At 64.7% G+C, this 224,495-nt stretch overlaps 13 protein-coding genes and 1 long non-coding RNA gene across 36 annotated transcripts; 7 read left to right on the forward strand and 7 right to left on the reverse strand.

Annotated features, from left to right (window-relative positions):
- The first annotated feature begins 16,241 nt into the window (after positions 1 to 16,241).
- LOC114021291 lies at positions 16,242 to 21,303 on the forward strand. The gene is made up of 4 exons (XM_037884635.2): positions 16,242 to 16,430; positions 17,021 to 17,324; positions 19,207 to 19,385; positions 20,234 to 21,303. The coding sequence occupies exons 2-4, from the start codon at positions 17,036 to 17,038 to the stop codon at positions 20,351 to 20,353; spliced, it is 588 nt and encodes a 195-aa protein (XP_037740563.1). The 5' UTR covers positions 16,242 to 16,430; positions 17,021 to 17,035; the 3' UTR covers positions 20,354 to 21,303.
- A 960-nt stretch (positions 21,304 to 22,263) lies between these two features.
- Positions 22,264 to 45,237, reverse strand: SAE1 (SUMO1 activating enzyme subunit 1). Of its 3 annotated transcripts, none has more exons than XR_006287201.1 (9): positions 45,081 to 45,236; positions 41,803 to 41,914; positions 35,208 to 35,381; positions 33,714 to 33,856; positions 32,965 to 33,064; positions 29,416 to 29,521; positions 26,058 to 26,314; positions 23,973 to 24,042; positions 22,264 to 22,622 (listed from the first exon to the last, which is right to left on the reverse strand). XR_006287201.1 is itself a non-coding variant. In XM_037884712.2 (9 exons), exons 1-9 carry the CDS (start codon positions 45,182 to 45,184, stop codon positions 22,530 to 22,532), a joined length of 1,047 nt encoding a protein of 348 aa, XP_037740640.1. In that variant the 5' UTR covers positions 45,185 to 45,236; the 3' UTR covers positions 22,264 to 22,529. The 3 variants fall into 3 exon arrangements, 2 of the variants coding, with proteins under 2 accessions (XP_037740640.1, XP_043390482.1); XM_037884712.2 differs by having other exon boundaries at positions 26,170 to 26,314; XM_043534547.1 differs by lacking the exon at positions 23,973 to 24,042 and having other exon boundaries at positions 26,170 to 26,314; positions 45,081 to 45,237.
- Positions 45,238 to 47,127: 1,890 nt separating this feature from the next.
- Positions 47,128 to 77,301, forward strand: ZC3H4 (zinc finger CCCH-type containing 4). Of its 3 annotated transcripts, none has more exons than XM_037884710.2 (14): positions 47,128 to 47,409; positions 61,067 to 61,292; positions 62,457 to 62,567; positions 63,378 to 63,600; positions 65,050 to 65,192; positions 65,347 to 65,443; positions 65,590 to 65,735; positions 66,878 to 66,991; positions 67,428 to 67,539; positions 68,535 to 68,644; positions 69,056 to 69,417; positions 70,336 to 70,739; positions 71,044 to 71,295; positions 72,318 to 77,301. In XM_037884710.2, exons 1-14 carry the CDS (start codon positions 47,252 to 47,254, stop codon positions 73,823 to 73,825), a joined length of 3,966 nt encoding a protein of 1,321 aa, XP_037740638.1. In that variant the 5' UTR covers positions 47,128 to 47,251; the 3' UTR covers positions 73,826 to 77,301. The 3 variants fall into 3 exon arrangements, with proteins under 3 accessions (XP_037740638.1, XP_037740639.1, XP_027685787.2); XM_037884711.1 differs by having other exon boundaries at positions 47,337 to 47,474; XM_027829986.3 differs by lacking the exon at positions 47,128 to 47,409 and adding an exon at positions 49,233 to 49,391.
- Positions 77,302 to 84,170: 6,869 nt separating this feature from the next.
- LOC114021293 (cdc42 effector protein 2) lies at positions 84,171 to 92,775 on the forward strand. Of its 3 annotated transcripts, none has more exons than XM_043534548.1 (2): positions 84,171 to 84,481; positions 90,172 to 92,775. In XM_043534548.1, the coding sequence occupies exon 2, from the start codon at positions 90,448 to 90,450 to the stop codon at positions 91,162 to 91,164; it is 717 nt and encodes a 238-aa protein (XP_043390483.1). In that variant the 5' UTR covers positions 84,171 to 84,481; positions 90,172 to 90,447; the 3' UTR covers positions 91,165 to 92,775. The 3 variants fall into 3 exon arrangements, with proteins under 3 accessions (XP_043390483.1, XP_037740630.1, XP_037740631.1); XM_037884702.2 differs by lacking the exon at positions 84,171 to 84,481 and adding an exon at positions 85,336 to 85,475; XM_037884703.2 differs by lacking the exon at positions 84,171 to 84,481 and adding an exon at positions 85,484 to 86,432.
- Positions 92,776 to 98,611: 5,836 nt separating this feature from the next.
- PPP1R14A (protein phosphatase 1 regulatory inhibitor subunit 14A) lies at positions 98,612 to 106,492 on the reverse strand. Of its 2 annotated transcripts, XM_037884373.2 has the most exons (4): positions 106,204 to 106,492; positions 101,101 to 101,181; positions 100,382 to 100,414; positions 98,612 to 99,014 (listed from the first exon to the last, which is right to left on the reverse strand). In XM_037884373.2, the coding sequence occupies exons 1-4, from the start codon at positions 106,408 to 106,410 to the stop codon at positions 98,922 to 98,924; spliced, it is 414 nt and encodes a 137-aa protein (XP_037740301.1). In that variant the 5' UTR covers positions 106,411 to 106,492; the 3' UTR covers positions 98,612 to 98,921. The 2 variants fall into 2 exon arrangements, with proteins under 2 accessions (XP_037740301.1, XP_027685797.2); XM_027829996.3 differs by lacking the exon at positions 100,382 to 100,414 and having other exon boundaries at positions 106,204 to 106,459.
- Positions 103,552 to 109,254, forward strand: LOC122463641. Its single transcript, XR_006287204.1, has 3 exons — positions 103,552 to 104,837; positions 107,829 to 108,468; positions 109,201 to 109,254. It is a non-coding gene; the product is annotated as an uncharacterized LOC122463641 (long non-coding RNA).
- A 3,691-nt stretch (positions 109,255 to 112,945) lies between these two features.
- On the forward strand, positions 112,946 to 125,568 carry SPINT2 (serine peptidase inhibitor, Kunitz type 2). Of its 5 annotated transcripts, none has more exons than XM_037884369.2 (8): positions 112,947 to 113,105; positions 120,289 to 120,459; positions 120,907 to 120,966; positions 122,048 to 122,098; positions 122,575 to 122,736; positions 123,034 to 123,204; positions 123,488 to 123,529; positions 123,750 to 125,568. In XM_037884369.2, exons 1-8 carry the CDS (start codon positions 112,994 to 112,996, stop codon positions 123,914 to 123,916), a joined length of 936 nt encoding a protein of 311 aa, XP_037740297.1. In that variant the 5' UTR covers positions 112,947 to 112,993; the 3' UTR covers positions 123,917 to 125,568. The 5 variants fall into 5 exon arrangements, with proteins under 5 accessions (XP_037740298.1, XP_037740297.1, XP_037740299.1 ...); XM_043534550.1 differs by lacking the exon at positions 112,947 to 113,105 and adding an exon at positions 116,693 to 116,748; XM_037884370.2 differs by lacking the exon at positions 122,575 to 122,736 and having other exon boundaries at positions 112,946 to 113,105.
- YIF1B (Yip1 interacting factor homolog B, membrane trafficking protein) lies at positions 123,601 to 140,493 on the reverse strand. Of its 2 annotated transcripts, XR_006287202.1 has the most exons (10): positions 140,356 to 140,493; positions 138,864 to 139,087; positions 138,531 to 138,635; positions 137,757 to 137,835; positions 137,169 to 137,226; positions 135,955 to 136,110; positions 135,441 to 135,534; positions 134,882 to 135,096; positions 128,064 to 128,069; positions 123,601 to 123,617 (listed from the first exon to the last, which is right to left on the reverse strand). XR_006287202.1 is itself a non-coding variant. In XM_037884372.2 (8 exons), exons 1-8 carry the CDS (start codon positions 140,393 to 140,395, stop codon positions 134,941 to 134,943), a joined length of 912 nt encoding a protein of 303 aa, XP_037740300.1. In that variant the 5' UTR covers positions 140,396 to 140,493; the 3' UTR covers positions 133,813 to 134,940. The 2 variants fall into 2 exon arrangements, 1 of the variants encoding a protein (XP_037740300.1); XM_037884372.2 differs by lacking the exons at positions 123,601 to 123,617; positions 128,064 to 128,069 and having other exon boundaries at positions 133,813 to 135,096.
- On the forward strand, positions 128,198 to 133,258 carry LOC119564351 (ADP-ribosylation factor-like protein 6-interacting protein 4). 4 transcript variants are annotated; one of them, XM_037884374.2, is made up of 4 exons: positions 128,198 to 128,781; positions 131,687 to 131,751; positions 131,997 to 132,065; positions 132,972 to 133,258. In XM_037884374.2, the coding sequence occupies exons 1-4, from the start codon at positions 128,694 to 128,696 to the stop codon at positions 133,074 to 133,076; spliced, it is 327 nt and encodes a 108-aa protein (XP_037740302.1). In that variant the 5' UTR covers positions 128,198 to 128,693; the 3' UTR covers positions 133,077 to 133,258. The 4 variants fall into 4 exon arrangements, 2 of the variants coding, with proteins under 2 accessions (XP_037740302.1, XP_037740303.1); XR_006287203.1 differs by lacking the exon at positions 128,198 to 128,781 and adding an exon at positions 128,801 to 129,525; XR_005223139.2 differs by lacking the exon at positions 128,198 to 128,781 and adding an exon at positions 130,558 to 130,929.
- A 6,798-nt stretch (positions 140,494 to 147,291) lies between the features above and the next one.
- Positions 147,292 to 158,648, forward strand: KCNK6 (potassium two pore domain channel subfamily K member 6). Of its 2 annotated transcripts, XR_006287205.1 has the most exons (4): positions 147,292 to 147,951; positions 152,318 to 152,713; positions 154,012 to 154,319; positions 158,635 to 158,648. XR_006287205.1 is itself a non-coding variant. In XM_043534551.1 (3 exons), the coding sequence occupies exons 1-3, from the start codon at positions 147,642 to 147,644 to the stop codon at positions 154,248 to 154,250; spliced, it is 945 nt and encodes a 314-aa protein (XP_043390486.1). In that variant the 5' UTR covers positions 147,293 to 147,641; the 3' UTR covers positions 154,251 to 155,270. The 2 variants fall into 2 exon arrangements, 1 of the variants encoding a protein (XP_043390486.1); XM_043534551.1 differs by lacking the exon at positions 158,635 to 158,648 and having other exon boundaries at positions 147,293 to 147,951; positions 154,012 to 155,270.
- On the reverse strand, positions 155,503 to 156,239 carry LOC122463642 (HHIP-like protein 1). The gene has a single exon (XM_043534552.1). The coding sequence runs from the start codon at positions 156,060 to 156,062 to the stop codon at positions 155,640 to 155,642; it is 423 nt and encodes a 140-aa protein (XP_043390487.1). The 5' UTR covers positions 156,063 to 156,239; the 3' UTR covers positions 155,503 to 155,639.
- On the reverse strand, positions 156,260 to 162,526 carry LOC114021292 (HHIP-like protein 2). Its single transcript, XM_043534864.1, has 10 exons — positions 161,946 to 162,526; positions 160,365 to 161,011; positions 159,968 to 160,111; positions 159,301 to 159,629; positions 158,419 to 158,545; positions 157,867 to 158,012; positions 157,328 to 157,409; positions 157,081 to 157,163; positions 156,362 to 156,757; positions 156,260 to 156,297 (listed from the first exon to the last, which is right to left on the reverse strand). Exons 1-10 carry the CDS (start codon positions 162,447 to 162,449, stop codon positions 156,260 to 156,262), a joined length of 2,496 nt encoding a protein of 831 aa, XP_043390799.1. The 5' UTR covers positions 162,450 to 162,526.
- Positions 162,527 to 162,888: 362 nt separating this feature from the next.
- LTBP4 (latent transforming growth factor beta binding protein 4) lies at positions 162,889 to 201,641 on the reverse strand. 7 transcript variants are annotated; one of them, XM_037884321.2, is made up of 34 exons: positions 201,412 to 201,641; positions 193,103 to 193,173; positions 192,140 to 192,362; positions 190,446 to 190,621; positions 182,483 to 182,698; positions 182,065 to 182,276; positions 180,783 to 180,885; positions 180,306 to 180,380; positions 179,561 to 179,683; positions 178,939 to 179,103; positions 178,155 to 178,304; positions 177,650 to 177,754; positions 177,347 to 177,475; positions 177,097 to 177,222; positions 176,457 to 176,582; positions 176,146 to 176,271; positions 175,315 to 175,440; positions 174,938 to 175,063; positions 174,320 to 174,439; positions 173,887 to 174,012; positions 173,689 to 173,814; positions 173,237 to 173,359; positions 172,698 to 172,829; positions 172,255 to 172,386; positions 171,930 to 172,055; positions 171,547 to 171,690; positions 170,065 to 170,268; positions 168,488 to 168,556; positions 167,903 to 168,031; positions 167,550 to 167,699; positions 166,210 to 166,362; positions 165,292 to 165,738; positions 164,667 to 164,807; positions 162,889 to 163,921 (listed from the first exon to the last, which is right to left on the reverse strand). In XM_037884321.2, exons 1-34 carry the CDS (start codon positions 201,630 to 201,632, stop codon positions 163,767 to 163,769), a joined length of 5,076 nt encoding a protein of 1,691 aa, XP_037740249.1. In that variant the 5' UTR covers positions 201,633 to 201,641; the 3' UTR covers positions 162,889 to 163,766. The 7 variants fall into 7 exon arrangements, with proteins under 7 accessions (XP_037740249.1, XP_043390489.1, XP_043390488.1 ...); XM_043534554.1 differs by lacking the exon at positions 177,097 to 177,222; XM_043534553.1 differs by lacking the exon at positions 173,237 to 173,359.
- A 10,320-nt stretch (positions 201,642 to 211,961) lies between these two features.
- On the reverse strand, positions 211,962 to 224,167 carry SHKBP1 (SH3KBP1 binding protein 1). Its single transcript, XM_037884599.2, has 18 exons — positions 224,068 to 224,167; positions 223,283 to 223,336; positions 221,818 to 221,863; positions 221,125 to 221,198; positions 220,719 to 220,777; positions 220,096 to 220,176; positions 219,243 to 219,413; positions 218,489 to 218,579; positions 218,146 to 218,336; positions 217,528 to 217,643; positions 215,975 to 216,062; positions 215,411 to 215,527; positions 214,856 to 215,026; positions 214,417 to 214,572; positions 214,055 to 214,151; positions 213,587 to 213,765; positions 213,336 to 213,468; positions 211,962 to 213,108 (listed from the first exon to the last, which is right to left on the reverse strand). The coding sequence occupies exons 1-18, from the start codon at positions 224,133 to 224,135 to the stop codon at positions 212,562 to 212,564; spliced, it is 2,439 nt and encodes an 812-aa protein (XP_037740527.1). The 5' UTR covers positions 224,136 to 224,167; the 3' UTR covers positions 211,962 to 212,561.
- Between the last annotated feature and the right edge of the window lie 328 nt (positions 224,168 to 224,495).

Genomic DNA, 224,495 nt, shown 5'->3' on the forward strand with positions numbered 1-224,495 from the left:
TTCCTCATGTCCAACCTAAACCGCCCCGGCTGCAATTTAAGCCCGTTGCTTCTTGGCCTGTCCTCAGAGCCTTACGGAGAACAATTTTTCTCCCTCCTCCTTGTAACAACCTTTTATGTCCTTGAAAACTGTTCTCATGTCCCCTCTCAGTCTTCTTCAGACTAAACAAACCCAGTTTTTTCAATCTTCCCTCACAGGTCAGGTTTTCTAGACCTTTCAACGTTTGTTGCTCTTCTCTGGACTTTCTCCAGTTTGTCCACATCTTTCCTGCCATGCAGGGCCCAGAACTGGACACCATCCTCCAGCTGAGGCCTAATCAGCGCGGAGTAGAGTGGAAGAATTACTTCTCGTGTCTGGCTTGCGACACTCCTGCTAATACAGCCCAGAATGATGGTCGCGGCCCTGCGACCCTGCCGGCTCCTACAGAGCCCGCTAGATGGAGCCCGTGGGCCGGTGCTGAGAGCCAGCAAAGGCAGCCAGGGAGCTGCCCTAGCAGGGAGCCAGGCGGGAGTGACGCAGGATGCTCCAGCTGGGAGCAGGTCTGAGCTGGGGCCCTGAGCAGTGTCCTGCAGAAGCGCCAGGGCCCTCAGGCCCAGCTCAGTGCTTGGGTGGGAGCCCGGGAGCCGCGCGCTCTGCCCTAAAGGGGGATCTGGGTTAAATAGTGAAAAGGGCCCCCCAAAAGGAACAAGTGCTGGGCTTTACCCCAACCCCACCAGCTCTGCCGGTGCCCCTTAATCCTGACCTGCAGCCCCTGCTGCCCCAGCCCTGAGCTCCTGACCCCACACTGCTCTGCCGGTGCCCCTCACTCCCAACCCGCTGCCCCCTGCTATCAGGGCTGGATTAACTCTCCTGTGGGCCTTGGGGCTATTAGATTTTGTGGGGCCTCTGGGGGCTTGGGTGCAGGAATGGGCTCCGGGCTGGAGTAGGGGGTTGGGGTGCAGGAGGGGGTGCAGCGTGCAGGCTCCGGCTGGGAAGCGCTTACCTTGGGCAGCTCCTGGTCAGCGGCGCGGCAGGGCTAAGGCAGGATCCCTGCCTGCCCTGGCCCCACACCGCTCAGCTCCCCGAGGTGGCCGGCAAGTCCGGGTCCTAGGCAGAGGGGCCAGGTCGCTCTGTGCGGTGCACACTGCCCGTGCACACAGGCGCCCCACGCAGCTCCCGTGGGCCGCAGTACCCGGCCAATGGGAGCTGCGGAGCTGGCGCTGGGGGCGGGGACAGCACCCAGAGACTCCCTGGATGCCCCTCGCCAGGGGCTGCAGGGGCACATCGGCGAGCTGACGCTTGCAGCTCCAGGCCCGGGGGGGGCACTGAGGCTCGGGGACCGGTGTCTGGCCCGCGGCGCGGAGACTTGCTGCGGGCCGCGTGGAAAGAAGCAGCGGGCCACATCCGGCCCATGGGGCCCCCTTAGCCCAAGGCCCTGGGCTGCAGCCCCTGAAGCCCCTGCGTTAATTGGGCCGGTGCCTCTCACCCCGACCTGCAGCCCCTGCTGTCCCAGCCCCCGGCTCCCCCCCCAGCTCTGCCGGTGCCCCTCACTCCCGACCCGCAGCCCCTGCTGTCCCGGCCCTGCACCCCCGCCCCAGCTCTGCCGGTGCCCCTCACCCCCCACCTGCAGCCCCTGCATGGAGCCCCCCTGTGTATCGCTCCCTATGTGAGGGGTTCGGGTCTCCCCAAGAGGGAGTTTGTTTCTTGGGGACCTTTCTGTCCCTGCTGGTGGCCCGGGATGCCGGAGCGATGTGGAGCCGAGCAGCCCCAGGGGCCCCGCTGCAGTGAGCTGCACGCCCCTGCCAGCCCCGTGAGGGTGTTGCCAGCTTCACCCTGCGCAGCATCCAGCCCTTGTTTCCATGGCAGCTGCTCTTCCTGCTGGGCTCGCGGGCACCGATTGGCTGCCGCTGCCTGGGCAACCCAGATGGAGAAGAGGGCTGGACCAGTTGTGGGGGGGGGATGCCACGGGGGAGGGATAGTCACTGATTTATAGGGGGAAGAACTCACCCAGGGTGGAAGGTCAGGAGTGCGGCCCCAGAGCAGGGCGGGGTGGGGTGGGGGGTGAAGCCAGGCCCCCCACCGCAGCAAGCCCCCAAAGGGAGGGCTGGGTGCACCCCACCCAAGCACGGGAACCCCCCAGGTGCCCTGGTGCCCGAGGCCAGCACCTCTCCCCCTGCGCCCTGCCCAGGGCACCCAGCAGCCCCTCCTGCCACCGCAGCGCGTAGGAGCTGCCGGGGCAGAGGGGCTCAGTGTCCAGCCTGAGACCCCCCTGCCCAGCCGCAGGAACGGGGGCTGCACAGCACAGCCAGGCCACGGGGTCTCTGAGACCTCGGCAGCGGCTCACCTGGGCACCAGGACCTGCCCCTCCTTTCCCCCCGCCAGCCGTTTTCTCCGTGCCCCGTGCAGATTGGAGCCCCTGGCGCCACGCACTGCACAGGCCCAGCGGGAGAGGGGGGCCCTGCCCCACAACCCAAACTGATGGGGGAGGCTCATCAGCCCTGTTACGGGGGGGCTCTGAGGCCCAGAGACGAGCTCACCCGGCGAGAGCCGGGAACGGAACCCAGGTGTCCGGCGAACACGAGCCCAGGCTCCCATCTGCCACCGTCGCCAGGTGGCGCGTTCAGAGCCCGCCCTGCGGGAACCCAGATTCACTCCCTTTGGCAGCCACTGGTTGGGCCCGGGCTGGCTTCCAAACGGGGGCACTGAGTGGGGCTGCCCGGGTCAGGGTCAGAGGCAGCCACATCTCAGCGCCGGGCGAGGGGTCCCTGTATAAACAGCCCCTGTGCCCCACCCCAGAGGTGGCTGCACCTCAGCACGAGCTGAGGGGGCCTAGTGCAGCTGTTAAGTAGCGGGGGCGCTTCACCCCAGAGGAGGCTGCATGTCGGCGGCGGGGGGGGGCTATGCGTGTGGTGCTTGGCTGCATCAGCGCTGGGAGCCTTGGACATGCCACGGTGGTGCCAGACTGACCCCGGTGGGGCCCCTACAGGCCTGGGGGGAAAGGCCCCGGGGAAGCGATAGAGCATCCCCCAGCACCGGGCTCGGCCTGCTGTAACTCCCCCCACCCCATAGACCCCGAGATGGGACAGCAGGGAGCAGGGGCTTTCCCTGATAAACTCACCCCCCTCCCTGGGTCCCCAGCCTGGGGGGACCCATCCCAGGCCCCCCGGGGAGCTCTGGCTGCTGGCTCAGTGGGCTGAGGCTTCCTCTGCCCTGCTCTGCAGAGCCAGGGGATTAGCCACAGCCGCCCGTGACCTGGCCTTGTCCTGCCGCCAGGTGGGCTCGGCTCCCGGACACCAGGGCTGCCAGATGTGCGGGACAAACAGCTGCTGCCCCCCGCTGGGCCGGGCGCTGGAGGGAGGCTGGGATAATCTGGGGTACCAGGCTCAGCCCTGCCTGCCCCTGCTCGAAGGCTGGGGGGCTCTGGGGGTGCAGTGGGGGAGGGGGAGGGATACAGCCCCCCCTCTAAGGCTGGGGGGCTCTGGGGGTGCAGTGGGGGAGGGATGCACCCCCCGCTCTAAGGCTGGGGGGCTCTGGGGGTGCAGTGGGGGAGGGATGCACCCCCCGCTCTAAGGCTGGGGGGCTCTGGGGGTGCAGTGGGGGAGGGGGAGGGATGCACCCCCCGCTCTAAGGCTGGGGGGCTCTGGGGGTGCAGTGGGGGAGGGGGAGGGATGCACCCCCCGCTCTAAGGCTGGAGGTTCTGGGGGTGCAGTGGGGGAGGGGGAGGGATGCACCCCCCACTCTAAGGCTGGGAGGCTCTGGGGGTGCAGTGGGGGAGGGATGCACCCCCTGCTCTAAGGTTGGGGGGCTCTGGGGGTGCAATGGGGGAGGGATGCAGCCCCCCCTCTAAGGCTGGGGGACTCTGGGGGTGCAATGGAGGAGGGGGTGGGATGCATCCCCCCGCTCTAAGGCTGGGGGGCTCTGGGGGTGTAGTGGGGGAGGGATGCACCCCCCGCGCTAAGGCTGGGGGGCTCTGGGGTTGCAATGGGGGAGGGGGAGGGATGCACCCCCCGCTCTAAGGCTGGGGGGCTCTGGGGGTGCAATGGGGGAGGGGGAGGGATGCACCCCCCGCTCTAAGGCTGGGGGGATCTGGGGGTGCAGTGGGGGAGGGGGAGGGATGCACCCCCCGCTCTAAGGCTGGGGGGCCTGGGGGTGCAATGATGGAGGAATGCACCCCCCGCTCTAAGGCTGGGGGGCTCTGGGGGTGCAGTGGGGGAGGGGGAGGGATGCACCCCCCGCTCTAAGGCTGGGGGGCCTGGGGGTGCAGTGGGGGAGGGGGAGGGATGCACCCCCCGCTCTAAGGCTGGGGGGCCTGGGGGTGCAGTGGGGGAGGGGGAGGGATGCACCCCCCGCTCTAAGGCTGGGGGGCCTGGGGGTGCAGTGGGGGAGGGGGAGGGATGCACCCCCCGCTCTAAGGCTGGGGGGCCTGGGGGTGCAGTGGGGGAGGGGGAGGGATGCACCCCCCGCTCTAAGGCTGGGGGGCTCTGGGGGTGCAGTGGGGGAGGGGGAGGGATGCACCCCCCGCTCTAAGGCTGGGCGCGGGGGAATTGGGAGCAGACGCCCCGGACCCGCAGCCGCACGTGGCCCTTGTTCCTTTGGTGACAGGCTCCCTGCTGCTCGCTTATTGGCTGCGCCGGGAGCAGCTCGCACCAATGAGAGCCCGGCTGGGGGGGGCCGTCTCAGCTGCTGGGGGGGAGCGCAGCCAAGTGGAACCGGCGGCGTTAATCAGAGAGCGGGGGGGGGGGGGGTCAGAGGTCAGAGTGGGGGCGGGAGACAGGGTCAGGAGAGCAGAAAGGGACGGGGGGGCAGAGTGGGGTTCTGGGCACAGAACAGGGGCACGGGGTGGGGCAGAGCGGGCTTCGGGGCACAGAACAGGGGCAGAGCGGGGTTCGGGGCACAGAACAGGGGCAGAGTGGGGTTCGGGGCACAGAACAGGGACAAGGGGCAGGGCAGAGTGGGGTTTGGGGCACAGAACAGGGGCAGAGCGGGGTTCGGGGCACAGAACAGGGACAAGGGGCAGGGCAGAGTGGGGTTTGGGGCACAGAACAGGGGCAGAGCGGGGTTCGGGGCACAGAACAGGGGCACGGGGTGGGGCAGAGCGGGGTTTGGGGCTCAGAACAGGGACAGAGCGGGGTTTGGGGCTCAGAACAGGGGCAGAGTGGGGTTCGGGGCACAGAACAGGGGCAGAGCGGGGTTCGGGGCACAGAACAGGGGCACGGGGTGGGGCAGAGCGGGGTTCGGGGCACAGAACAGGGGCACGGGGTGGGGCAGAGTGGGGTTCGGGGCACCGAACAGGGGCAGGGCAGACCAGGGTGAGGAGACCCGGGGACAGGGGGTCTGTGCGGGGTCAGCGAGGGAGATGGAGATGGGGCGCGCAGCGGGGTTGGGGGTCCACGTGGGGCTGGGGCCGGCGGGTTCGGGGAGACGACACAACACGACAGCCAAAGTTCCCAAAGTGGCTCCTTGCGCCGCAGCCCACAAGGGGTCTGCAGGAGGAATGGGCCGGGGGGGGCGGGGGAGTAAAGGCCTGTCCACCCGACCCCCCCTTCCTGCCCTGGGTCAGAGCGACGGGTCCGTCCACTGGCGGCTGCCAGCCTCTGGTGCGAGGGACGTCTCCTCGGCAGCCCTGGCCCCCCGGCACCCCACCAGGACGCACCGCATCCCCTGGCCTCTTCTGGGCGCCGGGTGCCGGGTCCCAGCTGCCTTGCCCCTCGGGCAGCTGTTTGCACCAGTGTAAAGTGGGTGTGAAAGGAGGGGAGTGGAGTCCGGTGGGTTAGAGCTGGGGGGTCGCGGGGTGGGGCCGGGAGCCAGGACTCCTGGGTTCTATCCCCGGCTCTGGGATGGGAATGGGCTTTAGTGGGTTAGAGCTGGGGGGGGTCACAGGGTGGGGTCAGGGGCCAGGACTCCTGGGTTCTATCCCCGGCTCTGGGATAGGAATGGGGTTAAGTGGGTTAGAGCTGGGGGGGTCACAGGGCGGGGCCGGGAGCCAGGACTCCTGGGTTCTACCCCTGGTTCTGGGAGGAGAGTGGAGGCTAGTGGGTAGATTAGGGGCCTGGTGTCAGTGGGGAAGCAGGGTGCAGAGCCCTTGGACTCCGGGCAGGGCTGGGGCTAAGGGGAGGGTCAGCGCGGGAGGGGCCCCCTGTACCTCTTGGGCAGTCTCAGTTATAAACTGCGTCTCCTGTTCCCTCCCCGCAAGGACCCCACCCCATGGGGCTGGTGCCCCCAAACTCCCGGTCCGACACTGGTCACGTTCGCTCCAGGCTGCTGCCACGTTCTGCTTTCAGCCACGCCTGCGAACGGGGCGTCCTGCCCTCGTGGGCCAGCAGCCCCCAGCCACAGCCGCCACCTGGATGGAAGTTGAATCAGCGGGTGGTTTCCGGCGTGTTGATCTCACGCTCCCGGTGAGCTCATTTTCAGGGGCTTTTTGGAGGGCTGCGGGCGGCTCGGGTGACAGCGGTTGGCGGGAGGCGGGTGTCATCGCCGTGGCAATGACATCAGGGCCCCGCTCTGCAGCGGAGGTGAATGCCGCCCGGCCGGCCCGAAGGACCTGGCCAAAGGGGCAGTTGCAGGCCCCAGGATGGGAGCCGAGAGGGCACCGTAGTGGCTCGGGCAGAGAGTTGGGAGTCTTGCCTCTGACCAGCTGGGAGACCTTCCGCAAGCCACGTCGCTGCTCCGTGCCTCGGTTTCCCCACCGACCCTTTGTCCATTTAGACTGAAAGTTCTTTGGGGCGGGGACTGTATCTTGGTCAGGATCTGGGCAGCGCCCGGCTCAACGAGGCCCTGATCTCGGTCGGGGTCTGGGCAGCGCCCGGCTCGACGGGGCCCTGATCTCGGTCGGGGTCTGGGCAGCGCCCGGCGCGACGGGGCCCTGATCTCGGTCGGGGTCTGGGCAGCGCCCGGCGCGACGGGGCCCTGATCTCGGTCGGGGTCTGGGCAGCGCCCGGCTCGACGGGGCCCTGTTCTCGGTCGGGGTCTGGGCAGCGCCCGGCGCGACGGGGCCCTGTTCTCGGTCGGGGTCTGGGCAGCGCCCGGCTCGACGGGGCCCCGATCTCGGTTGAAGACCCCCAGTTGGAGCAGGGAATTGTTCCTTCTCACAGGCGCCTGACTCTGGCTACTTTCTGCCTGGCACCTCGTGTGCACGATTCTCTGCTGGCCCAGAGAATTTCATACCCATTGTGCCCAGGTCTGGGGCCAGCACGAACCGGGTGTAAAACGCTCCCAGTCTGGGCAGGGCAGAATTGGGCCCAGGCTGCGGGGCTGGGGAGAATCGGGCCCCACTGAGGGTAGAAGTCAGACTCGGCCAGGGGTCCCGGCTACCCTGACTCGGGCCGGGGCCATTTGCAGTCACTGGTGCATTTTAAAACGAGCCCTTTGCGGGGGGAGAGGGGCTGCCCAGGATGATTTGGGGAAGGGGGGGTGGATCCTGGCAGAGCCTGCACCAGCTGGGAATGCAGCTCCCCCATCCCATCAGCCGAGCGGGATGCAAAGGAGCTGTCTGTCTGTCTGTCCGGGAGCACAAGCATCCGCCCCCCGGCTAAGCCGGTCCGGTCCTAGTTGAGGCAGCAGGTCCAGTCGCTGTCTGAGCGACCGTGGGCCCGTGGGGTGGGCGTGCTGGTAGCACACACACGCTCGCACACGCACGTGCATTGCGTCATGTGAGCCGGGAAGCTGCTGAATGGCCGGTGCTGTCGCTGGGTAAACTCACCTTGGCAGCAGCCTGACGCATTGGGGGGCGCCGGGCGCACGTGTGGCCACCGGGGAACCGGCTCGTGGGGAGGAATAAACAGGCCATGATGTCAGCATCCTCCTTCGGGCGAGTGACTAACGCGGGCTCCCCGGGGGCCCGGCTGGCACGGGAGGCGGCGATTGGCCAGGCCGGGCGCCCAGGGGGCCTGCTGCCTGCCCAGCCTGCCTGTTGGCTCGGGCGCCCGAGCCGGGGCCTCCCCTCTGCGGCACGGGATCCCGCAGGCCCCGGGCCGGCTGGTCCAGGCGCGTCCCCGGCGGGTGCTGCCGCGACGCAGGCCCCGGCTCGGCTCCGTGTCCCGCCTCTCCGGTCGCATCAGGAGAGCAATGAATCATCCCACCCGCCGGGGCTGAGCGAGCGCGGTGACCTCGCCCGCCCGCCCGAGCTCACACCCCCAGATCTAGGTCACCGTCACAACGATTTGGCTGGGGCTCAGCAGATTCGCGGCACCAGATCGTTTCCCTGAGCTGGGATGATTAGCCACGGGAATCACGGGGGGCGGGTGGGGGCTGCGGGGCACCATCAGAGCTGGGCATGGGGCTCCCCGCCAGCTCCTGGGGCAGGTACATCCGGGGCTTCAAGCGAGGCGACCGGAGGAGACCTGGGATGGGGAGCTGCATTCCCAGCTGCCGGGATGAGCTGCTCCGGGGGCGCCCCCTCCCCCATGTCCGGCCGCTATTCCTCCTGGGCCCCCGGGTGCAACCAGAGAACTCTGCGAAGGAGCTGCACGCAGGGTCTCTCCCCACGGGCCCCATAGCTGATGCAACCAGCAGGCTGCCCCAGGGGCATAAGGGGGAGGATGCACCTGCCCCCCACAGCTCTCCAGGGGGCAGCGGGCCACACCGTCTGACCAGAAGGAGCGTGCAATATGAGTGTGTGCAATGCAGTGAGTGAATGCAAGGAGCGTGCAAAGCGGTGAAAGTGCTATGAGTTTGCTGGGTCTCCGTTCCCAGGGGACCCCAATTCCGCAGCGCTAACCATCCCTGTTATTGCAGCTGCAGACCTGGGGCCAGGGAGACCAAGCTCCCCATTCAGAGGGGTCCCCGCGGGGTGGGGGGGGCACATTGGGGAGCGCTCCCCAACTCTGAGCCTGTTCTAGGCACATGGCGGGGGGGGGGGGGGATTCAGCCTCCAGCAGCTGCGAGGCAGCCCCTCCCCTCCCCACCAAAGCAGGAATTTCCTTCCCTTAGCCCCATGGTGGGAAATCCCCGCAGCCCCCGACAAAGTCAGAGGCCCCACGTCCAGACTGAGGGGCACCAGCAGAGCTGTGGGGGGAGGGGAAGCCCAGGTCTGGGCTAGCAGGGGGCTGCGTGTCGGGAGTTAGGGGCACCGGCAGAGCTTGGAGGAGCCCAGGACTGGCCGGGGGGCGGGGGTCTGGGCAGATGAAGGTGGCTCCTGGAGGCAGCTCGGTGCCAGGAGGGAGGGGGGCGGCTCAGGGAGCCCAGCTGGGTGGGGGATTCAAGCCCGGCACAATCCCCCTCTGTTCCAGGGTCTGAGAGTGTCTGTGCCGGACCCGGGTGCGTGTGTCATGTGTGCACCGCGTGGGCAGCAGGTCAGGCGCTGCAAGGGGGGGTGCTGGGAGCCCGGGGCCCGGCGGGGCCCCACCTGCCATGCCGGGGGAGAGCCGGAGCAAGGCTCGGTGTGTGCGTTCGGGTGTGGGCGTGAGCAGTCGTGTTTGTTTTCATGCGTGTGCCTATCTGTCCCAGTGCACTAGCGTGTGTTCACCTTGTGTGTGCGAGCACTGTGTGTTCCTGCATATGCCTGTGTGAACATCCGTGTTTGTGCGCATGCACACCTGTCTGGGTGTGTCTGCACACTAGGGTCTGTGCACGTGGTCACCTGTATGCCTGTCCGTGCCTTAGCGTGTGCGTGTGTGTGTGCGTTCACCTGTATGGCTGTGCGCTTACAGTCGTGTGTTGTACTCCTGTCTGCACGTTAGCGTGTGTGTTCACCTGTATGCCTGTCTGCGTGTGAGTTCACGTGCAAACCTGTGTCTGTGCACTGGTGGGTGGGTGTGAGAGACACACACACACGGGGGGGGGATGCTCTCTCTGCTCCCTGCCCTCCAGGCAGGAGTCCGAGGGGCGTGTGGACCCCCCTTCCCCACGGCGCCTGGCCACAGACATGAGACCGGCCCCAGCCTGGCATCCCTTCCACTCTTCACAACACAATTGTGGCCTCATGGGAGGCCATGTGTCCCTCCCAGACACACAGTCGGGGGGCGGGCGGGGGACACGGACATACAGATGGGGGGGCCGGCAGACAGACTGGGGGGGCGGGCGAAGGCTGCAGCGGGGGTGGAAGACAGAAAGACGGGGGTCCGGTGGGGGGGCGGAGGCTGCAGCGGGGGGGACGGACAGACAGATGGGGGCTGGCAGGGGGGGCAGGCGGAGGCTGCAGTGGGGGGGACGGACAGACAGGCAGAGGCTGCACGGGGGGGGGACGGACAGACAGACAGCGGGGCCAGCGGGGGGGCAGACGGAGGGGGGCAGGTGGGTGGAGGTTGCACGGGGGGGGACAGACAGACGGCAGGGGGGCGGACAGACAGACGGGGGGTGGGCGGAGGCTGCACCAGGGGTGGACAGACAGACACGGGAGGGGGGCGGGTGGAGGCTGCACGGGGGGGACGGGGCGGCAGGCAGAGGCTGCACGGGGGAGGGGACGGACAGGCAGACAGACAGACAGACACACGGGAGGGGGGCGGGTGGAGGCTGCACGGGGGGGGACGGGGCGGCAGGCGGAGGCTGCACGGGGGAGGGGACGGACGGACGGACAGACAGACGGGGGGCAGGCGGGCGGAGGCTGAACGGGGGGGGATGGACAGACAGACACTTGGGGGCGGGCGGACAGACAGACATGCGGGGGACACACAGACAGACAGGGGGCAGGCGGGCGGAGGCTGCACGGGGGGACAGACAGATGGGGGGGCAGGCGGGTGGACAGACAGACACGGGGGGGCGGGCGGACAGCCAGACAGATGGGGGGGCGGGCGGAGGCTGCACCGGGGGGGGGATGGACAGACAGACAGAGGGGGGGCGGGCGGAAGCTGCACGGGGGGGGCGGACAGACAGACGGGGGCGGGCAGAGGCTGCACTGGGGGGGTCGGACAGACACGGGGGCGCGGGCGGAGGCTGCACGGGGCGGGGCGGACAGACGGGGGGCGGGGGCTGCACGGGGGGGATGGGGCGGCAGGCGGAGGCTGCATGGGGGAGGGGACGGACGGACGGACAGACAGACGGGGGGCAGGCGGGCGGAGGCTGAACGGGGGGGTGGACGGACAGACAGACGGGGGGGGCGGGCGGAGGCTGCACGGGGGGGCGGACAGACAGACACGGGGGGTGGGTGGAAGCTGCACGGGGGGGCGGACAGACAGACGGGGGGTGGAGGCTGCACGGGGGGGGACAGACACGGGGGGGCGGGCGGAGGCTGCACGGGGGGGGGGACGGACGGACAGACAGACGGGGGGGGCGGGCAGAGGCTGCACGGGGGGACGGACAGACAGATGGGGGGGCAGGCGGAGGCTGCACGGGGGGGCGGACAGACAGACACGGGGGGGTGGGCAGAAGCTGCACGGGGGGGGGGCGGACAGACAGACGGGGGGGGCGGAGGCTGCACGGGGGGGACAGACACGGGGGGGCGGGCGGAGGCTGCACGGGGGGGATGGACGGACAGACAGACACGGGGGGGCGGGCGGAGGCTGCACGGGGGGGACGGACGGACAGACAGACACGGGGGGGTGGGCGGACAGACAGGGGGGCGCAGGCTGCACGGGGTGGGGACAGACACGGGGGGGCGGGCGGAGGCTGCACGGGGGGGACGGACGGACAGACAGACACGGGGGGGCGGGCGGAGGCTGCACGGGGGGGCGGACAGACAGACACGGGGGGGTGGGCGGAAGCTGCACGGGGGGGGCGGACAGACAGACGGGGGGGCGCAGGCTGCACGGGGGGGACAAACAGACACAGGGGGGGCGGGCGGAGGCTGCACGGGGCGGGGCGGACAGACAGACGGGGGGGTGGGCGGAGGCTGCACGGGGGGCGGACAGACAGACACGGGGGGGGCGGAAGCTGCACGGGGGGGGGCGGACAGACGGGGGGGCGGAGGCTGCACGGGGGGGACAGACACGGGGGGGCGGGCGGAGGCTGCACCGGGGGGGACGGACAGACAGACACGGGGGGGTGGGCAGAAGCTGCACGGGGGGGGCAGACAGACAGACGGTGGGGCGCAGGCTGCACGGGGTGGGGACAGACACGGGGGGGCGGGCGGAGGCTGCACGGGGGGGATGGACGGACAGACAGACACGGGGGGGCGGGCGGAGGCTGCACGGGGGGGACGGATGGACAGACAGACACGGGGGGGTGGGCGGACAGACGGGGGGGCGCAGGCTGCACGGGGTGGGGACAGACACGGGGGGGCGGGCGGAGGCTGCACGGGGGGGACGGACGGACAGACAGACACGGGGGGGCGGGCGGAGGCTGCACGGGGGGGCGGACAGACAGACGGGGGGGTGGGCGGAAGCTGCACGGGGGGGGCGGACAGACAGACGGGGGGGCGCAGGCTGCACGGGGGGGGACAAACAGACACAGGGGGGGCGGGCGGAGGCTGCACGGGGCGGGGCGGACAGACAGACGGGGGGGTGGGCGGAGGCTGCACGGGGGGCGGACAGACAGACACGGGGGGGGGGCGGAAGCTGCACGGGGGGGGCGGACAGACGGGGGGGCGCAGGCTGCACGGGGGGGGGACAGACACGGGGGGGCGGGCGGAGGCTGCACGGGGGGGGCGGACAGACAGACGGGGGGGCGCAGGCTGCCCGGGGGGGGACAGACAGACACGGGGGGGCGGCGGAGGCTGCACGGGGCGGGGCGGACAGACAGACGGGGGGCGCAGGCTGCACGGGGTGGGGACAGACACGGGGGGGCGGACAGACAGACACAGGGGGGGTGGGCGGAAGCTAGACGGGGGGGCGCAGGCTGCACGGGGGGGGACAAACAGACACAGGGGGGGCGGGCGGAGGCTGCACGGGGCGGGGCGGACAGACGGGGGGCGCAGGCTGCACGGGGGGGGGGACAGACACGGGGGGGCGGGCGGAGGCTGCACGGGGGGGACGGACGGACAGACAGACACGGGGGGGCGGCGGAGGCTGCGGGGGGGGACAGACAGACACGGGGGGGCGGGCGGAGGCTGCACAGGGCGGGGCGGACAGACGGGCGGGGGCTGCAGCGGGCGGTCCCAGCCATCGCCGCCCGCGGGCGGGCCGCACGGATTCGCCGCCCGGCGCCGCTCCCTGGTTGGCCCGGCCGCTGTTACCGGGGGACGCGGCTTCTGCCGCCGCAACTTCGCCTGGAAACCGGCCGCGCTGCTGCGCCTGCTCCGAGCCGCCGCGCTGAGTGGCTGGGCCCGGCCCCTCGCATGCCGGATCTGGGGAGAACCCAGGCGTCCTGGCTCCCAGCTCCCCCCACCGTGACCATCCGACCCCGCTCCCCTCCCAGAGCTGCGGAGAACCCAGGCGTCCTGGCTCCCAGCTCCCCCCAACGTGACCACCACACCCCGCTCCCCTCCCAGAGCTGGAGAGAGAACCCAGGCGTCCTGGCTCCCAGCCCCCCGCGCCGTGACCACCATACCCCTCTCCCCTCCCAGAGCTGGGGAGAGAACCCAGGCGTCCTGGCTCGCAGCCCCCCCCCCCCCAGACCACCATACCCCACTCCCCTCCCAGAGCTGGGGAGAGAACCCAGGCGTCCTGGCTCCCAGCCCCCGCCACCGTGACCACCATACCCCACTCCCCTCCCAGAGCTGAGGAGAGAACCCAGGCGTCCTGGCTCCCAGTCCCCTGTGCCGTGACCACCATACCCTCCTCCCCTCCCAGAGCTGGGGAGAGAACCCAGGCGTCCAGGCTCCCAGCCACCCCCCCCACTGGACCACCATACCCCACTCCCCTCCCAGAGCTGGGGAGAGAACCCAGGCGTCCTGGCTCCCAGCCCCCACCACCGTGACCACCCGACCCCGCTCCCCTCCCGGAGCTGGGGAGAACCCAGACGTCCAGGCTCCCAGCCCCCCCCACCAGACCAACATACCCCACTCCCCTCCCAGAGCTGGGGAGAGAACCCAGGCGTCCTGGCTCCCAGCCCCCCCTTCTGGCCACTAGACCCCCTCCCACACACCTCAGAAATGGTGCCCCTGACCCTGGCAGTTGGTGTTAGGCCAGCGCTGCTGCCCCCCAAGAGTCCTGCGGGCCCCCCACTGGTGTGAGTGTGTCGGTGTCGGCCCAGGGGATGTGGGTTTTAACAGCATCACAGCAGGGCAAATCCAGAGCCGCCCCATTGAACTCGGAGCCCGGGGGGAGTCGCTGCCCTGAGCGTGCTGGAGTCGTCCCGTGTGGCCCCTGGTGCGGCGCACGGCCCCCGGTGCGACGCACGGCCCCTAGTGCAGCGCACGGCCCCTGGTGCGGCGCACGGCCCCTGGTGCGGCGCACGTCGGGCATAACAGCAAAGCCTGGCGCATTCTCCCCGCGGCGGCGATGGGAGCTGAGGGCCTGGGAGAGGCAGGGACTTGCTCCTGGTCACTGGGGGAGCCCATGGGAGAGCCGGGGCCTGAACCCAGCTCTCCTCGGCAGCGAGCTCCTTCTCCAGGAGCCCATGCTGCCTCCGTCCTGGCCCCCCGGCCACTCCTGCGTACCGCAGGCCGGGGGGTGCATCCTGGGCCGTGTCGCTGCAGCACGGCTCTTCCCCCCGCAGCCTTCAGACGGAAACACAAAGCTGACACAAGTCACCGCGGAGTCACACGCCCTGAGCGGCTTTGGGAACCGGTGCTTCCTGCTGAATGCTGGGCCGGCCACCGCAGCCTGGAGCCTGCTGCTCCCCGGAGAGCGCGCGCGGGGTTGGGTAGAGACGTCTCAGGGTCTGTATCCGTCCAGCTTCCCACCTGCTGTCACCTGTAGTGCCCAGCGCAGGTGCCCGAGGTGCCCCAAATGCCTGAAATTGGTGCCTGAACTCATGCAAGATTCATGTGTATTTGTAAGGTCTTTGAGGCAGGGACTGTGCTGTTCTGGGTCCGACGGGGCCCTGATCTCGGTTGGGGTCTGGGCAGCGCCTGGCCCGACGGGGCCCTGATCTCATCTGGGGTCTGGGCAGCGCCTGGCCCGACGGGGCCCTGATCTCGGTTGGGGTCTGGGCAGCGCCTGGCGTGACGGGGCCCTGATCCCGGTCGGGGTCTAGGCAGTGCCCGGCGTGACGGGGCCCTAATCTTGGTTGGGGTCTGGGCAGCGCCCGGCGCGACGGGGCCCTGATCTCAGTGGGGGTCTGGGCAGCGCCCGGCACCTACAGGGCCCCGATCTCGGTGGGGTCTGGGCAGCGCCCGGCACAGCGGGGACTCTGTTCTTTAGGCACTGTTGCAGCACAGATGACGAATAGCAATTGTCCTAACGGTACAAGCCACAGGACTGTGGTCTCAGAGGACAGGGACACAGTTCAGGTTTGTGAGGCAGCGGGACGTGTCACTTGCCTCGGGGGGAAGCCGGGGGTCAGAGCTAAGGTTATTCTCACCGAAGTGACAAGGAGAGGGGGCGTCTGTAACCGCCATGGTCCCCTCGGTGTCATGTTTAACCTGCCCCGGGAAGCGCGCGGCGACACAGCGTGGGTGAGGCCCGGGCTCCGGAGCCACCGGCAGCTCAGCCGTCGGCCGGGCGGCATTTTGGGGATTCGCCCTGCCGTACTGACGCTGCTCCGTGCCATTCACCCGCCTTGCCCATGGCGCGGGGGCATCCAGTGCGGGGAGAGGGGGAGGGTCGCGTGGCGGAAGGGGGGGGCACATGGTATGGCTGCACTGGGGGGCGGCAGGTTCTAAACGTCCCCTCGGGGGGGCAGGGACTGACTTGAGCTGAGTGTTTTCTTCTGCCCAGCAGGGCTCCGACTAACTTCATCTCGCGTCCCAACCAACCGCCCTCCGCCCCAGTTCTGCGGGGTCCCGATCCCGTGCACCCCGCTGCCCCACATTCCCACGCAGCACCATGCCCCGGGCACCCCAGGCCCCGTTTCCCTCTCACGGATCCAGCCGGCCCCCCACTCTCTCCGTATCCTAAGCCCCCAGCCCTCACCCCATGGGGCCCCATGCCCCACTGTGCGCCCCCACGATCCATGCATGCCCCAACCCCTCCCTCTCTCAATACCCTAGCGCACCCCCGGTACCCCCGTTCCTATGCATGCACCCCCACAGCCCAGGGCATGCAGCCTGCACCTCCACCCTGCTCCCCAGGTACGCACCCCCCGCCACACCTGCTGCACCCCCCCGCCACACCTGCTGCACCCCCCATTCCCTGGCACCCCCGGGGCTTGCAGCCCCATGCGCACCCCCCCCGACAATCTCCCTCCCCCTCCTGGCACCCCCATTTCCCTGCACCCCCATGCACCCCTCCACCTCTCAGAGCCCGGACACCCCCGGACGCGCATCCTGCACCCCTCCCCCCGGGGGATCCCCGCTCGCCCCAGGCGCCTGCACAAGCCCGAACTTGTCCGCGCGGGGGCGGGCCGGCGCTGACGTCACGGCCCGGGGGGCGGCGCCAGCCTCGAGCCCCGGGAGCGGCCGGGGTCCGCGCGCGACTTGCTGTGGCTTCGCTGGTCCCGGTGCAGCTGAGCTCCCCGCGCCCGCCGCGCACAGTCGGAGCCTCCGCGGGACCCAGCGACCCCCGAGCCGCCCCGGGAGGGTTCATGCAGCTGCAGTAAGCGAGGCCCGGGCGGTGGAGCAGGGTCCGGAGGCGGCGGGGCGCGGGTGGCGGAGGCAGGCGCCCGCGGCACATGGAGATTGTTTTGGTGCCGGGCGGGGACGCAGCCGGGGCGGGGCCCGGGTGTCTTGGCTCGGTCCTGCGGAGGGGCAGCGCCCGGGGCGTGGGGCGGTGTTGGGGGGACGCAGGGCAGGGATTGCTAGGAGAGCTGGGGCTCGGGGGGCAGCGCCTGGGCGCTGGGGTGTCCGTGGCTTGGGGGCAGTGTGTGGGGAGCTGGGGGGTCCGGTGCCTGTGGATGGGGGGAGCAGATGCCCACCCCCAGATCTCCCCTGAAAACCCTCCGCCGGTTGCACCAAATCCCGTCCGGGCTGAGCCGGGCCGGGAGCGGCTGGCACCCGGCGGGAGGGGGGTCGGGCCCCGTTGGGGCTGCCTGGGTTTGTTTACAAACATTGGTGTCGCCCCCCCCCGCCCGCTCTGCGGCGACCCCTGGCGGGGAGCGCGGGCCCTGCGCCCCGGAGGCAGCCGGCCGCGGTCCCCCTGCCCGGGTCCTGCCCGGTCCCCTGACCGCCCCGTCCTTTGCCTCGCAGAGCTCACCGAGCGCCATGGCCAGACCACTGCAGGAGGGGAGCCGCTCTGAGCCGACAGCCGCCCTGCCCGGGGACCCAGCCTTCCTGCTGGGGGGGCCGGTGGCCGTGCCGCCCGCCGTCTGCCCGGGCAGCCTCGCCCTGCCACCCCGGCTGAACTGCGGCCTCTGCCCCGACGGCCCCACTCCCTGCTCGCTCTACCGCTGTGTCCGGGGGCCGGAGCCCCCCAGGAGCCGCAGCGCCGGCCGCGGTGCCCGGCGCTGGGACGCCCCCGAAGCTGGCAGGACCAGGGGCAGCAGGGCACATGGTGAGTCTCCCTGCGAGTGCCCCCCTACCCGGCACGGCAGCTCTCTCCCTGGGGACCAGCGCGGCCAGAGGGGGTGGAGAAAGGGGCAGGAAACCCAGCAATGAGGGGATGCCCTGCCCTGGGCATGTGACCTCCTGGCCCTAGAGGTCAGCTCCTGCCCTGAGCAGCCCCCCCCTTTTATAGCCTGGGCATCTCTGGTTCCCACTCCTCCTCCCTGAGGGGCAGCTGCCCCTGTGGCCACAGCTGCAGCCTAATCGTGCTCCCCGATTGCAGGTGCCAGTGGGTGCCGTAGGCAGCCTGTGGCCAGGGCAGGCTCGGTCCGGGCAGTGGTTCTGGGAGGGGTGGCATGTGCCGGGCACGGCGAGCTGGGCACATGGCTGCCCAGCCCCGTTGTGTCTGGCAGCAGCATGTTCTCAGGGGCACCAGCTCTGGTTGTCTTCTCCCTAGACAGGGACCCTTTGGAGCCCTGTGGGGTCACAGGCAGGGCAAGCGCCAGGCCCTGACCCTCCGACCCCAGGACTAAGGCAGCCTGGGAGAATGGGCCGGGCCACGTTCTGACTCGCCCATGCAGCGCAGCTGAGCTCAGGGGAGTGGGGGCAACCCAGATACCCCCAGCTAGTCTCCACCCCCACCCTAGTGCGGTCGCACGAGCACCAAAGGGACAGGTCCAGTGTCACCTGTCGTGCAGGCTGATGCACCATCAGAGCCCGCGGGGCTCGGGGGTGGCCATGCTCCCCTGTGCTGCACTGGTCCCTGGGTTTTCCTGCGGGGCGGCCCCCCCCCCGCGCCCCCAGCTGCCACACACCATTAGCCGTGGCCCTGCTAGCCCCTGCCGGAGGCTTCCCGTGGCGGCTCAGAGTCGCCGTGCTGCCCCAGCCCGGCAGGATCTATGTCACCATCCGGCTGGGGCTCCGGCAGCAAAGCCAGCGACGACAGGCTCCCTGCCCGCATGGAGCTGAGACACCTCGTGTCTGAGTAAACAGTGCACGGCCCCAGACCGCGCTGCTGACTCATGGCTCTCCTCCCCCAGGGCGCCGTCCGGCTCGCTTGGCTAACGAGGGGCTGCTTGTTAGCAGGCGGGAGGCAAGGAGCCGGGCAGGCAGATGGCAGAGTGTGATTGTGGGGATGGGGAGGTCGACCCAGGCAGCTCAGTTGGGCTGACAAGCTCGGGCATGTCCCAGCCGGGCAGAGTTTGCATCTCTGCAGGGCTCCCCCCGGGTGCCATGCCAGGGGGGCTGGGTGAGTCTCCACAGGCAGTGCAGCTCTAGGCTGGGCATGGGGCAGGTCTGTACCCCCTTCCCCCAAGCTTCGCACTGCCGTGGTCACGAGGCTGCAGGTGCCAGGGCCCCGGGGCGGTGACCGAGGGCAGAAGACATGGCCAGAGCAGCCGCACGCGCCCGTTGCTGAGCTCGGGCCAGGGGCGCTGCCAGAGGTCGGTTGAAACGGGCATCCCGCAGATCAGCTGGGAGATGGGGCTACTGATCCCCTGGCCTGGGGCTGCCCCCCACCCCCACCCCGTACGTGGGAATTGTTCTGGGCTTTCCTGTTGACGAGCGCTGGGGCCTGTGTCTATCGGGAGCCGTATCCTGGCCCGACCCCTCTGGGCCCGACGCCAGCGCTGGGAGCGAGGCCTCAGCAACCATGCACCGGCCCCTGCTCCGCTGCCAGCCCTGCTCTCCCCACGGGGTGAGGGTCAGAGCCCCCTGCCACCCCCAGCCTGCTGGGGAAGGTCCTGCCTGGATTTGGGGTGTCAACCACTGGGGGGAGGGCAGGCGCTGGGCTCACCTCTTTCCTGGGCGGGGCTGTTGGGGCACCAGCCCTGCAGCCTGCTGCCCCCCCGTGGGTCCTGCGGCCCTGACCGCTTGGCTCTGCCACCCCACAGGAGAGCTCCAGCCCATCCAGGATGAGGGGCCCAACAGAGAGCAGCCCCCCATAGAGCCAGCCCCAGAGGGCGCCGTGTCCAACGGCCGCCTCCCCAGGGAGCCCCTGGACCCGGAGCATGCGCTGGGGGCCCAGCTGCGGCGCATGGGAGACGCCTTCCACCAGGCCCACGAGAGGCAGGTGAGTCCCATCAGAGAGACCGGGGTGGTGGGGGAAGATCAGAGGGGGCAGGGGCGGTGCCCAGGGAAGGGAGCCTGGGCTGCAGGTGGTGACCCTTGAAGGGAACCTGTCCAGCCTAGGGGGCACTCTGGTCTTGCTGCTGGGGGAGTGAGCTCAGGGCAGAGTGGCCCAGCTTCTGCTGGAGTCATGCTCCACGGGGTGGGCGCTGGAAGGGGTTAGTGGCTCTCCCAGGGAAGGAGACGTGGTAATAGAACCCAGGAGTCCTGGCTGCCAACCCTCCTGCTCTCACCCCTGCACCCCACTTCCCTCCCAGAGCCAGGGGTAGGACCCCCCCCCGCCCGCACGCTTGTGCTGATCCAGCCCCCGGCTGGCCTGCAGGCACGGGAATCTCACACCACCCCTCCCCGTGCGGAAGGGGTGGTTGGGCAAGCGAGCCGCTGAGTCACGAGCTATAAATAGCCCTGGGTATATAAGGCCAGGGAGCGAGCGGCAGGCAGCTTAGTGTGAGCATGGGAGAGGCAGCCCGGCTCCCCCACCAGCCCCGCGTAGCTGGTCAGCCCCATGCCACCCCCGCAGCAGGGCGCCCTGACCGCCCTCTGGGGCAGCCGCAGGACTGGGAGGCTGCCTGGGGCTACGGCCAGCCCTGGGCGCCCCAGGGATTTAGCAAACAGGCAGCCAGCCCCACTGGAGCCTGGTGGTTAGTGCAGGGAGTCCAGTGCCAGCCGTGCCCGGAGGCCTTTGCCAGAGGGCCAGCCCCATGGGGAGCGGGGGGTTCTGCCTGGCTGGGCCGGGGGGGGTGGCAGAGGGTCCTGCTGCAGGGCTAACTTGGCCTCTCTCTGTCCTCCCAGTGGCGGGAGCGGCAGCGACAAGGTGCCCTCTGGGCCCGTTTCTACCACTTCATCTCTCAGCTGCTGGGCGCCCTCTACAACATGCCCGTGGACGTGATGGCCGAGCTGCAGCCCAACTAGCCCGCCCAGGGGCCGGAGCCGTGGGGGGAGACCAGCCCCCAGCGCAGACTGCGGAGCCTCTTGGCAAAATGTAGCAACTTCCAGAGCACATAACTGGTTCTCGTAACCAAAAATCCCCCCCCCCCCGGGCAAGCCATGGCTCCTGCGGGCTGGGCCCCAGGCTGCTGCCCCGACCGCGGGCACTGTCTATTTATTTATTTATTTCCAAGTACTGACTGGGAGCCCCGCACGGCAGGGATGTGCCCGCAGGGCCCCATGATGGGGAGTGGCCCCTGCAGACGCAGCCCTCGGCTGGTGCTCCAGGGACTCAGCCCCCCCCCACTGTTCCTCTCGGGGAGCGCCACGTAACTGTGGCGGGGGGGCACATGACAGCCCCAGGCATTGCCTCTGCCTGCACCCCGACTCCCCTCGGGGCAGCAGGAAGCGCTGGGGCTCCAGCAGCAGGGAAGGCAAACTATGAAGGGGGGCTCAGCCAGCCGTCCCTCTGCTCCCTCCCTGCCTGCACTGCAGGGCAAGCTGCTGCCTCCTGACCGCTGGGTGTCCTGAGAGATCTGGGGGAGGGGGACCTGTGACCCCCCATGCCCCTGCCACATTGGCTCTGGTGCCACCCCCTCCCCGCGCACAGGTTGCTGGGGGGGGCGCTGCTGCCAGGGCTTCAGGCATGGCCAGCCCAGAGCTCTGCCTTGCCCCGGGGGTCAGGGCAGGTGAGGCCCTGGCCAAGGTTCACCGCAGGGGGAGCGGTGGGTGCGCTCAGGTGGGCGGGGGAGTCCTGGGGTGGGGGGTGGGGGTGGCAGTCGCACACTGTAAATATTGCACCGAGTGGCACACTGTACAGGGGGAGAGGTGCTGTACATACGGGGACACTGTACATAGGGGGACGTGCTTGCTGTACATGACCAGTGGCTTTTTTTTTGTACGTTTCCTTTTCAATAAAACTGGATTTAAGCAAAGAGGCACCTGCGTCTGTCATTCCCAGCGGTGGGGGATCCCCAGCGCCCTTGGCCTGGTCACTTTCAGGGGCTATTTCAGAGCTAGGTCAAGGCCAGTTTTAGAACAGGAAGCCACATGCCGACTTGGCCCAGCCAGGGCCCCTGCCCACGGAGCCAGAGCTGGGTGTGGAAAGGGAATGGCTGCCAGGGGCCTCTGGCTTCACCCATCCCAGGGCACAGGCCCTGCAGTGCTGCACCCCTGCCCACCACCTGGGGTGCAGCATGGCCCAGACTTCTCACCCCAGCCCCCCTCTGCCTGACCCCACCTTCTTCCAGTGAGGGCCAGGGAGCAACCGACCCCCCACAGTGCCAGCTTTGGGGAAGGGACAGCTGGCTCTGTCTCAGCTCCTGTCCGGTAGTGCAATGGGGGTGGGGGCATGTGGAAAACAGCAGTGCCACCCCTGCCCTAGGCCCCCTGGCTGCTGGGCAGCCCAGGAGTTACAGGAGCCCCGCAGCACGGCCAGCCCTGGCACAGGGGGTGAGCCCAGCCCCTGGACTCAAGCCATGGCTTCCCGGCCCCCTCCCAGCTAAGTGCCACTTAGCCCAGCTATTTTAGTCTTAAGTGCTTCCTAAAGCTCAAGATAGGAGCTGCGGGCCGCTCCCCTGCACCAGCCACCCCGCAGCTCTGCGCAAGGAGGCTGGCCAGGGGTGAGGGGCCTGCCCTACACCGGCCTGGTTGTGCCCTTTCCCCTGAGCCATGGCTGACAGGAGATGCACAGAGGCAGCTTCCCCTGCAGCAGGGCAAAGCAGGGCCCAGGCCAGCAGCAGCTGGTGGGTCGGGAGCAAGGGCCCAGCAGCACCGGACAGCTTGGGGTGCGTTTACAGCAGCGTAGCGAGGGGGGCGGCGGGCCCCAGCACTGCCAGCCCCACCAGCCCGGGCTCCCGCCCTGGAGGGGGCTGCGCTGGAAGGAAAGAAGCCAGTTGGGAAGAAGAGAGTTTATTTGAGAGCCCAGGAGAATGCACAGGGCGAGCAAGTGGAGGATTGCTCCCCCTCCCGGGCACAGGCCTCAGCAGGGCTACGCCCCTCCGGCACCCGTGGGGGCCATGTCTGTGCTGGCCGCAGGGCTGCAGCTGGAGGGGACGGTGGTGCAAGTGGCACTCCAGGGCTATGCTGCGGGGGCTCCAGGGGCACCGGGTGCTGACCCGCAGCTGCAGGCAGACGCACTGGGAGGCCAGCGACTCCAGGCTCAGCGGGGACCCAGGCACTCAACGACCCCGTTCCCTTTGATGCCATCGAAGAAGAAGAAGTTGTTGTGGGGTGGATCCCGCTGGGACAGGGCCTGCGGGGGGGGGGGGGAAGGGTGTTGTTACAGCCTGGCTGGAGCCGAAATCCCAGCTCCAGGAACCCACCCAGGGCAGGGAGGGGAAAGCCCCCCCCTTGCTAGAAGCTTCTATGGGCAACTCCTTCACCCCACATGGGCGGCTCCTGGGGGGGTGGAGAAGCATCAGCCAGGGGGGCACTTGCCACCCACTGTCCCCCACCTCAGGTGAAATGGGGGCACACACCCGCTCACACTGCTTTACTCCCGGCCCCAGGAGCAGAGGCCGCTCCAGCAGAGAGAGCAGCCACAGGGAAGCAGCCGCCGAGGGGGATGTTGTGTCACCGCCCTGCAGAGAGCAATACCCATGCCAGGGCTGCCCAGCACCCGTGGGGGGCAGAGCACCCTGTGGGGGGCAGAGCGTGGGGGCAAGCACAGCCGGAAGCAGCTCCTGCACAGGGGGCAGGAGGTCGGGCAGGGGCCCAGCAGGGGAAGCAGCACTAATCCCGCTGCAGAGCGGCTCTCGGCCAGGGGCGCCAGGGCCCAAACCCAGCACAGGGAGTTCAGAGACGGGGCCCAGCTTAAGACCCCAGGAGAGGCAGGGAGTGGTCAGCCCTGGACACAGCAAGTCAGTGGCCGGTCTGGGACTCACCCAGCAGTCCTGACCCCCAGCCACACTGCACCCCTCCCAGGGTGCTCCACTGGTACCAGCCGACCGAGCGGAGAGCGGAGGGGGCAGGGAGAGGAATCCCTCCCACCAGCTGCCCGCCAGGCCTCTGGGCCCAGCAGAGCAGCGCCGCCAAGGCTGCTGGGAGAAGGGAGGGCCGCGCCTGGTGCAGGGCACCGAGCTTCCCAACCAAGCCGGGCTGGGCGGGGATTCCAGACACACCCAGCCCCAGGAATGCTCAGGGCTCCCAGGCCGGAGGAGCAGCGACAGGCTGCTGCCCAGCAGCTGTGCCAGGCAGCTGGGAGGGGGCACAGCGCCTCCGCAAGAACCCAGCACGGCCCACGGCGGGAGAGGTCCACCTCCCCGCAAAAGCCTCTCCTGGTCCCCACCCGTTCTGTCTGCACAAGCTGGGGAAATGAGGGAGCTGAGAGCCAGGACTCCTGGGTTCTATCCCCGGCTCTGGGAAGGGAGTGGGGTGTAGTGGTTAGAGAAGGGGGGTGCTGGGAGACAGGACACCTGGGTTCTATTCCAGGCACTGGGAGGGGAGGGGGGGCTAGTGGTTAGAGATGGGGGGGCTGGGAACTGTCACCTGGGTTCTATCCTGGCTCTGCCACTGACTCTGTGTGATGGAGGGTAAATTTCTCCCCCCGGCCATGGTGTACTACCCTATCTCTGACAGCTGGGCCTAGCCCCACACCCGTTACCTTGACGACCTCCTGTCCCAGGACACCTCCAAGCACTGCGCAGACGGGAGCCATTTCAGAGAAGCAATAGCTGGAAGGAACAAACACGCCAGGTCAGTGCCCGACTGGCTCAGCACCCCAAGCCCCAGCGCCAACGTGGTGCCAGCTGCCCCGTGCCGTGACCAGACCAGCCACCCAGCCTTCCCGCCCTGGTGAATGAGAGAGAAGCGACTAACAGCCCGGCCCGAGGGTCACTGGCCCAGGCATGGAGCCCAGTGGAAGGGATGAGACGGGTGACCCTTGCCAGGCAGGCCTGGCAGGAAAACTCCCGGGCAGGGGGAACGCTGGGGTCTGCAAAGAGCGTGACTGTTAGATCCATGGGCGGGGGCAGAGAACCAGAGCGAGGACTGAGCCAAGGGTGAAGCGTTTTGGGGGGTGGGGGGCACAGGGCTCCTCAGGGAAAGGGCTGCCTTGGCAGTAGTTCCCAGCTGGGTACATCAACTGGCCCGACCCCCGAGATGATCGGGAGGGGCCCTGAGAGACAGAAAAGGTGGGCAGGGGTGCAGCGAGACAGGACAATTGGACAGGGGCAGGAGCCATGGCCAGAGGGGACGGGGTAGCGGGCCCAAGACAGACCCCAGTGCGACGAGGCCCCGGGGGGTCCAGGGCCTTCGAGAGGTGAGCACTGACCAGCCGTCACTGCTGGGAGCTCGTTAGCCACACGGGTGTCTTGTCCCAGCCCCTCGCATGCTGCATGCGACCCTTCTAAAAATAGGGCCAGAAATATCTGCCGTGTGCCCGGGCGCATTCCCGCCATTCCTGCTGGTGCACAGCGGCCTGCAGCTCCCTGGGCAGCGTGTGGCAACATGCAGGCGGGGTGGGATTTTCAGGCTGAAATGAATCCGGGGGCGCAGGGAGGGTCCTTCCAGCCCACACACACGAAGGGACGGCAGGGTCAGGGGGTGGGGAGTCATGCACCCCCCCCACGGAGCAGCTCCCATCCCGCAGCACCCCTCCCCCTTCACGGGGGAAAGGGGAACGTGCAGCATCCGCCCTGGCTCCCACATCCCCGCTGGTCCAGCCCATCACTGCCTCCACCTGGCCCAGGTACCCGGGTCTCTCCCATGTGCTCAGGGCTGACTGGAGCCATCTCTGCCCCAGGTCCACAGCTTCAGCTGGGCCTTCTCAGCCCAGGGCATCACTGCCCCAGGGCCCCTCCGCCCAATGGGGCAGTTCCTGGGTCAGGGCAGCTGGGACTGCGTCCAGCCCTCATCTGCCCGTTGAGCACCGGGACTCGCTGGATAGAGTGAGCCAGGGTCTCCCTGGAGCTGCAGGGACAGGATCGCATGCAGCCTGGGAGAGCAGGGAGGAGCCGGGCCTTCCCAGCAGCCCATCCATCCGCGTCAGGGTAGGATGTGCCGGCCCACACAGCCAAGCAGGGCAGAGCAGCGCTCGAGACGACCCGGGCGAGGGAGCGGAGCCCAGCCAGGCGTGGCCGGGAGGCTCTGTGCTCACCCACGGGGCGGCGCAGCCAGACGGCTCAGGTCACTGGTGATGCAGAACCGCGGCTGCCCAGCAGGGATCAGAGCCAGATTAATGATCCTGTGATGCGCTCCTTGCTGTGGGGCTGGCTCAGCGCAGCAGGCAGCGGCATGGCCCACGCTGGGCCCCAGGCAGTGGGGCCCGGACCCTGGGAGGGGCTGGTCTGGAGCAGGCATCCCCCTCACAGCGCAAGGAGGAGCTGCGCCTCACGAGGGGCTCTGAACCCCAGCAGAGCTGGTACAGGAAAGGCAGTTCCACCCCCCCCGAAGTCCCTGCACCCACGGAAGAGAGACACCAAGACACCCTATGGAGCCAGGGGGGTATTCACAAGCCACGGACACAGGCCCCAGGTGCTTCACAAAGTCAAGTTTTCAGTCTAGTACCTGTGGGCACATGCAAGCTCCCGTGCCCCACGATGGGCAGCCCCCAAGGGACATAGCCGGGACACACGGGGGTGGGGGTGTGTCTGGCAGACGGGCCCATTGGACAGGCACTTCCTTTGGGACCCGCTTTGCTCGGGTTTACATGTGGGCAGTGAGGAGCACCCAGGGCGGACAATGGTACCTGGCCAAGGGAAGGTACTCTCCCGTGAGGATGTGACTGAACCGCATGCTTGGCACCAGGCCTAGAGTCCCGATCCCAGCCCCGACACTGGACTGCAGCCAAACCAGCGCACCTGATGAAGTCGTCAGGCAGCAGGTCTGCACTGACACCCAGGGAGTCCAGCACCTCATTTCGGATCTGCAACAGCAGCTCCGAGTCTTCGGCACAGCTCTCCGGCAACGGGTCCCTCCCTTTATCCGTCCGGAATTTCAGCAGCACTGGAGGGGGGGGGAAGAGGGGGAGGTCACAATCCCAATCCCTGGGGGCGTGCTAGTTACCCTCTCCGATAACCAACGAGATTCCTCACTGGGCTTCTGCCTGGGGAGACCTTTACTGCGCCGGGGGCCAAGAAAAGTGCTAATGGGAGAATCCAGAGAACACGGCTCCACCTGCAGGAAAATTCCCTGCTACGGACCCTGTGCGCGCCCGAGGGCATTGGCACAGCCGCCCCGTGCCTGGGTCAGAGATGCACATGCACACGGTTCATGCCAGGTGGAGATAGCCTGGACCAGTGGACAGAGCACTGGCCTGGGGTTCAGGAGGGCTAGGATCTATTCCCAGCACACCTTCCTCAACAGACCTGTTTGGGTGGCAAGAGAGAATTGTCTGCCTGTGTCATGCTGGGCACACAGTGCCCTGATCTCGGCTGGCACGGAGCACTGCCAATGTACCGACGGCAAAGAATAACTCAGGGGAGACATGGCGAGAGGCCAGGCCTAGTGACCCAAGCACATCGCTGGACGCCCCGTCTGTAGAACAGGGACACGCTCGCTCTCAGGCCGGTGCCGGGGTCCCCCAGGCTACGCAGAGTGCTTTGGGGAGGCAGCACTGCCGGCTGGACGGGCTCTGATTGAGCTGGGCAAAGCTGCGGCTCCAGCACCGCCCTGGAACAAAACCCTTCAGCAGCCGAGCTCCCGCCCAACCCCCTCCTAGCACAGCGGTGCCGGAGCGGCACGATCACTGCCCCCGCCAGGTCTGAAGGCTGGTTCTCTCCCCACCCAGACCCTGGCCTGGCTTGTTGCGGTTCCAGCCACCCCACAGGCCAAAGCCCTTAGGTCTGCTCGTTTCTTCTGAGCTGCTGGCTCATCGGGCGATAGAGACGAAGGGTCAGTCTAGGCCCCGCCATCCATCTTCCCGGAGCCAGGGGAGCGACTCCCAGCCCAGCACAGATCACGTCGGCAGATCCAGGAAGGGCAGAGAACACAGGCAGCAGCTGGGCCTGGTGTTTATCTGGGCTGCCTGCCTGCCATCCATGCCGTCTGCCCGGGTGCTAACGAGGGGGCAGGCTGGCACCGGGCGGCTACCTCCCCTGCCACATCTGACAGGGTCCTGGGGGCTGCTGGGAAAGCAGCCAAGAGGCCCAGCGTGTCTGCAATGACTTACGGTAAAGCAAACAGGAGCAGCGATTTTAACTCATCTTTTGGGAGCGTCAGCACTTTGCAGCCCGCTACAGGCCAGCAGAGAAGGAAACCCCGACAGTGAGCCAGCGCCCGGCCACCACCAACCCCTCACGAGGAGCCAGCGTCCCAGCACAACCGGGAACAGGGACCCCAGCCACCAACCCCTCACGAGGAGCCAGCACCCCGGCAGAGCCAGGAACAGGGACCTCGGCCACCACTAACCCTCACTGGGAGCCAGTGCCCTGGCAGAGGCGGGAACAGCTCCTGCGACTGCTGAATACCTAGGCCAATTCAGAGGCACCAACGTGTACCAGGCAGTGTGATGGGAGCTCAGGGATCCAGGAGTCTATTCTCAGTTCTGCCACTGACCTGCTAGCTAACCTTGGTCACTGCCCCTCTCAGTGACTCAATCCCTCCCGTGTCTCCCTTGTGGGTTCAGATCAAGTTCTCTGGGGCAGGGACTTTCGCTCACTCTGTCTGTGCAGGCCCTGGCCCCATGGAGCCCCGCTCTCCGTCCGGGCCCCGGGCGCTGCCAGAACAAAGGAATACGAAGACGGCGTTCATGTCAAAGGGGGGCTTTGAATCCATTCCCGTCCTACCCCTGCCTGCGAGCCCCGGGGACGATTTGCCAATTGACAGCCACGTTCTCCTGTTGTTTAAGGTGTTTTGCCTCCCATGGCCGGGGAAAGCCCCGCACGGCTGGGGACTGAGCACGGGCGAGCAGCGAGACGCCGAGTGCTGCCCGACAGCCAGCGGGAAAACAGTCTCCAGCGACGGGCAGGGTCAAGTCCCTCCCAGACGCAGGGGCAGCCAGAGCCGATCGCCCAGCATCGGGCCAGCAGGCAGCGCTGGCTCTCCGGCCACAGCAGCCGCCAATGCAGCTCTGGAGGGAACAGGCCAGCGTGGGGGACAGCACAAGGCTTGGAGCCCTGCAACTCCAACACCTCCTCCCCCAGAGCCTGACTCAGCAGGAGGAATCCTAGCCAGGCAGCTGGGAGGGGAGGGGAGGCCTGGATACCTCCGAGGCAGCCAGGAGCGCAGGCGTGTCCGATGCCTGCAGTGAGCCCCAGCGAGCGTTAGCCCTGTCTTTACCCTCTGGACCCCCTGCTGTGCGGGGAGGCGGGCGCTGCCAGGCGTGGGCAGGAGCTCACAGCGCCGGCTCCGGGGCAGAAGTGCTGTAGGCTATTAATCTGGGAGCCAGCGCTGGCTCACGTCACTGGAAAACCCCGCCTGGGGCTGTGGCTTCACCGAGATTGCAGCCCGTGTGGGCACCGGCGCCTGAGCGCGGCGCGCTGGAGGGAGAGGGCAGCGGGCAAACCACACGCTGGGGCCGGGCCGGTCCCTCCTAGCTGGCAGGGCGCTTCCGCTCTGGGGAGCGCGGCTGTTTCCACACTCGCCCGGGTATTTTTAGCTCACTGCTGTTATGGTAAACTTGCATTAACCTCAAAGCCAACAAATCAAAGCCAGCTCCTGCCACAGGAAGTGCCGCGTGCTTGCTCGGCTGAGCAGGGCCCGGCGCTCCCTCGGCAGAGTCTGGCGCTGACAGCGCGCTGGCCAGGCCTGCGCTGGGCAGAGACGAGCAGACCCCACTCCCAGCTGAGTGCAGAGGCCTGAGCAAGCCAAGAGCAGGACAGGAGCAGCTCTCTGGGGGAACAGCCGTCTCCCCAGGAGGAGAGCACAGCATTCAGAGAGCCAGGCACAGTGCGTGGCTCACGCCAGCCCAGGCAACACTGGGGTGCATGTGTGGGAGGATAAAGCCTCAGAGCCTACCCCCACTACGCACCCCGTGGGAACTGGGCCTGTGGCCTCCTCCCGGCAAGGATGGGGAAGCTGAGTCACAGAGTGGGGAAGCAGCCTGCTCCCCAACCCCACCCCTCCTTGGGAGGGTGCGAGCACAAGGCCTCCCAGGCATCCCTTACCCTGGAGCAGGAAGTAGTCCGGGGAGGTGCGCTTCAGGGCTGCCTTCGCCTTCTCACTGCTCCAGTCGACTGCCAGCGCCTCCTTCAGCTGGCAGAAAACCACCCGCTGCAATGGGAAAGCCAGCGTGAGAGGGGCTGGGGGGGGGGTCCTGCCTACAGAGAGCAGAACGAGCAGGGAACGAACACTGGGCTTAGTGACCAGACTGCAGGCCGGCCCAGCGACGCCAGCCCTGGGCTCAGTGACCGGGCCACAGGCCGGCCCGCAAGACTAGCCACGGGCCCAGTGACGCCAGCCCTCGACTCAGTGTGAGGTGGCCAGGGACCGACACAAGATCAGGCTGTGGAGGCAGAAGTGAGCTAGCCACTCAGCGGACGGAGCCGAGTGCCTTGTCCAAAGCCTGCTGTAGGGGCAAGAGATGGGGAAGAGTTATGAAGGGGTTAAGTGGGTAAAGTCTGCAGGGGCTTCTGCCGATCACCATCACTCCCTGATTCCCAAACTCTGCAAGCTCGTCCGGGATTCACCTGGGGCGGGGTATTCTAAGAGCCCCGCTCAGGGGCACTCTCTTGCCCTGGTTCCAGAGAGCAGGAACACAGCCGGACGGGAATCTGGCTAGAGACCTCTTGGGGTCTCAGAAATTCAAACATTTAACTCCTGCCAGCTGCAGAGCGCAATCTGCCCCAGCCAGAACAGCTCGCCGGTCTCATGCACGCGCACCTGCGATGCAGACAGCAGTCCCGCGAGGGAAGCGGTCCAGAGGAGTGCCGGGGGCTACACGCAGCGCTGAGCACAGCAGGAACCACCGCCGCTACCCACAGCTGGATTGAATACACGGCCTAGCCTGGAGGAGGGATGCTGTCAAGGAATTAGCTCTGACCCTGGGAACGCCATGAGTCACTTGCAGGGGAGCCTCCCGGGCAGTCTCTCCCTGCGGCTCTCAATCCTCAGCACAATGCTGCAGTGTACCACCCCCGCCCAGTAGCCCACAGAGCCCAGGGACTGGGAAGTATGTAGAGTTGGGACAAGGGGGAGGTTTCAATCTGAGACTTGGGAGTAAAGCGTTAACAACAGTCTGTGCTCAGAGCGCTTTGCAGAGGGCTCTCCCGCTAGAATCACTGGACAAACTCCCTGTCCTCAGGGTTTGGCCAGTGCTAAGAGCTCCGGAAAATCCCACCCACTGCGCTCAGCTCCCGGGATGCAGAGTATAAATGGGGAGCTGAGAACCAGGGCTCAGGCCACTAGTGTCCCAGAAAGCATCTGCCTCAGGCGGTCGGATTAATTGTCAGGAGAACAGCTCCTGCGTCTCACCCAGAACATCTGGCTGAGTTAGAGAGGATCTTCCAGGCAGAAGCCCAGTCTTGGTGTACGGGCTGAAAGGGCCACCACGCCCACAGGACACTGGTTCCAACACTTGATTCCTCCCCCCATCTCTGCTTTTGCCTAACTGCAGGAGAACACACGTACAAGCTGCCTTGAGCCTCCCTGTGCAGCACGTCTGGTTACACAAAGGAAACGTGATGCCAAGAAGCTCCCGTTTCTCTGGCACCCCAGCGGCAAAGCGCGGCACTGCAGACTGCCACCCTCCCAGGCCCTGGCTGCATTCAGACTTGCAGCAGGGGAGAGAAACGGGCGGTGGAGTGACTGCGAGGTGACCCCATCTCTGCTCCACCGGAGGGCACATGACCCTCAAAGCAACCCCAGCCAGGTCACAAGAAACGCTGAGGACAGACGAGCCGCCAAACAAGAGCGGAGGCCTTGCCTCGACAAGCAGCGCTAAACACCGCTCGCTGCGTTCTGTCACTTGGGGAAGCTGCCCCCGCAGTAACCCACCAGGCTGCTGCCAGCGCACCACGGCGCCGCGGGCTCGGGAATTTGCAGCGAAGCCACCAGAGAAGGCACAGGAAGCACTGTGTTTGCCCCCAGGCCTTTAGAGCCATATTCCCCGGAGGGGACTTGTCCCAGGCATCGGCATGCTGGAAACTCTCTATAGGAATCTGCTGCATACTAAACCTGAGCTGACACGGATCGGAATCCCAGCCCCGATCGGGGGAGGAGGACAGCTGGCTAGCAGCGGCATCCGGGGAATACTCCCATATCTTCCGATCTGGCCCAGCTTGGGGCGAAGTGCACTAAACGCCCCCTGATTGACAAGCCGAGAGAAAGGACACAAAAGGCCATTAAGCTGCTCGCATTCTCCTCATAGCCAGATAAAGCCGGGGGATTTCCACTTCCAGCTGCGAGACCCTAACAATGGCCAGGCCTGAGGCTTTTAAACGTGAAAGCCTCTGCCCTCTCCCGTCTCCCTTCACCCCCAAGCCACCCTCCTGCTTACACAGGGGCTTAGCAATCAGCTGACAGAGGCAACGTGGCAGCTTCTGGCCCTGGCGTTTCGGGGGGGAGCGGAGGGCTTGGCTACACAGCCAAGGTGTACCCGTCTAGTTACAGCAGGGCACAGCGATACCAGGATAATGCTGCCTTCCACCTGCACAGCTGTTCCCAGAGAGGAAGGGGAACGACCTATCACAGTACAGCAGTGTCCATGCTAGGGGCTGTTCCCGTAGCAAGTATATTGGTAAAAACCCCTCCCCACCCGAAGCCGGGGGGAGTAGATGGAGCCTAACTCATCCAACAAGCTAGTCACAGAAGGCTGGGTCCAGAAGCTGAATTTTAGACAGAACCAGCTCAGGGACCCCTGCCATTCAACATGCACAGCCACTGACCCGAGCCAAGGCCAAGGAGACTCATTTATTGCATACCGAGGCTGGCTTCTCAATAGCCCAGCCTGACAGAGTGAACACCAACACACAGCTGGGAAATTCCACAGCAAGTTTCTGGCTTGGAGCCATTCAAGGAGATTCTCATGGGGATGAAAACTCTGCAGCCACCAGGGTAACGTGGCACCTTACACTTCCTTCACTCACTCAACACCTCCCAAGATCATCTGTACTGACATTACCCATGGCTTCCACCCTTGGCTCTGGCCAACTGGGGCTACCTTACGTTACCACGGGATAATTCTTAGGGCTCCATTCAGAACCCCCCAGAGGATCTAGGCTCTGGTTATAAAGAAAGGACCAGAGTTCTGAATGACCACAGAGACCTCAGGACAAAGAGATGTTCCTGCAAACAACAGGTCCATCATCCAAACCCCATTACAGACAACGCATTGTCAAGCTGGGATAGGTAACCTGCCATCACAGCCCCTCATTTCAAAGGGAGAGGAAGACACTTATGTTCTCATGACATTGAGCTCACACAGTTAAATGAGGCAGGGGGTGCAGACCCAGGCCACATGGCTCACCAGCAACAGACAGAAGCAAAGCCAGGAACTCCATAATGCCTTCCCAACGCAGCAATCATCCCACCCATGGCTCACCATGCACACCCTGAAGCTGCTGTCTTAACAACTGCATCCTGTGTACCACAAGCCACCAGACAGACCCAGCGCCTCTGCTGGGGGGCGGGGGGGGGGGAATCTACCTAGACGTAGGCTTGACGTTTCCCCGTAACATGGGTGCTCTCTGGTGGCTGACAGGGGCGCTGTCACGCACCTTTTTCACCATGGTTGTCTCTGTTGAATCGAGCTTGACTTTTTTGGTGTCGGGCCCATCTTCCACTCCCTGGCTGGCTTTGGTGACCTTGGTCTTCTCTCTGCAGAGAGACAGGGAGAGATTTACTACCGCAGTCCCTGGCTGAGGGAGGCCAGAACCGGAACCCATCATATTTCACGTTCTCATGAGAAAGACGGCAGGCCCAGCACCTCCGAGTCCTGGACACAGTACACTAGGTCTCAGCTTTAACACAGGCCGAGCCTGTCGGCAGGGGGCTTCCGCACACAGCTGTGTGCTGAGGGGAAGAAAGGCTGCTATGCGGCAAAACCCATCCGCCCTGAAGCGGATGATCTGTGCAAGAGAATCCCACTGGCTCACAGAAGAGCCTCCATGCCTGAACTGTCTCACAAAACATCATGGCCACAATTACACCCATTTACAGCGCATCTCCCCTCACCTCCCAGCACACAGACCGCCCCCTTTGGTAACTTAGCTTCCCCCGCCTGTTAGGCCTTCACGGTGACTTCCCAAAAATGGAACCATGGCCAACAAGGGTAAGAGCCCAGCACGCGGAGCTGCCAGCTGCACGCCACGGCCTGTGGCTTCATGGGCTGCTCCGTTCTGCACATACCAGGTGCTGCCTGGGGCTTTGCCAACATGCTTGTGCTAGTACCACAGGCCTCAGTGCACCCCCCGAGCGTGGGGGTGTTCGGGGGATGGCCGCTCTCCTCCCGCAAAGCCAGACTTACTCCACGAACTCGTGCGCCCCCAGGTTGGCGAACATGTAGCCATAGTAGCCAAAGATGTCCCCGGTGAAGAACTTGATGCCACTTTTGTGGCAGATCTGATCGACCCTCACCAGGACGCAGCGGGAGCAGCAGGTCAGGCACACCTGGGAGGAGGCAGAAGCACCAGTCACTCCCCCCCCGACACGGACAGGAGCAGCAGAACCTGCACATTTACAAACCTCCGCCCCCCGCCCTCCCACCCCCCTTCTGAGGACCAGGGTTAGATAAACAGGCCCTGTTCCCTAGGAGGGAGTGAACCCCCGCCCCTCCTGGGCAATGGCAGGGGTCTTGGGCAGGGCAGCCCTCCACTCACAGCGGGACAAAGAACAGTGCTTTACATGCAGCTACTATCAATTATCCCTCCTGGCAGCAGGGCACTACGTTGTGACGGCTGCTAATTCCAACAGGCTCCTCTCCAGGGAGGATAAGGAGTTGAGAGGTGGCAGAGCCCAGCTTGCTCCAGGCAACAAAGCCAAACACAGACACTTTTCATTTAATTTAAACGCAGGGCGTGTCCACACAGGGCAATGGACCAGCATGGCTACTCCAGAGTCACTCCCTGCGTGGAGACATATCCCAGAGTAGCTAGCGTCCGGCGTGTGCCGTAATAGCCACTCCGGTCAAGTCTCCTGGATAAGTAAGGCCTTATTCCCTCCTGCCCATCTTCCAGCTTTGCAGACTAGAGACAGGCCAGAACAGAAGCAGATGCTATTTACAAACAGATATTCAGCTTGCCAAACCAGACGCATAGTGACAACCCTTCAGCAAAGCACCCACAGACCAACCCAGTCATTCTGTAGAAGCCAGGTGACACAGATTTAAAGGGACACTCTCCATTAGCTTATGCCCAAAAATTAGGTCGGGCAGGAATGGATTTTACTGTTTTGGGGTGGTTTTTTGGACAGAAATAATATAAAATCAGGAAAAGGGACTAAAGCAGCCCCAGTCATGATCCTTAACTGTGTGATGGTAACAGGTTTGCATTTTCAGGATTTTTTTTCCCTGAAAAATTTTCCTGCAGTGCTGGAAACTCAATGGCCCCACAAGATGCCAGCCCAGGGGAGCCAGAAAATGAAGTAAACCCATCCAAACAGAACATATGCAAACAGGAAACAAATGTTATAAAGATCCTCCCCCATCCATGCCAACTCACAGCCTTGGCTACACACAAAGGTGCACCAGGTTAACTAAAGATAATGGTTTAAACCAGTTTAGTTAAACGGGTGTGAATCCCTGCAGGGTTGTGCTTAAATCCGTTTAAACCTGGTCTGTTGGTTTAGCTCGTGTCTGGAAACATACAGGTGCAAGCTAAACTGACATAACCAGCTTTACAGCGAGTTAAAAGCATCTACACAGGGATTCATACTAGTTTAACTGCATCTGTTTTTATACCAACTTCAAGTAACCACCCAAGGACACCTCTGCCCAATGCCCCCCACCCCACCTTCCACTTACAGCATCAAACTGAGTAAAGAAATCTTCGGCTTTGTTTTCGATATTCTCCGGGTCAGCTTTCACGTCTACCATGGGGTTGAGGTTCTGAGCCCGTTCCAAAGAGGCTTCGGCTCTGTTGCGGCCCAGCGAGCCCACGGGAATCAGGAACTGAGCTCTCGTGTCCTCCTGCGATACCTGGGGCAGGGGGAAACAAAACCAACCCATCTCTGAACGGTTGGCGAGTGGCAGGACCCCGAGAGGCAGTAACACCACGGGCCATTTATGACAAGTGGGAACACAGGAGACATGGGCCTCCAAGGGGCCAGCTTCCCCGCTGGCAGGGCGCAGTTCTTGTCCGGCAGGAACTAAAACACTCATCCAAAGCCACTAGGGAGAAGAGTGACAGTTATGAGGCATGAAGGAAGGGGCTGGTTTGGGGGTTAAATGGTACAATTCCAGCCAGCCTGAGCAGGAGCTGCCGAACAGCAAGAGCTGGGGGTGTCGCATCCTACCAGTCAGAGCCCCCAGTCACACCAGGGAACCCCAGCTGTGCTCAGAGCGGCTCAGACCCACTGCCGTGCCCTCCAAGACAGCCCCCTCGGGCACATGCATCAGGTACAAGGGGAAGCTTCCCAGATTCAGCTGCTCTCCCTCCACTCACCTTCCTCCTGCGCTCTGTGCCTTAGCCAGCGAGCGGCTCTAAAGCCAAGAGCTCCACCTGGTGCCCGATGTGAAGTCACAGCCGCACTGCACGGCCCAGCACCGCGGCCTAGCGCCTGCACCAGGAATTGCAAGCAAAGCGAGGCACAGCAAGGGAGGACGCCGGCTGCTATTCAGACCAGGGAAATGATCCTGCTCCACATGCCGGGGCAGAGAGAACTCAGCCTTGGCCTCGCCGAACTCACAGACCGTGGTCTCCGCCTGCCCTGCAGACACGTCTCGGTGCCGACTTCACCGCTGCGGGCGAGTGCTCCCTTAGCCACCAAGCCATGCTGCTCGTTTGTGTTCTCGACACACCATGCAGAGGCGCCCTGGTCTCCGTTTGCCAGCCTGTCGTAGAAGGCAGGTGGCAGCATGGCAGCCACCTCTGAGAACCTGGGGTGCTTAAAGACTGGCGCATCTTCTAAAGTGGGCAGCTCTAGATGAGAACAACGGGGCCTGTCCCCTCAGCAAGCTCCAGCCTGTGACGAAGTGGGACTATTCTTAATGTTTCCTCTGAATAGTGTGGGGGTGCCTCAGTTTCCCCTAGGCAGTTCTTAAGTATCTAGGTGGTGGAGTAAGGGTGTATGATCATTGCAGAGCCCTAGAGGGCAGGTGTGTGCAGGGGTCTGGACACAAGACAATGGCCGACACCCTGTTTCCTGGCAACTGATGGCCTGGGCCCTTCCCCCCTGCAAGATGAGAGCTAAAGGGTTGGAGAACAAAGGAATCCGGTGACCTCCTGGCCCAGGAAAGGGACAAAGCCCAGAGGAGGAGGGGCTGGAGAGAGTTTCAGTTTGGGGCTGGCTGGGGACATAGAGTGAAGTACAGACGTGGTTGTCTGGCTCACTGCCCCCCAAAACGGACCCAGCTGAGGGGTCCTGTTCTCTGCACCTACAAGCTCTGTGTTAGACCATGTTCCTGTCATCGAATAAACCTTCTGTTTTACTGGCTCGCTGAGAGTCACGTCTGACTGCGGAGTTGCGGGGCAGGACCCTCTGGCTTCCCCAGGACCCCGCCTGGGTGGACTCGCTGTGGGAAGCTCACAGAGGGGCAGAGGATGCTGAATGCTCAGAGGTCAGACCCAGGAAGGCGGAAGCTGCGTGAGCTTTGTGTCCTGCAGACAGGCTGCTCACAGAAAGGAGACTTCCCCAGAGTCCTGCCTGGCTTCGTAGGGAGCAGTTCCAGAGCAACGCCCGGGGACTCCGTGACAACTGGTGGCTGAGGTGCGATCTACTGCACCCCGTGGATGGCACTTCCTGCAGTAAGTGACTGGGGAGCAGTAAAACGAAGGGGGATTGACGCGGACCAGGCGTGCTGAAGATTCAGAGAGAGACGGTTTCAGGGGGCGGTTAACTCCTGGGAGTGTGTGACCAGAGAGAAGGACTTTTGCAGTAACAGGGTCCCCTGGGGGATTGCAGCGAGCGGTCCCAGGGGCGGAGGCGTCTGCAGCTTGACCCTGGCAAAGAGGGGGTGACCTCGAGAAGGGTTGGCACACGAGAAGTTCTCCCTGGAAACCGTGGGGAGCTGAGAGCACACAGGCCTGTGAGTCCACAACAACTTGGGAAGAGCAGAGTGATGGCCTGTCACCATCTCCTTAAGAAGGACATTGTAACCCTGTGCAGAAAGAGAGGGTTGAGCATTGGAAAGTTCACCAAAGCACAGTTCATCATGCAGCTGGAGGAGGATGACCGCTCTAAGGAACAGATTCCTGACCCCAAATGGGGCTATGGCAGGATCTGGGAGCAGCTGGAGTGGGAGCCAGACATCCCCAAGACTCCTGTCCCCGACCACACGAGGGTCTTCACGATCGGGTTTCCCATCCGGGGATCGGAGACGGACGGGATTGGAGCTGAGTCCGAGAGAGCAAGAGGACTGTGAGAGACAGCGAGAGCCCGAGAAAGAGCTGCAGAAGCAGCAGCAGCAGCATGAACTGGCGGTGGGGGAGCGGAGAGGCCTAGGGGACCTCCCAGGTGTGAGTGGGGATAGACCCCGGGGGGCCAGTTCCGCAGGGAACCTCGAGACTAAATTGCTGCCCCTGGTTAAGGAGGGGGGGATGTGGATGCCCACCTCACTGCCTTTGAGCAGGCTGGCGATTTGAACCACGGGGACCCTGCGGAAAAGCCCCGGTGTCTAGCTCCCTTGCTGGGTCCCAAGGCCATAGACTCCGTCAGCCAGATGGGTGGGGAGGTGGACACGCTCCCCCTCCTGACCCCAACCTATATGTCTGTGTGGAGTTTCCTGGGGTCAGGCCCCTCGGACCTCCAGTGGGAGCGGAAGGTGATGGTCAATGGGGAGACATTCCTGGGGTGGCGAGATCCTGGGACAGAGAGAACTGTTGTCAGGCCCTGGGGGGTGCAGCCTCAGATGCTGAGGGGCTGGGTGAGGGTCCCAGGGACGAAGCCCCTCGCCCTGCCTATGGCCCAGATCCCTGTGCAGACCCAGGAGGGGTGGTGCTGGCTGGCCGTTGGGGTTCTCCAGGATACCAGCTGCGAGACCCTGTTGTGGGGCGACTGTGTCTCTTTGGGGCAGGATCCAGGCCTTGCTCCTGTAACTGCCAAGGGTTTGAATTTGAATCCAGGGAACCAATAGGCGGAGAGGGAAATGGTCAGTGAAAATGCAGATGACCTGGCTGGCAGCAGGGAGGAGCGGCTAGGCTCAGGCTACCTGCCTGCCTGTAACCAGACCCCTGGGGCTGGGTGGGACAGAGAGATGCTCCCTGCCCCCTTGCACACCGGAGAGGGGGGCTCAGGGGGCTCACGCTGGCTCTGATGCTGTGAGGAAAGCAGCGAGCTCGCTGCCTACCCCTCTGGGACAGCAAGGGCAGCGCTGAGCACAGTGGGAGCTGAGACCCCAGCTGAGTGGGGGGAGACACAGGCAGGGCAGGGGATCTGTGGGGAGTGGCAAGGTGCTTGGTAAGGAAAGTCTGGATGAGCCTAGGCAGCCTTGTGAGCTGATGGCTTTGTCTAGTCAGCAGGGTGGGAAGGCGAGGAGAGTGGACGATGAGTGTCCCTGGACCTTACCTGTTAGCTGGGTAGAGAAGTGTGACAGGGAAGGAAATGTGCCTGTGTCGGTCAGGGGTATTGACTTGCCTGTGGAGGGAGTTACCCTGACCTCCAAGCAGTTGTCTGTGACCAGCCTTGTGTGCTGGGACAAGGGGAATGAGATCCCAAGCTGTGTGTCTGGGAAAGGAGAAAGTGTGTCCAGCTCTTCTTTGTCTGTGGAGCAGACAGAAGGGGCCTTTCAGTGTGTGATGGTTGAGGGTCGTGCAGTTGTCTCAGAGTTGGTTCTGGATTCAGCTAAAGCCCAGGAAGGGAAGGGTCCTAAGTTTGTGTCTGCTCGGGAGAATGGCCCTGTAACTAGGTCGCATCCAGTTAGGGTCTATGTAAAATCCCAGAGACCAGACAATTCTGGTGTTTGTATTTTGCCTGTTGCTCGTGTGTGGTTGGGAAAGGGTGTCGCAACTCTGTCTGATCAGGGTGAGATCCTAGCCAGGGCACAAGGAGAGCATGAAGGTGATGTGATTGTGTTACCTACTGAGGGTGTGGAAACCTGTACCAAGAAGGAAAAGATTCCTGAACTTGCATTCGATGAAGTGAGCTGTAGCTCACGAAAGCTCATGCTCAAATAAATTGGTTAGTCTCTAAGGTGCCACAAGTACTCCTTTTCTTTTTGCGAATACAGAGTAACACGGCTGCTACTCTAAAACCTGAACTTGTGTGTGGCAAAGGGAAGGAGAATGCTTCTAGCCTTTTATCTAGGAAGTCTGTCAGTTTGCCTGAAAGGGGATTGTGTAGGAATCCGCCGGATGGGCCAGAGGTAATTCTGGATGTAAGGGAGACCCAGAAAGAGTCTGCTTTTGCTCAGGAAAGTGTTCCTCTAGAGCAAGCCCTAGGTGAAGAGGGTAAGAGCAGAATTTCTGTGAAGGGTGAATGGTTGCATAGAAAAGCCCTAGGGAAAGGAATCCTCATGGAGTCTTTGCAAGCAGTTTACTGCAACTGAAAGGTGTGAAAGTGATTTAATCAAGAAAGTTTCAGTTCCTAACAGCCAGAAATTTTCTGTTGTGAATGGATCCACTGACTTTCCTGTTGAAAGATCCAGTGTGGATAGCTTTGAGAAGGTCTCAGATGGAGTGAAAGCTGTTAGGAAAGTTAAACAGTACTATAACCAAGTGGCTGTGTTTGGCCAACTTGTTGGGGAGAAGACCCAATCCCAGTTTGACCCCCTGGGGTTTTGGGGTGGCCAAAGGGCACAGGCCGCATAAACCTTCCCACATGCGGCCTGTGAGTGCTATCGACCAACCCCCCCGACCTAAGGGAGGGCGTGAAACTGGAAGGGCCTGGTGTAACTCCTACCAAAGAATGGGAGAGATGCTGGGGCATCCCTGGGAACGTTGGCGGCTTCGAACTTCCCCAGGTCACCGGCTAAAGTGACCCCGCTCAGTTCGATCTCGAAGGGGGGAGAGATGTGACGAAGTGGGACTGTTCTTAATGTTTTCTCTGAATAGTGTGGGGGTGCCTCAGTTTCTCCTAGGCAATTCTTAAGTATCTAGGGGGTGGGGTAAGGGTGTATGATCATTGCAGAGCCCTAGAGGGCAGGTGTGTGCAGGGGTCTGGACACATAGAATGGCCGACACCCTGTTTCCTGGCAACTGATGGCCTGGGCCCTTCCCCCCTGCAAGGTGAGAGCTAAAGGGTTGGAGAACAAAGGAATCCGGTGACTTCCTGGCCTGGGAAAGCCCAGAGGAGGAGGGGCTGGAGGAAGTTTCAGTTTGGGGCTGGCCGGGACATGGAGTGAAGGGCAGATGTAGTTGTCTTGCTCACTGCCCCCCAAAATGGACCCGACTGAGGGGTCCTGTTCTCTGCACCTACAAGCTCTGTGTTAGACCATGTTCCTGTCATCTAATAAACCTTCTGTTTTACTGGCTGGCTGAGAGTCACGTCTGACTGCGGAGTTGGGGGGCAGGACCCTCTGGCTTCCCCAGGACCCCGCCTGGGCAGACTCGCTGTGGGAAGCACACGGAGGGGTAGAGGATGCTGAATGCTCCGAGGTCAGACCCAGGAAGGTGGAGCCGGGGGAGCTGTGTGTCCTGCAGACAGGCTGCTCACAGGAAGGAGACTCCCCCAGAGTCCTGCCTGGCTTCAAGGGGAGCCGTTCCAGAGCATCGCCCGGGGACTCCGTGACACAGCCCCAGAAGGAAAGTCAGCTCCTCAGGGTGCTGCACACCGGGGGGTGAGGGGCAAGGAATGGAAATACTCAACTGAGGCACTTACTTACCATGACCCACCTTCCATCCCAGCTAAAGCAGAAGTGGCAAGCCCCCAGGCTATCAGCACTTCCAGAACTGCCCTGTTCCATACCTTACACACCTCAGAGCACTGATAAGGACTACAGGGACCAGGTCAGAGAGAGCCATCTGGCAAAGGCTATGCCCCTGAGCGGTAACAAACCTGGGAGGATGCCAGCATGATGCAGCGACAAGGAAGCATGGCCCCAGCTGGGCGAGCAGCAGGGTTTCCAAGGGACAGTTTGAGAGGGAGGGCCAGGGAATCGGGTGCTGGACAGGGGAGACCTTGGTTCAATTCCCAGGCCCGCCACGCACTTCCTGTGTGACCTTGGGGATCCACTTATCTCTGCCCCGTGGCTCCCCAAACAGAGATCCAGGCGCATACAGGGATTGGTGGGGATAGAATCCCTGTGTGTTTGAGAGGCACTAAGAGACTCCATGACGGGGGTCAGAGAAGCACCCAGACGGGAACTTCTTGCCCCAACCTGCAACGAGCCTGCCGTAAGGACCCCCGGGAACCAAGCCCTCCCCCTCCGCTTGCTCCAGCATGGCTGTGCCTCGGAGGGCGGGGCAGTCTGCAGGGACCTGTGTGCTCAGAAATCCCAGAGGAGACGAACCAAGAGCTCCTACCTGCTGATGGTCGAGCATGGTCAGGCCTTTGACGCCTGCCAAGATGAGGTTCTTCGCCACTTCTGCTCCCAGACCCTTCATGCCAACCAGCAGCACCCGGGACGCTCGCAGCCTGCAACGATATGCATGGGCAGCGTTAACGATGGACGGCACCAGCTGAGACTCGGCGGGCGAGGAGAACAGCTCTGCATTCCCAGCCACAGGATGGCAAGGAGAGAAGCACACACGGATAACCAGCATCTCACAGGACCAACGACGCGAGGAAAAGCAGCGAGCGCTGCCCCAATCGACCAGGGGCGTCCTCCAGGCAAGGGAGGCCCAACCGAGGATCTGCGAGCCACCCCCAACCCTGCTATGTGAAGTGGGCTCTGGGGTCACAGGGCCAGGCCACGGAGTGGGGATGCAGCGAAGGGGGCAGAGGAGTTGCTGCCCAGGCCGTGGCACAGCCAGGGTTAGGAAGGCCCGGAACGGCAGGAGAGTCTCCGAGAGGCGAACGCCGTGGGAAGGGAGGTTGTTCCCAAGGCTGAACAAAACGTGACGGTTCGTTCCAACGTTGACAACGGACCATTGACGAACACAGCTTGGAAACGTTCCCACGCAGCACAAAAACCTGCCTTCCCTTTCTTCCTTCAGTGGTTTACGTATAACACAGCGCTGCCCCCCTCCCTCCTCACCCCAGCTTCCTGCAGCGCCCCCCACCCCACTGCTCCCCATTCCCCCCGCCCGCTCCCCATCCCCCCAACTCCATCATACTGACCCTTCCCTGTCCCCCTCCCTCCTCACCCCCGCTTCCTGCAGCGCCCACCACCTCACTGCTCCCCTTCCCCCCGCCCCCACCCCACCCAACTCCATCATACTGACCCTTCCCCATCCCCCTCCCTCCTCGCCCCCTCTTCCTGCAGCGCCCCCCACCCCACCGCTCCCCATTCCCCCAACCCGCTCCCCATCCCCCCCAACTCCATCATACTGACCCTTCCCCATCCCCCCTCGCCCCCGCTTCCTGCAGAGCCCCCACCCCACTGCTCCCCATCCCCCCAACTCACTCCCCATCCCCCCAACTCCATCATACTGATCCTTCCCCATCCCCCTCCCTCCTCGCCCCCGCTTCCTGCAGCGCCCCCCACCGCACTGCTCCCCATTCACCCCACCCGCTCCCCATCCCCCCCAACTCCATCATACTGACCCTTCCCCATCCACCTCCCTCCTCGCCCCCGCTTCCTGCAGCGCCCCCCACCCCACTGCTCCCCATTCCCCCCAACCCACTCCCCATCCCCCCCAACTCCATCATACTGACCCTTCCCCATCCCCCCTCGCCCCCACTTCCTGCAGAGCCCCCACCCCACCGCTCCCCATCCCCCCCAACCCGCTCCCCATCCCCCCAACTCCATCATACTGACCCTTCCCCATCCCCCCTCGCCCCCGCTTCCTGCAGCGCCCCCCACCCCACCGCTCCCCATTCCCCCCAACCCACTCCCCATCCCCCCCAACTCCATCATACTGACCCTTCCCCATCCCCCCTCGCCCCCGCTTCCTGCAGAGCCCCCACCCCACTGCTCCCCATTCCCCCAACCCGCTGCCCATCCCCCCCAACTCCATCATACTGACCCTTCCCCATCCCCCTCCCCCCTCGCCCCCGCTTCCTGCAGCGCCCCCACCCCACTGCTCCCCATTCCCCCAACCCGCTCCCCATCCCCCCAACTCCATCGTACTAACCCTTCCCCATCCCCCTCCCTCCTCGCCCCCGCTTCCTGCGCCGCCCCCCACCCCACCGCTCCCCATTCCCCCCAACTCCATCATACTGACCCTTCCCCATCCCCCTCCCACCTCGCCTCCGCTTCCTGCAGAGCCCCCCACCCCACCGCTCCCCATTCCCCCCGCCCGCTCCCCATCCCCCCAACTCCATCATACTGACCCTTCCCCATCCCTCCTCGCCCCCGCTTCCTGCAGAGCCCCCACCCCACCGCTCCCCATCCCCCCCAACCCGCTCCCCATCCCCCCCAACTCCATCATACTGACCCTTCCCCATCCCCCCTCGCCCCCGCTTCCTGCAGAGCCCCCACCCCACCGCTCCCCATTCCCCCAACCCGCTCCCCATCCCCCCCAACTCCATCATACTGACCCTTCCCCATCCCCCCAGCCCCCGCTGCCTGCAGAGCCCCCACCCCATTGCTCCCCATTCACCCCACCCGCTCCCCATTCCCCCCAACTCCATCATACTGACCCTTCCCCATCCCCCTCCCCCCTCGCCCCCGCTTCCTGCAGCGCCCCCACCCCACTGCTCCCCATTCCCCCCAACCCGCTCCCCATCCCCCCCAACTCCATCATACTGACCCTTCCCCATCCCCCTCCCTCCTCGCCCCCGCTTCCTGCGCCGCCCCCACCCCACTGCTCCCCATTCCCCCCAACCCGCTCCCCATCCCCCCCAACTCCATCATACTGACCCTTCCCCATCCCCCTCCCTCTTCACCCCCGCTTCCTGCGCCGCCCCCACCCCACTGCTCCCCATCCCCCCCAACCCGCTCCCCATCCCCCCCAACTCCATCATACTGACCCTTCCCCATCCCCCCTCGCCCCCGCTTCCTGCAGCGCCCCCACCCCACTGCTCCCCATCCCCCCGCCCGCTCCCCATCCCCCCAACTCCATCATACTGACCCTTCCCCATCCCCCTCCCTCCTCGCCCCCGCTTCCTGCAGCGCCCCCCACCGCACTGCTCCCCATTCACCCCACCCGCTCCCCATCCCCCCCAACTCCATCATACTGACCCTTCCCCATCCACCTCCCTCCTCGCCCCCGCTTCCTGCAGCGCCCCCACCCCATTGCTCCCCATTCCCCCCGCCCGCTCCCCATCCCCCCAACTCCATCATACTGACCCTTCCCCATCCCCCCTCGCCCCCACTTCCTGCAGAGCCCCCACCCCACTGCTCCCCATCCCCCCCAACCCACTCCCCATCCCCCCCAACTCCATCATACTGACCCTTCCCCATCCCCCCTCTCCCCCGCTTCCTGCAGAGCCCCCACCCCACTGCTCCCCATCCCCCCCAACCCACTCCCCATCCCCCCCAGCCCCATCATACTGACCCTTCCCCATCCCCCCTCTCCCCCGCTTCCTGCAGAGCCCCCACCCCACTGCTCCCCATCCCCCCCAGCCCGCTCCCCATCCCCCCCAACTCCATCATACTGACCCTTCCCCATCCCCCTCCCCCCTCGCCCCCGCTTCCTGCAGCGCCCCCACCCCACTGCTCCCCTCCCCCTCACTCTGACCCTCCCCCCGGCCCTACCGGCGCTGCGCCTCCAGCCCCCACAGCCGGATCTGCCGGTCGTACTGCGCCGCCTCCTCCTCGCTGATGCCGCCCGAGCCGCCGCCGCCCTCCTGCTCCACCATCGCGCCGCCGCCGCGCGCCCGGCCACGTGACTCCGGCGCCCGCCCCGCCACGTGACAGGGGCCGCGCGCCCGCCCGCGCCTGCGTCACGTGACTGCGCCCCGCCCCCCCGGACTGAGCGCACGGGGCGGCCCCCGGCCCTGGCCCCGCCCCCGCACTGAACGCACGGAGCAGCCCCTCCCCCGGCCCTGACCCCGCCCCCCGCACTGAGCGCACGGGGCAGCCCCTCCCCCGGCCCTGGCCCCGCCCCCGCACTGAGCGCACGGGGCAGCCCCTCCCCTGGCTCTGATCCCGCCCCCCGGATCCCGCGCACGGGGCAGCCCCGCCCCCTAGGCCCTGACCCCGCCCCCCGGACCCCGCCCACGGGCAGCCCCGCCCCCGGCCCTGACCCCGCCCCCGGACCCCGCCCACGGGGCAGCCCCTCCCCCTAGGCCCTTACCCCGCCCCCCGGACCCCGCGCACGGGGCAGCCCCGCCCCCGGCCCTGACCCCGCCCCCCGGACTGAGCGCACGGAGCAGCCCCGCCCCCTAGGCCCTGACCCCGCCCCCCGGATCCCGCGCACGGGGCAGCCCCGCCCCCGGCCCTGACCCCGCCCCCCGGACTGAGCGCACGGAGCAGCCCCGCCCCCTAGGCCCTGACCCCGCCCCCCGCACTGAGCGCACGGGGCAGCCCCCCCCCCCGCCCCCCGGCCCTGACCCCGCCCCCCGGACCCAGCGCACGGGGCAGCCCCCCTCGGCCCTGACCCCCCCTGGACGGAGCGCACGGGGCAGCCCCGCCCCCGGCCCTGACCCCGCCCCCGCGCAAGGGGCGGCCCCGCCCCCCAGCCCTGACCCCGCCTCCCGGACCCAGCCCACGGGGCAGCCCCCCCCCGACCCTGACCCCGCCCCCCGGACTGAGCGCACGGGGCAGCCCCCCCCGGCCCTGACCCCCCCTGGACGGAGCGCACGGGGCAGCCCCTCCCCCGGCCCTGACCCCGGCCCCCGCCCACGGGGCAGCCCCCCTGCTCTGACCCCCGGGACTATGCCCCCCGCTACCCCCATAGGAGATACCCCCGTGACTGAGCACATACAGCCGCTCCTTAAGTCACCCCTGCCCCCGCGCGAGCACGTCGCAGTGCCCGATGCCCGGGCAGCCCTTCCCCCGGGAGACGAGCCCCCGCGCAGGTGGAGCGGACCCCCCTTCCTGTCCGGAGCGGGGCCAGGGGAGCCTGGTGTCCCTAGCACACGTCTTTCGGGGCACCCGGTGCGTCAGGCTGGAGTCAGTCCCGAGGGTCACCCCGGGCAGGGTCCACGGACCTCCAGGGACCCGCCGTCTGACACAGCGCCCGTGGTGCCCATCGTCTGCTGAGCAATGCCCTGCCCCAGGCGCCTGCTTGGCCTCCGGGCCTGCCTGCTGGCCGCGCCGCCCGGCGGGAGGGGACCGGGGCGAGCTCAGGGGGCCTGAGGGGGGGCAGAGGAGGGAGCTCAGCAGGGGGCGCCAGGTAGTGGGGTGGGGGTCAGTGACCCAGAGATGGGGGAGTGCAGAGGAGAGAGCTCAGCAGGGGGGCGCCAGGTGCATGGGGGGCAGAGGAGGGAGCTCAGCAGGGGGGCGCCAGGTAATCGGGTGAGGGTCAGTGACCCAGAGATGGGGGGGTGCAGAGGAGGGAGCTCAGCAGGGGGGCGCCAGGTGCATGGTGGGGGGTCGGTGACCCGGAGATGGGGGGGTACAGGGGGGAGTACCAGGTACCGTGGGGGTGGGGCTGAACAAGTCGCACCCCACCCCCGCGGGAGCCAGTTCCCCCTCGCAGCCGCTCCCTTTACCCGGCTCCCCGTTCGGGCATCTCCGGCGCCGGCCGCTCGGGCTCGGCCGCTTCCGCCGGCCGCTCGGCTCCGCTTCGGCAACCTCCGGCCCCTTCCGCCGGCCGCTCGGCTCCCCTTCGGCAACCTCCGGCCGCTTCCGCCGGCCGCGCGGGGCGCTGGCTCGGCGCGGCTGCGTGCCCGGCGGGCGCCATTTTGTGGGCCTGGCCGCGGAGCGCGGGGCCGCGCCGAGTGAGCCCCCCCGTACAGTGACTGTGCCCCGTGTGCCCCCCTATGGCCGTGGAGAGCCCGAGTGCCCCCCCCGCCGCCGCCGCCTCCCCCCCCAGCCCGCACTCCGCCCCCCCATCTCCGTCCTGCCGCCACCACGACAGCGGCAGCTGCGGCCTCCCCCGGCCGCCGCCACAACTCCACCACCACGGCCCGGACGAAAGGTCCCGTAACCGCCTCTCCCGAGCGCCTCTGCCCGTCCGCGGGTCCGCCCGGCCCGCCGGACCAGGTTTGGGGGGGGCTGGGCCGCCGCGGGGGGCGCGGAGCCGGGGGCCCCCCGCGGGCCGCCGGCGGCGCCCGCCCGGGAGACGGGGGCAGGGCCTGAGCCGGGGGGCGCCCGGGGGGCGGCGGCCGGGGAGGGGAGAGAGCCCCGGGGCAGGGCGCCGGGGGGGCGGTGGGGGTGGGGCTCAGATCAGGCGGGGGGGGCGCCAGAAGCAGGGGGTGCCCGGGACCTGCCTAGGGGGGGGGGGCCCTCGGGGGGGGGAACCTGGGGGTCAGGGCCTGAGATCAGCCAGGGACGTTAACCTGGGGGGGGGGTTGTATATGGGGCAGCCCTGGGGGGAGCATCAGGGATCATAGGGAAAGGGGGAACCTGGGGGTCAGGGCCTGAGTTCAGCCAGGGGCATTAGCCGGGGCGGGGATTGTATATGGGGCAGCCTTGGGGGGAGTATCAGGGGTCATAGGGAAAGGGGGAACCTGGGGGTCAGGGCCTGAGTTCAGCCAGGGGCATTAACCGGGGCGGGGATTGTATATGGGGCAGCCCTGGGGGGAGCATCATTGGTCATAGGAAAATGGGGAACCTGGGGGTCAGGGCCTGAGATCAGCCAGGGACATAAACCTGGGGGGGGGGGGCGGGTTGTATATGGGGCAGCCTTGGGAGGAGCATCAGGGGTCATAGGAAAAGGGGGAACCTGGGGGTCAGGGCCTGAGATCAGCCAGGGACATAAACCGGGGGGGGGGGGGGGTTGTATATGGGGCAGCCCTGGGGGGGAGCATCAGGGGTCATAGGGAAAGCGGGAACCTGGGGGTCAGGACCTGAGATCAGCCAGGGGCATTAACCTGGGGGGGGGTTGTATATGGGGCAGCCCTGGGGGGACCTTCAGGGGTCATAGGAAAAGGGGGAACCTGGGGGTCAGGGCCTGAGATCAGCCAGGGGCATTAACCTGGGGGGGGGGGGGTTGTATATGGGGCAGCCCTAGTGGCAGCATCAGGCGTCATAGGAAAAGGGGGAACCTGGGGGACAGGGTCTGGTAGCAGGATCCTGTGGATGGAGGATCAGGGTTTGGGCGGGGGGGGTCACAGAGGAAGGGAGGAACTAACCAGAGGTGGGGGTCAGGCCAGAGATTAGCGGAGGGGTGCAGAGTTAGGGGCTGGGGGAGGCAGCAGTAGGGAAGGGGTTATTTTCAGGGGGGTAGCTGTGGAGGCTTGGCAGGGAGCTGAGCTGCTGGCACTAGAGGGGAGTGAGAGGCTCTGAAGGGGGGCTGAGGGGGCTCTTCTGGTCTTCCAGCTTTTGGGGGGGTTAAGGGAAGGCTTTATGGACTCCTTAATGAGGTCATGGACCCCATAGCCCAGCTGGGCAGTATTGGCCTCATTAATGTCCCCTTTGTTCTCAGTGGCTTCATGGACCCCTGCAGGCCACATGGGGGCTTTAGGGAGTGCAGTGTGGGCAGAAAGGCATAATGGGGTGTAACGAGGAGTGTGTAGTGGTATGGGATGTGTTGAGCCCCTTGTTTCCCCTACCCGTACCCCCTGTATATAGAGAGACTCTCTTCCACAGCTGGAATCTCAAGTGATCCCAGTCTATCAAGGTACTGAAAGGTTTATAGTCCCCCAGGAAAACCCTCTCTCCTTTTATCCTCAGAGATGTATGTGAAGCACCTTTCCCCTGCCAAAGAAACATAAGTGCAACTGTTCCCTTTGTTAGTATTAGCACTTGCTGTCATTTGAAAAGGTAGAGCCAGAGATTATTGAATGCAGTGCACAAAAATAAACAGCTTAATCATGTACGTTTGTGAGAGAGAGAGAGATGCTCCCCTTCCCACTCCCCTTTGAAGGCAGTTGTGTAGTACAGAGAGCTGCTTGTTTGTGTTAGTGTGCCTTCCTCTCTAAGGAGTTCTGTATTTCATGTGATGCAGGGGTTGGGGTGGTAAGTATTCTCTTTTATTGAATAATTCAATTATACGTTTTCCTTTCTTTTCCCCACCACCAAAAAAAAAGTCCGGAGACCATCATTTTATACATTTCATGTAAGGAATGAGTTAATACAGTATGTATACAAACCAAGCGGGATTCTGCCCCATTGTGTTGACTTGACTTTTAGATTCATGCACCCCGCAGATGTGAACTAAAAAATGTCACAAAAGCACACAGTTTTCTCCAAAAATAGGTCTGCTGTGACGTTTAAACGGCACGGGTACCAGAGTGAAAGGTCATCTAGCTCAAACCCCTTGATTCCATCTAGAAACAGGATGTGGATCCATTACTTTGTTTGCAAACTCCATCCTCATTCCATTATGTTGAAAGCAGGCAGACTGTCCTGTTAAAAATATTTGGTGACCAACTCACAAGTGTGCAAAAAAAATTGTGGCAAAAGAAATCACTGTTTCCCAAATGTCATCACACATTCTCTCCCCCTGCCCCAACTGCCTTTTACAGTGTTATAGTTGATACCTGGAGAAGTTTAAGCAGGACAAGTAGTGTTGTACAGTATAAGCACATCGTTTATAGGAATCTGTTTTACAATGTCCTAGTTTCTCTTCGGCCTGTGTTTCCATGATCCCTTTGTTTATCCAACGTATTATAATGAAAAGTTCATATAAGTTTGTTCCTCACAATACTTACATGAAATAAATTAGCTCATGTATCCCCCTCAGTGTACAGTGTACTGCCCCCGCACCTCCCCTGCTAAAAAAAAACCCTCAGTCATTCCTTCTGTCCTTCATATTGAACAAAAACACACATATTGTCCTGGAGTATTCGTATTCCATCCAGTTTACGTTTTTCTTATGTGGAAAAGACAAAATTAGTTTCTTAAAAGCACGCACAAGTATATTTATGTGGAATTGTGTTGTTTCATTTCCCTCTTGTTTACTCTTCTTCCACTGCAAAAAAAAATAATTAGAAACTTGTATACATTTGTTAGAAAACGTCCATTATAAAACAGCACAAACACTCCTAATCCATTGTCGAAGACTAGTGGAGGATTTTTGTTGCAAATGTTGGTGCATTGTGAATGGGACTTTCACAATTGAGTAAAACTGGTGGGGGAGGAGGTGTCAAAAATGCAATTTACTTGTATTATTCCTTTTACTATTATTTTAGATTTATTTTATAATGGGACCTTTCTCCCTAACATCCTACCTCTGGCAGCTTACTTTTGCTATGAAGTCATAGGGATTGAAATGTCTCTTTGATCAATGGGCCAGGGTCAGAGCTGGAAAACGTTTACGTACCTGGCTAAGGTGTTTCTAGCCCTGGCAGTTTATGAGGTGTGGGACCTGACAGTATGGATTTCTCCTAATTTGTTAAAGCCATATTTTTTTAAATAACATCTTCATGTTAAACCTGTCAGTTGTTCCACAAAATTTAAATAAAAGTTAATTTTTATACCTCCCTAGTAGATCATTTTCCAAGCAAAATCTGAAAGGCTTTTTGAGTCTTAATCTACTATTGACTGATGTCATCAGCAGTTTCTGAATCAGCTGTCATTGGGAACTTGGGAACTAGAATGGCCAAATGCAGCTGAGAAACTAGATATTTGGTGGAGGAGAATCTTATACTAATTTCCACTTTATTGAGCTAATGTAGTGCCACTTCTTCATGGAAATGGAAATAGGAATTGTTGTAAAATCAAAAGCAGTAGAATCTTAAACTGCCAAGTTTTGTGGAATTGTTGAGAGATTTCACAAAATGAACATTCAAGTTTTGGAGTTTTTTTAAATGTTAGTAAATGAAGTGACACTCAATCTTTTAATGTTTTCTTCTGATTACAATCCTGCATTTTCAGTTCTGTCATGACCATAATCCAGCACTCAAGACTCTGGCCCCAGTCATGAAAACGTATAGGCATGGGTTTAACTTTACTGCCATGAGTAGGCCCATGCAAATCAATGGAATTGCTTTTCATAGTAAATTCAACACATGCCTAAATGTTTGTTAATATTTTGTATTACTTGGTTACTTTCAGATAGTTTAAGGCAAAGATTTCTAGTTTTAGCAGTTCTTGAATTAGCCACTAATAATGTCAGGTGAGAATTGAAGTGCAGATAGATGAAGCAAGATGGTATTCGGAATGATTTAGTCTTTTCACCTGGAATCCTGCTAGGACTAGAAGTGAAGCGTGTACCTCTTTGGAAAGTTGAAAGCTTGGGTATATGGTATTTTATTTCTCAACTGCTGCTTCAGAAGATACCAGCTCTTGCAAACAAAGTGTTGGTCCTTCGGTCTAGCAGTACTTTATGGCACTGGTTGAGAAGTCATTAAAGCAAATCCCAAACCCCAGAATAGCCTTTTCAATAGCCTTGTTATACTCCTGGGTTTGTGACATCAGTCTAGTGCTGTAGCAATGTCTAGAATATCAAAACAACATTATTACTTCGCTGCGGGATCTAGTAACAGGGGTGGGAAGGAGCCAACTGTCTAAACTCAAATGACTTCAGTAGTTAGCAATTGGGGCAAAAACATGCCAAGTGAGAGCTGGATTATGGTTTTAAAGCCATATGTGAAAGTTTCCCCCGGTATAAAAGTCCCTTCAAAATAGAAAAGAAAAGCAGCAGTTTGTAACTTGGTTACAAACTGAGAGGCAGTGAGCGAGACCCCAGTGCAGGAATGACATCAGTGTTTTACCTTGGGTTGAGAGGAATGTCTCGTAGAACTCCCTGTGGAGAACCCACAGTTAATGTCCCAAATTGAAGAAAGGCATTGAATGGAATGTAGCTTGCAGAAAGGCTGAGAAACTTGGGATGGAATTTCTGCTCCAACCTGAATGATTCTGTAGGCAACAAAGTACACTGCATTCTTGAGGCCACACCAGTTTGCAAAGTGAATATTCTCCTGGTTTCTCAGTTGACCTTATTCACGCTGTTACCATCTTGAGGTGAAAATCCAAGATGGCAACACTCTGAAGGAGCAGAGAAGAGGCAAGTTCTGGCCAGTTCCGTTTTTACTTCAGGATTGTACCGAGTCTCTTGGGGTTTTAGTGAATTAAGCAATATTTGTATCGAGGGAGGTAGGACTCCAAATCCTATTGAGATAGGCACATAATTCTCTTTGAAAGGTTCCTTTGAAAATCCCATCTTTAACGTAGAGATCTCCCGTCCATCCAGGCCTTTGACGGCCTTTACAGAACTCAGGTAGTAACCTAAGACAGTGTACCACTGCCTACATTAAAAAGAGCCACAACGCACCGTAAAACAACACAAGATCTCCACCCTGCTGTACATACTGCAAAACTGGAAAAAAGCCGTTTAACTCTTGTTCAGAAAGATGCTAGGGGTGCACCATGGCATGACTGGAAACTTGCTCTCAACTAGTATAGTCTCTTCCCACTCCCACTTGAAGTTTTCTCCATTCCCTACATGTTCAGCTTGTTTAATGGCTTTCTTACTAGTTTTCAGCGTTCATTCTTCTTTTTGCTGATTTTGTTGTGTAGTTTTTTTCCTCCCCATATGGAATATGCTGTAAAAATATCAGATTATTAATAGAAAACAAAATTCATCTTAAACCCTCCTGATGATACCTTTCTTGAGGTTGAAGAAAGACATTTATCCCAAGGATAGGGAAATGTGCTATACAGTCTAGCTAGGGTTTCATATATTTGGCTTAAATTCACGCAAGATTAGAAGTTAATATTTCATGATTGTGAGATTAGATCTTGCAGACTTTTCAGTCCAGTAAACTTCCTGTTAACCTGTGTTTGTGGTTCATTTTCTAATAGAGCCCACCCCTTCTGTTGCTTTAAAAAGATGCATTTTTGCCACATTTTTTGCATTCTTCTATGCTGACCTCAGTTACCTTGCAGCCATTTTTCTTTGTATGTTAACGTTCAGGTTTTGTAGTCTGTGGATCCACTCCGCTAAAACAGATCGCACTGTACGTGGGATTTCATGCTCAACTGCACCTGTTGTGCAAATAACTGTTGTAAAAAGGAAGGTTTTCTGCAATAGTCTGGCAGCCCAGATATTAATCACCATCCTAACTCTCCTCCCCTGTGATCAACACTTTGTATAAAGCTGTTTTTTATAACTGTAAATAAGATACCCCCATGTTTTGTAACAGATGGGTTTATAGAGGAAATTTTTCTTTCCCTTGGGTCAGACAAACTTCCTTCTCTTCCATTTCCAGCTTCCATAGATAGTAAAACCACTTGTTTCCATATGAAGTTGGCAGATGAGGGAGAGCATGTTATCCTGGACCAACTTTTGTAGCTGTGATGAGGAAAATAATTATAAAATCTTTAGCATAACTAGTAAATTATCTCAGTTACATCTGTCAGTTATGTGCAAAATGTTTTCATAATTTGTCAGTTTCATATGAGTTTTTCCTAGTTCAACCAAGTATTGTTTAGTTATATGAAATGGAACTTTGTAAATATTTAGCCCTTAATTTTTCTAAGCCATTTTGAATTATTTTTAAAAAGTACATGAATTGTTTTAATAGACACATTTGCCTAGTAGAAATGCTGTTATTACATAAAACATGTTGTTGTTTCCTGTATTCACATGAAACAGAAGTTATTGTTAAAAGAAAACAGAGAGCAAAAAAATAATATTTAGTAGCTCACAAGTGCAAGATTATTCTGAGCAAAATTCTTCCTTAACTCTCTTTTGTGCATAATATTTCATTTTGCGCTTTAATCCCCATAATCCCAATGGATGATTTAACATTCCATATGTGCAGATATACAAACACACCTTGTGTGGCTGAACACCTGTTTACCTTCAGTTCATCACAAAAAATGTCACTCAAAGTTCTGAAATAGTTTGGATAACTGTGACATTCTAATTTCTGTAATTTCTAACAATACGTGGTAGTGAAAGACCTTGAGCATACACCAAATTTCCAATTTTTACATAAAAACCATGTATTATTTTTGCTACTTATTTCTGTGATTTAAAAAAATCTTTCTAAACAACTGGTGTCCCATTTTAGAATTGATTACAATGTATAATGGTTAAAAAAGAAGAAATCAGAACATTAGAAATTGTTTTCCAAAAGGCGACACTTTTCCCAATTTTTTTCGGATTTATGCTAGTGTGAATAATATTTTTGTTTTCTCTGCTGCTGTCATATGAGAGAGTTCACCTTTATGACACCATGTCTGCCTGAGGTGGCAGCTGGTTCATAGGGCTGTGTTTAGGTCATTACTAGGATTGTGATGTCATAGATGAAGTGCTATAGATAAAGCTCAGCATTCTGTTAAGGTAGCGGCGTGCTCTGTACTGGAGACGGCCCTTGGTAGAAAAAATGTGAGGGGGCTTTAGGAAGGCCCCAAGATGGGTACACACTTAGCTAAGGATTTTCCCACAGTCAGCATTCTTCTCTACAAATACGTTAACCACTTTACCAACTTGGCTTCTTTACTGTATAACCACAGTGAATGTAAATGGTGAGCTAGCTTATGAAATTGGCACAGCCTTGTCACTTTATAATCGTTTTTAGTCACACTTTTTAATTCATAGTTTTACTCACCCTAACTTTCAGATGCCTCTATAACTTGCCAGATTTCAGATTCTGGTGTTACTTTCTATTTTGTTTGTGTGAAAACCCAAAACCAAAGTTAATGGTGAAATAATGTTAAGCCTTCTAGAGTCCTTCTGTCCAAAGACCTCAAAGCACTTTCCCAAACACTAATGAATTAACCCTCACATGCTCTCTCTGAGGTAGGTATTATAATCTCCATTTTACAGACTGGGAAATTGAGGTTAAAAGATTAAATAATGGGACCAACGCTACTAAAATGAGTCAGTGGCAGAACCTGAGTTAAGGAATTCAGGAGTGTGTGGCTTCTTGCCCCATGGTGGGTGCTACGCTGTGCCATTTCACCCAAGATTTTGCTTGATATCTAAACATCTGTATAAAAGTGCTTTATTAGACTCTCTCTTATTCTGTTGAAGATTTGTACAATGACGAAGTAACTTGTATCACCAGAATTAGTTCTGTTTGGAGTCCTAGCAACTGGTTCACAGATTGGCTCGCAGTAGCCACAGGCTTTTACACTTAATTCCAGATTGTCCTCTTGTTCTTCATGACGTTTGTTGTTCACATATGCCATGATGGAGCAGGCTGATAAATTCTTTTCTCCAAAATGTACGTAGGCCAGAGTAATTCAAAGCAGAGCTGAAGAACTGTGTACTTTACTCAACAAAAATGCCAGTTGTTCTTACTGCTGGGAATTGCAATTAGGGTGATTGCAACATGATATTGATGAGAGCACTTGTTCCTGTTTAAAGCCAACAGGGAAGATAAGAAATTAAGAGCAACCTTGCAATGCCCAATTGGCAGGTGCTTCGGGGAAGGTAATGCTGATTTAAGCAGAGCGATGCTAATGGGAGTAGCCTTTTTTCCCCTTGGATGGTAGCATGCATGCCGAAACATACATGGCTGAATGAATTTACCATACCACAGCAGGCCTTTAAAATACTGGCTCATCAGCAGTGGCCATAGGAGAATATGAATACTGTAAATAGCCTGCCCAGCTTGTTTTCTCTCACAGCATAGTGTGAGCTTTTCTTTTCTCCTCGGTACTGTACCCAGCTACACGCTGGACACTGCTAGGTTGATGGAAGAATTCCGTCAGTCTAGCTACCGCCTGTTGACAAGATGGATTCACTGCGGCACTTTAGTAAGGGTCTACACGACAATGGTGCAGCTGTGCCACTGTAGCATTTCCAGTGTAGCTATACCCTGAGTCTCTTGAAGCCCAGTCCTTTGTGGCCAGACTGCACGATTGTTCCTGATAGTACTTTTGTTTCTACATCGTTCTTCCATCTGCTTGTAAATGTCTGAAATAATGCGGTTTCTGTTGTTTCTGGGAGGCTGGTATGAACGTTTAAACACTATTTCTTTCCTTTGTGAAGCTGCCATTTTAAACCGGCTCCAGTCCCATGAAAACCGTTGATTCATCTAATCCAGGGTTGATTTTCCTATTTTCTAGAAGGAGTCAGATGCACCAGTGTCCTAGGTGCCCTGTGATTGCAGGGATCAGTCATGGAGGATTCTCCTGCCTGATCCTAACCTATAGTGCCTTCTCAGTGCTACCCGGGAAGATGAAAGCCAACTAGCCACTCCCCAGGCACATATAATGTTAGAACTCAGGGATTCTTGCCTTCTCTCTGGCTGCTCTAAAGGGAGGAAAATCTTTCATGTTATGTGTACTCCTAGTTTCTCGTGTGTTTTCGATTTGTCATGTGTGCGTTAGACTTTGGAAGTGTTTCCTTGGAAATCATAACTTGCTGAGATTTGGTGATCTTAGAGGGGCTTTTGTTTTTAACTAGTAGCAAAGCGTAATTTGCTGGGGGATGGAGAAAGGGTTGTCAGGCACCAGGTATTGTACTGAGCCATTGTTTTGAGATTCTGGAGTATCTGAGGTAATTGTTGTGGGGACAAAGGGAGATGGCTGCTGGAAGGGAAAATTGGAGTTGTTTACCTGTTTTTTTTCTCATTGGCTTTATACATTTATTATTTGATTCTCTGTCAGAAATGTGTATAGGGTCTGAATTCACCAGATATTGCTCCAAGCACTCTCATGTTGGTTTCTACCTTTGTGCCATTTGGATGTGTGGAACATGAACATGAACCCCGGATGGGCACTGTACTTCAGTGACTAGTTGAAGTTTATTCAGCTGGTGCTTGCCTTTCAAAATTCCACATGCTTGCAGGAACAGGTAGTCCTGCAGCAAGCCTGATCTTGGATTGAACAAATCTGTTATTAATATGTTGCAAATACAAACCAAAACAGGTTTGGAATTTTGGATTAAAGTGGGAATGGATGGCTCAGGGAAATTGGCAATGGTGGGATCCAGAGTGTTTGATCTCTAAAAGGTGCCACAAGTACTCCTTTTCTTTTTGCGAATACAAACTAACACGGCTGCTACTCTGAAACCTTTGATCTCTAAGGGGCTAGAGCTGGTTTCCATCCAATCCAAGCGGATGATGACCAAATGTTGTCTTCTAATGTCTGTTCAGCTGTCTGTGTAATGAGTTGCAGGACTTTAGTCCGTTCAGAATAACTTCAGAAGTGTTAACTGCATTGCTCACTGTCTGGGAGATATTGGGGTGTGACTGAGGGCTAGCTGTCTGAGGCTCAACCCAGATAAGACTGTGGTGATGTTGGTTGGATTGGTGAGTTTACCAGAGGAGATGGCAGGGATTATTTCTGTTCACTCAAGGTGTGCGCCTGTCTGTGGTTGACCTGGTTCCTGACCTGGGACGGCAGTGTCTAATGAGATTCCTACCTGCTGCTAGAAGAGCAGGTAGTGGCTACAGCCGCTTTGGCCTTTTTCCATCTACTGGCAGCTAGGAAGTTGTGCCCGTTCCTTTCATATGCAGACTCTGCCACTGTCATCTCTGCCTTTGAAATTAGATTCCTCCATGCGCTCTACATGCGGATGCTTCTTAAATCTATTTGGAAACTGCCGATGGTGCAGAATTTGTCGGCTTGCTTGTTAATCAGTGTTTATTTCATAGAATCATAGAATCCTAGAACATCAGGGTTGGAAGGGACCTCAGGAGGTCATCTAGTCCAACCCCCTGCTCAAAGCAGGCTCAATCCCCAACTAAATCATCCCAGCCAGGGCTTTGTCACGCCTGATCTTAAAAACCTCAAAGGAAGGAGATTACACCACCTCCCTAGGTAACGCATTCCAGTGCTTCACCACCCTCCTAGTGAAAAAGTTTTTCCTAATATCCAACCTAAACCTCCCCCACTGCAACTTGAGACCATTACTCCTTGTTCTGTCATCAGCTACCACTGAGAACATTAGACCTGTGATGCATGACCTGCCCTAGCTGCATGTTGAATTCTGGATTGATTTTAAGATGTTGGTTTTGACTTATACGGCTGTAGATAGTCTGGGATCTCCCTGTCTAAGAGATGCCTCTGTCCCATGACACTATCATAGCTGCAGTCAACAGAGGCACCTGAGCTGGAGTCCCATCAGAATAGGCTAGAGGGATTTGTTGGTGGAATGTTTTTTATTAAGGCCCTTGGCCTTTGAAACTCACATCCTCCCCAGGTCCCTATTAACCTACTGGTGTATTACAGTGCCTGTCTGTTAGGGTGACCATACATCCCGTTTGGCCAGAACAGTCCCTTTTTTAAGCCTTGTCCCGGCCGTCCCGAGTTTTTTGGCAAAAGTGGGCATTTGTCCCGTTTGCTTTTGCCGACTTGATCAGTTGGCAAGAGCAAACTGGACAGATGCCCACTTCTGTCCAACAAGCGGCGTGCTGTGCGGAGGAACATGCGAGGGAAAGAGTGGAGATATCAGCCCCTTGCAGGGGGGCACGGTTTGTGCAGGGGGCAGGCAGGGTTCCAGCAACCCCAGCCTCGCATGGGGGGATGGAGGGAGGGTAGACAGGGGTACCAGCGACCCCAGCCTCATAGAGGGGCGGGGTAGGGAGGGGACTTGGGCTATCCCTGTGTGAGTGAGGGGCACTCAGGCCAGCTGGTGCTGGGGTGGGGAGAGGGCTCAGGCCAGTCCTGTGCAGTGTCCCATTTTCCCTTTGGGAAGTATGGTCACCCTACTGTCTGTCCTCCCTGGCCTTGCGGGGAGATTGGGGTTGGGCAGGGCTTGTGCTGACATGGGACTCTGGCATGGGGGTCGATTAATTTCTATTTACATGATCAGTGTGTTGTTTAATGTAATTTGGTGGTATTGATTACTCTGTTCATTTATGTAATGCAGAGATTGCCAAGGTCATCCAGAGTCCTGGAGGGGGTTGGGGGGATGCCCTTTTACCATTTGTAAAATCCAGATAAATCATTCCCCAAAACCACAAACAGACCGGGCCCCTTGGTTGCAGTCTCAGCAGGGAGGTTGAATGACTGAAGTCCCTTCTTTCCCCAGAGCTCAGTGTCTCCCCGTGGAAGGGGTGAGACACATTAGCAGGGGGCAGTGTAGAGAGTGGAACTTTGCACCATCGGTGCTGTATCTGTCCTGCAGCTAAAGCCATGGTTTCAGTTTCTAGGGCTGTCCCTTTTAGCATATTTCAACAGCAGTGAAATTAATAGATGTTTTTGTAGCAGGGCCAAAGATTAATGTCCTAAATGCTGTTTCTGTTTGAATTCTTCCCATTGAAAAGCAGTCACGCCACCATTATTGTTGTGCGTTGCTTTTAACAAAAAAGGAGGGGGAGATCTTGTAATGAGTTTTAGACTGTACGCTCGCTGGGGTAGGGACAGTGCCTTCCAAGATGTCTGCACAGCTCCGAGCTAATCTTGGGCACTTCTGCCAAGTAAATAATGAAGACAACGTAGAAAGATCCCTGTGAAAGCAGACATGATGATAGCTATTTGAGGTCTGAAGGTGTTTGCATCTTGAGGGAGAGAATTGCCCCTATGCCCTGTACCCCATATAGAATTGCCAACAAGGGGACACTCCCTCTGAAGTTTCCCTTCACTGCGGTACTGTTTGCTACTAAGGCATTTGAGGAAAGGGTTACCCTTAAATTGGTGCCATATACATCCTGTTCTCCAAACTCAGGGATAAAATTCCATCCATTCATCATACTCAAAATCATCATTTTAAATAAAGACTTGAACAGTGATAAGTATGTACTTCTTTGGTCAGAGCATAGAAGAGATGGAAAATTAGAACAAGATTAAGAACATGAGAATTTGTAGGATTCGGGAAGGAGTGAGCAGTATAAAAAGAGAATTCAAGTACTGCTTGCACCCTTACTTGATTTGTAAATTTGATTTATTTTGAGCTTGGAGAAAGCTTCCCTTAACCAAACCCCAGTAATTCTTAAACTGAATGTGACTGGAAAATTCTCTGAGGACATTTCCGATCTTGATTTGTTTTATCTCATCTCATGATAACCGTAGTTATGTGTGAACCCTAATGTGGTCTAAAGATCAGGAAGCAGCAGTGCATGTGTTTCCAGATTTGTCTCACCAATCCAAAATTAAGAGACAAATTAAATTTTCTTAAGGCAGCATTCTCACTTGGAAATGAGGGCTCAAACAGCTATTCTTTCCAAGGAAAAGTCCAGATAATTATAGATTAAACCAATGTTTTATTTATTTATTTAAATTTACACACAGAGATGCTTTTTGGATAAGAAGTTGCCTGTTTAAAACCCCTGGAAGAGGAGCTAGATGCTTCTTCAGTACATGATTTGCTGGATTGCGTATAATAATTAGGATAGACAACAGGAATAATGGGGTTTCTGTGATGATTTGTTTTATTTTTATCTTCGTAGGACCACATGGTTTGTTGTATGTTGACTTCAATTCAAAGGCTGGTGGAATTTGTGATAATGTTCTCTAAGATTTGAAGCTGTAATTTTGCAGTCTCTGCTGTCGTATGTTGTTCAGTAGAATTATTTTATAGGCTTTCATTTTTTAAAAATGTGCATAGATGGGAACTTCTGGTCTGAGGCGTGTGTGTGTGTGAGTGTGGGAGAGAGTTGAATAGGCTCTGTTTGTATGTTCCAGTGACACAGATGATAACAAAGTCAACTGTTACAGATGTCTCAAACCAAGGTATTTGGGACTAGTGTTACCTTTAGATTTAGGAAGCCCCACGATGTCCAGCTGGCTTAAGTGCCTTGAGTGATTTTGTGAGGAGTGAAATGCCAGTGTGGGTGTTTGCTCTGCAGGGAGGATGGGGAGCTGGAAGAAGGCGAGCTGGAGGACGATGGGGGAGAGGAGCCCCAAAATGCTTCTGAGTCACATGAGAGGGGCCGGAAAGAGAAGGGAGAGAAGCACAAAAGTGACTCGGATGAGGAAAAGGCTCATCGGCGGATGAAGCGCAAGAGGAGGAAAGAGCGAGAGAGAGAGAAAGAGAAAAGAAGAGCAAAAAAGAAAAGGAAATCCAAGCACAAAGTGAGTAAACAAACACACCTTAGTCCTGCCAGGTATGGTAATAGGGATCCCAACTCCACTCCTCCAAGACCACAGCATGGTTCACCTACAGAGTCAGTGATTCCAATGGCTGCCTTTACATACCTACCTTGTAGAGCAGGGGTTCTCACCCTTTTTCTTTTTGAGCCCCCCCCCACCCCCCCGAAAACTATAAAACCTCCACAGCCCATCTGCATATAAACGTCAGGGCCAGCGTTAGGGGGTTGCAAACAGGGCTGTTGCTTGGGGCCCCATGCCACAGGGAGCCCCATTAAGCTAAGCTGCTCAGGCTTCGGCTTCAGCCCGGGGGCTCAGGGCCTCAGGTTTCAGCCCCATGCAGTGGGGCTTCGGCTTTCTGCCCAGGTCCCAGTGAGTCTGATACTGGCCCTGCTTGACAGACCCCCTGAAACCTGCTCGTGGCCCCTCAGGGGGCCCCAGAACCCTGGTTGAGAACCACTGTTGTAGAGAACATATTAGTTATAGTATCCTAGGCAGAATCTCCCTGCCTTAGGCCTTGCCATATGGATGTAGCCCATCATTATGGCACCATGTGGTGCATTGTACCTCACCTACAAGGAAATATGAGCTTACTGTTTAAATTAGACGTAACCCAGCAGGAGGTAACAAGTAAGGAAACGGTGGGTAGGTAGAAGATACCCTAGTAAGGAATCTCTTTTCTTTTTCTGTGTTTGCATATATCTATGGGTGGAATGGAAAGGAAAAACAGTTTCATTTGGTAAACTAAATCTCTTTTTTGTGAACACCTGTGCTTGCAAGAAGACTAGTATATGGTAAATTAGAATGTCTGGCTTGTAAAGTCAAAGATGTTTATGAGACCCTCAAGCTAACAGACGGTGTAATATGAATTGCTTTCATTAGAAACCAATTAAACAAACTGGAAACGTTCCCAATTCGGACAGAATCTACTGTGACATTTGAAATACACTAGAAGTCTTTTGCATCATAAATGGTCAATTCAAGGAACACTGTCAAGATTTTTGCAAGCCAGAATCTGAGTTACCTTAAGAAAGACTCGTTTATATTGTGTGTGGCAGTCCAGATGCCTGGCCACAGAGTTGCAATTCAAGCTTAGAGCGCAAGAGCCGCTGTACTAAAATCATACAATATGTTTGCCATTCCTTGCAGCGCCATGCATCTTCCAGTGAAGACTTCTCTGACTACAGCGAGGACTCTGATTTCAGCCCCAGTGAGAAGGGGCACAGAAAGTACCGGGAATACAGCCCTCCTTACCCTCTTGTAAGTACCCGCGATCAACCAGTTGTGGAGAAAGCTGCTCTCTCCAGCACTGTGTTGGAAATGTTGCAGGCTTTGCACACAGAGACCTGTCTCGCTGCACGCAGGGGCTGAAGGCCACTCTTATGGGCTCCTGGCTTTGCTCCAGGTGCTGAGCCCCTTCCATCTTTCATTTTTTTCCGTTTCTTTTAAAAATTGAATCATTACATCAGATGTCCCCTTTGGCCTTCCCTTGTCGACCTGAAACAGCCACTTCCCAACAAAGAGACAGGGAAGAGCAGAGGGAAATGAGCAGATAACTGCAGGTGCCGCATGCAGTTACCCTGGGAACTCGGCCTGAAGCAGGTGTGGTTTTCTTTCAGAGGCGACCCTGAAGTATGCTGGTGATTCCCTCTTCAAGGAGCTACCTATTCCCAAGCTTTAATCCTGTAGAGTAGTGGTTGGGAGAAGGAAGGTGACTTGAGTGCACCTTTCAGTGTCTCCTTCTAGTTCTGTATGATGGGTCTGTTACACCCTTTCTAACCACACTTTGTATATACAATCTTGATGAAGAGCTTGTCTGTCTCTACAGAGTTCTGGAGTCCCTGGGAGAAAGCTGCCAGGGAAGGGATGAATGATAGGTATTAAATGAAACCATGAGGGGGCTGTGGCTTTGCAGGTTTGGGGATAAAGGCCGCTCTACTTCCACAGTTCCTTGGCAAGTCTGGAAAGAGGGCATGCCCCAGGGACCTGCTGTGCGTCAGCCATCACCCTGCTGTTTCAAATTGATCATTGCTTCATTGTTACCCCTTCCTGTCTGTCTACTTTTCTCAGTCTCACCAGCAGTATCAGTCCTCTCACAGTGCCCCTTTGCCAAAGAAGAGCTACTCCAAAATGGAGAGCAAGAATTACAGCATGTATGAGGATTACGAGAATGAGGCCTATGGCGAATACGAGGGGGATGAAGATGAAGACATGGGGAAAGAAGAGTATGACGACTTCACAAAAGAGCTGAACCAGTACCGGAGAGCTAAGGAGGGGACACATCGGGGGCGAGGTATGGCTGCCTTTGCCAACACGCTTCCAAGACCAACACGCTTTTCTAATCAACATGTTACAACTCTTGGCTTATTAAGGCTGATGATCAGTCACCACGTAAGGCTCTGATCTTGTAGTTGGCGGCATGCAGGTGGACTGCTGTGCCTGCTCTGAGCCCCTGGTACGACAGAGGTCTGCTGCAGTTGCAGTGGCAGGGCCGAATAACTCATTAGTGCTGCACAGCGAGACCCAGAGACGTCCATTTCTTTACATCTTTTAGTCTGCGAGGGCAAAGGTCAGATCCCAGTTTTGTAGCTTTATATTTAAAGGCATGTTCTTTCTCTTATATCTAGATAGATTTAAAAATACAGGTGAGGTTAAAAAACAGTGTGTGTCCTTTATGTGCAAAGAAAACAAAGCCAGGATAACGTGGCAAGTCAGATTTCATCCTGCTAAAGTGTATTCAGAGTAAACTCTGAAGCGTACCATGTCGGTAATCCTGCATGAAGGATGAAACTTTATGTGCGGTAATTGCCCTGCATTCACAACGGCTACTTTAAAATGTTTACATCTTAGCCACTTTAAAAGTAATTGCTTCAGAATTTTAAAAAGCATTAACCCACTTAAAACCAAATAGCACCAAGACTTATTCTATGAAAAGTCTAAAATACACAGAACCTGCTCTTACAAGGAGGAGGCCAGTGTTTTAATGTCATTACTAAGCGGGTGTGTAATATATATGTGTATATATACATTCTGTTAGAAGGATCGCTGAGTGGTAGAGGTGATAACCTGGGTCTCGGAGGATCTGAGTTCAGTTCCCTGCTCTTTTCCCTGCTCTTCCATAGACCTCTTGTGGGACCTTGGGCAGGTTACTGTGTCTCTCTGTAGCTCTGTTTTCCTGTCTGTAAAGTGGGGAGAGTGGCCCTGCCCTCCCTCATAGTGGTGTGGTGAGGATAAATACATTAAAGATTGTGATGCCCTCAGATATTGTGGTAATGGGGGCAGGTAAGTACCACAAATGGATGGATTCTGGTTACAGGTTCATAGAGCCTGAAACAGAACCATAGTACGGATATTGTACCTGGCATGTATTGTCTTTGCCATATTCTTCACTATTTAAATGTGACGGATAACCCTTACTGGAATGCCATTGACTTTCCTTTCAATTAGGTATGCATTTACGTTTGTGTTCCTTAGGAAAATGACCCTATGTTGTATTAGTAGGCTTAAAAAGCCCCAGCACGCCCTCGCAAACTCATTGATCTCACTAGCAGTAACTAAGAGATCGTTTGCTGTCATAATCTGATCCGATTGTCCTCTGTAAGTGAGAGACAACCATGTTACTCCTGTGAACTGACTTGATACCTGCTCCAAAGACAGCCGGTCGTCAGGCGTGGTGCCACACGGCTGTCGGAGTGTTCAAGTACTGCGGTAGCAGACTGACGCTTGTTTGCTCGCTCTACAGGCAGTCGAGGCCGAGGCCGAGGATACCGAGGACGTGGAGGCAGAGGTGGAATGAGAGGGCGAGGCATGGGCCGAGGAGGCCGTGGGAGAGGGAGAGGTGAACATCCGGAAGAGGAGGAGGAAATGTATGAAGAAGAAATGGAAGTAAGGCCCGTTTCTGAGCTGTATCTGAGTCCCCCAGAGATGGGGAGCGTTAAGTGGGAGAACATTCTTTTCTGGAATTAGAAGCGGTGGGGTGAGCATTAGTTTTGGGCCAAGAGTCCGGTGCACTGACCACTCTGTTCTTTCTGAATTGCAGTATGGTGACAATGAAGAGCCAATGGGTGACGAGGAGTACGATGACTATTCAAAAGAGTTGAACCAGTACCGGAGGAGCAAAGAGGGCAGAGGGCGAGGTACACGACTGAGCCCAGAGCAGAGTGAATTAGATGGTGCTTGGGGGCTCTGCGCAGTCCGAAGAGTAGAGCCAGCCTGTGGTATCATAATGGTCAGGTTTGATTGGGGGGAGTATAAATAATGATGTTGTTTTGCTCTGTTGCAGGTTTAAATCGGGGGCGTGGCCGTGGCCCCAGAGGGAGAGGAAGCAAGGGGATGGGCAGGGGAAGAGGAAGAGGCGGGAGCAGAAGTGGAATGGGGAAAGGTGGCGGAATGAACGAGGATGACGATTACTATGATGAGGACATGGGGGTAAGCAGCTCTGCCTTGTCTCCGTTGGGGTCTTGCTGCACTTGGGTCACCTGTGGAAAGGTGCCCATGGGGTTTCTCTTCAACATACCAGACAGGCTTCCCCAGAAATAATTTCACTTGCATCTATTGAACTCTGAAATTTGGGACTGAAGTTGGACTTTCTGAGCCTGCCCAGGGCTCTCTGCCCGCCAGTGCTGCATACTGCCTTAGGCTCAGAGCCACAAGTTGACCTCCTTCTATCTCATTCATCATCGCTGAGAGTAAAGATCCAGACCTCGGGCTTCTGCAACCCCATTGGAGTACAGAACTTGGGAAATAATTAACAGTCCTGATGATGCAGAGCAGAGCATACCCCAGCTCCTTTTCCCACCGGGTTTGGCTCGGCAGGGCCTCCAGGGGTAAAGCCAGTAACTATTGGTCTTGCTCAGTAAAGTGACACTGGACAGGCACAGAGAGCGGATCTGCCAAGAGGCTGGGCTCCTTTTATCTAGCCACTTTTCTCATCCTAGCTGCACTTCAGTGGCAGGAGACTGGCGATCGGTCACGTACTCCTGAGCTTGGCAGTCAAGCTTCCAAGCAGCCCAATTTTTGAACCTCGAGCATTGATTTTCTCCCTTCTTTCAAGGGGTCCTCTGCCTGTTTTTGTCTGGGATGAGTAGTGCTCTCAGGCACTGTTTGACTGGCACCAAGTAATGCTAAAAAGAGGGAGGCATCTCAGGGGAGCCCTTATTGGAGTTCATGTCACCAAATGTATGCACTGACCTTACAATCAGAAAATGACCCCCATTCCCCACCCACCAAAAAGATGATCTCTGAAATACCTTGAAATGAACCCAAAGTCTAGACTTCATCTTTGTGTATTTCCCAGCAGTGTAAAAGTGGGACTGGCCCAGGCTTCATGACAATAATCCCTTTTCTAGGCAGGATGGATTTTTCGGATTCTGATGGGTTGACTGACAAACCAAGTTGAAATCTGTCTCTCCATCTAGCTACAGTTGGTCAGGCTGCAAGTCTTATGCTGCCTTCCTGCAAGACCTTCATGTGCACTTTGAAATGCATATTGTAGGAAGATGGTTAATTTCTTTCCATGGCTAGGATTTGCCTCTTCGTGCTTGTTAACTACACCCTTACAATTCCTGCAGGACGGAGGAAGTGGTGGAAATTACAGGCGGAATGACCATGATAAACCCCATCAGCAGTCGGATAAAAAAGGAAAAGTTATCTGCAAATACTTTGTGGAAGGCAGGTGTACCTGGGTAAGGAGATAATTAATGGTGGCCTTGACTTTACTGTTAAGCATTTCAGTAGTACCTAAAATGCATCCAGGTCTGTACAAGATATGGACTGAGACATACTTGGTCCTTGCATTAAAGAACATAGAGTCTAGAATATATGTTGAAAGCGATAACGTGCTGAGTGCTAGGAGAGTTACACCAAGTGTAAGGAAAATCAAGTGTGCAAACACCAATCTGAGACAAACACTTGTTTTACTTTCTACTTCCTGATTCTCAGATTTTAAAAACACAGGATAACCGTGGGCCACAGAGCCCAGTTTTCAAGGATTTCAGGGCCAGAACCCCAGCAGAGAATCAGTTCCATAACAAGTGCCTTATAGGTGTTTGCTTCCCCCTGTTATTGTGTATGCTTTTATTGTTTCATTAACAGTGGGGGTGTTTTACTTTTTCTATACAGGGGGAGCATTGCAATTTCAGCCATGACATTGAACTACCAAAGAAACGGGAACTGTGCAAGTTTTACATCACTGGTTACTGTGCGAGGGCAGAGAATTGCCCTTACATGCATGATATCCTTTCCTCTTGTTCACTGTGTTCCCAGTCACCACGGAGATCAGTGGCTTTAAGTCAGTCATGTGCGGCTCTGTGCAACAGGGAAAATGGGCCAGAAGAGTAGGACCCTGCACCAAGTGGCTTACGATCTACAGGCAAGTGCCTGTATGATATTGGTTCCCAGAATGTGGGGTGCACCGGCTTATGGGAGGGGGCCGTGAGGGGCTAGCTGAAGGTAGAGACAGACCTCTCATTTGTTCTTCAGTCTCAGCTTTCGGTTTAAAAAAAGTCGGTCTCTAGCTGTTAGAATTGCAGACAAACCCTTCACATTGTGATCTGAGTTAACTGATGCAGAGACGTCTACCTAAGTTTGCAGAGAGCCTGAAACAGGGGAGGAACTGGGGGAGAGACTACCCTGAGTGTAACTTATGCCTGCCTGAGCCAGCAGAGAGCCTGGACGCTGAGGTGTGAACAGCCCCATTCATTTCAGTGGGTGCTGACTCAGAGGCCAGTGATGGCATCTTCATTATTTCACTGCTCACCAGAGCGTGTCAAAAGGAAGGGAAGGGTCTCATGATGAAGATCTGCACTAATGTTTCCCTGCGGGGAGGGAGGCTAGGACTAGCCATGGGAGTGTGGAAGACGTATACCTTAAGATGTGTAGGCTTTTAACAGTGTATGACAGCTGCAGGGACAAGAGTGGCTTCATGCTGGTGAAGGTGGGCTCAGCTTGCGAACAGTACAGTATGGAGTAAGCACAAGGGAAGGGGTCTTCAGGCCGCAGAGCTGCACAGAGCAGGTGGGTTTGCAGGAGTTTTAGAAAAGGAAAATGTGGGGTGTGGGGCAGTTGTGTTTTATTTTCTGTGTCGGGACTACAGAGATTTCACGTGCTTAGTAAGAATGTACCACATCAGAGCCATTGGTGGAGCACTGTTAAAAATAACCTGTCTGCCCACTGACAGATTTTTTATTAATTACTCAAAGGAGTTTTATTTTCCTTAACACTTTGTACGAGACTTTCCTTGTAAACTGTTCCACACCACTGGGAATTGTATCAATGGGGACGACTGTATGTTTTCCCATGAGCCGCTCACAGACGAAACGCGGGAGCTGCTGGACAAGGTAAAAGAGAATTGTAATGTGGGTTCCTTTCGGAGTGGCTTTCCTTGGCTGATTTTGCTGCCCATGCGAAACTTTCACAGCAAGGAGAGAGGAGTTTGTAAGATGGGGTAACAAGGGTGTCATTTGGAGTCCTGAGATTGAATTCTGAAAAGGGAAGTGCAGGGAGCCTGGTCTGACTCTGCAGAGCAGAAGCCCCATGCTTTGGGACACTTTCAGCTTGCTAGAACACTGTTTAATGTACCGTGAGAGACAAGCCCGTGCTGGCAGACTCTCATATGCAGCCTCAGCCCTGGAGAAACATGGGCCTAGGCCATGGTCTGAGCAGCCGTGCTGAGACGTGGCAAACTCAGACCAACATGGGCTGTTCAGGGCGTTGCTTTTAACTGCCTCTCATTTCTCTCTCTCCCTCAGATGCTGGCTGATGATGCAGAAGCAGGTGCAGAAGATGAGAAGGAAGTTGAAGAGCTAAAGAAACAGGGCATCAATCCATTACCAAAACCTCCACCCGGAGTGGGCCTGCTGCCCACACCCCCTCGTCCTCCTGGACCGCCAGCTCCAACTTCTCCCAATGGCAGGCCAATTCCTGGAGGACCACCACCTCCTCCACCGCCCCCCCTTCCACCGCCAGGGCCACCCCAGCTGCCACCTCCGCCGCACGAGCCTCTCTCACCACAGCAGCTTCAGCAGCAGCAGGACATGTATAAGAAAATCCCATCTCTGTTTGAGATTGTGGTGCGGCCCACTGGGCAGCTGGCAGAGAAACTAGGCGTGCGGTAAGCATGACCCTCCCTTCCAACTATTTATGGATGCGTTAAGAGGAATAACGCTCAGTGGGAGAGTCAGGAATAGGAAGGGGGGGTTATGTATGCCATTGATAGGTCATTATTCATACCCGTCTCTCTGAGGGTCTTAAAGTAGTTTTACAGGATGAAATTCATCCACAGCCTCTCTCAGTCACAAGCAGAATGTTCCCACTTGTAGCCTAGTTGTTATTTAATGTAGTTAATATATGGAATTTCTTTGTGTTATTGGCATAGTAGTAAAATTCTCCCTGTATGCATCTCGGAATTTCTGTGGCTCCGTTAGAGACAGTACAGGGTGAATAGGAACCTGTGTCTTGTTTCACTGCACGCAGAGTGCTACTGACCCCTTACTGCAGTCACGGAGACAGTGTAATCAGAACATTCTGTATTTCCTGTTCTCTCTCTATGGAGTAGGCTCGGAAATAGGCCAGCCAAGGTTCTGCTCCTGACATCTGGTTTGCTACAAGGTTAGCCTGTCTTCCTTGCCCAGAGAGACCTCTGTGCCATGGCATGATGGTCTAGGCAGGAGGGGGGTGCACTGTGTGAATTCAACATCCTGCTGCCATTTCATAGCAGTGTACAGAAGGGCTGAGGACACAGTCCTGCTGCTCCTGAAACTCGACAGTAAAGAGCTGGCTGCTGGAGTGGAGAGATGTGGAATAGGCACCTTTTGTGTGGAAATGAGGCTTTTCTGGCAGCTCTTGTGGTGGGTGCATTAAAACAACATGGTCCGTTCCTGCAGGGAGCCTCGACAGGCATCTCTGCAGCACTGTGCCTGTCCTTCCAGTTCTGATGGGGACCCTGCTGCAAGCCCTGCTCTTTGTAGGGAAATGTGACTGATCTCAAGTTTGCATTTTAAAAGTTAAATTTCCCTCTGTTCTCTTCCAGGCACCCAGTTCCACCACCTCCCCGCTTCCCTGGGCCTGGTGGACCACCTGGGCCTATGCCAGGACCCATGCACCCGGATATGCACCCAGATATGCATCCTGACATGCACCCGGATATGCATCCTGACATGCATCTGGACATGCATCCCGACATGCACCCTGACATGCACCCAGACATGCATCCAGATATGCACCCCGACATGCACCCAGATATGCCTATGGGCCCAGGGATGAATCCTGGGCCTCCAATGGGTCCCAGGCCCCCAATGATGCCATATGGCCCGGACGATTCTCCACACTCCGGAATGATGCCCCCTGGCCCACCTGCACAAAGCTTTTACGATAATTTCTACCAACAGCAAGAGGGGGGCCTGGACATGGACCCTGGCTTGATGGGTGACCCAGGTATGTTCCTCTGACTAGCTGTCCTTGGGTTGTCTCTGTTTACCATGACAGGAGCTGGTCTGATGCAGGGAGGGCTGGAGATGCCATGTTGGCCTGGTCTCTTTTAGCTGCCTGTGAGCACTTAACGTGCTGCTTTGGGTGGCTGGGCAGAACTTGCACCAGACAAGACTCAAACATTGGCTGGTTTCATGGGCATAAGTCTCTCTTTACTGCTTTCTTGAGAATCGGCCGCTATATTCAGCTGTATGAGAAATAACTTCAGTGTCCTGTGATTGTGAATGTTTGCCCTGTTCCTTCTATGTAGAGGACTATGGGAATTACGAGGATATGGACGAGCCTCTGGCAGAGCATCTTTTCCCTGACCAGTCCTTGGAACCCGATTCCTTGTGTGAAGGAGGGGCTCCAGGGTTACACAAACCATCAGCCAACATCCCTGACTTCCTGCCATCTGCCCAGAGAGCCCTGTACCTGAGGATCCAGCAGAAGCAGCAGGAAGAGGAGGAGAGGGCTCGAAGACTGGCCGAGAGCAGTAAGCAGGAGCGGGAGAATGAGGAAGGCAAGTGGCAGAGTACCAGACTTGTTCAAAGATATGTCTGTGAAGGATGCCCCTGCACCCTACCCACCAGGGGTCCCACACCAGACTAACGTGCTGTCCTGGCTTAGGAGGCCTTGGCCTGTTTCCTCCCAGAGTCCAGTGGCACCATTTCTGGTTGTCTGGAGTTGGTCGCTGCCTTCCCCCTCCATGTGGGCTGTGAGCACTGGCACATCTGCATTTCCATGCTGTGTTTGCAACATTCCTACGCTTGCAGGTCTGTCAGTGACAGGGATGAGAGTGCTATCCCAGATCTGTCTTTGCCCAGCCCCTCCCTGTCAGGGCTAAGATGTCTTGGGGGGCAGATATCCTCCCTGTTTTCCAAATTAGCAGCCCTGTGGGAATGTCATTCTGCATCCCAACCCTTCCATCCCCAGCTCCTCTTTGAACATACTTGACAGCTCAGGCTGGCGGTGGGGTTTGTGCTTTTATTTTACAAATGACAAATCTTAAAACAAAAAGAGGAGCTATAGAGATTGTGATCTCAACAGACAGTGCTGGTGCCAGCGTGGGCCTCCGCGTTGGAGCTGGGGAGATATTCTCTGCAGATGGCCATCTTGGTTTTGTAGTGAAGGGCACTGGAGGTTTCTGAAGAATGTGCACTCGGGTCTTTTGCCAAAAAATCTTCCAAGCACTGATTCAGAAACTCCCTTCGTAAGGAGGGCCTGGGGTGAGCACCGAGGATGAAGGTGCTCATGAAGGATGAAATAGGTGAGAGGAAGAATGGCAAGAGTACGATACAGAAATAAGAGCAGCTGGCTGAAAGATCCAGCAAAGCTAATGTAGTTTGGTGAGGTTGGGTGCCTGCTAAATGTTTGTGGATCCCCCTTTCTAGCATTGCAGCATCGTGAGCTGCCAAGGGGTTGAGGGAGCTGCTTGTTCGTGTGAGACCGGTTGCTGCAGACCCTAACAGAACCAGTTACCCTGCGGTTAGCTGTAGCTGTGTACACTGTGGCATTTGCTTACTCTCTTCTCCTCATTCCCAGGTGATCCTGGCAACTGGTATTCCAGTGACGAGGATGACGGTGGAAGTAGCGTCACTTCCATACTGAAAACCCTAAGGCAGCAAAGTTCAAGCAGGCCTCATGCCCAGGCATCCCATGGAGAAATCAGTGGCAGCATCGGCCCAGGTGTGAGTGACCCTCGCCTGCAGAAGGCCCAGCCAGCAGGGAGCAGTCGGCCTGCGGATCCACGTGTGCTGCGGGATCCCAGGTTGTCTCGAAATGCCGATACTTGTGGTCCATCTAGCACTGGGGACGCAGGGCCCACTGACCCAAGGCTAGCAAGACACATTCCCACGCCTGCCCTGAAACCGGATGCTCCTCATTCCAGCAGTGCTGCCAGTCAGAAGGCTGCCTTGGTTCCTGAGGAGGAAGAAGGGGAAAGAGCACTGAGGGACAAACCGGTCAATATCCCCTTAGACGCACTGCCAGCCCACGCTCTGCGAGACCCCAGGTCTCAGCTGCAGCAGTTCAGCCACATAAAGAAAGACGTGATCCTAAACAAGCCAAACTTTGCCCGAATGGTCCTGTGGAGCCCAGAGGATCTGATTCCACTGCCTGTCCCAAAGCAAGAATTTGTTCCTGTCCCAGCTGCTCTCCAGTCATTACCTGCCCTTGACCCGCGACTCAACAGGCCCCAAAATACAGGCCTTTCTGACCCCAGACAGCGAGGAGCAGCAGCCCAAGCAGAGCCTGCCACCAGTTCTGGCACCAACATCCCTGACTTCGAGCTGTTGTCAAGAATATTAAAGACTGTGAATGCGTCTGGCAGTCCAGGGCCCGGGCAGAGCGATAAACCGAGTGACCCTCGGATGCGCAAAGCACCAGCTGATCCCAGGTTACAGAAACCAGCAGAGCCAGCAGCTGCCAGAGCCACTAAACCTGCAGAGCCAGCTCAGCCAACAGCTGCTACCACACCCAGCAGCGAGACAGCTCCCGCCATTGCTCCCTACGACCCCAGGCTGCTGACAGCTGGAGGACTAAGCAAAGGGAGTAGCCAAAGCAGCGTGCTCAGTGGGATTAGCCTGTATGACCCCAGGACTCCGAGTTCAGGTGGCAAAGCCGCAGAGTCTCCCAGCGAAGGGAATGCATCGCTGAAAGGCCCAGAGGCCAGCAAGAGCACTAACAAGGCCAAGGAGCCTCTGTTTGTGCGCAGGTCTGCGTTGGATCAGCCCGAGGCCGAGAAGGCAGGCGCTGATCTTGCAACAGACAGATACAATAGCTATAACAGGCCGCGTCCCAAGGCAGCCTCCTCCTCCTCCACCGCCCCCGCCGCCTCCTCCACACCCACCCAGGAGACTGCACCTCAGCCAGGGGTTCATAACCTCCCTGTGCCCTCCGTCTATGGCATGGTTAAGCAGACCACAAAGCCTGGGTCAGGCAGCCCCTTTGCAGGCAACAGTCCTGCCCAGGACAGTGAGCAGCAGGATGCTGGGTCTCTGAAAGATGTTTTTAAGGGCTTTGATCCCACAGCTTCACCATTCTGCCAGTAGTATTAAAGGACTGACCTTGCGTCCGTGTATTGAATTGCAGCGCACAGTGTTGGTAACGTTTTTTATTCCATTAGTGCTCACTTTAGCCATATAACATGTATATAAATCGTTTTGGTTCTGGTCAGTGCTGTAACATATAGTCTCAAAGGTGCATTTTAAATTAATAATCAAAGTATCCTTGTGCAGTAATAACCAGCATTTTCTTTGACTACCCCAATCGTTTGTTTTAGAGCTTTCTTTCAAAATGCAGTTGAAATCATTCTTGGAAAATAATGAATTGTCTGAAATCTCCTTGGGAAGCTGTGGCCGATCTGTCATTCCACCCTTTTGTCCTCTCTCTTTGCAGTAGCTGAGCAAGTCCCCTATACTACATTCAGGACAAGGGTAGTGACAGACTGGATGGCAGAGAAACGTGGTTCATACGTGTTGCTTAGCAGATTAAAGCTGTGAGCCATGCAGATGAGTAGAATGTGTTCACTTCTGAACTGTAACTAACTAAAGTATTTGTATCATAGTCTTTTTTAAAATTCTAGTACAATGAACAGATTTACCATGGAAACATAACCATGTGGGATTATTTTTGTAATTGTGGGGGGTTTGTTTGCTTTTGTTTTAAGTAAATATTTTATGCCATTTTCTGGAGGTGGTTTGATTGTAAGACCCAGCTGGGTTGTAACAGGACTCGCGTTCTCAAGGTCGTCCGTGGATGGCCATGGAGTATTTGCATCCCAAAAAGTTGTGCAGTCTACCAAAAACAGGGTGTATTATTGAAATTAAATTATTAATCTCAATCAGATTTCACTTGTATGCATTTTGCGTATGGAGGGTTTTTCCATAAACACAAATCTGTGTTCTAAGATTTTCAGTAGACGATCCCCACCCCACCAGGGGTAAAACCCATCTCCATCCAGATGGGACGGGTGAACTCTGCATGCCGTGCGTTTCAGGAGGCCGAGTTTTGTCCTATAGTGCCACCCTAAGAAAGAGAGGCTGTTCTTCAGAAAAGATAGCAAAGTGATGTTAGGTGCTGAGTACTTTTTCTGATTCATTGTGTGTTTAGAAACAAATGTGTAGATGGAAGTGTTGAGTACAATGAACTGTGCTTTCAGTGTGTGCAGGGAAAAGCAGCTACAGGGGAAGGGACATGAGTGGCAGATAATCAAGTTTTTCAAAAGATGAACGGGATACTGTAGAATCTGTGGTTATGAAAATGGTTGTTGAGGGAAGGAAGATCTGGGGTGACTCCTTTCTGTGGCTCAGTGTTCTTGCTACAGGCTGTTTCAGTGAGTAAAGGGGTCACAGGTTTATAAACCTTTCCAACAGACGAGTCTGTAGCTTACGTTTTCCTGATCATCCCTCAGCCCCGCACTTGTCGTAGACGTGCTAGATCTTTGTGAGGCTGCCTCTTTGTATAGGTCAAAACCGCTGATCTCACAGGCCCAGATTGTTCTCAATCTAGAATACGCTGCACACAGAAAGGCAGAATTCCTTTTGCCTCTGACGATGAAAATGTGTTAAACCTTTTTTTTTCTCCTTCCCACGTTCCCCTTGGTAGCCTCTGTGGTTACTCGATGTCACGGTGTCCCCTACCCCCTACTTCTTGGTTTTTTGATAGCGGTATCACTGTGGAGCTAACTGGATTCCACCATTTGTCACGGGAATATTGATAGTACCCCACACTCACAAGTATTTGGCTGGCAAAGCCTGTAGCAAACATGCTCACAAGTATTGGAAGATAAAGACATTTTATGCAAAGTGTCTTTACAGCATAAACTGCAGCAAGGAAAAGCTAAAATGCTCGCACCTTTTTAGCCATATGTTAAGACATGGATCTGTACAATGTACATGACCAACATGCAGTATCAACTCCTGTGAAATAATGGAGACTAAGTTAAATTTTAAACACAGTTTTATGACCATGGCTGAGCCAGGTGTATTCTTCTTGACGCTTCCAGCCAGCTCAATGTCTGTGGTACGATTAGAAAAATGTCTGTGGCGTGTGAACTGAGTACAGCGCTTTCTTCTGGTGGAGGCACAAGCCAGAACTTTTATCAGAGAGACCAAATACTTGGTGCTGGTGAGTGTTTTAAAGGCACAGTGTGCGTGTCGTAACTCTCCCTCTGCAGAGCCTCGCAACAGGGAGTGCTACACCAGCTTAGATGGGGATCTGGTGCCAGGCTATCCCAGCTGACCCACCTTCACCAAGAGAGGTTCCTGTTTTTTTGTAGAATATTTCCCAAGTGGCTGTACCTGTCTGGTTTGAGAATTCATCCACTGCATCATGTCACAGTGGCTTGTCATCCGGCTGGTGTTTGCATAAGGAGTAGTGTGAGAGGGAAAACATTTCTCAGTACGCTGGCTACCGTCATTGAATCTGGTTTAGGATGAATTGTCCAACAGTGGAACAGCTGCTTAAAAACCCACTCAGTTTTGCTGTAAGCGTATAATTTGTTTTGAAACAGTTCTACAGATAATGGGTGTTCTTTGGTTTTGGTGCATGTGAGGTTAACATTAATAATGCCAAAATTAACTCTCTTCAATTAACAAAACCCAGTCTGGACTCTGAAGTTTTGTTATGTTTATGTTTGGTGTTAATTTACTTGTCTTCTTCCCTTTGGATGCTATGTGTTTTACTTCTTCCTGCACCCCACTTTAATTTGAGCAAAAGGTTATATCAAACTTACTCTAAACAATGTCTCTCAAACCAGCTGGATTCCAGAAAATTCAGATGCCGATGGATTGTGCCCATCTGTTTGATATGTGGATGTCCAATGGAGATCTAATCTATTAAAATTTCTGCTTGCATCTCTCCCTGAAATTGTTTACTGGTTTTCAATGAATCAGTGTGGCATCTATGTGTGTAGTAGTTAGCGCACTGTTGAAGTGGTTTACCTCATGCCTTCTCTTGGTATAGCCTCAGCTCTTAACCTGCAGTGAAGTGTGACATGGACTTATGACTTTGGAGTTTGGCTGGTATCACTATAACAAAAAAGAGAGAAGTGAAATCAATCATTTTGTGTCCTGTTCCTCCATGTGAGATTGCTTTTAGTGAGAGAGATGTGAATTCAGTGGCGTTTGTACCATAACCCTAAACATTTGTAACATACATAAAAAAAACCTATTAAACCCAATCCAGAATATGAAGAGGAGTGACGCTCTATTGTGGAATATAGTCACCCGTTGTTAATCCATTCATATTTTTCCATCTGCCAGAGCTTTACGAGAAAAAAAAATAATGCTCTAACTGAGATTGTAATAAGCTGTAAATACTATTTCAGAATTGAAGCTGTTGATGCAAATATGTATATACTGTCTTGGGGTTTTTACAATGACTGTTTCGTTGCATGGCTTTGTGTTTTTTTTTCCCTTTTTTTATTGCACATTTGTCTTCCAAAAATGTCATCTATATTTCTCCTGTGAGCTCTTTAATCCTCTGTAATTGTATTACTGCCATTAAAGGATGCAGTTATTTTAAAGGTTTCTGGTTCATTTGGCTCACGCGTGGGTTAACTACATACGTGTTTCCTGATAGCTCTTTACAAATTATAGCAACAAAGTAGTTGTAACCCTTCATTTTCATAGGGGAGTTAAAAAATCCCGTCTCTTCTCGTTGCAGCACTCTTTTGGGCAGAACTGTTCTACGGTCTGAAGAATGGGGGAGAGTTTAAACCCGCTCACTGTTTCTGTGTTTAACAGATGGGGTGGGAGGACACGCACTTTGCAGGCATGTTTCCAGTTCTTTTTTAATCCAATTCTATTCAGGCATGTAACATTGTTTGGAGAACAGCAATAATCCTGGCTGTGAATATTGGAGTGCTGACGGTAGAGAAATAATGGCAGGGTTAAAGGGGTTGATCGTGTTCTCAGGAAAGAGTTGCTAAGAGAAGGTGGCTTTGCTGTCTGTCCAAGCACTTGTGTGTCTCTCTGCCCTGAGCACCTCACAACCGGGCACTTTATCTTCACACTCCCCCTCTGAGGTATCATCTCCCCGTTATCGGGGAATTGCCACACCAGTTGGATTCAGTGACTTGACATCTGTGGCAGAGTCAAGAATTGAACCCAGGTGTCCTGAGCCCCAGTCCAGCACCCTAGCCTGTCCTTCCTCTTCCTTAAGCGTGGCTGTCTAGCACCAGTAGATGCTGAGACCACATGAGGGCAAGCCCCAGTAGTACTGAAGGGATGGTGGCAGTTGGGAGAAATTGGGCAATCCGGAAGCCTGGATGTGGCCAGGAGGGGATGTGAGAGGCAGGTTGGCACTGCACAGTGGAAGAGTGGGTGGAGACTGAGGGGGCTACAGAGGGGCTATCGCTGTGCGGGGTAGGATAATGACTCCATGGCTAATATCGGGAGCCCACTCCAGACAATGAAGCTGTGGGACAATTTTCTTAGGGACTGCATGGAAACTGCAATGCATGAGACATTTGAGAGAGAACTGGAAAAGGGATGGGGAATGGACTGTAGGGAGCAGCCCTTCACTGGCTTCTCCAGCAGGGTTCATTAGCATCTTTGACTACTGCAAAATACTTCATGCAGGGTTGTGGCTCTCTCCTCTGTGAAGGGTGCCCATAAAAGCTGCCGGTGCCACCAGATTCCTTTCACTTGAGAATCCTGCTCACTATAGATAAGCAGAGAACAGAGCCCAGGAGCCTTGCGCAGGGAATTGGGATTTCTCCTGAGCTGGCAGGCGATCTAATCACTGCCGATGTAGAGTTTGAAACGCCTCCCCATCCTCCTTAGGACTGGAAACAGCCTAGCTTGGAGGAATTTAGCTGTGACACTGAGTACATTCCCCAGATCTGAAGAAGAGCTCGGTGTAAGCCCCAAAACATGTCTCTCACCATCAGAAGTTGTCCCATCTTGTCTCAGCTAATAGGAAATCAGACCCCAAAAACTTTTTACAGCCACTGTCATGGGGTCCCTGGGCGATGCTCTGGACCTGCTCCCTACGAAGCCAGGCAGGACTCTGGGGAAGTCTCCTCTCTGGGAGCAGCCTGTCTGCAGGACACACAGCTCACCCGGCTCCACCTTCCTGGGTCTGACCTCGGAGCATTCAGCCTCCTCTGCCCCTCCGTGTGCTTCCCACAGCGAGTCCGCTCAGGTGGGGTCCTGGGGAAGCCAGAGGGTCCTGCCCCCCAACTCCGCAGTCAGACGGGACTCTCAGCCAGCCAGTAAAACAGAAGGTTTATTAGACGACAGGAACATGGTCTAACACAGAGCTTGTAGGTGCAGAGAACAGGACCCCTCAGCCGGGTCCATTTTGGGGGGCAGGGAGCCAGACAACCACGTCTGCCCTTCACTCCATGTCCCCAGCCAGCCCCAAACCAACTCCCCCTCCAGCCCCTCCTCCTCTGGGCTTTGTCCCTTTTCCGGGCCAGGAGGTCACCGGATTCCTTTGTTCTCCAGCCATTTAGCTCTCACCTTGCAGGGGGGAAGGGCCCAGGCCATCAGTGGCCAGGAAACAGGGTGTCGGCCATTCTCTGTGTCCAGACCCCTGCACACACCTGCCCTCTAGGGCTCTGCAGTGATCATACCCCCTTATCCCACCCCCTCGAGACTTAAGAACTGCCTAGGGGAAACTGAGGCACCCCCTCAATATTCAGAGGAAACATTAAGAACAGTCCCGCTTCGTCACAGCCACCTTTTGCTGCGAGGTGTGGGACACCCAGAGTCTTTTGCATGACGGGTTTCTTTGCTGTCTGCGTGTTGCTTCTAACCCCGACACCCTCTAGGTGGTGCCATGACACCTCCCTACCACTGGCTGGCGTTGGGGCCTTAACGTTCCCATAGCCGAGCGGGATCCGACCCACAGCAGCCAGAATGCGGGGCCCAGATTGTGCAGGCAGTAATAGGGCCTGGTGCATGCGGAGGGGCGAGAGAACAGCTCAGTGGGAGCGTAGGCCGTGTCACGCTGACACAAGACGGGGGCGCTCCAGCAGTTCAAGTGTAGATGTGCCCTAAGTTACTGGTAGACTTGGGTGGGACAGGGGACAGGAGCTCCCTGGCATGCACCCGCCCGGCTCGTAGCAATAGGGGCCTGGGGCCTGGGGAGAGGTGGAACTGCACAGGGCTTTGTGACCGTGACTTAGGACTCGTCTACACTTAAAACATCACAGCTGCGTTGCGTCAGTGGAGACGCTGCCTAGGCCACCCCCTGTCGGCATAGCTAATCCACCTCCCCAAGAGGGGTAGCCGGGTCGACAGGAGACTTCTCCCGTTGCCTAGTGCTGTCGGCACCGGGTAACCGCATCGCTTAGGGGGGTGGATTGTTCATACCCTGAGTTATGTAGTTAGACCGACCTCTTTCCTAGTAAAAAGAAAAGGAGGACTTGTGGCACCTTAGAGACGAACCAATTTATTTGAGCATAAGCTTTCGTGAGCTACAGCTCACTGCATCGGATGCATACTGTGGAAAGTGTAGAAGATGTTCTTATACATACAAACCATGAAAAAATGGGTGTTTATCACTACAAAAGGTTTTCTCTCCCCCCCCCACCCCACTCTCCTGCTGGTAATAGCTTATCTAGAGTGATCACTCTCCTTACAATGTGTATGATAATCAAGGTGGGCCATTTACAGCACAAATCCAGGGTTTAACAAGAACTCTGAGGAAGGGGGGGGGGATAGGAAAAAACAAGGGGAAATAGGTTACCTTGCATAATGACTTAGCCATTCCTAGTGTGGACCTGGCCCAACTCACTTGCCTTCATTTGATGGCATTTGTCCGAGTGCTTCAGAGCTTAATGCAGCCTGGGGCGAGGAGGTGAGATCAAGCAAAGGGCTGTTTTGCCCAAATCGTGGAAACCGTGCCCCATCAGGCCATGGGTCAGTGCCCCGCATAGGGGGTATTTGCAGGAGTAGGTGCAAAAGGGACTAACCGTGCATTAGGGTTCAGGGCATGGATGGGGTCTGACCCACAGCAAAGGCTCCCCCAAGGTCACGGAGCCCTTTGCTGCATTGATGGTCCTGCCTAGTTACGTTGGTCCAGGGCCACGGTCATTGCTGCAAACGGACGATTATGTAACAGACCAGCACATGGGGGCCCTGAAGCTCAGAGCATGGGCTGCCAAGTTCTCTGACACCCCTGCCTTGAATGTCCCAGGTCGTTCAGCCCCAGTGGATCCACAAGCTGCTCTGGAGATGGCTATTGTCTGCCCTCCCACTGCAGCTGCCTCTCCTCCTGGGAGATTAATCTCATTCTGGCCTGGCACCCTGGAAAGCGGTGCCAGGGCAGGTGGTGTGCTGGGATCAGGGTCTTTGTGGGCGATCTCATTAGACTAATCGACCCTTGGGGGAGCTAATGCAGCCCACGCCTGAGGGACCGCTATATATAGATGCTCATCCTCTTACAGGGAAAGTGGGTCAGGGACCTAATGAAGCTCCAAACCTGTGGTGGATTAGTGCCTCGGCAGCTAGCGCTGGGTAATCTCACAGGGCCCCATGGCCATGGGAATGGCAAGTGAGGGGCGGTGCTGAGCGGACGATGCCAGGACGAGCCCAGAACCATCCTTCTAACTGCAGGGGAGGCTGGGAACATGCCACTCCGCAGCCAGGATGTGCAAGCCCCCAGTGGCCAGGGAGCCCTGGGGGCCAAGGCTTCTGGGGGACGCAGCCCTGGCCCCAGAGCCCCAGTGCCCTCTGAGCCGCCCCAGCACACGGCTCAGTCCCTGTCCACTCAGCCGTCATGCTAGGGCAGCAGAGACCGCGCCCAGGCCAGCAAGGCCCAGGACTCCAGGGCAGATTGGGGTGGGAGCAGCGCTTGGGGCAGGTGTGCGCGGGGGGCGCCCTGGCTCAGGCTGGAGCCTGATGCTTCCTTCCCCTGGGCAGCAGGTTAAGCCCTGGGCTGGGGAGGGGACCAGTGAGGACGCCGGATGCAGAGGGTGTCTGTCACTTCCGCGGGTGTTGCTCTGGGAATAGAAGAGCGGCAGGCCGCCCCCCGTGCCCCGCACTCTCCCCTGGCTGGGCTCTAGTAGCTGCTCCCTCCATGGTGCTGCCAACTCTCACCATCTCTGGTGTTTTGTGAAAGCCCCAGCTCCTGGAGTCCTGGGATGAGGCAAGAATCTTGGTTTTAACTGGACAGGGCTCGTTTCCGTCCCTGCTGGTTGGGGAGAGAAGCTGGGAACGGGGACGCCCAGCTGTCACCAGGAGGCGAAGAGGCAGTGCTGGCTACGATTCAAGCCAGTCTTGTGATTTCAGGGACCTGGGTCGTGCTGTTTGGCATGGGGGGGTTGGACTCAAAGGCACAGGCCTGGCTGGGGGAAGCGGCTTGAGCCAGTGATCTGAGCCAACGGCATCGCTCCATTGTGAGTGGGGCCGCTGCATGCCGTGGGGAGGCATCCACCCCAGCCCGGCATCAAGCGCCACGCGGGGCGGCTGTGAGGCCCCGTGTTGCGTGGACCCCCATGACTCTACAGGGCTCATTGGCAGTGAGAGATGCTGGGAACCATAAAAGCTCTTTGCAGCCAGCTGAGATTGGAACATGGGCCAGTTGCAAAGACAGAAATCACAGCTATAGGGTGTGGGGGGGGTGGCAGGGCTGGGCTAGCAGGGGCTGCGGGTTGGGTGTGAGGGGCACCGGCAGAGCTGGGGGGGCAGGGCTGGGCTAGCAGTGGCTGCGGGTTGGGTGTGAGGGGCACCGGCAGAGCTGGGGGGGCAGGGCTGGGATTGCAGAGGTGTGGGTCAGGACTGAGGGGCACTGGCAAACCTATGGGGTTGGGTTTGAATGGAACAGGGGGGATGGGTCTGGCCAGTGCTGGGAGCTGGGATCAGGGTTTTTTGTTTAGTTGCAATTTAATTTTCCTGTGAAATTTCCTGTTTTATTTTGTCAGGAAACTGTCCCCTCCTTCTCCTCCTCCTCCTGTCCCCATGGGGTGATTGTGTGTGTATGGGACGGACGGACGGATGGACAACAACTTCCGGTTCCTGGGATTCCTCTGCAGGAGGCAAAGAAGGGAAATTCCTGCAGTTCCCAAAACAATCTCTCCCCGTCCCACACAGAATAACCCCCCGACCTCCCTGCCCCATAGCTCCACACAACACCAAACTCTTCCCATAGGACACCCCACCCACACCTTCCCACTCAGCATCCCCCAGGGGATTCCCAGTTAGAACACACTGGGGCCCAGGGTCAGCCGGGGCCTGTTCTGCCCTGGGGGGTCCAGACAGCCCTGCCCCCCCCGGCCCCAGTGTCAGGGCCTCACACTCTGTCCAAACTCTGCTGGAGCTGGGGGGCTTAGCACCTCTTCCCCTGGATTTGAAGGTGCCACAGGGGCTGCGAGGCCAAGAGCGGCATTCGACTCCGCGCCCTGCCCTGACCCAGCAACACGCCCCACACATCTCATCCCCAGCCCATGTGGGGCGGGTGTGGCGCTCCATTTGAGAGATGGGGAAAATGAGGTGCAGAGGGATGATTCATCATTGCCCACCGAGTGAGTGACAGTGGGGGAGAGAACCCAGGAGTCCTGGCTCCCAGCCCCCTCCCTCCCCCCCCACTAGATCCCACTTCCCTCCCAGAGCCAGGGAGAGAACCCAGGAGTCCTGGCTTGCAGCCCCCCCCCCCCCACCAGACCCCACTTCCCTCCCAGAGCCAGGGATAGAACCCAGGAGTCCTGGTTCCCAGCCCCACTCCCCAACAGACCCCACTTCCCTCCCAGAGCCAGGGAGAGAACCCAGGAGTCCTGGCTCACAGCCCCCCCTGCTCTAACCAGCAGACCCCACTCCCCTCCCAGAGCCAGGGAGAGAACCCAGGAGTCCTGGCTCCCCCCACAATGCGCCCTGTTTCATTCGCCCATTATTAGCTGAGTGCTGACAGGGTGTGTCTGTCTGTCTGTCTGTCTGTTGGGGCCGGGGGGGGAATCCGTGTGTCACACAGTCACAGTCCCTGACTCACCCTCGCTCTGTCGCCCCCCACTTCCAGGGGGGGTCAAAGATTCAGGAGGGAGCCATTTCCCTGTAGAGGGGAAGAGGAAGCCCTGACTCATGGAACAGTTCTGCAGATAAATGGGTCTGTGTGGCCCCCCCATAAACACAGCCCCGCACTCTGTGCCCCCCAGATCTCCCCCGAACCTGCCTGTGCCCCTCACAGCCCCCCACCTGCAGCCTGTCCCTCCCAAGCCCTGTGTAAACTTGCCCCACCAGCTAACCCTGCATTCACACGGCTGCACACTCGCAAGTTCGCACACATCGCACACTCATTGATTTGCACACCCACTGCACATTCACGTGGGCACACGCTCCCATCCGCACACGTGTGCACAAACGCCTGCACACACGCGTCTGACCGCCCGGACGTTTGCACACGTGCGTACCCTGCCGTTTTTGCACCGTCACGTGTTTGCACGCACACGTTTGCACTGACATTGTGCACTCGCGGTTGCACACAGAGCTGCACGCGCACATCCAGGCTGTGTCACACTCGGGGATTGAGCGGCCCCGCCCCGCCCGAGCCCCCAGCCCCAGGGCCCGGGATCTGGGGGGCAGCGGGGCCGGGCTCACGCCGGGCTCGGGGCTTTACGTCGGCGGCGCGGCGAGCCCGGGCGGGGGCTGATCCCGGCCCCCGCCCCGCGGCCCCCAGCGCCCGGCTCCAGGCTGCGGAGCCAGCCCCGCGCAGGACGCGCCAGCCGCCGGGACCCGAGCGGGGGCAGCTGCCGGCGGCACCAGGCAAGTGCGGCTCCAGCCCCCGACCCCGCCCGCCACCGGGCGCCCATGGGTGCGGCGGGGTCCCGGCGCGGGTCTGGGTCTGCGCCGGGCCCCGGCCCCCGGTGCGGGAGCGACCCGGGGCTGGGGGGGAGCTTGGGTCCGGCCACGGCGTTTGCGCTGGGCAGGGCGCGTGTGTCAGTGGGTGTGTGTGTGTCTGGGTGTGTGTGTGCATGGCCGTGGGTGTGCGTGTGTGCCCGGCGTGCACATTCGTGCATCTTTGTGCTTGTGTGTTAACACGGGGGGCTTAGTCTGTGGATACAGAGTAGCGCGCGCGTGTGTGAGAGTGTGGGTGTCAGTGTGTGTGTCAGTGTGTGTCAGAGTGTGGGTGTCAGTGTGGGTGTCAGTGTGGTGTGTTGTGCGTGGGAGCCAGATTTGGCTGTGGACATGTGTATTTGTGCGTTGGTGGGTGGGGATGGTTTTTTTGGGGGGTGAGCCGGGGTTGTCAGCCTGTGTGTCCCCACGGTGTTTGCACCCGTGAACCCCTTTCCCTCCCCGCGGCACAGGGCAGGGGGGCTGCCCTGGGCCAGGGGCTGTGGCCAGCGCGGGGACAGGTCTGTAGCTCCGGGTGCTGCCAGGGGCAGATTTCCAGACCCACGTCTCTGTTTGCTCCCTTCACGCCCCAGAGCCCAGAACGGGGGGTTTGCCCTGGGGGCAGGATTAGTCCCTAATCCGGACGCCCTCCCCCCCGCCCCCCGGCCCTGGCATTAAAGTGGCTCCGCTCCCGGGCGTGCGGTTTATTTATAACCCAGCGTGTCACATCCTCCCCGGGGGCAGGGGGGCACTTGCAGTGTTACACAACGCCGGTGTGCGTGTGGAGGGGGGGAGCGCCTAACGCCGGCTCTTCTCGGCCAGAAGGGTGGACGGGCGCAGAGGCACCACCCGGAGGCATCCTGGGGCTCGGCTGCCCTGTGGCGTGACCCAGGGCTTGGCGGGGTCCCTGCGGCCTGGCCAGGGGGTAGGTCTCGCCCAGAGGCTCGTGGGAGGCGCTGGGCCTGGCTCGGTGCGCCGGGAGTGGAGAACGGTGCCAGGATGGGCCTGGGCGCATGGGGACCGACACGACCAGGGAACGGGCCCGGGGCAAGGAGAGCTCAGTGGGGCGAGGCAAAGGCCGCGTCGGACGGCGGGTGCCCAGCTCGAGGTGCAGCGGGGCCTGGCTCCCAGGCAGCGTCCCCCTCTGGTGCCGCCGGGAAGGGCAGGGCGGCGCTCCGCGCTCTGCTCAGCTGGTTCAGCGCCCCCCTGCCATTCCTGGCTTTGCATCCGACAGCCAGGCCCCCCTGGGCTGGGCACGGCATGCACCCCTCCCCACTCCTGCACCGGCCCTGAGCCGGGGTCAAGCCCCCCACCCCACTCAGCCAGGAACATATGCCCCCGAGGAGGCAGGACCAAGGGGGGAGCCAGGGGGGTCTCGGCAGGCAGGGGCCCCTCCCCATATATTGGTTAGGAGTGAAACTGGGCTGGGAGTTTCCAGCCAGTCCCTGGTCCCAGGTCCTTGAGCCTCAGGGCCGGGGGTCCTGAGCCCCGGGGCTTGTCCTGGCAGCTGCAGGCTGGGCCAGGCAGGGAGGAGCGGGCAGGGATGCGGGGGCCCTCGCACAGGGTGGCGACGTGGTGACGGGGTCGCTCAGGGATGCAGGCGACTTGGATTCTGTCCCAGCTCTGCTGCAGACCCTTCCCAGGCAAGTCGCTGCCGATGGCACAAAACCGAGGGGAGAGAGAAACAAAGCCGAGCCCGGGTCACGGGCACAGAGCAATGCGGATCTCTTGGCAAGCTGGGCGCAGGTGAAGACTGTGTTTTAATGCGGCTGAACGCAAATGTAGACGGCTAGGAGCAGAGAACGGCAGCCGTACGCCCGTGCTGACAGGGGAGGGATGCTGCCGGGGGAGCAGGGACCCTGACAAAGGTTTGCGGGTTGTGGTGAGTACTCAGCTGGACACGACCCTGTCTGGCGACCCTGGGCCCCGGAACAGGGGAATCTCCAGCAGGAGCAGAGAGGTGGTTTCCCCTGTGTTTGGCCCTGGTGGGACGCTGCTGGGAGCCTGGGGCCGGTTCTGGGGCCCGCTGGTCAATCGGGGGGTCTGAGAAGAGCCAGGAGAATGACTGACGGGTTCGGAAGCTCCTGGGGGCGACAGACGGCAGGAGCCCCGGCTGCTTAGCTGAGCACAGAGATAGTTCAGGGGTGACTTGATCCCCGTCTGCAGCTGCCTGCGGGGAACAAATGTTTCCTGGCCGGCGAGCCTGGGATTTGAAGCTAGATAAATTCAGCCAGGAAACAAGGTGTAAGTTTTGCTAGTGAGGGTAATTAACCACTGGAGCAACTTCCCAGGGACCTGGGGGATTCTCCAGCACTGACCATTTGTAAACCAGGGTAGGAGGTTTTCCTAAGAGCTCTGCTCTAGCGATTCCCCTGGGGCAGTTCTCTGTGTTATACCGGGGTCAAGGGGTGTCAGACCAGCCGGTCACCATGGTACCTTCTGGCCTTGGAATCTGGGAATCTCTCTGGGCCTTTGTTCCCCATCCATAAAACCAGGGTGATGAGTCTGCCTTGTCTGGTAGGGTTGTTGTGAGCTCTTCAGTATGGAGACAGTCTGGGTGTGGGCAGCCCCCGGCGTGACGGGTCCCCAACCTTGGCTGGGGTCTGGGCAGCGCCTGGCGCGACGGGGCCCTGGGGCTTTGCTGGGATGATGCTCCAGGTGGCATGGACGGGAGTATAACAGGCCATCTCTCGGGGAACACGGCTCTCACCAGGCAGCGCTGTGCTGTCCCACGGCTGCCCAAGGCCGGGTTCCTGGCACTTTCCTTTGGAGCAGCTGGGCCTGGCTGCAGTGGGAGGCAGGAGGCTGGCTGGGTCTTGTGTGCAAGGGGCTGCTCTGGGCCCCTGCTGCAGGCTGACACTGGGCTGTGCGGACACATCTCCGGCGCTGGGCAGGTTCCGTAGGTCTCAGAGTCGGCGGCCTCAGGGAAGGGCCCCCTGGTGAATCTGGTCCAATCTGCCCACCATCTGCGCCACCCCCAGGGTCGAGGTTTGGCCTCGATTTGACCTGGGCGTGGGACGCGCGAGGGCAGCCCTGGGCAGGACGTGGTGCTGAATGAATCAGCTGCTTTGCTGGTTCCTGTCGCAGCTGGAGGAGTCAGTGTGCCGTCTGCTCTGGGGTGTCTCCTGCACTCAGCCACCTCCCCTGTTAGATGGCACAGTCAGTGAATCTAACCACCAGCCCCCACTGCCCGCCCAGAGCTGGGGAGAGAACCCAGGAGTCCTGGCTCCCAGTCCCCCAGTCCCCCCCCCGGCTCTAACCACCAGCCCCCACTGCCCTCCCAGAGCCGGGGAGAGAACCCAGGAGTCCTGGCTCCCAGCCCCCCCTGCTCTAACCACTAGACTCCACTCCGCTCGCAGAGCAGGATAGAACCCAGGCGTCCTAGCTCCCAGTCCCCATCCCCCCGCTCTAACCGCTAGACCCCACTCCCCTCGCAGACCCGGATAGAACCCAGGCGTTCTTGCTCCCCAGCCCCCCCCCCCCCCGCTTTAACCACTAGCCCCCACCCCCCTCCCAGAGCAGGATAGAACCCAGGCGTCCTAGCTCCCCAGTCTCCCCCCCCCGGCTCTAACTATTAGCCCCCACCCCCCGCCCAGAGCCAAGGATAGAACCCAGGAGTCCTGGCTCCCAGCACTAACCACTAGACCCCACTGTGCCGTCTCCAGCCCTACAGCACAAAGGCTGGGAGGGGGTGGGCTGGGCCCTGCTGTCCCCAGTGCAGAGATGGGCGGGGGGGGGCGTTTCCTCCCCCTTAATCTGCCCCGCTGGGTCCATTCCCGGCAGGAAGTGGAGGCAGCCTGGCCATTTATGGTAACAAAACTAGGGACTGGCTGGAGAGCGGGAGCAGGATGGAAGGAGCCGGGCGGCCAGGCCCCCGGGGAGACGTGTGTGCACACTTGCACATGCACACACACTCACACAGGCACACGCACATGCACACTCACATTAACATGCTGTCACGGGGTCCCCGGGCGATGCTCTGCACCTGCTCCCTACGAAGCCAGACAGGACTCTGGGGGAGTCTCCTCTCTGGGAGCAGCCTGTCTGCAGGACACACAGCTCCCCCGGCTCCACCTTCCTGGGTCTGACCTCGGAGCCTTCAGCCTCCCCTGCCCCTCCCTGCGCTTCCCACAGCGAGTCCGCCCAGGCGGGGTCCTGGGGGGGGGCAGAGGGTCCTGCCCCCCAACTCCGCAGTCAGACGTGACTCTCAGCCAGCCAGGAAAACAGAAGGTTTATTAGACGACAGGAACATGGTCTAACACAGAGCTTGTAGGTGCAGAGAACAGGACCCCTCAGCCGGGTCCATTTTGGGGGGCAGGGAGCCAGACAACCACGTCTGCCCTTCACTCCATGTCCCAGCCAGCCCCAAACTGAAAACTCCCTCCAGCCCCTCCTCCTCTGGGCTTTGTCCCTTTCCCAGGCCAGGAGGTCACCGGATTCCTTTGTTCTCCAACCCTTTAGCTCTCACCTTGCAGGGGGGAAGGGCCCAGGCCATCAGTGGCCAGGAAACAGGGTGTCGGCCATTGTCTGTGTCCAGACCCCTGCACACACCTGCCCTCTAGGGCTCTGCAAGGATCATACACCCTTACCCCACCCCCTAGAGACTTAAGAACTGCCTAGGGGAAACTGAGGCACCCCCACACTATTCAGATGAAACATTAAGAACAGTCCCACTTCGTCACACATGCATGCACTCACACACACATGCACACACTCACACACTTGCACACATGCACACTCATACACTTGCACAAGCACACACTCACACGTGTGCACTCACATGCATATACACTTGCACCTGCAAACACTCGCACACGTGTGCACTCACGCACTCACATGTGCACACACATGTGCACTCACATGCACACATGCATACACTCACACATGCTCATTCACATGCGTGCACACACTCAGCCCCCCCCCCCCCCCAGTTGAAGGCTCTTGGAAAGCTGCCCCAGGGAGCCCTGGTGGCCCAGGTTGTAGTGGGGCCCGTGGATTGGTCCACGTGCCCGTGGGAAGGATCCCGCTGGTTGCCCAGCGCCCCGCATTGGGGTCCCTCAAGCACAGCCCTGCCCAGGGTTCCCTGGTCTGCTCCTTGGTGGCTCCAGCCGGAGCCTCGCGCTGCACGGCGGAAGTGGAGCAGGGCCTGACCCCCCACGGCTAGCGGTGCACGTGCCCCGGGCAGGGCAGGGAGCTGCTGGTGGGATGGGGGGGTCTGCACGGTGCTGGGAGCTTTGTGTGTGTGTGCCTGTGGCTGTCAAGTGTGTGCGGTGTACGTCATTGTGTGTGGGGGGGGTGTTTGCACATGTGAAGCCGCTGCTAACCCATCCCACTGGGGACAGCAGGTGTCTGAGCCCGGAGCGCGTTAGGCCGGCTGGGTGGAAGTGGCCCCAGGAACCAGCCCCCAGGGAGGGGGTCGTTCTCACTGGGGCTGGGGCTGCTCCGTAGGTCTCGGCTCTGCAAGTCCCAGCCCCTCCTGCTGCCTTGGCCCGTCCCTGCGGGAACCCAGCCTCAGCCCCGGCCCCACACTCCCTGCCGCGCGGTTCGTGAACACCCCCAGGCTGGGTGCCCCAGACAGCGCCGTGGGCCCCCGGTAACGCTCCCTGCTCTGGCTGTTACAGGTGGAGATGCTGCCCCCCGCGGCCGGCTGAGGGGGCGAGAGCGAGGGCGGTCGCCCCGACGCCGGGATCCGGAGTTGGCGTGCCGACCGGGGGTGCCTACGAAACCCCAGACGAAGGGGACGTCCTGGGCCGGTCCTGCTGGCCGCTGAGCTCCCAAGGTACCGTCCCAGCCGGGCTCCCGAGAGCACCCGCCAGGCCGGGGAGGGACTGGGCCTCGGGGAAGTGCCTGGCCCCCGGGGGCGCCTGCCAGGCCTCAGAGCCGCCGGCCGCCCCGCCATGCCCGCCAAGACCCCCATCTACCTGAAGCCCTCGACGCCGAAGCGGGGCCGGAAGCTGCGGCTGCGGGACGTGCTGTCGAGCGACATGATCAGCCCGCCGCTGGGGGACTTCCGGCACAGCGCCCACATCGGGCCGGCGGGCGAGGGCGACATGTTCGGGGAACTCTCCTTCCTGCAGGGCAAGTACGACCTGCTGCCCCCCCTGGGCCGCCGCCTGGCCTCGCAGAGCGCCCAGGCCGTGGGGCAGGAGCCGGCCCGGGGCCCCGCCGCCAGCGGCTACCGCAGCCTGCTCAAGAGTGCCGTCTCCCTGCCTGTCTTCAGCGGGGCGCCGAGCCCGGAGCAGGCCCCCCCCAAGCCGCCCCGGCTGCACCTGGAGGAGCTGCCCAGCAGCCAGCGCTCCATGTCCGTCAGCTGCGGTGAGGGCTGTTTCCACAGCGGGCAGGGCCTGCCCTTCTCCCTCCCGCACTACCACCAGCTGCCCGCCTCCGTCTCCTTCTCCGCCGACTCCTCCGAGGGCTCCTTCCCGGGCCCCTGGGGCCTGGGCTACGGCGCCCGGGCCGGCACGGACACCCAGGAGCCCCCCTGCTCCCCCGGGGCCTCTGTCCCGCGCTCCGAGTCCCTGCTGGGGCTGGACCTGGACCTGGGCCCCTCCATCCTGGACGACGTGCTGCGGATCATGGAGGAGTACAAGCTGCCGGGCGCCAAGGCCCTGTAGATCCGTCCTCCACGCCATGGAGGCTCCTTGGCCCGGCAGCCCCCCCGGCCCAGCTGCGGGGTGCTGCCCCCTCAGAGAACGCCCTGACCTCTGAGCCGCCCACGGCCTGGGCCCAGGAGGGGCACCGTGGCTCGAGCAGCCTGGGGTCTGTGGGGAGCTCCCCAGCCTGCTGGGACTGGCCCCCAGAGGGGACCGAGGGGCACGGCTTAGCCCCTAGCCCAGCGCGGCTCAGGAACCGGCCTCGGGGGTCGCCTGGCTGGGGGGGAACCCGGCGCACGGACACTCCCTCCGGCTCTGCCTGTCACCAACACCAGCTGGACTTCAGGAAGTTTCAGGCCCTCAGCGCTCCCTGCCCGGCTCTGCCCCGGGGCGGGCTTGGCTCTGGCCGGCGAGGGTACGGGCTGAGCCGTGCGCTGAGCCCCGGGCTCCTCGGTCTGCGGCCCCGCCGCTGGGTTTTCCCGCAGCTGGAGACTCGCGGGCCCCGTGGAACGGGCTGGGACCCAGCTCGGGGATGCGGGATCCTGCCCCACTGGGCACAGAGCCCAGATTTAAACGCTAACCCCCCCACCCAGCCTAACCGCAGACCCCTCCCCCAAATGTCCCTGCCTCCTGCCATGGGCCTTGGCTGGCTGCTGACCCCGGAGGGGGGGCTCCCGAATGTTCTGGGGCCAGGGTGACCCATGTGACACTCCACAGCAGGAAGGTCTGGGCATGTCCCCCCCCCAGGCACGCAGCAACATCCTCACCTCTGACCCCCCCTCCCACAGGGAGGGGCTGCCCCTGTCCAGAGCCCTCCCCCACGTCCCCCCACATCCCTGCGCACGGAGCCCCGAGGACTGGGGGCCGCCAGGGCGTGAGGTGGGAAAGGACGGGGAGGGTTGGTGGCTGGGAAGGGGAGTGGGGAGACACACACACACACACCCCTTCCCCCCCATATACACCCCTACACTCACACCCCATGCTCACACACTCCATACACACAAACCCACACACACCCCTAGACACACCCCCACACACCCCTACAAACACACACACACCCCTACACACACTCCATACACACAAACCCACACACACACCCCCACACACCCCTACACACACACACACACCCCTACACCCCCCCCACACACACCCCTACACACACTCACTCATACTGTTCTTGGGTTGTTTGCTGCCAGCACCCAGCGGTTCCTGCATCTCAGCCAGCGGATGCTGCTGCCCTTCTGCGGGGGCCAGGCTGAGGGATGGAGCAGGCCGGGGGAGTGCCCCTGGGGTTCAGGCACCAAATCTTCCTGCCCCCTTGGGAGGGGGGCCGCCCCACAGCCAGGCCCTCCAGGTTCTGCCCTGGGCCCCTGCAGCATCCTTGGCAAATCCCAGCTGGTGACGCCTGCCCCTCTAACCACAGAGGCTGGCGCGTGGCTTCGCGTGGGATCGTCTGGCTGGCGTCTAGTTCTGGCCCTTCAGCAGCTCCTGCCCCCTGCAGAACGGCTCCTGCCCTCCCCTCGTGAGCCCCCTGCAGCGCATCCCCCCTCTGCCCATCACTGTGGCCTCTGAACCCCTCGCTCTCCTGCCACCTGGAGTCGTGCGTCAGCAATAAAAGTGTTTCGTCCCCAGCGCCTGCTTCGTGTGATGGCGCCCGGCCCCACGGGCGCCACAGGGCAAGCGAGTGACCCGGACTCCCGACCGGCTGCACCCCCGGGCGTGCCCCAGCCCCACGGCTCTGCATCCTCAGCAGCCAAACAGGCCAGAACCCCAGGGGTGCCTGGGAAGGGGAGAGCCCCTCCGCCTGGGCAAGGCTCGCCGGGAGGTCGGTTTCCCAGGGCTCTGTCCTGTGCCCCGGTTCGTCTCTGGCCCCCATCGCCGTAGAGCCGCGGCGTTGCCCTCACGGCGCCGGGTGAGGCAGGCCCACGTAGTTCTCTGGAGCCCGGACTTGGCCCAGGTCTCCCGCGTCCCAGGGCAGAGCCCTGACCACTGGGCCACGCTCCCTCTCCACTCCACTGAGAGCGCCCAGAGGGTCTAGTGCCTTGGTCCCTGTCGCAGCGCCCGTGCGGTCACGGCTGAGCCTGAGGGGCTGGGCTTGGCACCCGGGGAGATGCCAGCACAGGGACCTGGGGGACAGAGAATCAGGCTCCATGGGCCACGTTTGGCACCAAACTCCCAGGCCTGGTCTAGCCCTAAAGTTACACCAGGCTCACCGACTCTGATTCGTCTACAGCTGAGAACAGAACCCAGGAGTCCTGGCTCCCAGCCTCCCCTGCTCTAGCCACTAGAGCCCACTCCACTCCCAGAGCTGGGGAGAGAACCCAGGAGTCCTGGCTCCTGGCCCCACCCCCGGGAATTTGAACCGCTGCATTCCAGAGAGGGCGGTGAGTGTCACTGTGGGTGGCTGTTTCCAATGGGTGACCCAGGGCCCTGGCATGCAGCGGGTGTGACAGGCCGTGCACCACATCACCAGCCTGGCATTCCTCGCTGCCCAGCGCACAATCTGGCCCTGTCTGTGCCCTTCACTCCCTGGGGGGGGCCACCTCCTTGTGACCGTGAGAATCAGCCTGGCCGCCCCAGTGTCCTGGGCTCTGACACACTCAGACGTGCCCTGGTGCACGGTGACAGCGTGCGAACTGTGCGCAAGTCACCACAGCTGCGGGCCCTGCGCTGCGGGGCTGAGACATCCCAAATCGCCTGCGCTGTTATCGTAGGGTCTCCCGTGAGCCCCCCCCCGGGCTGCATACATGGGGCTGTTATAGTGGGGCCTGTTACAGGCTGGTGACCCTTTGCAAGGAGTGGGGCTCAGCCTGGCCTGTGAGGGGGCAGTTGGCCCCCAGCTGATCCCAGTCTGAGCAGTAATTAGCACTAACGAGCCCAGCTGTGGCGGGTTCGTGGGGAGGGCGGCAAATGAGGGGCCGGGGCTGAGTGAAGGAGCCGCAGAGAGTAGCCAGGCCGCAGGGGAGGTCCAGGGACAGCCTGTGAGAAGCAGGAAGGCCGTGGGGCCGCCGACTGGCAGGCAGGGCCCCAGGGAGCTGTACCCCGCCGGGGGGCCAAGCAGGAGCCCTGCAGCGCCCCGGGGTGGGGTGACGAGCAGGGAATGGCCACGTCGCCTGCGGGGGCTGTGCTGGATCCGTCAGCTGGACACTGGTTCTCCTGGGGCTGGGGCTGACCCCGACCCGGCTGGGCCCGGACCTGTGACCAGAGACCAGCTGGCGGTGCAGGGGGTGCTGGAGGTGAGGACGCTGGTGCGCCAGGGGGTGCCCCAGGGGCAAGTGGAACAACGTATGGTCTCCCATTCGTCTGGGCTGTTTCTGTAGGGTCTCCCTGGTCGCTGCAGGCCCGGGGCTGTTATTCTGAGCAGAGCAGTGTGGGGCTGGGGCTTTCCCTGGGGAGCGTTTGTCTCTGCCCCAGCCCTCCCCGCCCTGCCCCCGTGCTTTGACTCTGGCTCTGACTGCTGGCTGCTTCCCAGCGACTGAGCGGGGAGGGGGCTCCGCGGGGCTCCCCAGGAGGTAAAACAGCACCAGACTGGCCTTCCTGCCCCTTGCAGAGCGCAACGGCAGCCCTGGCCCTGGCCCGAGCTGCACCCCCCCACCCCAACCCGCTAGGCCCCACTCCCCTCCCAGAGCTGGGAGAGAACCCAGGAGTCCTGCCCCCAGCCCCTGCTCTAACCAGTGGGTGCTTTGGGCTGAAGTGGGACTTTCTGGTATGTCTGGTATGTCTCCCTCGTGTTGGCCCTGTGGCTCCATCTGCACCCACAGACCTGGCCCCCCGGACAAATTCCTGGGGCTTGGCAGAGACCTGGCCTGGCCGCCAGGGGGCAGGTGCCCCCTCGACTGCCCGCTGGGCTCCCGGACAGCTGCTTGCCCCACTCTGCCTGGGGGCCTGGGGATTTCGGGCATGGGAACCAGAACGTAACAATGAGGGTGGTCTGAGGCCCAGGAGAACGAGCCCCCCGTGCCCCCCTTCATTGGGCCTTGCCAGCCTGGCTCCTTCGCAGGGCGGCCTCGGTCCAGAGTGTAACTCACCAGTGGTGTGTGTGGATGGGCGTGTGCACACGCATCTCCCCGAGCAGCCCTGGGTCCTACCCCAGGCTGGGCAGCTCTCCGGCTATCGCTGCAGGGACCCATCGCTCACCCCCTTGGTGGGGAAGTGGCCAAGTCTGGGCCGTGGCTCCGAGCACAGAGCAGCTTGTGCCCCCATCCCTCAGAGGGGGGGCGGGAGCCAGGACTCCTGGGTTCTCTCCCCAGCTCTGTGAGGGGAGTGGGGGCTAGTGGTTAGAGCAGGGGGCTGGGAACCAGGACTCCTGGGTTCTCTCCCCAGCGCTGTGAGGGGAGTGGGGGCTAGTGGCTAGAGCAGGGGGGCTGGGAAACAGGACTCTCTCCCCAGCGCTGTGAGGGGAGTGGGGGCTAGTGGCTAGAGCAGGGGGGCTGGGAAACAGGACTCTCTCCCCAGCGCTGTGAGGGGAGTGGGGGCTAGTGGTCCCCCTGCCCATACCAGACTCTAATTCCCCGTAACACTTTCTTATTTTAAGTCATTTATTTCAGCCCCCTTCCTCTATTAGCAATGTCCAGGGGCAAAGGGGAAGCAGTACCCCCGTTCTGATCTACGTTCCCCCTCCCCACCCCCTCACAGCAGGCATGACAGCTGGGTGCCTCCCCTGGCCCCGTGCTGACCCCAGACCTGGCTGCAGACTGCTGCCCTGGGGCTTACAGACCTGGGTTTAGATGCTCTGGGGATTTGGGGTTCCTGCTGCAGCCAGCTCTCGTCTCCATCCTGCGGCTAGGCGGGATCACTCGTCAGAAGAGGGCTCCTTCCCCCTGTGGGAGGGGGGTTCGGTAGCTGAGCTCTCAGCCCAACTGCTGCCAGGACACAGACCGAGCCCCCTTCCACCCACGCAGACCCTAGCGCTCAGCATGGCCGGGGGGTGGGGGGGGGGTGTCAGACCATGCCAGGGCAGCAGGGAGCTAATTACCCTGTGCGTGACAGTAGCACCTACCGGTCCCGGCCCAGACCAGGGCCCCGTCGCGCCGGGCAGGACACAGCCCAGACCCCGGCCGAGACCAGGGCCCCGTCGTGCCAGAGCCCCCTCACCCCTCCCAGCCCGCCTGCAAGGACCCCAGTCACCAGGACTTTGTTTCCTTGTAGACAGCCCCCGCTGATGCCTTCTGCCGAGGCGGCGAGAGCAGGGGAAGGACGAGTCCTGGCCAGAAGCTCCCAACACCAGGAGTCCTGGTAAACAGCTGATTTGTGCCAGCTGAGGGCCTGGGCCCACGGGTCTAAGGGCCCCCCCGTGACAAGCCCCTGGGTGGGTTTCCAGCAGTAGGTGACCTGGCTCGAGCATGGGGCTTTCCCCCAACCCCCTCGGCTGCGTGATAGTGATAGGACCCCAGAAAGCAGGACACACCACGTAAGGCAAAGTCTGACGTGCCCCCCGTGACTGTGCCCAGCAGCGCCTGGCGCGCGGCCCCCGGGGATCCAGAAGGCCCTGGGACGTGCTCGGCCGCCAGGAAAGCGCCGAGAGGGGTCAGAGAGTCCAGAGCCAGCGGCCCCAGCAGAGCGGTTTGCTTCCAGTGTTTACAGGAAGGTATAAACAGCGGATGGAGGGCGACGGCCTGATTCCCAGCCCCACACGCCACCAGCCACAGCTGCCCAGGCCTCAGCAGGGACCCCGAGCAGCGCACGGCAGGACCGGTTCCTCAGGCTGCTTTCAGCCCCAGGGCAGGGGGCACATAAGAGCAACAAGAGCGTCCATCCCACTCACGCACCCCCAGCTGCGCCCCGCAGCCCGATTCACTCACAGGATTCGCCTTCACTGGGGGCCCTGCTTTGTCGCTGTGCAGCTGCTCGACCAGCTGCCCTGTTACACCCCAGAGGTGGCACCATTTCAGTGACTAAGCCAGCCTCCATCTGGCAGTGGGAGGCCCAGCTGTGACCTTCGGGCTGGAGTCCTACCTTAGCCAGTGGCTCTGGGGGCCAGGCCCTCTCCCCGCCCCAAGGGGAATTGTAGCCAGGTGGCTCCCGGGGGAAGGCCCAACTTTTCCAGCTGGCCCTGGGTTCCAGGCAGGGCCACATTCCAAGTCCCACACGGGAGGCAGAAGGGGGAGTGTCCAGTTGTGCCAAGTGCCCCGCAGCCAGGCAGAGGGAGGTGAACAGCTCAGGTGAGGTCCCTGCCAGATGCCCCGGCTGCCCCCGGCCCCGTCGGGGGCCCAGCACTGGCCCGCTCCCACAGCCGTTCCCTGCAACTCCCGGCTGGAGCTCGGCTCCAGGCCCGCCCAGGAACGGCTGCCAGGCATGCCAGCTGTCTGCAGGATGGATAGGACCACCGGGAATGCCCAGCACATGGCTAAATATGGAGCTGGCCGGGGCTGGCCCGGCCCTTGCTCACCAGCCCAGCTGAGCCGCACAGAGCACCTGGGCGGGCTCCTCGGCAGTGCAGGCCGGCCGGAGAGCAAAGAGGGAGCAGCAGCTGGCTAGGGGAGGTGCAGAAGCAGGTTCCTGCACAGTGATGACCCGGGTACTGGTGCACCACCCAGCCACCTCGCCGGTGAGGCACCGGCCTGAGACCCAGCCCAGGGCCAGCGGGCGCTGCCCCAGGGCAGAGAACTACAGCAGCTGCTCGGCCCCACGGAAGGGGGATTTCCCCCTGCCCAGCACCCTGCCAGGCCAAGTGCCATTGGCAGAGCCCTGGGGGGAGCAGCCCCGCCCGGGGCAGGGCAAGGGACAAGGGGCCACATCGCCGCGAGAGGGGTTCCCCACCCTGCCCCGGAGTCAGAGGGGTGGGGCTCCACCCCCCAAGCTGCCCCCACGGCAGCCTAGCCCAGCATGGCCCCACCGAGGCTGCTGGCTTGGGAATCCCTCCTGCAGCCAGAGAGAGGAACAGAGGGTGCAGTCAGGGCAGCTCCCCCAGGCTCAGCTGAGCGTGCCCCAGGCCCAAGGCCAAGTCCCAATCAGTCAGCCCAGCCCTGGGGCTGGCTGGGTGTCTAGACAGCGGCTTAGTGCCGGCAGAGCCACAGGTCCTGAAGGGCCCGGCGCCCGCGGCAGGGACCAGCCCCCGCGCCCAGGACCGGCTCGAGGCACCAGCAAAGCAAGCACGTGCTTGGGGTGGCCCGTTTCCAGCCCTCCTTTTCCTGCGGGGCAGTGGCCCTCTCGGCGCTGCGCCAGTTCGACAGGGCGAGGGCGCCGGGCGCCCGGCCGCAGCGGGAAAGGGAAGCCCCAGCCCCGGGCTGCTGAGCGGCCAGGGCCCAGCCGCTACCTGGGGAGGAGAGGGCGAGTCCTGCCGGGGAGCCGGGCTGTGCCGCCTTGTGCCACCCCTTATATGGGGGCTTCTCCGCGCGGCCGGGCGGGGGAGGAGGGAAGCCCCTGCAGGCGCTGGGGGAAGGTGACGTCACTCCCTCCCGTTCCAGAGCCGCCCGCGAGCCCCAGCCCCACCTGAGCGGGGGGGCAGCAAAAACCCCAGAGCCGGCCCTGAGCACGCCAGAGCAAGGCTTTATTACAGACCCAAAGGCACCCGCTGAGCCCCGAGCACCCAGCTCGTCCGAGATTTACACAGGGCCCAGTCATAGGCCGGGGGCAGGGGGATACTGTCCAGGGGGCTGTGGGGGGGGCTCTGTGCACAGCCAGGCCTGTGCCACCCCCGGCTGCAGGGGCACAAGCTATCGCGTCAGGAGGCTCCGCCGAGCGGCCCCAGGCTGGATTTGCAGGGCCTCGCTGGTCCCATTCCTCTGGAGGAAGCTGCCGCTGCCAAGGGCCGCGGGGGGCCCCTCCCTGGGCAGGGGTCACGCTCGCTTCTGCAGCTCCGGGCTGGGCCGCCGCAGGGCCTGCTGCTTCTGGAGCCCCCGCAGCTTGAGGAGCAGCTCCTGCACGAAGGCCTGCGGGAGACAGAGGCTGCAGAGCATCCTTCCCTGGTCACCCCCTGGGGGAAGGGAGCCCCGAAGAAGCCTGCCCCACATCTCCTCGGGAACACGGCTGGGGGGGAGGGGGGGCGGTGGCACGGGAGCAGAGACACTCGCTGGAGGCCGATCTGCAGCTGTTCCCACATCATCGCTCCTGCCAGAGGCTTCCCAGCTGGGCCCAACAGCTGGAGGAGCTCTCGCGGCCCTGCCCCGAGCCAGCGGCTCTCACGCCACCCAGCCCCTCGCTGCCTGGGAAACCCTGGGATGCCAGCTCCCGGGAGCCCCAGTGTGCCCGTCACCTGAGCATCTGGGTACCAGGCGTGGAGGTCAGTGCCAGCGGGTGCTGGGGCTCAGGGCGCTGCGGGGGAGGGTGTCCCTAAGAGGGGTAAGATTTTGCAGTCTAGGTGCCCCTGCAGTACCAGGAGGGAAGGAGCCAGGTCTGGGCTGGGAGAGCCCGTTGCTGGGAGAGCAGGGCCCCGGCACCGCACGCTGCAGCCCCACAGCGGGAGGGGCCTGGTCGCAGCAGACACAGGAAGGCTCCAACCCCGACCCCCGGTGCTGCAGAGGCCCCGAGAGTGTCTGGCAGAGCCCGGAATAGAGCCCAGCTCCCCCAAGCTCTTAGCCACAAGGCCAGATGTGCAGCAAGGGGGCGGCAGGCCACAGCTGGGTCTGAAGGGGGAGCCCTCAACAGGGTTCGGTGCAGGGACTGTTGGGGGCAGGGCAGGATGCCAGCCCTGGGCCTTGCACCCCCTGGTCCCTGGAGCTGCCTGCCCCACACCTGGAGCGCTAGAGGGGCCAGAGCTGCCTCTTGCAAGCAGCTTGTCGCCAACCTGGGGGATGGGGCAGCTGGCCGAGCCGGAGCTAAGCGGGGGTGGGGGAGGGGAGTTCCAAGGCTGCCCCCCGCCCGTTCGCCCCACGCCACCAAGGAGGAAGCAGAGGGATGAATGTTTTTCCCTTTTAAAGCCCTGATCGGCGGCCGTGGTGGGGCCGCGATGCTCCGGAGCAGCCAGGTCCCGTGGGAACCGCTGGCCGGGGTCAGAGCTGGGAAAGCTGTGACTGGAGCTAGCACTGGGCATGTTCTGGGAAGGGAGCTCCAGCCTGCTCCCTTGGGCTGGCTGGCGACCAAGCCCTTGGCTTGAGCGGGGCTGGGGGTAGATTCAGGGGCCAGCCTGGCCCTCGCAGCAGCCCTGGGTCCCTTTGCTGGGGGGCTGGGGGCTCTCCCCCGAGGCAGAGGGAGCCGGTGGCGGCAGGGCCCCTGCGGGCTGCGAATGAAGATACAGGCGCTGGGGCCCCAGCAGGATGGGAGCAGTGACGCGGTTGGGGTCTCGGCAAGCGCCACTCACCTGCGTGTTGTTGTGACAAGACTTCAGGATGCCCTGGAAACAGAGACAGGCGGACCTGAGCGTGGTGCCCGGGGCCCCTGCTGCAGATCCATGCCCCGACCCATGCGGGAGGATGGGACCTGCCAGCTCCGGGCCCCGGCAGCCATGGGACAACCCACCCCAGCCCCAGCAGCCATGGGACAACCCACCCCAGCTCAGGACCTGCCCCCAACTGGCATGTGCCCTAGAGCGGGGGGGCTCAATCCTTCCCTAGACTCCGGAGTGAGCCCGGCGTGCTCGAGGGGCAGAGCCGTCCCCATCACTTGAGAGTGGAGCAGCTTTCCCCGTCCCTGAGCTCTGGAGCCTCACCGCAGGTGGCCACTGGCGGCCCAGAGGCAGAAATGCGGCCCGTTGGGCCCCCAGGAGAAGGTCTCTCCCTGGCTCTGTCAGCGCCGGCTGTTTCTCTGCCTGAATTACGCAGCCCCGGGGGGCCCCGCTGGTCAAAGCCCCACGCAGCTCAGAAGAGAAGCCGTGGAACAAGCCCTCTGACAGCAGTTGCAACCCATGGCCAGCGCCACCTGAGCCCCCGGGCACCACCTCCGTGCCAGGCCAGAGCCCGGGCCATGCCCCACAGTCCTGCGGGCAGAGCACAGGGCCAGACGCCCCCTTGACAGACAGGCCCCAGGCCAGAGCCCTGAGCCGACAAGAGGGGAGGGGGCTGGCCGGACCCCAGCACCCACCTGCAGCTGCGCGGCCCGTGCCTCGTCTGCGTCCAGCTCCAGGAGTTCGTCAATGTTCACTTCATCCGGCATCTCTGCCTCCTGCAATGAGAGGGGGCTCAGGAGGGTGGTGGGGGGGTGTTGCAGCCGTGGGGACGTGGCCCAGGGCACTGAGCAGCCCAGACAGCCCCCCAACTTCCCTAGAGCTGCCAGGTCTCTGCTGTAATCTCCTCCAAGCTGCTCTGTGCTGGGGAGTGGATCCCATGCCAGCCTGCCCCAACCTCACCCTGAGGCTTCCCTCCCGCCCTGCAGGGTCTCCCAGCACCCCCCCCTCCCCCACTGAAAGCCGCCCTTGCCAGCTCCGGGAAGCTGGGGCCAGAGGATTCCTAGCTCCCGAGGCCAGAAGAGACCCTTGTGCTCATCTCAGCTGACCCCCACAGGGCCCAGCCCCCCCAGTAACTCCTAGGGCAGAGCTGCTCTAGCTTTGAGCTGGGGGGTGATGGAGATCCCCCCCACCCCCTGGCGAACTGTTCCTGGGGGATTTCCCTCGCCGGAAATAAGGTGCAAACATCTAAGAGTCTGCATCTGTCTTGCTTCAGCCTCCAGCCCGTGGCACGTCAGATCTTCCTGCACTAGACGGACGAGCCGAGGACCCAGTATTGGTCCCCCGGGGCCCGTAGGTACAGATCACCTGGGCTCCAGTCACCACAGCCTTCTCTTTGCGAGGCTAAACGGAGCTCGTTCCAACCCAGGGCAGAACCTTTGCTGGTTCTCGTGGCTCTTCTCGGACCCCTCCAATTGACCCAGCTCCTCCATGAGTTGTGGGCACCCGAGCGGGATGCAGGACCCCAGCCGCGGTTGTGGGTTGGAGCAGGTGGCAGGAATTTGGGCTCCAGACCCAGCTCTGCCCAGATCTGGAGAAGCACTGGGCACCCCCAGAGCCTGTTAAACCCAGTGCCCCCCAGCCCCGGAGCGCCAGGCTCCAGCCCCTCTGGCAGGCAAAGCCGTGCCCTGTGCACATTCGCGGGGGGCTTCGGCTCTCACGGTGCCCAGCCTGCATGTGACCCCAGGCCGGGCCCTGCTGTCACTTGGGATCTCCTCCCTCCTGGCCCGTTTGCTCATTCAGCACCAGGAAATGCCAGCAATCAGCCTGGGGCATGCAGGCTGCTTCCTGCCTGAGCCCGATACAGGAGCAGCTGGCCCCGGTCTGGCGAAGGGAGCCGGGCCAGGCCCCAAGGCCCACATCAGCTGGTCCATCCTCACACCCAGTGCCAGAGCCTGACCCAACAGCACCCACAGGCACCCAGCCCAGCGGGTGAGGGCAGAGGGCTCGGCCCCGTGGTGGGGTGGTTTTAAGACCCCTTTGTTCCCCCAGTTCTGGCAGAGCCCTTCCCCCCACCCCCCGCTCTCCTAGCCTGGCTGGGGCAGAGCCCCCTCCACCATGGTCTCCTGGCCTGGCATCCTGGAAGACCTGCCTGAGCCTCGCACCCCGGGAGCCAGCCCTGCACCCCATGTGAATTCAGGGGCCTGCTCGAGCCTGCTCCTCTGTACACCCCACACCCCCCTGGGCACTCCCACCCCAGCTCCAGCTGGCAGGTGCCCCCTCCCTCGGGTCCAGGGCCAGGCTGCTCCGGACGTGCCCGGTACAGAGCCCCATTGTCCTGCTGGTGCCCTGCGCTGCCAGGTTACAAACCCTGTGCCCAGCACCCCCCGGCCCTACCAGTCACCAGACAGGCTGCAGGCCCCTCCCCCCACACTCCGCTCCTTCTGGGCCATACGCAGCTCGGACTGACCAGCCCACGGCTCGGCTTGGGGACTGCTCTGCAGGGACCTGCCGGTCCCCCCTCCCCGAGCCAGTGTCCAGGCCCGGAAAGAGGCTCCCATCCCCCACCAGCAATCAGCCCCCAGGAGGAGGGGAACAACTCAGGACAATGGAACAGCTGTTCCCATTCCCACCCCATCTGGCCTGGAGAAAGGGAGGCTGGGGGCGGGGGAAGCCTGAGCCGGGCATGTGAAGGGTTAAACCAGAATTTCCCACACACTTACAGCTAATGGGATCGAGGTACCACGACCCCCCACCCACCAATTCAGGTCCTTATGCCCCCCAGCGCCCCCTCCCCCCCCAGCCCTGCTCTCCAGGCTGGGTGCAGGCCATGGGCAGTCGGAGCAAAGCGGGCCATGGCGCAGAGCCTGGCGCTGCTCTCGAGAAGGGGCTGGGTATTGCACGCGGGTTAACAGCGGGATACGTGGAGCAGGCTCCAGCCCTGGGTTTTATGGCATCTGCCTGAGAGCTGGGCCAGGCTCTGGGCCATGGTGCCATCGAAGCCCCCCTTTCCCCCCCCCAGAAGAGGATGTGAACGTGGAGGTGGCTGAGGAAGTCTGAGCCATGCCGCCAACCACAGGCCACCCACGGATCCACTTCCTGATGTGGAGAGCCCAGCCCAGAGCACCTGCGCCTTGCCCAGCCAGGCATCTGCGTGGGAGCCAGCTGCCAAGCCGCCTCTTCCTGCCGGCCCCCGCAGGCTCCTGCCCCATGCACCAGCTAGAGAGCTGCGTTCATTTGCCTGGGTAGGGGAGCCAGCCCTGCAGAGAGAGATGGGCTCCCCGGACCTGACGGGGGGCGTCTATGGATTCCCCATGGCTTTCCCCTGCGGCAGGTTTGCAGCCATTCCCCCTCCCTGCCCGAGCCTGCACCCGGCCTGAGCGCAGGCTGGGCAGCACCAGGCCTCACGTGCATCTGCAGGGCGCTTTGCCTCACCCAGCACCCAGCCAGGGGCGAGCCAGGAGGGCCCCGCTGTCACAGCACCCCGCTGCAGCTGCTCCCCAGCATCTGGAGCTGAGCCTCGCTGGACTCTCTCCCAAACAGCTCCCTCTGCGCCACGCAGGAGCTGCCTCAGGGATCCCGTGCTGGGGGCTGGTTTCCTCAGAGCCCTGGCCCGAAGCAGGGGTGAGTTAGAGGGAACAGCTTGGTCTCGCCTGCTGGCCCCTTCGCACCCCAGGCAGCCGCGTTAACAGCTGCCTTCTGCAAGGCCTGTTCTACGCTGCAGTGGGGCAAACCCTTCGTGCAGACGCTGCTCCGGCGTGGCGTGACAAGGCTGCACCAGTGCACGGCTCATCTGCACCAGGTACGTGCAGCTCCCTTGGTGCGAGAAGAGCCCTGGGCGAGAGCAGAGATCTCCCTTCGCCTGGGAGGGAAACGCAGCTGGAGCTCTCCAGGCTGCCCGCACCAGCTGCTCTCTCCTTTCTTGGAAGAGCTGAAGCAAAAGGGAAAGTCTCCTATTTTTGTAGCTGGAGATTCCTGACTTGCAGCACTTGAGGCTGCAGGTTCCCCAGGCCGGCCAGCTGGGCGGGGGCGAAAGGGTTTTAGGGTTTGGACACTGAAGGAAAAATTAAAGAGCAGCCTCAAGGCGCATTTCAGGGCTTGGGGGAGGCAGCTAGGCCCTGATTCTGCACTTCCTTGGGCAGCGACGTCCACCCGCGCAGAGCGGAGGGGGAGCATTTGGCCCGGGTTCTAGTGCCTGCGCTGGGTGCAGGACAGCAGAGAATCGGGCCCAATATTCTGAAGCGTGAGACACGGCTGCTCGTCCCCAGAGATCGGCTCAGCTTGGCAGAAGCCCCGGCGCATGCAGCCCGACATGCTGAACGGACCCCAGCAGAGACAGAGCCAACTTCAGCCTCTCGCCACAAGGGCCAGACCTGGCTAATCCTAGCCCCAGAGGAAGGCAGAGGTGGGAGCCCAGGTCAGCTGGGATGGGGAGGTACGTGCTGACTGCAAACCAGCCCCCAGCTAGAGACACTGCAGCGTTAAACCGGCCCCTGGGGCAGCCCAGAGCGGGCAGCCTGGGCCGGGCGTTCTGCACAAGCACCGGTGCCGGGTGTGCGGCCGCACTAGGAATTCAGACAGTCACGTCCCTGACCAGAGAGACGCGTTTCACACAGCCACACACGGGCACCTGGCCCAGGCCCGACCGGGCGGCACTTCGGTCTTGCCCGGAGTCACTTAGCAGAATCAAACGGCCGATCTCAGCGGGGGTCAGGAAGAAGTGGAGAGCGCGGCCAGCCAACGGCTCAGCTGAGCCAGGAAAGCCTGGTGCAGGGGCCCGGCCCTCAGGCCAAGCCCTAGATTGGAGATGGCTCCAGAGGCTGTCAGAGCCCCAATTTGAGACCCCTTGCAGGGCCCTGATGACTTTCCAGACAGCACTGAGGCTGGGGCAGCTCCTGGTGGGCCCCCCACACTCCCCGGTTGCTTTGGAAAGTTGCCCCTAGCCCCTCTGAAGTTCTGTAGCCCTTTGAGAAGCAGCAGGGCAGCGAAGAGACCCACAGGGCAGCCTGGGATGCAGCCGCCCTGTGGAGACCCAAGAGAGGGAGGGAGCCCCGAGTCTCAGGTCTCCATTCCTTGTTCTCCACCCCCACACCCCAGACCTGGGACAGCCGGGGAGTCCTGGCTAATCACGGCACCAGCCCAGCCCAAGGCAAAGGGTCTTGTCCAACCTGTGGCCAGTGGCCCCAGCAGCCAGCCTGGCCAGGGGCTGCCGAGCCGGCCCTCCAGAGCGGGGCTGACTGCAGTACATACCCAGCGTGCCCCATCATGGCCCCCGAAAGCAAAGGGCTGGGGAACCATTAGCCTCGAGCTCAGACACAGCCCTTCCACCCTCACAGCCAGAGGCACGAACCAGCACACCCCCGCCAGCCGCTGTGCACCCCTAGGGGCCGCGGGCTGCTGTCTGCGTGGGGCGCAGCAGAGACCCCTCCCCCACATCGTTAACAGACCCCCTGGCAGAGGGTGCCTCACACCCAGGGTCACCCCAGCACCGAGCCTGGCTCTCAGGGAAGGAGGGCCCCGGCAGCAGCGGGAGCTCCCCTTTCGGCCAAGGGCTCTGGGAGGGGAGTGGGGTCTAGTGGTTAGAGCAGGGGGGCTGGAGCCAGGACTCCTGGGTTCTCTCCTGGCTCTGGAAGGGCAGTGGGGGCTAGTGGCTGTCCCATGGCCCTACCCAGTGATCTCCATCCAGCGCTAGGCAGGTGCCAAGTTCTGTCCCGAGCTCCGAGAGAAGAAATTCTGGGTGCCCCAGCGCCCCCATCTCGGCCCCGGCGCTCTCCCGTCCCGTGCGCCCCGGCGCAGCTCACCCGGCCCCGGTACAGCTCCTCCAGGCGCCCGTCGATCCATTTCTCGGTGTCCAGCCGCCGCTGCAGCTCCCGCCGGTCGTACTTCACCGTCACCCGGGCTTGGCGCTTCTGGATCCCGGGGCTGCGGGCCGGCTCCGCCCGGGTACTCCCCGGAGAGCGCGCAGGGGACCCCCGTCCCAGCCGCCTGCCCACCCGGTTCGCAGCCATCCCTGCCCTGCGCCGCCACGGGAGCCGCAAGCCCGCTCAGCCGGCGGCTTATGGCGTGGGGCGGGGCCGGGCGGGGCTTCGGGCCGGGCTAGGCACTGCCCCTCGGGAAGCGCACGGCCCGGGGGGCACGGTGCGTGGGGAGGGCGCGCCGCGCGATGGGGAAAGGTTAGCCGGGCACCACACGTGGGGGGCACTGGGGGGCAGCGAGGCACGGGAGGGAGGCAGGGCAGAGGGTCAGCAGGGCAGGGCCAAGGCGGCACCGGGCTTGGGGGAAGCAGGGCTGGAGCCTGGGGGGCACTGGTGCTTGGGGGCACATGGCGGGGGGCTCAGTGCGAGGCCAGCGCACTGCCTGGCCTGGGGTGCCCACGGTCAGGACCCAGGCGCTGGGGGAGGGGTTTTCCCAGGCTAGGCCCAGGCACTGGATGGCAGCCCCCCCCGGGCATCAGCCATCAGCCTCTGGGCAGGTCTGATGTGGGAGGCTGGCCAGGGTTCTCGGTCAGGCTGGGCCCTTGCTCTGCCGTGGCTCCCGATCCCGTGCCCTGGCAGGTGGGGAAGGGAGGCGCGGGAAGACAACCCTCAGCTGGTGTCAATCCACGTTCACTGTGTGAGGACACTTTGCACCCAGGGAGGGTCTGGGCCCTGGTGACTTGCCCCAGGCCACACAGCCAGTATGGGGAGGCAGGGAGTTGAAACCCGGCTACCTGCACCCCAGGCCAGCGTCCTAACCACCAGACTGTGCTTCCTCTCCGCAGAGGTTGGTGTCAGGCGCGTGCCCAGCGTCGTGGCAGAGCTCTGGGGAGCCCCCAGGCCTCCCAGGGAGCACGCAGTGGCCCTACACCCGGGCGCGCCCCTAGAGAGGCAGGGCTGTGCCCACGGGCAGGCAGGGCAGGGAATCTGATCTCGGTCCCCCGCGGCCCAGGTGCGTGCCCTGACCACGGCCCCGCCAGTGCTTCCCCTGGGCTGGGTGAGCGGCTGAGGAATGGAGAAGTGGCCTGGCCCCAAACGTTCATTTGCATCGAGACGATTCCGCTGCTTCCATCTTTGCGCCATTTTCTCCTCTCTTCCCCCGACCTCGGGAGCTGTGAGCGTCTCCGGGGACTTCTGCAGTGTTCGTTCTTCCACCCGCATCACGAGCGCTCCTCTCCTGATTTCCCGCTCCCCGGCACAGCATCGGCTCCGGGTCGCTCACAAAGGTCCGAATTCAGTATGCCAGCCTGCAGTGCAATGCCTGGGCCAGAGAGTCCCTGGCGTGACGGGACCCTGGCACCACGCAGACTTACGCCCTGGGCAGGGGTTTGCGCAGGGAGACACAGCCCGCTCGGTCCCCTGGCAAAGGCACTGGTCCTTGTTTATAGCCTTTTACTACGGAAAAAAGAAGGGCAAATAATTAGAGCATCTGTCGGGCTTTTGTTTTCCAGCACCCCCGATCCCTGCGGCTGCAGCAGCGTGTACAGATTCAGAGACCGTTGAAGAGGGTCTAATCCGCCCCTCCGCTGTCGTTAAAGACCATCCCTGCTTCTCCTACGACTGAACAAGCGAAGCCCAGGCAAGGGCAGAGAAGAACAGCCACATGAGAGAGGGGCCCCGGCGTCTGTCTCCACTGCTGACTCTCATATGCAGCCTTAGCGCTGGAGAAACAGGGGCCCCGGCTGTGGTCTGAGCAGCCGCGCCGAGACCTGGCAAACTCATACCAACATGGGCTGTTTAGGGCGTCGCTTTTAACTGCCTCTCTGGGCATGGGCTCCCAGCAGCCCTGGCAACCAGACAGGCCCGGCCGGCTCAGATCGGAACCAGCGAGGAAAAAATACACTGAGGAAAGCAAATGAAACCAAGGGAGGGCGTGGCAGCTGCAGGAGCCCCAGTCTCGTGGCCCAGAAGGCATTGAGAGAGTTAGCCGGAGCTGCTGGAGAGGATGATCTCATCGGGGCCCTTTCTCTGGCCTGGCCGGGACTTCCCATGACTTGGACGGTGAAGGTGCCATGGCAGATGGGATCCCGGGGGCCCAGCAGATAGATGACAAAGCTGCTTCTTTCCACCCTCCTACCCCATCCTCACACGGTGGTGTGACGAAGTGGGACTGTTCTTAATGTTTCCTCTGAATAGTGTGGGGGTGCCTCAGTTTCCCCTAGGCAGTTCTTAAGTATCTAGGTGGTGGGGTAAGGGTGTATGATCCTTGCAGAGCCCTAGAGGGCAGGTGTGTGCAGGGGTCTGGACACAGAGAATGGCCAACACCCTGTTTCCTGGCCACTGATGGCCTGGCCCTTCCCCCCTGCAAGGTGAGAGCTAAAGGGTTGGAGAACAAAGGAATCCGGTGCCCTCCTGGCCCGGGAAAGGGACAAAGCCCAGAGGAGGAGGGGCTGGAGAGAGTTTCAGTTTGGGGCTGGCTGGAGACATGGAGTGATGTGCAGACGTGGTTGTCTGGCTCACGGCCCCCCAAAATGGACCCGGCTGAGGGGTCCTGTTCTCTGCACCTACAAGCTCGGTGTTAGACCATGTTCCTGTTGTCTAATAAACCTCTGTTTTACTGGCTGGCTGAGAGTCACGTCTGACCGTGGAGTTGGGGGGCAGGACCCTCTGGCTTCCCCAGGACCCCGCCTGGGCGGACTCGCTGTGGGAAGTGCACGGAGGAGCAGAGGATGCTGAATGCTCCGAGGTCAGACCCAGGAAGGGGGAAGCCGGGTGAGCTGTGTGTCCTGCAGACAGGCTGCTCCCCGAGAGGAGACTCCGCCAGAGTCCTGCCTGGCTTCTTGGGGAGCAGTTCCAGAGCATCGCCCGGGGACTCCGTGACAGGTGGCAGAAGTGGGGTGCTCTGGAACTGCTCCCCATAAGCCAGGCAGGACTCTGGGGGAGCCTCCTCTCTCTGAGCAGCCTGTCTGCAGGACACACAGCTCACCCGGCTCCACCTTCCTGGGTCTGACCTCGGAGCATTCAGCATCCTCTGCCCCTCCGTGCACTTCCCACAGCGAGTCCGTCCAGGTGGGATCCTGAGGAAGCCAGAGCGTCCTGCCCCCCAACTCCGCAGTCAGATGGGACTCAGCCAGCGTAAAACAGACAGGTTATTAGTCGACAGGACCACAGCACAGAACAGAGCTTGTTATTTCAGACATCAGTGACTTTCAGCCAAGTCCATCTTGGGAATCCTGGGCCAGATGCCCTGGATTCCCCCCTTCCAGTTCCCCCATGGAGATTGCCAGCCTCCAGCCACCCGACTTCCGACCCCCTCCCCCGTTGCCCCTCCTCCTTCTCTTTGTCTCGCTTCCCGGGCCAAAGGTGTCACCTGGTCGCACCCCCCTCCCCCCCGCCCGCCTAGGTCTCAGGTTACAAAGCTGCAAATAGCTGGGCAGCCTCACCTGCCCCGAGGGCCTCCGCAAACTCACGGCCCCAATTCCCACCCCCGACGCATCGGCGCAGCACAGAGGGACACTAAGGCACATCCTGTATTCGTATAGGACAGTAGGACTCCCATGTAACAGAGCAAGACGAATAAAACCCCCACTTCGTCACCCCCCCCATAATTTCAACCCTCCCCCCACCATCTCTTGCCAAGGACTCCAGAGGGGGGGTGGGCAGCATAGTCCAGCCTCCTCGTTATGAAAAGGAGTACTTGTGGCACCTTAGAGACTAACTAATTTATCTGAGCATGAGCTTTCGTGAGCTACAGCTCACTTCATCGGATGCATACTGTGGAAACTGCAGAAGACATTATATACACACAGACACCATGAAACAATACCTCCTCCGAACCTGGATTTGTGCAGGAAATGGCCCACCTTGATTTTCATACACATTGTGAAGAGAGTGGTCACTTTGGATGGGCTATTACCAGCAGGAGAGTGAGTTTGTGCGGGGCGGGGCGGAGGGTGAGAAAACCTGGATTTGTGCTGGAAATGGCCCAACTTGATGATCACTTTAGATAAGCTATTACCAGCAGGAGAGTGGGGTGGGGGGAGGTATTGTTTCATGGTCTCTGTGTGTATATAATGTCTTCTGCAGCTTCCACAGTATGCATCCGGTGAAGTGAGCTGTAGCTCACGAAAGCTCATGCTCAGATAAATTGGTTAGTCTCTAAGGTGCCACAAGTCCTCCTTTTCTTTTTGCGAATACAGACTAACACGGCTGCTATTCTGAAACCTCCTCATTATGTTGTCTGCCAATTAAGCCTAGTGTCCAGTGCACCAGTTTTGGTCCATTCATTTTCCACCCCATTCTCCTTTGTTTACCGAACCCGATCTCCACACCGCCCTTGGCTGGGACCCGGGTGGCCCAACCCAGTGTGCGGGTATCCCTGGTGCACCTCGCCCTGTCAGCCTTTATTGTTACCAGCGACTGAGCCTTTCGGCGGCTCTCCACAGCCAGGGGGGCCCGGGAGACCCGGTGAGTGGCACAGGCCGCGACCCGCACCGGAATCCAGGGCCTCTTTGCCGGGTCGGGCCCTGTGTTGGGGGCCGTTCCACGTGCCCAAGGAGAACCCCCCTGCTGCCCCCTGCTGCGGGAAGGAGGTCACAGCGTCGAGACGGGCCGGAGCTGAGGCGACATCCCGCCCCCCAATTGTGGGACTCTGGTGGCAATGGCAGGTGTCTGTCGCCACTAGGGGGCGCCACCTCTGGCCCAGCGCTGGGTCGGGGAGACTGGTTGGCCCAGGGGTGGGAGGTGGGAACTGGGCCATGCTCTGGCTGGCTCGGGGGGGTGGGACACGGGGCATTTCCCCCGTGGGGGCCCCGATTCTCCTTCTGCAATGGGAAGACAAATGTAATTAACCACTATCCCGCAGGCTGGCGTGGGACACAGTCTGGCAGCTTTAGCGCCTCTCCTGCCTAGGTGGTCCCTCATTTACCTCCAGCTCGTTAGGACCGGGCGTAGCCCCTGGCCCCAGCTCAGAGGTGGCCTGGGGTGGGGCCGGCTCTGGGCGCGCTGGAAACAGAGGGTGGTGTGGCAGGTCTGCTTGGCCAGAGGCTGCAGAAATGTGGCCTGAGAATCATTACAGGCCTTAGCTGGAAGCGGCTCGAATCTTTAACATGCACATCCCCCCCCCCCCCAGGGGTGAAGCCTGCAGCCCCCCCAGGAGCCCTGGCCAGTTACTGCAGCCGGGGGCCGGTCTCCCCTAGGAACGCCGCCCTAAGCAACACCCCAAGTGTTTTAAACAGCCTGAATTAAAGGGGCTTTGTCAGGCCCGAGGGGAGAGACTTGGCCAGGTTTTGGTGCAGCCCTGGCAGCTGTGCGTAAGGTCCCTCTTTGGGGCAGGGACTGGTGTGTGCAGGGCCGGGTCCATGGCTGAGGCCCCAGGCTCTGCAGAAACACACCTCGTCACGGCTCCGAGGGGGGCTGCCAGCCAGGGCGAACCGGCGCCTGGCCTGGCACCCACAGGGAAAAGCATCTCCCAGACCAGAACACTGACAAGAAACCCGCTTCCTGTGCCAGGAATATCCACCGCCCCCCGCCCCCATCCTCTTTGCCCACGACTGGCCGCCGGCCGGGATACAGCAGCTTGGCCGGGCCGGTGCCCTGCGGGGGCGTGAGCCCCCCAGTTCATGCCAGGCTCCCACTGGGGCAGGTGTGTGTGTGATTCCGGGCGGGGGCAGGAGGGGTTACGAATGAGGGTGTTAGAGCCATAACACGGCAATAACCCCAGGAGGAGGCTGTGACAAAGCGGGACTGTTCTTAATGTTTCCTCTGAATCGTGTGGAGATTGGATCTCAAGCGAAGGGGAGATCTAGGTATGGTGACAGAAGGCCCAGCTAGACTTGCCTGGAGAGCCCTCTAGGGCTCTGCAAGGATCATACACCCTTATCCCACCAGCTAGAGACTTAAGAACTGCCTAGGGGAAACTGAGGCACCCCCACACTATTCAGAGGAAACATTAAGAACAGTCCCGCTTCGACACAGAGGCCGAGCCCGAGTCAATCATTGGCCCTCTTTGCCGCCTGGAGCCTGGGCCCTGGGGCAGCCGCTCCCCGGGAGCCCCCCACAAGCCCTGCGCCTTGACACTGGGTGCTGCGGTGTGCCAGGCTGGGCGGCGCTTTGGGGAGGGGCGGAGAGGCTGGAGCTTCGGGGTGGGTTGCAGAACTGGGGTGAGGGTCCCAGACCCTGGGGTGGGGGTCCCCCTGCAGCCCTCAGCACGGGGGGGCCATAGACCCCATTTCCCCTCAGAACATGCTTTGGGGAGGGGCTGGAGTTTGGGGGTGGGTTGCAGAACTGGGGGGCGGGACCCAGAGCCCCGGGGTGGGGGTCCCCCTGCGGTCCCCAGCACGTGGGGGCCACAGACTCCCCCCCTCTGGCTTTGTGCGCTGCAGTCCCCCCCCCACGCGCGGCCCCTCCCCCGGCACCCGCAGCTCCCCTGATCTCCCCCCCCGCCCCCCGCCCGGGCTCGGGCCCGCCCCCGCCGCCTCCAGCCGGCCAGAACGGTGGGGAAGAACCCGCCCCGTATGCAAACGAGTGGGCGTGGCTTCCCCGTGCAGGGGGCGGGCGGCGCGTCCCAGGTGAGGGCCGCTGCGATTGGGTATTCGCTCGGGGGGCGGGAGCTCACCTGTGTGACGCGCGCGGCTGGGGCCGGGCCGGGCTCAGTCGGTAGGAGCCGCTCGCGGGGATGGGGCGCGCGGGGCTGCTGATGCTGCTGCTGCTGGCCGCGCTCGGCACCGGGGCCCGGGGCCACGAGGGGTCGGGGGAGCCCGCGGGGAGCCCCGCGCCGGGGCCGCCGGGTAAGGCCGGAGGGGACCTGGGGGCGGGGGCAGTGTGATAAGGGGCGTGGGTGCTGAGCGGGTGTGGGGAGTGCGCTGGGAAGACTTGTGGGGGGCGTTAGGAATGTGGGGGTCCGATCTGGGAGCATGGGTGAGAGATGTGGGGGGGAGCCCTGTGGGGATAGGGGTGTAGGCTGAAGGGGGGCCTTGCTCATTGGTTCCCCATGACTGTGGGGCCGGGGCGTGTGACCCCAGTTGCTGCCCTGGCAGCCCCCGGTCAAACCCTGGGGCCGTAGCCAGGGGTGTGGATCGCTTCCCCTCCCCCCGTCCCCAGCTCTGCTGCTGGGATTTTAACACCTGTTCAATGTCCTTCAGGGCCTGGCTTTTTGCCAGGGACTCCACCCCCGGCCCTGCCCCCGCCCGGGGGCTGCGGGAGCCTCCCTTGGCTGGGGCCTCCAGCAAAAGGGAGCCCGTCTTGACACCGGGGTGGGGGGTTCACACACCAGCCAGCCCACCCCGGCTTGGTGAGGCTTCCTGGAAGAACCGCCTGGCAGGGTGGTGGATGTTCCCTGGCGCTGTGCAGCCAGATGGCGGGTGTGTGAGTGACTCGCCTGGGTGGGGGAGCCCTCACAGCCACCGGAAGCGGACTCTGAGTCCCGGGGCACTGGCAGGGTGTTTGCGCTAGTGTCCCTGGCCAAAGGGTCCCCTCTGCCTGCTGCCCTCCCACCCCAGAAGTGGCTGCACCTCACTGAGGTTTGCCCCTGCCTTTACACTGCGTTCTCTGGCAGAGGGTCTCAAAGCTCTTTACCGAGGCTAGGCCTCCTGTAAGGTCCCTTCGCTGCCCCACTATGGGCTGGGACCCTGCTGTGCTAGGGGCTGTACAAACAAAGCAAAAAGGTGCCACCTGACCCAAAGAGCTGGTCTGCTGTCCCTAAGGCGGGGTGGTAGAGCTGGGACCTGAACCCAGGAGTCCTGACCCCCGCAGCCTGTGCTTTCACCACTAGGCCGAGTATCCTCTGTGTAGCTCTATGGGTCCCAGGATATTGGAGAGACAATGGGTGAGGTCGTGTCTGTTATTGGACTAGCTGCTGTTGGTGAGAGAGCCACGCTGGTAACAGAGATGGCCTCCCCCACCTTGTCTCTGGGCTATCCTTTCTGGCTCTAGCAATGGGCATTCTCACGCCCTTGCTCATCCCTGGAGGCGGCTGGGATCAGGTTTCTATAGGAGAGTTCCTGCCCTCCCCTCTAGTGACTTCCCGCCGTGGTTCTCAACCAGGGGTGTGCTTACCCTGGGGGGCGGGCAGGTCCGTCCGCTCATCTGGAGACTGGTCTAGTTTTACAACAGGCTCCATGAAAAGCCCTAGCACAGTCCCTACGCACTAAAATTTCACGCAATGACTTGTTTATACTGCTCTGTGTACTATCCCCTGAAATGGCCCTGTTTATATGCCAATCGCTTTACTGCATAATTATACGGTAAAAGCGAGAAAGTCGGCAATTGTTCAATACTCGTGTGCTGGGACACGTCCGTATTTTTGTGTCTGATTTTGTAAGCAAGTTTTGTTTAAGTGAAGTGAAACTTGGGGTACGGAAGACACCTCCCTCCCCGCCTCGCCCCACACTAGGGATTGTCAGCACCAGAACTAGTTGTTGGAGGGGCTGGAGGGAAAGGGACGATGGCGGGGCTCTCGGAGCTAGGATCAGGTTACCTGGGCCAGTCGCATCTGGCTAAGGGCAGCCCCAGGCAGCTGGCCATGGAGGGGCGCCAAGGCCCAGGCTGCAGGGGAGCCGAGCAGTGCAGACCCTGGGGCGGAACCGTGGCTCACAGGTGAAGAGGGTGCCAGTCGCTGCCATTTCCCTGGGGTACTGTGCAACCCTCTGTAACCCAGAACCAGCCCCCGCGGGGTAAAGATGGCTCCACTGCCCTGCTGCTCTGACTCTGTGCCGACTGAAGGTCATTGGCCTCCAGCAGGAAGCTTTCTGCAGCTTCCTCTCCCCACCCCACCTCCACCCTGTCAACAACACAACTTCCTGGTGAGCGCAGGCTGCTCTGAGGGCCCCGGCCTCCCACGGGTGAGCTCACCCTGCACCGGTGTAACCCAAGGGGTGAATTTAAACAGGGCTAGTTAAACGGGTGCAACCCTCAGGGTGGCTGCTCCGATTTGGGTTGAAGAACAGCTTGTTGCTGCTTAACCTAAACCTGTTCCCGCCAGCGAGAGGAAACCCGAGTGCTCACACGGCATCGCACTGTTTAACTGGACTTGGCTTTTAAATAGATATAAATGGCGTCGGTTTCCCTCCGTAGACAAGTCTGTTCTGAGGGTGTAACGTGCGGAGACACAGAGGGGCCCCGGGAACGCGATAGCTCCCCAGAGCTAAAACTGGGGGGTGGCAAAGATGAAGGGACTTGCCCTTCATTGAGGCCGTGTGGTCCGGAGACTCGGGACCTGCCGATTCAGGGTTGTCTGAAGAATTTCAGAGGGGTGCCGGTGAGGCCGAAGTGCGAGAGCATCACCGGGGTAGCCTCAATTGTTACTGGACACGTGCAGTCTGTGGGATGCTGAATTCACACACGTGGGGTGGGAGCCGGTCACCCTCCTGCACTCAAAGGGCTGTGAAAACATTGCTAATCGCATCTATTACGGGAGCGGTCTAAGGGCTGGCTGAGAACGGGCCGAGTGTGCGAGGGAGGGGCTGTACGAACACAGGCCAGGAGGCTCTCCTGCAGCGGCTGCATCTCCAAAGCTAGTGCCGTCGCTGTTCTGTGCCCTGCACAGCGCTTTCCTCCCGTGCGAGACGGCCATGGCTCAGGGGTTATTTCCCGTGTTTCTCCAGGCCAGGGCAGCTTGATTTCTGTCCTTGGGGCAGGGAAACTCGGTGGTGGTGGTGGTGGGGGAGGGGGTCTGAGTCTCCTTGTGCTGTTGTTTGCACTGTGCTGTGACGAAGTGGGACTGTTCTTACTGTTTCCTCTGAATAGTGTGGGGGTGCCTCAGTTTCCCCTAGGCAGTTCTTAAGTCTCTAGGGGGTGGGGTAAGGGTGTATGATCCTTGCAGAGCCCTAGAGGACAGGTGTGTGCAGGGGTCTGGACACAGACAATGGCCGACACCCTGTTTCCTGGCAACTGATGGCCTGGGCCCTTCCCCCCTGCAAGGTGAGAGCTAAAGGGCTGGAGAACAAAGGAATCCGGTGACCTCCTGGCCCGGGAAAGGGACAAAGCCCAAAGGAGGAGGGGCTGGAGGGAGTTTCAGTTTGGGGCTGGCTGGGACATGGAGTGAAGGGCAGACGTGGTTTTCTGGCTCACTGCCCCCCGAAATGGACCCGGCTGAGGGGTCCTGTTCTCTGCACCTACAAGCTCGGTGTTAGACCATGTTCCTGTCGTCTAATAAACCTTCTGTTTTCCTGGCTGGCTGAGAGTCCCGTCTGACTGCGGAGTTGGGGGGCAGGACCCTCTGGCTTCCCCAGGACCCCACCTGAGCGGACTCGCTGTGGGAAGCGCAGGGAGGGGCAGAGGAGGCTGAATGCTCTGAGGTCAGACCCAGGAAGGTGGAGCCGGGTGAGCTGTGTGTCCTGCAGACAGGCTGCTCCCAGGAAGGCGACTGCCCCAGAGTCCTGCCTGGCTTCATGGGGAGCAGTTCCAGAGCATCGCCCGGGGACTCCGTGACAGGTGCGAAGTGCCACCCTTCTGACACGGGTTGCTTCATGCCCGCTCTGCAATGGGTTAAACGCCTGCACAAGGCTCAGGGCAGCAGAAATGGTGCCCACGGGGCTGGCAGCTCCTCTGGAACCTGGTGTGTGACCCGCCCCTCCCCGGCTCGTCAGCCTTGCGTGCGCCAGCCATGAGTCATGAGGCCGATGTGAACTGCTCTCCTGAAACCACGGTGGCCTGGCTGGGGAGGGCGTGTGCCGGGGTCACAGCAAGGTGGTAACTACGCTGTTGCGTGCCCTGGCTGTGATGTCTCAATTGCTGGCCGGTCCCTGCCCGGTCCAATGGCAGGTCACTTGCTTCCGGAGGGGCGGGGAGGGGTGTAGGGGAGATGTGAGAAACTCCAGCAGGTAAATACTCACTCCAGTCCCGCCTCTCCATCGGCAGGGAGGAAGCAACTTGCATTTAAACTTGGGTGGGCACAGTGGAGTGGCCTCTGATGGGGCTAGAATTATTCTTTGCAATCGCCCCATTGTGCCAGGCGCTGTACACACCTAGGAGCTGCCCACGCCAGTGGGTCACAGGGCGACCCAGTTCCTGGCCCAGTGAGGTCACGGTCTGATCGGTGGCTCAGAACTTCCTCTCTCAGGTCCTGCGTGTCTGGGATTACAGCGACACACAGCTTCCCTCACACAGCTTCCCTCAGCGAAGAGAAGCAGAGCAAGCAGGTTCACAGCGCCTGTCTCCCCCCGCCCCTCCCTGTGTCTGAGTGGAGTGAATCATAGCTCCCTCTCAATGAAGCCCTCTGTTCCAAGGAAAGCGGGAGGAACTCGGTGTTGTCTAGACTGGAGGTGGGCCTCTTGCTGGCAGCGGGAAGTAAACCAGTGCACGTCTGGCTCAGGCCCTGCCTGCAGTGGGCAGTGCGTGGTCCGAGAGGATGCCGGCCTGGTGAGCTCGGGTGCATTGAACAAACCCCAGCCCCTGGCAGCTTTAGCCGATTAGCGCCACCAAGGAGCACAAAGTGTCACTGCGGCTCCCTTGCTGAGAGGGGCCATAGAGAGCAGGGATCCGGGGCTTTCCCATGTCTCCTGCCTCTCTGCCTTGCTCCACTGTGAGCTGCAGCGGGGTAGGGAGGGGGCTGAGCGAGCTCACCGATAAGGGCGCCTCTCTGACCTCACACACGTGGCTTGGGCGCCAGGGGCTTGAGCCAGCAGCCCACTGAGGCCAGTGGGTTGGATCAGGCCCTGGGAGGGGACTGCTTTGGGGCAGGGGGTGTCTCTTGGTTCGTCGGGGGGGGGCCCTGGTCTGGGACTGAGGCTCTGAGATGCTACCCCCATGTAAATAATGGTGCCAAGCACCCTCAGCAAACGGAGCGTCCGGGGGTTCGGGTTATTGCAGAGCTGCAGCTCCGGGGCGTGAGCCAGAATGAAACTGCGGGTGGCAGAGCCAGTCCAGCCTGTTCTGGGTCACCCAAGGCTCTGGCCGGAATAGCTTGTGCCGGGAACAGGTGCGCCGGTGTTCTCGGGGGGGCTCCAGTTGCCCTGCCTGGCAGCTGGCGTTCCTGGCACTCGCCGCGCTGGAGGAGTCATGGGAGGCTCGAGCCTCTGTTCCCCAGCTTCCTCCCCTCCCTGGCTCCCTGATCAACCAGCCGAAGGGCTGGTGCAGGCGGCCCCATGGAGGCCTTTGCCTGCCTTTCCTGGGAGCTGCATTAGGGGCTTGTCTTGTCGGCGTGGAAAGCTGCTTTGATCCCTTTGTTTTCTAACTCCTCCTCCTTCCTCTTCCCAGCCCCACGGGCTGAGGGGCCTGGGACAGGGACACTGGCTGAGGGGCTGGGCACGGAGACTTGTTTCATTTCTACCTGCCTTTTAAAGGTGGCTTACAAAGGGGCGGGGGAGGCCACTGGGCTTGAGTCTTTGCTGCTTTATGGTGGCTCGAGCCTGAAAGGGTTAAAATAAAGGACACCGTTGGGGCCTGGCTACCCCCTGGCTGGCCGGGGGCCTGGAGAACAGCAGGCTTAGCCTGCAGCAGGCACTTGGGGAAGGGAGGTCTGATGTACGGAGAGCCAAGGGGTTTTTATGGGGATCCCCCCGAGAAGCTGGGAACGCAGCGACTGTTAGCTGGCAGCCTCCCTGCCCCTTGTGGGAGGAGTGCGTTGTAAACAGGCCGGGACCTCGGCTCCTCCTGGGGTCACGGTTCTGTGGGAGAAAGCTGGTCAGGTTTGCATCTGGGTCGCTCAGGGCTGTTCCTGCGCTGGGGGCCGGTTGTGCAGCCCCTGGCGCAGGGGCTGGAGCTGGGATTGCGCAATGGTGATTTCTGTAAACGAGCCTGGCTCTGGCCAGGCGGGAGGGGCCTGGCTGTGGAAGCACTGCTGGCTCCTGGTGCCCTGGGTGTCTGACCGTGTTAAGGGGGGTTGACACCCCTGTGCTTCGTCCCGAGCAAGACGAAGGTGCTGGAGAGCTGGCTGGAGAGCTGCTTGTGGCCCCAAGGCTGCCCACCCGCTTTGCTTGCTGGTTTGGGAGAAGGCTCCCCTGGCTGTGTGCAGGCGCCTCGGGTACAGAGTTAGTCCGGACCTGGCCCAGACACTGACAGGGGAGGGGAACGGAGGAGACCTGCTTCCACCTGAAACAACACAGAAAGGAGGGCGGGCAAACCCCGAACAGCCTCTCTGAGCGTTTTCTGCTTTCCCCTCGGCCTCCTGCCAGGCCTTTGCTAAATCCCTGTTTACCAACCATGGAACCAGTCCTGGAACCAGGAAGCACTTGGAGGGTCTAATTTAGAAACTGCTTTGCAAGAAGTGCTGTGAAAACCAGAAAGCATTTTGGGGGCTCCACATGGGGCGGGGGGGCAGCCCCTCACCGTTACACGCAGCCCTGGGGAGAGCTGGGGTTCTCGGCCCGCCATAGCCCTGGTCCTGCAGCTGCGTGAAGAAACTGGGCCCCACCCAGCAGAGCAATGGCTGCAACGCTCTGGCCCAGTTCTCGGCCTGGCATCCCAGGCCGTCGCTTGCACCATGTGCAGATGCCCGAACCTCACTGCCCTGGGTGTGGGGGATCAGAGCCAAGGGCTGCAGCCCCAGTTGGGGGGCCTCGAACCTGAGCTCCGCCACCCAGGGCTTCAGCCCTGGGCCCCAGCGCGTGTAACGCCAGCCCCGGCCACCCCATTAAAACCGGGTCCCGACCCACCGTTTGAGAACCGCTGCCAAACCCCAGCAGATGGGACAGGTCTGAGCGGCGCTCGCTCTGCACTGGTTAGATGGCTGCCGAGGGGGGGCCCCCTCCGTGCAGTGTCCTCTCGGCTGAGCTGCCCTTTTGGGCTTTCTCCTGGCCACAGGAGGAGCTAAGGCCACTTCCTGACCCGCCACGCCGACTAACGCCCGGCTGGGTGGGCTGAGCGCGCGGGTGGCCTGCTGCGCTGACCAGCTGTCTGTAGGTTTCCCCGTCCGTCGGGCCGTCTGTGCTGTGCTCAGGCTGCCGGCCGCTCGGGTCCGGTTTGTGCCGCGGGGTCGGGCGCTTACGAAACGTGAGCTTAGCGCTGATGAGACGCTTCTGCTTTCGTCTCCAGAGCTCTGCCTCTTGCCCAAGGCGGTGGGCAGGTGCCGGGCCGCCTTCCCGCGCTGGTGGTACAATGCCACAAGCCGGGCGTGCCAGCGCTTCACCTACGGCGGCTGCGGGGCCAACCTCAACAACTTCCTGGCGGAGGACGACTGCCGGGTGAGGTGCGCGGCGGCCGGAGGTGAGTGCGCGGGGGGTCCCGCTGTCGTTTCGGGCTGCGGCCCCGTGTGGCCTGGCTGCTGCGTAGCTTGGCAGAAGGTCTAGGGGGCTGTGGGGTGCCCGGCCGCAGCACACGCCTGCCAGGCAGGGAGCATTAAGGCAGGGTTGGGGACCGAGCGGGAGCAGAAGGAGACTAGGGAAGAAACGTCTCTCGCCCCTGAGCTGCTCAGAGGCCCAATGGGCTCGCGGCGAAGGGGCTGGGACTCAGGAGAGTCTGTGCAACGGACAATAATCTGTCCTGGCTCCAGGGAACCTCGGCTGCAAGGCAATAGATCTCCAGGTGCGGTACCCATAGCCAGCGGGCACTGACGCGCTCTCCTCTAGCAGGCTGGCCTCGTGGAGGGGGAATGCTTGGCTTGTGCGTTTCGCTCTCAGGGCAGGTCTGACGTTAACCCCCCTTGATTTCCAGATGGGGAGGACGTGAACGAGATTCCGCAGGCCAGCCACAGAGTTGTGCAGAGTGCAGACGGTGAGCATCAGGAGCCCCTGCCGCTGGGGGGGGGGGGGTTTCCGGCTCTTCTGTAGGGACCAATCCTGCTCCCCACCCTGGGACAGAGCCCTCTGAGGGCTCTCCCAGCCCTGACTTTGATGAACAGGACATGCCGAGTGGCTCCTTGCTGGGGCCGGGCGCCTTTCCCTTGCATAGCATCGAGATAAGCAGCTGCCAGGAATGTGCCCTTCTGGTGAACCAGGAACATCTCATGGCGCATTGCTCAGCACCCTGCTGACTGCGGCCCAGCCCGGGTGAGCCCTGCAGCCCGTCTAGGCCTGGCGTGCCCCTTAGCCCAGGGCTTTGTGTGGAGCTGGACCGTGGGCACTGATGGTGGCGGCTCGACCCTCCCTTCCCAGTGACCGTCAGCTGCTGTTCCCCCTGGCCCCGGCTTCCCATTCCCTTGAGAGCGCGGGTCTGCATCTCAGACTCTGGAGTCCCTCAGCCCCTCTCTGGCTTCCCCCCCCGCCCCCTCCCCGAGGCAGGGAGAACGCTCAGGCCAGGGTCACTGAGGTCTCCTCCCCGCGGGGGCTGCCTCCTGCCCTGCGGTGAGTCCCGGGCTGCGTCCAGGGCTGGGAACCTTGTGCCTGGACAGCGGGGGCAGGACCCACCCCACCCGAGCCTGAATAAGCGGCCAGATATTGCTGGAGTAACGGGCTGGAGAACAATCTGCAACGGCCGCCATCGGCCCCAGGCTGCTCCTGTGTGACCCCCGCGGCTCTGCAGCATCCAGCCCGGTGCTCTGGGGCTGAGTGGGGGCGTTAAAGCCACCCGGTGCCCCTCCTTAGCGGGGCGCATGGGCTGCACTTAGGGCATTGGGCTAGGGCCTGAGACTGCCGGCTCTGCCCTGCCTCCCTGTGCCCTGGCGTGAGTCTCCCTGGGCCCGTCTGCAGAACGGGGGTGGTGGCCTGGAAGGACGGAGGCGCACGCGGGCTGCAGGGCTCAGTAGGGACCTGCCCTGCAAAGGGAGCCTGGAGCTGGTTCTGCAGCAGCTCTGGGTGCTGCATCGGCTGCCGCGAACCCCCCTGACATGCCCGTTTTCTCTCTCTCCCTGTCCCAGAGGAGTCCCCCGGGCGCGCCCAGCCGGCCAACAACACTTTCACCTACGAAGGTAACGTTTCTCCACGTCTCTGGGGAGGCTCGTCTGCCCCGTGGGCAGGGTGGTGAGGCCACGTGCCGGGGGTGGGTGTCCGGAGAACTGGTCACGCTGCCCCCTCGCCGAGCGGCGACTCGCGGGGAGATCCGAGCGGCGCCGGCAGGAGCGGAGACGAGGGGCTCGGTTCCCTGCGCTCCTGGGGCTGCGTCCGTCCGTCTGCTGCAGAGGCAGGACGGACGCTGGCTGGAGCAGGTGACCTGGGCCTGAACTTCCCTGGAGGTGGGTTCCTGAGCCTGCCCCGCTGGGGCGATGCACCGAGTGTGCGAGCCTAGGGAAAGCAAGCCGGGTCCTGCTGGGGCAGCGGTTCCTCTGTCCTGGGCTGCCGGGGGGGCCCCTTGATGTGCTGCCCCCAGGGGTGGGGGGGGAATAACCCTGGCCCCCTGCTCTAGGCGAGAGCTTTAACGCTGCTCCCTCACCCTGCCTGTGCCCAGAACGCTGCCTGGCCAAAGCTGCCACCGGCCTGTGCCGTGCCTCCTTCCCACGCTGGTGGTTCGACGTGGAGACCAAAACCTGCCGCCAGTTCACCTACGGGGGCTGCGGAGGGAACCCGAACAACTACCTGAGTGAGGCCGAGTGTCTGGCCAGGTGCTCAGGTGAGTGCGGCCCGGTGTGGGCCTCTGAGGGCCGGGCCTGACGCCCCGGCGCCGCGTGCCAAAGGGTGAGGAGCCGGGGCCAGTCCCTGGGCGACCTCTGTCCCTGCCCCAGCAAACCGCACGGGGCAGGCTGAGTGGCCGTGGCCGGGGCTCCTGGCGCCGGGGGGAGTGCGGGGGTAGAAGCAGGCTGGCTCACCGGCCTCTGTGGGCATCTCCTTGTAAGGCAGAGCTGGTGCTGTGGGGCAGGGAGTGGGGAGCCAAGTCCCTGTGTTAACGCGCTGCCCTGTCCCCCCACAGAGTCCTGTGCTGCGCCCCGCCTGACCGGCCCCTGCCGCGCTGCCTTCCCCCGCTGGTACTACGACCCGGCTGCGGGGGCCTGCAAGCAGTTCGTCTACGGGGGCTGCAAGGGGAACAAGAACAACTACCTGCAGGAGGAGCTGTGTCTGCGCCAGTGCAGAGGGGCTGCGGGTGAGGGAGATGCCTGCCCCCCGGAGCCGCTCGTTGGCCCCCGTGGGCGGAGGCGGGGGCGGCTCCCTGCAGCGAGGCAGGGTGTAGGTAGGGGGCGGGCTGGCTGGCTGGCGGAGCTCTGGGTTGGCCGGCACGGCCCTGGGGAATGCGGTTTGCGTGGGGCGCTGGGCCGGGCCCTCAGCTGACCCAGGGAGCTGCTCAGGGGGCTAGACAGGAAAGGGGCCGTCTAGGGCGCGGGCCGTCTAGGGCGCAGCCCGTCTCAACTCGCCTTTCCCGCTTGCAGGGGGTGCTGAGGGGCCGGAGCCGGGCGTTCACTCCACCAGAGGTAAGCGGCGCTCGAGCGCTCCGTCTGCCACGCGGTCTGGGTGGGATCCCCGTGGCCAGGCTGGGCTCCGCCCTGGGCCTGGGGCTGGGGACGTGGGCAGAGCTGGCCCTGGCTCCAGCTGGGGTCTCCCCACTCCTTGGCCCCTGCTGCTCTGCTCAGGCTGTGCCGGGAGGGGTCTGGCTCCGAACCCTGCGGCTCACTGGGCCTCTCCTCCCCACAGCGGTGGCCCTGGCCGTGCTGCTGGCCGTCCTCGTCGCTGTCCTGCTGGGCTCCGTGGTCATCTTCTTCGTCTGGCTGTGCAGGAGGAGCCAGGAGCTGTCCCTGAGTGTGCCCTGGAGCCCCCTGGACGACAAGGAGTACCTGATGAGCAATGCCTATACGCTGTGAGGCCGGGCGCCGGCCCAGGGGCTGCCCCTGCTCCGTGGGCTTCGGCCGCGTGTATACAGCAGAGAGCGGCACACGTCCGGAGAGGGTGACTCGAACCGGCACGAGCCGGGTCTGTAGGAATATCCCTGGGTGATAAACTCCCCGCGCCAGCAGCCGCTGCGTGTTTGTGCCCCGGCCACACGGGCGGGGCCTTCGCTGCACCAAGGGATCTTTTTGGTGTCCTTGGTTCCACTTTTTTAAACTTTTAAACTTTTTTTTTTACCAGAATAATTACTGTGAAAACTGCTAGTGGCAGACACCTGGGGTCTCAGACACCTGCCCACCCAGCAGGGCCTCGCTGGGGCTCTGGTGCTGTTCCTCTGCTTAACCAGCCTTTATAATCTGGGGGGGTAGGGAGGGGTGTTGTCTGGTTGGGAGAGATTTAAGTAGCCAGATCCACATGAGTGCTGGCCACTCACAGCCCATGCCTGCCTGGGGTGCTGTGGGGCCCCGTTCCCTAAAGTGCGGAGCGGCCGCTGGGAGGGGCTGCTCAGGGAGCTGGTGGTAGGATGTCCCCGGCATGGGCGTCGTGAGCGTCGGAGGTATAAACGCACGGTGGGTGCCCCACAGGCAGGGGGTCTGGAATTCTGTGAGCAGCCTGCCCAGCCCCCAACCGCCCCCCTCCGCTCTGCCTCCTGTTGCCACTGAGCAGCTGATTTGCCTGGGGGACCCCATCTCCCCCCAGCCCTTGCCTCGCAGGCCCCGAGGCACCTCTAGGGCAGCAGTGGCTCCTGCCCCGCAGCGCGGCACACACGTGGTGCTATGCTGGCTGTAACTTCCTGGTCAGACCTGTCCTGGCTCCAGGCACGCTGGTGCCATGGGATTGGGGTGGCAGCGCTCTGGGTGGGGTGGGTGACCCAACCCCTGGCCCTGAACCTGGCATAACAACAGGGGCCAGGAAGTTCCTGGGCTGGAGGGGTCCAGCACTGCCCTGTGGGTATCTTCACCCCCCCACCCCCCGCTTCCTAGGGAGGGTCTGAGCCGAGTCCTCCCATGGGCCCAGCCAGGCCCCCTAGCCCAGCAGCTGTGGCTGCAGCGCTGAGAGACTGGCCGCCTGCCCCTTGGGCTCCCAGGGAGTGGGTGTGTTAGGCCCTGTTAACTCTTCAGGGCTCTGCAGCCGTGGGCTGGGTGTGGGGCTGTCACCTGCCCTCAGGGCAGCCGGAACAGGGGCATGGGCAAGTCCATGCCAGGGAAGGCGCCCCGTTCCTGGGAGAGCAGGGTGCTCCAGCGGCTGGTACTAACCGGAGCTCAGTGCAGCCCACGCTCCAATGCCTTTCCATGGCGTAAACCTCATTGAAACACCCCAGGGACCGGCCTGGCTGGGTCTCCCCTGGGCCGGGTCCCTGGAGCGAGTTGTGTCCGTGGGGCACTCACTCCCCCACTCCAGCTCTGCCTCCGCTCGGTGTCTGACGCCAGCCGGCACCTGGGCTCGCCGCAGCCACCTGGCTCCCGGTACTGGCGGGGGTGGGCAGGGCCCGTTCTCGCGTCTGAGCCCCCTGTCGCTGGCAGTCTTTCTACAGTGTGGGGCGTGGAGCTCGCCGGGCGCTTGGCCGGGCTAGCTGTTAAATTGGTTTTTTACACTGAGATTTCTTTGAATAAAGGAAAGAAGGAAACCGGTCCTCTCCTGCGCCTGCCTCCAGCCTGGGCCCCAGCCCTACCCGCACGCCTGTGAGCGTCGCACCCGCTGTGGTTCTTTAATGGAGACGAGCTGAGTGCATGGGAGCGGACTTTCTCCTCCCCACTCCCCGCCCAAGACGGGAGCCGCTCTCCCATCCCCTGAGCGCTGGGAGACTCGGGAGTAGTTGGGGCCGAGCCTTGGCCGTTGTCTTCCTGCCCAGGCTGGGGGCCAGGGCCAGGTTGGGGGGCCACACAACCCGTCCAGGTGCAGTGACATGCAGAGCAGGGAGATCAGCCCCGGGAGTCCCTCTGTCTTGCCCAGGCTACTGCTCCCCAGGGCAGAGCCAGCTGCTAAGGGACACATGCCGTGGGATGGTACCAGTGCCGCAGCCCAGGGTTGGCAGGGCCCAGGGCTGGCTGAGCCCAGGGCTGGCACCGCGCTGGGTTAGCCTGGGTCAACCTGTGCCAGGCTTTGGGTGGGCACAGCTAAGCCAGCCTCGGACCTGGCCCCTTCGGCTGAAGCTTGCGGGCAGGGGCCTCGTGCCACGCCTGTGACACACGCTGGGGGGCTGCTGCAGGGCTCCCGGTGTGCTCACCAGTGTCTGTCCAAGGCAGAGCAGGGGGAGGCACCGGGCGCTGGGGGGGCAGAGCTGCCTGGGGGCGATGGGCAGGAGCATTGGTATAAAATGGAAACGAGGTTGGTGCCAAAGCTTTTATTTACACAAGACCCCGATGGGTCATGGAGGTGTCCAGGCCGCACTGCCTGGCTGTGTCCCTCCTCAGCCCCCCGGGGGCTCCTCTCACAGTGGAGGGGACCAGTCCCCTGGGTCTTTGGTGCCCATGGAGCAGGGTCCTGGGCAGAAGTCTCCACACCCACAATCGCTGCTCCCTGGTGCCCACGGGGGGCAGAGCAGAACTGAGAGCAGCCCTGAGGCTGCTCTAACTGCAGGGCCCAGCACAAAGGTGTACAGCGGCCTGCACCCCTGCAGAGGGGCTGGCTAACGGCCTTGTGCCTCCCGCAGCAGCTAGCTCCATATTTGCCCTAGCACACAGGGCAGAATCCCTGGAGGCCCCACAAAGGGGAGAAGAACCCAGGTGTCCTGGCTCTGGATCCCAGCCATGGCCCAGGCTGCCTGCACTGAGCCTGCAGCACCAGGCTGCCTCTGTACCTCAGAGAAGGGGGTAGGGGACAGCATCTGTGTGCCCCTGCCATGCTCCAGCAGCTGGGCCGAGTTCTGGCCCCGATGCCCTGGCCCGTGGCCAGGGTTCAATAGGGTGCCCGGCTGGCTTCCTGCAGCCTGCGCTGGTTCTGAGCCTGGCGGGGGCATGTGGCTCATGGGGGCGGCAGCAGGAGCCTCCTACCCTGGGATCCTCGCCTCTGACCTCGTGGCTCTGCAGTGGCCGAGCATCCTCCAGCCGCCTGGGGGTTCCTGGTGGCCAGGGACCAGCTGTGTGCTCGTCTTCCCCAGCCGCTGTGCTGGGAGCAGGTCTACAGCTGGCCAGGCCCGGCGCTGCTAGGAGATAAAGCCTGGGTCAGAGACGTTCGGCCCTTTGCGCTCCCGGAGCTGCAGAGCTGGATCAGGCCCAGCCCTGCTGTGTTAGCCGGACCATGGGCAATAGGGGGTCCCACCGGCTGTGCAGCCCTGGACACAGCCCCAGGTCTCCCCCCAGGATCACCCCGGCTTAGCGCTTGGCACAGGCCTGTTCTGCTGCCCTCGGGGGCCAACAGGGATTGTCTGCCGGGCAGGGGGAACGGTCCCAGCTGGGAGCTCCCGCCCTGGGGCTGCCCCAGGCCAGGGCCCCTGCTGCATCCACTGGCTCGGGGCTGTTCCTGGGCAAGCAGCCTGGGACCCCGAGAGTTCACACAGCAAAGGCTCGGTGCCGGTTCTGTACCTGAACGGCCGGGCGGGGCCTGGAACCAGCCGGTGCTCACCTGACGAAGATGTAGAGCATATGGCCTGGGTCAGAGACGAACACCCTGCAGCCGGGAACAGTCCGTCAGCCAGGGCCAGCGGGCCCATCCCCCTGGCCTCTGGGCCCCACCAACCTGTACTTTCCTCCCGGCCTCCCTGGGGGGTCAGTCCCCCTTTCACACAGATGGAGCTGCCCCAGGGGGCGGTGTCAGCGGAGGTGGTTCCTGAACCCAGCTCACGTGGGGCCAGGCCCGACCCTGCCTCGCTCTCCCCAGGGGGCCATGGGGCTTGGTCACAGGAGCATCCTGCTTTCGAGGCACCGGCTCAAGCCCCGCCGGCTGCATGAGGCACCCGCTGAGCCCGGGGAGAGCCACGGCCAACCCCTGCTATCGACTGCCATGGGGGCAACACGCCAGAGGGGTCTGAGCTTGGGGCAGGCTGAGAGCCAGGACTCCTGGGTTCTCTCCTTGGCTCTGGGAGGGGAGTGGGGTCTGGTGGTTAGCGCAGGAGGGTGAGGGGGCGGCTGGGAACCAGGACTCCTGGGTTCTCTCCCCCTGTGGATTCCCTGCCTGCAGCTCAGGCCACTCTCCTGTTACTTAGGCCAGCTCCGCTCCCTGCCTGGGCCCTTCGCCAGCTCCGCTCCCTGCCTGGGCCCCTGCCGTGGGGGGGGGCGGGCAAGGGAGATGCTGAGTCACTGGGGAGCAGCCAAGCCCCATGTTGCACCAGAGTCAGTGAGCAGCCTTGGGCACCCTGCAGAATTGGCCCCTCTCTGGGCAAAGAGCTGGGGAGGGAGACAACTGGCCCAGGGCCACCCGGACCCCTCGTAGCTCTACACTGGGGCAGGGCACTTTGCACAGAGTCTGGGGTGGAGCTGGGAGAGAACCCAGGCGTCCTGGCTCCCAGCCCCCTGCTCTGACCATCTCCCAGGCAAGGCTACCCGGGATTAACCTCTTGTGCCACTCCTGGGGTTTACTCAGCTCCTACCAGCTGGGGGTCCCGCTGAGCCGGGCCCTGGGCAACCCAACGGGGGGGAGAGTTCAAGGCCCATGGGCGGCTGTGTGTGTGGAGGTGACAGGCGGCTGGCCTGGCTGGGGGTGCTCACATGGCCCTGGCCCTGGCCCAGACGGGCCCCCCGCGGGACTCACCGCTCCCCCCAGTGGTAGAAGGCTCGGTCCTGGTAGAAGCTGCACAGGAAGAGCCAGAGGCTGATGGTCTCCATCCAGAAGATGACGAAGAGGAACCAGAGGGAGGAGAGGAGGAAGAGCTCACACGCCATCCTGCCAAGGCAGAGGGAAGGTGCTGGGACGGGCAGCTCCGCACCCCGGGCTGGGGGCAGGCGCCAAGCCCGCACCGGGCAATGGCTGGGGGCCCAGCACGCAGCGCCCCACTTCGCACAGAGCGAGACCCGAACCGGGGCCCCTTCGATGGCGCTACCAGCGCCTGCCCACGCGTGTGCTCGCACGTGGCCCCAGCGTGTGCGGGGCGCTCTGCCCACCCCAGGCTGACGGCTCTGTGCGGCCCTGGGAGCTCTCCCGGCCCCGAGCCGGGGGGCGGCGCTGGGGCAACCGGGTCGTGGGGCCACAGGCTCCCGTGGGGCTCCCGGCCTCGCGGTTCGCAGTCGGTCTCGCGGCCCAGAAGGCCAGGGCAGGAGACCAGCGGGTCTCAAAGGGGATTAACAGGGAGGCCGGGGGGTCCCTGGCAGCAAGCGGCTTCCAAACCCCTTTGCACCCAGGACGGGGCGATCGACAGGGGCCCGTGGGGCGGCCCCGTGACCCATCACTGATGCCCCCCCCGGCAGCCTCGGGCACGGGGGGGGGGGGGGAACGCTGCAAGGCAGCGCCGGGCTCCTGCGGCCTGGGGACAAGGGAGGGTGGGGGGGGACAGGGAGACTTGCGGCCCGAGGGGTTCGTGCTCCAGACCCCAGCTGCCCTCGCACCAGGGCACAAACACGTGCCAAAGGGCATCACACGAGCGTCCTCACCGGGCGCACCAGGGACACGCGCTGACCCGGGGCAGAAAAAACACAAACCGGCCAGTCAGGTGCCCCCCACCCCCAGCCCTGCCCTCCCCTCCCGGCCCTGGGTCCCCCCGCCCCCACCCCCAACCCGCAGCCCCCTCCCCTCCCGGCCCTGGGCTCCCCCCACCCCCGCCCGTGCCCCCCGCCCTCAGCCCTGCCCTCCCCTCCCGGCCCTGGGTCCCCCCGCCCCCGCCGGTGCCCCCACCCCCAGCCCCGCCGCCCCCTCCCCTCCCTGGGTCCCCCCGCCCCCGCCGGTGCCCACCACCCCCAGCCCCTCCGCCCCCTCCCCTCCCGGCCCTGGGTCCCCCCGCCCCGCCGGTGCCCACCACCCCCAGCCCCTCCGCCCCCTCCCCTCCCGGCCCTGGGTGCCCCCGCCGGTGCCCCCCACCCCCGACCCGCAGCCCCTCCCCTCCCGGCCCTGGGCTCCCCCCACCCCCGCCGGTGCCCCCGACCCGCAGCCCCTCCCCTCCCGGCCCTGGGTCCCCCCACCCCCGCCCCCGCCGGTGCCCCCCACCCCCAGCCCCGCCGCCCCCTCCCCTCCCCTCCCAGCCCTGGGTCCCCCCACCCCCGCCCGTGCCCCCCACCCCCAGCCCCGCCGCCCCCTCCCCTCCCCTCCCAGCCCTGGGTCCCCCCACCCCCGCCCGTGCCCCCGACCCGCAGCCCCTCCCCTCCCGGCCCTGGGTCCCCCCACCCCCGCCCCCGCCGGTGCCCCCCACCCCCAGCCCCGCCGCCCCCTCCCCTCCCGGTCCTGGGTCCCCCCACCCCCGCCGGTGCCCCCACCCCCAGCCCCGCCGCCCCCTCCCCTCCCGGTCCTGGGTCCCCCCACCCCCAGCCCCGCCGCCCCCTCCCCTCCCGGCCCTGGGCTCCCCCCGCCCCCGCCCGTGCCCCCGACCCGCAGCCCCTCCCCTCCCGGCCCTGGGTCCCCCCACCCCCGCCCCCGCCGGTGCCCCCCACCCCCAGCCCCGCCGCCCCCTCCCCTCCCGATCCTGGGCTCCCCCCCCCCGCAGTCCCGCCGCCCCCCCGGCCCCGGGCCTCACTCACCCGCGGCACCGAGCGGGACCCGGGAGCGGCGGCGGCCTCTGGCTCCGGGATCCCCAGACCCGCTCGGGCTCCGCCTCCCCTGGGTCCTAGCGCCGCCCGCACCGCGGCGGGCGCTGAAACCGCCCAGGGGGCCGGCAGGTTCCCCCCCCCCCGCTGTAAAACTCCGGCCAGGGGGCAGCCCCCGGGCACAGGACCCCCCAGGGGGTAACCCCCCGGCTGCTGCCCCGGGGGGGGCCCACGGCACAGGACCCCCCCCGGGGGGTAACCCCCCGGCTGCTGCCCGGGGGCCAGGCCCGGGAGCCCCCCCCAGGGCGCGGCGTCGGCCCTGCCCTGGGCCCCGGCGACTGTCGCGCCCTCCCGGGCCCTGTGTGAGACCCGCCGGTCTGGTGAGTTGGGTGGGGGAGGGCTGGGAGCCCGGACGCCTGGGTTCCCTCCCCCCGCGCTGTCTGCGACACGCTGGGCCGCAGGCGGGGACGAGGCGTTTGCAACCAGAGCCGGGGGGTGACCCCCTCCCACCCCCACCCCCACCCCCACCCCCAGCCGTGGGGCGCGGCCGGGCATAAGCTTCGCTCGGTCCCGCCCTGGAGCTGCCCATAAAACCCAGCCCGGCCCGGCCCCGCCGCGACTCGGGAGCGTAATGGACTGTAACCGGGCGGCGGGTGAGCGGGGAGCCCCCCCAGGAGCCAGGAACCCGCCCGGGGCAGAGACACCCGGAGCCCCCCCAGGAGCCAGGAACCCCCCCGGGGCAGAGACACCGGGAGCCCCCCCAGGAGCCAGGAACCCCCCCGGGGCAGAGACCCCCTAGAGCCCCCCCAGGGGCAGAGACCCCAGGAGCGCCCACGGGGGCCAGCCCCCCCCAGCAGAGACCCCAGTAGCCCGCCCCCCCGGGCAGAGCCCCCCAGGTCCGGTCTTCCAGGTTCCCCCCTGCAGGTGCTGAGTGGGGGCCCCCGGCGCTCCCCAGGCTGGGGGTCGGGTAGGCGCGGAACAGGGCCCAGTGCTGGGCGCTGCAGGGGCGGGGGAGACATCAGCAGCCCAGCACAGGGGCCCTGCCTGCCCCGCTCCCTGACCCCTGTGCCCCATAGCCATCCATGGGGGAGGGCTCTGGGCTGGGCACAGCCTGACCCACTCTTCTCTGCCCCGCAGCTGTTGGCCCGGACCTCAAGAAACATGAGGAAGGGAAGAAAGTGGGGCACCCCACCAAGCACAAGGTATGGGGGGGCAGGATTCAGGGAGCCAGGGTGGGGTCAGGGCAGGAATCAGGCCCCATGTCTGGGGGTGCTCTGGGTGGGGGAGGGGTAACCACTCAGGGTGCCTGGATGGGGGGCACCTGCTCTGGGCATCCCCCCATGACCACTGCAGCGCTGACTCTGCTGCAATGCTGGGGGCCCCCTGGGCCTGGGGGGGGGAGCCTGGGCAGGAGCCTGGGCAAGGCTGAACCTCGTCTCTCTCTCAGGACGAGCACGGATCCTCCTCGGACTCCAGCAGCAGCTCCAGTGAGAGCAGCGGGGAGCACCATGGCAAGGTAGGGGGTGAGGGGCCAGGACCCCCCGGGGGAAGGGCTGAGATGGGCACCCCCCTGAGCAGCTCTGCCAGCCCAGCCTCCTCCTCTCCCTCCCCCAGCGCCTGCTGCTGCCACCATTGCGGGGGGGTTCTGAGGTTCCCCACAGTAGGGGGGGGACAATGGGGCTGAGCGTTAGAGGAGGGGGGGTTGACACTGGGGGCCAGGACTCCTGGGTGCTCTTCCTAGCTCTGCCCCAGCCCCATGCGGTGGGGATAAGCAGAGCGCCCCATGCCAGGGGAATGGGGGCATCTGTTCCCCACCCAGGTGCCAAGGGCCCCCTGCCAGCAGACAGCCCCACAGCCTGTTCTTGCTGGGAGGGTACATGGCCAGCAGCCCCTGCAGGGAGCCTGGTTCCTGGCCCTGTTTGCCCAGGTCTGGGGGCCATCCCAGCCCCCCAAGGGCACTTGGCAGCTCCGCTGCCCGCACACTGATAACCACAGGGCTGTTGGCACCCCGCGGCCCAGCCTGGGGCTAGAATCCAGCCTCTGCTGCTGTCAGGGCCAGAGGGCGGCCGGGCGGGACCCACAGCCCCCAGGGCGTGCGCAGCCCCAGCTGCTGGGCAGAGCAGGGCTGGGACTGGCTGCAGAAAGCAGCTGGCTCTAGCAGGCGAACACGGTCCTGGAGGGTCAGGGCCTGGGCCCGATCCACCGGGGAACAGCGGTGGATCACGGCAGCAGAGCCTTGGAGATTAGAGACCCCAGGGGACCAGGTGCTGCCCTACCGCAGGAGACCGCCCCGCTGCAAGCTCCGTCTGAACACACCAGATGCAGGGAGGAGGGAAACCGAGGCTTGTGCAGGCCAGGGACAGAGCCGGGCTCTTGGGGAGCCCGGGCCCTTCCCCCCCTTACCCCCCTGCTCTCCCCGCAGCCCCATTGCCCAGGCCACGAGCACAAGAAGAAGAAGAAGGAGAAGAAGCTGAACAAGGAGAAGAAGCCAAAGAAGGAGAAGTCCAAGGAGAAGAAGAGCCACTGATGCCAGCACCAGGACTGGCTGCGTCTCGCCCACACGGCACACCTGGCGCTGGGCAGAGACCCGGCCCGAGAGCAGGGCTGGGAGGAGAACCAGCAGCTCAGCCAGGCACCCGCTGCCCTTATCTGTCCCTTTGGAGCCTGCCCTTTGGAGCCTTAATTGGAAATAAACAAGGGTGGGTCTGAGCTTGCCCTGCAGATGCTGTGTGAGGCAGGGGATTATTAGCCTGCCCTAACGAGCAGGAGCCTAGGGCAGGGCCAGCCCAGGCAGCTTCCTCCAGGTGTGGCCTGACCCACAGAACAGGTTCTGAAGGGGTCAGGAGAAGGTGGCAGGAGGTGCTCTCGGCCCCACCTGCAGGGAAGGGAACAGCAGCTTGGCAGGTGGCCCTGGGGAGGCGAGCGGCCCCCAGCTGCAGAAATGTGGAGCAGCTCCAGGCTCTCCAGCTTCCTGCCTGCACTGCAGCAGACCTGGTGTGTGACAAGCCAGCCAGATGCGGCAGGTGCTGGGGAGCAGCCGCCCCGCTCAGGGCAGGAGCAGCAGTGGCCAGAGTGTGGGGCTGGGGAGCAGCCGTACACCCAGCCAGCTCCAGTGTGGACAGCAAATGGGTGCTGGTGCCCTTGGGGACGCTCCAATTGCGCTCCTGGGGGCCAGGCAGTCTCCCTGGGTGTCCCCGCTGCTGGCTACGTGAGTGCACCCCCCATGCACTGAGCAAGGCCCCAGTGAAGCCAGCACACGGAGCCACCATAGCTACTGTTTATTGGCTTGTGGATACAGAGGCTCTGAGGGGGTGGCTCAGGCCGCATGCAGCCCCGGCGAGGCAGCCCTGACACGGCCTGCCCCCCAGCCGCAGCAGAGTAACTGAGAAACCACCAGGCAGCAGCACGCATGCATTAACATGCACCCGGGGGGGGTGGGGGGTCTAGCAAAGCTGGGGGACACCTGCCCAGGCATTAGCTGGAGCTGCAGGAAGCCAGCCCTGAAGGTCAGTGACAGGAGGCATTAGACCGGGCAGGGGGGCCTACGTAGCACCAGCCCAAAGGCCGTGTCCAGGGCAAGACTGGCCCCAGCGGCCTGGGCCCCAGCCTGGCAGCCGCCCCCGGCCAGCACCAAGAGAAACAAAAAACAGCTGTTGGTTCAAAATGGCCAGACAGTCAGACATGCCCCCAGCACCCCGTGAGCGCTGGGATGCCCAGCCTGGAGGTGGGGGCAGCTCCAGGCAGGAACGTAGGCTGGCATTTCACATGCAATACTAGCCCCACCCCAGCAGCTTGGTGCAGAACCAGGCAGCCCCCGAGGTGGTGCAGGGGGCAAGGCTGGCCCACATGGAGCTCCAGGCAGCTGGTTCTTCACGGCCCTGCAGGAAGACAGCTGCCCACGGAGGAGGCACTGCAGGGTAAGGGACACCCCCACCCCTCAGACACTGCCCAGCTGAGGGTCCCACCCCTCCACAGACACTGCCAGGGCAGAATCTGGGATCTCCCGAGCTGGTCCCATTCTCAGAGACAAGTCACTTGGAATATGCCAAGCTCCAGCTGCCTCCCCCAAGGGCAGCGCCTCCCCCGTTGACAGCGAAATCCCTTCCACACCCCAGATTGGGGCCCTTAAACAAAACCCTGCAGTGTCTCTTTACTAAAGGGCTAAACCCATCAGAGAGGGAACCCCGCCCCAGGATCCTGGCCAGGAGCCCCCCCACACCCCGCTAACCCTAACACAAGGACGTCACCGCAGCACAAGCTGGAGCGGACACGGCGTTGTTTGACCCCCGCCATCAGCCTGCCTGTGAACAGGCCCCAGGCAGGGAGCGCGGCTGAGGAGCGAGGGGCAGGGTCCCAGGCAGCTGGAGAGGAGATGCATCAGGGAGGCCCCATCACCTGACGAGGTGGAAGGTCAGCCAGTACATGAAGAGCGGCTGCAGGGCGGCGATAGCCATGGTGAGGTACATGCGCAGCTGGTTCTTGGCCCCCCGCACCAGCACGCCCTCCGCAGCCGCCTCCGACAGGATCTTCAGCCGCAGCGTCCTGATCTGGGGGGAGAGGGGAGAGCGCTAGGCCAGGGCCTGGTGGGAGCAGCCCTGGGCCACTGGCCACATGGCACATGCTGCCGCTTCTTCCCCACCCAGCCGTCCAAGCCCAACGTACTGGGCACCGCTAGCCGGTTGGTCCCCGGGACAAGGGCCCGGCATGGGACGCTCTCCTCGGCTCCCGCATCCAGAGAGGAAGCGCAGGGGAGACGCTGATACTACGGGGCCCGGCACCAGCAGTGCGGCCCCGAGGTCAGAACAAGCCAAACCAGTAGCCAGTCCCAGAGCTAGACCCCACCCCATGACTGACCCAGGCCACCTGCCCCATCGCCGCAGCCGGCCCTTACCATGAAGACGAAGATGGAGAGGCAGCACCAGCTCAGCAGCAGGTGGTAGCCAGTCTTGCCGAAGAGCAGGCCGGACACGATGCCGACAATCATCCTGCCGCAGGAGAGGCACGAAGTGAGCGGGTGTGGGGTGCCACCCCTAGCCCTGGGGGTAGCAGATCCGTGCCACCAGCACCCCCTCCCATGCCAGGGCCCTGGCCCAGCACCCCACTGCAGCGTGGTCACTCACGGGGTGGGGGGAGGGACACGTTCCCAAACGCATCCCCCTGGCGCTAATTTCATTTGACAGAGATCTGGACCCACACCCAGAGTCACGCCCCTTTAACTCCACACACTGCGCATCTGTGTCAGCACCAGAGCGCTGCTCCCGCCGGGTCTCCCAGGAGACCCCAGCCCCTCTGCCACTCAGAGACTGGGGCATGATCCCCTCTCCCTGCAGGGCACAGGACTGGTCTCCTCCCCCCATTCGAGTGCGGTGGTTGCAGCTCCAGGCCGGGGAGGGGCCAGCACTCACCCGACATACTTGTACCCCGAGAAGGCGACGAGGTCGATGGTGGTGAGGTCCGTGTTCACAGTCACCAGGTAGAGGCTCAGCAGGATGGCCAGCACCTCCACGATCAGCCAGGCCAGGGCCGAGCTGGCCTGCAAGCCCAGGATGTCAGGAGAAAACCTGCATTCGCACGGGGTCAGGACGGTCAAAGGGCACCAGCTGGGACTGGGAGGGTCAAAGGGCGCCAGCCTGCTGATGGGCGAGTTCCTGGCAGCCTAGGCTTGGCAGGACCGACAACGCTTCCCATGCAGCCACCTCCCAGCTCCCAGGGGAGCCTGCAGGCCATTGATCAGCGGAGCACGGCCACATGCTGGGCACCAGCAGCAGGGTCAGGCTGACTCTCCGTGGCCAGAGGGAGGGCATGGGGACGCAGAGAGCTCCTGTACTGCTGGCTAGAGGCCACCACAGAACGGTCTGCTCCAGGAACAGGAGCATGGCGTTCCCAACTGAGACACCTGGGAAGGTGGGGCCAGTTCAGGCTGGGGTTCCCCCACTCCCACTAAAATCTCCCACCTGGAGGGCATTCCTGGAAAGGATGTGGGCACTCAGCAGGTGCCAGTTTTACCTGGTCAAGCTTCTGTTCACATGGATCAGCCTGACCTTTGGCGCCGCAGCCAAAAGCTCAGCTGTATCCCGGCGCAGGGTCTGGGAAAGAGCCCACCCCCAGCACGAGGCTGCTGCACCCCCCCCCTCAGGAGAACCACATGCAGATGGGGCAGATCCGAGTCCTCAGGACAGCACAGACCCAAGGCTGCTGCTGTACCTGGGGACATAGACACCAGCTTCTCCTGGCGCCGGTGGGTGCTCGTGCCACCCCTGCCCCACCCCACTCCCATTCCAACCCCTTCCCCAAAGTCCCTGCCCCAACTCCGCCCCCTCCCTGTCCCTATTGGGCCCCTTCCTCAAATCCCCGCCTTGGCCCCCCCTCCCCGTCCCCCCCCAGTGCACCACATTCCCGCTCCTCCCGCCTCCCTCCCACAGCTTGTTTCGCCATGAAACAGCTGTTCCGCAGCAGCAAGCGCTGGGAGAAGCAGGGAAGGCGCGCTCAGGGGGAGAGGCAGAGGTGAGCTGGGGAGCTGCCAGAGGGTGCAGAGCACCCACCAAATTTTTCCCGTGGGTGCTCCAGCCTCGGAGCACCCACGGAGTCGGCGCCTATGCCTGGGGAGCACTCTCCTCACCTGTTCTGGGTTCCCAGTGCTAAGCCAGCCACCAGGATGTACGTGATGAAAGCCATGACTGCGAAGGAAAGAGACACAAGCTGGTGAGTCCCAGAGTCACTGCTCCCATGCAGAGGGGACCAGTCCGGCCCAGGGGATAGGGAATGCATAGATCTCCCTGAAAGGGCACATGGGAGATGCCAACCTGGGCTACTAAGCAGAGCCGAGAGGGCTCCCAATGCCCACAGGAAACTCCGAGACGGGGGAGGGAGTAATTCTGCTACCTTTACTCCCGAAGAGTTGGCAACAGCAGAATAATTCCCCCACCATAGCCAGGCCGCTCAGCTTCCTCCTGTAGACAAGGCCTCGGAAACCAGGGAAGGTTTCAGGGAGCAAACTAATCTATATTGCTGCTCGGATCCACGGTGACCTGTGCAACTTTCAACCTCCCATGCAAGCACCCCTGAAAGTCAGGCCATAACACCCAGCGCCCAGTGCTGCATTTGCATGGCTAGGGTCTGCGGGACTCAGCCTACAAGCCCGGAAGGACGAGGGCCTGCCCTCTGCACGGGGTCAAATCAGACCACGCGCTGCTGCCCAGCAAGGTACCTGGAATGTAGAGATCAGGGGCGTTGATGTCAAACCGTGGTGCTACAGGCGTGTCCTGCTGGTATCGCACCTGCCAGTCCTGCCAAGAGACACTCCTGTGAGGGGAGCCCCAGACACCCAGCTGCTGCAGAGCCAGAAGGGGTGAGCTGGCAAGGGAGGGCAATCTCTGCATGGTGCCCATCCTCCCGAACCGGCCTCACAGTACGAGCCAGCCAGGAAGCTCGTTTAGCGTTAAACCCAGGCCACCCAGCGAGCGTCCCTCGGTGCGGCACTCAGCAACCAGGAGCCAGCACCCCGGGGCCAATCGCCCTGCACTGGAGAGTCACTTATGTAGTGTGCGGGTCTGGGGGTGCTGCATCACCCTGAGCCCTGCCGGCAGCATGGCCCTACCGCCAGCGTCCCCCCTCCCATGGGCGTTAAACACTACAGCAGAGTGGTTGTAAGGGGCTGCAGAATGGGCCCTGTGGAGTCAGACTGACCATCCAGAGAGTGCGCCCCACACCAGGGAGCGGAGCGGCCCTAGATGGGGACGACACGCACAACCCTGTATGCGCAGGAGGTATGTAATTGCAGGGAGTCCCTTTTGGGACACCACTCAGACTTAGGCGCCGGCTGATTTTGGAGGTGGATGGTGGAGGTGACGTCCTGGACTCTTCAATCCTCCATTTGAAGTTTGCAGGCCAGAGAGCCCTTTGCAACAGCCATCACCCAAGCTGCTGACGAACAAGGCCGTGGCTCCAGTTACCCAGCTAGGTTCAGCCTTTCTGGGCTTACCTGGTGCATGAACGGGAAGAGAAGCAGCCCCAGCTTCTTGCCCACGTAGACAGTGTCCACGGCAAAGTAATATTTCAGCTTAGTCATGGGGATGAAGCGGTCAATCTGAAAGGAGAGGAAAGCAGCTCAGGGCACAGGGGGGCGGGAATGTAGGATGGGGGGCCCCATGTGTGGGGGGGAGCACCAAGTGCAGAGCAGGGGGCATCACAAGGAGAGGGTAGGGTCAGAGAGAAGCAGCCATTGCGTCTTCTGTCCCAGCAACGGGACAAACTGGAGGCCGCGCTGTGGATGGGACGTCTCCCCCCGCTCCCCTCCCCCTGGCCCCACACTCACGTTCTTGTCGACAATCTCCTTGCTGTGGCTGGCCAGGGTGCTGCCGTAGGCCATGGCAAAGCTGGACATGGGCTCGGCTAAGAAGGAGCCCTGTGCAGGGTAGCCCACAGGGGGGGACTGCGGGGCAGTGTAGCCCCTGCCCAGGGCACTGGAGCTGGTGTCGTCGAACAGCTGGTGAGGATCAGCCATGCTGGAGGAGGCGGCCGGCAGCCGGCGCTTGGAGGCTGCGAGAAGGAGACAGCAGGTGAGTTGGGGTGATGGGACCCCAGGGCACAGGGACTTGGCACAGGGGGGCACCCCCACGCGATCGGCTTAGAGGCTGGAGAAGCTGGCTCTCCACAGCCCCTTCAGCCACGGGCCTCTCTGCTGGGGCTGCCCACGAGGGACCCTCCAGCGATGCCGGCCGTGGGGGGGAATCCCCGAGACAGCCAGCCCCTGGGGACAGGGCGAGACACCCCCAACCTCACCCCACCAACGGGCTCGCAGGCAGCAACTGCCAAAGGCCACTGCAGGGAGGTGCCCCACGGCCAGGGGGCCTGAACCCGCCCCCGACACCCCCTCGCTGCCCCTCCCCCCAGACAGCCCCTAGCCCCTCCCTCCAGACAGCCCTTCGCTACCCCCCCGAAACCCCTTCGCCACCCCTCCCCCCGGACACCCCCTCGCCCCTCCCCCTAGACAGCCCCTCGTCCCTCCCCCCGGACACTCCCTCGCCCCTCCCCGCAGACAGCCCCCGACACCCCTTCGCCACTCCCTCGCCCCTCCCCCCAGACAGCCCCTCGCCCCTCCCCCTAGACAGCCCCTCGTCCCTCCCCCCGGACACTCCCTCGCCCCTCCCCCTAGACAGCCCCTCGTCCCTCCCCCCGGACACTCCCTCGCCCCTCCCCGCAGACAGCCCCTAGCCCCTCCCTCCAGACAGCCCCTCGCCCCTCCCCCCAGACAGCCCCCGACACCCCTTCGCCACTCCCTCGCCCCTCCCCCCAGACAGCCCCTCGCCCCTCCCCCCAGACAGCCCTTCGCTGCCCCCCTGACACCCCCTCGCCGCCCCTCCCCCCTCACCCCCTCGCCCCTCCCTCCAGACAGCCCTTCGCTGCCCCCCTGACACCCCCTCGCCGCCCCTCCCCCCGTCACCCCCTCTCCCCTCCCCCCAGACAGCCCCTCGCCCCTCCCCTCAGACACCCCCCGACACCCCTTCGCCACCCCCTCGCCCCTCCCCCCAGACAGCCCCTCGCCCCTCCCCCCAGACAGCCCTTCGCTGCCCCCCTGACACCCCCTCGCCGCCCCTCACCCCGTCACCCCCTCGCCCCTCCCTCCAGACAGCCCTTCGCTGCCCCCCCGACACCCCTTCGTCACCCCTCCCCCCGGACACCCCCTCGCCGCCCCTCCCCCCAGACAGCCCCCGGACACCCCCTCGCCCCTCCCCCCAGACAGCTCCCGGACACCCCCTCGCCGCCCCTCCCCCCGGACACCCCCTCGCCGCCCCTCCCCCACTGACGCTGCCGGAGCCCCCCGCCGGCGCCGCCGTCCGGGTTCATCTCGCTCCGCCCCGGCGAACTGTCAGCCGGGCCTCGCTGCCGCTTTAAGGGAAGCCCCGCCCACTTAGGGCCAACCGACCAATTGGAGAACGGCACTGTTCGCGGGCGCCGCCAATCAGCGCGCGCCGCCGCCGCCCTGCCAATCACGGGTCGAGCCGCGGCGTCACGTGCCGGGCCGCCGCCGCGCTCATTGGGCAAGCGGCGGGGGCCCGTTGCCCGGCGCGGTGTCGTGGCGCGTGCGTTGGACAATGCGCCGGAAGGTCACGTTGCCAAGACGCCGCGCTGCGTGTGCGGTCGCGCGACCCGAAGTGCCCCGCCCCCCTCCCTGCCCAAGATGGCGACTGCGGGGCAGTCACGTGGCTACACGTCCCTGTCGTTGCCCCTTTCCAAGATGGCGGCCGGCTACTCTAGCTCAGGCTTTCCCCAGTGCCGTAGGCCCAGGCCCAGGAGCGCCCTTCCCCCCAGGGCCTGGGTCTGGGACCCCCATGGCTGGAGTCGCCCGCCCAGCCTGGGCGTCAGCTGGGCCCTGCGGGGCCAGGGCCGGCCGTGGGGGGAACCTGGGCCTGGGCCTCAGGCCTCCCGAGAGGCCGAGGAGCCACAGTGGGCAGCCGGGCGCCCTGCCCCGGAGCCTGCAGGCCCCGGCCTGTCCCAGCCCGGCCCCAGAGCCTCCGAGACCCCGCACCCCGACAGGGCACCCTGAGCGTGCAGCCGGCCCCCGGAGCCAGGCCGGCCGGGACGGCTGCCCCCGACTCGCGCCGTACGACGGAGCCAGGCCGGCCGGGACGGCCGCTTCCCCGGCTCGCGCCGAACGACGGAGCCAGGCCGGCCGGGACGGCCGCCCCCCGGCTTGCGCTGTACGACGGAGCAAGGCACGCCGGGACGGCCGCCCCCCAGCTTGCGCTGTAGGACGGAGCCAGGACGGCCAGGTCGGCCGCCTCCCTGGCTCCTGCCGTACGACGGAGCCAGGCCGGCCGGGACGGCCGCCTCCCCATCGCGCGCCGTACGACGGAGGCAGGCCGGCCGGGACGGCCACTTCCCCGGCTCACGCCGTACGACGGAGCCAGGCCGGCCGGGACAGCCGCCTCCCCGGCTCGCGCCGTACGACGGAGCCAGGCCGGCCGGGACGGCCACTTCCCCGGCTCGCGCCGTACGACGGAGCCAGGCCGGCCGGGACGGCCGCCTCCCCGGCTCGCGCCATACGACGGAGCCAGGCCGGCCGGGACGGCTGCCCCCCGACTCGCGCCGTACGATGGAGCCAGGCCGGCCGGGACGGCTGCCCCCCGGCTCGCGCCGTACGACGGAGCCAGGCAGGCCGGGACGGCCGCTTCCCCGGCTCGCGCCGAACGACGGAGCCAGGCCGGCCGGGACGGCCGCCCCCCGGCTTGCGCTGTACGACGGAGCAAGGCACGCCGGGACGGCCGCCCCCCGGCTTGCGCTGTAGGACGGAGCCAGGACGGCCAGGTCGGCCGCCTCCCTGGCTCCTGCCGTACGACGGAGCCAGGCCGGCCGGGACGGCCGCCTCCCCATCGCGCGCCGTACGACGGAGGCAGGCCGGCCGGGACGGCCACTTCCCCGGCTCACGCCGTACGACGGAGCCAGGCCGGCCGGGACAGCCGCCTCCCCGGCTCGCGCCGTACGACGGAGCCAGGCCGGCCGGGACAGCCGCCTCCCCGGCTCGCGCCGTACGACGGAGCCAGGCCGGCCGGGACGGCCACTTCCCCGGCTCGCGCCATACGACGGAGCCAGGCCGGCCGGGACGGCCACTTCCCCGGCTCACGCCGTACGACGGAGCCAGGCACGCCGGGACGGCCGCCTCCAAGGCTCGCGCCGTACGACGGAGCCAGGCACGCCTGGACAGCCGCCTCCAAGGCTCGAGCTGTACGACGGAGCCAGGCAGGCCAGGACGGCCGCCTCCCCGGCTCGCGCCGTACGACGGAGCAAGGCACGCCGGGATGGCCGCCTCCCCGGATCGCGCCGTACGACGGAGCCAGGCAGGCCGGGACGGCCGCCTCCAAGGCTCGCGCCGTACGACGGAGCCAGGCAGGCCGGGACGGCCGCCTCCAAGGCTCGCGCCGTACGACGGAGCCAGGCAGGCCGGGACGGCCGCCTCCAAGGCTCGCGCCGTACGACGGAGCCAGGCAGGCCGGGACGGCCGCCTCCAAGGCTCGCGCCGTACGACGGAGCAAGGCATACTGGGACTGCCACCTCCACAGGCCACACCCCTCAGCTCAGGATGGAATGTGGTACTCTGGGACTCGCTGAGTTCTGGTTTTTGGGTCAAGCAGGAGCATTGCAAGCTGGGACCTGGCATTTCTGCGGACTTTGTGTCTGGACAGCACACAGCACATTGGTTCCGCCTGCATTATATACACAAACTCCTCGTTAGAGGGGATTGATTGAGGCGGGTTCCTCTGAGCTCCAGGGCTAGGGAAGACAGGCAAAGGTGCGAGATAGAATCTTTGATCTGGTGTTGCTTGAAAATAGCAAGCTCGGTCCAATACTTACCCCCTTGGTGGTGATACAAGGTGTTTCCTCCGTTCTCATAGGAACTGTGAGGCTGGGTCAGGCCTGGGGTCCACCTAGCCCACTAGCCCTTCTCCAGCCCTGGTATCCACTGCTGTGAGTCCAATGGAACTTGGAAGAGGTGAGAATGCCTGCAGTGGACCATTCTGCAACCCTGCACCCACAGGGAAGTTCCCCCCAACTTCAGCCCACAAGGGGCTTTGCTGTGAGGGGTTTTAGGGGCATTACAGCTTCCTCTTTTTAGTTGAAAAGAGGAAACTTAAAATAGTGAGTCACAAACTGAAAACTCCACGTTTACCTGAGCTTCCATCACCCATGTTGGTATGAACACCACTTAACTTGAATTTATCAAATCCAAATTAACATTTAGTGCTGAGTAGCCCGCCCCGCCCGGTAAACACAGGTCTTAATGCCCATTTCTGAGTTTAATTGCCAAGCTTTGCAGGCCATCTCTCCTTTGTTCACAACTATCCACACAACTATCCAGTCTATCTGCATTTCAAAGAGGCAGCCTGGCTGCTCAGGAATTGAATGGTGGGGGACGTGCTGTGTTTGATGCTGCTTCAGCTCTTTATCTTGAGATTGTTTCCCAGGAAGCAGCTTCTGAAAGGAGATATGCTCAGTCAGGTCAAAGCCCAGGACCTTGCAGTGGGAATGCTTTCACCCGGGGAGAGCCCAGCAGGGCCTCAGAGAGCACACTAATGGCACCATAGATAAACCAGCCCCTGTGCACAGAGTGTGGGCTTGTGACGGCTCCTCCTGCGCCGTGATTTTAATACCTTGGCCCAGGTGAACACGTGCTAAAGCCCATTGCCTGGTCTGCACTTAGGGCAGTGAAGACACTACCCGTGCCCACAGGAGAGGTTCTCCCCGTGCTGTAGGTGCTCCACCTCCCCGGGGGGGTGTAGCTAGGTTGACAGGACTATTCTCCCTTCCCCTGGGCGCTGTCTCCAAGGGTGGGGGTGGCAGGTGGCTTTACCTGTGTGACACTCACACCCCTGAGGGGCGTAGGTGGGTCCATCTAATTTCCAGTGTAGACCAGGCCTCAGCTAAACTGGGTGTTTGATGCAGTTCGTGCTCCCCCTTGTTTTTTAATATCACGCAACGCAGCGCTGCAGCTGTGGCAAGCGCCTGCTACAAACCGGGCCATGCACTGAGGGCCATGAACCTGTGTGCTGTGCCGTTCCACACCCCCGCTTGGTCTGAGCCAGAGACAGTGCCCGTTGAGCCCAATGGTCGCCCAGTCCCTGTCTGCCCGCTAGGACCTCGAATGTGTAATGCAAGGTGAGGGGTGGGGGCTGCACCTCTGAGAAAGGCCTCCTAGACTTTAACCGGGCACCACCCTCCAATCTGGAATCAGGTCACATGAGGACCTGGAGCTCAGGAACCAATCCATGCAACAAACCTGGATGCCAACTCTGCCCACATATCTACACCAGCGACACCATCACAGGACCTAACCAGATCAGCCACACCATCACCGGTTCATTCACCTGCACTTCCACCAAGGTAATATATGCCATCACGTGCCAGCAATGCCCCTCTGCTATGTACATCGGCCAAACTGGACAGTCCCTACGTAAAAGGATAAATGGACACAAATCAGATATTAGGAAGGGCAATATACAAAAACCTGTAGGAGAACACTGCAACCTCCCTGGACACACAATAGCAGATGTAAAGGTCGCCATCCTGCAGCAAAAAGACTTCAGGACCAGACTTCAAAGAGAAACTGCTGAGCTTCAGTTCATTTGCAAATTTGACCCCATCAGCTCAGGATTAAACAAAGACTGTGAATGGCTCGCCAAGGACAAAAGCAGTTTCTCCTCCCTCAGTGTTCACACCTCAACTGCTGAAGAGGGCCTCATCCTCCCTGATTGATCCTCGTTACCCCTAGCCTGATTCTTGCTTGCATATTTATACCTGCCTCTGGAAAGTTCCACAACGTGGATCCCACGAAGTGGGTATTCGCCCACGAAAGCTCATGCTCCAATACGTCTGTTAGTCTACAAGGTGCCACAGGACTCTTTGCCACTTTTACAGATCCAGACTAACACAGTTACCCCTCTAATACATGAGTTCCTGTAAGGCTCAGTCAGGGCCCCCCCTCTCCAGGGTCATGACACCCCTGGGGGCCCCCAGGACAGATTGCAGGGGACTGCCAAGGGCTGGGATAGTTCCTTGCAAAAGCTGCCCAAACTGGACTTTCCTGGTAGGTGGCTCTGCCCCAGACGGAGCAATTTCCAGAGTCACATCTGCAATGGCCCAACTTGATGATCACTTTAGATAAGCTATTACCAGCAGGAGAGTGGGGTGGGAGGAGATATTGTTTCATGGTCTCTGTGTATATAATATCTTCTGCAGTTTCCACAGTATGCATCCGATGAAGTGAGCTGTAGCTCACGAAAGCTCATGCTCAGATAAATTGGTTAGTCTCTAAGGTGCCACAAGTACTCCTTTTCTATCTGCAGTGTAAGGAGCCGATGGCAGAGGGACGAGGGCTCTCACCTGCTCCCCTAGCCCTTGTCCCTCCTTCCCCCAGGGTCGAGCTGGTTCCTCTGTGTTTTGTTCAGACGGTGACTTTGGACTGGGATTTTCTAAGCTGCCTGGGGGTTGGGAATGAGGCGCTAGGTTACTTAGGATGTTTTGAAAAATTCAGCCAGTAGGTGGGAGACAGCAGGCTCAGCGTTACTGGGAACAGGGGAAAGAGGACGTGCCCCATGGCGTAGCTGGGATGCACAGGCACGCCAGCACTGGCTTCCCCGCCCTCCCTCCTGCACCCCCTGCCAGTTCCTCTACCCTGCTGGGCCTTCCCTCCTGGCAGCTCCCTTTGCCCGCTCCTCTTCCAGGAGTGCCCCTTATGCCCAAAGCAGCTTCCTGGCGCATTCAGGCTCTGACCTCCTGACCCACCAAATCCCTGTCCCCATCCTGGGCTGGGTTCGCTTTGCAGCTTGTGCTGTGCTGGCCTGGCCTGGCCTGGCTGGTGACCTCAGACCAAGCCCTGGAGCAGGAACGCTGTTATCAGCAGGGCATGGTTCACGCCACGCTGCTCAGCAAGGGGGCTAGGGCAGGGTCCCTGCCTAGCACCCCCCTTCCTACAGTTGCTCAGCAGCCTGAGAGGATGAAGAGAGGGGAAGGGGGTTACACAGGGACAAAGCTCCCTCAGAAGATCCGGAGAACACCCAGGGCTGAATCTCCTCCCATCTGCACTGGTTTTACCCCAGTGCAATTTCACTGACCTTGGCTGCCCCACTCCCAAGTTACCCTGGTGCCTGGCCCAGACTGCACAGATCAGGGAACAGGGGGCGGGGGTGGTGAGTCAGAGGGAACCACTAGAAACAACGAGGAGGCCTCGTGGCACCTTAGAGACGAACACATTGATTTGGGCCTAAGCTTTCGTGGGCTAGAACCCACTTCATCAGATGCATGGAGTGAATAAGACAGTAAGCCGTATACATACGTATACGTATGCAGTACATGAAAAGATGGGAGTTGCCTGACCACGTGGGGGGTCAGCGCTAACGAGGCCAATTCCATCAAGGTGGACGTCGCCCATTCCCAACAGTTGACAAGAAGGGGTGAGTTACAACCCAGGGAAAATTACTTTTTGGAGTGACCCAGCCACTGGGGTACCCCCATCACCCAGCAGGTGACCCCTGAGCTGCTGATCCTGCCTGCAAAGAGGTGAGACCTGATTGGTGTGAGACCCCCCAGGGCAGAGACAGGGTGCTGAGTTACAGTGTGTGTGTGTGTGTGTGTGTGTGTGTGTGTTAATGTCACCTATACGCTATTTACTGTGCACAAGAGAACAAGTCCTGCGAGACAGAGATGCCCTTGTTCCAGGCTCACTGCACTGGCTGGGGGGGAGTGAGGGGGAGTCCATGCACCCATCTGTGTTAAAACCCATGTCACTTGATTACACGTCCCCTCCCACTGGCCAGACTCCAGAGTGGCTTTCAGAAAGTTTCAGGCTTTTCTCCCTGGGAGGAGAGCGGGGCCTCCTGCTCAGAGCCAGGACTCCTGAGTTCTATTCCCAGCTCTGCTGCTGGCTCAGTCCTTGGACCAACGCCCTGCCTCAGTTTCCCCAGTTGTGGAATAGGAACAGCAGTGACCTGTTTCCCCGGAGGGATGGGAGGCTTGGTCCCTTGTCTGTGAAGTGCTTTGAGATCTCTATAGGAAAGGAGCCAGACAGCAGCCAAGGATGAGAGGGGAGGGGGCACGGGGGGGGCGGGTCGGTGCATGTGGCTCCCTCCTCCCTCCCCCGGCAGGGACCAGGCTCCTGCCTGGCCCTGGAATCCGCCTCCGCCCCGGGGAATCCCCTGGGGTCCCCCCGAGACCAGGCGGGGCCCCGAGTCCCAGCCCGCCCCGCTGGGCGGGGCTTGTCCCCAGCCTAAGAAGCCGCCGGGCTGCAGGCAGGGGTCGCTGCGCGGCCGCTCGGGGACCGGCCCGGCGGGTCTCTGGGTTCGGGGCTCGCTCCGGGGAGCCGGCGGCAGCAGCCGGAAGCTCCGCTGGAAGGACACGTAGCCAGGGGGCGAGCAGCAGCCGAGGGGCTCCGGGTCCCCCCGTTCCCTGGGGCGCACCGAGGGCTCTGCCCGGGGGGCCCCGGGTCTCCCCTCCCCGCCGTCCTCCTCCTCCGGGGGCCCCGGGTCTCCCCTGCCCGCGGGGCGCTCCGGGCTGCGCTCTCCCGGCCCGCGCCCAGGGCGCACGGGGCTCCGGCCGCGCCATGAACCGCTGCGCCGTGCTGGGGCTCTGCCTGCTGGGCTACGCGGGCTACCTGCTGCTGGGCGCGCTGCTCGTCTCCGCCATCGAGCGCCCCTACGAGAGCCGGCTGCGGGCCGAGCTGCGCTCGCTCAAGGCCGCCTTCCTGCGGGCCAGCCCCTGCCTGAACGAGAGCGCGCTGGAGCGCTTCCTGGAGCGGGTGCTGAGCGCCAACCGCTACGGGGTGTCGGTGCTGCGGAACGGCTCGGCCGGCGCCTCCAACTGGGACTTCGCCTCCGCCTTCTTCTTCTCCAGCACGCTGGTCACCACCGTGGGTAAGCGCCCGCTCCCGCCGCCCCTGCGCGCCCCCTCGCCAGCCGGAGCGCCCTCCTCCGCTGCGCGCCCCCTCGCCAGCCGGAGCGCCCTCCTCCGCTGCGCGCCCCCCTGCCCAGCCGGAGCGCCCCCCTCCGCTGCGCGCCCCCTCGCCAGCCGGAGCGCCCCCCTGCCCAGCCGGGGCGCCCCCCTCCGCTGCGCGCCCCCTCGCCAGCCGGAGCGCCCCCCTCCGCTGCGCGCCCCCCTCCCCAGCTGCCCCCGCCGGGGCAGCCGCCCCCGAACAGCGCGTGAGTCTCTCGGTACCACCCCAGGCGCCCCGCGCTCCCCCGGGGCCCCCAGGAATGGAGTGTCCCCACCAGCTTCCAGACCATTGCGCCCATCCCCCAGGGGGTCCCAGGGCCGTGTCCCTAGAGCCCCCCAGTGATTTTAATCCCCCCCCCCCAACACACACGCGCCCTGTTCCCGAGCGCGTTAAAGCACCCAGGGCGAATCTCGTGCTTGGTTGGGAGTTTACAAATCCAGCAGCGCCGGGAGACTGAGGTGTGTGTGGGTGGGTGGGTGGGTGGGGGGAACACGACACACAAATGTCACTCTCTGCTCGGGCAAGCGGGGGCTGTTCCCGATGGATGATGTCCGCGCCCCTCGGGCCGGGCCCTGCCCAGAGCCGGAGCCAGCTGGAGAAACTTTCAGAAAGTTTGTTAAATGTATGAGGGAAAGTGTCTGAGCGCCCCTTTCCCCTCCCCCGCCCCGGTTATCAGAGTCCCCCCTGCCCCGGGTAACACAGCCGCCCTCTCCTCCCCCTCCCCCGGCTAACACAGCCCCCAGCTCAACCCACAAACCAAACATTGCCCCTCCCCACCACCGCACAGTGGCTCGGATCTGCCCCACCAGGCCCTGACCCACGGGGGCTCTCTGCAGGGCCTAGAGTGGGATTGGGTTTGGAAAGGCATCTTAGCAGGGCATTTAGCCATGGGGCGTGTGCCCCTCTTCCTGCTCTGTGTGGGGAGGGGACCTGGGAGGTCTGTGCTGGGTCCATGGGGTGTTTCTGGGGGCCCGGGGTGTCCCCGGGCCGAACTCCCTTAGGCAAGGCGGGTGCAGCTGTAACTCTGAGGCCCTTTCTCCGAAGTGTCTGCTGGGCCTTGGAGTGACATGAGGTGTGAACGAGGCGCTGGGCCTGGTGACTGGGCTCACGGGATGCTGCATGCTGCCAGGGTGGCAGTGTCCCAACACCCGGGCGCAGGGGACTCCTCCTTTGCACCTGCCGGAGCAGAGATCAGGTCTGGGCAGGGCCTGCTGGGCCCCTGCCAGCTGTCAGAAGCAAAACTGACTGGAGAAGGTCTCTGGGCTGGTGTCGGCTGGGCTCACTGGGCCAGCTTCTTTGGGCTCTGGCTTCGGGCCTTGGGTGATGGTGACGGAGTGGCCATGCCAGGGACTTCCCCCATGCTAGGACTCTGGGACTGGCCTTGTTCCTCGGGCCAGGAGCCTCAGCGAGATCCCGCTCCTGCCCTGGGGGGTGTGTGTGTAGGGGGGTATATTGTGAAATGCTCCCCGGGGGGGCTTCTGAAAGCTGCTCTGGAAGAACTGGTTGCACCCCCACCCCCAATCCAGCACCTGGGCCCCAGATGACAAGGAAAGTGAAAGCGCAGAGTTAGCAGCCAGAGCGCCAACCCTCCCCCTCCATCCTGGCCTAGTTCCTCTCTCTCTCTCTCTCTCCCCTCTCCTCCCCCCCCCCCCCCCCCCCCCCCCAGGCCCTTGCGGAAATCCTAGAGCACAAAGGTGCTCCTGAGGGGGGAGGGGGCTGGCTGCTGGGCCTTGGATCCCCTGTGGGGCCTTAGCTTCAGAGATTCCTGGCCTGGCCTACACCAGGGCCAGCAGCCCCCGGTGCTCAGACTGGTCCATGTGGCTGGACCCCCAGCCCAGTGGAACCCTCCTGCCCCCCCTGGCTTCCGACAGGCTTTGGATCCAGCCCTAAATGAGCAGGTCTCTCAGGTCGGCAGGTCCTGGGGTGGGCACGTCGGTGCCGATTACAGCCGGGTCCAGCCAGGATCCAGCCAGAATCCCTGCTCCCCAGCCTGGCCCCCTCCCCTCATCTGGGAGCTGGGAGTGTCTGCTCTAGAGAGCTGCTGCTCTAACCACTAGGCCCCACACCCCTGCCAGCGCTGGGGATGGAACCCAGGAGTCCTGGCTCCCAGCCCCCGCCCCCCCACTGAAACCACTAGGCCCACTCCCCTGCCAGTTCTGGGGACAGAACCCAGGAGTCCTGGCTCCCTGATGAGCCCATACAGCTCAGTTAGTCCTTCAGATGTTTAGCCCAAAGGGGTGACAGCTGCCTCTGGCTCATGGGACTCATGGGTCCGGGCCGCCCTGCTGGCTGCCCCGGGGGAAGTCGTGGCTGGCCCCATGCGCTGTTAGAAACGCTGAGCCAGCTGCTGGCTGGCTGGGCAGGAAGGGAGAGCGGGTCCCAGCCCGGCTGAGCACTGCCACGCTCCTGACAGTGCCGAGCGCTCCTGACAGACAGGGCTGGCGGCACGGGGCTCTGGAGAGCTGCCCAGACACTGGCTCTTTCCCCGCCCCTGTACTGGGGGTTGTGAGCCAAGCCCTGGCAGGGAGGGGGTTAACCCGGACATGAGCTGGTGCCTCTCCCCAGAGCCCGGGCATTCTGGCCCTGCCCGGGCCTGGCACCGAGCCAGGGAGTCCAGCTGCCTGCCAGGCCAAGGGCGTGTGCGTTACCAGCACCTGGCCCCAGTGACGCCATGGGGGGGGGCACAGCCCATGGGGCTCAGTGCCCAGGGGCTTTGCCACACAATCCCCTGGGTCTGGGCGCTGCCCGGTCTGGCAGCTCGGTGCCTTGGGGGGGCCTGAGGCAGCTGTGTGGCCCCACAGCGGGGCTGTCTGTCCCTGGGTACCACGGGGCACCTTCCTGAGCGGGACAGGTCCTGTGGTGCATCCCTTGGGGGTGTCCGCTGCGGGGGACGGGGGGGTTAGACATGCCCGTCTGTCCGGCCGTGTCGGTCTGTCTCCATGGGCTGGTGCTGAAGCTGAGACCTGTCTGGCTCTGTGTGTGTCAGGACATCAGTCCCTCTGCCCCACCACGGCCCAAGGATAGATTGAGCCGTCCTGGCCCGCAGAGCACTCCCTGCGGGACCTCTGGGTCCGGAGGCAGCTGGCCAGCGCGGGGGATCCCTGGGCAGGGCTCACCCTGCCGGGGCAGGGAGGACGGGAGGCTCCGGTTGATGCAGAGCGAACTCTGCCCCGTGCCTGCCTTGGGTCAACACTCAGCGTAAACAGCTCCCTGGCAGCTGGGAGGGGAGTGGGCTGGGCTGGCTCCCCGGGGTGGGTGGGCAAGGCCCTGACAGGCCGGCTCTGAGCTTGGGCATCAGCTCTGATGGGGTGGGGAGGGGGAGCAGGGCTCTCCCCAGTGACCCGGCTCCCCCACGGGATTCACCCCCACCGCACGGGCTTCCTGGTGTTCGGCCCCAGCCCCTGGTGCAGCTGCCCCGTAGTGCGGATGGGCTAAGGGGCCGGGCGCTCAGCCTGTCTGGATCCTGGGGTAGGGGTAGGAAAGGCCTGGGGATGCAGCCACGGCAGGGGGGACGCGGGGCCAGCCCTGCCATGCTGGGGAGCCCTGTGGCTGCCACCCCGGTAGTGGAACTTTGGGGCAGCAGCTGCCCCGTCACCCAGTGCCTTCGCGGTGCGATTGGAGCCCCGAAGCGCCGCTGGCTGGCTGCAGTAGTAGGCTGTTACCCTGGTATGTCAGCCAGCCTGTGTCACTGTGCTCGGGCATCACTAGATCCCGGATTGGGGCCTCTGGGTGCTACCGTAAAACAGTCACTGGGCCTGGGCGAGTCCCTCCCCCGCTTGGGGTCATGTGCAGCCTGCAGCCCCCCGCAGGGCCCTGGCTTTGCCTCTGGATTAGCGGCGGGTGCGGTGCTGCCCCCCACAATGGAGCCTTTCACTGCCCCCTGCAGCCGCCTAATTGCCCGGCTTAGAACCCACCGGGGCGTGAAATCTCATTACCCAGCTCCCCGCGCCGGAGCCGTTCCCGGAGCCGGCCTCACGCAGAGCCCAGGCACATGGGCTAGGGCGGGGATGAAGCCTGGGACCTGCTGGATGGAGCCAGGGGCTGCACAGGGCAAGGCTGGGCTGGGACGCAGGACTCCTGGGTTCTCTCCCCAGTTCTGGGAGGGGAGTGGGATCTAGTGGTTAGTGCGGGGGTGGGGGGTGGGAGCCAGGACTCCTGGGTTCTATCCCCAGCTCTGACACTGACCCCTGTGGGATGCCTTTGCCTGTCCGTGCCTCAGTTTCCCATGTGGGAGACCCCTACACACACGTGGGGGTAACATCATCTCCTCTGTGCCCCGCGTCCAGGCTACGGCTACACCACACCGCTCTCGGACTCCGGCAAGGCCTTCTGCATCTTCTATGCCCTGCTGGGGGTGCCCTTCACCATGCTGGTGCTGACGGCCACGGTGCAGCGCCTGGCCCGGCTCTTCGTCCACCGGCCCCTCGAGTACCTGCAGCTGCGGTCGGGCTACAGCCACCGGGCGCTGGCCCGGGCCCACTTCCTGCTGCTGCTGCTGGCCGTGCTGGTCGCCTTCTTTCTGCTGCCGGCCGCCATCTTCAGCGCCCTGGAGGAGACCTGGAGCTACCTGGACGCCTTCTACTTCTGCTTCATCTCGCTGTGCACCATCGGGCTGGGCGACTACGTGCCGGGCGAGCAGCCCGGCCAGAAGCTGCGGGCGCTCTACAAGGTCTCCGTCACTGGTGAGCAGCGGGCGGGGGGGAGGTCTGGGGGGGCAGCTCCGTTGGGGGGGGGTCTCATAGGTGCGCTCCGAGCAAGGTCAGGCAGGACCCTCCTCCTGGTGCGTCTCCCCTCGGGGCGCCGGCACCAGGGCAAGGAGCCTGCTCGGCTCCGGCACCTCCCGGGTCCGACCTGGAAGCATTCAGCCCCCTGGTCCCCTGGAGGGACGCCTGGGGGAGCCTCGCACGCCCACAAAGGGCCCTGCCCCCCACTCCCCAGTCAGCCGTGACTCAGCCAGCGTGGAAAACAGGTTTATTAGTCACCAGGAACACAGGGTAGGACAGAGCTCACAGGAAGCAGGAAGTTACAGCAAAGGCCCACTCCCCCCACCGGCCCCAGTCCCAACCAGGAGACTGACCAGCCCAGCCCCTGACACACCTGCTGCCCCTCCTCCTCCTGGGCAAACAAGTCACTGCCCCCACCTCTCGCGGCAGCCACCTGGCTCCTGAGTCCTGCCAGACACCTGCCACCGTGGGTCCCTGCAAAAATCACACCCCCTTGTCCCACCACTGAGGTCATTGTGTCAGAAACAGAGGAAACTGAGGCACGCAGTGCTCATGCAAAACGTTACGGGAAACCCCCCCCCCCCTCACTTTGTCACAGGTGTCTAGGGGGCAGGTACGTGGGGGGGCAGAGGGGACCCCAGTAGCCCCACAGGGCACAGTCTGGGGAGACTTGGGTGCAGCGTCGGTGTGTCTATTAGAGTCATTTCAAGGCAGCTGGGCTGGTGCCCTGTGGGGACAGCTACATCCTGAACATTACCTAGGGTACACTGCCGTTTGGTGGGTTAGAGCGAGGCGGCTGGGAGCCAGGACTCCTGGGTTCTCTCCCCGGCTCTGGGAGGGGAGTGGGGACTAGTGGTTAGAGCAGAGGGGGCTGGGAGCCAGGACTCCTGGGTTCTCTCCCCGGCTCTGGGAGGGGAGTGGGGACTAGTGGTTAGAGCAGGGCGGCTGGGAGCCAGGACTCCTGGGTTCTCTCCCTGGCTGTGGGAGGGGAGTGGGGTCTAGTGGTTAGAGCAGGGTGGCTGGGAGCCAGGACTCCTGGGTTCTCTCCCCGGCTCTGGGAGGGGAGTGGGGACTAGTGGTTAGAGCAGAGGGGGCTGGGAGCCAGGACTCCTGGGTTCTATTCCCTACTTGCTGTGGGGCGGGGCCTGGCCCTGCCGGGTGGCGTTTCCAGGCACAGCTGGGGCGCAGCGCCGCTGTAGCTCCAGGGGTGACCCCCAGGTCCCCGCGGTGGCTGATGCCCCCTCCCTCTCGCCCAGTGTACCTGCTGCTGGGGCTGATGGCCGTGCTGCTGGTTCTACAGACCTTCCACAAGGCGGCCGACCTGCACGGCCTCACCGACCTCTTCCTGCTGCCGGCCGCTGGCCGCAGCGACCAGGAGCCCATCCTGCAGCCCGAGGAGCCGCCGGAGGAGCCGGGGCAGGGCGAGAAGCCGCCACCTGCCAGCGCCCAGCTCAACACGGGCAGCCGAGCCAACTACGCCTCCATCAGCCGATAGCGTCAGCCCTGCCCCGCGGAGGGGGCTGCAGAGGGGGCTGCGTTCCCGGGGCAGCTCCCTGCGGGGACCGTGCCGGTGGCTGCGGCAGGCTCTGGCTTTCGCCCGGGCCGTGCTGGGGCTGGCGCGGCTCCTGTCTGCATGTTGCGGGGGGAGCTGGCGCAGGGTTTTAATAAGCGCGCCCCCGTTTTCAGCGGCCGTTCACCAGATTTTATCGCGGGGCAGGTGGCCGGGACCTGCCCTGTTTCCCAGACTCACCCCCACCATGCTGGGGACCCTGGGCCATGGAGCCGGCTGCGGGGGCCCAGCCTGGGCCAGCCCCCCAGCGCCGCGGGCTCTGGCTGACCGAGGGGGGTGAAGGTGACAGGTTGTGTGTGGGGCTGAGCTGGGGCCTGGCCAGGCCTAGTTTGAGTTTTAAATGTGGGGGGGGTGATTCCATGCATGCCCGAGGCTTGGGGGCAATGCCCCTCCTGCCCCCCAAAACTCAGCCTGTCTGGGTACCCCTGCAGGGGGGGAGGGGAGAGGACACCCCCCCGCACAGCCGCTGGACTCTGCCAGGATCCCTTTCATGCAAACCCTTTAATGAGCCGGGTTGAACCGTCACGGGGTCTTGCCTGGCACCGCTCGGGGAGGGGTCTGGGGCTGCCGCATGTGCCTGCCCCCCACTCCAGGCGTCTGCAGGGCCCGCGGCCGGAAGCTGCTGCCCCTCCGTGGCGCCAGGTGCAGGATGGAGCGTGGCAAGATGGGCACTGCCCATGGGGGGTGATGGCCCCTCCCATGCTGCCAAGAGCTGCCCCTCAGCCCCACTGGGGTGTCGAGGGGCAGCGCCCTCTGCCAGCCCGGGAATCAGCCTGGAGGGGGGACGTAGAGCGAACACCCCTGTGTCCCTGGCTCAAGCACTCGCCCCCGGGAATCCCCCCCCCGCCCCCAGGCCTGTGTGTGCCAGCTGTTCCTGGCGGCTGGGAGGGCGAATGGTCCCGGGCACAGATGGGGACCAGGAGTCTGAATAAACCATTGCTGGAAGGAGCCGGTGGCGTGGTATTGTGCCCTCTGTCCCCTCCCCCCGCCCTGGCCCGGCGCTCAAGGCAGGGGTAGAGCCAACAATAGAACCCAGGAGTCCTGACTCCCTGCCCCCCCGCCAGAACTGACACCTCCCGGCCCAGCAGTGGGGGGAGAAGCCCCCCCATTCTCAAACCCCCCGCTGTAAAAGGAAAACGGGAACCCTGAGCAGCTGCCTGGGGGCCTCTGGGCCATGTGGCTCCCAAGTCCCTGAAGCTGTGGGGGGAGTAGGGGGCTGGGCTGGATGGGGGTGGCAGGACCCAGCCCAGCCCCCAACCCCGGCCGTCCATGTCTCCCCCCTCCCCCCACCAGAGGGCAAGGAGGAGGCAGAAGTTACAGGGCTTGGCCCCCTCGGCTCCCCCTGGGCAGCCCCTGGCCCTCCCGGTGCCTGCACACCACCCCCACGTCCTCGCTGTGGGCACAGTTGTGCTGCCCGGGGGGGGCGCTCTGGCACTCCAGCAGGCTGCGCTCCGAGCCCTGGCACCGCACGTCGTCCAGCAGGATGGGCAGCGCGGCCCCTTGCCCGAACTCCGCCCGGCGGGCCACCCTCTGCGCCTGCCCGTAGCCCAGCTGTCGGCACACCACAGCGGCCGCCCGCCCGTCGAAGAAATCGTCGCAGACCGTGCCCCACTGGCCCCCCACCAGGATCTCCAGCCGGCCCCGCCCGGGCCCTGCGCCCCTGTGCACCAGCCGCACCGTGCCAGGGGGCAGCTGCCGAGCGGGGCCCTTTGCACCCAGCCGCCGCCGGGGCCCCATCTTCCTGGGGTGCTGCCCAGCCTCCTGCCTGGGGGGTTGAGGGGTGGCAGGGGATGGCAAAGTTGTGGGGGGCAGCTGGGGGTTGGGGACTGGAGAGGGTGACCCTGTGCTGCGGGGCCAGTGGGGGCTGGATGCTGGGTGGGTTGTGGGGGGCAGCCCTGTGCTGGGGGGCCAGTGGGGGCTGGATGCTGGGTGGGTTATGGGGGGCGGCCCCGTGCTGGGCTGGAGGTGGGTGCTGGGGGAAAGGGGGGGGTTGTGGGCTGGGTGGGGTGGCCTTGTGCTGGGGTGGAGGTGGGGGCTGGGGGAAAGGGGGGGGTTGTGGGTTGGAGGGGGTGGCCTTGTGCGGGGGGGCCGGTAGGTGCGGCTCCATGGGCTGCTGTTGGCCCCCAGGCGCTCCAGCAGCTGCTGGTACCAGTTGGGGGTGGTGGGGGGCAGGCTCGGCCCTGGCCAGGGTGTGGGAAACACCTGCAGCACCCCAGAGTCCGGGTGCGCTGGGGGCCTGGCAGCTACAGCTGGGCTGGGCAGGGCCGAGGGCACTGCAGGGGGCACAGGGGGCTCTGGGCCTGGGTAGGGGGGGCTGAGGCCTGGGGGGTGGGTGACAGGCACCATGGGGGGTCCAGCTGTGCCTGTCGGTTCTGAGCCGGTGCCAAGCAGTGGGGTGGTCCCTGTGGGCAGCGGGGCCGGTGTGATGAATTCTGAAACAGGAAGGGGGAGGGGGGCTTGTTTGGGATACATCTCTGCCCCCCCGGATTGCCTCACCCCGACACGTTTATCCCCCATATACAGAAGAACACACGTGCAGAACTGCCCCTCGCAGTGAGTCGGCACCAGAGTTGGTGATAGAACCCAGGAGTCCTGGCTCCCCCACCCCACCTGCGCTAACCAATAGTCCCCACTCCACTCCCAGCACCCCACTGCCCCCCTTCCACATCCCAATGGCCCAGCAGCTCTCCAGAGCCCTCAGCCAGCTGCAGTGGTGACCTACGGCCCCCAGTGCCCCCCTGCCCCACACACTCACTCTGTGATGGGCGGAAGTGGACCAGCTTCCCTTGGATGGGGACGGGCACAGGGCTGATCCCGCACTGTCCAGGGGACGCCCGCCTGTGGGGAGAGATGCCTGTTATGGGGGCACAGGGGCCAGGGCCCATGCACGGCCCCCACCCCACACCCTGGGAGCCAGCCAAGCTGTGTCGGACCGAGACGGGGCAACTCCTTGCCCATAAACCTGCCAGGGCCAGCGGGCAAAGGGGTGGAACGGTGGGTACCTGGAGGGGTCCACAATCTGGTACAAGACCCCGGCTGGCACTGCCGCACGAGGGATGGCCGTGGAGAGGAAATACAGCTCACCTGCGGGGACAGCGGGGTTAGTGACTGGCCACCAAGTCCCCCCATCAGGCGCAACTGGGTAAACTGAGGCACAGGAGGGTGGGGCCTGCCCAAGGCCACAAGTGAGAGGCAGCAACGAGAATAGAACCCAGGCGTCCTGGCTCCCAGCAGCACCCCCTCCACTCTCCCACCTGGACCCAAGACCCCTCCCAGCACTGGGATGAGAACCCAGGTGTCCTGGCTCCCAGCAGCACCCCCTCCACTATCACCACTGGACCCCAGACTCAGCACTGGGATGAGAACCCAGGAGTCCTGGCTCCCAGCCCCCCACCCCCACTCTCCTCACTGGACCCCAGACCCCTCCCAGCACTGGGATGAGAACCCAGGCGTCCTGGTGGAGCCATGGCTCTAGCCTGCCTGGGCCCTGGGCCCCGGCGCGTCCTGGGCCAGGCCTGCCTGTGCCCCCCAACCCGCTCACCGGCCTCGTCCTCGGCGAAGGAGATGATGTGGGGCACGTAGTGGTTGAGGAGGCCGGGGAAGGCGCAGGTCTGGCCCTGGCCCGCGCACAGCTCCTTGTAGTGCCAGCCCCCGGAGCCAGCCTCCTCCCGCAGCGACATCAGGCGTCTGGGGGCAGACGGAGCCGTGGGGATGGGGTTGGCTGTACCCCACCCCACCCACAGGTGCCATCGGGGGGCTGTACCCACTGCCTTCCATAGGAGCCGGGGAGACATTGTATTGCCCCCCCGGCCACATCCCCCCCCCCACACATCCCCCCCCAAGGCAGAATCTTCCCGGGGGGGGCATCTGGTCAGGGAGATGCCCAGAGGGCAGCCCCACAGCCCCTCTGGGCCATGGCTAGTCCTGTTGCCATGGCCATGTGCCTGCACAGCCCCCCATGGGTCACCAGCAGGGTGTGAACCCCCCCTTCGCCCCACGGTGTGCTACCGGAGCGCTCCCACCAGCCTGCAGCAGTAGCAGGCTGTTCTCCCTGAGCCCGGCCGAGCATGCCGGCCCCAGGGGCCCAACCTACCCGCTCATGAAGTCCCCGAAGATGTAGTGGCCACGCAGGTTGGGGCTGTGGCAGCCCCGGTACACGTAGCCCCCCGTCACCGAGCGCCCCAGCTGGTGCGAATAGGCGAATATGGGGGGGACATCGTCTGCAAGACACGGCACGAGCGCCGCTCAGATGGGGATCGGGGGCAGCAACCCCCCCGGCTGGACGCAGCCTCCCTCTCCCGCCCCCAAGGTGCTGGCACCGCGGTCCCCTGACCTGGGTGGAGACAGTGCCCCCCCAGAGGGGACAGGCCCCATGCCCCACTCCCCGGAGGGGACAGGCCTGTCGGACCATAGCGCCCCCAGAGGGGACAGGCCCCGTGCCCCACTCCCCGCCCCCCCGGAGGGGACAGTCCCCGTGCCCCACTCCTGCCCCCAGAGGGGACAGGCCCGTGGGGCCCTGGCGCCCCCAGAGGGGACAGGCCCTGTGCCCCACTCTCTGCCCCCAGAAGGGGACAGGCCCCGTGCCCCACTCCCTGCCCCCCGGAGGGGACAGGCCCCATGCCCCACTCCTCGCCCCCCGGAGGGGACAGGCCTGTTGGGCCATGGCGCCCCCAGAGGGGACAGGCCCCGTGCCCCACTCCCGCCCCCCGGAGAGGACAGGCCCATGGGGCCCTGGTGCCCCCAGAGGGGACAGGCCCCGTGCCCCACTCCCGCCCCCAGGAGGGGACAGGCCTTGTGCCCCACTTCCCGCCCCCAGGAGGGGACAGGCCTTGTGCCCCACTTCCCGCCCCCAGGAGGGGACAGGCCTGTTGGGCCATGGCGCCCCCAGAGGGGACAGGCCCCGTGCCCCACTCCCGCCCCCCGGAGGGGACAGGCCCGTGGGGCCCTGGCGCCCCTTGGCGCGAGGCGGCCGTACCGAGCGAGGCGTTGGCGCACAGCACCGGGTCGTAGCAGGCAAACCCTTCCTTCGCCCGCCAGCCATAGTTGGCGCCCGGGGCGATGACGTCCACCTCCTCGTACTTGTTCTGCCCCACGTCCCCGCAGAGGATGCGCCCGCGCCCGGCGCCGCTCACGGGGTCGCCCCTGTCCACGGAGCAGCGCCACATGTTCCGCACCCCGTAGGCGTAGACCTCGGGCCGGGCCCCGGGCTGCCCCACAAAGGGGTTGTCGGGCGGGATGCGGTAGGGGGGGCCCCCGGCCCCCGGCTCCACGTCGATCCGCAGCACCTTGCCCAGCAGGGACGACCTGGGAGGGAGGCAGGGAGCCGGGAACAGACACGGCGGGGCTGGGCCGGGGGGTTCAGGGGCCTGGGGGGTGCGGGGGGAAATCAGGGGTTTGGGGGAGCTGCCTGCCCCACACGGTGCCAGCCGGTCTGCGCTTTGGCCACCAGGTGGCAGAAGGGAGCCAAATTCTCACATATCAAGGCCCCCCTGCCCTGCCCGCCCCAATTTCCTGCAAGGGGGCATCTCCCCCAACACCCCATGCCGGCCCCAGGGGCCCCCCAACACCCCATGCCGCCCCCAGGGGCCCCCCAACACCCCATGCTGGCCCCAGGGGCCCCCCAACGCCACCCCAGCTCTCACTTGTTCTGGGCGTTGCCGAAGGCGCCAAAGGGGTCCCCCGCTCGCCCCCCGTCCCCCGTGAAGATGTAGAGCAGCTCATCGGCCCCAAACAGCAGCTGCCCCCCGTTGTGGTTCGACGCGGGCTCCAGCACCTCCAGGAGGATCCTGCAGGTGAGAGGAGCCGGGTGAAGGGGGGGGGGACCCCAAACCGGCGGGGCAGATGGAGCGGGGAGGCAGGAGCTACATGACGGGGGCTGGCTCAGAAGTGGAGGGGACCAGGGCTAGTGGGTGAAAGCGCGGGGGTGGGCTGGGAGCCCGGACACCTGGGTTCAACCCCTGGCTCCGAGAAGGGAGTAGGGGCTGGGGGCCCGGATGCCTGGGTTCTACGCCAGGAGTGCCCAGGCGGGGGGCCACTCACCTCTCGGAGCGGGGGTCGGCGGCGTTGGGGTCGTGGGGCGAGACGCGGAACTGGGAGACGCGGATGGTCTCGTGGGGCCCGGCGCGGGCGGAGTAGTAGACGTAGAAGGTGCGGGTGGCATGGAAGCGGGGGTGGAAGGCCAGGCTCAGGAAGCCCCGCTCGTCGCCCGCCCAGGGTGAGGTGAGCACGGCCGCCCGCAGGTCCAGGAAGGGGCGCGCGGCCCGCGAGCCGTTGGGCTGGAAGACCCAGACGCAGCCCCGCTGCTCGGCCACGAAGAAGCGGTGGGAGCCGTCCCCGGCGTGCACCATGGCCACGGGGTTCCGCAGCCCGTTGGCCACCTCCCGCAGGCAGAGCTGCAGGCAGCCGCGGGCGCCCTCCCGCACCTGGCCCAGCCCCTGGCTCAGCGCCGCGCTGCCCACCACCGCCGGGTAGCAGTAGCTGGGGTCGCCCAGCTCCAGGGCGCCGCAGAAGCGGGCGCGGTCGCTCTCCAGCGCCAGGCTGGCGGGGTCCTCGGTGAGGAGGCTCAGCGCAGAGCGGCACCGGAGCCAGAGGGCCGCGCAGTACGCGGGGCACAGGCCGGGCAGCGCCCGCACCGGGGAGCTCATGTCCTCCGCATCGTACAAGTGGGCAGCGTAGGGCGAGCACTCCTGCGGGGCAGGGGAAGGGGGTTAGCTGGAACCCAGGAGTCCGGGCTCCCAGCCTCCCCTGCCCTAAGCCACCAGAGCCCAGTCCCCTCCCAGAACCAGGGATAGAACCCAGGAGTCCGGGCTCCCAGCCCCCTGGGTTGCAGGGCCGTGTTACCCCCTGCCTAAGGTCAGCTTTGGGAAGGGACGGGGCCGGGGGTTCAGGACTCCAGGGTTGTGTTCATGCCGGGCCTGCCGAGACCAGAACTCCAGGGGGTGGGGGGTTGGGGACAGGCTGGGAATGGGCCCATGTAAGACCCTCCCCGTCCCCCCGCAATGTGTAGCCTCCAGCTGGAGCTGCCGGGTGAGGTCACCCATGTCCCAGCCTAGACAGGATGTGGTGAGGGCTGGGCCACTGCCTGGAGCCGTCTGGAGCCACGGGGAGGGGATGCCAAAGGCACCCAGCTGGGCACGTGCTCCACAGAGCTGCTGGGGTCCCCCCCGGCTCCCTCGCCGGGCACGTGGGGCAGAAGCCTGATGCGGCCTGGTGCCTGGAGCTGTACGTGCCCCCCCTCGCCAGGAGCCCAGGGCAGCTGGGTGAGGCACATCTGGGGAACCTGGGCCCCCAGGCTGGGAGCTTGGGGGCTCCCCCAGTGCCCCTCTGCCCCCCCCCCATGCAGTCAGTACCGACAGGGCCTCCCAGGCTGATGGGGGGCAAGAGAACGGGGCCCCCAGGGTTCCTCCATGTCTGGTCGTGGAGGTGAAACGGGAGAGGGGCTGAGTTCCCTTCACCCCCCACATCCCACTGTCCTGCTATGCCACCAGCCCCACAGCACCCCTGCAACCGCCTGTGCCCCCCCAGCCGGGCTGCCTGGCCTGTGCCCCCCCGGCTCAGCCGGGCTGCCGGGCCTGCGCCCCCCCCCCCAGCCGGGCTGCCGGGCCTGCGCCCCCCACTCACCTGGCACAGCAGGTCACGCAGGAAGGGCCCGCAGCTCCGCAGGCCGGCAGGGGCCAGGAAGGTGCCCAGCACCTGGAACCTGGCGCTCAGCTGGGCGTCCCGCCGGCCGTCGCAGCAGCCGAAGGCAGAGTACTCGGGGCAGAAGGCCAGGGGCTGGGGGGGCTGGAAGGGCGGCTTGTAGTCCAGGCACTGGGGGTGGGGGAGGACCCAGGGGTCCTGGCCCAGCAGCAGCAGCAGGGCCCCCAGTGCTGTGGCCCCGGGCCCCATGGCAGTGCCCTGCGTGGGGGGCTCAGGGCGGCTCTGCCCGCGCCGGCTGGGAACACGTGTGCAGGGGAGCCGGGGCCAGGCCTGGGCCACGTCCCCCCGCCCCGCTGACGGGGCAGCTGTAATAGCAGGGTGAGCCTGGCGGGAGGCGCGGAAGGGGGGAGCATTAACCCCGCGTGCCCCTGCACGCTGCACGTTGGGGCTGGCTGGGCCCGGGGAGAGGGGCGCTGGGGGCTCCATGGAGCAGCGAGAGCAATCCCTGCTTGGAGGGAGTGGGGTGCAGGGGTTAATGGGGGGCGGGGCTGGGAGCCAGGACTCCTGGGTTCTATCCCCACTCTGGGAGGGGAGTGGGGTTAGAGTGGGGGTTGGGAACAGGACTCCTGGGTTCTATCCCTGGCTCTGGGAGGGCAGTGGGGTCAGGGGCTGGGAGCCAGAACTCCTGGGTTCTTTTCTGCTACTGAGTCACTGTCCTTTGGCAAATCTCTCCCCTGGGCCTCAGTTTCCCTGCTGTGATGTGGGGATGACGCCTGTGGCCTCCAGGGGGGGGAGGCTCCGTTACCCTGGGACGTGCCCCACGGCCCCAGAAGAAGGGTTGGGGCGGGTGGAGGCCAAGGGCTGTGATGGGGGGAGATGACCCCGCCCGCCCCCCCGTCTCCCCCAACACTGCACGGACGCTGCGTTCCTTTTATAGAAAACCTTTATTCCTGTAACAAAGGGGGGAGACGAGACCCAGGGGCCGGGAGCTATAGCAACCCCCCAGGGCTGAGGGGGGGCCAGGGTGCCGCTGGCCTGAGGGGGGTGGGGGCGCCCTGGAGCCACGTGCTGTTAACTCTTCGCTTCCCACCAGCCGCCGGCAGATGCCCCATTCCCAGGGCTGGGTGCACGGAGAACCCCGTCCCTCACCAGTGGGCCCCGAGCCCCCCAGACCCTCCCGCCAGGCTGGGGCCCCCAGGGCTATGCAGGAGGGTGAGGCTGGTTCTCCCAGGGGAGGGAAGGGGAGTAACTTGGACGCCAGCCCCACAACACACAGGCCCAGGGTTCCCCCACCCCGCCTGCCTCCTGTGACCCCCTCTGTCCCTGGGGCCCCCCCATCTCCCTATCCTGCTCTGGGGGGAGCCCCACACCTGTCACCCCACCCGGAGCCTCGGGGGTCCCAGCTGGGTGGGCCGCTGGGCAAATCGCCTCAGAGGGCTGTGGGGGTCTAGGTGAGGGGGCTGGGGGGCCCACTGACTGGAGAGAAGCCTCATGTGGCCCCCGGGGATGGACAGTGACACCCCACCCCCCCCGACAGGGTCAGCCAGCTGGAGAGGACAACAGGGTAACAGCCTCCTAGTGCTGCCGGCTGGAGTCGCTCCCGGAGCCCCAGGGGCAGGCTGGGCTCAGCACGGAAGGGCCCGGGGTTCACGCCCCGGGGGGGAATCGCTTGGCCCCAACCCCTGGGGACTCACCCCCCCCGGGGGGCCCATGCCCCCTGTTCCCAGGGGGCGGGCAGCCCTAGAGCCACACAATAAATACCTCCCTGCCCCCGCCCCCCGGCACGGGCTCTCCGGCCGCCCCTCAGGCCTGGGGCCGGGCGGGGGTGCAGGAGTGGGGGGGCGGGGTGAGGACGTAGCCGCGGGGGCAGAGGCAGCGGTAGGAGCCGTCCGTGTTCAGGCAGCCCCCGTTGAGGCAGAGCGCGGGGGGGCCTTCGGCCTCGGAGCATTCGTCGATATCTGTGGGGAGGAGAGGGAGAGGGTGAGGGGTGCTGGGGGGCTGGGCGCGAGGGGGTCCCTGGGGTGTTCACACCCAGGCCACATTGGGGTAGCTTGGCGGGGGCAGGGGGTAGGCTATGCGGGATGGTCAGGGAATCCGGGTTGGCGGGGCTGGCCATGGGGCAGGGGCTCACCCAGGCAGGGTGGCTGTGGGGCAGGCTCACTCAGGCAGGCCATGGGACAGTAGGGGAGGGGATGGCCATGGGGCTGGGCACGGGGTCAGGGCTGTGGGGGGCTGGCCGTGGGGCAGGCTCACCCAGGCAGGCCATGTGGGCGGTGGAGGGGCAGGCCGTGGGGCAAGCTCACGCAGGCAGGCCATGTGGGCGGTGGAGGGGCAGGCCGTGGGGCAGGCTCACCCAGGCAGGCCATGTGGGCGGTGGAGGGGCAGGCCGTGGGGCAGGCTCACCCAGGCAGGCCATGTGGGTGGTGGAAGGGCCGGCCGTGGGGCAGGCCGTGGGGCAGGCTCACCCAGGCAGGCCATGTGGGCGGTGGAGGGGCAGGCTGTGGGGCAGGCTCATCCAGGCAGGCCACGTGGGCGGTGGAGGGGCCGGCCGTGGGGCAGGCCGTGGGGCAGGCTCACCCAGGCAGGCCCACCCAGGCAGGCCATGTGGGCAGTGGAGGGGCCGGCCGTGGGGCAGGCTCACCCAGGCAGGCCATGTGGGCGGTGGAGGGGCCGGCCGTGGGGCAGGCCGTGGGGCAGGCTCACCCAGGCAGGCCATGTGGGCGGTGTCCAGCCGGAAGCCGGGGTGGCAGTGGCAGGTGAAGCCGTCGGGGACGCGGACGCAGCGTCCGTTCTCGCAGCCGTTCAGGACCCCGCACTCCTCGGCCTGCAGCCCCTCGAGCCGCTCTGGGGGGCAGCGGGGCATCAGCGCCAGCCCCCCGCCCCCGCCGGGCCCTGCTCGCCCCCCCCCCAGCCCCTGCTCCAAGGGGGCCCTCTTGGGGGGCTGTTATGGCCTGACCTGGAGCAGCCCCCCACGCCCGGCACCCCTCCTCCAGGCCCCCCACGCCCAGCACCCCCACGCCCGGCACCCCTCCTCCAGGCCCCCCACGCCCAGCACCCCCATGCCTGGCACCCCCACGCCCGGCACCCCTCCTCCAGGCCCCCCACGCCCGGCACCCCCACGCCCGGCACCCCTCCCTCAGCCCTGCCATACCAGGCACCCCCACGCCCGGCACCCCTCCCTCAGCCCTGCCATACCAGGCACCCCCACGCCCGGCACCCCTCCCTCAGCCCTGCCATACCAGGCACCCCTCCGCTCAGCACCCCCATAGCCGGTGCTCCTCCCCACACACCCCCAGCCCCGCCCTGCCCAGCACCCCCCGTCACTCACCGGTGTGGGTCTCGCTGGCCTGGCCCGGCTGCTCGGGGAAGGGGCTGGCAGGGTTGGGGGGGTAGTGCCAGGCCGGGCCGGGCTCAGGGTCCGGGGGGCTGCGGGGCCGGTAGGTGCGGGGGGCGTCAGGCCGCCGGTAGGGGGCGGGCGGCTCCTCCGGGCGGGCGTCCACGTAGGCCACGTCCTCGAAGTCGCCGGCCTCGTAGGTGGGGGAGCTGTAGAGCGAGTCGCGGCGCCCGGCATAGCCCCCCAGGGCGTAGGGGTCATAGTCGGGGCGCAGGCCAGGCTGGGGGCCCCGCGCCGCGGAGCTGGCAAACAGCTCGGGGCCGTAGGGCAGCCCGTAGCCGGGGACGAACTCGGGGCCATATTCGTAGGGCAGCCCCAGGCCGGGCCGGGCCGGGCCGTAGCTCGGGGGGCGCAGGACGTTGCACAGAGCCTCGAAGTCATCTGGTGGGGAAAAGACCTTCGCTGGGGGGTGCGGGACCCCAGGGGACCCCACTGCAGGGTGCAGGGCCCCCGGCTTCCCCCAGGGCCCCCGACCCCCCACCTCACTGCAGGGCCCCCGGCTTCCCCCCAGGGCCCCCGACCCCTCACCTCACTGCAGGGCCCCCGGCTTCCCCCCAGGGCCCCCGACCCCCCACCTCACTGCAGGGTCCCCGGCCGCCACCCCCAGGGAGCCCGCTGCCCCCCACTGCAGGGTGCAGGGCCCCCGGCCACCCCCCCCCAGAGGCCACTCACTGGGGGGATGTAGGAACCGTGGGCAGGGACCCCAGGCTCCAGCACACACTGGGGAGCGACGGGGGTTCTGGCCCGTTCAGCGCCCCTCCGCGGCGACCCGGGTACTGAGCCGGCTCCCCCCCGCAGCCCCAGGTCCCACAGGCTCCAGCCGGGGGCGGGGCGGTGGGCCGGGCCCCTCACCTGAGTCTCGGGCGGGGCACAGGGCGCAGTCCATGCCCCAGGCCTCCCCGTACAGACAGCAGCACTCGGTGTAGGTGACCTGCCGGTCGAGGCGCGGGCGGCTGCAGACCAGGTCCGGCCCCACCTCCTGCCAGCACACGGCCTGGTTCGCGTCTGGGGAGACACAGGTGCGACCACGAGCGTGTGGTGGGGGTGCGTGACGGAGCGTGTGAGCCAGACAGTGCCGGGCCGTGAGTGTGCGATGAGTGTGTGCACGTGGGCGTGACGGAGCGTGTGAGCCGGACAGTGCCGGGCCGTGAGCGTGCGATGAGTGTGTGCACATGGGCGTGACGGAGCGTGTGAGCCGGACAGTGCCGGGCCGTGAGCGTGCGATGAGTGTGTGCGCGTGGGCGTGATGGAGCGTGTGAGCCGGACAGTGGCATGCCATGAGCGTGCGATGAGTGTGTGCATGTGGGTGTGATGGAGCATGTGACCCAGACAGTAGCGTGCGATGAGTGTGCGCATGTGGGTGTGATGGAGCGTGTGAGCCTGACAGTAGCGTGCGATGAGCATGCGATGAGTGTGCGCATGTGGGCGTGATGGAACATGTGAGCCAGACAGTAGCGTGCGATGAACGTGCGATCAGTGTCTGCACATGGACGTGATGGAGCGGGTGAGCCTGACAGTGCCGGGCCGTGAGCGTGCGATGAGTGTGCGCAAGTGGGCGTGATGGAGCGTGTGAGCCTGACCGTGCTGTGCGATGAGCGTGCTGTGAGCGAGCGAGGGCCTGCAGGTGCCCTGTCACTCTGTATGTGCGAAGAGTGTGCGAGCGCCCCCCGGAGCCGCGTGCCGAGTCTCAGCACGTGCACACGGACTGTCTGGCCCTCCCCTGTGGGCGCCGGGGGGACGACCCGCAAGTTGCCGGTAACGTTTTGGCGAGGCAGGCGCCTGGCGGACTGGGGACAGCGACCCTGCAGGCTCCGAAGGGTTAAAGCTGCTCCCAGGCCGGGTGGCGATGTCAGGGTCGGTGGCGCTGCTGTGGGGGCTGGACCGGCCTGGGTCACTGCGGGGTCCGGACGGACAAGGGGACCCCTGCGGCCGGGGCAGCCATGCCTCACGGCCAGCGAGGAAGTAGATTCCCCACCCCCCCGCAGGGGCCGAGCTGGGGAACAGAGGGGAGGTGTCGGGGAGCTCAGAGCTGGGCTCCGGGCCACAGAGCCAGGGCCAGCAACGTGCCCAGCCTTGCTCCTTTGCCTGGCTGGGCACCAGGTGACTGAGAAACTCGTCCTGGCCAATGCTGGGGCCCCTGAGCATGGGGGGGTCCATGCCATGTGCGGGCGGGTCCGGGGGGCATCACTCACCCAGGGCTTGGCTGTCGTTGGCCACGCAGCGGCGCTGGGACCCGTCCAGCACCAGCGGGGGGGTGCAGACGCAGTAGAAGGAGCCGATGGTGTTCACGCAGCCCCCGCCCACGCAGGGCTCTGCCTCCTCGTCAAGACACTCGTCGTTATCTGGGACAGACACAGGGGTCACTGCGGCGTCGCCCCCACGGCCCCTCCAGGCGGCGCGTCTCAGAGCAGCAGCCATTGTGCCAGGGGCCAGTTTGGGGGGCTGGGGTGGGGGGAAGAGGGGCTGGGTTGGGGGGCCGGGGGAGGAGGGCCTGGGGAGCAGGGGCTGGGTTGGGGGGCCGGGGGAGGAGGGCCTGGGGTCTCACCAATGCACTCCAGGTGGTGCGTCTCGTAGTAGTAGCCATTGGGGCAGTAGCAGGCGTAGCCGGGGGCCTTGTTGACGCAGACGCCCCCCCGGCACAGCTGGGTGTTGAATAGCGCACACTCGTCCATGTCTGGCGGGGGAGACACACACGGCCTGACCATGGGGGGACTGTCTGGCGTCCTCTGCCTGCCTCAGTTTCCCTCTGCACTTGGCCTCGTGACCCGTGGGGGGGGCAGCGCAGAGAGGGGAGGGGGTTGGTCACAGGGGGTGGGACGGACGGGCCAAGAGCGGGTCCAAAAAGACACCGGGAGCCCAGGCCTGCGCTCGAGCGCGGGCAGGTGGAGTCGGGGAGCCCGGTGGGAGGACGCAGAGCTTGGACCTGGGACAGACAAGAGGAGAAACGGGTCCCATGGCAGCTTGGCCGGGACGAACGCTGGCCTGGGCCGCCCCAATTCTGCCCCGGTGGCTGGAGAGAGACGGACGCTGGCCAGGGGAGTCAGGAGCACCCAGAGGCCTGGCTCCCGCCAGCTGCCACCCACCCCTCCCCCGCTCAGACCCCCACAAGGGGGCGCCAGGCAGCACCGACCTGTGAGCGCGGCGAGGGGTCCTGGCGCGGCGTAGCCGTTCCCACGGGGGCACAGGGCCTGGTACTCCACTAGAGCAGGAGAGAGCGAGCGTGAGAGCCGGGAACCTCCTCCTGTATCCCACGGCGCCCCCCAGCACTCACAGGGAGCCCCCCGCTCCAACCGTGGGACCCATTCCCCTCCCAGAGCCAGGAGAGAACCCAGGAGTCCTGGCTCCCAGCTCCCCCTCCTCCACCAGCCCCCCTCCCCCCCCCCCGAGCTGGGAGAGAACCCAGGAGTCCTGGCTCCCAGCTCCCCCTCCTCCACCAGCCCCCCTCCCCCCCCAGAGCTGGGAAAGAACCCCTGCCTATGAGCCCCAGGGTGGGACTGGCACTGGGGCAAGCCCCCCCGGCTGTCCAGCGGGACACAGTGAGCGGGGGCAGGGTGGGCCGGGCACAGGGGCCGGCTGGCTTGGGAGCCACAGAGGGGCCGGCTCCAGCTGCCAGGGCAGATCCTGGCGAGCACCCAGCTCCTGAACCTGCGGGCACCGGCTGGGCGAGACTTGGGGGGGGCGGGGGGGTTGAACAACACCTGTTTCTGACAGGGAGGGGGGCTGGTGGGGCAGGGTGCTGGGGGCTGTCACTTGCGGGCTCACAGCAAGGCTGGATCTGAGCCCTGGCTCCACCCCCAGACCTGGGCTGGGCACTGGGGGGGCATAGGCCTAGGGGCAGAGGGGGGCGGGGAGGAGCAGGATTAGGGGTGGGAAGGTGGTGGGGGCAGGACTGGGCCATGCCCCCCATACCTGTGCCCGGGTGGGGGAGGGGCCGGGCCCCCCGTACCTGTGCCCGGGTGGGGGCGGGGCTGGGCCGGGCCCCCCCATACCTGTGCCAGGGTGGGGCCGGGGCCAGGCCCCCCCTCGTACCTGTGCCCGGGTGGGGGCGGGGCGGGCCCCCCCGTACCTGTGCCCGGGTGGGGCAGGGCTGGACCAGGCCCCCCGTACCTGTGCCCGGGTGGGGGCGGGGTGGGGCGGGGCGGGCCCCCCCGTACCTGTGCCCGGGTGGGGCAGGGCTGGACCAGGCCCCCCGTACCTGTGCCCGGGTGGGGGCAGGGCTGGGCCGGCCCCCCCATACCTGTGCCCGGGTGGGGGCGGGGCTGGGCCGGGCCCCCCCGTACCTGTGCCCGGGTGGGGGCGGGGCTGGGCCGGGCCCCCCCGTACCTGTGCCCGGGTGGGGGCGGGGCTGGGCCGGGCTCCCCCGTACCTGTGCCCGGGTGGGGGCGGGGCTGGGCCGGGCCCCCCCGTACCTGTGCCCGGGTGGGGGCGGGGCTGGGCCGGGCCCCCCGAACCTGTGCCCGGGTGGGGGCGGGGCTGGGCCGGGCCCCCCGAACCTGTGCCCGGGTGGGGGCGGGGCTGGGCCGGGCCCCCCCGTACCTGTGCCCGGGTGGGGGCGGGGCTGGGCCGGGCCCCCCCGTACCTGTGCCCGGGTGGGGGCGGGGCTGGGCCGGGCCCCCCCGTACCTGTGCCCAGGTGGGGGCGGGGCTGGGCCGGGCTCCCCCGTACCTGTGCCCGGGTGGGGGCGGGGCTGGGCCGGGCCCCCCGTACCTGTGCCCGGGTGGGGGCAGGGCTGGGCCGGGCAGGCCGTGCCCCAGGTGTGCCCCAGGCTGCAGCAGCATTCCTGGCGGGTGGCGTTCCTGGCCAGCACCTTCTCGCAGGCCTGGTGGTAGCACTCCTGGCGGCTGGGGTCCCGCACGGGCGCTCCAGGCTCGGGCTCGGGCTGGGGGGCGGGCAGGCGACCGGGGCGCTGGGCTGCAAGGCAAGCGGGGGGCGGGAAGCCCCAGTGAGACGGGCAGGCCAGGCCCTCGGCCCGGCCCCACTGGCCTGGGGCGACGCCACCCAGTTACGCCCCGGGTTCTTCTAGTCGAATTACGCTACGAGTCTGGGATGGGAGGGTCCGGGGGGGGGGGGGGGGTCGTTGGCAAGGTCTCGACCCGCTGAGCGGATTGTCCTGTTCGGATGCAGGTGTCCCTGCGGCATCCGAGTCGGGAAGATTGTCTGGGCACCTCTGACAAGCGTTTACCCCGGGGAACGCCCGCGAGGCAGGATGCAGCCAGGCCAGACGGCCATTGCGGGGCCATTGCGGGGCCAGCCCCCTGAGAAGGGGCTAATCTCGCTCCGGGGCGCCTTCCCGGGGACCCTACAAACTGCCTCTGACTCCTGGCTGCGATGACACTCTGGGGTCATGTGACCACGTGGCCCTGCGCCCCGCCTTGGGCTACCCGTGTTTCTCCACCGACCCTATTTAAGGCAGGGGAGTGACATCCTCCAGGGTCTTCACGAGGCCTGGAAACACCGGAGAGGCAAGGACTGAACTGGGGAAGGGCTGAATCCAGTCTCGAGGGATTTCTAGCCTGCGAAAGGAGCGCCTGGCGTTTTCACGCCGCAAGCGAGTGCAGCCTGCCCCTCAAGAATGTCTGCCAGCTGCCTAAATCAACAATTCGGACACGAGTAGCAAATTCCCACCCTCGCTTTAGTACATTAAGCTTCATTTGTTTATTTGCTGGGTGATCTGTTCGCTGTCCCTGATAATCACTTAAAATCCATCTTCTGTAATTAATAAACTTGTTTTGTCTAAGATCAGTGCGTGGAAAACATAACCGGGGGCCAAAGCTGTTGCGTCTCTCTCCACATTGAGGGAGGGGGCGAATTTCAGGAGCTCACGCTGTGCAGATCTCTGTGCTGCGCAAGACGGTACAATTTGGGGTCTGCCCTCCAGAGCGGGGTGCGCCTGAGTAGCTGGGCAGGTCCTTAGCTGAGTCTTGCCATGCAGGGCTGAGCTCTGCGGCTGCGTGTGGCCCTACCCGTGTGCGCTGGTAAAGTGCAGTGTGCAGGGAGCCCAGGCTGGTGGGTGAGGCGGGCTCAGTGGTACCCCAGTTCCAAGCGGCACCCCAGGGGGAACCCGTCACACCCCTCCCCCCCCCACTCCCCAGCCCCCCTCCCCTTGTGCCCCCCCACTCCCTGCCCACCCCCGGCTAACCCCCCTCCCTCTGGTGCCTGCCCCCACTCCCTGCACCCCCCCTCACTCACGGGGGCTGGGCGGGCGGGTGCAGCGCCCCGTCATGGGGTCAAACTCCTGAGCGCTGCTGGGGCAGATGCAGAGGAAGGAGCCCTCCACGTTCTCGCAGAGCTCGGCCCCACACACGCCCTGCAGCGTCTCACACTCGTTCACATCTGGGGAGGTGGGGGGCAGCTGGTGAGCAGGGCAGGGGGGGGCCCATGGCCCAGCTTCCAGCTCCCCCCCCGCCCTGTCCCCTGCCTGCCCCTGGCAGCCCCCCGATCCCGACCCCCCACCCCATATCCTGGCAGCCCCCCAGAATCCCAGCAGCCCCCCAGACCCTGGCCGACCCCCAGAATCCCAGCAGCCCCCCCCACCCCTGGCCTGCCCCCCCGACCCCAGCAGCCCCCCAGACCCTGGCAGTGGCGCCCGTCACGGGCAGTCTCGTAGCCCTGGTCGCAGAGACACTGGAAGGAGCCCGGCAGGTTGTGGCACATGGCGTGGTCCCCGCACAGCGTCCCGTTCGCACACTCGTCCACGTCTGAAACACAGCCAACAGCCGGTCACCACGGCGTCCGCAGCCCCCCCCGCCACGGTTCCCACGGCGCCCGCAGACCCCCCCGCGGTTCCCACGGACCCACTCCCATGGCCTGTTCTCCAAGCTGGAGCCCAGCACCCACCGGCACGGCCCCTCCCCAGGCAAACCCCCCCTGCTCCCGCCCCCCGCCCCCGGCACTCACCGACACAGGCCCCGGCAGCACCGGCCCGGTAGCCCGGCTCGCAGGCGGGGACGCAGCGGTAGGAGCCGGGCTGGTTCTCGCAGCGCTGGGCCCCGCAGAGGGCGCCCCCGTACTCCTGGCACTCGTCCACATCTGGGGGGTGGGGGGAGGCACCGTCAGGATCCGGCCATGGGGGGAATGTGGGGCGGGGGAGCAGCTTGGCCCAACCCGGGGCTAAGGGGGGGGGCAGGGTTGGTTCTGTGCCCCTGGGGGGCAAGGACTCTTTGCAGCCCCCCAGGACTCTCCATGGCCAGGGCAGGGGCTGCCCAGCAGGTACGACCCCAGCGCAACCCCCAGGGAACAGGGCACGTTACCCCCAAAGCTCCAGAACCGGATCCCCCCACCCATGGGCATGAACCCCCCTGCCCCCTTGACACACACCCCCCCCCGCCCCCGGCACTCACCGACACAGGCCCCGGCAGCATCGGCCCGGTAGCCCGGCTCGCAGGTGGGGACGCAGCGGTAGGAGCCGGGCTGGTTCTCGCAGCGCTGGGTCCCGCAGAGGGCGCCCCCGTACTGCTGGCACTCGTCCACATCTGGGGGGTGGGGGGGCAGTCAGCGGCACAAGCAGGGGTGGGAGGGCGCTGGGCTGAGCCCCCAGGGTCCATCCCGCCCCCACCCCGGAGCTGAGAAGAATCCAGCAGAGCACTGACAGGATGGGATGCACCTGTCACAGGACCCCGGCGTCCGGGCGGTGCTTAGCCACACCCCAGAACACCCCAAACACAGGGTGGGGCGGCAGAGCCCCATGTGCCCAGCTCCCTGCCCTGCCCCCGCCCCCGGAGCTTGGTCTACCCCAGGCCCTGCCCCGGGGGCAGGGGGTGTCATGTCCCAGCCTGGATCTGGGGGGTGCAGCGCGTGCTCTGCCCGGGGGGGCCGGAACCAGCCCCAGCAAGCGGGGACCCCAGCCCCCTCCCCACAGAGCTCCCCCGCAGCGTCTCACCCTGGCAGGCATGCTTGTCGGGGCTGGCCCGGAAGCCGGCCCGGCAGTGGCAGTCGAAGGAGCCGTCCGTGTTGGCACAGCGCCCGCCCTCGCACACCCCCCCGCGCTGGCACTCGTCAACGTCTGCGAAGGGAGACACGGCTCAGCGGGCGGGATGGACCCTCCCCTCACACGCACGGTGTCCTCTGCTCCCCGGACGCCTGGGTCCCCCCACAGGAAGCGCTGCGGTCTGCCTGCATGAGGTGCTGTGGTCCCCGGACGCCTGGGTCCTCGCCCATTCCCTCTGCAGAAGGCGCCACGGTCCCCGGACGCCTGGGTCCCCATGCAGTGATTGCCGAGGTCCCCAGACGCCTGGGTCCCCATGCAGAAGGCACCGAATTCCCCAGACACCTGGGTCCTCCCCCATCCCCCCGCAGGAGGCGCTGTGGTCCCCGGACGCCTGGGTCCCGTACCGAGGCAGGCGGTGCCGCTTGGCGCAGGGGCGAAGCCCGGGGCACACAGGCAGGTGTAGGAGCCGTCGGTGTTGAGACATTCGCCGTGCGGGAAGCAGAACTCGCCCTCCAGGCATTCGTTGACATCTGCAAAGGGGGGTGTCAGCAGGGTGGGGACCTGGCCCAGCCCGGCCGGCCCCCCCCGTGTCCCGCACTTACCTGCGCAGGGGCCCCCCGGCGCGCCCGCCCGGTACCCCTGGCCGCACTGGCAGCGGAAAGAGCCCTCGGTGTTGGAGCAGCGGCCGTGGGGGCCGCAGGGCGAGCCTGTCGCGCACTCGTCAACGTCTGCAAGCGAGGGGCAGAGTCAGAGCGGGCGGGGGGGCAGCACCCTCAGAGGGAGGTTGGGGGGCCCAGTGCTTGCGGGGGAAGGGCTGGGGGGGAAATCGGGGGGGGAAGGGGAGGAGGGGGGCAGCACCCTCAGAGGGAGGTTGGGGGGCCCAGTGCTTGCGGGGAAAGGGCTGGGGGGGAAGTAGGGGGGGAAGGGCAGGAGGGGGCCAGTGCCCGCGGAGCGAGGCTGGGGGGCCCAGCACCTGCAGGTGGGAGGGCCGGGAAGGGGCCCGGGGCGGGGGTCAGTGCCGGGGCCGGCCGGTACCTGTGCAGTGGCCGTTGTGGAGCCGGTGCCCATCCCGGCAGGGCAGACACTGGAAGGAGCCGGGCGCGTTGACACACTCCTGCCCCGGGCAGGCCAGGTGGTTCTCGCACTCGTCGATGTCTGCGCGGGCGAACGGGGATGTGGGGTTAACGACCCGCCTGTCCCCCCCGGGGCCCCTTCAGCCGCCTGGCCGGGCGGGGAGCCCCGGGGCAGCTGGGGGCTCGGAGCAGAGGCCGGGGGCTGCACCCACGGGGCTTTCCCAGGCTAAGGCCCGGCCGGGTCCCTAGGGACGGGGCCACCCGGCATCACTGCCAACGGGGGGCACGGCGAGGGGCTGGTCCCATCGGACCCGCTGGGCAGCACCACAGAGACACGGGACCCCCAGGGCACACGGAGGCCCCAGGACAGGCACAGAGCCCCCCGGCAGTGTACAAGAGAGGACCCCCTGCCCCCAGTCACCTATCCCTTCCTGCCTCCCAGAGACCCATCTCTGCCCCTCCAGTGCCCCCCTCCATGCCCCCCAGAGCCCCATCCAGTGCCCTACCTCCCACCCCCCTTCCTGCCCCCCAGAGCCCTCTCCCTGCCCCTCCAGTGCCCTACTCCCTTCCCCCAGCTCACCCTGGCACTGGCGCTGCTGGGGGTCGAGCCGGAAGCCGGCCGGGCAGACGCACTGATACCCGCCGGGCGTGTTCTCGCAGCGCCCGTAGCTGCAGGGCCGTGGGCTCTGCCGGCACTCGTCCACGTCTATGGGGAGAGAGAGAGAGCGACAGCGGGGGGGGGGGCGCTGCCTGGCACAGCCCACTGCCCCCAAGCCGCGTGCTTCCCCATGGGGAAGTGCCCTGGGCCCCACAGATTCATGCCCCTGGGTCCACCCCGCCCTGGAGCAGGGATGTGCTGGCAGGGGGGAAGCTTGTCCCAGTCACAACCTCCCCACGCCCCCAGCCCCGCCAGACACCGGGGGCAGCTCTGCACCCACCCCCCAGCCCAGCTCTTACCCACACACTCGGTGCCCGCGGGGCTGGGGCGGAAGCCGCTGGGGCAGGTGCAGCGGTACCCGCCGGCCACGTTCTCGCAGCGCCCAGGCTCGCAGGGCGGGGGGCTGCGCCGGCACTCGTCCAGGTCTGCAACGGTCACGGCCGGGCATCAGAGCTGCTCGGCCTCGGGATGGGACCCCCCCGGGGATCCCCAAGCCCCTCCCCCAGGCCCTGCTGCACCCGTCCCTGCTCAGGTCTGTCTGGAGCCATGGGGCGGGGAGCCCCCGCAGGGCCCCCGTGCCCAGGGGAACGGCAGCTGGGCTCCCTGCAAAAATGGGCTCGCCAGGGGGCGGGGGCAGGGGACGGGAACCCCGGGGGGGAGAGGGGAACCCCCGGGGGGGCAGGGCAGTGGAGGGGAACCCCTGGGGGCAGGGGAACCCCCGGGGGTGGGGCAGTGGAGGGGAACTCCCGGACCCCCCCGGGGGTGGCGGAGGGGAACCCCCGCGGGGCAGCGGAACCCCCGGAGCAGGGCAGTGGAGGGGAATCCCTGGACCCCCCCCCCCGGGGGTGGGGGAGGGGAACCCCCGGGGGGCGGGGGAACCCCCAGGGGCGGGGCAGTGGAGGGGAACCCCCAGAGCCCCCCGGGGGCGGGGGAGGGGAACCCCCGGGGGGCAGTGGAACCCCTGGAGGTGGGGCAGTGGAGGGGAACCCCCAGACGCCCCCGGGGGCGGGGCAGTGGAGGGGAACCCCCGGACCCCCCCGGGGGCGGGGCAGTGGAGGGGAACCCCTGTGGGACAGGGTAACCCCCGGGGCGGGGCAGTGGAGGGGAACCCCCGGGGGCGGGGCACCTACCCAGGCACTCGTTGCCGGCCGGACTGGCCCGGAAGCCCCGGGGGCAGGTGCAGCGGTAGCTCCCGGCCGTGTTCTCGCAGAGGCCCTGGGCACACGGGCGGGGGATCTGGGCGCATTCGTCGATGTCTGCAGGGCACAGGGGGGCTGTGAACCCCTGGTGCCCCCGCACCTCCTTCTCCCCGCCCGTTCCTCCCCCTATGGCACCGCCCCACCCAGCCCCGTCTGTTCCCCCTGGCACAGCTGCCTCCCAGTGGCATCACCCAGCCCCCCAAACCTAGGGCACTGCCCAGCCCTGGCGGGCGCTATGTTACCGCTGCAGCTGGTGCCAGGGGGGTTGGGCCGGTACCCGGTGGGGCAGACGCAGCGGTAGGAGCCGGGCGTATTCTCACAACGGCCCTGGGCGCACGGGCGGGGGCTCTGGGCACACTCGTCGATGTCTGCTCGGGCAGAGGGGAGAAAGAGCAGTGTTAGTGGGGGGGGGGGGGTCAGAGACTCACTCCCCCCGCCCCAAGGCCCTAGCGGTGACAAAGGGACAAATTTTTTGTAATACTTTTACAAAACCTGTGTGTGCCTCAGTTTCCCCCCTCTGCGGCCTTATTCCTGAGGTCCATGCTCTGGCCTCCCCCGTCTCCACGGAGCAGGAGAAGACCATGGCAGATCCAGCCACCGGGACGCTGGCGACCAGCGAGCCGGAGGGTCCGGCCACCCGCCTCTCCCCCGGGCTGGAGGCCGATCGCCGGGAGGGGGAGGGCAGGACTGGGGGGTGCCAGAGGAGTTGGGCTCACCTCGGCCTGAGGAAGGAGAGCCGGCCGGCCGGACAGGCCTGGACAAAAGCCTTTGCTCCAGGCTGGCTGGGCTCTGGCGGCCCGGAAGGGCCGAGGCCCTGCGGAGCCCAGAGAGCAGGACCCCGGGCCCCCGCCCCGCGCCCAGGGCCCCCGCCCCGGCTCTCACCTCGGCACTCGGTGCCCGGCGGGGCAGCGCGGTAGCCGGGGGCGCAGACGCAGCGGTAGCTCCCCACGGTGTTCTCGCAGCGCCCGTTGGCGCAGGGCTGCGGGCTCTGCCGACACTCGTCCATGTCTGGCGCAGACAGACGGAGTCAGTCCCTGAGCCAGGCGAGGGCACGGGGGGGCCCCCTCGGCGGCCCAGAGAGAGGGGGGGCCAGGCCGAGACCCCCCGCCCCGCCCCCCGGCGCCCCCCTCACCGATGCAGTGGGTGCCCTGGGTGCTCAGCCAGAAGCCGGGGTGACAGAGGCAGGTGTAGCCGCCCTGGCGGGGGCCGCACCGCCCCGGGCCGCAGATCTCGGGGTTCCGCTCACACACGCTGCTGGGCTCTGCCGAGAACGGGGGGTGATTGGGGTCTGTCCCCTGATCCCCACCCCCAACAGCCCCCCACACTCCTCCAAACCCCTCGCAGGGGTGCCCCACCCCTCAGCGCCCCCACCCCGAGCATCTCCACCCCCCACCCTGCCGCCTTCCCCTCCCTTTCACTCCCCCCCCATCCCTACCTGAGGTCGGCCCCTCTTGGGCAGCTTTGGGGGCAGGTGGCAGGGTTGCGGGGGGCTGGGCAGGGCGCTGCCCCCCCGGTGCCGTGGGCTGGGCACTCCAGCGGGCTGCAGGGGGACAAGGAGGGGGGTGAGCAGGGTGGAGTGGGGGGGAGGGGCTGAGCCCATACGTGGGTACGGGGGGGGAGGGTGAGACTAGGGGACACCCGGGCACCTTCACGTCCCCTGCCCCTCCCCCACCAGCCCTGCCCCGGTGGGGGGGGACTCAGGCGCCGTGGCCCATCCAGCCCCTCAGCTGGGCCTGCCGGGGGGGGGGGGAAGAGGAGCAGAGCGCGATGCGGGGGGACAAGTGGGGAGGTGCTGGGGGGGAGGGGCACGGATGGGGAGCTGTGCTGTGCGGAAGGGGGGATGGGTGGGGGAGGGTCGCTGTGGGGGGGGCCATGGCGGGGGCAGGGCACGGGACGGGACGGACAGGGGTGGGGGGAGGGGCACGGCGGGCGGCTCTCACCCGTGGCGGGCGGGGCGGCCTTGCGCGCCCCCTGCTGGCGGCCGACGGGCACGCGGGGCAGGTCGGGGCCCAGGAACCGGGCATTGTAGCGCAGGTCGGAGGCGGAGTAGTGGTAGCCGGGACCCGCTGGGCAGATCTCCTTGAAGCCATCTGCATGGGGGGGCAGCATCAGGAGCCCGGAGCCCCCAGCTATGCGGGGACCCAGGTGTCCTGGCTCCCCCCCCCACCACTAGCCCCCACTGCCCTCCCACTGCCCGGAGAGAACCCAGGCATCCTGGCTTCCCCCCTCACCACTAGCCCCCACTGCCCTCCCACTGCCCGGAGAGAACCCAGGCATCCTGGCTTCCCCCCTCACCACTAGCCCCCACTGCCCTCCCACTGCCCGGAGAGAACCCAGGCATCCTGGCTCCCCCCCCCCCCACTAGCCCCCACTGCCCTCCCACTGCCAGGAGAGAACCCAGGCGTCCTGACTCCCCCCCTCACCACTAGCCCCCACTGCCCTCCCACTGCCAGGAGAGAACCCAGGCGTCCTGGCTCCTGCCCCCCACCACTAGCCCCCACTGCCCGGAGAGGACCCAGGCCTCCTGGCTCCTGCCCCCCACCACTAGCCCCCACTGCCCTCCCACTGCCAGGAGAGAACCCAGGCGTCCTGGCTCCTGCCCCCCACCACTAGTCCCCACTGCCCTCCCACTGCCCGGAGAGAACCCAGGCGTCCTGGCTCCCGCCCCTGCTCTCACCCCTCCCAGCAGCGGGAGAGAACCCAGGCGTCCGGGCGGGGGCTCACCGGAGCCGAAGAGCGGGCAGCGCTGGCAGCCCCAGCCCCAGGCCTTGCCGACCCGGCTGCAGCAGCAGATCTGGCGGGTGATGTTGCGCAGGGTGGGGAGGGAGCAGGCCCCGTCCCGCAGGACCCGGTAGCAGGGGCCCTTGGCCTCCGAGATCACGTGGTGGGCTGGGGAGAGACGGACGCGCGGACAGACGGGCGCTCAGCCCCCCACGGAGCCGCTGCCGGGGCTCCCGGCCGGGTGGGAGCCAGGGCCCCCGCCGGGGAATGGCCCCGTGCCCCCCCCCGAGCCAGCCCCCCTGCGGCCCATTGCCCGCCCCCACCCTCAGCCCCCCCCGGCCCTTTCCCTAGCCCCGTTCCCCAGCCCCCCGAGTCAGCCAGCCCCGCCCTCGCCCCCCCATTCTCCAGCCCCCCGAGCCAGCCCCCCCCAGGGCCCGTTCCCCAGCCCCCCGAGCCAGCCAGCCCCGCCCTCGCCCCCCCCATTCTCCAGCCCCCCGATCCAGCCCCCCCCAGGGCCCGTTCCCCAGCCCCCCGAGTCAGCCAGCCGCCACCCTGGGCCTCCTGGGAGCCTGCTCCCCCCCCCGCAGTTCTGCGAGACCAGGGACCCCCCCAGCTGCCCCCTCACAGATGCAGCTGCTGCGGGAGGAGTCGAGGATGTAGCCCGTGTGGCAGAGGCAGGAGAAGCTGCCGGGCGCGTTGGTGCAAAGCCCGTTCTGGCAGAACCCGCCCTCCCGGCACTCGTCCACATCTGGGGAGAAACGGGAGGGGGTCAGAGCAGGGCCAGCCAGCGCCCCCCAGCCCAGGGAGCTGGCTGCTCTGGTGCCCTAGAGAGACGGGAGGCGCAGGGGGCTGGGGCCATGTGTGGCTGAGTGGGAATTTTTCAGCATAATTTGGAGGACGGTTGTGTGTGCCTCAGTTTCCCCTGCGTGGTGTAACGAGGGGATGGGAAAAGGCAGTTGGCTCCTCGCGGAGACCCAGGCGTGACCGACGCCAGCGGGGGGGCCTGGCCCCACGCCCATGGGGAGTCCACGAAGACACCGGCCGCTCCAATGGCCCGGACTTTGGGCACCCGACGCCCCGGGAGGGGTGCCCCGGGCAGGGAGGCAGCTGGGCACGACCCGCTGGGGCAAAGGGCCAGGAGGAGGCCCGGGGACCACGTCTGCCCGGGAACAAGGACAGAGGTCGGAGGTGGGGCCCTTGGGGGACGTTCTGTGGGGGACGCGGGAGACGCTCCCGGCCTGGGACTTGGGGGGCTGGGGGTCGACTAGGACTTTCCCGCCCCTCGTTAACTAAGGGCTTGGGATGCTCGGTCCCCCGAGCCCCCCGGGCACATGCCCGCCCCCCCAATCCCAGGGCTCGGCCCAACTCACCCTGGCAGGAGCCATTGACCCGCTGGAAGCCTTTGGGGCACGGGGCCTCCTGCTGCCCCAGGGAGGGTGCATTCGCTGTGGGGAGAGAGGGGGGCTCAGAGCCAGAAGTGCCCCTCCCCCCGCCCCCCATAGACTGCCCTCCCCAGAGCCACCCAAGCTCCCTGTTCCTCCCCCAGGGTCCCAACAGCCCCAGGGTGGGCCCCCCCCCCGCCAGCCCCTGCCCTGCCCCCTGGCCCCACCCCACACTGACCCCAGCCCCTGCCCCCGCCCATCACTGACCCCACCCTGGCCCTGCCCCCGCCCATCACTGACCCCACCCTGCCCCCACCCTGCATTGACTCCACCCCAGCCCCCGCCCTTCACTGACCCCACCCCACACTGACCCCAGCCTCTGCCCCCACCCTGCATTGACCCCCAGCCCCCGCCCCTCACTGACCCCACCCTGGCCCTGCCCCCGCCCCTCGGCCGCAGCCCCACCTGTCTGGGTGGCGCAGGGCAGACACTCGTGGACGCCCCAGGCCACGCCGGCACCGTGGCAGCAGACGTCCTGGGTCCGCAGGCCGGGCAGGGGGGCGCTGCACTGCAGGGAAAGGGGCCGGGTCAGCACGGCCAGCTGGGGGTTGGGGGGGGTCCAGGATGTGCCGTGGCCCCTGGGTGCCCCGGCCTGAGACGTTCCCAGCTGCGTGGCTGGAATTGTCCCAGCTGCTGCCCAGCGCCCGTCGATTCACGCGGCCAAGGGTGCTAACGGGACCTCCGAGGGCGGGAGTGCGTGTGCCGGGTGTGACGAAGCGGGACTGTTCTGAACGTTTCCTCTGAATACTGTAGGGCTGCCTCAGTTTCCCCTAGGCAGTTCTTAAGTCTCTGGGTGGTGGGATAAGGCAGGGGTGTAATTTGTTGCAGAGCAAAGGGCCAGGGTACATAAATGGCGGCACTCTGTTTCCTGGCCACGGATGGCCTGGGCCCTTCCCCCCTGCGAGGTGAGAGCTAAAGGGTTGGAGAACAAAGGAATCCGGTGACCTCCTGGCCCGGGAAAGGGACAAAGCCCAGAGGAGGAGGGGCTGGAGGGAGTTTCAGTTTGGGGCTGGCTGGGGACGAGGAGTGAAGGGCAGACGTGGTTGTCTGGCTCACTGCCCCCCAAAATGGACCTGGCTGAGGGGTCCTGTTCTCTGCACCTGCAAGCTCTGTGTTAGACCATGTTCCTGTCGTCTAATAAACCTTCTGTGTCACTGGCTGGCTGAGAGTCCCGTCTGACTGCGGAGTTGGGGGGCAGGACCCTCTGGCTTCCCCAGGACCCCGCCTGGGTGGACTTGCTGGGGGACACGTGTGCCAAGGGGGCGTGGGCTGGCGGGAGTGCGTGTGCCAGGGTGCACGGCTGGTTGCATGGCGAGTGTGCCAAGGGGGCATGGGCTGGCGGGAGTGCGTGTGCCAGGGTGCACGGCTGGTTGCATGGCGAGTGTGCCAAGGGGACATGGGCTGGCGGGAGTGCGTGTGCCGGGGTGCACGGCTGGTTGCATGGCGAGTGTGCCAAGGGGGCATGGGCTGGCGGGAGTGCGTGTGCCAGGGATCACACCCATGGGGGTGATTGAGCTTGTTTGTGCCACATGAGCCCGGGGGGGTTGGCCGGTCCGGCACGCTCCGCGCACACAAGTGCCAGCAGGTGAGCGTCCCACGTGGCCACGGGTGGGTGTGAGGCCTCTGCCCAGCTCCCCCTGCCTGTTGCTGAGCCCCCCCGCATGCAACCCCCCCCCCCGGCCGTTACCTCCCCGGCGTGGAGCTGCCGGAAGCAGTACCCGTAGCCGGCGTCCTCGCGGTACCCGCTGGTGCGGGGGCTGCTCTGGGCCAGGACGGTGTAGAGGGCGTTGGCGGGCGGCTGCCCCGGGGCGCTGGCCTCACTCACCCGCTCCACCTGGTGGATGGTCACCGAGGCCTCGGGGGGGTGCTGCACGTGGACGTTCACCATGGACAGGGCACCTGAGGGGGCAGAGAGGGGCAGTGCCGGGGTGGGGGATGGGGCAGAGCCAGGGACTGGGCCAATCCAAGGGGCAGAGGTTGCGTATGGGGCCAGTCCCTGCAAAGCCCCCAGCTCAGCTCCCACGGTGCACCCCACCGACCTGCTCCCCAGGGAGACACATTTCCCCCCCCGGCGATCCCAGCCTAGCCCCCCCAGGGCCCCTTACCGTCCCGCTCCTGCTGGTGGTTGGCGAGGGGCAGGGTGTAGACGGATTTGGTGAGGGGCTGCGGCCCCCCCGGGCTGTCTTCCTCCTGCGCTGGGGCCGGGGCCTGGGGCCGGGGGGCCGGGATCTGGCAGAACTTGCCGGTGAAGCTGGGGGGGCAGAGACACTGGTCCTTCTTGATGCAGACCCCCCCGTTCTGGCAGAGCAGGGGGCACAGGACTGCAAGGCAAAGGCGCAAGTCAAGGGGTACCGGGGGGCGTCTCCCCTGAGGGGGGCTGCAGGGGTCTGCTGCCCATTGGGGAGCTAAGGGCAGGGCCCAGGGACCCCCCACCCCCGAGTGCCCCTCCCAGGGCTGCCTGTGGTGGGAGGGGCTAGCTGGGGAGGTCTGGTTGGGTCACATCGTGGGTGGGAGCCAAGCGCCTTCGGTGGGGGGCTGTGACAGGGCCTGGCTTGTGTCTTGCTGAACCAGAGCGTCTGGATAGATGGGGCTGGGCTGGCCCAGACCCTGAGCTACACACAGGGCGCTGCGGGTCGGGAGTGTGGGGCACCGACAGGGCCGGGGTACCGGGGGGCTGTGGGTCGGGAATGCGGGGCACCGGCAGGACTGGGGGGGGGCAGGGCCGGGGTACCAGGGGGCTGCGGGTCGGGAGTGAGGGGCTGTGACGAAGTGGGACTGTTCTTAAGGTTTCCTCTGAATAGTGTGTGGGTGCCTCAGTTTCCCCTAGGCAGATCTTAAGTATCTAGGGGGTGGGGTAAGGGTGTATGATCATTGCAGAGCCGTAGAGGGCAGGTGTGTGCAGGGGTCTGGACACAGACAATGGCCGACACCCTGTTTCCTGGCCACTGATGGCCTGGGCCCTTCCCCCCTGCGAGGTGAGAGCTAAAGGGTTGGAGAACAAAGGAATCCGGTGCCCTCCTGGCCCGGGAAAGGGACAAAGCCCAGAGGAGGAGGGGCTGGGGGGGGAGTTGGTTTGGGGCTGGCTGGGACATGGAGTGAAGGGCAGACGTGGTTGTCTGGCTCCCTGCCCCCCAAAATGGACCCGGCTGAGGGGTCCTGTTCTCTGCACCTACAAGCTCTGTGTTAGACCATGTTCCTGTCATCTAATAAACCTTCTGTTTTACTGGCTGGCTGAGAGTCCCGTCTGACTGCGGAGTTGGGGGGCAGGACCCTCTGGCTTCCCCAAGACCCCACCTGGGCGGACTCGCTGCAGGAAGCGCACGGAGGGGCAGAGGAGGCTGAATGCTCCGAGGTCAGACCCAGGAAGGTGGAGCCGGGTGAGCTGTGTGTCCTGCAGACAGGCTGCTCCCCGAGAGGAGACTCCCCCAGAGTCCTGCCTGGCTTCGTAGGGAGCAGTTCCAGAGCATCGCCCGGGGACCCCGTGACAGGAGTACCAGCAGAGCCGGGGGGGACAGGGCCGGGGTAGGGGGGGTTGCGGGTCGGGAGTGAGGGGCACCAGCAGGGCCAGGGGGGCAGGGCCGGAGTGGGGGGGGGGGGCTGCAGGTCGGGAGTGAGGGGCACCGGCAGGGCCGGGGGGGCAGGGCCGGGGTGCCGGGGGGCTGCGGGTCGGGAGTGAGGGGCACCGGCAGGGCCGGGGGGGCAGGGCCGGGGTGCCGGGGGGCTGCGGGTCGGGAGTGAGGGGCACCGACAGGGCCGCGGGGGGCAGGGCCGGAGTACCGGGGGGCTGCGGGTCGGGAGTGAGGGGCCCTGGCAGGGCCGGGGGGCCAGGGCTGGGGTGGGGGGGCTGCGGGTCGGGAGTGAGGGGCACCGGCAGGGCCGGGGTAGCGGGGGGCTGCGGGTCGGGAGTGAGGGGCACTGGCAGGGCCGGGGGGCCAGGGCCGGGGTAGCGGGGGGCTGCGGGTCGGGAGTGAGGGGCACTGGCAGGGCCGGGGGGCCAGGGCCGGGGTAGCGGGGGGCTGCGGGTCGGGAGTGAGGGGCACCGGCAGGGCCAGGGTAGCGGGGGGCTGTGGGTCGGGAGTGAGGGGCACCGGCAGGGCCGGGGTAGCGGGGGGCTGCGGGTCGGGAGTGAGGGGCACTGGCAGGGCCGGGGGGCCAGGGCTGGGGTGGGGGGGGCTGTGGGTCGGGAGTGAGGGGCCCCGGCAGGGCCGGGGGGGGCAGGACCGGGGTGGGGGGGGCTGTGGGTCGGGAGTGAGGCAGCTCGTCCCTCGTCTGGCCCTTGCAGGCTCCCAGCACAAAGGCACAGCTGCCGGGCGGTGGGGGCGGGGGGGCCTGGCTGGATCCAGATGTTCCTCCCACGCAGTTCAGCCATTAACCCTTAGGGTGCTGGGGCCAGTTACCTCCATCCCCCCCCCCCCCCCCGGCTCCAGGCAGGACGCCGTGGAGGGTCCGTCCTGGGGGGACCTTCAGGGACCCAAAGCTCCAGCCCTGTTGCCCCCCAGCTGGGCCGAGGTCCCACCAGGAGCCACCTCAGCCCTGACACACCCACCCCCCTGTGGGAAATGCTCAGCCAGGCCCCAGGACGCCTGGGTCCCTCTGGGCTGCGATGGCTGGGAAATGGGCCCAAGAACCCGGCGCCAGGGCTGCGGGGGGAGGCGGGGGGGGGCCCGCGCCAGGGACGGGCAGAGACCCAGCAGCTCATCTCACACCGACCCAGAGCAGCCTGGGGCTGGGCTGGACCCACAAAAGCTGAGTGCCCCCCCAGCCAGTGCCCCCCCCCAGCCACGGTGCCCCCCCAGACCCAGCCACCTCCCCCTCACCCCAGCGCCTCCCCCCAAACTGGCTGTGGTCCGAATGCACAGATGTTCCCAGCCCAGCCAGCTGTGCCCCCTCCCCTGCCCCAGACGTGAGTGGACCCTTGGCAGGCCGAGTCCCCCCCACGCGGGGGCTGAGCAGCTCGAGGGGACGCCAGGAACCGAGATGTGGGGGTCAGGCAGCCTCAGAGCTGCTGGCATGGGGCCCCCTGAGCTTAAACCAGCCCCTCATGGGAAGGGGGCAGAGCCCTCCTGGGGGCACGGGGGGGGGGGGCTTTGTCTGCACCCCCCCGCTCCCCACCAGACGCTGAGTGCCGGGGCGGGGGGGCTCTGCCTCATCCCCTCGCAGGCCCCCTGCATGAAATGAGCTGGGGGAGGGGGTGTCTGCAGCCCAACCGCCCCCCAAGTGCCCAGGACTGAGGGGAACACCCCCCGTGGCCGGGGACCCCATCAGCCTCAGCAGCTGGGAACCGCTGAGGAAGGGGGGTGCTGGGACGTGGCCGGGGGGGGGCATTCCTCAGAAAGCTCCCCCCCCATCCTGCCCCCCCCCAGCTGTTCCCAGCATAGCTGGGGCCCCGCCGCCAGCAGGTCCCTATGGGGTGGGCGGCGCCTGCCCAGGGCGTGGCTGTGGGTCCAGCCGGGGGGGGCAGGGGGCTTGGCCCGGACGCACTGGGTGGTTGAGGCGGGGGGGCGCCAGGGCCGGCGAAGCCCAATGCCAGCCTGGCCCCGGCAAGGGGGCCCCGCAGCAGGGGGGCCAGAGGAGACGGTGTCTGGCACTCGGCAAGGGCTGGCAGAGCTCAGGGGGGCCGTGCTGGGGGGGGCCGGAGGGTGCCCCGAGCGACCCAGGCGACCGGTCCGTGGCTTGCGCTCTCCCCTCGGCCCCTGACATCGGGGGCCGCCTCCCCCGGACCCTCCAGGGCTGGGGCGCAGGCTGGGCAGCGTCCCAGGGGACGGGAACTGGGCTGGGGACACGGCCCCGGCAGGCCAGACACCCCCCAGCCCGGAGCGCTGGGGACACGGGGGGCTTGGCTGGGTAACCTCAGCTGGAGAGACGGCGCCTCCGCTCAGCTCCACGCCCAGGGAAACTGAGGCACCGGGCGGGGAAGGGCCTCACTCAAGGTAGAATCTAGGCACCCTGGCGCCCAGCCTGCCCCGCATCCCCCCGCCCCCCCCCCGCTACAACCACTGGCCCCACTCCTCTCCCCGAGCCGGGCGAGAACCCAGGCGTCCGGAGGCAGCGACTCAGACTCCCTTGCCTGAGGCCCTTGTTTATTCTCCAAATTCCCAGGTTTCGCCCCCGGACGTTTGGGTGGGTCCAGTCGCCGAGCCGGGGAGGAGCTGGCTCCGGACGAGGGGTCCACACCCACCTGGGGCTGGGGCGGGGAGCGGGGGGGCTGGGGTGGGGGGGCGGTCACACACGAGGGGCTGGGGATGAGCTCATGGGGCAGCGTGGGCGGGACCCAGAGCAGCTGGGACAGGCTGGGAAAAGCCTCCCCCAGCTCCCGGCCAGAGCTAAACCTACAGCCCCCACCAGCCCTGACCCCCGCCAGCCCCCCAGAGCCCCCCACATCCAGCTGTGACCCCCAAGAGTCCCCAGCCAGCCCTGACCCCCACCAGCCCCTCAGAGCCCCCCACTTCCAGCTGTGACCCCCAAGAGTCCCCAGCCAGCCCTGACCCCCGCCAGCCCCTCAGAGCCCCCCAAATCCAGCTGTGAAAGCCCCTCAGAGCCCCCACATCCAGTTGTGACCCCCAACAGTTCCAAGCCAGCCATGACCCCCGCCAGGCCCCCAGAACCTCCCACATCCAGCTGTGATCTCCAACAGTCCCCAGCCAGCCCTGACCTCTTCCAGCCCCCCAGAGCCCCCCACATCCAGTTGTGACCCCCAACAGTCCCCGACCAGCCCTGACCCCCGCCAGCCCTGACCCCATCAGCCCCCCCATCCAGCTGTGACCCCAGCCAACCCCCAGCCAGCCCTGACCCCCGCCAGCCCCCCACATCCAGCTGGGACCCCCAACAGTCCCCAGCCAGCCTTGACCTCTGATAGCCCCTCAGCCCCAGCCCCACAGCAACTCCTCAGTCACAGCCCCCCAAGCCTTTCCCCCACCCCGGTGCGGGCAGCAGGGACAGGAAAGGCCGGAGGACAGTGACTGAGCTGGGGGGTGGGGGGCATGCTGCATCCCAGACCCCCAGGCTGCCCCACAGCATGGGGGTGCCTGGAGAGAGTATGGGGGGGCATTGGCACTCCCATGCTGTGGGGCAGCCTGGGGGTCCGGGATACAGCATGGGGCCCCCTCCCCCCGCTCAGCCTGATGGGGCGAGGTGGGGGCAACCCCACACAGGAGCACACGGGGCAGCCCGGCACCTCCTACCCCACGGAACCGGGGTCCGGGTCGAGACGGGCAGCTCAGCTCCCAGCCACGCACCCCGCAGCCCCCCTCAACCAGAGACCCCAAACCTCCCCTGCCCAGCCCCATGGCATCCCAGTGGCCCAGCCCCACGCAGCTGCGACGCCAGCCAGCGCCTGCAGGTGCAGGCCCTTGGCTGCCGGCTGGCAGCTGGGCAGCGAGCGAAGGGGCCAGCGGGAGCCTGCGGCTGGCCCGGGGGCGGGGGCTGCAGAGACCCCCGGCGCAGCGGGGCGGGGGCCCGGCCGCCGAGGGCGCCCTGCAGCCGGCGGGAAGCCGGGCGCGGCCCCGGGTACTCACAGACGCGGAAGCCGGCGGCGCGGGCGGCGGGGCCGGCGTGGTCCCCGCTGTAGAGCACGGTGGCGTTGCCGCGCTCGCAGCGGTGGGCGCAGCGGGGCCCGGCACAGTGCACGCGGCACACCGTGGGGGTGAACAGCACCCGCAGCTGGCCGGGGGCCTGGGCGGCGGCCGGGGGCCGGCGGGGGGCCAGCAGGAGCAGGGCCGTGGGCACCAGCAGGCGGGCGAGGGCTCCGGCCATGCCTGCGCCTCTGCCCCGGGGCCGGCGCGGAGCAGGCAGGGAGCGGTGGCGCGCGGCTCCGGCTCCGCACCGAGTGCCCGGGCGGCTAATTGGAAGCAGCGCGGGGAGCTGGGCTGGGCCGGGTTCCAGCAACAATGTTTGTGAGGGACCTGAGCCACCGCCGGCTGCGTTAACTCTTCCCGGCCCCGCGCGGCCACCCCCGGCACCCGGAGCCGGCCCCCTGCCGCCCTGCTGCCCCCCGCCTGCAACCTGCCCTCACCAGGCGCTCACGGGTGTCGCCCGGATTCACCAGTGCAAGCTCATGGGCACCAGCAGCCGTGCCCCCCCCCAGCCACGGCTGTGCCCCCCAGTGACCTGACCGCAACCCCCTCAGCCGAGCCCCCCTCCTTTGCTGCAAACAACGTAGCAGGCAATGGGCAGGAGACCCTCCTCGGCATTGGGGTGGGGGCAGCGTGAGCAGAGGCTGGGTGCCAGGTGTCCTGGCCGGGGGGGGCAGGGGGGGGCGCTGGGCCATCCCCAGAGGGACAATTCACCCATGAGGTCATGCCCAGTTGCCATGGAGACAGCTGTGATGTCACCTTTTCCTGCCAAAGTCCGGGGGGGGGAGGAGATGGGGGAGAGGAGCAAAGAAGCAGCTGCCCCCCCTCTCTGTGGTCCCCCCCAAGGTCCTGCCTGCCAGTCACCCAACCCTGCACATCTCCTGAGTGGGAAACAAGAGAGGCTCCCCCCAGCTCCACGGTGCCCCTCACTCCCGACCCGCAGCCCCTGCCAGCCCAGCCCTGGGCTCCCCCCAGCTCTGCCGGTGCCCCTCGCTCCCGACCCACAGCCCCTGCCAGCCCAGCCCTGGGCTCCCCCCAGCTCTGCCGGTGCCCCTCACTCCCGACCCGCAGCCCCTGCCAGCCCAGCCCTGGGCTCCTCCCAGCTCTGCCGGTGCCCCTCGCTCCCGACCCGCAGCCCCCTGCCAGCCCAGCCCTGCCCCCCCCAGCCCTGCCGGTGCCCCTCGCTCCCGACCCGCAGCCCCTGCTAGCCCGGCCCTGCCCCCCCCAGCTCTGCCGGTGCCCCTCACTCCCAACCCGCAGCCCCCTGCCAGCCCAGCCCTGCCCCCCCCAGCCCTGCCGGTGCCCCTTGCTCCCGACCCGCAGCCCCTGCTAGCCCAGCCCTGGGCTCCCCGCATGCCCTTGTGCAACAATGTGGGACTGTTCTTAATGTTCTCTCTGAATACTGGGTGGGTGCCTCAGTTTCCCCAGGCAGTTCTTAAGTCTCTAGGTGGGGGGATCTGGGGGTGTGATTGTGACAGAGCCCTGGAGCCAGTGTGATGGCGTCTGCACAGAGACTGGCCGACACCCTGTCTCCTGGCCACTGATGGCCTGGGCCCCCCTTCCCCCCCCCCCCCCCCCCCCCCCCGCAAAGGGGCCGACTGAAGGGGCTGGAGAACAAAGGGATCAGGTGGCCTCCTGGCCGGGAGAGAGACAAAGGCCGGAGGGGCTGGAGAGTTTCAGTTTGGAGCTGGCTGGGGAAATGGAGGGAGGGGCCGGGGGGGGGGGGCCCTCTGGCCTCCCTGCCCCCCAAGATGGACCTGACTGAGGGGGTCCCGTGGTCTGCACCTACAAGCTCTGTGTTGGACCATGTTCCTGTTGTCCAATAAACCTCCTGTTTCCCCGGCGGGCTGAGAGTCCCGTCTGACTGCGGAGTTGGGGGCAGGGCCCTCTGGCCCCCCCAGGACCCCGCCCGGGGGGACTCGCTGTGGGAAGCGCACGGTGGGGCAGGGGAGGCTGGAGGCTCTGGGGCCAGACCCAGGACGGTGGAAGCTGGGGACGCGTCGTGCCCTGGGGACAGTGGGCGCCGAGAGGGGAGGGTCCCCAGGGTCCTGCCCGGCTTCGGGGGGAGCAGGTCCCGGGCATCGCCCCAGCGACTCTGTGACTCCCTGTCCCAGTGACCCCTGTGCAGCGAGGGGGCTGGGGCTCTGCCCTGGCTCTGGGGGGCCCAGGGGGGCCTCTCTGGTGCCCCCCCCGCAGCCGTTTCATTCTCATGTCAGAGCCTGGGAAAAGTGCCAGTTAATTAGCTAAATGCTCGTTACAGCTGCCAGGGTCATGGGGGAGGGAGCCAGGGAGGGAGCAGCAATGGGGCAGCTGGCCCCAGTGAGCCCCCTCCCTGCCAATGGGGGGCTGGAGGGCAACTACCTGCCTGGGGCAAGTGGCAGGGGAAGGACCTGGCTGGTGGGGCAACCCTTCCCCCGCCCTGCCCTCCAGACCCTCCCCACTGCCCCCTCACCCCCTGCATGGCCCGCCCCCCACCAACTCCACCCTGCCCCCTTACCAGGCCGAGGGCTGTGGTGCAGGGTCTGCCCGCTCTTGGGGGGCCGGGTGCTGGGGGGGGGCGCGGGGCGGGCGGCCCGGCCCCGCTGGGCTTCCAGGTGCTTGGCCAGCACCGACGCCATCTTGTCCGTGGGGCCAGCGGCCCGGCGCCGCAGCACGGCCTGGAGCTCTGCCAGCCTGGGGGGGAGCGGGGCACTGAGTGGGGGGGCACCGCGGCCAGAGACCTCCCTGTGCCCCTCCTCTGCCGACCCCCCAGGGACCCCCCTATCCTCCAGTGCCCCCTCTGCCCCTTCCCCCACCCACCGACCCCCCAGGGACCCCCCTATCCTCCAGTGCCCCTCTGCCCCTTCCCCCACCCACCGACCCCCCAGGGACCCCCCTATCCTCCAGTGCCCCTCTGCCCCTTCCCCCACCCCCAACCACCCCCTGCCCACAGTGACTCTCCTTCCCCTTCCCCCACCTCTCCCCCCAGGAACCCCCTCCCCCTAGTGACCGCCTGCCTCCCACCCGCTGACACCCAGTAACCCCCTTCCCCCACCCACTCCCCCCCCGGGAACCCCCTGCCCCCCCTGCCCCTTCCCCCACCCACCGACCCCCCCATGGCCAAGCTGGGCAGCTCCTTGGTCTTCCCCACCCCCATTTCAGCTGGGACATGAGCTCAGGGCCTTGGCTGGCTGCCTGGGCCCCCGCCCCGGCCAGCCAGGAAGGGCAGGGCCTGGGAACCGCCGGGGCCCCCCCAAACCACACGGATCAGCCCCCGCATGGGAACCTGACCCCCGCAGCAGGACAGACCCTGCCCCCCAGGCTGGGGGCCCCCACCTGCAGCACAAGAGACCCCAGCAGCTGGGAGGGGGGCTGGGGGGCATCAGAGCCCCCTGGGGGGAGGCCGAGCAGCCCAGGGGCCCGATGCTGCTGAGCCCCCCGCAAGCCCCCTCTCCTGCCACCCTAGAGCATCGGCTAACAAATAGGGGCCGACAGCAGCAGGCCGGGGGGGCGGGGGGGAGATTTTAATAGGTCTATAAATAGCCCCGGAGCAGCCAGAGAGACACAGCGTCGCCCCCCGGGCTCCAGGCGGGGGGGGGAGGGGTCCACTCTGGGGGCGCTGCCCCCCCGGCCATTAGCCCCCCGTGTTGTTCCCCCATGGGGGGGGCCATGTCTCCTGGGGGGTGTTGGGGGGCTCATGGGGAGTCTGCGCTGCCCCTGCCCCCAAAGAACTCATAGCTGATCCACCCCATGCACCCCAAACCAGGGCCCCAGAGCACCCCAAAATCAGCCAGGCTAATGGGGGGGGGCTCCCCAGCTCCCCATGGGGCATGGCCGGACCCAAGGGAATAATTTGCAGTGAGATTTTAGAGGCCCCCCCCTCAGTTAGTCCCCGATCACCCAAAAGGCCTCACCCCCCAATCACCCCACGGCCCTTGCCCCCCCCAATCATCCCTTCCCCACAGCCCTCACCTCCCCGGTCACCCTACAGCCCTCGCCCCCCAATCCCCCCTGGTCCCTGCCTCCCTGGTCACCCTACAGCCCTCCGCCCCCCAATCACCCCCTGGTCCCTGCCCCCGCGGTCACCCCACGGCCCTCTCCCCCCAATCACCCAATTCCCCAAGGCCCTCACCCCCCAGGTCAACCCCCTCCCCACAGCCCTCACCCCCTGATTGCTCCCCCCGATCACCCCATGGCCCCCGCCCCACTTACGTCAGCGGCTGCCAGTGCACGGACGCTGCCCTCCTAGCGTTGGGGGCTGTGGGGCGCGGGGCGGAGGCGCTGGTTGGGCGGGGGCTGGGCCCTGGGGGGAGCCCCAAGGGGGGCTCAGGGGGCACCAGCTGCTCACACCGGCGGCCAGCGAACCCCGGGCGGCAGGTGCAGACTTGGGGCTCCCGGCACAGCCCCCCATTGCGGCACTTCGGGGTGCAGATGGCTGGAGGGAGACACAAGAGGTCATGGGGGAGGGGGAGACACGAGAGGTCACGGGGGAGGGGGAGACACGAGGGGTCTCCCCATCCCCCCCAACATTGGCTCCCCCCAGCCCCCGCTGCTTCCCTCCCCCAACAACCCCCAATCCCCAACCTCCTCATTCCCCCCTCCACTTCCCAGCCCCTGCCCCCCAGGTCCCCCCCACTTCCCAGCCCCCACCCCTCACTCCCCCCGATCTCCCAGCCCCCACTGCTTCCAGGCCCCTGCTCCCCCCAGGTCCTCCCCCACTTCCCAGCTCCCATTCACCACAGCCCCGCCACTTCCCATGGCCCAGGGGGGCTGTGCCCCCAAACCAGGACAGGAGACAGCTTGCCTTCCTCCCCAGGGTCCCCTCTCCTGGCCTGGGGGGTGGGGAGGGTGATGCTGACCCCAAACATGTGGGTGGAGGGAAGGAAGGGGGTCTGGGCAGGCTCCCCCCAGGAGTCATGTCCCCCCCCACCCACGTCACCAGCCCGGGCTTTGCAGGTGGGGGTCTGCCGCCACCTGCAGCCCAGACTGGGAGCAGCACCGGGGGGGGAGCTGGGGGGGAAGTGGGGCAGGAAGGAACCAGGAAGGGGGGGGCACATTCCCGGGGGAGGGGGGACAGAACTCCTCAGTGATTGCCCTGGAGATGGGGGCCCCACTCGGTGTTCCTGGCCCCCCCACCAGTGTCCCAGGTCCCCTGTCTCGTCTCCCCCCCAGTACCTTTTGTGCACTTCTGGGTTTTGGGGGCCAGGCTCCAGCCGGGGCAGCAGGTCACTCCGCACACGTGGGGGCTGCAGAGGAGACAGATGCAGTGAGGGGGGGACCCCAGGGCCAGCCCCACCCCCACCCCTGCCCCAGGACTCTGCGCCCCGCAAGGCCCTGCCTGACCTGGCTCCCCTCCCCCACTCAGTCCTGGGGCACAGACCAGATCCAGCCCCCACCAGCAGGGCCCCCCCAGATCCAGCCCCCATCAGCAGGGCCCCCCACCAGCAGGGCCCCCCCAATAGCCCCCAAGATCCAGCCCCCATCCCCTGCAGAACCAGGCCTAGCCCCCACACCCAGCCTCATGGGGGGGTTGGTGCTGAGACACCCAGGCCCTCCAGGGTGGGGGGCCAAAGAGGTAGAGGGGGCTGAGGCTGCCTGAGTTAACAGGACCCTCCCCCCATGAGGTGGCCATCAATGCGGGTCCTCCCATTGGGGAGGGAAGAGCCAGGACTCCTGGGTTCTGTCCTGGCTCTGGGAGGGGGCGTGACGGAGTGGGACCGTTCTTAATGTTTTCTTTGAATACTGTGTGGGTGCCTCAGTTTCCCCTAGGCAGTTCTTAAGTAGTGGTGGGATCAGGGGGTGGGATTGTGGCAGAGCCCTGGGGCCAGTGTGATGGCGTCTGCACAGAGAATGGCCGACACCCTGTCTCCTGGCCACTGATGGCCTGGCCCCCCCCCCGCAAAGGTGCCAACTGAGGGGGCTGGAGAACAAAGATCAGGTGGCCTCCTGGCCGGGAGAGAGACAAAGGCGGGAGGGGCTGGAGAGTTTCAGTTTGGAGCTGGCTGGGGACATGGAGGGAGGGCAAGATGGGGCTCTGGCCTCCCTGCCTCCCAAGACGGACCCAGCTGAGGGGTCCTGTTCTCTGCACCTACAAGCTCTGTGTTAGACCATGTTCCTGTCGTCTAATAAACCTTCCGTTTCCCTGGCTGGCTGAGAGTCCCGTCTGACTGCGGAGTTGGGGGGCAGGACCCTCTGGCCCCCCCAGGACCCCGCCTGGGCGGACTCGCTATGGGAAGCGCAGGGAGGGGCAGAGGAGGCTGAATGCTCCGAGGTCAGACCCAGGAAGGTGGAGCCGGGTGAGCTGTGTGTCCTGCAGACAGGCTGCTCCCAGAGAGGAGACTCCCCCAGCGTCCTGCCTGGCTTCGTGGGGAGCAGTTCCTCAGCATCGCGCGGGGACTCCGTGACAACTGGTGGCAGCGGTGGGATCTACTGCAACCCGTGAATGGCGCTTCTTGCAGTAAGTGAGTGGGGAGCAGTAAAACCAAGGGGGATTAACAAGGACCAGGCGTGCTGAAGGCTCACAGAGGAGCTACTGTGACACAGTAGGGAGCGGTGTTGACCTGGGAATGTGGCAGGGGAGTTTCATTGGGGGTGGGAGACCTGAGAGCCTGTCACCTGAGCCAGGAGTGGGAGGGAGAGGTAGCACCTCTGCCTGGGAAACTGGACAAAGGCTGCAGGAGGGAGCCTGCTGAGGGGTTTTGGTTTCAGTTTGGGGCTGGGTGGTGACACGCAGGGAACCCCAGGGCTGGGGTCTAAGCTCCCTGCCCCCCAGAAGGACTTGACTGAGGGGTCCTGGTTGTATCCACAAGCTCTGTTTTGGACTGTGTTCCTGTTGTCCAATAAACCTTCTGTTTTACTGGCTGGCTGAGAGTCTCAGTGAATCCCAGGAAGAGGGGTGCAGGGCCTGGACTCCCCCACACTCCTGACAACTGGTGGCAGCGGTGGGATCTACTGCACCCCGTGAACGGCGCTTCCTGCAGTAAGTGACTGGGGAGCAGTAAAACGAAGGGGGATTGACGGGGACCAGGTGTGCTGAAGATTCAGAGAGAGACGGTTTCAGGGGGCGGTTAACCCCTGGGAGTGTGTGACCAGAGAGAAGGACTTTTGCAGTAACAGGGTCCCCCGGGGGATTGCAGCGAGCGGTCCCAGGGGCGGAGGAGTCTGCAGCTCGACCCTGGCAAAGAGGGGGTGACCTCGAGAAGGGCTGGCACACGAGGAGTTCTCCTTGGAAACTGTGGACAGCTGCCCGGCCTGCGAGTGGCCAGCAGGGAGATGTACGCTAAACGCCTTAAGAGCGACCTGGTGGAGCTGTGCAGGGAGAGGGAGCTGTGCATTGGGGGGTCCACCAAGGAACAGCTGATTGCCCAGCTGGAGGAGAGGGATGGCTTGGAGGACCCGATCCCTGTCCCGGAGGGAAGCCCAGCGAATACCGAGGGCACCCTGACCCCGGCAGCCAGCAGGGGATCCTCCCGGCGGAGCTCCCCATCCCTGGAGCGGAGGAGGCTGGAATGGGAGAGGGAGATGAAAATGAGGGAGCTGGAGGATCATGAAAAGCAGCGTTGGCATGAGCAGGAGGAGAAGGGGAAACAGAGGCAGCATGAAGAGAAACAAAGACAGCATGAGCTGGAGCTGGCCAGGCTGAGGAGCAGTGGGGCCCCGGCTGCGGTGAGTGCGGGGGGACCCAAGACTGCAAGGAGCTTTGATAAGTGCTTCCTGGCCCAGCGGAAGGAGGGGGAGGACATAGACAGCTTCCTGACGGCCTTTGAGAAGGCCTGCGAGATGCCCAGGGTTGACCCTGCAGACAGGCTCCAGTTCCTCACCCCCTTACTGGACCCCAAAGCTAACCCATGATGCCCCAGGCAGCGGCTGCCGCAGAACTGTGACTGGCCCCGAGTGTGGGACGTGGCCCAGCGGCACGGCAGGTCCTGCGACCCCGGCCAGAGGTGGGGGGGAAGGCCGGGATCAGGGTGAAGCCTCCTGGAGACCCCGACTCATCATAGAGGAACCTTTCCAGAAGGGGGCTATGGACATAGTGGGGCCCCGCAGCAAGGCAACCCGGGCAGGGAAGAAATACGTCCTGGGGGTGATGGATCTCGCCACCCGCTACCCAGGGGCCGGGGCTCTGTCCTCCACCGAGGCAGACACCAGGGCAGACGCGCTGCTGACCATCTTCAGCAGAGGGGGGGTCCCCAGCGAGGTCCTTACAGACCAGGGGTCCAATGTCCTGTCAGCCCGGCTCTGGGGCTGGTGGGAGAAATGGGGGGTCTGGCCCACCTGGGCCTCTGCAGGTCACCCTCCGTCCCATGGGCTGGTGGAGAGAGTCTATGGGGCCCTGGGGATGATGCTGAGGACTTCTATGAATCAGCATCCCCAGGACGGGGACAAGCACCTGCCCCACGTATGGTATGGGGACGTGCCCCAGGAATCCACCGGGTTCTTCTCTTTGAGCTGCTGTGTGGGAGGAGAGTGAGGGGACCCCTGGACCTGGAAAGGGAGGATTGGGAGGTGAAGGGGGGAGATCCCCTGGGGGATCTCTTCCCTGTGGTGGGAGCCAGTCCTCCCATCAGGTGTCCCCCGTTCAGAGTCACTGGGAAAACAGCCCAGAGCCTGGAGAGAGAGGTCAAGGACATGCGGGCTTTAGAGGTGATCCAGCCCTTCAACAGCCCACAAGCCTCACCCGTGGGGCTGGTCCCCAAGGAAGACGGGTCGATCTGGTTCTGTGGGGAGTATCGAAAGCTTAAGGATATCACCGTGTCCGATGCCTACCCTAGGCCTAGGCCTGGTGAGATCCTAGACAAGCTGGGGGGGCTCATTACCTCCCTTCTATGGATCTCACCAAGGGCGACTGGCAGGTGCCTTTGGACCCAGCTGCCAAGTTGAAATCTGCCTTCACCAGCCCTCTGGGGCTCTCTGAGTTCCTGGTCCTGCCTTTCGATCTCAAGGGCGCATCGACCACCCCCCAGCACCGGGTGGATCCGCTACTGAGGGGGATGGAGAACTTGGCCCTGGCGTACGTTGAGGATATCGGTGTCTTTAGCCAGGCCTGGGAGGAACACGTGTCCCAGGTGAAGAGGGGGCTGGGTCGCCCGAAGCAGGCAGGACTGACGGCAACAGCTGGAGGATGTAAGGTGGGGATGACAGAGGCATCGTACCTGGGCCACAAGGTGGGGAGCGTCTGCCCAAGCCCAGAGCCGGCCCAGGTCAAGATGGGGGCTCTTAACCAAGAGAGCCCAAATTGCAGCCTTCCAGACTGGAGCGCTGGGAGAAGACCCGATCCCAGTTTGACCCCCTGGGGTTTTGGGGTGGCAAAAGGGCACAAGCCGCATAAACCTTCCCATCTGCGGCCTGCGAGTGCTATCGACCACCCCCGACCGAAGGGAGGGCGTGAAACTGGAAGGGCCTGGTGTAACTCCCACCAAGGAATGGGAGAGATGCTGGGGCATCCCTGGGAACGTTGGCAGCTTCGAACTTCCCCAGGTCACCAGCTAAAGTGACCCCGCTCAGTTCGGTCTCGAAGGGGGGAGAGATGTGACGAAGTGGGACTGTTCTTAATGTTTCCTCTGAATACTGTAGGGGCGCCTCAGTTTCCCCTAGGCATTTCTTAAGTATCTAGGTGGGGGGATCAGGGAGTGTGATTGTGGCAGAGCCCTAGGGGGCCAGTGTGACGGTGTCTGCACAGAGAATGGCCGACACCTTGTTTCCTGGCCACTGATGGCCTGGCCCTTCCCCCCTGCAAGGTGAGAGCTAAAGGGTTGGAGAACAAAGGAATCCGGTGACCTCCTGGCCCAGGAAAGGGACAAAGCCCAGAGGAGGAGGGGCTGGAGGGAGTTTCAGTTTGGGGCTGGCTGGAGACATGGAGTGAAGGGCAGACGGGGTTGTCTGGCTCCCTGCCCCCCAAAATGGACCCAGCTGAGGGGTCCTGTTCTCTGCACCTACAAGCTCTGTGTTAGACCATGTTCCTGTCGTCTAATAAACCTTCTGTTTTACTGGCTGGTTGAGAGTCCCGTCTGACTGCGGAGTTGGGGGGCAGGACCCTCTGGCTTCCCCAGGACCCCGCCTGGGCGGACTCGCTGGGGGAAGCGCACGGAGGGGCAGAGGAGGCTGAATGCTCCGAGGTCAGACCCAGGAAGGGGGAAGCTGGGTGAGCTGTGTGTCCTGCAGACAGGCTGCTCCCCGAGAGGAGACTCCCCCAGAGTCCTGCCTGGCTTCTTGGGGAGCAGGTCCCGAGCATCGCCCAGGACCCCGTGACAGGGGGGTTGGCGGGGGCAGAGCAGGGGCCTGGGCCGAGAGCTGGTCTCTGGTTCTCACCCCTGGGATGCCTGGTCAGTGGACTTATTTTGCCCTGACCCTGGGGCTGGAGGAGACCCTGGGTCCCATCTCGCCAGGGGGGCTGCATAGACACAACCCCCTCCCCCAGTCCTGCAGGAATGGGGGGGACGGGACTGGTAGAGGGGCTGGATGGCAGCTCAGGGTCTCCTGGCCCCAAGGCCCCATCACAAGTTAGAGTGAAAGTGGTGGGGGAGGGGCATGGTCAGACCCTCCCCCTGTGGGCAGCACAATGGGTCTGGGGGCGGGGGTCACCTGGCTCCGTGGGGGGGACAGGAGGAAGCAATTCCATAGGACAGATGGGAAAGGAGTAGCTGGAAGGGGTGGGGACAGCCCATCCTGGCTCTCAGCCCCCCCCCCCCCCGCTCTAAACACTAGCCCCCAGCCCCCTCCCAGAGCCAGGGAAAGAACCCAGGAGTCCTGGCTCCCAGCCCGCGCCTAAGTCCCCTCCAACCTGTGGGGCGGTGCAGCAGGCTATCAAGGGTGCCCCTCCCCCAGCTGCCCAAAGAGAGGGCGCGGGGCGGGGGGGGAGTCCTCTCTCCCTGCCACAGCCCCAGGGCAGCCTGCACCCCAAACTCCTCATCCCCGGCCCCACCCCGGAGCCTGCACCCCCCAGCCAGAGCCCTCACCCCCCCCTGCACCCCTTTGGGCCCCACAGGTTGGCCCCACCCCCACCACACATCACCTCCACATTGGGGCACATTATACAAATTCATTGGCATGTGGATGGGAAACGTTAGAGGGAACATTGTGCCCTGCGGCCCCCCCAGCAGATACGGGGGTGGGAATGGAGGGGGGCAGGGAGTGCTCTGGCTGGGGAAGGTGGGGGGGCTGGAGGGGGCAGAGGGGGGGTTGGGGACGCTCTGGGTGGGGGGATGGAGGGGGGCAGGGAGTGCTCTGGATGGGGGGGCTGGAGGGGCAGAGGGGGGGCTGGGAACGCTCTGGACGGGGGGGGGGGTTGGGGGGGGCAGGGCTCTAGCAGAGCCTCCTGTGCCCCAAATGGCTTTTGCAGCTGGGAGCCATGTGCAGGAACCGGCCCCCAGCAACTGAGCCATCCCCCCTGGCCTGGGGCAGCCCCCCAGCTGTACTGGCCGGGGCCCCTCCTTGCCCTGCCCTGTCCCCAGCCCCCCCGCCATGCGCACGCAGAGGCGGGGGCTCCTCTCCTGGCAGAATCAGGCCCCCCCGGCGCTGCAGAGACGTGGTGGGGGAGGGGCGGCTCCAGAAGGCGGAAACTTGGCCCCGAAATTCCTCAGCCACGTTTCCTCCAGGAGCTGCCAGGGCCCCCTCCCCTGCAGCCCCCCAGCTGCACGGAAAAGCCATCAGCCGCCTGCCCCCCGCCCTGCAACACGCAGCCTGGGGGGTGCAGCGGGGCAACCCCTAGACCAGCCAGGGCATCTGACCCCCGTCCCCCCCGACACAGGGCCCCGACTCTCAACCCGGGGCCAAGGCTGATCCAGTTCCCAGCCCACTGACACCCCCCCAGCTCTGCCTATGCCCCTCACTCCCGACCCGCAGCCCCCTGCTGCCCTAGCCCTGGGGCCCCCCCTGCCCCAGCTCTGCTGGTGCCCCTCAGCCATGATCCCACGGTTACATGATCCCATTACAAGGTGGATTTGCAGCGGGAATGGAGGGCAGCAGGGGCGGGAGTGAGGATTAGAGGCAGGAGTGGGGGGCAGGAGTGGGGGCCCCCGCGTAACCCAGGATGTTCTGAGGCAGGAACCCCGATGGGCTCCAGCGCCTCTGCCCAGCGCTGACCCCAGAGCCAGGTCCCTGTGGGGCAGGACACACTGGGACCCAGCCTCCCTCAGCCCCTCTTTGAGGCGGGGGTCCAGCAGTTCCCCCCCCCACAGCTCCTGCCAGCTTATCCCCGGGCAGGACGCCTCGGACTGGGCTGAGCCACTCCAGTGTGCCTGTGGGGGCAACACCCCAGAGAACCCCAGACGCTCGGCTGGGGCAGTCGGGTCCCAGGGCACTGGACCGGGGGCTGAACGGCGTGCCAGGGGCTGCACCTGCTGGGAGCTGGGTGTGTGTCATGAGCCCTGTAGTGCTGAGCCAGTGGGGAGAACTGGAAAGGAGCAGCCCGGTCAGGGGGCGCAGGGCTCGGTCTCTATCCCCCACAGCACCTCGCCCTGGAGCCTGAGCCCCTCCCTGCCAGGTCTGGCCCCATCCCCTCTGGGTGCAGTTTGAAGGCATTTCCCTTTGGGGCAGCCATGGGCCAAAACCCCCTCAAATGCAAATTCCCCAGACCCCCCTCCCTCAGCACTGGCAGAGCTCGGGGGGAGCCCAGGGCCGGGCTGGCGGGGGGCTGCGGGTCGGGCGTGAGGGGCACCGGCGGGGCTGCGGGGAGCCCAGGGCCGGGCTGGCGGTGGGCTGCGGGTCGGGCGTGAGGGGCATGGGTCGGGCGTGAGGGGCACTGGCGGGGCTGGGCTGGGCTGGCGGGGGGCTGCGGGTCGGGCGTGAGGGGCACCGGCGGGGCTGGGCAGGGGTCACAGCTCTAGGACCTCGCGGGGGTCATGGCACCTGCTCAATTTGGGTGGGAAGAGGCCCATTCCGGTGCCTTCCCTAAGGGAGCCGGGGGCAGGGGAGGGGCGGGGGGCGAGGGCAGGTGGGGGCCGGGGCGGAGGGGTGGGTGGGGGCAGGCAGGGGGCGGGCACAGCAGCCCCGCCCCACGGGGAGGGGGGCTGGTCTGCCAGCTCAGCGCCTGCCTGGCCCCTGAGCGTGTTTCCAGATGGAGCCGAGCCCGGGCCCCGGCCACCCCCCGCGGCCTGACGGGGGGAACAGACACCGCCCAGCCCCTGCACGGAGCGTCCCACCCTGGGATTCCACCCCCCACTCGGCCCCTGCCCCCCAGCTCTGGGCTCCTCCAGCCTGGGCGCTCAGGGCAGCTCGGCCCCCTTAGGACCCCCCTTTGCTCTGCCAGGCCGGGGGTCCCGGATGTGGAGCCAGCCCCTGCCAAGCCCCCCACACTCCAGAGGCTGGGGGTGTCGCTCTCCCTCCCGGCCTGGGCTCTGGGGCTGGAGTGCCAGGCGAGGGGCAGGGAGCGAGGGGAGATGGGTGGGGGGCGGAGGGGGGCCAGGCGAGGGGCAGGGAGCAGTGGGGGGGGTGGAGACAGATCTGAGCCCATGGCCCCTGGTGGCCCCCAACCTCCCCCCACTCACCTGGCTGCCTTGGGTGCTCGCTGCCCCCGACGGGCCAGGGTCCGGCTGCGCTTCTCCAGACGGGGGGGTTGGGGCCCAGCGGGGACGGGGCGGCCAGGCCGGGGGGGCTGGTCCCTGGGGGCGGGGCTCAGCACCTGGGACCCAGCCGCGCCCTCCCCTCGCACCTCCAGCAGCTGCAGCGAGGCCAGCAGGGTGAGGGCAGCCAGGGCGGGGGGCTGCATCCTGGCGGGGAGCCCCAGGGCATCCCCCGGGGCGGGGGCGGCGGCGGGGGCGCGGGGAGGGGGCCCTGGAGCGCGCGGGGAGGGGTGCGCGGGGGAACGCGGGGAGGGGTGCGGGGGGCCCTAGGGGCTCGGGGGGGCGGCTCGGGGTGCAGGGGGGACTCGGGGGGGCGGCTCGGGGTGCAGGGGGGGCCTGGAGCGCGCGGCTCGGGGGGGTCCAGGGGCTCGGGGTGCAGGGGGGGCCTGGAGCGCGCGGCTCGGGGGGGGTCCAGGGGCTCGGGGTGCAGGGGGGGCCTGGAGCGCGCGGCTCGGGGGGGGTGCAGGGGGGGCCTGGAGCGCGCGGCTCGGGGTTCGGGGGGGCTAGGGGGCCCTGGAGCGCGCGGCTCGGGGTGCAGGGGTTCGGGGGGGCTCGGGGTGCAGGGGGGACGCGGCTCGGGCTTCCCTCCGGCAGGAGACAAGAGCGAAGCGGCGGAGCCGGCTCCTCGCCGCCCGGCCAATGGGAGCCCGGCCAGGCCCGGTCCCCGGCCCTCCCTCCCCGCAGCCAATGGCCGGGGGCCGGGGAGGGGCCCCGCAGCGCAGGTGCCTGGAGGGGGCTGCAACCCTGGGCGGGGCCGAGCGGGAGAGGGGGAGTCACCCCTGGGCCCCAGGGGACAGATTGGGAGAGAACCCAGAAGTCCAGGCTCCCACCCCAACGACCACCAGCCATCCCTCCCAGAGCCGGGGAGAGAACCCAGGAGTCCTGGCTCCCAGCCCCCTGCTCTGATCCACCAGCCCCTCCCAGAGCCGGGGAGAGAACCCAGGAGTCCTGGCTCCCAGCCCCCTGCTCTGATCCACCAGCCCCTCCCAGAGCTGGGGAGAGAACCCAGGAGTCCTGGCTCCAGCCCACCTCCCACCCCCTTCTAACTGTTCCCGCCTGTATTGTTTCTGGGCTGTGGGGTGGGGGTCAGGCCTCATCTGCCAGCCTGTGGCCAGAGCGGGGGCCAAGCCAGCCCCACGGGACAGGAGCTGGCCCTGCTGGCTGGGCTTGCTCTGCAAAGCCCACCCACCTCCCATGGGCAGCCCCTCCGCCCCTGCTGTAGCCAGTGGCAATAGGAGGAAGGCGAGGGGCTGACAGAACAGCCAGCATCTGATGGTGCCAATGCGTGCCTCAGTTTCCCTCAGCACTTGGCCTAGCTACCCAGCGGGTGCAAAGGGGTTAAAGCCACTCTGGGGGGTGGCACAGAGATGGGAGGGGCTGGGACGGATGGGTCCTGAGCCCAGCCGGGTCAATGGAGGGTCCAGAGAGAGAACGGAGCTTCCCGGCCTGACTGCTGACCCCGGAGGCCGGGAATCCCCAGCCGCTGGGGCCCGGGAGCTCAGCAGGGCTCTGCAGAGCTGGACGATGGGGCCGCAAGGTGCCTGATGCGGGGCGGGGACAGGCAGAAGGACGGACAGACAGAGGAGAAACGCCAGGACAGAGGACGTCTTAACCTCGGGGTCTCCAGGCCAAGCTGAGAGCTCCCACTCCTGGGGCCCAGTGAACCCGCCTTTGGCCAGGCGGCCTGGGTGCCCCCGGCTCCGGGCTGGGTGCGTCAGGCCCTGTGGAGCGGATGAGCCTCTGGCCTGGAGCCGGGCCCGGTGGGCCTGGCCGGAGGACTCCGGCCGGGAGGCTGCGTGGCCGGCGCTGGGGCTCTGGCACGCTGGAGACGTTCCTCCTCAGGACGGCGGATCCGCGACACGGAGACACCCCGCCAGAGCCCGGGGGGTGGCCCAGGGGCTCCATGCACCCGCTCCCGCCTCCAGCAACAATTCCAGCACCCGGGGGCTGAAGTCCATCAATATTTCATTGTGATTGTTTCACCCCCCCCCTTGCATATAAAACCACCATTTCCCACAGGATAGGTACAAAAGCTCCCCCCCACCCCGGCAGGAGAACAAAGACCCCCCCACACACACGTGTTTGGCACAATTCCCTCGCCAGAGCAAACGCCGGGCATGGAAGAACCGGGGGCAGGGGGTAGAAAAGTCTGGAACTCTTCCCAGCTCAGGCCGTTGTGTTTGGGGGGTCGAGAGCCAGGGGCCCCCCTGGGCAGGGGCCTCGGGGACTCTCCTGGCTCTCTGGGCCGGTGAGGGGCTCACCCTGCAGGCTCACTCAGTGCCCCCCGGACATGCCCAGCCGGCTGCAGCTGGAAAGGGGCCCAGACTCCGCCGGACTTCGCAGCCCCCTTGCAAGGAGCTTTCGCCCCAGTGCCGGCCTGGGAAGTGGGGAGCAATTCTCCTCCCCAGGGAGGAGTTGGACTGTGTTCATTCCCCAGGCTCTGCACGGCGGGGTGGGGGGCAGGGATACCCCCCCCCCCGAGTGCTCGGAGAGGAAGGCCGGAGAGTGCCGGGGGCTGCACAGAGCCCCGCCAAGCCAGCGCGGCTGTCTGACACCCCATAAAGCACTTGGATGGGAAGAGCCCCCGTCCCCTCCTTGGGGCAGTGGCAGCTGGACCCCCCATGGGGTAGGTGCCCCGTCCTGTGGGGCGGCTGTGGGTTAAGGCTGCGGGTGCAGGGCAGGTCCCTCTGATGAGCCAGGAAAGAGCCGACAGCCCACAAAAACAGAGAATCTCGACAACCGACCACTGGGGCGATGTGACTGGAAGGGGGCAGGGAATGGGGCCCAGGGCCTTTCCCCTCGGGGGCGCCGGCTCCCACCTGGCCCCACAAGCTGTTCCAGAGGCTGCACTTATAAGCCATGGGCCTGGCATTGGCTCAGGGCTCAGGGGTGAAAAGGGGGGTCTCAGCCCCCCAGCCTGGCGCAGACTCAGCTGTTGGGGGGCTCTGGGTGGCCTGGACAGGGTCTGGGGGGTCGGGATTGGGAATGGTGGGTGCTCAGCACTTCCCCCAGAGGCCGCAGAGCGGGTCCCAAGAGTGCCAGGCCGGGCTGGGCTCCACCAGCTCAGAATCACTGTTTAGAACAGACCCTGTCCCTGGCATCTCCGCCAGGGCAAAATCACCCCAAACACCCCCTTGGCCCCCCAGCTCAGAGCCCCGTGCACCTCCCCCACCCACAGCACAGTCCCTGTCCTGGCTCGCGCTGCTGGTATCTCCTCTCACGGGTCCGCGGGCTCCGGGCTTTGGGGGCCGGGCAGTAGGCTCAATCTGGGCCCCCAGTGCCCCCTCGCTGTCCGGGGGGGGCCAGTCCCTTGTGCTTGTTGCTGCGTGGGGGTGGCCAGTCGCTGGGTGCCTGGCAGGGGCAGATCTCCGTGTGCCCAGGGGCAGGGTCTGGGGCACACACACGGAAGGTGGGAGAGCGTCTCATTGCCCCGTGGGCACCCTCCAGGCCCCATCAGGCTCCCGGTGCGGCTCTGGCGCAGGTGTCACCGGCTGGCTGGCGGGGCCCCAGCGTGGCCCTGGTGCGGGTGTCTCTGGCTGGCAGGGCCCTGGCACGGGTGTCTCTGGCTGGCTGGACCCCAGCGTGGCCCTGGCACGGGTGTCTCTGGCTGGCTGGACCCCAGCGTGGCCCTGGTGCGGGTGTCTCTGGCTGGCTGGACCCCTGCCTGGCCCTGGCACGGGTGTCTCTGGCTGGCGGGGCCCCAGCACGGCCCTGGTGCAGCTGTCTCTGGTTGGTGGGGCCCTGGCATGGCAGGGGCGTGGGTGTCTCTGGCTGGCTGGGCGGGCCCCGGTGTGGGTGTCACCGGCTGGCTGGCCAGACCCCGGCGCGGCCCTGGCGTGGGTGTCTCCAGCTGGTGGGGCCCCGGCGCGGGTGTCTCTGGCTGGCTGGCGGGGCCCCAGCGTGGGTGTCTCTGGCTGGCTGGCGGGGCCCCGGCGCGGGTGTCTCTGGCTGGCGGGGTCCCAGCGTGGGTGTCTCTGGCTGGCTGGCGGGGCCCTGGCGCGGGTGTCTCTGGCTGGCTGGCGGGGCCCCAGCGCGGGTGTCTCCAGCTGGCAGGGCCCCGGTGCGGGTGTCTCCGGCTGGCGGGGCCCCGGCGCGGGTGTCTCTGGCTGGCGGGGCCCCGGCGTGGGTGTCTCTGGCTGGCTGGTGGGGCCCCGGTGCGGGTGTCTCCGGCTGCGGGGTCCCGGCGCGGGTGTCTCTGGCTGGCTGGTGGGGCCCTGGCGCGGGTGTCTCTGGCTGGCTGGCGGGGCCCCGGCGCGGGTGTCTCTGGCTGGCGGGGCCCCGGCGCGGGTGTCTCTGGCTGGCGGGGCCCTGGTGCGGGTGTCTCCGGCTGGCGGGGCCCCGGTGCGGGTGTCTCTGGCTGGCGGGGCCCTGGTGCGGGTGTCTCTGGCTGGCTGGTGGGGCCCCGGCGCGGGTGTCTCTGGCTGGCGGGGCCCCGGCGCGGGTGTCTCTGGCTGGCTGGTGGGGCCCCGGCGCGGGTGTCTCCGGCTGCGGGGTCCCGGCGCGGGTGTCTCTGGCTGGCTGGCGGGGCCCCGGCGCGGGTGTCTCCGGCTGGCTGGTGGGGCCCTGGCGCGGGTGTCTCCGGCTGGCGGGGCCCCGGTGCGGGTGTCTCTGGCTGGCGAGGCCCTGGCGCGGGTGTCTCCGGCTGGCTGGTGGGGCCCTGGCGCGGGTGTCTCTGGCTGGCTGGTGGGGCCCCGGCGCGGGTGTCTCTGGCTGGCGAGGCCCCGGCGCGGGTGTCTCCGACCGGTGGGGCCCCGGCGTGGGTGTCTCCGGCTGGCTGGCGAGGCCCCGGCGCGGGTGTCTCCGACCGGTGGGGCCCCGGCGTGGGTGTCTCCGGCTGGCGGGGCCCCGGCGCGGGTGTCTCCGACTGGTGGGGCCCCGGCGTGGGTGTCTCTGGCTGGCTGGTGGGGCCCCAGCGCGGGTGTCTCTGGCTGGCAGGGCCCTGGCGGGGCCCGGGCCGGCGCTAGACGGTGGTGTAGACGTAGACGAAGATGATGACCAGCAGGTTGAGCACGGTGCCCGCTATGCCCAGCATGGCCAGGACTCGCTCCTCATGGTCCTCCTTGGCCTCCTGGCCCGGGCCCGGGCCCAGCCCCTCCCTGCCAGCGCCCCCAGGCACCATCTTCACATCCAGCTTCTCCACCCGCAGCTCCAGGTCCACCTGCTGGGGGGGGACGGGGGGGGGGACAGGGTGAGGGGCGGGGCTCCCCGATTCCACCCGCCCCCAGCTGCAGGGCGAGCCCCGCCCCCTCTCCACCTCCCTCCCCCCAACTGCAGGGCGAGCCCCTCCCCCTCCTTCCACAACTACAGGGACAGACCCCTCCCCACTCCCTGTCCCCTTCCAGGCCCCGCCCCCCCGTCTCTCCGCGTGGGGATCCCCAGTTCCCATGGGGCTGGGGGGAACCTGGGGCTGGCTCCACGCCCCTCTGGACAGACACGGGAGGGGATCAGGTCCCCACTTTGCCCCGAGCTGCTGCCCCAGGCCAGGTGGGTTGGCAGCGACCCCTGGACTCCCCCCCAGCTCTGCCAGTGCCCCTCACTCCTGATCCGCAGCCCCCCGCTTTCCAGGCCCTGGGCTGCCTGGCAGAAGGGGGGGACACTCCAGCTGCCCAGCACCCCCCAAAGGGGATCCCAGATTTGAGACCTGCACCCCCAGCCCTGCCCCTCACCAGGGCAGGGTCCATCCCAGGTGTAGCGCAGGATCCCAGACCCCCCCATACCCACCCAGCGCCAGGCAGGAAGAGATGTGACACCCCCACCACGTGGGCCCCTCCATCGCCCCCCAGGCGTGAACAGCCCCGGGGAGGGGGCGGGGGGACACGTATCCAATGGGTGCGCCTGCCCCCCTCGCTGCCGTCAGCAGCCCCCAGTGACATGAGCACGACGTCAGCAGGGACAGCGGGACTCCCCCCAGCTCTGCCCGTGCCCCTCACTCCCGACCCGCAGCCCCCTGCCCCCCCCAGCTCTGCCGCTGCCCCTCACTTCCTACCTGCAGCCCCCTAGCCCTGCCGCTGCCCCTCACTTCCTACCTGCAGCCCCCTGCTGCCCCCCAGCCCTGCCGCTGCCCCTCACTTCCTACCTGCAGCCCCCTGCTGCCCCCCAGCCCTGCCAGTGCCCCTCACTCCCGACCCGCAGCCCCCTGCTGCCCCCCAGCCCTGCCGCTGCCCCTCACTCCCGACCCGCAGCCCCCTGCTGCCCCCCAGCCCTGCCGGTACCCCTCACTCCCGACCCGCAGCCCCCTGCTCCCCCCCAGCCCTGCCGCTGCCCCTCACTTCCTACCTGCAGCCCCCTAGCCCTGCCGCTGCCCCTCACTTCCTACCTGCAGCCCCCTGCTGCCCCCCAGCCCTGCCGCTGCCCCTCACTTCCTACCTGCTGCCCCCCAGCCCTGCCGCTGCCCCTCACTTCCTACCTGCAGCCCCCTGCTGCCCCCCAGCCCTGCCAGTGCCCCTCACTCCTGGCCCGCAGTCCCAGCCCGGGGGTCCCACAGTTCTATGAACACAGATTTTTCACGGTGGGGGGGATCCCCAAGAACCCTCATCCCCAGCCAGGGGAGCCTGGGGGAGGGGTGCGGAGGGGGGCAGTTCCTGGGAGAGAAGGTGACGGGGGTAATTCAGGGTCCCCCCATATCCTGAGGGCAGGTGACAGTCAATGTCCCCATTTTACCGACAGAGAAACTGAGGCCCAGAGAGAGGAAGGGTCAGGCGAGAACCCAGGAGTCCTGCCCCTCTCCCCTTGTGAACAATGACCGGGCTCTGAGCGGGGGCTTGTTGCAGGGCCGGTACCGCGCAGCGGGGCTCTGCCCCATGGGGGAGTCGGGGGGTGCAAAGGGAGCTGCTGTCTCCGGGGCTGGCGGGAGGAGCTGGAGGGGGGGCCTCTATGCGCAGTGGGGTCCCCCCGCCCCAACCCCGCGCTCGACCACCCCCCCCCCGGACGCCTGGGTTCGCGGCCCCCCACTCCCGCAGGGGGGCACCTACCACGCACTGCATCGGGAGCAGCCGGCACGTCACGGCTCCTTCCGGGCCGGCTGGAGCTGGCTGGGGAGACGGAGCCGCGCGTTGGGGGGGGCGGCTCCAAGGCCCCCCCCGATGGGCTCCAGCCGCGGAAGGGCGAGAGCGGGCCTGGGCAGCGGCCGAACCCCGCGCGCGTGAGTGTGCAAAGGGGGCGCGTGCAAGGGACGAGCATCTGGGGGGTGAACGTGCGAGGGACGCGAGAGTGTCGGGCCGCCCGCTGGCGGGGAATGTGCAGGGGGGCTGGAGTGAGTGTGCAAGGGACGAGTGTGCAATGGGGCTATGAGCGAGCGTGCAATCGGGATGGGGACGAGTGTGCAATAGGGAGGGTGGAGGTGAGTGTGCGAGGAGGCCCTGGGGGTGTCACGGGGGGGCTGTCTCCGTGGGTCGGTCCCTGGCCGCGCTCCAGCCGGTACCTGAGGCCACGGGGAGGGGCGGGCTCTGAGCCCCGCCCGCCGCCTGGAAGCGCCTAGAACCGCCCCGCGCAGCCCGGCCCGGGGACGCTCCAGGCGAACCCGGGGGGGGCCCCCCTCCCCCCCCAGTCTCCATCTGCAGCTGCCCGAGCTGGTTGCTAAGCAACTGCCTCCGGGAGCAACATCCTGCATGGCAACCAGGTGCCAAGGGCCGCGCGGAGGGAGGGGGCCGTGGGGGAGGGGCAAGTGGGGAGCAGGGGGGCACCGCCTGATCGAGGTGCAGAGGTGGTGGGTGGCCTGGCACACAGGCAGCAGAGTCCTCCCTGCTGAGGACCCAGGCGTCCAGCCCCCCAGGGATGCAGAGGCTCCCCCCCCCCCGCCCTGGCAGAGGGGGGATATCCCGGAGGGCTGAGCCTCTGGGGAAGGGGGCCTGAGGGGCTGGGAAGGGAGCAGAGGGAGGAGGTGCCGTGTGGAAATGGAGTGGGGGCTAGTGGGTTAGAGCAGGGGGCTGGGAGCCCGGACTCCTGGGTTCTCTCCCTGGCTCTGGGAGAGGAGTGGGGGCTAGTGGGTTAGAGCAGGGGCCTGGGAGCCCGGACTCCTGGGTTCTCTCCCTGGCTCTGGGAGAGGAGTGGGGGCTAGTGGGTTAAAGCAGGGGGCTGGGAGCCCGGACTCCTGGGTTCTCTCCCTGGCTCTGGGAGAGGAGTGGGGGCTAGTGGTTAGAGCAGGGGGCTGGGAGCCCGGACTCCTGGGTTCTCTCCCTGGCTCTGGGAGAGGAGTGGGGGCTAGTGGGTTAGAGCAGGGGGCTGGGAGCCTGGACTCCTGGGTTCTCTCCCTGGCTCTGCTGCTACCTCAAATGTCACCATGCCCAAGTTCCTACCCCTCTCTGCCAGTGGGCGCCTGCTGCCTCCCTCCCCAGGCATTGCTGCTTGGATGGGAACGCTGCCCCCCCCCTTTTGCTCTCTAGGCGGGGGCACCAGATGTTCTGGGCTTTGTGGGGAGCTGGGCACCCAGAGACAGTGGCGGGGGTCCAAGGCTGACAGGAGGGCGCAACCCCTAGCCCCGTCTCCTGCAGTCAGACTGGCTGGAGTGGGTGAAGCAGAGAGATGGGCCTCCTCGTGCAGGGCCCCACACCCCACACCCTGCCAAAGCGCCGGGGGGAAGCCACGGACGCCCCTGCTGGTGCACAGCCCCCCTAGGGTCCTGCACATGCCCCTGGCTCACTCCCCCCCAGATGCGGTGTGACCCTGGGCCTCAGTCCCTCTCTGCCATGGGGAGAACAACCCACCCTCTCTGCAGGCCAGGAGCTCTGTGGGGCAGAGGCAGAAACCGGCCGACGGACTAGGTCAGTATATTCTGATTTCTGTTTTAGAAATGGGGAATCAGAAGTGCAAAGGAGGGGCAGGGGGAGGGATTTGCCCGAGGCCCTGCAGGGAGTCGCAGAGATAGGAACAGAACCCAGGTGTCCGGGCTCCCCCCCCCCCCGAAGCCGCCCAGGTGTTGCATTGGCCCCGGTTACTAGCCCTGCACAGGCTCGGCTCCAGCTGACTCACAGGCTGTTATAGAAACAGGCCGGAAGGGCCCGGGGGGTGGGGGCGGGGGGGTCCCGTCCTGGGCAGCCTCAGGCCCCTGCTGCCAACCTTGCCAGGTGCCCACAACCTCCCCCTCACCCGGGGGTGCCCAGCGAGCCCCCCCGGCAGCGACAGCTGAGGCACCATTGCAGGCCCCGGGACAGAGCAGGTGGGGGGCCTGTAGGGCGGGCGCTGCTCCCCTGGCCCAAACTGGGTGTTCGGGGGCGTATGGAGGTGGGCGCAGGGACGGGGCTTGGAGGGCCAAGCACGGGGTAGTTTCAATGGACTTTCAATGGGGCACATAAGAGTGAAGTGTGTCCATGTGTGCGCACGGGGCGCGTGCGGCTCGCCGGGGGCTCGTGCGGCTCGCCGGGGGCACGCAGGGGGCACGTGCGGCTCGCCGGGGGCACGCCGGGGGCACGTGCGGCTCGCCGGGGGCACGCCGGGGGCACGTGCGGCTCGCCGGGGGCACGCCGGGGGCACGTGCGGCTCGCCGGGGGCACGCACAGTATAAAATCCCACTCTGACATCCCCGCTCCGTTTCCCTGCACGCTGACCAATCACACTCAGGCTGCAGGCTGGCGGGATTAGCCACGAGGCCAGGGGGTCCGTCAGCCCCTTGCTGCCCCTGCGTCCGGGCGTGTGACGATGCCCGATGGTGCCCAGCACAGGGCTCAGTCACGTCCCGCTGGCATGGCCACTGGGGAGCCCCGGGCACGGGTCAGCCTGGGCTACGCCGGGCACACAGCGCACGAGGGGCCGGTGTCACCCCAGGGTGCGGTGCGGCCGCAGGAAGTGCCCCGAACCCCAGAATCTACCATGCTCCCAGCACCCCCGGGTGAGTGTCAGGGTTACCTGGCGCCCAGGAGCACCGGGCTGCGGGGACGGGGCGCAGCTGGGCTGGCTCGAGCCCCAGGCCGCTGGGGGAACCTCCTGCCTGCCCCTCCCCCAGAGGGCACCATGGGCCAGCCCCAGCTCTCCCAGGTAGCCCATGCTGTTCGGCTTAGCCCTCAGCACGGGCCAGGATGGACGGGGGCTGATGCTGTTCCGGAGCAGCCAGCCCCCGTCACAGGAGTTTGCACAGGGCCTAGGCCCCCCGAGGGCCGAGGGGGACTTAGGCTTTGGGGGACCTCAGGAGGCCCCTCCCCTGCTCAGCCACTCGCCCCCCAGCTCTCCCCCTTCCTGGCTTTCAGCCACAGCTCCCACAGGGCCGGCTCCTGTCCCAGCCTGGCCCGGAACAGGGACAGAGTTGCCGGCTGGGTGTGGGGCCTGGCCAACCCTGCGTGTTCCAGTAACGCCCGGGGCCCCACACGCAGGGATCGGGCCCCACAGGTGTGCCAGGGAGCTGGGCCCGCCCCACGCCTGCTGCCGAGGGACAGGCCTGGAGCCCGCCCTTAGCTGCCAGGAGAGGGGGCTGGACCGCACCGCGAGTTCAGCAGGCCACTGAGGTTGAGCGGGGGGCCCGGCCCCCAGACACAGACACGCAGGCGGAGCGGGAATGCGGGTGTATTTGCCATGGAAGCCCCCTATTGAAACAGGCAGCGGGGCCCACCCCCAGCACAGCGCCCCCTATTGCTGCCAATAGGCTTTGGCTTGCTAAGGGCTGGGAGGAGCCACGAGGCTTAGGCCCCGCCTACCAGCCTTTCCACACCTGCATTAGGATTTGCCCCTCCTGGGTGCAGCTGCCCCAGACCACTGAGCCAGCACCTGAGGGGCCCAGCACCATGCAGGGTGCGTGGGCACCCGCAGGGCACAGAGGGGGCAGGGGAGGGGGGCAGAGGGAGCCCCCAGGAGGAGGAAGACCAGCGAACCCATTGCTCTGTGAATAGAGCGCGATCCTGCCTCGCGGACGGTCCCAGGCCCGCCCCAGGGGGGCAGCCCCCCCTTTCCCTGCCAGCCCCAGCAGGAGGCGGCTGCAGTGGGATCCGGCCCCCGCCCCACACGGCTTGCGGCAGGTCCCACAGGTGGAAGAGTCCAGGGCATCGGCCAGCGGGCTAAGCTGAGCAGAGCCCGAGTCGGGCAGTGGGCGTAAGGCCTCCGTGGTGAGTCAGTCCCGGCCGGGCCAGAGTCCCCAGGCCCCTCCGCGGATGCTAAAATGAGGTCTCGTTCAGCCGGGCTTTGGGCGCTGCCAGCGGGACGATGGGCAGGGCCTCGCTGGCCACCGAGGGGGAGGAGGAGCCAGACCCCGGCAGGGCAGGGGGCAGGGTCCTGACAGAGGGGGTGGGGCTGGCTCCGGAGGGCCTGCGGGCCGGCATGCCGGGGGCACGTAGCAGGACCTTGCCCTTTGCTCCAAGGCGCCCTCCGTCGGGCTCCCCGACCGGGCCAGGCCGCCTGGCCTCGAGCCCGGAGGAGCGGGCCAGCTCATGGCACCGCTCGACGAAGCTGCCCCCGCCACGCAGCCCGTGGGGAGCCCGGGGGTCGCCATCCGGTCCATCCGCCGGCCGCCGGGGGCAGGGCTCCAGCGCGGGGCCGTCACCGCAGTTCAGGGAGCTCTGGCTGGCCGTCAGCGCCGCGAAGGGGCCCTCGTGGGCCCTGGGCAGCAGCAGGCTCCCGCGGGCAGCACTCAGCAGGAGCCCGGCGCTGCCAGCCCCCTTGGCGGGTCTGTCTCGGGCGCCGTCGCTCCCCTGGGACTGGAGGCTGTCGGGAGAGGAGAGGGGCCGGGCGTTAGCCAGCCAGGCAGGCAGAGCTCACGCAGAACTGAGCAGCAATCTGCAGCCCCACATGGGCCCGGGGCGGCCAGCACCGGCTCGGCTGTGAGGCGCCAGCGTGTGGAGCCCAGTTTAACCGGGCGCCCCCCAGACCCGGCGTAGCTCTGCCAGCAGGAGCCCAGCCCGCAGCCCTGGGCTCCCCGGGGCCCCCTGTACCTGGTGCTGGAGGCCCGGGGTGTGCCGGGGTGGGCGAAGGAGCAAGCTGGGCTCATGTCCGGGGTGCGCGTCAGGGCCAGGTCACACTGCTCCAGCTGCTGCAGCAGCTCCTCCTCCGTCAGGCCCCCCACCTCTGGAAGAGAGGGGGCAGAGCACAGGTCAGGCCGCCACGCGCCGGGGGGGGAGCACCCCGCAGTGCCAGGGAGCCCCCTGCAGCACAGGGGCCGGGGGGGTGGGAAGGCGACGGGTACCTGGCGGCTTGCCCAGCATCTCCATGGCCGTGGTCAGGTCCCACATCTGCAGGCTGCCGTTGGCGTGGCCCGTGAAGAGGTAACGGCGCGGGCGGGAGCCGATGCGGCTGGAGCCTTCGCACTCGTGCACCGTGAAGGCGGTGATGGCCGTGCCGTCCACGGAGCGCACCTCGCAGATCCTGGGGCAGGGGCAGGGCGGGAGCTGGGGGCCAGGACGCCTGGGTTCTTTCCCCCGGCTCAGCCACGGGCCCCGTGGGACCTCGGGCAGAGCCCGCCCTCCCGGTGCCCGTCTCCCCCTTTGTACAGAGAGGCTCCGTCACCCCCCATCCCTTGGGGTCCCTCCACCACGGAGCCTCCACCGCCAGATGCAGCGCCAGCCACAGCGGGCAGCAGCGAGCCACGTGACCCCACCCTACCCCTGGCCGGGCCGTGTGGCCCCTTGACCCAGGCTCGGGGCCCCCCGGGTACCTCTTGCCGGTGGAGGAGAGACGCACGAAGACCTGGCTGGCGTCCGGAACCACCTTCTGGATGAAAACCTGCTGATCGTCCCGCTCCCCGAAGGGCCCTGCCGAGAGCCGCCGGTCAGTGCCCCTGGCCTCTGCCCTAGGGCAGGGACACGCCCGCGCCTCCTGCCCCCCGTGTCCCCTGCCCCCCTGTGCCCCCACCCCGTTCCCGAGCGCCATCACCGCGCCCCCTGCCCCCCTGCGCCCCCACCCCGTTCCCGAGCGCCGTCACCGCGCCCCCTGCCCCCCCACCCTGTTCCCAAGCGCCGTCACCGCGCCCCCTGCCCCTCCCGCCCCCCAGCGCCGTCACCCCCTGGCATCACCCACCAATGTCGGTGCCAGCGCTGCAGCCCGCGTGCCCGTCAATGTCCTCCAGGGACAGGATCTTGAAGGAGGCCAGCGGGGTGGAGCCCGGCTGGGTGGAGATCATGCCGCGGAAGCGCGTCACCGTCCAGGTGCGGACGTGGTTGTTATCGGCACAGACTGGAGGCCAGGGGGACAGACTCATTTAACCGAAGGCTCCCTGAACCCCCTTGCCTAAGGGGTTCCCTTCCCCCGTCACGAACAGGGCACCAGCTGGAACTAGGCCCAGCGCCCCTCACTCCTGACCCACAGCCCCCTGCTACCCACCCCTCCCGCTAGCCCAGCCGGTGCCCCTCACTCCCGACCTGCAGCCCATGCTGTCCCAGCCCTGGGTCCCCTCCCCTCGCCCAGCCGGTGCCCCTCAGCACAGCCCCCCCCAGCCCCGCTGCCCGGCGGCACCTACCCGAGATGAGGTGCTTCTCGGACAGCATGATCCTGGTGACGGGGCTGCGGTGCACGGTGAAGGTCTGGAAGAGCTGGGGCCCCGAGCCCACGGTCTCCGGGTGCTGCACGATCACCCGCACCGTCCCCGAGCTGGTGCCATAGGCGATCTCGATCCAGTTCCCGCTGTCGCCTGTGGGGCCCCATGTCAGCCGGGGAGAGCTCCCCCCGTCCCCCCCGCCGGGTTAGGGCCCCGCCCTCAAGCCATGGTTCAGTGGGGGGCCACGGGGAGGGAAGCTGGAACATCAAATGCACTATGGGAACCACAACAGGGCGGGTGGGGAGAGGGGCTGGGAGCCAGGACCCCTGGGTTCTCTCCCCAGCTCTGGGAGGGGAGTGGGCTCTAGTGGTTAGAGCAGGGGGGGCTGGGAGCCAGGACTCCTGGGTTCGTTATTGACTCCCTGGATGGCCGGGGACAAATCCTTTTCCTTCCGCAGCTTGAGGCTGAATCCCGGATTCTGCGGCTGGCCGGAGTGGCGGGGGGGGGCGGGGGGCAGGGCTGGGGCAGGCCCCTTACTTGTCTTGGGGGTGAGGTAGACGCTGAGGGCGGTGACAGCGTCCTCCGAGGGGTCGCGGTACAGCTCCGTCACCAGCAGGTCGTTGTCCTTCATGCGCAGGGGGAACTTCTGCACATCTGGGGACGGGGGGCACGTGTCAGGGCAGCCCCAGCCCCCGTCAGCCCGGCGGGGCCAGAGCGATGCCCACGCCGCCCACAGGGCCTGCCCCTGGCCTGGTGCCCGGCCCCTCCTGAGACACGCCCGTCGGCACAAGGCGGCAACAGGGCTCGGCGAGGCCCAGGCCGGGGGCTCAGAAGAGACCCCCCCCCAACCCATCACCACGCAGCCTCGTGGGTAGTGCACCGGGCTGGGACGCAGGGGACGGGGATCAGCTCCCAGCTCCGCCCCTGCCCCCGCGGGGCCCCTCCACAACTGGCAGAGCCTGGCCCTGGTGGGCGAGCGGCTGCCCCTGCCCCGCCCCCCAGGCTGCCCCGCCCTGCCCCACCCCGCCCCCAGGCTGTGCCCGCCCCAGGCTGTGCCCGCCCCAGGCTGTGCCCGCCCCAGGCCGCCCCCGCCCCGCTCACCCACGTAGTAGATGGAGCCGTTGTGGCAGCCCAGGAGCAGGAAGGTGCCGGCCGCGTCGTAGCTGCTGATGGGAACCACGTCCTGGATCTGCCGGGGGCCAAGAAGGAACCTGCTCAGCCACACCCCCCTCCGCTCACAGTGTCCCCCCCCAGCTGCCCCCAGCCATGCCCCCCGCTCGCTCTGCATCCCCCCGCAACTTCCCCCCGCTCGCCCTGCATCCCCCCCACAGCTCCCCGCCCAGCAATGCCCCCCGCTCGCCCTGCGTCCCCCCCACAGCTCTCCGCTCGCCCTGCGTCCCCCCCACAGCTCCCCGCCCAGCCATGCCCCCCGCTCGCCCTGCGTCCCCCCCACAGCTCCCCGCCCAGCCATGCCCCCCGCTCGCCCTGCGTCCCCCACACAGCTCTCCGCTCGCCCTGCGTCCCCCCCACAGCTCCCCGCCCAGCCATGCCCCCCCGCTCGCCCTGCGTCCCCCACACAGCTCTCCGCTCACCCTGCGTCCCCCCCCACAGCTCCCCGCCCAGCCATGCCCCCCACTCGCTCTGCATCCCCCCGCAGCTTCCCCCCGCTCGCCCTGCATCCCCCCCACAGCTCCCCGCCCAGCAATGCCCCCCGCTCGCCCTGCGTCCCCCCCCCAGCTCTCCGCTCGCCCTGCGTCCCCCCCACAGCTCCCCGCCCAGCCATGCCCCCCGCTCGCCCTGCGTCCCCCCCACAGCTCCCCGCCCAGCCATGCCCCCCGCTCGCCCTGCGTCCCCCCCACAGCTCTCCGCTCGCCCTGCGTCCCCCCCACAGCTCCCCGCCCAGCCATGCCCCCCGCTCGCCCTGCGTCCCCCACACAGCTCTCCGCTCACCCTGCGTCCCCCCCACAGCTCCCCGCCCAGCCATGCCCCCCACTCGCTCTGCATCCCCCCGCAGCTTCCCCCCGCTCGCCCTGCATCCCCCCCACAGCTCCCCGCCCAGCAATGCCCCCCGCTCGCCCTGCGTCCCCCCCACAGCTCCCCGCCCAGCCATGCCCCCCGCTCGCCCTGCGTCCCCCACACAGCTCTCCGCTCGCCCTGCGTCCCCCCCACAGCTCCCCGCCCAGCCATGCCCCCCGCTCGCCCTGCGTCCCCCCCACAGCTCCCCGCCCAGCCATGCCCCCCGCTCGCCCTGCGTCCCCCACACAGCTCCCCGCTCACCCTGCGTCCCCCCCACAGCTCCCCGCCCAGCCATGCCCCCCACTCGCTCTGCATCCCCCCGCAGCTTCCCCCCGCTCGCCCTGCATCCCCCCCACAGCTCCCCGCCCAGCAATGCCCCCCGCTCGCCCTGCGTCCCCCCCACAGCTCCCCGCCCAGCCATGCCCCCCACTCGCCCTGCGTCCCCCACACAGGTCTCTGCTCACCCTGCGTCCCCCCCAGCTCGCCCTGCATCCCCCCCACAGCTCCCCACCCAGCCATGCCCCCCGCTCGCCCTGCGTCCCCCCACAGCTCCCCCACAGCCGCCCCATCTCACGGCCCCCAGTGCTCTTTGCTGTGCGCTCCCCGCCCGCAGCTCCCCCCCGGGCCACCCCCCTCACCTGCCAGTGCTTGGTGACGGCGTTCCAGACGCCGATCTTGCCCGTGTGGCTGGTGGCGATGAGCTGGCTGCCCACAAAGAAAAGCGCCTCCACCGGGACCCCCAGGTGGAAAACGCCTGGCCGGGGAGAGGAGCCGTGAGGGGGATTGCCCAGGGCCCCCCCCGCGCTGAGCCCCCCTACACCCCACTCCTCGCCCCACAGGCTGAGCCCCCCTATACTCCACCCTGAGCCCCCCTCTCTGAACCCCCCTATACCCCACCCCTCGCCGAGCCCCCTCGCCGAGCTCCTCCTCCACCCAGCCCCCCCCGCGCCGAGCCCCGAGCGCCTGCCCCCCGCGCTGAGCCCCCCCATACCCCACCCTGTCCAGCCCCCCTCGCCGAGCTCCTCCTCCACCCAGCCCCCCGCGCTGAGTCCCCCTATACCCCACCCTGCCCAGCCCCCCTCGCCGAGCTCCTCCTCCACCCAGCCCCCGGCGCTGAGTCCCCCTATACCCCACCCTGCCCAGCCCCCCTCGCCGAGCTCCTCCTCCACGCAGCCCCCCATACCCCTCACCGAGCCCCCCGCACCGAGCCCCTCGCCCCTGCCCCCCACCCCTTGCCGAGCCCCCCGCCCCCTCACCGATCTCGCTGCCGTTGCCATCGGCCGGCAGGGCCCAGAGGATGATCTCGCTGCAGGAGGCCACGGCCACCATCTTGTCCTGCTCACCCAGCGACCCGCCCAGCACTTTGGCGTTCAGGGCCACCCGCTCGATGACCCAGTCCAGCCGCGGGCTGCAGAACACCTGCTGCCAGCCCGACGTCTCCTTCATCCTGGGGGCCAGAGCAGGCGTCAGACCGGGGCTCGGAGCCGGGGCTCGCCCCAGCCCTGCCCGGGGGGAGAGGGAGGGTTGTGCGGCAGGGGCTCCGGGGTCTGTTTGCAGCGGGACCCCCGTGGCCGGGGAGGCAGGAGACCCTGCGGTTACCTGTAGCACACGAGGAACTGGGCGTAGGCCACAGCGATCCAGTTATGGTGCCCGCAGACGATTCGGACCATGCCGGGGTCACTGGCCGGCCCTGGGGCGGGAGGGCAGAGACCAGCACAAAGGAGGAATGGAGTACGGCTCAGATGGCACATGGCAGATCAGTGACAGGGCCAGGAGAGAACCCAGGCGTCCCGGCTCCCAGGGCCCCTGCTCTAACCACCAGACCCCGCTCCCCACCCGGAGCCAGGGAGAGAACCCAGGCGTCCCGGCTCCCAGAGCCCCTGCTCTAACCACCAGACCCCGCTCCCCACCCAGAGCCAGGGAGAGAACCCAGGAGTCCCGGCTCCCAGAGCCCCTGCTCTAACCACAAGACCCCGCTCCCCACCCGGAGCCGGGGAGAGAACCCAGGCGTCCCGGCTCCCAGGGCCCCTGCTCTAACCACCAGACCCCGCTCCCCACCCGGAGCTGGGGAGAGAACCCAGGCGTCCCGGCTTCCAGAGCCCCTGCTCTAACCACCACACCCCGCTCCCCACCCAGAGCCAGGGAGAGAACCCAGGAGTCCCGGCTCCCAGCCCCTCCCCACCCAATGGTAACCACTAGACCCCACTCCCCACCCAGAGCTGGGACAGAACCCAGGCGTCCTGGCGCCCCCCCCCGCCTCGCCCCGCTGTAACCACTAGCCCCCAGTGCCCTTCCAGACCAGGCAGCTGGAGAACGAGGAGCTGCCCCAGTCCCGCCCCCAGGGCCCCCGTACCTGCCCCGAGGCCCCGCTCCTCCAGCAGGCGGCCCAGCAGCCCGGCCTGGCCCAGGGTGGGGGGCAGGGTGTTGCTGCGGCGCACGGGGGCCCTCTCGGCGGCGCTGTGCAGCCGGGCGGCCACCTGCGGCCCTGCCACGCTGTGCCGGTTACGCCGCTTGGCGGGGAACACTGCAAGAGGGGGGCCGTGGGACCGTCGGGGGGGGCGGGGCCCATCGGAGCCAAGCCGCCCCTCCCGCCCAGCCTCGCCCAGCCAGTCTCCGCCCCCACCCAGCCCCTCCCCCGCCCCGCCCGTCTCCACCCAGCCCCTCCCTCGCCCAGCCAGTCTCCGCCCCCCGCCCCGCCCCACCCGTCTCCGCCCCTGCCCAGTCCCTCCCCCACCCAGCCAGTCTCCGCCCCCCGCCCAGCCGGGCCCCGCCCCTCCCTCGCCCAGCCCCTCCCCCACCCCGCCCGTCTCCGCCCCCGCCCCCGCCCAGCCCCTACCCCTCCCTGCCCAGCCAGTCTCTGCCCCCACCCAGCCCCTCCCCTGCCCCGCCCGTCTCCGCCCAGCCCCTCCCTCGCCCAGCCAGTCTCCGCCCCCCGCCCCGCCCCACCCGTCTCCGCCCCTGCCCAGTCCCTCCCCCGCCCAGCCAGTCTCCGCCCCCCGCCCAGCCGGGCCCCGCCCCTCCCTCGCCCAGCCCCTCCCCCACCCCACCCGTCTCCGCCCCCGCCCAGCCCCTCCCCCTCCCTGCCCAGCCCGTCTCCGCCCCGCCCCGCCCAATCCCTCCCCCGCCCCGCCCAGCCAGTCTCCGCCCCCCACCCAGCCCAGCGAGTCTCCGCCCCTCCGTCACTCTACCCGGGGCGCAGCACCCACCTGGGGGGGGCAGGTAGCCATTGAAGAGGACGCTCCCGCAGGCCGAGCGGTCAAGCTCCTCACGCAGCTGCAGGCGACGCACTGGGCAGGAGAGGGCATGGGGTGAGCTGCAGACCCCCCCCCCCGACCTGTGCCCCCCCCCCCGTGCCGTATCCAGCGGGGTGATCCCGTCCCCCCGATGCCGTACCCAGCGGGGTGATCCCATCCCCTCCGCGCCCCCCCGCGCCGTACCCAGCGGGGTGATCCCGTGCCCTCCTGCGCCGTACCCAGCGGGGTGATCCCGTCCCCCCATCCCCCCTGTGCCGTACCCAGCGGGGTGATCCCGTCCCCCCATCCCCCCTGTGCCGTACCCAGCGGGGTGATCCCGTCCCCCCATCCCCCCTGTGCCGTTCCCAGCGGGGTGATCCCGTCCCCCCTGTGCCGTTCCCAGTGGGGTGATCCCGTCCCCCCGTCCCCCCTGTGCCGTTCCCAGCGGGGTGATCCCGTCCCCCCCGTGCCGTACCCAGCGGGGTGATCCCGTCCCCCTGTCCCCCCCCGTGCCGTACCCAGCGGGGTGATCCCGTCCCCCCGTCCCCTCCCGCGCCGTACCCAGCGGGGTGATCCCGTCCCCCCCCGTGCCGTACCCAGCGGGGTGATCCCATAGAACTCAGCTTCATGCAGCAGCAGGGAGATGTTGACGCCCCTGGAAAGACACAGCGACAGGCTAGGTCAGGACAGAGGCCGGGACTGGAGCAGCACAAGGCAACACCAGATTTGCCCGGGTTCGGGGCGCACCCCCTGGATGTGTGGGAGCCCCCCACTGCCCCAGGGGCTCAGGCAACGACCCACAGGGCCAGGCGCCACACAGACCCAGGACGCTGCCTGCAGCCCTGATGGGCTGGGCAGACGCCCCTTTCCCCATTTCTGGGGCCGCTGCTGAGGAGGAGGAGCCAGGAACGCCCCAGTGCACCTCGACTCCCTGGCACAGGGGGTCAGACGCTTTCCCTGCACCCTGCCCAGGGTGTCAGCGCCCGCAGTGCCGTGCCATACCTGGGGTCGAGCTCCTTGGTTCGCAGGAAGTTGAGAATGGGTGCAAAGACGGTGGGGTCTCGGTCGATGAAGATCTGGGGGGGCAGAGAGCGGGTCAGGGGGCGTCTCTCCCATCAGGAGCAGCACACACAGTGCCCCACGAGCCGCACTCCGCGCGTCTCAGCCTACGGCCCCATGGCTGGGAGCCCAGCGGGGCCCAAGCTCGCCTTGGGGCAGTGCCACACGGGCAGGTCTCCAAAGCGCGGCTGGTGACCGTACAAACCAGTGCCCCAGTCCTCGGTGGCAAGGGGGTTCCCCTCACAGGTAGGGCAGGGCCCCGTGGGGTGCTGGGGGCGCTATGGGGGGCTCAGCAGGGGACGCTCTCCCTGGCAGGCAGGGCAGGCCTCCGTGGGGTGCTAGGGGACGCTGTGGGGCGCTAGGGGACGCTGTGGGGCAGGGAGTGGGGCAGGGGCTCGACAGGGCAGGCCCCCGGGGGGTGCTAGGAGGCGCTGTGGGGCAGGGAGCGGGGCGGGGGGCTCAGCAGGGGGGCGCTCTCCCCTGGCAGGCACTCGAGAGCTCTGCACGGACAAGGTGACCTCTGGGCTGCCAGATGCCTCGTGCCACGGAGGGACCCTTAATGCTGGGTATGCAGCCGACCTGGCACGCAGCTCCCGCAGCCCGGCTCCCCACGCTGCAGCCCCGGGGGCAACTCACCGCTCCCGTTTCATCCTTCAGGGTGGAGATCCGGCCACTCAGGAGGCTGGAATTTAAAGAGAGACAGAGGTGACTGCTGCTATCCACCCTGCGGGCTGGGGGCCACGCAGGCCCCGACCGAGCGGAAAGGCAATTACAGAACCCCAATCACTATAACCTCAGGGCTGTGACGCCGCATCACCAGCTCCGCTTTGGGCAGAGAACAGACCGGGTCAGCCCAAAGGTCCTGTCTGCCGACCGTGGTCAGTGCCAGGTGCCCCAGAGGGAATGAACAGAACAGGGAATCACCAAGTGATCCATCCCCTGTCGCCCATTCCCAGCTCCCGGCAAACAGAGGCCAGGGACGCCATTGATGGACCTGTCTGCCATGAATTTATCTAGTACTTTTTTGAACCCAGTTATAGTCTTGGCCTTCATAACATCCCCTGGCAAGGAGTTCCACAGGTTGACAGTGCGTTGTGTGAAGAAAGACCTCCTTGTGTTTGTTTTAAATCTGCTGCCTGCTAATTTCATTGCGTTCTGGTTCTTGTGTTGTGGGAAGGAGTCAATAACACGTCCTTATTTACTTTCTGCACACTGGCCATGATTTTATAGCCCGCTATCACATCCCTCCTTAGCCGTCTCTTTTCTAAGATGAAAAGTCCCGGTCTTCTTGCAGTTCCTCACACAGCGGCCATTTCATCCCCCGCATCATCATTGTCGCCCTTTTCTGCACTTTTCCAGTTGCAACAGATCCTGTTTGCGATGGGGCCCCCAGATCTGCAGGCAGCGTTCGAGAGGGGGTGTACCAGGGATTTACACTGAGGCAACCTGACATTTTTTCAGTTTTATTCTCTCTCCCTTTCCCACGAGAGCTTTTCTGACGGCTGCTGCGCACTGAGCGGGTGTTTCCGGACTCCCAGATCTCCCGGGGGGTAGCAGCTAATTCAGGCCCCAGGGGTTTGCCGGCAGGGGGTTGGTGCTGAGGTTTTGCTGCCCCCTGGACCCTTCACTTATATCGGTTCAGAGCAGACTGATCCCCGGGGAGCAGACTGGGCAGGACCTGACGAGGGCCCCCCACGCCGGGGCCCTGCGCCATGCTAGCCTTCGGTGCCAGGGGTGGGGCACAGGACCCAACTCGGTCCCGGGGGAACCAGCAGCCGACAGGAGAGTTCCCATGAGCCCTGCCCAGCCCTGCCCGGCGCCGGCCCGCGGCTGCCTGGCCCTGCGGGGCTGTTTGCACCTGCGGCCGCTGGATCGGCGACACGAGAGGCAGGGCCGCCAGGAACCTGGCCCCAGGTGGGCGGAGGGTAACAGGGCAGGTGCCTTGTACCAAACCCAGAGCAAGAGACGCCCAGGGCTGCGATGGGCCGGCTGTGCCGAGGGCGGGCTGCCCCCAAGCCACCGTGCCCCGCCTGGCCGGGCTAGGGCCTTTCGCGCCCACGCACGGGGACAAGCAGCCGGGCCCGGCTTCTCTGCCCGTCACCTTGAGAAGAACGAATCCGAGATCCAGGTCAGGGTCTGCCGGGACGTGCTGAACCTGCAACGCAAAGGGCGCGGTGAGCGAGCGGCCGGCGCGTCAGGGGGACACGGAGCACGTGGGGGGGAGTGAGGCAGGTGTGGGGGGGCGGGGCCCGGCACGTGGGGGGGAGTGAGGCACGTGGGGGGGCGGGGCCCAGCACGTGGGGGGGGAGTGAGGCACGTGGGGGGGGGCGGGGCCCGGCACCTGGGGGGGGAGTGAAGGGGGGCAGAGCCCGGGGGGGGAGTGAAGGGGGCAGGGTCCGGGGGGGAATGAAGCGGGGCGGGGCCTGGGGGGGGGGGAGTGAAGCGCGGGCGGGGCCCTGGGGGAGTGAAGTGGGGCCCAGGTGGGGGGGAGTGAAGGGGGACAGGGACCGGCGGGGGGGAGTGAAGGGGGTGTCGAGGGGGCGGGGGCCCAGCACGTGAGGGGGGAGTGAAGGAGGCGGGGCCCGGGGGGAGTGAAGGGGGTGGGGCGGGGCCCGGCGGGGGGGGGTTGAAGGGGCGGGGCCCGGGGGGGTTGAAGGGGCGGGGCCCGGGTGGGTGAAGCGGGGCGGGGCCCGGGGGGGTTGAAGGGGGGCCCAGGTGGGGGGGAGTGAAAGGGGGCGGGGCGGGGCCCGGCCCGGGGGGGGGGGAATGAAGCGGGGCGGGGCCCGGGGGGTGTAGGGGGGGGGCGGGGATCCCGTGGATGGGGGGGGTCCCGTGGGGGCGGGGCCAGGGGTCGCGAGGGGCGGGGCGGTCCCGGTCCCCGCTCGCCTCTTGCCCCCCACGTTGAGCTGGATCAGCTCCGCGCCCGGCCGCGCGCTCCCGCCTGGCGCCGCCATGTCCGCGCCCGCGCCCCGCTTCCGGCCACCGCCCCGCCGGGGACACGCCCACCCCGCGCGCTGATTGGCCACCGCCTCGCCCCGGGCCCGCCCACCCCGCGTCCTGATTGGTCTCCGCCTCGCCCCGGGCCCGGCCATCCCGCGCCCTGATTGGTCCCCGCCTCGCCCCGGGCCCGCCCATCCCGCACACTGATTGGCCCCCGTCTCGCCCCGGGCCCGCCCACCCCGCGCGCTCATTGGCCTCCGCCTCGCCCCGGCCCCGCCCCCCCAAGCCGGCTCCGCCTCCGCCCCACCCCTTAAAGGGCAGGCCCCGCAGGGGAGGAAGTGGACCCCCTTCCGTACCACCCGCTGACCCCTGAC

Source organism: Chelonia mydas, chromosome 23 (assembly GCF_015237465.2).
Source record: "Chelonia mydas isolate rCheMyd1 chromosome 23, rCheMyd1.pri.v2, whole genome shotgun sequence".
In the NCBI taxonomy this organism is placed as follows: domain Eukaryota; kingdom Metazoa; phylum Chordata; order Testudines; family Cheloniidae; genus Chelonia; species Chelonia mydas.

Excerpts from the sequence above, each read along its gene's own strand:
- LOC114021291 (XM_037884635.2), top strand. The coding sequence starts at position 17,036 with ATGGCCAGACCACTGCAGGAGGGGAGCCGCTCTGAGCCGACAGCCGCC. Across the intron at positions 17,325-19,206 it reads CAGGGGCAGCAGGGCACATG|GAGAGCTCCAGCCCATCCAG; the intron begins GTGAGTCTCCCT and ends GCCACCCCACAG. Across the intron at positions 19,386-20,233 it reads ACCAGGCCCACGAGAGGCAG|TGGCGGGAGCGGCAGCGACA; the intron begins GTGAGTCCCATC and ends CTGTCCTCCCAG.
- SAE1 (XM_043534547.1), bottom strand. The coding sequence starts at position 45,184 with ATGGTGGAGCAGGAGGGCGGCGGCGGCTCGGGCGGCATCAGCGAGGAG. Across the intron at positions 33,065-33,713 it reads GGGGCGCACGAGTTCGTGGA|AGAGAAGACCAAGGTCACCA; the intron begins GTAAGTCTGGCT and ends GTCTCTCTGCAG. Across the intron at positions 26,315-29,415 it reads GGACTACTTCCTGCTCCAGG|TGCTGCTGAAATTCCGGACG; the intron begins GTAAGGGATGCC and ends CCCCCCCTCCAG.
- ZC3H4 (XM_037884710.2), top strand. The coding sequence starts at position 47,252 with ATGGCCGTGGAGAGCCCGAGTGCCCCCCCCGCCGCCGCCGCCTCCCCC. Across the intron at positions 61,293-62,456 it reads AAAGGAAATCCAAGCACAAA|CGCCATGCATCTTCCAGTGA; the intron begins GTGAGTAAACAA and ends CATTCCTTGCAG. Across the intron at positions 69,418-70,335 it reads GCAGAGAAACTAGGCGTGCG|GCACCCAGTTCCACCACCTC; the intron begins GTAAGCATGACC and ends GTTCTCTTCCAG.
- LOC114021293 (XM_043534548.1), top strand. The coding sequence starts at position 90,448 with ATGCCCGCCAAGACCCCCATCTACCTGAAGCCCTCGACGCCGAAGCGG.
- PPP1R14A (XM_037884373.2), bottom strand. The coding sequence starts at position 106,410 with ATGGCTGCGAACCGGGTGGGCAGGCGGCTGGGACGGGGGTCCCCTGCG. Across the intron at positions 101,182-106,203 it reads AGGAGCTGTACCGGGGCCGG|GAGGCAGAGATGCCGGATGA; the intron begins GTGAGCTGCGCC and ends CTCTCATTGCAG. Across the intron at positions 99,015-100,381 it reads CTTGTCACAACAACACGCAG|GCCTTCGTGCAGGAGCTGCT; the intron begins GTGAGTGGCGCT and ends TGTCTCCCGCAG.
- SPINT2 (XM_037884369.2), top strand. The coding sequence starts at position 112,994 with ATGGGGCGCGCGGGGCTGCTGATGCTGCTGCTGCTGGCCGCGCTCGGC. Across the intron at positions 120,460-120,906 it reads GAGGTGCGCGGCGGCCGGAG|ATGGGGAGGACGTGAACGAG; the intron begins GTGAGTGCGCGG and ends CTTGATTTCCAG. Across the intron at positions 122,099-122,574 it reads CAACACTTTCACCTACGAAG|AACGCTGCCTGGCCAAAGCT; the intron begins GTAACGTTTCTC and ends GCCTGTGCCCAG.
- LOC119564351 (XM_037884374.2), top strand. The coding sequence starts at position 128,694 with ATGGTCTCCATCCAGAAGATGACGAAGAGGAACCAGAGGGAGGAGAGG. Across the intron at positions 131,752-131,996 it reads GGCACCCCACCAAGCACAAG|GACGAGCACGGATCCTCCTC; the intron begins GTATGGGGGGGC and ends TCTCTCTCTCAG. Across the intron at positions 132,066-132,971 it reads GCGGGGAGCACCATGGCAAG|CCCCATTGCCCAGGCCACGA; the intron begins GTAGGGGGTGAG and ends CTCTCCCCGCAG.
- YIF1B (XM_037884372.2), bottom strand. The coding sequence starts at position 140,395 with ATGAACCCGGACGGCGGCGCCGGCGGGGGGCTCCGGCAGC. Across the intron at positions 137,227-137,756 it reads CCCTGATCTCTACATTCCAG|TCATGGCTTTCATCACGTAC; the intron begins GTACCTTGCTGG and ends TTTCCTTCGCAG. Across the intron at positions 136,111-137,168 it reads GCACTGGGAACCCAGAACAG|GTTTTCTCCTGACATCCTGG; the intron begins GTGAGGAGAGTG and ends GTGCGAATGCAG.
- KCNK6 (XM_043534551.1), top strand. The coding sequence starts at position 147,642 with ATGAACCGCTGCGCCGTGCTGGGGCTCTGCCTGCTGGGCTACGCGGGC. Across the intron at positions 147,952-152,317 it reads CACGCTGGTCACCACCGTGG|GCTACGGCTACACCACACCG; the intron begins GTAAGCGCCCGC and ends CCCCGCGTCCAG. Across the intron at positions 152,714-154,011 it reads CTACAAGGTCTCCGTCACTG|TGTACCTGCTGCTGGGGCTG; the intron begins GTGAGCAGCGGG and ends CCTCTCGCCCAG.
- LOC122463642 (XM_043534552.1), bottom strand. The coding sequence starts at position 156,062 with ATGGGGCCCCGGCGGCGGCTGGGTGCAAAGGGCCCCGCTCGGCAGCTG.
- LOC114021292 (XM_043534864.1), bottom strand. The coding sequence starts at position 162,449 with ATGGAGCCCCCAGCGCCCCTCTCCCCGGGCCCAGCCAGCCCCAACGTG. Across the intron at positions 161,012-161,945 it reads TGCGTGACCTGCTGTGCCAG|GAGTGCTCGCCCTACGCTGC; the intron begins GTGAGTGGGGGG and ends CCTGCCCCGCAG. Across the intron at positions 159,630-159,967 it reads TTCGGCAACGCCCAGAACAA|GTCGTCCCTGCTGGGCAAGG; the intron begins GTGAGAGCTGGG and ends CCTCCCTCCCAG.
- LTBP4 (XM_037884321.2), bottom strand. The coding sequence starts at position 201,632 with ATGCAGCCCCCCGCCCTGGCTGCCCTCACCCTGCTGGCCTCGCTGCAG. Across the intron at positions 190,622-192,139 it reads GTGCACTGGCAGCCGCTGAC|GCTGGCAGAGCTCCAGGCCG; the intron begins GTAAGTGGGGCG and ends GCTCCCCCCCAG. Across the intron at positions 171,691-171,929 it reads TGACGGGCGCCACTGCCAGG|ATGTGAACGAGTGTGAGACG; the intron begins GTCTGGGGGGCT and ends CCACCTCCCCAG.
- SHKBP1 (XM_037884599.2), bottom strand. The coding sequence starts at position 224,135 with ATGGCGGCGCCAGGCGGGAGCGCGCGGCCGGGCGCGGAGCTGATCCAG. Across the intron at positions 214,573-214,855 it reads CGAGAAGCACCTCATCTCGG|TCTGTGCCGATAACAACCAC; the intron begins GTAGGTGCCGCC and ends CCTGGCCTCCAG. Across the intron at positions 213,109-213,335 it reads CCCCGGGCCTCCAGCACCAG|CCTCCAGTCCCAGGGGAGCG; the intron begins GTACAGGGGGCC and ends CTCTCCCGACAG.